Source organism: Melospiza georgiana, chromosome 4 (genome assembly GCF_028018845.1).
Source record: "Melospiza georgiana isolate bMelGeo1 chromosome 4, bMelGeo1.pri, whole genome shotgun sequence".
NCBI classification, from domain to species: Eukaryota; Metazoa; Chordata; class Aves; order Passeriformes; family Passerellidae; genus Melospiza; species Melospiza georgiana.
In genome coordinates this window covers 46435696-46724053 of record NC_080433.1, presented here as the reverse complement: position 1 = coordinate 46724053, position 288358 = coordinate 46435696, and the positions used below count along the sequence as shown (strand labels likewise).

At 39.2% G+C, this 288358-nt stretch overlaps 9 protein-coding genes and 1 long non-coding RNA gene across 16 annotated transcripts; 7 read left to right on the top strand and 3 right to left on the bottom strand.

The window, feature by feature from the left end:
• The first annotated feature begins 12388 nt into the window (after window positions 1-12388).
• CPSF6 (cleavage and polyadenylation specific factor 6) lies at window positions 12389-39272 on the top strand. Of its 4 annotated transcripts, none has more exons than XM_058022016.1 (11): window positions 12389-12508; window positions 22995-23204; window positions 24345-24448; window positions 25186-25331; window positions 25982-26155; window positions 27244-27748; window positions 28950-29042; window positions 30039-30154; window positions 30467-30620; window positions 31212-31406; window positions 38860-39272. In XM_058022016.1, the coding sequence occupies exons 1-10, from the start codon at window positions 12449-12451 to the stop codon at window positions 31399-31401; spliced, it is 1752 nt and encodes a 583-aa protein (XP_057877999.1). In that variant the 5' UTR covers window positions 12389-12448; the 3' UTR covers window positions 31402-31406; window positions 38860-39272. The 4 variants fall into 4 exon arrangements, with proteins under 4 accessions (XP_057877999.1, XP_057878000.1, XP_057878001.1 ...); XM_058022017.1 differs by having other exon boundaries at window positions 12390-12508; window positions 31215-31406; XM_058022018.1 differs by lacking the exon at window positions 28950-29042 and having other exon boundaries at window positions 12390-12508.
• Window positions 39273-49761: 10489 nt separating this feature from the next.
• LOC131082751 (uncharacterized) lies at window positions 49762-52313 on the bottom strand. Its single transcript, XR_009114378.1, has 2 exons — window positions 51688-52313; window positions 49762-50371 (listed from the first exon to the last, which is right to left on the bottom strand). It is a non-coding gene; the product is annotated as an uncharacterized LOC131082751 (long non-coding RNA).
• Window positions 52314-52436: 123 nt separating this feature from the next.
• On the top strand, window positions 52437-57738 carry YEATS4 (YEATS domain containing 4). Its single transcript, XM_058023587.1, has 7 exons — window positions 52437-52516; window positions 52608-52727; window positions 53297-53363; window positions 53453-53547; window positions 54952-55044; window positions 55122-55209; window positions 57157-57738. The coding sequence occupies exons 1-7, from the start codon at window positions 52466-52468 to the stop codon at window positions 57324-57326; spliced, it is 684 nt and encodes a 227-aa protein (XP_057879570.1). The 5' UTR covers window positions 52437-52465; the 3' UTR covers window positions 57327-57738.
• Window positions 57739-76928: 19190 nt separating this feature from the next.
• FRS2 (fibroblast growth factor receptor substrate 2) lies at window positions 76929-126424 on the top strand. 2 transcript variants are annotated; one of them, XM_058022688.1, is made up of 7 exons: window positions 76929-76975; window positions 109951-110056; window positions 112415-112506; window positions 114321-114507; window positions 117530-117688; window positions 118486-118649; window positions 120984-126424. In XM_058022688.1, the coding sequence occupies exons 3-7, from the start codon at window positions 112441-112443 to the stop codon at window positions 121932-121934; spliced, it is 1527 nt and encodes a 508-aa protein (XP_057878671.1). In that variant the 5' UTR covers window positions 76929-76975; window positions 109951-110056; window positions 112415-112440; the 3' UTR covers window positions 121935-126424. The 2 variants fall into 2 exon arrangements, with proteins under 2 accessions (XP_057878671.1, XP_057878673.1); XM_058022690.1 differs by lacking the exons at window positions 76929-76975; window positions 109951-110056; window positions 112415-112506 and adding an exon at window positions 116825-116856 and having other exon boundaries at window positions 114452-114507.
• A 3916-nt stretch (window positions 126425-130340) lies between these two features.
• CCT2 (chaperonin containing TCP1 subunit 2) lies at window positions 130341-140851 on the top strand. The gene is made up of 16 exons (XM_058023074.1): window positions 130341-130442; window positions 131181-131255; window positions 131706-131771; window positions 131865-131976; window positions 132797-132873; window positions 133583-133695; window positions 134238-134440; window positions 134637-134737; window positions 134818-134945; window positions 135358-135461; window positions 136980-137099; window positions 137636-137764; window positions 137849-137952; window positions 138958-139057; window positions 139762-139903; window positions 140542-140851. The coding sequence occupies exons 1-16, from the start codon at window positions 130440-130442 to the stop codon at window positions 140570-140572; spliced, it is 1608 nt and encodes a 535-aa protein (XP_057879057.1). The 5' UTR covers window positions 130341-130439; the 3' UTR covers window positions 140573-140851.
• Window positions 140852-142072: 1221 nt separating this feature from the next.
• On the bottom strand, window positions 142073-144943 carry LRRC10 (leucine rich repeat containing 10). Its single transcript, XM_058023075.1, has one exon. It carries the CDS (start codon window positions 144131-144133, stop codon window positions 143297-143299), a length of 837 nt encoding a protein of 278 aa, XP_057879058.1. The 5' UTR covers window positions 144134-144943; the 3' UTR covers window positions 142073-143296.
• A 3918-nt stretch (window positions 144944-148861) lies between these two features.
• Window positions 148862-158326, top strand: LOC131082578 (cathepsin E-like). Its single transcript, XM_058022556.1, is given in 9 exon segments — window positions 148862-148895; window positions 148898-149106; window positions 151703-151820; window positions 152322-152440; window positions 152901-153100; window positions 153761-153883; window positions 154809-154953; window positions 157347-157445; window positions 157530-158326. Coding segments are annotated over 9 exon segments (1227 nt in total). The 3' UTR covers window positions 157710-158326.
• A 4786-nt stretch (window positions 158327-163112) lies between these two features.
• BEST3 (bestrophin 3) lies at window positions 163113-180621 on the bottom strand. Its single transcript, XM_058022699.1, has 9 exons — window positions 180470-180621; window positions 178715-178809; window positions 177943-178176; window positions 172630-172784; window positions 171851-171928; window positions 171281-171433; window positions 167926-168006; window positions 166473-166624; window positions 163113-164112 (listed from the first exon to the last, which is right to left on the bottom strand). The coding sequence occupies exons 1-9, from the start codon at window positions 180619-180621 to the stop codon at window positions 163206-163208; spliced, it is 2007 nt and encodes a 668-aa protein (XP_057878682.1). The 3' UTR covers window positions 163113-163205.
• A 14678-nt stretch (window positions 180622-195299) lies between these two features.
• Window positions 195300-228152, top strand: RAB3IP (RAB3A interacting protein). Of its 3 annotated transcripts, none has more exons than XM_058022965.1 (11): window positions 195300-195356; window positions 203569-203841; window positions 204043-204304; window positions 211091-211186; window positions 213632-213709; window positions 214086-214289; window positions 219001-219129; window positions 221337-221449; window positions 224838-224937; window positions 225042-225111; window positions 227785-228152. In XM_058022965.1, the coding sequence occupies exons 2-11, from the start codon at window positions 203594-203596 to the stop codon at window positions 227865-227867; spliced, it is 1383 nt and encodes a 460-aa protein (XP_057878948.1). In that variant the 5' UTR covers window positions 195300-195356; window positions 203569-203593; the 3' UTR covers window positions 227868-228152. The 3 variants fall into 3 exon arrangements, with proteins under 3 accessions (XP_057878948.1, XP_057878951.1, XP_057878950.1); XM_058022967.1 differs by lacking the exon at window positions 195300-195356 and adding an exon at window positions 201573-201591; XM_058022968.1 differs by lacking the exon at window positions 211091-211186.
• Window positions 228153-230425: 2273 nt separating this feature from the next.
• MYRFL (myelin regulatory factor like) lies at window positions 230426-269787 on the top strand. Its single transcript, XM_058022790.1, has 25 exons — window positions 230426-230692; window positions 237263-237353; window positions 240318-240385; window positions 240476-240734; window positions 241530-241621; window positions 243568-243715; window positions 246867-247062; window positions 247526-247602; window positions 248105-248215; window positions 248786-248876; window positions 251682-251882; window positions 252864-252972; window positions 253437-253546; window positions 256944-257107; window positions 257711-257774; window positions 258476-258561; window positions 259358-259429; window positions 259552-259598; window positions 259716-259880; window positions 264269-264343; window positions 265880-265967; window positions 266232-266306; window positions 267267-267375; window positions 269426-269500; window positions 269594-269787. The coding sequence occupies exons 1-25, from the start codon at window positions 230647-230649 to the stop codon at window positions 269678-269680; spliced, it is 2706 nt and encodes a 901-aa protein (XP_057878773.1). The 5' UTR covers window positions 230426-230646; the 3' UTR covers window positions 269681-269787.
• The last annotated feature ends 18571 nt before the right edge of the window (window positions 269788-288358 follow it).

Genomic DNA, 288358 nt, shown 5'->3' with positions numbered 1-288358 from the left:
AAAAAATTTCACTAATTATCAGATTATAACTGAGCCAGAATGTACAGCAGCTCAGTACACAAATCTCTTAGGAAACATTTTAAAAGATAAGGCTTCAATTATATTCCAGTTTTGCATAGGTGTTCCATTCCTGCAAAAGAAGTATAAAGGACACATTTTTTCCAGCATCAAATGAAGAGAAAGCTGAAGACCTAAGAGCAGGGATAGGCACTCTCTCCATTAATTTCTTGTTTAAGAAGTAAACTGTAATGCAAGTTTTGATGGGCTAGAAAAGATATGTGCAAATAATGTGTTTAAAATGTGATCAATTAAAATTCAATTTAAAATTAATTTTTCCATTAATTTTTCCATAGTCTGAGTCACCGCAGAATCTTCAAGGGATCAAAAGCAGAGAGTTACACTGTCTACCCATATGGAGCTGGTATTGAAGAATTCTTTTACAAGTCTTTTCATAACCTCTCAGGACTTGTGGAAGAAATAAAAAACTTGATATAAGTTCTGGCACAGTAGAATCAAACAGAGATTCAGTACATACATGGCAAGCTTGTTTTAGTTTGTAAATCTGTTATGGTCAGATGAAAAGGATAATTCTGACTATAAAATTAATACAACCACTATTATAAAAATATATTTTCAAGATTATTCTTTCAATTATGTATATTAATGGCTTAGAATAAACTATAAATATTTGGAGTTAAAGCAGTACCCTGGAGCTAAGGATTTTTATACTTTTATTAAATCTTTGTAGTTTAGTGATGTAACTCTACCATCTGATAAACAAGTTATATATGTGATGTTTAAATGAAATATATTTTAAAAATTATAGCAACCCAAGAAGAATATTCATATTGTTTGAATTAAAGCATCTATTTCAGGAGCCCCCTGTCAATGGAGTGAGTAAGGCTCCTCTGAAGGTTAATTAACTTAATCTTTCTTGGAAGCCTACTACCAATAATTATGCAAAGATTTTAAATATGAAGTATATGACACCTGTGAAACTACAGTGGACATATTTTCCTGCAAGATTTTCATTGCAATCCTTTATTTTAAAATAGTCCTTGGTAACTGCTCTTTTTGGTACAAAATCCATGCCTGCAGTTTGTACTTATCTAAATTAATTCTTTTACTGTTTCAAGTATTTATCTTATCCAGCCCCTGTTGTTTACTGTGTCAAATTATGTTTCAATTATGAATAGTGGTTCATTTGAGGTTTCCTTTGTGATTGTTTATGTGTCAAGGTAGGAAAAAATAAATCAGTCTTCAGCAAAAAATACATTATGAGTAATAGTTCTGAGGATTTTCCTTCTCCTCATGGAAGCGGGCTCTCCGCTTTCTTTCTGGCAATCTGGTGTACCCCAGCGCAAATGAATCACAGAAGATTCAGCTTTTGGAAAGGCTTTGTGAGTCTTTGCCAAATTAATAGTACACCTAAGACAGCAATATCTTGTTCTCCCTGACTTTCAGATTTAGTTGTTGTTGTCTTAAAATTCATTTTGTTATACTAGAAAAAACCATGTCCTTGCATTATAGGAAATACTATCAGCAGCATAATTGTTTGATGAACACAGACATACAGACGCCATCTAAATATGGTAAAACATACTGGAGTCCTTTCTGCATTTCGTTTTGAACACTAGGAAAAAAACTTACACCTCAAGATCTGGTTTTATCTTGGCTCTGTATTAGTGAAGAAACAAAGGGCCATAGAAAACTAAAATTATCTTGAAGAAAGTGATGACCCTGATGGAATGCAGTAGCTGCCACAGCTGTATTTCTGTATACACTGGACAATAAAATGATACATCACGGGAAGATTTACATCTCTTACGCTTTCTTGTGGAATTCTTCCTCTGCCCCTTGGAGAGATTCAGCTTGTCTTTTAAATATATTATCAAGCTAGAGAATTGATTTATTTACAGCTCTATGATTTTTCTCAATACACCAGAAAAAAAGATCAGTAACAAGAAAGAGATTTAGTAACAGCTACAAATGCCTTAGGTTGGTCTAACAATCTTTATTTTGGATATCAAACATTAAGGCTTTTCCAAAGTATATATGGCTTAACAGCAACAATCACTTTACACCAAGCCTTCATTCTGTAAAACATCTGAATAACCAAAATAATCGTGTAGAGGAAAGTGCACAGTTTTCTTCAAATAGGATATGCAGAAGCAAAATATGCTCTATGTATATCTAAGATACATTCCATATATAATGCAAGTCTCCTCTCTAACACAGTCCCTGTGTGAATGAGGTGAAGTTATCTGGTCTCCTCTTTCATTTTCTATTTAGAAATATAAATAAAATTGCTCTCCTACCTCCTGGGATATTATGAGAGCCCAATCAGTAAACAATTTTGGGATCCAGTATCAGGGATATAGAGTCAGATATACAATTCTAGATCAGATAAGTCCTATTAATGTGTAAATGCCAAGTGCTTGCAGTATCTTTCCAGGATGTTATCCTCACAATTTCCAGCAAGACATCACTGTTTCAGTCAGTAATAACAAGATAGCAAGTTTAGATCATCATGTTGTATGTTGTTGGTAACAGCCCAAAATTGTAACAGAAGTTAATAAAGAAAACAAGATGCATGTGTTTTCAAGTGACATATTAAAAGTAACAAAAAAACTGTCTGAGTTGAGAAATGCAAGCAGATGGAAAAAACTGTTATGTAAATGCATGATTCAGAGTTTTCCTAAGGAAACAATTTGACCTGAAAAATCTAAAACCAGAATTCAGCCACAACACAGATACATGCCAAAAGCCTGATCCTTACTCCATGTTGGAGTGCTCTTTAAAATTGCCTAAAGAATACTATTTAGAGGTTTGTGAGATCCCCAGTCCACATGACTTACTCATTTCACTTAAGTTACAGTGCCATCTACTGTAGTAATGGACACAGAGAGTCCAGATCTATTCTAAACTTTCCCTCTCCTGAGCTTATTTCTCATTTTTTTTCCACTGGAACTGTAATCAAATCAATCTATGCATTTACAAGCACTCAAAGTGATATCATCTATGAACATAAATGGAAGGACATTCAGAGTTAAAACAGAAAAGTTAGAATACAGCGTTAGGACAGACATATAAACTACAATGAAGATTTTTGAGGGTGTGTAAATCTTGCTTCAGAGCTCAGGATGGCCAAACAGAAGGCTTTTTTCTGTACTCCACTGAATGTACTTTCTGCTAATCTTAAATACCTTCCTATCAAAAGAGAGGCCACAAAGTCGAATTTTGTGCCCATCTGCCAGAGCAGGAATGCAAAGCTGTAGATTTCCATACACAGGAATCCCAGTGCTCCATACAATGAGCGTACATGAAATATCCCAGTACATTCACATTGCAATCTCAAAGACAGAACTGGGCATGGAAACCTTGTAGATAACTGGAACACACTGAAAGGACAGATGTCAGTCAGAGACAGTTCCTCTGATTCAAGCAAGATAAAGGCAGAGAGAAAGCAGTTTTCAGAGATCTTTCAGGCATGTTGGTATCATGACTGGGACATAACCAGCTCTTAGGACTGGTGCAGTACACACACGGCTCAGATTTTGCTGCCCATGTTCATTGTGCTGCCCTAGTCTGGACAGCCCTGCAGAGTAATCAATGATATGCAATCATCTAATTTTTCTACATGTTTATTAAATCAGAGGTAATTATGTTCCAGAGACTCTCATGCAAATGTGTAAATACATCACATACTAGAATGAAATAAAAGGTGCTAGCACTATTTCTGTATCAGGCTTTAGTTTTCTAGATGCAAAGAAAGAAACTATGACCCTGAAAAGTGAGGTTTTGTATGATAATCATAATTTTAATGATTTCTGTTCATACTCTAGACCACATCTACTAATTTACTGAACCTGCATCCAAATGGTATTTCATATTTTCTCAACACCTTTGCTTCCAAATAAAGTCAGGAGAATTCACATCCAAAATGCACCTGGTTGCATCACCAAACATCAAATTCAATGCAAGACTATACTGCTTTGTGTCTTAGACTGATGGGGCTCCCTTCTCTTGGTTCTCTACTTCTCCAAACCAGCCTGCCCTTCCTGCTGATTCCTCAGAGCTTTTGGCAGCTGACAGTGGCACTGCAAAGGCTGCAGAGATTTACAGCTGGTTAATTCCCTCTTTCCAGTGAACTGCATTGTGCACCCTGCTCCTTTTCACTTGTCTTGTGAAAGTAAATGTTGGAAGTTTTACTGAGCAATGGAAAACAGACCTTAATAAAACACATAGTGCTGTAGTTCACAGAGAGGTCATCTCATATAAAGACTGATGCAAGTTGGTTGTGTCTCAAATGGGGCTTCCCCTGAGTATTTAATTCCATATCAGCTGGTTTGACATTGGGCTTTTTAGTAAGCTGGTGTGAAATATGTTACTGCTTGAAGGCACTCCTGTTTGAAAGTCCTCTGTTCAACGTGTTTATAGCACATGCACCCGAAGGAAAAAGAAAAATAATTTTTCACTGGCTATAGCCAGTTCACCAGAACTTCTGAGGGAAAAAAGCCCAACAAAACTTCAACAAAACAGACAAGCTAAGGTGCTAAGCAAGGCCTTATTTTCACTATTGTTTGGAACCATAAACCAGAATCACCACTGAGAGAAGTCACTCTGCCCTTCCCAGACCCTTGCGTGTGCAGCCCCCACCACTCCCACCTAGTCACACAAAGGATCCTAAAGCCTCATGTCAGCTTTATTCTTTTCACCATTTTGAGTCAGATCACTGCTGTGACCCAGTTCACCACAGTCAGCACAAGCCAGGACTTTAGTGCTAATTAAGAGAGTGCCAAGCAGTGCAGGGGGACTTGCAGCTACTTTCTTTACAGCTGGTCCCCTCTGGAGAATGTCTCCTTCCTCCCCACAAATCCCTGGCCCTTGAACAGTTCACACATAGCACCACTGTGGCTCCAAGTCATATCTGCTCTTTTGTCTGCTTTTCCTCAGTTCAAAGAGTCTGAAAGAATGGGATGGCCACGTTGCAGCTTCCCAGGAGAGGTTTTCTATTGCATGAAACAGTGAGCATGTGTGGCACACTCTGCGATACCACGGCCAGGGAGGGCATTGATAATAGGATAGAGGGACCCAGAATTAACAAAGTTTTATCTCTCCCACCCAGTCAGGGGTGCTCAGGATTAAACTGTGTCATGAGCCAGCCACTGCACACAGGGAAGGTGCAGGCAGAGGAGGAGGGGTTGCAGAAGGCCAGCTCCCCTTCCTCCAGTGGCAGTCTCCCCTTGAGCGCTTGGAGCACTCTTGGAAGGGTGCTGTGAGTCCCACAGCAATGATGTGTAATAAACTCACATTAAAGAAAGGGTACGTCATTCCAAGGAGTTAAAAACTGCTGAGCTGGCTTTGGGAAATGTAAAAGATGGGTGAGCAGTGGTGAGCATTGGTTCAGAAAATAAATCACCGAGTTTCAGTAAACCAGGGCTCTGTTTACTGCTCAGGGCAGAGCAATTGAGTCTCTACCATGGATGAAATCCTGCCAACTAAAAGCTGCTGCAGTTCATCTGCGTGAAATTATATGTTGGTGATACTGAATCTTTACGTGTTCAACCTTGGGGCAGAGAATATTATTTGGGGTGTGTGGCAGTAGACAGCAACCTTACTGCCTCTGCTAAAAAGTATTACTGAGTTTATCTTCAGAGCCATTCATTTTAGTTGCCATAGACACCACCATTAGAGCCATTTTATATCTAGCTGACAAATCCCATATTTTCTGATATATCTTGCTTTTTTCCTCTTTTTTTTTATCTTTTCATGTCTGATTTTTAATTCAATGCAAAATGTCTGACAGAGACATAACTCCTACCTAAAACACAGATACAATTTCTTTTATTTTTGTCTGTGAATTTCTCCATTGCTCCTAATATATATGTGCTCAATTCATAATAAAATTATATACTTCTACTTGAAAATAAAGAAAAGGAATAAAGACACACATATGAAACAAGATCACAATTATAGGAACTGTTTTTTTCTCTTGCAATAAAGTATCAAATTAATATTAGGATGAGATCTTTCTTCTAATAGATTCCCAACTGTTCTCCTAGTTTGCTCCTCTTCAGTTATCCCAAATGGATTCCAGGCAGAAACCAGGAGTTTATATTTAGTTACTTGCATTTTAAATTAGTCAAATTAGATTTTTTTGGGTGAATGTTTTCATTGATTGAGGTGTTCTTCCACTAATTCTGAAATTTTCTAGTTTTTTTTTTCTTTATCAATGATATCTTGTGACCTCACACCTGCAGGAAGAGAAAAACAATATTTTTTAAAATGTCCATTGATTTTGAGCAACTCAAGTATAAAAAGATGCTAAACTTCACCAGTGTTTCCTGACTACTGCTGCTACTGCAATGACTGACATTCTAGATGTCTGATTCTCACAAATTCAATAGGTACTTTGGAAATGTGAGCTCAAATGTCTCCTTTTGATTAAAATAAGTGTCATGGTACTCTTAACTAACTTACAGATAGAGTGTTAATGAATAAATCATAGCACTTGTAAATTATATACTTAGTTCAGATTTAAAGTGTTGGGAAAATGCTGAGTATTTATGAGTATTTTGTGTATTTTCTGTAACTCAAAATGAACTTGTGCTAATTCAGAATGAGACCTTCTATGCCAGAAGTTAATTATTACATATGCAAATTTTTTATTCCAAAGGCACTCTTAAAATTCCTAAAGAACTAACCTTGTTGAGAATAAGGAATACTTTTCTGCCACTAAGCTGTTAATGGCAAAAGGATATTCTATTCAGATCCATGAAAAAAATGCTGAAGGAGTCCTTGAGAATGGCCTGGGAAACCATAACTTTGCTGTGACACCCAAGTATTCTGACAGTAAGCCTGGTGGTATCAGCCCAACAGTGCACATGGCTTTCATCAATTAATATTCTGCTTTTTTGCTTCCCTTTGTGGTGTTTAAATCTAAACTTCTGTTCTGTAACAACTGCAATCAACGCACACACAATTGTTTTATGGTGATGGCTCCTCCTCTGGAGTGAGTCCCTGATTTGTAGAGCAGAAAGAAGCTGCCATGGGACTTACAATGGTTATTTATTCTGCAGTATCCTCAGGACCAAACCCCTTGCTACCTGTGCAGCCTCATGTTCCTGGCACTCTTAGAGATTGTTGGAAGGAAAACCCGACCCTCTGTTCCTCTCTGCTGCCTCTGCAGGCAGGATGGTCCCTATGAAATCTGCAGATGAGAGTGATCCCTGTTCCTTGTAGCGCTTCTGCAAAGGTACCCGGCACAGCCCACCCCACGGCACCTCCCTGCCCCACCCCAGCACAGCCACTCCTGGAAATGTCAGCGGCACAAATGGGACCGCCTCTCTCAAAATCTTGGTGCCAGAAATGAGACACGCAGCTTTTCTGGTGCAATCCAGCAGTGGCATAGGGGCTGGGACCTGCTATCCTGTCCCTGCAGCAGGAGCTCGCAGAGGGCACAGGCAGGGGCACGTCCTCTGTCACCCTTGCCAAGTGCTCATGTGAGCATGGCTCAGCAGAGCTGCAGGGACGTGGATCAGGGCCAGAGTGACAATGTTGGCCTGCCCTTTGAATAATTCCAGTTCCAGACTCATTCTGCTTATTTGTAACACAGTAATGACAGATACTACCCCTCCTGAAATCTGGAAGCGTTCAAGTTTAAAAAAGACGAAACCTGAATATTATGGAGTAAGGTTCTCTTCTCTGAAACTCTATCTCTAAATAGCTCAGCTTGACAAAGAGGAAGCCCGGAGAACAGACTTGTGCCAGCCTGTGCTCAAAGCACTAAGACATGCACAATGCATGAGTGAACGGTGAAGATTTTATCCGAATTCAGAGTGACTCCTGGTATCAGAAGTAAACAGAAACTATGTAACAAAGTTATCCTTGAGCTTAAATTCTTTGAAATATCAAAGAACATCCTAAAGTGGTCTTCGTGGTGCTGTTCCTTTATTTGTATACGCATACAGCCAATTCAGAGAAAGAAAGATGTGTTTAATGCCATTAACAAGTTTAGGAGGTTTCAAGCAATTTAGAAGAGGAGCTGAAGTGCAGAAGGGAAAAATAGATTAGTGACAATCTTAAGGGTAGAAATGAAATTTTAGAGACAGGTTTTTAAACAAGGGAATGTGAAGCTCTCAAAAAATAGGATGTGATATTAAGCTGGAAATTCAATTTCATACCTTTTCTGGAGGTAACTGAGCCCTCTGATTAGCAGCTCATATGAAAGTGGATTCAAATGAGGCAATTGAATTTATTATCACCTTTTGCACTATACTTACCTTCTCTAATAAACTTTTCTGCCTTGAGGCTTAGAATATGCATACCATTTGCAAATCATATCCTGATTAACAATAATTTTCAAGCTGGCTCTGAACCAGGGAGTGAACAGTTGAACCAAGAGAATCAGCAGGCTGACAGACACTTACAGAGGGGAAAAAAGATGGAGCACAATGCTCACATGTATGATCCCAAAACAATTGAATACCTATAAAAAGACAACTCTGAGCAAGCAATGAATAATGCCAGCTATTTTCCTACAATAGCTCTGTCAGTAGGAGTTCTTGTAGATGCCCTTTGGATGCAGTTTTATATTACACTTAATCCAATCTAACTGTGAGCTGCAACCAAAAGATGAGGTAATATTCCCTCTTTCCCAGCACAGCCTGTTGCTACCTTTGCTGGGAACACAATTGTCTCTTTTCATGTCAGCCTGCAGTTACACAAGAGTTAACAAAACCTGAAATTTTGGCCTCTGAAAGCAAATATGCAGATTGGTGCCTATTTGCCATCTCATTTAGAATATAACAATTTTTCCCACTTTCTGTCTGTGGAATTTTATATATGAAAGCATTTCAGTGGAAAAAACCCAATTTCTTATAGCTTAGAGTGTACAGACATCACCATTTGGATATTTTACTGTGAGAAAAACAATAAAAGGGCCTGTAGAGTACCTCCAAGAGGATTTGGAAAGATCAAAGCTTTCAGGACTACAAGTAAAGAAACAAAACACATTCATTGCAGTTCGACTGACATAGCTAGGACATAAGTTTATATAACAAAACATACATTACATTTCTCAACTAAGCTGAGGTCTCCACCGATTTTGAGTACTATCCTGATTAACACAGCCCTTTTAAATAACTTAGATTTTCACTTTGTTGCCTATAACATTACTGCATGAACAGTTTATGGTGATATTGAAATGAAAGGCCATTTGAAAGTTCCTGCACCATTCTCAGTCTTGATTCCTTAGGTGAATTCTACATAAACTTATTTTTCAAAATATAAATATATATTTTTGCCATGTTGATATTGCCAAAAATAGGTTAATGTTTAAAAAGCACTGTTATATTGAAACTGGTTCTGCCACTCTTAGCTAAAGTAATACATTTAAATATTTTTGAGATAATCGCATACAACAAAAAGGCTGGGAAAATAGCTCTCCTCCCCTTGGTCTTGCAACAAGAACATCCTAATAGAAAATGGTCTGAAATGCTTTGAAGAGGAAGGTATGGAGAGTTCTCTTAGCTAACAAGATGCGTGTCACAAGGTCCTCAGAGAACCAGCTGCCGCTTTTATGTTCAAAATGAGGATTATATCTGAATTTGCATCATTAACAGCACAAGAGACCAAAGGAACAATATACAAATAAATAGACCTTCGTGTATCCACGAGAAAGAGGGACATGTAGGCTATTTTCTTATGTAGAACTGTTACAGTCCCTTTTCCCCCTTCTTTTGCTATTAAGGGAGCTCCAGCTGTCACCATCAAGTGACAGAACATCCCACGGTGTGAAAGAAGAACTGAAGGAAGACACCAGTTCATCTGCTGCCATTTGTTCCCGTGGTGGGCTGAGGCTTTGGAAGGTGTGCAATTACTTAATGAGTACTTCATGGGGGCTCCTGCTGCCCCCAACAAAACTTATGAGGACACTTCTCCAAGACCATGCTGTACTGCGAAAAATTCTTTCTCTCATGATCACATTTCTGTTTCCAGCCACGCTTCACCTCAGCCTCCTGAATTTTACGGGGTGAAGGACAGCAATATTTTGTCTAAATAATTTAAATGTGTACAATACATAAAGCATTAATATTTTCACTGGAGTAGATCAACTCTGAAGTTGCTCCCTTGAGGCACAGTAATTCACAAAGAAGCTATTGATGACCACAAGAAACAGGAAGACATATTTAGTAAGTCTACTCATGGAAAGAATGAAAACACAACAGAAAATAAATAGAACAGCTTGCATAATATTTAGTCTCCTACACTGCCTACAGGATTTGCTCAGTAATACACATACAAGAATAAAAATTATCAAAATATACTCTGTAAATGACTGTGGACAATAAATCTAGCAAGTCAAACTATTTAAGAAGGCTCTAAAATGGATGAGCTCCCTGAGGATGAAACAGCATACGGGGGTCCATGGGCTTCACTGATCATCCTTCATTATCACAACGAGCACAGCAGTTTCTGATGTCTTCTGCCTCTTCAAAGGCCCCAGATGGGATCATTCAAATGCCAGTGGTAATCCTTGAGGTGGTTCTGAGGTGATGATGATGACTTTTTCATTCACATTTCATTTCCTTGCCCATTCAAACTATCTATGGGTAATACTCAGGAGCATACAAAACATTCCAAAACATTCCATTGCATATGACCTACTATCTGCTGTTATTTTTTAATCTAATCATTAGGACAGCAAGGCACTTCTTGATTTCAGCAACTTTATTTAGCATGTCCAGAAGTGGTAACTGTCACAGTGCTTCACTTTATTCTCTAGAAGACTAGTCACTAAATCAATTCACCACTAGGCAAGTATGTGAACCCAATCAGATCTCAATACTTTAACAGTATCTGCATGGACTGTGAGAAATCCACAAGAGTGGATTCTCCTTGCAAAACCAATCAATCATTTCATTCACCAGCAACTTGTGCATTCATAGATGTGAAGATGTACTTCTAACCTGTGATCAAATGTAGTAGTATCAATCATAACTGCAACTAACAGTAGAAGTTCAATAAATATGTCTTGTCTTTTTGTTCCTAACTACCACCTCTAAAATATTTTTTTTCAGGTGACAATGAACTTTACCAAAGAGCTCACAACCTGCTAGTTTGTTTAACCTAGAAACTCCAATAAAAAACCCTTAAATATAGTATTTCTGTCTTCTGGAATTTACAGCAGGAATGACACAAGATCTGCAGTTGATAAATTCATCATGTCATGAGTTGGATAAGAACACCAGGAACAACCCAAGCATCTCCATACCTGAAATATATCTAGACTGTCAGCAGGTGTGCTCCACAATACATCCTTTGTTTTGGATCTCTAATTTTTGAGCTATTTTTGGTCTGTTCATATTTCTTTTCCATGGGCACAGCAGTGTGGGATTGCAAGATAGACAGAGATGATCTGCACACAGGCCCAGGACCCAAGATGAAGCCAGTACACTTTGGATGCTGATCCACACACTGTGAAGCATTTACAGTCATGAAACAAGAAAGTTGAGTCATACTAAAAATAACACTTTTATTCATTAAAATGATGTTTTAACATTATTTTGATTCAGTCTGAGAAGCACAGGCTTCTTATAGTCAGCTTGTGATAAAGTATAAAAAGCAGGTTTATTTTTGGATGTGGAACATAATGTACAAAGCAGAACATAACCGATTATGTAGAGCATTATGTGCACTGCGCTTCATATACCAGGAGATGTTGTTTCTAAAAATCACCTGGAGCTTGAACATCGATCTGGGTAACAGAGCATTCATTCAAAATTAATTTGAAACTGTCTTGGAACCCTAACAGCTCTGAATGCACAACAAAAACAAACAAACAAAAAACCTAACACCGAAAAAAGAACACCGCTTGATTTAACACTAATTATCTTCACTTTGTGATGCTAAAAAGAGAGCTCTGCAGCGGCACAGTACAGCCCTGGCTAAATGCAGTTCGGGGTGCGCCTGTTCTGCGTTCTTTCCGCTCATTTTACTGCGCTCCGGAGCCCAGCGCTGCCCTCTTTGAAGGCGCAGCGCGGTGCTCATGTTACAGCCGCTAATTTCGCTCCTTGGCTGCTGAGCACCCAGCGCGCTGGGACTGTGCGCGGCACAGGAGCCTGTGCTCCGCAGCGCCGGCACGGACCGCAAAGCGCGGCGCGGCACGGCACGGCACGGCACAGAGCAGGGCACGGCACAGAGCAGGGCACGGCACAGAGCAGAGCAGGGCCGGGCTGGGCCGGGCCGAGGCGTGAGGCGGCTCCGGCGGGCGGGGCGGGGCGGGGCGGGGCGGGAGGAGCGGCCCGCTGCCCGCTGCCCGCCGGCGGCGGAAGCCCCGCTGCGCCGCCGCGGAAGTGACGCCACGCTCCGCCTGCCCCCTCCCTCCCCCTCCCGGCGGCGGCTCGGGAGCCGGGCGCGGCTGGCGGCGGCCCCGGGTGGGACCATGGCGGACGGCGTGGACCACATCGACATCTACGCCGATGTGGGCGAGGAGTTCAACCAGGTACGCGCGGCCGGCGGGCGCGGCCTCTCCGCCGCGCTCCCCGCCCTCGCCCGCCTTCGCAGCCGCGCCGCCTGCAGGGCCCTCAGCGCGGCGGCCGCGCCGCCGCCATTGTTCGGGCGCTCCCGCCGCCGCCGAGCGCGGGGCTGCGCGGGGCCGGGGCGGGCGCGGCCTCACGCCCGGGCCGCGGGTGCCGGCGGCGGGCCCGGCTGGGCGGAGAGCGCGCCTGGCGCTGAGAGGCGGCCGCTGCCGGCGGGGGGGCCGAGCGCCTTCCTTCCTTCCTTCCCTCGCTTTTTGGTCCCTACCAGCCTTCCTCCCTCTCGGCCTTCCCTTCTCGGGGGCCGCCCCAGAGGGCTCCCCCGTGCCCGCTCGGCGGACGGGACCCTCCCGGATGCGGCAGGGAGAGCGGCCCCTTCCCGCCGGCGGCCGAGGGGAAGCGCTGCCATTGTTCGCAGATGAATCAAAAGCCGCCGAGCGGCGGCTGCTTCTCGGCCGCGCTTGCGGGGGAGGCGGAACTCGTGCGGCTTTATTCTGCATCGCTGGAGAAACTCTCCAGCTTCTTATATTTTATTTTTTGTCTGTTTGTTTTTCTTGCTTGTTATTGTCGTCCATTTTAAAAAGTGGCGCAAGCCTTTTTTAGAGGACGAATTCATATTTGTTGAGGAAACATAGATGAAATAAACAACTTCACTGGATTTATAAGTAGTTTTCTAGTATTTCCACTTTTCTATTTTTTTCCTCTTTTTTTTGCCCCATATCTTTACCAAATAGCCGTGTGCCAACTTTTCTTACCGAAACGCGGTGTTTGTATCAGTTTTGCATACCATCTGCCCTGTTAGCCAGCGCTGCACTTCTCCAGGTTGAGTTGCCCCAGATTGCTTTGTTCCTGCCCCAGAGCATAAATAACCGGGAACAACTGCACTTTCACGTACCTACGGGACCCAGCTGTATGCCCTGCAGAAAACTGGGAAATAAATAATGGCTTTGGAATTCGCAGGTAGTATGTAACTTTCTTAGCAACTTGTAGCTTTCTCAGCAGATTATTTCTTCAGATATCGATTAATACAGTAATTCTAAGTATTAATAATCTCATAAAGGTATACTATGAAAGAATGCCATGCTAAAAGGAGAAGATGGAAAGTGCTGATTTGCTCTTAGCTTGTCTGCATGTGAAGGTTTCTCCCTTAGAGTTGAAGACCCACTGTATGAGTTTAAACAGGAATGAACTCTAGGACAGACATCATTCAGCAGAAGAGTTCGTGTTTTGAGGTTCTGTGATAACTTGAATTTGTTTTAGTCGATTCTAGATAAAACCGATAACAAAGCAGATTTTTCAGGGAAAAAACCCCTCGTTTGAATCTGGTATTGTTTGTGTAATTTCGTGTGTGCATGTGCAGAGGCCCTCAGAGTAGCATAGTTATGTGCTGTAAATATAGTGTAAAGAGATAGTTCTGGAACAAAAGTGATGGGGATGATCTGTTTCACTCACTCGGTCCTGCTCTACTCAGGTCATAATTACTGTTGGTATTCTCTATAACCATGGTGGTGTGGGTGAAGAGAGTCTTGTTATAATTTAGTTTAGCTTAATCCAGCAGGCAGGGAAACCTTGTGCTTTTTTCACTGTACTCACCCCGTTTGATTCCCTCTTGGGTTTGCATTTCTGCAGTCTGTTGTTCCAGTTCATAAATCTTGCAAAATATAGGGCAGAAAGGTGAGAAGAGGCTAGGGCCCTTTTTCCATCAGCTTGAATTTGAGGGGTTGGTTTGTTTGTTTTAGGAGGTTTTCTTCTGTGTTTTTTTTCTCTGTCACACACCCCCCAAAGTTGCTGTTTGTTCTTTTCCAAATTTCATTTCTGTGACTTTCTATTTAAAGTAATATTGTTGAACTGAGCAAGTCTTGAGACAATATAAAAGTTCTACTGTAAGAGATCGATGCCTCTGCACTCTCCCATTTCCTTCTGTCGTATATAAAAGAAGGCAAGTTGTCTTAGTTACTGCCTCTTAGTTCTGACATAATTGAGAAAAGGTGCATAGAAACTTTTATTCATGAAATGCTGTTCCCGATTTGAAGCTGACAGCTTAAATTGATAAGATGGAACATAATTCTGTGGATGTGTGAAGATGACAAATAAAAAAAGGGAGAAAGTAATTTGCATTATTAATTTGGTTATGTAGAGAGCATTTTACAAACACCATATTTGTAAAATAAACTGCCTTTATCTCTTAAATGAATTTGTTTTTTGATTTTGTTGCTCTACACTAATGCGACTTAATAATTTTTAAATTGGAGTATAGAACCCTTTCCACTGGTTTTGGCAGTAACAGGGACTGAAAAATGTACTGTGAAGCTTGCTGTTCTTATGTATGCAGTACATAACTGTATTTATACCCAAGCTGGGACAAGACTTGTGTTTGCATCTGGAGTTAACCCTTCATTTAGGACTTGTGATTGGATAAACCTCCCTTGTTTGTTTTGTCTTGTTCTACACCTCAAGGTGCTCATCCTTGAGGCTATTCTGGGATTTTTTAAATGCCTTTTTTCCAAGCAGGTGGAAGAGAAGGTTCTGCTTGATTAGTGCTAAATGAACCGTAGGTTATAAAGGTGAAATAAAGACCACAGAGCCATGGGTTTACAGGCTGGCTAAGATGCATGACAGCTGTAAACTGTCTTGGGTTGTATTTAGTGTTGATTGCAATGAGCTGACTAACTTGGTATTGGATGTTTTGAGTGAAAATGCATCTTTCATATTCCAGCTGAAGCTCAATTGTCTGTCATTGTTGCCTCTTACTCGTTTATTAACTTACTGTTCATCAATATATTATTTTTTGTCCTTGGGCTAACAGCTTTAGTCAATTTGGCTCTGACTGAATACATTTCTTGTTTAAATTGCGGTTTCCTTTTTTTTCTCTTTTTCTTGGAGAACTTGGTTGAGTAATTTTTCATTTTTTTCTTCTAAGCTGATTTCTCCATCCAGCAGTCTTATCTATTTATTTAAAATCTCATTTTGAGATGGCAGCCTCATAAATGCAGTACTTAGTGCATGCATTGCTTGTGCCCTGTTAGAAATAGGTGTTGCATGGACTGTTTTACCTTAAGCATCTCCCTCCATGCTGCACATCTTGCCCTGCAGGAGAGGGAGGTCTGTGATGCTCGTTAGAGCTGTTACCTGCACACCAGTAGCTGGGGATGGCCTTCTCTCAAGGGCAGAACACCCTCAGTAAGTTTGGGATGCTTTAGGAAACATGAGGCTGTGGTTTTATACACAAAACCCCTGAATATTGCTGTGTGGTGCAGAGGTAATAAGGAGCCTGTGCAGGAGGCCAGTTTGGGTCTGACTTGAGGCTGCCTGCCAGTTTGCCCAACAAACTGAATTGCTTTTTTATGGTCATGAAAATTTGACCATGTGTTAGCAAGTTCCCTGATGCTCTGATGCTTTGCATTTTCATGCTTGGAGGGCTTTTTCCCACATGTCCTTGTCCTTTCCATGTATGTAGTTAAAAGGTAAAAACTTTTATTGTACACATGTAAAAATCTTTCTGATCAGAAAGAGGATACAAAAGAATTTAAGCATATCATATTTTAGCGCTGTGGAAAAGATACTTGCTTGGTTTATACTCTTAGTGAGTAAACTTGGGTAGTTGCATTGTAGATATGTCTAAACATGCCTCTAGTGTTCTATTTTGATATTTAAATGCTAACAAATTAGAGATGAAAGACTTCCCTTTGTATTTTGTAACTGGATAATAAAACTGATTTAGATGGAATAGCGGTTAAGAGGGTAATTATCTGAGAACTACAGTGTCTTTGGAATGTGTTAGTTACCATCTTCAGATCTGTAACACAAAGGAATATTTTTGTGTGTGATAATTAATAAAAGCTAGCATTTAGTGGCCAGTTAAAGCCAGTTATTAAGAACAGCCTTTATATCAGAAAGACAGGTGTCTTATCATGAGAGGGGATGGACACCTTGTGATATAATAAATGTCTGCTCAGTAGGGCTGTCCTGGTCAGAAAAAACATAAGCTGGCAGATCTGCATGTCTTATAAAATATGTCCACAATGTGTGATGGCATATGCATTTTGTCAGTTCTGCTGAAAGGGGCCCTGGGAAGATGTAACTTCTGTATATTGGTAAGTATCAAACTGCAGAAAAACTTCAGACCTTCTTATCTGGCACCTCTTCACTTTGTTTTAATGTGAACAGTGATACTACGTATGTTTTGTTTGTATTTTTGACTACTTTTGGCTGTTTAGTTATTCTTTGTAACTCTGTAATTACTCTGTAATTTTTAGTTACAAGGGATCGGGTTGCTTCAATTTTACTGCTGTGTCGTTCGTGGGGCCAAGAGCATTTGGGCCTGTGCAGGAAATGTGAATCCTGTGGTCTAACAAACTTGTCCACTTCTGCCATAGGCAGTTTGCTATCTTAGATGTATCAAAGACCTCCTTTTTTGTTAATGTTCCAGTTTCTGTGTTCAGGCAGTTAATCAAGACCAGAAAGATTTTTATGTGTTTAACTTGTTATTCTTTAGGACTTACAAATTTATTTTTTTAAAGTGAGGATACTAACTTTAAAGAGTTTTTGACCACAAATATGGTAACTTGAGTGAAAAAAACAGTAAGGGGAAAGCTGGATAGTTTAGTTTTTTTTTTCCCCAGAAGCAACAGTAAATATTTTTAATGAAACTCTATTTACCTCGCTGATTTTTAAATGTGTTTTTGGAGGTGTCAGTTAGTGTTTAATGCTTAAATTGGACAAAGTTCTGCAGAAAAGGCAAGTCTAACAGATGTATGGACTGCTTAAAGAAATTTTACATAACAACAAAAGCCATTTCCAAAACAGCACTTGTAAAGGAAGTAAGTGGTTCTCTGCAGCTCAGGGAAGCATGACCACTAAGTTCCTAATAAGAAATAACATGTTAAGTTTGTCCCTTCTGGACAGTGAAGTTCATTGTGTTCATGGCTTTCATATGGGAATGTTTCACCCAATACCACCTATTAGCACAGAATGTGGAATTCAGTCCTGATTTTATGATTAAATATTTCAGACTGTGGTCTAGTTAAAACATAGGCTTTGGAAATGCATTGCTGTCTGATTTGGTTTTAGAGGGAGCCAGAACAGCAGTGCTCACTTTGTTTCTTAGCATGTTTATCTGCAAGATGGTGAGTTAAGAAGAAATAATTTCTCTTCATGCTTGATGTTCTTCTTGTAACTAAGAAAGTTGGAAGAGGTCAGAACTGGTTCCTGATACAGGCAGAGTATTTGTTTAAATAGCTGAGACTAGGGAAGTAACACTTCCTGTCCTTTTTTCCCTCTTTTGCATCTGGGAAGGAAGGCTGTGTTTAGGTAAGTTTCACAGAACAGGTATGAAAGAGAAAGGGTTGTTGCATCTTGTGCAACATCCACCAGGGCAGCTCTCTTCTGTTTACACTTGGAGTTGCTGGTTCAGATCATTCTTAATCATCAAAGCACACACTTCTCTGACAGATTGGTAAGTGAATGAATTCCATGCTGGATGCAAAACCAGCATGATGTGAGAAGAAATTCTAGTGAACAACATCAGGTTTTCTCTTGTGTCCTTATTTATTTAAATTAAGACACTGGTGCTATTGGGCCTGCCCTGCCCCCTCTCAATTACATGCAGACTCTGCTGCCTTAATAATTCTCTCTCTCCACTGACGGAGACCTGAAAGCCTGTGTGATACAAATGATCTGTTTCAAAGGACTTTCTTGTTGCAGCAGAGCTGTGAACTGCTGCCCACTCTGGTGTTTTGGCAGTGTTGACCTCAGAGAGACAGGTTAGTGTGCATACATCTGCTGTGTTTGGTAATTGTGTTTTTGCATCTGTCTACCAAGACTAAGTTCTACTTCCCTGAAGTAATCATTCATTTACATAGATGACTAGAGTTACTGTACATTTAGCAGAGGATTTCCTTAATTGCCCTGTGACATCAACCTTAATCTAGCTGTAAGATGTCATGTTTGGGCCTGTCTCAGGCAGTTCTGTGTACCTGATTTCATTAGCTATGATGGTAGGAGGAATTAAACTGAGAACTGGATAGACTAGGTGAAATATGAAACCCTTAATTTAAATGTGATAAGCTTACCTTTAGAGAGAGATTTTTCTATTGAAGTTTATTGGGACGATGCAGTTTACTGAGGATTAAATGCACTTGATTCACAATGCCAAAATTCAGTTTACCTGTTTTCAATTATATTATTTGTTTTAGTTACACTTTCCCTGTATGAACAGTAGTTGATAATTTTTTTATATTTTTGAGACAATGGTTATTCTGATCATGGTTGTGCATATCTTGGGTTTATAGCAAGCATTTCCACCTTTGTGGCCTGTGTTTTGTGGAGTCCAGTTTGGTTATCTCTAGCTGCCATATATGGTACCTTGAACTATTCTGTCCAGGATGCTTCTGTGAGTTTCTGGATACAAATTCATAGTGGGTGCTGAAATATCTCTGATACCAAAACCTGGCGGAGGCAGTTTCTGTTCTGCAGCAAGGTATGAGAGCACAGGGAGCTCATGGAAGTTGGCTCAGAGGGGCAGTTGCTGCTTGTGGATGGACTGGGCATTGGTCAGCATGTGGTGAGCATCAGTGGTTATGCATCCCTTGACTGGCTTGTGCATTATTTCATCCCTTTTTGTTGTCTTTTTCATCATTGCCATTACTGTTTTTATATTTCACTTTATTTCAGTTATTAAACTGTTCCAGTCTCAACCCATGGGTTTTACCTTTTCACAGATTCTCTTCCCCTGTTCCACAGAGTTTGGGGGGTGGAGTGAGCGAATGGCTGTGTGGTACTTAGTTACCAGCTGGAGTTAAAGCACAATAGCCCTTTTTTGATCACCCATCATGGGGCTTGACAGGTTGAGAAAACAACAAATCTGACCAGAACATGCTAGAACAAAATTTCTTTAAGCATTTCTTAATTAGTTTAATAGTTGTTGGACACAATGTTGATTTTATGCTCTCAACTGTCAAGCAGTTATTCTGCTTATTATCAGAGCTCCATCCTTTAACTCCTTACTTCCAGTGTGTGCTCCCTGTTGTGTTGTTTTTCACCTGTGGGAACTGGTCTGATGTTGTGTTGTGTTTTAACATGAGCAGTCTGGTCTAGTGGAAGATATTCCTGCCCACAGCAGGGGACTTGTAACTAGATGATTTTTAAGGTTTCTTCTAACCGAAGGCATTTGATGATCTTGTGAGCACTAGCATATGATACTACAGAATTGCTGGTTGTGAAAGTAATCTCTTACTTGTACTCAGCTCTGCTGTCATCTTTGTACTTTGTGAGTGATCTATCTAGTGTGTAAACTATTAATGATTACACCTTTTACCTTTCATCCTCTGAGACTTAACCTGTGGGGGAGTCATGATCCTACATATTCCCCTTCTCTGCCAGACTAATGACAGTAGCTCTTGAAAATTTTGAATATCCTTGGGAGGTTGAAACGTGGCTCTATTGCCAGGAATCATGATTGTGTGCCAGGTCTTGGTTAGGGTTAGACAACTCTTTACAGCTACTCAAACCCTGTGACAGGCACTGTGGCTACTCAGGCCTTTGTGGCAGGTGCTGCAGGTGCTGCAGGTGCTCAGACCCTTGCAGTGGGTGATGCAGCTGCCCCAGAGCACCAGCCCTGCTGGTATCGGTCACCCCTTCCCACCAGGAGAAATGGGCACAAGAGAGTTTGTTTAGCAAAGGAGAACAAAGCAGAGCCCTCACAAGAGCAGGAGGAAGAGGTGGAACAAGAGGGAACCACTCAGTCCCTGTCCCTGAGAGAGCTGTGGGATATGCAAAGAGATTTCAGCCATCACCCAGGGGATCACCTCACTGCTGGGATGCTGGGGAACAGGGCTGGTAGCTTGGAATCAGGGTAGGGAAATCAGGCAGCTGGGATCACCTTGTAAGGAAGGGGGCATTGACAAGGTGATTGGCAAAGGGCCTCAGCCGGGGGAGGTGACTCCTGTGGAGTGTGAAGGAAAGACATCCCTTCAAGGAAGATGCTCCCTGTCACCCAGGGCCACCACAGAGGTATCCAGTACCTTTGTTATGACCCAGACAGTGTGCAGTCACCCACAGACCCAGAAGAATTCCAGTGCCTGTGGCAACTTGTCCGAGCATGCTGTTTTCATGCTGGCTTTGCAGGAGTGTAGGGATCCTGTGGCCTGGCACATCAGGCCCACAAGAGTGGAAGGCTCTAGTGCACAGGGTACCCCAATGCCATCCAGCTCTGCAGGGGCAGAACCTATTTCTGTTTCTGGAGAGAGAGGGGAACCCAAGAGCTGACTAAACTGGAGGCTGAAGTGAGCCGGACCGGGAACGTGTGGCAGAAGCAGTGTCCGTGTCTGGCCGAAAGGTTCTGTGCATCCCTGGCACAGACTGGACCCTCTCCACTTAGGAGAGCGTATTTCAAGGACCCAGAAAAAGGACCCAGTTCAGTACCACTGCTTTGGAAGTGGAGGAAGTTAAGCAGCTGCCTGCCTTGCCTGTTCTCTCAGAGGACACTTCTGTTGGGCTTGCTGAAGGTCAGAGAACAGGTGCTGGTCGCTACCATGGCGTTGCACCAGCAGCAGCGTTGCACCAATGAGAGTCCATGATTCCCATTCACAAGCTGATTTATCAGCTGGAGAATCAAGCAGTGATCAGCAGGACCATATGGCCTGGATAACAGGGAACCACAGTGAGCTATGGTGGCCTGAATGAAGTCACACTGTGGCTGAGTGCTGCCCTACTGGGCATGCTGGAACTCCCATATGAGCTGCAGTCAAAAGCTGCCAAGTGGTTTGCCACAGCTGACATTGCTAATGTGCCTCAATAGCTTTGAGAGGCCACAATTTACTTCCACTTAAAGGAATGTCCAGTAGACCTGGAATCCAGTGCCCCAGGGATGGAAACACAGCGCTGCCAATTCTATGGACTGATCCAGACTGCATTAGAACAGGGTGAAGCTTTGGAACACCTGCAACGCACTGATAATATCATCATGTGGGCCCATACAGCAGCAGTAGTTTTTGAGAAAGGGAAGAAAATAGTCCAAATTATTCTAAAAGCTGTTTTTACCATAAAACATAGTAAGGTTGAGGGACCTGCATGGGATATTGAGTTTCTAGGAATAAAATGGCAAGATGGATGTTGTCAGATGCCAGTGGATGTGATCAACAAAACAGCAGCAATGTCTCCACCAACTAGTAAGAATCAAACCCAAGCTTTCTTAGGTGTTGTGGGTTTTTGGAGAGTGCACATATTCCAGATTGCAGTCTAATTGTAAGTAAGCCCTCTCTATCAAATGACCTGGAAGAAGAATGATTTCAAATGAGGCCCTGAGCAACCAAAAGCTTTTGAACAAATTAAATGTTACATAGTTCATGCAGCAGCCCCCAGGCCAGTCTGGGCAGGGCAAGATGTAAAAAAGTGCTCTATACTGCAGCCAGGGCAAATGGCCCTACCTGCAGTGTCTGACAGAAAGCACCAGAGAGACTCCAGGCCATGTCCAGCCCTCTGTTATGGACCTGGGGAGACTGACTGTCTGGAGCCTCCTATACTCCTGCTGAAAGAGATACTGGAGTCCAATCAAGGAGCTGCTTTGGAAGAGATTGGTGCTGAAGCACAGCTCCTCCAGCTCCCCAGTGACTGCCAGGGCTGGGCTGCATGTTCAAAGGGAGGTGGTCTTCACATCGTGCAGCTGGTGCTACATGAAATAAATGGGTTGCAGGGACCATATAATGAGCTCAAATAGGATATCCCAGTTGCCCAAGAATCTTGGAAATGATCGTGGACTGTCTAAAAGACAAAAAAGATGTCAGAATGTCACCAGAGGAGGAGATAACACGTGCTGAGGGACCCCATTATATAATAAACTACCACAAAATGAGATGCAATGTACCTAGTTTATTGATGGGTCCTGCTGTATTATAGGAGCGCATCAGGTGGAAGAGCACCATGCCCAGTACATAAACTGGTGGGAGTTGGGTGGAAGAGGCTGATCACTGCTCAGGGACAGGCAGTTTATTTCAGTTTTGAAACTTTTCTTATCCCACGAATTTTTTTTTTTCTGATTTTTCTCATCTGTCCCATGGAGTGTTTGGGGAGGGAGAAGTGAGTAAGCAATTGTGTGGTACTTAGTTGCAATCTGGGATTAAAGCATGAAACTTCTGCATTCTAATGTGTACAATTCTGGGAGTAGGGTTTGTAGATTTTTTGATTTCTGCTTATATTACAAGGGCAAAAGTATTGGCATGGAAAACAGTGGCCAGAAGTATTGTTTTCCACATAGGTTTAGAATGTAGTAAGTGTCATAAGAATTTTATATGTTTTGCTGTAGGGGAAACTGGTGCTTAGCTTTTCAACAGGGATGTTCTGTAGGTGGTTGATCAGACTTACTGTGTCTCTGGAACATGGCAGTTATCACAACTTTTGCTTCAATAAGTTTTAAAAGTAATATTAGTTATAATCAAGATGTCTTTTTTATTTTAGGAGGCTGAATATGGTGGGCATGATCAGATTGATTTATATGATGATGTAATTTCTCCATCTGCAAATAATGGAGATGCTCCAGAGGATCGTGATTACATGGATTCTCTTCCGCCATCTGTTGGGGATGATGTAGGTAAAGGAGCTGCACCAAATGTTGTCTATACCTATACTGGAAAGAGAATTGCCTTGTACATTGGAAATCTCACTTGGGTAAGTATCTTACTGCTGTGTAGTTGTAGACAGGGATTTTAATTATGGATGTAACTACTTGTAAAATTTTTTGCTTTAAAATGTTTTATTTGAAATATTATGTGTATCACAACCCAGTTGTTTTTGTTGTTGGTTTGATTTTCTTCCATTTTCATTTGTGGTTGTGAGATCATTTTTCCTTTTACCTGAAATTCAGAGAACCTGTCTGGAGCTGTTGTGATGTCTTAAAAATCCTGAAAGTCTTCAGTAAATATAAACTTGAGAGTTTCTGTCACATTTAAAGTGTTATGAAAGCATATTTGTGCTACTGTGTTCTTAAGGTTTTCAGAGAACCAAATGAAAGAAGAAAACTATTTTAAACTGTTAAATACTTCATGCCTGTAAACATTTCAAGGTTACTAAACAGGCCAAATTTTTCCTAAACTCTTGCTGAAGGTTTTATTTTAAAGAGAGGTTGCTCTGGGATTTTCTTGAAATTACTTTTCACATTTTTCCAGGCCATTTCCATCGGCAGTGACTCTTTCAGCATAACTGTTTTCAGGTATTTGTCTTGAGGCTTATTTCTCTGTCCAAGAAGAACAGGTTTATGATAACTCACTGAACTGTAGGTGCCCTTAGGAAAATTTTATTAGAATGAAAGTACTTTAAAAACAATTGCAGTAAAGCAAACAGTGCAAGGACTGGTCAGTGCTGAATTAAGTTGAGCTTTTATCTGATTACATGAAGTCAAGTTCTTCAGGGCCCACATACGCAAAATTCTGTTTTTAAAGATAAATTTAAAAAATTAATTCTTTTTCATTTCTGATAATTTCTTACTGTGGGTGTTTTTTTCATTAGTTATTACAGTACTTCAGGAGCTAATGGGTAAGTAAAGGACCTGACTGTTGACTTAAGTTGTCCCATTTTGAAGTACATGAATGGAATCAGCAAAATGTGCGTGAATTACCTGAACTAATTGTTGAATTGTAAGATGAAAATGACTGCTCCAAGAGTCAGAATGTATTGACAGCATGAATAAAATATTCCTCTGGATCAATTACACACACACACACACACTCAAAAATCCATGGAAAATTTAGTTGCCCTTTGCCTGGTGTTTTAGATAAGCTCTCATAGTTGAATATTAAAAATATTTTTCAGTGGACAACAGATGAAGACTTAACTGAAGCAGTTCATTCACTGGGGGTAAATGACATTTTGGAGATAAAATTTTTTGAAAACCGTGCTAATGGCCAGTCGAAAGGGTAAGAACTTGGTTTTTTCTATATGTGGACTGAAGTTTGGTAGAGGAAGGAGTTCTCAATTTTCATAATTGTCAGTCTTTGAACTGCTCGTCTTAGCTTATTGATCCAGAAATGATTTGCCATACAATTTCATACTAATGACTTAAGTTTCAGGTATAAATTTTTGTGATGGTACTGTGTGTCTCATTATTTTGTGAGTTGAAGCTCATTGATAATCTTCATATAAGACTATTTCTAAATGGTTTTTTTTGGTGTGGTGGTGATGTTTGTTTTTCTTCAGTGTAAATGCTGTTCCCCCAGCCTTCATTATTCAATCTTTCTTTACATCTTTATTTTCTATTTGCTATTTAAAGTAATTGCTTGAGCCCATTTTTCACTGGCAACCTAAATTTCACTGCATGAATGTGCCTTTCTGCATCTTTGGCAGCAATGAGCACAGTGTATGAGTGTATGCTTAATAACTTCATCATATGAATTCATTATGTAGTCTGTTGATTCTCTGCCAAAAAGCTGCCTTTGTTGGGATAAACTTTGATGCATCCTGTACTTGCTGTTTTGTTTCCTTCTTTTATGTCCTAGAATAAATTATTTTATCTGTTCTGAAAACTGGACTAAGACCTGTGTTGGTGTCTAGTTGTCAAGTATTCCTTTGCTTACTGTGTGTAATCTTTTTCATGAGATGTCAGGATGTCAGAAGATGAACAAATTGTGGTGTAACTGTTTTTGTTTCCTTTCAGGTTTGCCCTTGTGGGTGTGGGATCGGAAGCATCCTCCAAAAAGCTGATGGATTTGTTGCCTAAAAGAGAATTACATGGGCAGAATCCTGTTGTAACTCCGTGTAATAAACAGTTTCTGAGTCAATTTGAAATGCAGTCAAGGAAAAGTAAGCTTTTCTTAAGTCCTGTCTTGGAAAAGCAGAAAAAGTAGAATGGCAGGTTTTTAGCCCAGCATCTTGTAATTTCTACACAGTTTAAAATAGCCATAAAATACTTAGAGTCCAGGTAAATTAACTTCTATCTTTGTTTAAAGAAATCGCTTCATACACTGAAGAGCTGCTGCATTCTGACAGAGGGTTGCAGCTTCGTGCAACTCTTGTCTTAACAGCTGTGGATGTTTTCTCAATTTCATGTGGACATAATTATTTAAAAAAAAAAAGCTCAAGAGCATTTAGAAATTGAACATTTGTAGACAAACTGGACTGAATTCTAATGTGTGGATGGTCTGTATTTGTGATAGAATGGGGAAGAGAGGTTCCATGCTGTACTTTAGCACCATGTCTTGTGTTGCTCAGTGTGGTGTTGGGCTTCATGGAAGGAAGGATTGGCAGTCTCTCCAATCGTCTTCCTTTAGTATGAGGCTTAGTATTTTAGCAAAGAATGTTTTCCTTCCCAAATGCATTGGGTTTGGCTACAGGGAGCAAGTTGGTGCTCATAAGGGGTCATGCTTTAGCACTGCATGAAACTTCAGGTCAAGGGTTGAAACACTTCACCCTATTTTGGTCGATGTAATGACACTTTTGCTTTGCCATTGCAGCCACACAGTCTGGCCAGATGTCTGGGGAAGGTAAAGCTGGTCCCCCGGGAGGAAGCTCACGAGCAGCATTTCCACCTAGTAACAGAGGTCGGGGCCGCTTTCCAGGTGCCATTCCAGGTGGAGACAGATTCCCTGGACCAGCAGGACCAGGAGGGCCACCACCACCTTTCCCAGGTACAGTTATGTATATATGGAGTTCCAATCTTACATGTGTTTCAATATGGCATACTTATTTGGGAAATGATTAAGATCAAGGCAATTCAGTACTGAGCCATAATCAGTGTTTACAGCCAGATTGTAGGACTCGACTGTTCATTTGTTGATATTCAAGAGGAAATTGGACCTAGTAAATTTGGTAGCAAGGCAAGAGCTTTTTTAGATACATTATTTATGCTATGTCAATATACATTAGCAAGTAGATTTGGCTTCAGTGTAGGGTAGTTGAGTTTTGTGATTTGCTATATGTGCTCAGAATTGCCCGTGTTGAGGAGTGTAAAGCAACTGATTTCCTTATTGTAGTACAAGTTTGCATATGATCAGAAATTCAGCTTTGATTCATGCCCACTGCGTGGTCAGTTAGTAGGCACTCGAAACACCAGAAATTTGAAGAGGAGATCTTCATGTTTAGTTAGGAATCTGATATAGAAGAAATACGTTCAACAGTTAGGTTTGCACTGCCATGAAGTTCTTTTTTCAGCTGACGTGCTTTTTAGTAAATGTCATTCAGTAATAGATTGTCTACCAACAGTCCAAGGGACATAGTCAAATTGAAAAAACAGCTGAGAATCTAAAGGAATGTTTGGAGAAAGTAATGTAATTGCAGTATCCAATACAGCTTCTCCCATATTTTTACTATATATTCTATCTTAAGCCCCACATGAATGACTAGCTGCAGTAAGATGTAATGTTTTCTAGCTTTCGTAATCTTCTTGGGGGTTTTGGAAACAACAGCAGGTGATTAAGTGATTTGAGGAGGGGAGTTGTCAGTGTACAAGTTAATGTTGTTCTTTTTAGATATCTCTGGATGTTTAGTTTCAATAGATACAGAACATCTGTAATAAGCTAAAAATTTTCTAAACTACTGGACCCAAAGCAGGAGTATGCATGTCTTGGACATGTTGCACAGTGTTCAGGGAGGAAGGGTTGGTTTCTTTTTTGTAATCGTTTTTTGGGAAAAAAAAAACAAACTGAAGAATTTTATTTCTTTGTATTTATTCGCTCAATTTTATTTGTTTGTTGTTTTTTGTTTGTTTTTATTTTAGCTGGACAAACTCCCCCACGTCCACCCTTAGGTCCTCCTGGCCCACCAGGCCCACCAGGCCCTCCACCACCTGGTCAGGTCCTCCCACCTCCATTAGCTGGACCTCCTAATCGTGGTGATCGTCCACCACCACCAGTTCTGTTTCCAGGACAGCCTTTTGGTCAGCCTCCACTTGGGCCACTTCCTCCAGGCCCTCCACCACCAGTTCCAGGCTATGGGCCACCACCAGGTCCACCACCACCTCAGCAGGGTCCACCTCCACCTCCGGGTCCATTTCCCCCTCGTCCACCTGGCCCTCTTGGGCCACCCCTGACTCTTGCTCCTCCTCCACATCTCCCTGGGCCACCGCCAGGTGCTCCACCACCAGCACCACATGTGAATCCAGCTTTCTTCCCCCCACCTGCCAATAGTGGCATACCCACTTCAGACAGCCGGGGCCCGCCTCCGACAGACCCATATGGCCGACCTCCACCATATGACAGAGGTGACTATGGGCCACCTGGAAGGTGAGTTCTTTTTGTCTAATGTGTTTGGGTAGCAGATTTTACTCCTCTTGTTGGAAGCATTTGATTTTTTTCCCTTTTAATGCAAATGTTAGGAACAATTATAAGTAGGGCCAGAAAGGATCCCACAGATCTTGTAGTTTGCCCCTTTTAACTTCTCCAAGGGATTAAATCTGAGAAACATATTTGCAGCAGGAGGAAAATCCTGAAATGCAACACCAGTAATCTCACTTCCCTTTTCAGCTCTGAACTGTTTGTCTTCGCTGTATTTGGCAGTGTCATCATTCCATGTGTTCTACATGTAAACTTATATATCATTTCTTATGCAGCAGCTTCTGGTTGTGCTTCTGTCTTAACTTGAAATTCTGACTTTTACCTGTATCATGGTGCTTTGCAGGCTGCCTTTTAAGAATGCTCTGGAGTTTTCCTTTTTGAATATGTGCATATGTTGAGGTCATACCATTTTCATCTTTCAGCACTGTTGCTTGTCCCTTTTTTCTTCAGAATTTAATTAAAATTTAGTGTTTATCTTAAAAGCCAGGTGTGAATTTACTGCAAGACTTTTACCTTCCTTTCCTATCAAGATGTTTCTGCTCATTTGGTGCAATCTTGCTGTGTTTGTAGCAGTGGCTTTTCCTGTGGTTAATCCTATCTGTGACAGAGTTCTTAAGTCCCTGACTTGACTTGTCAAGTTTTTCACATCTTGTTTGAAACATCTTTTCCATCTGTGATTTCAAGCATCTCTGTCTTGCTGCTGTTTCTTGATTTTCACCATATTTGTATTTGTCAAAAATTTTGGCATAAATTCTAAGAGACGATTTTACATAGTTAGATTTGAATTTTTCAGTAATAATCTTACTGCTAGCATGAGACACACTTTTCTGGCTTAAAATGTTTCCTGCAAAGATACTGTGCTTTGATTCTTTTTTTACCACAAAGTTTAAAACCCCCAAGCATTTGTGTACATGTGATGTTCATACAAAAAAACCCTATAGAAATCCAAGCATTTGGCTTAATTGCCTAAAATATATAAGGTGTTGGGTGTTTTTTGATGGACTAAATCAAGGTTGTCTGCAGTTTATAGAATGTCTGGGGAGGGAAGGAGTGGGAATAGGACAGTATAACTTACTGTCCAGTATTTTCATTAATAATGTTGAAGCTATCATCCATAACTATTTAAATTGTCATTAATTATATATCATAGGCGTTTCACTGGAAATAACATGTCCATAAGAGAAAAATTACATATTCCATTCTATGGGAGGCACACGAAAAATAATACTCAAAACTCAGGGAGGTATGAATTTTTAGACATTTCCTCTTATGCTAAACTGGCTATAGGATCTTGTTCCACTTCTTGCAATTAAGAGGATAGCATTGCTTATTATTCTGCATTTTCTTTCTACCAGAAGAACTAACACTGTTCTAGAAATATCAAGCAGTGGGCCAGTTTGACAGTCTCAGCATTTATCTCTTAACACATTTCTCCAAATTTTCTATGTGACACAGAGACTGGCTAATAGGACACTGCAAAACTTTTGGGAAAATTTAGGTTTACTTCTGTTACTTTGCAAACCCTGTATAGGTAGCTGATAATTGAAGTGTAATGAGCACAAGGATTCTGCTTTATTGCTTCCTCCTTACTGTGACTAGTAGGGAGATTAAATTGGAGTACCTTGACCAGAAATTTAAGAAAAAAAATTGCTGTAAAATGCTGACCTATCATTCAGAAAATTGAGTGTTTTAAAGATGATAACTCTATATGTTTTTCAAAAGTTACAGCATTCTGGTCTTAGTTAAGATCTGGGAAACAGGATCATATAGTTCTGATTCCAGTACTGTTATGAAAATTTTCTCTAATTTTGCTCAAAGCTGCATTGCCTATGTACATGTATTTCCACATCCATTCAGTTGGGAATATCTATTTATGTACCTTCAAGGATTTTGCGAAAATTGTAAATATTTGTCAAGCACAATATTAAGTGCTGCCAAATGTTTGAAATAGATGGGATGAACCAAAAAAAAAGTCTATTTATACAGCAATGTCTTAATTGTTTCTTTGGGGTTTTTTGTTTGGTTGGTTTGTTGGGGTATTTTTGTTTTTTTTTTTTTTTTAAGCTTTCAGGATTTTGTATTGTAACGATGGTCCTTAACAAAAACCAAAACCAAACCCAGATCCTGCTTTCTTTTCTGTTTGTCACTGCTTAAAATTGCAAACTTGGATTGTTGAAATTGCAATGATAGCTTCTGAAGTTCTCCTTAACATTTTAAATACTAGTTTTATTGCTTGCAGAGAAATGGATGCTGCGAGGACACCTTTAAGTGAAGCAGAATTTGAAGAAATCATGAATAGAAATAGGGCAATCTCAAGCAGTGCCATTTCAAGAGCTGTATCAGATGCCAGTGCTGGTTAGTAAAACTCAATGTGTTTGTTATTCTACCCAACTGAAAAGAATTTATAGGATTTTTTAAAAATTAGGAATCTGAAAGAGCTGAAGCCACATTTTCCTGATAGAATGCTGAATGTAGATACAACTTATGACTGATTTTGTACTGTGCTTCTGTTAGTTTCTAAGAAAACCTTCTGAGTACTGATCAGGACAGTATTTTAATATTTGGTGTTAGAGTAAATTGTCTAGATGCAAAATGGTAATACTGTTACAGATAAAAATCTGTTTTAATTTGCATAATTTTCTGATCTTGATCTTACATGATTTTCAGGGGACTATGGAAGTGCTATAGAGACCTTGGTAACTGCGATTTCCTTAATCAAACAGTCCAAAGTATCTGCAGATGATCGCTGCAAAGTACTCATTAGCTCTCTTCAGGACTGCCTTCATGGAATTGAGTCCAAGTCTTATGGTTCTGGATCCAGGTAAAACTTTCCTCTTCCATCTGCTCTTACTTAGAAAAGAGAAGGTGTGGTGCAGGACTAGTTTACAGAGAAGAAACTAAGGCTTGTAAGAAGTCAGTGATTTGCTGAGTTGCACAGGAAATGTGTGAAGGAACCAAATAAAGATTTCCTGAACCTAGGAAAGCTGCCTTTTAATTAACCCTCTTTTCAAAATTGATCTGACTAGCTTCAATTTAACTCTTAGTTTTATTTAGTGGTTTTGGCCCATATTTTCCATATGCAGATTAGCAGCCATGTTGTAGTGATTGTTTGATATGTGGTGCATTTCCCCCAGCTGATTTCAGTCATCCTCCATTCTGAGTATGTACTTTGACTTCTCCTTGCTACATTAGAAAGTGGGAGCCCCTTACTACCTGTAACTGAGTTCTTAGCCACCAGTGTTTGTACCGGGCATCTTTAATGTTATATACAAAAACATACCTGCGTCACAATGAACAGATCCTACCCTTATACCTATTTTTGATCAAATTCGTACTCGTAAGCAGAGTACAAAACCGGCATGGGGATGGCAAATATTTTGAAGAAAAAAATTAATGAAGTAATTTCTTTTAGAAGACGTGAGCGATCCAGAGAGAGGGACCACAGTAGGTCACGAGAAAAAAGTAGGCGGCACAAATCACGCAGTAGAGACCGTCACGATGACTATTACCGGGAAAGGAGCCGGGAGAGGGAGAGGCACCGCGATCGTGACAGAGATCGTGACAGAGAACGGGACAGAGAGAGAGAATATCGTCACCGTTAATGAAGGTGAGCATTTCTTTTGTCTTCTTGAGTTTCACCGACTTACTAAAATAACCACTCTAGATTTATATATACCATTCATGTCTGGATTTAAATATCCTTCAGTATGTACTGAATCACTTTCTTCTTGCAGCACCTGACATGAACATAGGTAAGTAATAACAGGTAATTAACTCATCTTGACAGGGAGCAGGTATTTTTGCAATTATCTTCTACATTCTGCATGCCACTTCTCTTATTTTGGCTGATAATAGTGTTCTCAGTTTTTATGAAACGTGATTGAACCACTTCTTAAAAAGGCAATAAGTCAGACTGTTCTCTTTGTAATCTTGAAAGATTCTATGAGTTTTACAGTTTCATTTCTTAATTGTATTTAAAAATACTAATTTTGTATTTTAAATTATACTTCTGTAAAGACTGTAGCACTTAGCCCTTCATAGATTGTGTGTGGATTATTTCAGTGTCCATACAGTTGTCCTTGCACAGGTGCGGTGGTGATTTTGTGGGTTTTGTTGTTTTGTTTTGTGTTGCTTTTGTTTTATTTTATTTTCTGGTGAGTTTTAGTCAAATTCAGGAAATATAACCAGATTTTGCTCTTTATGTTATGAAATGTGACCTGTCAGTATCTTCTGCTTTCTAGCTAAATCCAGGTATTAACCTTCAGTACAATTTATTACAAGTTGCTGCCCACCGCCCTGATTTTTCAGTCCGTCCCCCTTCTGGTAGTAAAGTCATTTTCTGAAGACTAGTAAACAAATATGTAACACTAGAATTCTTTTCTGGTTGTTCACAAACTAACAAGCTCTTTTGTTTCATGTATCTGAAGTCTTGTATGCATCAAATGTCTAGACAGCTAGAGTAGCACACTAAACAATGATTTTATTCAATGCACTGCTTTAAAATACATAGAAATGTTGACATTATATAATGTACCATTTTTAGGGTTGATTCCTAATTCCCATGATTCCTTATATTTGACAATTGAAAAAAACCAACCATACCTAGTAGTGGCTCTCCAGTGGCCTTTTCTCTTCTTGAAAGAACTTACACTACATCTGCACTGAAATTGAAGTTTGTAGACGTGCCTGTCTGCCCAGCTTCCCTGTCTTAAATTTAACTTCAGATTTATGCATGTGTTTTTTATTCATGGGAGTTCATTTATAGATGTTACAGAGCAAAACTTACAAAAGTCAAATAAAATGTAGTATAGTCCTAAGTGAAAATACAGTTCTGTATGTGTTAAATGTTAGTTTTTCAGTCAGGCTTTTTTTGTCACTGCCACTCCTCTGGGAGAGAACAAATTATGGTAGTAAATGCTCTAAGTGTGTTGAGAGTTAAGTGGGATGTTGTTTCAGGTTCATGTACAAGCAGGGGACACAAAAAGAAATAACAGACTTAAAGAAGGGGAATCAAAGGCTTAAATAGGAAGGTGAAACATGGCAGCTGAAATAAAGTTGGCAGTATATTTCTGTTAGTGCTACTTTTTGCCATTAAAAATGGATTGGTAGAAATATTTCTGGAATTTAGTAAAAATATCAACTCTGGTTCTTAATTGTAAAATAAGAGAATGTAAAAATACAGGTATAACAAAAGTAAATGTAATTTCTTTTGTTGAACTGGGTTTTTGCCTTTTATAGTAGCTGCATATTTTTGATATTTGCAAATAGTTGTTACTAATAGAGGTAACCATTGAGCTGAGTAATGGATACATTTCCAGAGTGTTTTCCTTCTGGTGGAGATGAGTAAAGCATACTAAAAATGGCTAATAGCCTGGAATGAAAAATAATTTTTTTTAACCCTTGGCATAATTTACTGATCTAGCTTTGATTTTTGTGTATTTAGTGTTATGCACATAGATCCAGATTTACTGTGCCAAGTACAGATTTCCTACTCTTACCCCAAGAATATATGTCAAACAGCATTAGGTTGCATTTTATAATTTCTGAAGCATAATTTGCACTGAGGCTGTGATTTCAGTCTCAGTTCAGGTGGGCTTTATATTTGCAAGATCCTTCAGCTTTGTTGTGTGCTGGGATTTCTCTTTTCTTTCAAAAGGGGGACTTGGTAAGATTCCCTTGTGCAAAGAAAATAGGTCCTAAGAACTTGATTTAATTGCCAAATTTAGTATACTACATGTAAAGTAAAGCATTTGGAATTTAAGTTAAGTTGTAAACAGTTTGTCTTGTTTCTGTCTTAATGAAGAAGAGCTTTATTGTAGTTTTGTTTTTATATATTTATACACACACACACACATATAAAAGAAATACAGTTATCTCCTGGTTTGTATGTTTCATTTTCACTAAGATGTATGTTCCCATACATTTTTTGTTTCATTTTTTACATTGAATAATATTCATAAACTGATTTAACACTCAGTCATTTAATAAATATCAACAGTGCTGAAACGAGTTATTCCCCATATTACTGTGTTTTGCCAGAAAACATGAAGTTGCCTCTGTGCCTGCACCCTATGAATGGCACTTATATTTCTCCTTTATTGTGTACCTATAGTCATGACTGTGATACTGTACTGGCATTTTTTCCAAAATGTTACACGTCTAGTTCAGAAGGATTCTGAGGGTCCATTGTGAAAGCTTTTGTGAACAGTGAAATTCTGTTTGTTCTGTATTACATTTATAGAGATGGCTTAAATTGGAATAACTTACAAAATATGTTTATAACAGCAAAACTTTAAAAAGTTTAGTTGTACCATATCAGGTATTTACACTTCTGTTTGTACACTTTATGATTTGAAATCAAATTGTTGCAAGATTTTTGTGCCTTCACTTGAGTAAAACTTCATGTACATTGACAACCCATTCTCCTGAATTACTATATATATATAAACTGAATGCTTCTTTAGAACATCTTGCCTTTGCTCATAGAAAGCAAATATAATTATAAAAAATATTATTTTTTTAAATAATAAAAGGGAACAATGGATTTAAGACAAGTGTCTAACCTGTATAAATCAAAAAAACTGAGAACCCAATAGAACGATATTTAGCAGAATTAATGTGTACAAACAGAATAGTAATGTAACTTCATCAGCATGAGTCCTGACTTGTTAGGCAGAATTTTTTTTTAACTGAGAATCAATAATGTATTTCTAGCTGATACGTTGTCCCAATCTTAATCTGTCTGAATTTCTATAACTGCTGAATGTTAAGTTTTTCATTTTATGTTTTTGTTACTGGGTTGATTGATTATTTCCTATTTAAACTGGATTTGGATTGAATTGCAAAGACAAAACCACAGCATTGTAACAGTTGATATGTATGTAGACTTTGTACTCCATATTTCATGTTTACTCTCTGATTTTTTCTGCTCTCAAACCACTGTAAGCAAAATAATTTGAAGTTTGAGGCTTGTATGCTTCTTCTGCTCTCAGATCACTCTGAAATTACTCTCAGCTTTAGAGTGATTGAAGAAATAACATGGTTAGATTTTTTTGTGTTAGTAGGAGGGGAAGTGGTACTGATGGCTTACATAGTATTCATTATATTTTTGCTTCTCTAAGTTGGAACGGTTCTGTAACTGTGCTAATAACCACTTAAACATCAAGTGAAGTATGAAATTAGCCTTTTAAGAAAACTTGGAATGAATTGGCAAATGCTTGCTTTTAATAGGCTATTTTAATAATAAGGTTCTAGTTAATATTAAGTGAATCATGTGGTAACATTGTTCAAGACCTGGGTATATATACCTGTCTGGAATTATATCAGGTCTCAGTGTTGAACTATTATTAATATTGTTTACCTAATTTCTTTCTTTTTTTCTTAACTGTGTGTTTTATGTGGGGCTGGCACTATTCTTCTGTATTTAGCATTCACCAGAGAAATGATGCTTTGTGCATCTGATTCAGTATTTGCAATCCAGCATAACATGAATAGGGGCAAGCAATGCCCCTGGTTTATGTGCTTCTTAAAATCTGTTTTAACTATTACTCTGGTGCTTTGCAGAAATACAGAGTTTGTCTATTAATGTTCAGTGATGAATTGATTTTCTTGACGGTGAAACGAGGATTTAAAAAATGAACAGAATATCTTATGCCACTTATTTTCAAATGAATAACTTTTATTACTTTTTTCTATAAATATGTTGCTGTAATTTTACTGACTTCTGAGGTGTCTGTAGACACACTTATATTTTTTTTTCCTCATATCCTGGGCTTCTTTATTTGTGAATTCGTTAGTTTTGACAAATTTGATCTGTGTGAAAAGTTCCCCAAGAAACTTTTGCGCATATGAAATACAGTAGTGAAAATGTTGGTTTGCCAATGTTCTTCAAAGAATGAAAAAAAAAAAAACTTTTTTACTTTTGCTCATTGTGGTTTGAGAACTAAGATTTCTTTTTACCAAAAAAAAGAAGAGACATGTGGCAGCTTGATCTACCTTTTTGTCTCTCCCTCATATATGAATGTGAAAAATACTTGCTAATAATTAATATCTTTTTAACCTGTAAACTAAAGATTGAATTTTCTGAACGCACCTCTCTGTTCATCAGTTAGTTTTGATGAATAGATAGGCTGGGATAATAGAAGAAAGATACCTGACAAATTAAGTTAGTTTAGGAGGATTTCCCCCCATGTAAAATTATTGATATACAGTCATGAAATTGTTGTTGTGTTGATCTTAAATTATACACTAAGACTGAGCAAAGACAGCAGGTAAGTACACTCAAAATAAGAGGGGGTAACAGGCAACAAATGTGAGAAGATGCTAGTGCTGATTAAATAGTCTGTACATGTACAGTGATCAGAACCACATGAGTATCTGTGCTTACATGCTGAAATACAAATAGAAAGTCAAGCTTGAAATTCCTTCTTGCTCACTATGTTACAGCTAAAGCATCAGAATATCTGGGGTATTTTGTGATGTTCTGGCATGTAGGTTAAATTAAAAAGAAATTTTTGGCTTTTAAGCTGGTATTTTCTCTGAGATTTTTTTGTTTGTGTATTTCTTTTTCTTCATGTATAGAATAAAATAAAAGAGAATTACATGAAGTAATTCATAGGAGCGTCTAGGATATAATAACAAATGTATCTTGTGCATTTTACTGAAATGTGAACATGTGAGATTGAAATCCAATCTCTGAAAATAAACTACTATAATAAAATTTGAGGGTTGTATGTATATACAGCTTTAAAATTGCTGTAGAATTTTCAAACTTTTAAAGGCTGTTTAAAGTTTTTATGTGATTGTTTGGATAATTTGAATTAAAGGGAAAAATTAGAGCTGCTATTGCAAGATGCTTTTGATATATATATATATATATATATAAGAAATTGCTGGGGTTTTGTTGTAAGAATGTGTTTTTGTGGGTAAAAAAGTGCTCAAGTTGCATCTTGCATAAATATAGAAATGTTTGATCACTCAAGTTCTGGGATTTCATTTGTGCAATGTTCTGGCATAAACCCCTAACTTTTAAACCACAAAATTTCCATTCAACACCTAAGTCTGAAATTTGGATAGAGTTGGTAAATTTTGCTAGAAATGCTGAGAAACTGATTGCTGTCTGGTGTTAAATTGTACAAATCTAACACATGCTTGGGACAGATAGCTTATGTATGAGCTTGAGGCAGATGGAAAAGATGCCAAGAAATACCGACTAGAGATTTAATTTTTTAGAAGGTTTTTTGTTTCTTCAATATTCTACTTGCTTGTAGAATACTGAAAAAGGCTGAGCATGCAGGTATAATCCATACAGATTTATTTCTTTTTGGAACCACAGGAGTTTCCAGTTTTGCCAAGATACAGTGGCAGAATACTTGGAACTGAAATGTACACTACTTTGGATTTTAGTTGGTCATGTTTTTAAAAATTAAGGCTCAGTGTGGCGCTGACCATCTTAAAAGCCCTATACCAAAAAGCATTAATCCTAAATTCACTTTATTGTGCATTCTTTAAAGTTCCTGTAGATCCATAAGTACCTTTACAGATATAGCAAATTATTCCCAGGAACTGAAGCTTTCTTATGGTAGTATTAAATCCTATATAGGGCACTTTGGATCTGTTAACTGTTGCCATAGACATAATCAAGATCCATAATTCTGGCTGCAGCAATTGTATGATGAGAGCAGCAAATTCTGATGTGCAGTCTCACAGCTGTCAAGTGCTGACTTTCTCCACTAGAAAACTGAGATTCTCTCCTGTCTGTTTGTGCTAACTTAGCTCACAGCTCCCAACGTGTTTTTCTTGTGGAGGTAGCACCTCGTCACTTTGCTACTAATTAATTTCAGAAATACATAACTCCCATGGAAACACTGGCCTCTGGGGAAGGAACTTTCCCAGAAGTAGTTATTGATGCATTCAGGACCTGGGAACAAAATCTGTGAATAAGAGAAGACATTTCACTTACTGATCGGGATTAGTTTATGTGCATACTATAGTGTATAGGATATACTTGGTTATACTTCGGAATTTTTAAAAGTTATTGTTAACAGTCATTTTGAGGAAATGAAGAAAAATTGCATACTTAGTTTTCCCAGCTTTGAAAATATTGTACTAATAGAAGAATATTTGACAGCTGTGTACTGTTGCATGTTCATGAAATTGCTTCTCTAAATGCCTTGGTTTTCAAATGAATAATTTAATGTGTTGGGTTTTTAAAAGAACTTGATTTAAACTATTTTGAAATTGAGTGTTTAAATTGTGAATTATTAATGAAATTAAGGTAGCTAATTGTTTTGTAATGGAATTCAACTGAAATCCAGTGTATGAAATTATACTATCCCAAGTATTTTGTGAACTCTTACAGTAATTAACTTTGAATTGTGTGGTTCCTTGATTTGCCAAAATAGATGAGAACAGGAAGTAGGGCTTGGGGTTTTTTCAAGGGCAAGGAGGTGAGGAAACCTGCAAATCTACATTGTATTAATTGAAAAGTGGGTTCTTGTGCATAACTGCAAATGTGTATTTTTAGATGTGAACCCCATCCAGCTTGCCACTAGTCTTTTGAAGTACTGGTGTCAGATTCTGTGTGCTTTTAAATGTTACTGAGCTGTGAGCCATCCACTTCATTATATAATCAATTAATTACTTAAATGTCAAACCATCTTAAAACTTATGTAAGTGGGCAGGTAAAAATGTAAAAATCTAATTGTGGTAAAATTACTTTAAATTCTTGTTCAGTTACTCTTGCAGAATGCATACTTTAGGAAGTGTTCTATATAAATTTGGCAGTCAGACACAGAAGCAGTAGTTATTTCTTTATCATCAATACTTTAACTGTGAAGTTTATATTCTTTCAACTTCGTTGTTCAACAGCATTAATCTTATTTTTAATTACTGTATTAAAAAACAACTTCAAATGAGTAGCTACTGCTTCTGGGTGTTTTATGTTAGCTAACATCACGGTGAAGTAGATGCACGAGTTGTGTATGTATAGATAAGCCAACAATTTTCTGTGTGTTTTGGGGAGTAGCAAAATCTACATCACAAATTTTGACACATTACAGCTGAAGGAAGAGGAACAGCGTGCAAGACAAGATACGTTCTTCAAGGAAAGATGCTTGTCCAGCAGTTTGCTTCATGTGATTGAACTGAGCCTGTAAGGATTCATGGATAATATGAACAGGAATAGATCTGAATAAAGCAAATCTGCATACATGGTAACCAGTAGCTCTTTTACTTTTTTATGTTGCTTAACTGTTTTATTTGAGGGAAATCTGTGTGATTTAAACCTTATAGCTTTTGCAACTTTATTACTGGTTATATACATTTGGCAATTATAATGTGCAAGCAATTGAAAAAAGTCAAGTAAATGCTTGTTTTTATAGTAGTTTGTTCATGTTAAACTGTTCATATAATGTCTGTACACAGCACCACTGATTACAGTAGATGTAGTGTTGTAATAAACTGTTTAATGGGGCTGATGTGTAAAGCTGTTCAAGTTATTTGATGTTTACACCTCAGGGAAAGTCATGTGTTCAGCAATATTTAAAGATAATGTTACAATGAAAACATTGATGCTGTCTTCAGAAACATCGCAATAGTTCTTGCCTATGCCTCAACCTAATCTTGGATTCAGCGAGTTAAACATACTAATGTTGCGCTCTCCCACTCAATTTTGATACAAAAATAGGTGGTTAAGTGAAACCTTTAATTCTGTTTTGCTTTTTAGCAGTGTTTACCTAGGTGGCTTGTGAATTTGCTAATTGACTTATAAAACTGTAAAAACTGCAGCTCTCTGTGGTCAGTTGTTCTGAGGTGAGATAGTCCCAGGTCTGTGATTTTTAGCACACTGAAATTTTTATCTCTCATACAGCCTTGATCCTGATTGACACTAGAGTTAATATAAACTTCAACTGTTCATATGAACTTAAACTGCCCATAATAAGGGGTAGAAAGGTTAGGTTTAAAACACCCAAAATCCTGCAGTTGTTTACAGTTTTATAGTAATAGTGCTTGTGTGTGTTCCCTGTCCACCCCCAAGGCCGTAGCAGTCTGTACATAGTTGTATATTAGAAATGTGCCAGAAGAAACAACATGTTACCATTTTTATGACTTCATGGGTTTGGTATTTTTTTAATACTTTGGGGTTTATTCACACGTGCATATAAAAGAGAAGGTACATTTGTATGTCCTTGTTCACCAGTGGGCAATATTTAAAATGTCTTTAGCAAAAAATGGCACTGATTAAATTTGTCAGATGAGGTTTTGTAAATTTACCTAAAAACAAATTAATGGAGCACTCAGTGAAAGTAGGCGTCAAATTAAAGAATTTGTTTTAAATTTCATCAAGTGTCAAATGCAAGCAAATTTCATAAAAGCTGCAAAAGCTTCATTTCAGTCAGCCTTGCACAAAGGCTCGCTTTTAGTCTATTGTAAAATGTTATGTAACAGACACACTCTTGGAGTTGTCACTCGTTCGAATAGCTGCACTTAATGTTTTAAGTTAAGTTTCAAGACCTCAGATGGCTTTAAGAGGCAACTCTTAGAAGCCTCTTGATTTCTTTTTTACTGATTTTGAAGATTTTACAGCTGACTTAAAATGTTACCCTGTTCAGGAAAGCATTTAAATCTGTTTGGTTTTCCAGAGCGTATAAAGCATGTGCTTATATTTCATAGATTTCAAGAAATGTAAACATATGCTTTAAGTGTTGTATTTGCATATGTGAATGATTTTTATGCTTTACTGAGTTGGGGCCAGTAGCTTGTGCAACTGCTAAAGTTTTGCATAAGCCTGAAATGCTCGAATATTTTTGGCACCTACTATTGAACCAGGTTTCCTGCAGCCAGGTTGATGCTGTTGCACTTGGCTACAGCTTCAGACTCGCCCCTTTTTCTTTTTTTCTTAAACTGTGTACCTCAGTTCCTCACGCATGGGATCACTGGTGTTAATTGAACTATTTGCTTCTGAGAAGATATTTCACGTCTTTGTTTAATCCTGTTTGAAAATGAAAACTGCCTTTAAATATTTTGTAAAACTGAAAGTTGTATCAAGCAAGTCATGAATCACTTCTTGCTTTTTTTGTGAATAGGTATTGGTTACAAACAGTACTGTTGTAACTTTGTTTTCTTTACTTAAAAACATTGTTTACTACTGTGTGTAATAACTTCAAGGAAGAAATTACCTGCCTGTAGCAGTTAAATGGGGAATAGCTAATACTGGAAAAGCAGCAGGTAAGTAGTGTTCCATTGCGTAGATATATGAAATTTTAAAATAAAAGTAACGTTTACAAGCATTTTATGTAGGAACTGATATTTTAGTCCACATTGAAATAGATTTGAGACTGTTGCTCTTTTTACATAGATTGTCATTTCTCACTCACATATTTCCATTGCTGGCAATGGAAATAGCAGGGAGAGAATAGCAGGGGGTAAATAATGTAAGTTAAACAGAATGACCATTGTGACCTGAGAGATGAGATCCCTGTATGAAGCCCATTATTTCTGCCTGTTCTCCAGATTCTTAGTTTTAACAGATAAATGTACTGTGTTGCATTTTAGGTAATAGTCTCTTGTTGTAGTGAGCTTCCTTTGTTAGATTTTTTTTTTTATAAAACAAAAAAGTGTACAGAAAAAATCCAAAGACCCTGATAAACACCAAAAAGGAATATGCCTAATGTACATCATGTGTAACTGGATCTGTAGTAGAATTTTACCAAGTCTTGGTTTACTAAAGGTTCCTGCAATTTTCTGTACACGTGCAGGAAATGGCAGTTTGAAAACTTGCTGAATGGTGGTGATGCCATGATGGCTACTGCTGTTTAATATTCATTCAGTTGTATTTCATTTCCTTTTGCTGATGAAAGGATGAAATAATCTCTGAGGAAATACCTAATTTTTTTCAAATATTGAGTTTATAAGTAACATTGAAAATATTATCTAAAGGCTATGTCCTTTATCTTGAAAGACAAAACTAACAAGTAGTGACTTAGGGGTGGTGGTGCTTTACCAACAGACTTTGTTTTGGTGGTTTATTTTTTAGAAGTAGAGGGTGGTTTTTTTAAAGTAAAATTTTTACAAGATTATGCATTTTGACAGGTCAAAGTACTTAAGAAGAACAACATAGCATTTTGGAAACTGTACAGTCTTTCTTTTTTCCCTCATTCCTTTTTTGCTTCCTGTGCCAATATTTTTTGTTCTGATGGCATTTTGGAAAATGTTTGTCAGAACTTCAGATTTTTATTTACAGTGTGGCTTATAAGCTTGGATAGCTGTTGTTTTTTGTGTTAAACAAGATATTTTTATTAAGTTTAGACATTAGCTTTTTTCTTTATGGACTGAGTACTTTTCTCGTTTTGTTCCTTTGAAGTTGGTGAGGCTTAGTTTTTTTAACTGTATTTTTTTACCTGATTGTTTAGTTGCATACACAAACCCTTGTAAATGGTTTTTTTTCCTAGTTGTATGTGGATAATTGGAGATTTAATTGTTGTATATACTTGTCATCTGTGTTTCTAGTAAAATACATGGCATTCTTTGTAGAAATATCTAATTCCTGATTTTCTTTCCTTGTCCACTTGCTCTTTGTGTACAGGTTAAACAGACATTGCTCCCATTTTTATTTATAGAATTTTATACATAGCCTGTTAAAATTGTCTTTGGTTCTTGTGTGAACTGAGATACAGCCTTAAATTTCCTGATAGAATGCTCGTTAAGATACTGTCAGTCATGTAGATTTAAATATAAAACATGCACATTTAGGACTGGTACTCTTCAGAGATCTGAGACACTAAATTGCGTCTGCATTGAAATATAAACTCTTCAAGATTTTAGAGAAGGAAAGTGCAGGCCAGTGTCCATATAAAAATAGGAATTAATTTGAATTCTTTCTAAAATAAGGATTGTAATATAGAAAAGAAACAGTGTGGATTCAGTTGAGATTCAAATTATTTTGGTAATTGACTGCACAGGTCTTGAACATAATGGTTGCAGCATGCTGATGAATCATGATGTTTATGCAGAAATATTGTCTCTTGCAATTATGATGCCTTGCAATTAATACTTCAGACTAGCTTGGGGTGGATGGGGGTGTTGAGTTGGGGTTTTCTTGGTTTTGTACTTGTTTTGCCTTCCTCCCCTTTCTTCCCCATACCCTATTAAGGTCTGACATCCCATGTATTTTTAGATTTCCATTTAGCTATAGAGGATAAATTTACTAAGGAGCAGTTTGGGGCATAGAAGCTCATCAGTTTGATGTTCGTGTCGGATTTTTTTCCCCCATGTTGGACAAAATGCAATAAAGCTCCTTATTCCATTTATATATAATACTTTTGTTAATTCATGAACCCTTTCTGTAGCCCCAGTGATTGCAGTGGGTTCTGGGATGATGCATATGCCTGTGCTTAAATCTTCAAAATACACTAATTTTACAGAAGTCTCTTGAAAATAGTAAACATATACTTTTGATCCTGATGGAATGGAGCATTTAAGTTGTAAAAATTCCTATCTATTCATACCATGTAATGTGATTTTTGCATAATTTCAGTAATAACACTTTAGAGTATATTCAATAGACTTCAGCCTCACCCTCTTGTACACAGTATTTTGTAATAGAAAATATTTTAAACTGTGCATATTATTATCACATTATGAAACAAACATTCCTTTGATCTTCATATGTAAGAAAATGAGGAATGTGTGTGCTTTTATAAATATAAGTGGTTGCAAATTCATATTCCTTACTACTGCAGTTGTCCTTTTATAAAATAATAAAGAAAGGAAAAAAAAAAGCCAAGTGTTTTGAAGGTGAAATACATTCCTATTTGGTAAACTCTAACATTTTTATGATGATTACCAGCACTGCTGACTTTCTAAACAAAAGGCTGTATTGTCTTCCTGTACCATTCCATTTCCTGGTTCCTGCTTTGCACAAGGATATATGAGTAAATATTCAAGAAATGGTTTGAAATACAGGAGGGGGTTGTCCAAGGTGGAATGCAGAATTGCATTGCAAAATGTAAGGAAATGGATGCCTGTCAGAATGCCTGACTCCAAAGGATTTTATATATATAGTAAACAGTTCCCTGATGCTGGCAGGCCAAAGAGTCTGTTGAATACTGCAGTTTTTGGAGACCTCTATTTCTCTGCAAGGTAAGATGGTATCCTAGCAAATGTGGATTTCAATACATTTTCAGCAGAGGTACTTAAACAATCTGTAAATTTAAGGATAATTACATTTTTTTAGATGTTATACTTGAAATATTGCACAACTTTTAGCTTTCATAGGTTTCTTTTTTTCAGCCTTTAGGAGACTGTTAAGCAATTTGCTGTCCAACTTTTGTGTTGGTCTTAAACTGCAATAGTAGTTTACCTTGTATTGAAGAAATAAAGACCATTTTTATATTAAAAAATACTTTTGTCTGTCTTCATTTCAGCTTGTCTAATTTCTTCGCAATTCTCATTATTGCCAGACTTCTCAAATTTTCAGACATTAAAACTTGGAGGGTGGACGTTCTAAGATACTTACAGCTAGATTCTGTGCTGTAATTACTTCTGAATCTAGAAATAGTTTATACTAGCTCTTATCCTTATCTGGACTTTTTAGAGTTTACAACCAGTGAGTAGTGCAGACTTTTTTTAACCTAACCTTATTTTTCTGTAAAATACAGTGCCCCCACATGAAGTCTTTTAACTAAAGGGAATAAAATAAGCATGTACATAAAGCAATTTCAGTCTCTTAAAATTACATTTTCAGACTCCAACATCAGTATAGTAATGTTTGGAGCTGTGGACTTTCTCTTTTTAATCTGGTTTCTTGCTTTGACTTTACCTGGCAAATGTTAATCATTGCAGAGCATGTGAGTGTTAAACAGCGGCTGTATGGCGGGTTGAATTGCTGTCAGCTCATTTCGTGCAAAATACTGGTTTGGTACTAGTGACAGTAACCATCCTCTGATGATTTAAAACTACTCTTGATACTGGGGTTACATGGGCAAATATTTTAACTGTTAAAGCAGAACATTGTGTTACATAAAACACATCACTGTGTTACAAACACAAAGCCACTTGATTGCCATACTGTGCCATTGTAGTGGTGAACTTCCATATTCATAATACTTGTCAAAGTTCATTCACTCTGGCACAAAACAAGCTCGATCCATTGTACCATCTTAGATTACTGGTATCATTTTCTATGCTGTTGGCTCCACCTTTGGCATGTGATGAGCCTCTGCCATTTGACAGTGGTAAGATTATGTGAGAACGCTGGTGTTCCTGTCAGAAAAAAATCAGAGTTTCAAAAAAAAGGTAAAAAATTTAATCTAATTGGCTTGGAAGAACAAACATTCATGGCTGTGTTTAAACCCAATGTGGAACTGTACCGGTCTGTATGGGGTTTGTTTTCTTCCATGAGAGTTCTCTAGGGAAAATATCCTTTGAGTTGTAGACATAGAAATAATTTGATAATGCTGACTAGGAAAATGTTCTTGCTTAATTCTGCTTGTAAGAAGCTTTCCTCCAACTTCTTTCAGGATCTTCTTAATAACTGCTGCAGATTGAAAGTCCCAGAGACCTAGATGAGCTGGTGGGAGAGATCCTGGTGGAATTCAGGCTTCAGATTATTGTCCTTGCTTGTTTCTCTCCGACTGGAGAGTCCCCAATGCTTAGCAATGTGGAATCTGGTGCAGAAGCCTCCTCTTTGCCACCTCAGCAAAGAGAGTTAATTCTTCCCATCTGTTACATCCTCTGACAGTTGGAAGCAAAATAAAAATGCCAAAAACCCAAAATCACCCGCACCAGGATAAACCTGTTCCTGAACATGGCAGCAGTTAGCAGAGTAACCTCACTGTGTGGCCCTTACATTGACTGTTAGTTATGTGGGAGGAGAGGGAGGTGGAAGGCATTTGTGAGGTTTGGCAGGGGAGCCTAAAATAGTTCTGTGAGCCCTCTGTTGTTAACACTAACAGCTTTTGAAGGGAGACTACTGGATTGTAGAAACTTTTTCTGTGAGGAAGCTCTGCAGTTCCTGTGCATTCCTGCTAAGGGTTTTGCAGCCCAGGCAGTGGGACACCTGAGTTCTACAGATGTTTTTACAGAAAGAACTCTTCCCTTTTGCTGCTGCGACTCTTCTGCACCAGCCTCACTGAAAGCACTACTGAAGTTTCTTCTCTTGCAAAGCTGGCATTTTGCTTTGTTTACTGTCAGTACAGGAGTTACTGATCAGAGAGAGGCTTTAGTTTTAAAAACTTGTCTCTATGGAAGTGAGACATCTTGAGCACCTTCAGGGAAACAGGCACTGAGCAAGGAGTTGGAAGTGTCTTTTTTAACCCTTGTTTGGGCTGGAAAGAGATGCTCAGGTTTGGAGTATTAGTGCTGTTCTCTGTCTTAATTTTCTCCTGCTTCATCATTCAGACAGTTTAATAATACTGCAGCTTGTCCAGGAAAAATGGTAAGCTGCAAAAGAGAGGAGCAGCAGAAAGCAAATCAAACACCCAAATAAACAGAGCGGTCTATGAAGCTAGAAAAGGTTTGTCCAGTGCAGGCTGAGTAAAGGAAGACAGAGGTATGTGTGTAGTTCATGATCACAAAGATGCCTTTTTTACAAACATTATTACATGAAGTTCGGGTGCAGGCACCCGAGTGTCTGTACCCCGAAATTCTGGACGACTAAAACAAATCACAACACACAAGGTGAGGAAAAACTGGTTTAATAATTTAGGGGCCAGGACCTCTGTTTTTCATTGGGATTTAGCTGAGTCCCCTGGAAGGCCTGCAGTATCATGGTCCTCGATAAAGAAGTAGTCAATTGAGAAAGTTTTGCCCAGTTAGCATTTTTGTAAAGATAACCTCCTGGTCAGCATAGCACATTTGTTAAAGGAATATAGTCTGCACACTCAACACTTCTGACAACGGCTTTAGCCCATCCTAAAGTTCTTAAAGCATGATACTACTTTCTGCATGTATCTTGACTAACAACAGAGATTACTCCAGACATAGTGAAGAATTTATTACTTAATGCACATTCATGTTCTATGAGTATAGGTAAGGCTGCAGCTGCTCAGGAGACTTCGTTACACAATAGATGGACAGATGAACTGGAACTGCATAAAGAGGAAAACTTACCTGTCACATTGATTTTTTAGCTATTTTATCTCTTGGAAGATACAAAAACAAGTGATGGCTTCTATAAAATGTAAGTAAATGGCTGGGAATGGGGAGATGATAAGCCTGCTCTGCATCCAGGAAAAGTAACTTGGTGGGAGATGTACAAAAGAGACAACAGAGACCAAAGTGAGAGCAAGGTGGGAATATATTTCCTTTCTTAGCCTGGGGGAGAAAGGAGGGTTTTGTGAAAGGTGCAGAAGCTGTGCTGTGGAGTGGCAGCTGGGGAATGAAGCACATTTGTCAAGGATGTTGCAAGCTTGAGAGATGCGGTGCTGTCCTTGGGATGAGTGAGGGTGTAGGGCTGGTGCAGTTCAGCTCTTCTGCTGGACAGATCTTTAATTACTAGTCTGAAGTGAATCAGAGAAGTGACACAGTGTAACATAATGTGTAATATTATAGAAAACAGATGCAGATCAGCTCATGCTCTTAATGCTGAAGCATAAAAGTGTATGCTGTTCAAGGAACTGATCAAAAATATGCTAGCTTTTTTCTCCATTCTTTCTGTTCCTCGAGCGAGTGTGAAAAACAAATGCAGCCCAGTAGAAACAGAGCTCTTTGCTGCAGATAGAAGATTGCTATTCTTTTCAATTAATTCAATCTGAACCTGTTTATGCATCTCTTGTGAACAATTTGCAGAAAATTTTTAGCACTTTGCTTCCCATCGTACTGCTGGAAGTCTTGTAAATCCTGTGCACTTGGTGTAAGTGGGAAGTGAAATTAATTTCTTTGCAAACAAGGCTTCTCAGCTTTAGAGAAAGGACCCAGTGTAAACAGATGGTTTTTAAAATTATATATTGCTAAGCATTTTTTCCAAAACTACTTTAATCTACTTAGCACTGGCAATCATTGAGTAGATTTTTTCTTTTATTCGGCATCTTAGTGGTGAAGATAGGCCCCTAGGTGTCCTGTAAGGGTATGTTCAAAATGGCGTAGATGTGATCAAAGAGTGTAAAAGGGCTCTTTCTGCCATCTAGTGGCAACAGAAACCCCACTTCTATTCACTTAATTAATAATCTCATTAATTGTGTCTGCATTGTCAGCAGAACGAGGTGTAGTAATCCTCAACTGTCCTAAAATTAAAAAGATAGCAGTCACTTTTTACTCTGCTTTTCCACAAAATAAACAACCTCTATTTTCCTTGCCTTGACATCTCATAAAAAAATCCAAATCCCTGTTTGTTGTCTGAATGCCTTTTGAGTGCACTGTTTTTAAATTTCCTGTGTGTGTTTCCCTATATGATGCACTGCTACTGAAATACTTTAAGGTTTAGAAACCTTTCTTTGGTGCTAAGACACTGGGAAAAGATACTGTCCACACAGGGAGATAAAATGTTGCCTGTAGTGGAATGCATCTCTAAAACCCTTCTGAATATGGGTGGGTTCCCCTGTGGAGCAGGCAGCATTTGCCTCTGAAGGAGCAGTGACCTCTATGGAGCTGCTGCATTTCAGAATGGTTACCCTTATACTTAAATCTGATTTCTGAGGCTTGCTGGTGTCCCATTTCCTGTAGCCATTTACTTCTTTTGACAGGCAGCTACCTTTGCCACCTTTTACAATCTGCAGCCTGTGCTTCTCTTAAAAAATATATGGCTCTGCTTGGATGTGTTATAGCTCCACACTGGTGGGAGGGGATAGAAAAGGAGACCATTCATGCCAAACAGAATCCTTCTTCATGGGTCAAGTTGTAAGGAACTTGGGCTCCCGCCTCAAAAAGTTAATTGGAGCCTTTATGTAATTAAAACTGCAGTTCTCACTTTCCTGAAAGTGATTTAGGCTGGATTCCTTGCAAGATGAAGCATAGCCCCTACTTTCTCCAAGACCTGTAGTGTAAGGGTATTGAAAATGGTGAATAGTGTAGAATGGCTAACAGAACCCTGCAGAAGATACTGTTAAATAATGTCTAAGGTGTTTGGTGGGTTCTTTTTTTGAGTACATAAAGTACTTTGAATAAAAAAAGTCAGAGAAGGCCAATGTTTTATCAGCAGCTCTTAAAAGCTGCATTTTGAGCCTCTTTATGTAAGAGTAAATTCTCTATAAGATTAAAGCTATCTGCTTGCTGGCTTCCATCTCAGCAGGAGTCCAGGAAAATTTTCCTGGTGTTAATTTCACAGTGCTAACAGTATGATACTTCAGAAAATAAGCTTCTCTTCTCATGTCGGATTCCTACTGTGCCTCTCCTCTTAATTCCTGGTTATCCCCGGCCTGTTTCATTTAGTTATGTAATTTACCATATTTTAAAATTAGTTTTATGCCTTTTACTCAAAAAGAATTTAGAAATAAAATTAAAACCTCTACTATATAATCTCCTTTTTTTTGGTTATAATTACAGCAATAGCTAGTTCAGATTTTTAATTGAGGGGCACTTGGGTACATTACTGAAGAAGGGAAGGTTCCTGAAAATGCAATTTTATTTAGGGGATAAAGTAGCAACTTGCCAAAACCACGTTACCATCAAATTAAATTAATAGTCTGTTAAAAGAGGGTTAGTGAGAGAGATGATGGTATACCAGTCCTTGCTATAGCCAGGTTTGTGCTCCCTCCAGCAGCACTTGATCCTTGGGACAGGCGTCTCTTTGCCCACACAGTTTGTCCTTCCCAGGATTGGAAGAAGTTTGAGGAAAGCCTCACGTGACACTTCTGCAAGGTCAACTCCTATGAGATTGTGTGTAATCCCCTTACAAAGAATAAAAATATAACCAACTCTTTTGAACTTGAAAAAAAAAAGAAAAAAAAAGAGGAAAATTAAACCTCACAATTTTGGAATTAAATCTTGGAATGACCTGACCTGGGTAAAGATGCTGAGGAACCTGGTAATTTTGCTGAGAATCTGGAGTTGGAAGTTGTTCTTTATTTATTTGTTGTGTATGCCAGTATCACAGTGTTGTGTGTGCCATCTGAGGACAGCTGGCAGGTAAAGGGCTCAGTTCTGAGGAGCAGCCAGCTCCCAGTATGTGGCTCTTTCCTTTCACACCAGTAGCATATGAACAAACTTCACCTAAGCCGCACGCTTGGACACAGGCTGGGCTCAACAGTTACAGCATGGAGGCACATCATGGACAGCAGCTCCCAAAAACACTTTGCTAGAAGCAGATTTCAGCACTTAGATTCTTCAGGGTGCTGCCAGCCCTTTGCTACAGCTGGGAACCTGCTTAAGGTGGTCTAGTTCAAACAATCCCATCCATCTCCAGTCTTTCCTATGTCATCTTGTTATGCAGATTCTTCTCATTCCACATGTTCTAACAAAGGTTTTCCTCCACAGTCAGAATCTGACTCTGAAATTCAGTAAGTGTGTTGAAACTTTCTGCATTTGAGATGATTTCCTTTATTTCAGTTGCCACAGGGTACGTGTCCAGTGCCAGTTTCTCCAGTTCTGCCACTTCTTTTCTTAAATGTGCTTCCATCTTGGTAATAACATTCAGGCCTGTGAATGTTTAGATAATAAATCCATTAACCATTCTTTTGGTGAACAAATCTTTGTATCAGGTTTAAAAAAGGAATTTAATTATTTCAATCAACCTATATCTCTACAATTGGCCATACTTAGAGTAAAAATAGGTTGGGAATGGTGTGGGTGTGTTTTAGCCTTCCATTGCAAGGCCACACAAGAAAGCAAAATAGCAAGAAAGACTGGAAAATGCTGCCTGAGATATGAAGCTCAGTCTTGTCCTGGGGCAGGCATCTGCATCATTTAAGTTCTTCCTTGCTTTATCTTAAAATCTCATAGGGTCTGTCTGGGGTGTTTGCTCCTGCACTTCTTACAGGACGAGTATCCTGCTCCTCTCATGCTCCAGGGCTTACAAAAGCAAATTGCTGCCTGAGTTGTTTCTTGGTTAGTTTACATTAATCTCATTTTTGTGCTGATACTGCTCACCCTCTTGTTATTTCCCTTCCCATATTACTTAACCCCCAACCCCCTAAGGCATTTGCAACAGCTAGTTAATATTTTCTCTACCTTTATTTTGACAAATTTGTTTAAGGAGGCTCTAGCCTTCTTTAGGGCACATGGTGTTGACACCAATTTGCCCTGTTCTTGTGTATTAGCCTTCCAGGTTGTTTTTTTTTTCCTATTAGAGGAGATGAAACACTAGGTATTAAGAAATTTTCTGCTATGAGGGTGGTAAGGTACTGGAATGGGTTACCCAGAGAAGTTCTGGATGCCCCAGCCCTGGAAGTGTTCAAGGCCAAGGTGCGTGGGACTCTGAGCAGGCTGCTCTGGTGGAAGGTGTCCCTGCCCACAGCAGGGGCGAGGGCAAGATTGACATGGTCTTTAAGGCTCCTCCCAACCCAACCCATTTTAGTATAGATTGTAACAGAAAAGTGCACTCTTTTCCAGATGGGGACTTAACAGGGTTTATATGATAGCTTCTGATGGAGTTTTTGATGCTCTTAAATCCCGTTCTCTTTCTGACACATTAACAAAGGTTGGTTACTCCTCTGTCCTTAAAAACTAAAGCAGAAATGGTCGAGAGGAAGAGGTTTCTTTAGATCAGGAACTGCACCATTCCCCTTCTTGTTCATCTTGTTATTGGAATAAAGAGTCTTCCACAGAAGCCAATTAGAAGTTAGATTAACCTCAGAAAATTTTTCTTTGAAGACAGAGCTTGAGCACTTGTAAAAGACTGGCCCAGCTGCCAGTCTTGCCAACTTGCTTTAATGAAAACAGCTGTAACGTTTCAGAGCTGAGCAGTGCTGTTCACACAATCTAGTTCACACAAGCAAGAGGGTAGGAAATTTTACCTTCTGAGAGAGGGCTAAGCATGATGTTCACTGTGTTCTTGTCTGCCAGGAGTCCCAGCATGTCACAGGCATTGGATGGCCACGGGAGGGGCGGGGGGATGCTCTGGAAGATGGTTTGCAGGCAGGGTCTGGCTGCTGCTCCCCAGAAGAGTCCAGCGAGCTCTCCAGTCCATCACGGGGACAGACAGAGCTGTGCTGACTAGAGGGTGCAGCTGAGGCACGGAGCAGCTCCACAAAGAAACAACAGAGTCATCTCCTCAGAGAGCTGCGGTCAGCCTGGAGGAGGCCTCGGAGCAGACTTCCACTACCTGCGGGGGCCTGTGAGAGAGCTGGAGGGGGACTTTTTGCAAAGGCATGTAGTGGCAGGCCGAGGGGAATGACTTTAAAACTGAAAGAGGACAGATTTTAAATTGATACTGGGAAGAAATTCTTCCCTGTGAGGTTGCTGGGGTAGCCGTGGATGCCCCATCACTGGCAGCGTTCCTAGGCCAGGCTGGATGAGGCTTTGAGCCCCCGGTGTAGCGGAAGGTGTCCCTGTGCAGGGCGTGGAACCGGGGCGCCTTTGGGGTCCGGTCCAGGGACGCGTGCCTTTCCCGCGGAGCAGGCCGGGCCCGCTCCCGGGCGCTCCGTTCCGCCCCGGCCGGCGGCGGCAGCGGCGCGGCCCCGCCCCGGAAGCCGCGGGGGATGGCGGTCGCGGGGCGGCGGCGGGAGCGGCGGCGGGGCCGGGCGGGGCGGGCGCGGGCGGCGGCGGCGGCGGCGGGCGGCGCCCCCGGGCAATATGTTCAAGAGAATGGCAGAGTTCGGGCCTGACTCCGGCGGCAGGGTGAAGGTGCGGCCCCGGCGGGGCTCGGGCCGCGGGGGGCGGCGCGGTACGGCAGCGCCTCTCAACGCGCCCTGCCCGCTTGTGCTCCTTTCTTTAGGGCGTTACCATCGTGAAGCCGATCGTGTACGGCAACGTCGCGCGGTATTTTGGGAAGAAGAGAGAGGAGGATGGCCACACTCACCAGTGGACGGTGTATGTGAAGCCGTACCGGAACGAGGTACGGCAGAGCCGCTTCCCCGAAAGCCTGCTCCGGCTTTGGAACAGGCGGGCTGGGAAAGCGGGAGCTGCCATCCACGGAAATGTGCAAAACGCCTGTGGATGTGGCACCTGGGCCGTGCCTTAGTGGTGATGGCCTTGGGGTAAGGGTTGCGCTCCGGGATGTTAGAGATCTTTCCCTGCCGAGCAGCACCGGGACGTGGGGGTTTGAAAAGCCGGGATTAGAGGAAAGGGCAGGAGGGTCTTTGGCTGTAAGCTGAAAAAGCGCAGAGGCTGGTGGGTTTCCAAAAAGGAAAACCATGGGAAAGGCGTGCTTCCACTTATGTTTTTTGGAGTGATCTTTCCAGTGTAGGGGAAGACTGGAGAACATTCATGGGGATGAAACACTAAAAGAGAACTGTGTGCAAGAACTAATTTTTAAATTTACTGCTTTGCTTTCCTTCTGCACTTAAAGTCAGAAGAAATACTATTTAAAATCAGAAAGAATGTAGGCGCATAGGATAGATGACTGAATAGTAGCTTGGTGTGCTGAAATAATAATAATCAGAAATAACAATGTTTCTGTTTTAGGACATGTCTGCATATGTGAAAAAAATTCAATTCAAGTTGCATGAAAGCTACGGTAATCCTTTAAGAGGTGGGTTTTGCATTTCAGCAGTTGTTCCTAGATATGGCTTTTTTTCCGACTTTATCGTGGTGTTAATACTTCTGTGTTGCCTATTGCAGTTGTTACCAAACCACCATATGAAATCACCGAAACAGGCTGGGGTGAATTTGAAATAATCATTAAGATATTTTTCATTGATCCAAATGAAAGACCTGTAAGTACATTGAAGTTTTAACAAAGCTTAAATAATTAATTATGGTGACCAACAGCTCTAGGAAATTGCTGGACAAAATAAGTCTCATTGTAATAAAAGTCTCTTCTTGTAGAAGATAATTTAAGGATTGGTCACATTTTCTTCTTTCTATGCTACACTCCTGGTATTCATGACTGCTTTTCCTGTGCTTGGCTTCTCTGACATTTACTAACATGTTTCCACTTATTGCACATTACCTGGGTTGAGCACACACTGAGGATTTCTCTTCCACAGAGCTTCCAAGTTCTAGGATTAAAGTATTTTAATTTTTTTTTCTGTCAGATCAAAATCAGTTGAAAAAGCAGCAGGGCTACTATACTAGCATAAATCTCTGCCTAAGACCAGGTTAAAAAACTCTGTAGTTGTGTAAAGTGCTGGAATTAATTTCTTTCTTTCATTCCTGTGTTTTAGTCATATCTTGTAGATTTGTTTATTCAGATCTAGTAGGAAAGTTGATTACCCTGTTTTAGGGAAAAGGATGTTTATTTCGGGAAGGATTGAGTTCCTTCTGTCGCATGAACAATCCTTTTTTTAGGCCATTTTTTGCTGAATGAGAGTGGAACTGAATTTCATGTTTTTCTGGAATGTGTGGTGATTGGTAACAACAGGTTTCCCGTGCTGTTGGGCTCGGTAGCGCCCTGACTTTTATTAATTCCATTCACAGCTTGACCAAGCTGTCCTAAGGTTGGTCGGGTGTTTTTCTTTGCTGCTGTTCTTGGAAGGCAGTTTGGGAGCCTGTCACGTCCTTCCTTTCCCGGAGGTCCCAGGGGGAGTCGGGTACTGCTCCGTTCCACCGCGGCTCCTGGGCCTGTTTGTGGAGGGGGAGAAGCGTGGGCTGTGTGTGCCCTTCCCCGGCCAGGTGGTCAGTGGCTCCTCAGGGCTGCACAGAGGGTTCCAGTCCTCTCCCCACCCTGCCATTTGCAGGGCAAGGATGGAAGAGTAACCCCAGAAAGAGAGATTTCAGTGAAAGGCGATTCACAGCCTCCCTGGTGCTTCGTTTTCTCAAGAATAGAGGATAAGGTCACAGAAAGCACTTTCTAACTGATTAATTGAGAAAGTCAATTTGAATTAAATCACCTATTTGGAAATGGTGGTATTAGTATTTTTTATATACCAGTCCTAAACCACTTTCCCAGACATTTTTAAAGTCTCAAGAGGCCTTTAGGTAGTTGGCATGTTTTAAAAGTTAACATTAAATTCAAAGCAATTCTGCTGAAGCTATATGACATTTATGTTTGCATTCCTAAAATATTTTTAAATCTTATACAATTATTTTGTAAGAACAACTATTACTTGTTGATATGTAGAACAAGTTTTTTATTTCACTACAATTTTTAAGCTAATAAAATTCTGTCTTTTGAATAGGTAACTTTATATCACTTGCTGAAGCTTTTTCAGTCGGATACCAATGCCATCCTGGGGAAGAAAACTGTAGTTTCTGAATTCTATGATGAAATGGTATGAACATTTCTAATGTAATCCTCACTTTATTTTGAAGAGTATTAGTGATACCATGTATTTTTCTCCTTCATTAGATATTTCAAGATCCTACTGCAATGATGCAGCAGCTGTTAACAACGTCTCGTCAGCTAACACTAGGTGCTTATAAACATGAAACAGAGTGTAAGTTGAAAATTAAAATATTTTAAACTTTAGAAATAACAGTAGTTTGATTCGCTTTTAATGTATTTTTTGGGGGGCTGTTACAGTACAATGGATTTGGGTGCTGCAAAAAGGTGGTGATTTTGCATTAAATTTAACTTCAGCTTTTGCAAGGGTAGTAATACCTACCTGAAAACTTAAAGATTTTCTTATCCCTATGGCTCTAAAAAAAATGGAATTAGGAATTACTTGGTATGAAGAGTGATGACATGAACTACACCTAGTCTGACATCTTTGAAATGAATTAAAACAGAGGATAAATGAAGGCCACCTTATGGTACAGTTCTGTTCAGCACTGCAAGCAAAGGTCACACTTGAAGGCCTGAAGTACAGAACAGTTAGTGATGTTTCAGTCAAAGCAGCAACTGTTTGTGAATAAAGAGTAGTGTCTGAAAGCTCTTTTTTCCCTTCTACTTCTTTAACTATGCATGTAGGTAATTTCAGACATACTCCTTAAGTACAGCGTAATGGTTTTTGTGTCCTTTTTATCCATTTTGTTTCCAAATATAAGCAAAAATATTAAGGGAACTAAGGAAACTAAATTAAAGACCCATTGGTTCATAAGTTGTAATGCATTTAGTGATTATTTCTGTTCTGGTCTTCTATATTTCATCTGTTATTTGCTTTCTGAGAGTAGAAGATGTAGTATTTATTGAGCCAAAATCCTGCCCTATTGATTACAAACATTAATCCATTGCCACCCCACCTGGCCTTCTGTTCACCCACCAACAAATGTCATGTAGTTTTTGGCCAGCAGAGCTAAGAATGGTGAGTGATTATGAATCTGAAGCTCTTCAAAGTTAGGGTTGCTATTTGCCTTATGTCTGCTTAGCTCTGTGGATATGTGAGCTACTTGTATTTCCTGCCTCAGTTCAGCCAGACTTGAGGTGGCTTTTTGTTATTGTTACATGTTACAGTTTTTGTTTAGAAAATGTTTAATAATATGATGGATAAAAACATCCAAATTTAAACTTTTTTAATTTAAAATTTTTTTATATTTCTCCAGACAGTAGGTAGAAACTTTCGGTGTGGTTTCTTTGTATAAATACTTCCTTAAGATGTACTAATGAAGCAGATAATATTTACCACTGCCTACAGCTATGTAGTGTATGGGATGTGAGTGAATTCCACAGCCTTCATAGACTTGTTGGCTTTACCATCTTTGTCCTAAAACTTGTGAATGTAAAAATAGTAAAAAATAGGTACTTGATGTCAGATATTCATTAAAGCAGGGCAGCATAACTGAAACTTTCAGATCTGTTGAATTAAAGTCCAGTGAGAGATAGAAAATGATTGCAGTTACATGGAGAAGGAAACCCAGAATGGTGGAGGCTTGAAAGGACCTCTGGGTGCATCATGTCCCTCCCCTGCCCTAGCAGGGCCACCTGCAGCTGGCTCCCCAGGACTGTATCCAGATGCCTTCTAAATGTGTCCAGTGATGGGGATTCCACAACCTTTCTGGGCAATCTGTGCCACCACTTGGTCACTTTCACAGGAAAATTGTTTGTTTGTGCCTGTGGCTTTGCGTGCTATCACTGGGCACCACGTATTCATAGTTCTCTGTAATTTCCCATGTATTTGCTGTCGCCATGTCAGATTTTATTTTCTTCACCTAATCTTTAAAAAAAAATGTAGAAAATTATTTTATTAATTGTATAGCTATCTGCAAAACTGATGGGCTGAGGGATGAATGAGGCTGCAAAATGAACTTTTTTTTTTTTTTAAATCCAGATTCTTATGTGGATACCATTTTGATTACAAGCATTGCATTTCTAAAGCTAACAGAAACAGATTTTTTTCTTTCAGGACAAATGCTATCCAAATTACTGTTTCAGTTAAAAAAAAAAAAAAAAAAAGGCAAATTTCATGGCACTTAAAATATACTTTTTTTCTTTATCACTGCCACAGTTGCAGATCTTGAAGTAAAAACCAGGGAGAAGCTTGAAGCTGCCAAAAAGAAGACTAGTTTTGAAATTGCTGAGCTTAAAGAAAGACTAAAAGCAAGTCGTGAAACCATCAACTGTTTAAAGAATGAAATCAGAAAACTTGAAGAAGATGATCAGTCTAAGGATATGTGACAAGTGCTGACTTGAGTGTGTACTGAAAATGGAAGGACTTCAGTCATGGAATTGTATGAGTTCTCCTCAGTTCTGTAACTGAGACTATGAGAATTTCACTGACAAATGATTGAAGTTTGTGGCAATCAACTCCATAAATGGAAGAAAAAAGAAAGAATGTATCCTTGTTTTATAGTTAAAATCTGTGGGTACTTAACGATTTTTTTCAAGTGGAAGTGGTCTTGAAGACCAGACTACTTTTTCTTTGAAAACTGCATTTGAGTCGTGTATGAAAACTTTGTATTAAGTCTGGTATTAGTTCAATGTGATTTTACAAAATGCTGGTGTTTACTTTTTTTACTTTTTTTTTCTACTGATTGTTTAGACATGCATCTTTAAAGCTAAAAATAAAATATGCAGTTTTTTATTTTAATGTTTTTTGTCTCTGTCCAGCTGTGGGCTTCAACATCTGTAAGGAAGCTACTGTAAGTAGCATACTCTGATTTCAGGCAGAGGTTGAAATACAAAGGTATGCAAGTTTTTTAAGTCTGGTTACAGAGATTTTTGGCATGTCTCTCTGTTACCAGCACAATGAAAACACTTTCTGAAAACAGGATTTTAAATATCCACAGGTAAGAGTTTCTAGCCCCAAAGCTGCTTTAACACATACAAATGTACCAATGCTACAGACTATGCTCAGAAGCAGCAAATTATTTCAGTATTGTTTTGTAGGGTTTTGTTTTGTATTTGTACTCTACTACACTCGCTTCATCAAATATTGTCTCTGCCACTTCCTCCTCTCACTCTTCCCTGTTCCAGCCTGGTGTCCCTCCCACAAGAGGCAGTCTGCCATTAATTCCTCCAATTGGAGAGCTGCTCACAGGCTACATTTCTTCACAAAGCATGAAGTCCCTCATGGGGTCACAAGTCCTGCCAGCAAACCTGTTCCAGTGTGGGCTCCTTTCCAAGGGGCCACAGGAGCCGGTCCAACGCAGGCTTCCCACGGGATCACAGTCTCCTTTGGGCATCCCTTTGCTCTGGTAGTGAGCTCTTGGCAGGCTGCAGGTGGATCTCTGCTCCAGCACCTGGAGCATCTCCTTTCTCACTGTCCATGGTGCCTGCAGGGCTGTTCCTCACACGTTCTCACTCTCTCTGCTCCTGTTCCCCCTGCCCAAGCAGGTTTTGTTTCCCCTTTTTAAATCAGTAACCTCTTGGGCTCAGCCTTGGCCAGTGGCAGGTTCCTCCTGGAGCCGTCTGGCATTGGCTGTGGTGGACACAGGGGAAGCTCCTGGCAGCTCCTCACAGAAGGCACCCCTACAGCCCCCTCACTACCAAAGCCTTGCCACATAATTCTTAAGTCACTTGGAAGAGTTTCCCCGAAAAATCTACCTGATCTCATCAATCCTTTAAGGACAAAGCACTCCTTTCTTCATATTTGAAACAACTGATGATTGATGGGCTTTTACATGGCTTGGTAAAGTGAAAGTTTCATCACTCAGTATGTAGACTTAGGGTTTTCATTAAGAACAGCTACTTGGCATTCTTGGTTTATGGTATTATGCATACACATAGGTTGAGGAGCAGCTTGTACTGTGGTATCCAGACAGATCCTTCCTAGCAGTGTAGAATATCCAAATTTGTCAATTTTTGGCTGCCTAAGTGCTTTGGTTTCTTTATTCAGTAGCCAATTTCCTTTTAAGCAGCAGCTGAAGAAGAGTGCCATGTTCAGAGCTGTGCACTGAGAATAAGACTTGCATGAGCCACAGTATGTTGTGCATGCTGAAATAAAAATGGGAATGGAAAGCACAATTTTTGGTGTATACAACATTATTATTTTCATATTTGTCAGTTAAAATAATAGTAATGATGATCAACTCAAATGGAATATTAAGGAGGTTCTGCAGAAGCTGTGACTAACATGAACAGGTCTGCTCAAACAGACTTGAACTGACCAAAAAATAATGGAGATGTACCTTTTGAATCCAACTCTTTGTGGGAGCCTGAAATATGTTTTTTTTGTTTACATCCAATAAACAGCCTAGTTTCCTAGGATACAGGAGCAATGATCTTGGCTCCACTGCTAGTAGCCATCAGCATACTAGACCACTGATGTAATTTCTGCTTGGAGTTAGTGGTCTTTTTTTCTTCAGTTTTTCTTTCAACTTTTTGTAATTTTTTTTTTTCTTCTCCTTTGCACTCTCTGCAAAGATCCTAGAAGAGTCATTAGACTCCTCTCTCAAAAATAAGAAAACAGTTCTAATTTGCTAACACAGCTGTCTGCTGAGTAGTCAGTCAATAGACAACAGGAAGAGCACTTTCTGCTTTACAAAGTTCCGTGTTAGGGTCTATGTTTTCATTAGAAAACACTTTTTTCAGGTGCTGAGAAAGCAACTGAGCCCTGTATTAGACAGTAACTAAATTCTGGGAGAAGTTATTGACAATTAATCATAGACTCAGTCACAGACTGTCCTGAGTTGGATGGGAGCCACAGGGATTGAATCCAGCTCCTGGCCATGCACAGCCATCCTCAAGAGCTGCATGGATCCCAGCTAGCTGAGAGGTTATGTTTGTTCCCATGTGCTCTGCAGCTGAAAGTTATTGATGCAAACAGCCAGGAGTGTGTGTGTACACAGTAAATTTACAATGTTGATCTTCTAGTGCGTATCATTTTCAAAGTCATTAGAACTGAGATGGAGTGGGGCACCTCAGGACACAGTTGCATTTGACCTCCATTGCCTTGAAGAAAAAGACAAACCCAAATGCTACACTTGGCTTCATTTTTGCAGCCCTACGAAGATGTGATTCCAGAAAAATAGTTCCAATTTGTGCTTGCCAGGGTGCAAGCTTAAATGCTGTTTATATTGCTGAGACAGACCTTAGACTGTAGCTTCATCCCAAGTTACCATTGGGAAACACAGTTGTGTTCACATCTTGCTTTGCAGAGGAGGAGACAAAAATCTCAATGTGCTATAAGTACAGTTTGATGTCACTGAATTGCACAGGGATTTGTTCAGTTGCCTGCACTAAAGCTTTAGCCACCACTTGAAGTAACCTTTTGCTGGGTAAAGATAAACATGGCTTATCTCAGTTTACATGTTTAATGTTTTGAGTTTTACCAGTGAGCATCAATATCAAGTATACAAAACTATTAGTGTCATTGCCACATCCACTATAAAGACTTAGGCATTTTAAATGTTTTAGGTAAGACAAATTAATACTCATCACAGTAATTTCAGACAATGATTCATTACTCAGTACCCAGTACTATATATCACTAGCCCTTTTCCTACCTAGCTCCATCTCATATAAGTCAGTTCTTTGGGTTTGGCATGCTGTAGTTTACAGTCAGACTGTGAAGTACTGTAAGGCTGCTGCCCAGGATGTTTCTCACCAGAGTGCCATTATCTGACAGGAGATGTGTAGATCCAGTTAAAGAATTTTTGTAGAGATGGAGCTGGAAGAAACATTAAAGCACTGTCTTCATTTTCTTTCTAGACAGATGCTGGTAATTACACCAACCTTTTGCTGCTTATGCATTTCATCCATATAAAATACATCAATGTGTGTTTGTGTCTTAATGAGAATACAGATTTAAGAGCGTTTCAGGTTGTTTTCATTCATGATGTTTTCCAAACACCAGGTGGCAGGTATGCCCAAAATATTCTCCAGTCTCTACAACAGTTTAATTACTGGGATTTTAGTAGATCTGTGACGTCTTTGGTTAATCTCATTTGCTTTGAGACTTGGTCATCTGATGAGAACACCTGTATTTGTTTCTGTAGAGGTGACCAAATGATCTCTTGCATGTTAAAGAACTGTTCAGCAGCCTTGCCAACAAATCAAGTGTGCCGTGCCAGGAAGCACAAAATAAAGCATGAGTGTTTAGAATTTTTCTCCATTTGGGAAGGGAAGGAGCTTTCAAAATACAAATCTCTGGAGTTGCTTTTAGTTTAGTTGTTTTATTTTTTTTTTCTTTTTCTTTTTCAGGCCAAGATTGTGTGACAATATGAGTGCATGAAACATAACTCAGGCACTCTACTAGACTGGATACTTTGCTTGCACTCAATTGCAGGATTTTACACCAATAAAAGTAATTACTTTTGTTGTTTTATCAAGTTAATGCTGATAAAGTTAATACACTTCTTTGGCTGCTTACTGCTTAATGAATACTACAAATGCACCTTTGGCTTCCAAGTGTGTTGGAACTTTAATTTTCCTGCATAGTGCAGGGAAGAACAGTTTCACTTAAGAGGGGGGAAAAAAGAGAATTAGGATGGCAGAAAAGAATAGCAGCAATGAGAAATTAATGTGTGATATATATTCAGTTGGGATTTATGTAACATTCACTTAGGATACATTCATACTATTTCCATTTAAAAGTGTTTTAAGCTAGCACATGAAGTCATGTAAGTTTCTAGTGAAACAGTCTTGCCCACACAAATAGCTAATACATATGCAGAATTAAAATTTACATCTTGATTTTCATTGGAAAAATCTCTTGAATGTCAATGATTAGGCCACAAAAATAACTTCATTAACATTGCAATATACAGTATTTGACATACTCTGCCCCTAATAATGACTGTATTTTTAAGGTGTTCATTTGTTATATTAGGTGTTCATTCCCCCACACTTGTAGGGAATTCAGTACTTTAGGACAGAAAACCAATTTAATCTGATCTACTACTAGCTTCTGCTTTGCAAATTTTTCACCTGAAGGGACCAATATCTTATTTTCTTCTTAATATCTTAATTCTGCAATGTCAGGCAAATCTCACTTTTTTCAGTCTACAAACCAGCATTTTTCAAATTGAACATTTCATTTAACCTCTGATCTAGAATGTTAAAAAAGCATCTCTGTGTTTTTAAAATAAGAATTAATCCAAGTTATTTTTGTTTTAATTACTGTCCTGAGTAGAGTGATAACTGTGTTCCACCTAAAGCTCTATTCAGGTCTCAATCCACCTGAACTTTGAGCAGGTAAAAAGGAGAGTGTTGAGAAGTTATGTTTGAGGAGCTTGCAGTTAACTTTTGATGTTATTTCCTGGTTTCTTTATAGAAGATTATGTAGTAGGTGAAGCATTTACTTGGTAGGCAAAATATTCCTGAGGAAAACTGCAGCACTCAGTTTTAGTCCTTCACCATGAGACCATGAGAGTACTCTGCCGTGCTGCTGCCCTCAGTGAGCTGTGGACAGTCAGCCCTGCAGGACTTCTCTGAGACTGGGCAGGGAACAGGCAAGAAAAAGCATAACCTCATGTAGTGGTTAGGGCATTAGAGGAAACAAATTGAATGGTTTTGTTCAAGCTGAAAAAAAAATCATCTCAGGAAAGAGTAGCATCCTTAGTAAATACATAAGTCTAAATTAGATGGAATTATTTTCCTGTTACCTTTGGAAGTTATACACCCTTTTAGTGATTGTAGAATAAATATGTGTATATATACATATATTGGACAACTGGAACTGGTTTTTCTTTTCCTTCTTGCTACAGGTTAAGTATGTTTGCATGGTGAAGAAAGACACAGGACTAAACTAGACAGACCGAACTCCAGCACCCACTGCATATTTTCTAAAATGAACCAAGCATCTGCTGCTTTGCAAAGCTTTGTGGCTGCTCTGAATCTTCTTTGCATAGTCCTTAGCAGCAGCAGCCAGGAGGTGCAGTCAGTGTTGGATGAAGATCAATGACGGGCATTGCCTGGGACCAGGACAGAAAATCGTGGGCCATGTCAGAGGGCACGGCTGATTTGGTGTGTGCTCAGCTGCCAGGCCTGCAAGTCACCAGCCACAAGGCTGCTCCTCTTGGGTGGTGCTTTGCACTCCTGGAGTGTCCCACCACTGATGGGTCTGCTAGTGCTGCATCCTGAGAGATTCGCTTGACATTGCTTAGTAGTCGGGAGTCTACAACTTCAAATCTCAAACACAGTCTGGCTGAATTTAAACTAAACTGTGTTGGGAGTTTTGCTTGGTTTTTATTAGTAAAGAAGAAATTAGTCCTAGTCCTTGTGCATTTTGCTGAGAACAAAGAAGATACTTTTCTAAGGCTGTGAATTCTTTCTAGTATTCATTTTTCCCTCAGGGGAATGAATAAAAGAGAGTAACAAAATCATTACTTTTTGGAACTGGCTGACAGAGCATGCGTATTTTAAAATGGAAAAGCAGTAAAACTCTTCATGGATTCACTGTCTGAAAATAGTTTGTTCACAGTTTAATCTGACTCCATATGGTACTAAACACTTGCAATTGCTGTGCCTCTGTGTTTGGAGATGGAAATGCTTGGTCCTTCTCTAAATAAACCTGACCTTCGATCCCTGTGAAGTGACTGAATTTCAATTGGACCTCTGGTGAATGAAGGTAATAAATCAGTAAATGAAAAAGCCTCATTTTAATAGTAGAAAGGACACTTTAGTAATATTTTATATTTCATGATAGTTAAGACTTTACAGGTATTAAGCTAAGGCTTTTGGAAATCTGAAGACATGCTATGCACAAAATTAAACACAAATTTAAACAGAACACTTGTCAGTTTGTCACCTAGCCACTGCTACTGCATGCCCTATTGTTGACTTTGCAGTAAAAATATTTTTTGCATTGTATTTTACACATTTGCTAAAAGATTTGCAGTCTGTAAGTTCCGTCCTCAGTTCTATGCTACAGCTACTTCACCACTCAATAAAAACTGAGAAACAATCTGTAAGACAAAAAGCAGTGTAATTTGTTTTGCTGCTGCTGCTGTTGCTTCCTGAGCTTTATCTGACACTGATGCTGTACAGTGCTAGCTTCAGTCTTACTTAAATCTAGAGACAGTTTGTGTGACAGCTCTGAACATTGTGATCATTGAATAGATGTGCACACTCCAGGCTGTTGAATTTGGTTAGCAGCCATTATATACCTGCATCACGTGTCTCTGGCCTTGTGTAAAAATACCCCGAAGAAACCAAAACTCTGGGGCTGAACTTCTATCCTAGTATCCATGATACCAAAAAAAAATAAAATTTGCTGATCTACTGTATTTTAATAATAATGTTTTGTAAATGCCATGTAATGCTAAATCATTGGTGTTTCACATCAGATTCTTGTTACCATTACAGCTTTGGTTGGAATTTCTGTCTAAAAAAACCCCACCACCACATAAATCAACTCAGTTATTTGGGTTCATTCTGATCTCTTTACTGCTCCATAGTCATACCTGTTTTTTTGAGGACTGACTGTGGTTTACTCTACTGGAGTTAGAACTGCATCCAAACTAACTTCAGTGAAGACACTTCGTAATTGTGAAGCAGAACTGGATTTGAAATAACATTCTCATGATCAAAGATTCCAAGAAGCTTTTGTAGTAATTGGAGAATAACAACTATATAAAATGTGTTTGCTTCTCATATTTAAATGAAGCACAAAGATAAAATGCATGAGAGGCATATTAAATGAACACATAGATACTTTATCTGATAAGACCAAAGCAATTGAGTGGGATTTTAATTTAGGCATTTGACTGACTTTGTGAAAAAAGACATGTTTTTGAAGTAATGCTGGCATTGTTCCACAATATCTGAAAGGCTGACTCAGTTGTGGATTGCTCCACTGGGCTATTCCCTTCACTGATGATATATTATTATTTATATTGTATCCTGAGAATACTGCACATGTAAAATGCACAGGCAGAGTTCCAGGCCTGAAGGCCTGCAATCTGAATGGGCAATATAGGATGGGTGGTATGATAAATTGCACTTCTTTACTCAAAATGTAAGCAATGTCTTTCAGCTCTAAAATTATACCCTTCATCCACTTTGATCTGAAGAAGCATTCAGTACAGTACAGTTCTCATCCTGTGGCAGCACAACCCAGTCTGACTATAGTGGGTAAGAGAAGCAACTGCTGTCTATGAATTCACCATCTTTAACAAATCAGACTTATTTTTATTTTAAAAGAAGTAGTATTCCAGGAAGTCACTTGCATGAAAAATGTTGCTATGGCTTTAAAAAAGGAGAGAGTGAAAAAGAACAAAAATATTCTGAAAATTTGCAATTTGTGGCAAAAAGGATGTTTCAGGGTTGAAGTGGGTGCACGTTTGCTGCAGAACTAAGTAGCCTTGAGGAAAAAAAAAAAACTTAAGAACAAAAACTCTAAGCATCTTGCTTCATACTTTGCCAAAATTTCCATACCCACCAATTTTGAAAGCAGAACAAAAACCCCAAATACTTCAGGCTGCTTCACAATGGTCTGCACTGACGAGTGGGTTTCATTTAAAACCAGGATATGCAGTCTACCCTGAGCTCTGACACAAACAGCAACTAATTGAACATCTCAGGAAAGTACAAGAGTGTGGCAGAGAGAGAAGGAAAAGCCCATCCAAAGAGCATCTATGGCCCACAGTTACCAGTTTGGCTCTCCTGACATAATGAAGCTCTCTATCACAAGGGGCAGAAATTTCCTTAGCAGTGCAATGAACTTCCCCAAGAGGCAGCAAGTTCTTCACTTTTTCACTTCATCTTGAAGGCCTGTTTCTTTGGGGTTCTTTGATGTAAACACAAAACTTTTTTAAAAAATGCTTTATTAAAGCAAAAACTGTTCTGTCATTATTCCCTCCTCCTGCAAGCAGTGAAGCAGTGGGGAATAACAAACACAACTGGGCAAATCTCTATTAATAGAGTTAGTTAGTCCCACCTGAACCAAACTGCTTCAGGAAAAATCTTATGAGCAAGGCTTCCTCGGTCTCTATCCTTCAGACTCTTCCCTGTACTTGTTTCTGCATGAGGAAATAATGTTGGTATATATTTTGATTTTGTCCCTAAATTGCCTTAAAATGTAAGCTATTATATGCTACTGAAGGGAAATCTAATTATTTCTGCTTGAAATAATTATTGCTTAAAATATCATTACATTAACAAGTCTGCTTTTATTTCCTTTGTTTCAAGCAATTATGTAGTTTGCTTCCACTGGCTTATGCGTGAACTTAGGCAGTCCTAAAAGAGAAATAATATGCTGTCTGCAAAATGAGGCAGTGTAAAAACAGCTTTACATTTCATTACCAATAATTCTGCTTTGCCACAAGTAACCTTTTTTTCTTCTATGCCTCTTCTGAGGGAACATGCCCAAAGTTATTTCCACAGACTTTTACATTGGCTGTCTCAACTCTAACTTACAAGTTGTTTTTTGAAGGGCTCGGAGTGGTTCATCACTTTGGATGGCCCATTACCTTCACTTGGTGGTTTCTGCCCACATGGTAATAAGTTTCTTTTTTTCCTGAAGAAGCCCACTCCTAATATGATGGGGAGAAATTAAAAAAACCCTGCCATTTATGCTTTTCTTCTCTTAAAACATCGGGGTATGACCAGTACTTCAGCAACAGCTTCAAAAACCGAGCCTTTCCAAGCAGGGGTGAGACCCTTCCAGGGGAGGGTAGGTGATACCTTTCAGTGCTCCAGGGTTCACCTGTCTGTAAAAATCACAATGCTTAGTTATCTACTCATCTACTCCTGTCCAGATGTGATTTTGGAGCCTGTGGGATAACGGCACATGCGTGAGGGAGAGTGAAGCCTGCTCTACCAGCGCTCAGAACAGCTGACCTTGCACTTCCTTTGGCCACTGCTTTCACTAACAAATTATGATTAAGAGGCAGAAGCGTAATCCTGCCAGTGTGAGCTTGGGTTCCCTCTGTAGATTTACTGCTTAGTAGGCAGAATTGTTTTGGAAAAGAGAGAGTGTGTTTTACTGTTTCTCAACATGATAATTTGACTTCTTCAGAGAAGCTTTTATGTTTTTCCTGAAGTACTATATCCATCCCAGAGAAACTGCAGTGAGTCCAATTTATGTCACTATTTATATAAAAGTTAATTTGAAGTAATGAATTTTAGTTTTTCTACTAAGATGGGAAAAACAGGATTAAAACAATCACCATCGTATCTGATTTTGCTAAATCAGTTCAATCACTTCTAGGAGAACAAAATTCAGGTTGCAATTTTAAATGTTCCTTTAAACTTCTTCCTGAGCATAGCAGAGGGCAATTTTCTAGGAAAAGCCATGGTATCACTCTCATTGCATTGCAGCTAATTTGTGTGTAAGAGAAAGGAGTTTCAGGAAGGCAGATACACAACTCTGGTATGTAATGTAGATTAGAAATTAACACTGAAGCCTATTTTAATGTCCCTTAGCTATGCAAATGACCAAGTAGAGCAGAGATGATCTGCCTGTGACAATGCAGGTCTTTCCACTACTGCTAAGGATAGCTTTTTGAGAAGTTACCTGCTGCCCCTAAAGGCACTGGGTTGCCTGAGGGTCATTTTAACAATCTTTGAACATGAAAAAAGTTTATTTAAATGTAGTCCTGGAACCTGAAATGCTTCATTCACCCATTCATGAAAAGCTGTCTGTAAGCTGATGCAAAAAAACATACAATAAGATAAAAGTTTACATCCATTTGCCACTTTTCTTCCCTCACTGTCTCAGATCCTGTTGCCATGTTGCCATGTTATCACCAGACTTTCTGCTACTGCCCTGCATTTACTGATTGGAAACCATAGCAGGATATATTCTTGTAACAATGCAGACCCAAGGAGAAAGTTGTGTTTTCTCTCTAGTAGACACCATTCATTACTTATACACTGTGAAAAGACTGAAAGAACCATTGATTGATTTAAATCTGCCTTAATTTTTGACCAAAGGCAAAAACTCCACACACTGGTGCTTAATCATACTTCACATCAAGTACAAGCATGCAGTTTTCCATACAAATTCCATAAGGTGTTTAATCTGCTATTGCAAAAATACTTATTTGCATACAATCACACCCTGCTGTGGTTTTAAATGTTTTCTGAGAATACATTTTTGAGACTATTATCTTAACCTCACTGCCTTTCTACCCACATACAGACTAACAAACATGCAAACCCTTTAATTTTTATTCAAGCCTAACTGTAATTAAGTTGAAGTACATTTGTTCTTTAAAACTATAGGACTCAGCTTATTCCATAAGTATTACTGATGAATACACAGTTGTTAAGTTGCTGAGCTGTGGCAGGATCTTCAGCTTAGAAATAAAAGTTCTTATCACAGGAGAAAACAGTGATGGGCAGTTTTGGCTGTTGCTGTAGTCTGAATTGTTTGTTCATGCCGCGCGTTCCAGGTGTTGAACAGAAGCAGTCAGCCACAAACAGCATTATCTCACCTTTCAAAGATCTTAGCCCAAGTACTAAGAAGCACTGACCCCAGTTAGACATATCAGGGTGAAGAACATCTTTTTACTGACTCTCCTGCTGGAGACAGGTTTGATCCAGAGAATGTGTACCTACACAAGCACATTGTGTCACATGGCAGCACGTGCTATGCCAGGTTAACTCTTCCCCATCACTCAGTGTCTGACAAATGAATTATGTCATTTGTTTAAAGAAGACATTGGAAGTAAAAACCTTAAGAATGGACAAACAACAGTACCACTTATTGACTCCTGCTATAACTGCACCCTGACAATCAATTCCTCTTGCTGACATTTTACAAAGTACTTTAATACTTTGTCAAGACACTAGACAGAAAGCACCATAGCTCATTCTTGCTTTGTTCATGCCAAATCCAAAGGGTCTTAGCCCCACAGTGTTCTTGAATTGAGTTTTAATATGTAGTTGTTAACCTAGAGCAAATACATTGCACTTCTGTGATGAATATGCCATCTGAAATAATGTATAGTTAGGGCACAAGCACGTGGTAAGAACCCACCTTAAGAAGCCAGAAGCCAGAGGTTGCAATGGGCCTCTGGAGACCACTTAGGACATGCTACTGCCCAAAGTGGGGCCAGCCAGCCCAGATTGCTCAGGAACATGTCTAGTCAGACTCTGGGTATCTCTCTGCAAGGAGATCACATGCCTCTCTTGGCAACATCTTACGATATTTGACCACCTTCAGGATAGAAAAAAAGACAGAAAGAGAGATAGAGAGACTGAAAGGGAGAAAGAGAACAATAAAGAGAAATAAATAAATCTCTGAATCTAAGCAGAACTTCGCAGGATGTGTCCATTCCCTCTCAGCTTATCACTGTGCACCTCTGAGAAGAATCTGGCACATTTTTCCATGAGGGCAACAGCAGTAAGTTCTTACTGCAGCTGCCTCCTTGAAGCAATATACCATTTTCCCAGCCCTCTGACCATCTCAGTGTGTCTGTCCTATATTAGCTGCCAAATGGCCATACTGCATCAGGCTACACAAGTATCACTTCTGGACTTAATGACCAGGACTAAACAGTGAAGGGTAGAGAGAACAGGTCAAGCACAGCACAATCATTTTTGATACATATTCAGCTTTTTGTAAATCATTGGCTAGGGAAAACCAGAACCAAAGGCCACTGCATTCCATTCATTTTACTAGCTGCTAATGCACTGCTTTGCTTTTATTTCCTTTATCTGTTTTGCTTGCATTACTTTACATTTAGAGACCAAATTTCCACTTCTAGTCCAACACCCATGCTGTTCAGCAGAAGGAGATCCTTTTGAAGCTCCTTGCTGTCAGCTTTGTAGTGGACTACTGCACAGGATTTTGCATCAGCAGCAAACTGTGCTGCTGCTTTTACTCAAGTCTCTTTCCAAGACCATTTCTGAGTATGCTAACTAGCGCAGGTCCCGGCATGAATCCCTGTGGGAGTACAATCTACTCTCCCACATTGTAAAAAATGACTATTTATTGCTACCTTGTTAACCCTTCTCTTTCAGGTAGTTACTAATTCACAGGAGAGGCCTCCTTCCTAGCCTGTGACAGCTGGTACTCCTTAGCAGCACGGCTGAGAGACGGTGCCAGAGGCTCTTTTGAAATCACTACAATGAATGTATCACCCTGGTTTATCAGTTTGTCGATTTTGTCAAAGAACTTCATAATTATGACAAAGCTCCTCTATCTACGAAAACCCATGTTGACTTTTCCACAGTCTGACGTATTTGTCTGTATGCTAAAGCCTCACCCCACCTCTCTGTCAGTGGTGAGCTTGTATGACCTGAGACAACTCCTGCTGACTATTCCAACAAGAGGGCTCCGATGCTGAAAACGAACACTTATGTTCCTTAAATCTGAAGTGACTGTCTCAAAAATTCTCACTCAGTTGTTTTCCAGCTGTGAAGGTGCTTGCATTCCATAAATTCTTTCTTTGGTAATGTTCCCAAAATATCTCTGACCACTTTGACATGTTCCTTCCAGCAAGCTAATTCTATTCCTAAAAGTCCAGCCCACATGATCAATTAAACAATTTCAGTGGATTGATTTCACAGCTGAAGGAAGCTATAATAACTCTATAATGGCTGTAGCACACTCTGTGGAAATCTGTGAACTTATAAATTATTGTGGAAAACCTTAATCTATAAGTTCACAGATTGAGGATGAAATGAAACCCCCATCTCCCACAGGTGAATTTCAGGCTTTCTAATCACTGAACCACAGGAAAAGGACAGGATGGCTTCCCCCAGCCTTGAATATGCACTTTCTGCATAAAAGATGTCTAGCAAAAATATTCACTGACATGAGCTCCAAGTGGAGCAAGCAGGTCCTTCCAACTCTGTTATTTTGAAGATTTTGAGGGACACACTTTTAAGTTTTGCATCTGTCCTTGCCTGCCTGCTCTGCCTCTGCACTGAAACACTGAAATGCTTGCTGTGTTGGCAGAATGGAGTGTTTGTCAGTGTCCTGGCTGTGAACTTGCAGTGTGGACTTGACTGAACATTCCTGAATTAGCACTGTCATGGCTGAGACAAAGGTGCACAGTCCACCCACAAGTTTTCCAATAGCAGTTGTAATACTGGCTCATGGAGCACAACTGACACAAGCCCAGCATTTGCCAAGATTATTCAGCACTATTCCCCAGCCACTGTAACTTCAGCCACATAGATGTCATTTCACAGTGAAAAGTTTAGCCAGCATCCTTTTCAGAGTGGATCCCAAGTGATCCTGTTTGTGCACTTGCTTCCCTCACATACCACATAGGAAACCTGGAAAACAGAGAACCAGATGCAATTGAATTCACCCAGTAGCAAGGTTATTCAATGTTCACTGCCACAAATCTGAGCTGTGCAGTACTAAGACCTGCTGCAGACTTAACCCACATTTCCTTGTAAGCAAAATGAAAGTCTATTGCTTCTCTTGCCAAAGAAGCATAGACATAATTCCACTAACGATAATGAAGTATCAACTAACACAATGACAAATGTCCTAAGAATATCTAAGTATTTACTCATTAAATGAATAAGGCAAAGGGCATTTGCTGCATGCAGAGATTTAAAATAACCAGCTGTTTCCTCCTGTGAGAGGCCTCTATTCTGTCCCCCAAAAGGCACAGAATAGAAAAATGCTGTATGATTGGCAACCTAATTCTATCATACTTGGTGTCCACAAGGAAGTCAAAAACACAGCTGCACAAAGTTGCCTATTTGTGAAAGTCTGCCATTGTGATGGTGTTCTTTGGACACTGTTTTGTACATAGCACACAGTCAAGTGTACACAGTTCTGGGGCCCTTAATTAGATTTATATCCCACTTGTTTATTGCAGGCATAATAACCTGGAAACAGACGTGTGTACATTCAACAAACTGATGGCTCTCCAGGGAAACAATCACCAAGAAGTTACAGGAATGGCATATGACAGCCTTTTTTAGGAAAATGAAACCAGTTCAATTTGGTTACACAGAACATTAACTTGTGAGAAGAACTGAATTATATATACTGTATATATACCTGTGAGGCCCAAAAAGCAGCTTCACTTTCAATGATGTTTTTCAGGCTCTCAATATTCAAATGATGAGGACCAAACATCTAGCATCTCTAAGAATAAACCACATAATACCTCAGACAGTAAGCTCAGACTAGGTATTTCAGAGGAGATACCTAAGTTTAAAATTACATTTTTGCAACTCATTGTATTATCTTTAAAAGTTTACTGACCAACTGTCACAACCACCCTGTCCTTCATAGAATATTACTTAGAACACATGGATCCTTTAACCTTGTCAGTGGTTTATTTGTACAAGGACAAGACAATTTATAAAACTGAGGAAAACCAATTACAATACAAACAGCCATCTGGAGAACTCCTGAATGACCAGGTCTGCTCCACTTTTCCCTGTGAGAGCAGAAAGTGTGTCATATTCCAGCAGTCATTTCAGGAAAAAATCACTATGGGAATTAGAATGTTCAACTGCAAGACACCTTAATTTACTACTGGATTTGTACTTTCTTTTCACTTTTAAGTGAAATCACAACTAATGACAATACTCAATGAAGCAGTAAACGACTAGTTTTAACTAGCTCAACCTTGCACTTCCTTCTGAAAAAAAACCCCAAATATTAACTGTACTGTAGAGGTGTGCTTTCATAAGAAGGGCAGGATCTGGCTATAAGTAGCTCCTGTATGGCCCTTACTGTATGCGGGGGGTTTGTTTGGTTGTGAAAACAAAAACTTCTTGATGTGATATACAAAGGGTTATTCTATTTAACATGCCACACATGAGGGCATGCAGAATGTGATGTGACTGGAGTTATTCTGCTCAGCTACCACACTAAGTCCAACTTTCTCCCTTTGTAAATTTGTTTTCCAGCTTCTGAAATGCTTTCATAGTCTGAACGTGTGGGTTTTAATATTTAAAAAGAAGGGTTTGTTAGTGTCAAATGGATTTTGGAAAGTGTGTGTCAGAATACAATTACTGTAGGTAGCAGAGAAAGTGCACAAGCTTTTGCACTGCATTTCAACCAGAAACATTCTTTCACAGCAGCCATAAACCAGGAAAGAGTATTTATAGAACAGCCCTCATCTATAGCTGGGTTAGGTGGTGCCTACAGGAATTGCAAAGGCCTTCTGTATTACAAAACAGAGCAACTGCAAACTTCTGTGATTTGTCATGAGGCTGTTGCTATGATTTTATTTTTAAGAGAAACTGTATACTCTCCTATGTTCACTGCAAGAGTAGAAGTTATAGTTGAAAATTAAGGATCTGAGTCCATATTCATCTCCAAAAACACATCCAGGCTTTGTGCTGGTGTAGACATGTCTCATACTGGTCAGAAAAGACTTCCCTGAGGATAAGACAAACTACACATGAAATGCAAAAAGTTCCAAAGTTCTTGGAAAAAAGAGATATCAGTCTCCACTTCATGGCTTTGAGAAGTTTGTTGCCATGAATCTCTGAACAGCATGTGAAAGGAAACTGCAGAAAGAGTATGCAGAATCTGGCATTCCATTCCCTAAGAGTCCTCTCTTTGTCAGGTACAAATATTAAGAAAGAATACAAAATAAATAGGAAAACACTATTTTAATCAGATAAATCACAGACTCAATTAGGTGGGAAAAGACCCCTAAGATCACTGAGTCCAACCTGTAGCCAATCACCACTTGTCAATAGCACAAAGAGCAGATGCTTCTTGAACACCTCCAGCATTGGTGACTCCAACCACCTTCCCTGGCTGGCCCATTCCAATGGTTAGCAACACTTTCCATGAAAAAAAATTCCTCCTGATGTCCAACCTGAACCTCCCCTGGTGGAGCTTGAGGCCATTTCCTCTTGTCCTGATACCAGCTGCATGGGGAAAGAGGATGACCCCCACCTTACTACAGCCTCTTTTCAGGTAGCTGTGGAGAACAACAAAGTCTCTCCTGAGTCCCCTTTTTTCCAGGCTAAACACCCTCAGCTCCCTCTCATATGACTTACCCTCTGGAGCATTCCCCAGCTCCGCTGCCCTTCTCTGGACACACTCCAGCACCTCAATGCCTTTCTTGCAGTCAGGGGCCCAGAACAGGCACAAGACTCAAGGCAAGGCCTCACCAGTGCAGGGGAAAAAACCTGTTGTTAAAATGTATGTGACTGGACTGTGGTTCTGCCTACAGAATTGAATACTGCCTAAATCAACACAGGCCAAGGGCAAAAGCACTTGCTCTGCAGAGTCCAAATTTCATCATAAAAGGCACCAAAACATGTCAGGTATCATCTTGTAAGAATTCAGGATCTGGAACAAGAATGGTCTCACTGAATCAACACTGAAATACATTAGGACAGTGCAATAAGAACTTCGGGATATACAATCTATCTTTTATCTGATGCACTTCAAATTTATTTCCTCTTAAAAGACTAAGAATCTTTCAAAAATACTTATATAACCTGATTTTAAAATTCTGTTGCCTCAGAAAAGCCATGCATTTAGCACACCCTATAGTAGCTGTATAATACCATATAAAGAAATGCTGAAGCAAACAATTTGAAAAGTTTAGTTACCAAATAATAATTTTACAAATTTTATCTACAGATGAAATATTTATGGAAAAGCTTTAAAGATGGTAGAAGCGCCTAATTTTTAAAAAGAGAGAATGTGAGCTATAGTGAAACAACACAGAGGGCTTTTGACTTCAAAGCTGACATAAAGAAAGCTTAGCAAGATCTAATAGAAATGAAGATGTTATCAAAGGACTTAAAGCAATAAAAATTCATAATTTACAAAAGTCTGAAAGCAGCTATCTAATCTTTGAAAGACTTGTAATTGATGCAGCATCTGGACAGAGCTGCAATAATCTCATTTTGGGATGATAGAAATGATTCTAGATAGCAGCAGCAACAAACATGTCATGGATCCAAAACATCTATGTAGTGAGAATGAGAAGGAGCAACAACAGAACAAAAATTCCCACCACGAATGCAACACAGCAAGGTCTCAAGAAGCAAGAAAATGCCCTGGAGAAAGCTCTAGAACAGCCACAAAGTGCAGCGCCAGTATTGAAATACGGAATTGCTCTGTCAGTGAATCTGAGTGAGCTAGGTAAAGTAACACTCAGGTAAACAGTAAGGATGACCAATTGCACACATGAACAAACACAGCACTTCACCTTTGATGAAGATGTTGAACTTGACTGTCAGAGACACTGTGCTATCCTAATTTAATACAAATCCTGACACAATTTAAGTGCAGCATTTTAAATGAACTGGTGAAGCTGTGGTGAAGGCTAGAGAGAGGAGAAAATAAATAAATGACCCAGAAGAAGAGACACATCAAAACTTTGTTCCTTGCTCATCCAGACACTGCTGAAAAGACTAAGGATTAAATGCAAGGCACAATACTTAGCTGAATGTGCACTCACAGATAGGGATCAACAAGTGCATCTGAACAGACCTTAAGGCAAGTCCTGTGACCTGAAGGTCACAAGGAATCCTGCAGATGTTTAAGAACAGCCTATTGCTTTGCAGCCCATTGTATATTATATGTTCATGGCATATGAGCACATACTGTATGTTAGATGACAGTGTTTGCTACATGACTTCACCTATTATAGATATGACTCAGATATAGGAAAATCCCATTTTCTCTGCTTTATCCATCTCATCCTCTGGGCCCTGACTCAAATGCACAGGAGCCAACAGCCGCATTGGTACAAATGCTAAACCACAGTTGCGCTCTCTCCACCCTTTTCCTTCTAGGTATTATATATACTATATCACCTTTCTAGCATGTCCATCTGAAGAAAATTTCTGCATGGACTTCAGCTTTTTCAGCTCTCACACAACCTACAGATTAAATGAATCTTAGGATGGTGGAGTACTGTGATCCATTTACTTTCAACGTGTCTTCTACAAAGCAGTAACTGTCCAGGGAAGGGAAGAAAGTGAGCAACTGTGAGAGCAACACTTTCTATTCTCCTTATCATGAGCTGACTGAAACAGAGTCAAAAGTGAAGGTGCACAACTCCTGAGAAAGTCAGAGACATAGACGGAACTGTTCTGTGAAGCAACTTGGAGCAAGGCATTGCTTGGTGAAGAGTTCAGAAGTTCGATTACGGCCAAAGGAGGTGGAGAGCAAGAAGAGACAGAGCTGAATTTCATGCAGGCTGCTGGCTGCTCTGACTGTGAGCAGCGCGTTTCTGTGTACGTTGGGACAAAACCTACACATTCAAGATTCATTGTAGATCACGGTGTCTTCTGGTCCAAGACCTGTCGCACGCATCGGGCTGTAAAGAGGGAACAGACACGGTGACACGGAGGTAGCGAGAGGTCGAACAAACCTGTGGGTTTTTCTGCACTGGCTGACAGGAGTGTTAAGCGTTTCCACAAACCTGCACAGGTGTGGCACCTCCGCTGGTTCCTGTTTCCCGCATCAATTGTGCCGTATCTTTGATTTGATGTGCACAGCGCCAGCCTTTGCGTTCAGTGGCATGCAGTGCAACCCTACTAACGCAGCCCAGCTCCGACGGCTGCAGGTGAGGAGCCACCGCGGCAGCGCCCAAAGTAACAGCGTGACACCGAGTGCTACAACAGTCAGGGCAAACCGAGCCGGCTCTTCCCAGAGCTCTGCGTGCAATTACAGCTTTAATGACTTTTTTTAAACCTGAGGAACCAGTAAGACACGCTTCGCAGCCGCCTCCCTCCGCCGGCCCCCGCGCCGCTCCCGGCGCAGCCCCGCGGCCGCCCCGCCGCCCAGGCGGTGCCGGTGCCGGGGCCGGTGCTAGTGCCAGGAGCGCCGCCCCGCCCGCCCCGCGGCTCCCCCGGCGCTGCCCCGGAAGGCGATCGTGCCGCGCTCCGGAAGCGGAGCCGGGCAGGGTCCGGCCCAGAGCGCGGCCCTGTCGCTGCCGCGGTCGGAGGCGCAGCCGTGCCCCGGCCCGACGCGGGGCCGCCGTCTCGCCCGTCACAGGCGGCCCGGCGCGGCGGCCAGCGCGGGGCTCATGGCCCAGGTGGGTGCTGCTCCTCGCCCCTTCCCCGGCTCCTTCCAGCGGGGTGCCCGGCCGGCTCCGCTGCCGCCCCCTCCCAGTGGGGCCCCGGAGCAGCCTCTTGTGTGGGCTCCTCCCGCGGGAGCCGGGCTGGGACGTGCCCCGCGGTAAGACCCGCTTCTCCTCCCCCGCGGGTCCGGGCGCGGGAGCTCGGTGGCGGCTGGGCCCCCACGAGCACGGGGGGCTCCGGCCCGGGGCTGTGTCTGGGCGGGGAAGGCCGGGCACGGAGGGGGATCGCTGCCTTGCTCTGGGGCTGGGGCGGGAGCGGGGGTGGACGAGCCGAGTGCGAGTTTAGAAACAAAAGACGAGGCGATAAATTTGTCCCTGCTGTGGCTGTCTGGAGGCAGGTCTGGCGCGGGGAGCGGTCCCGGCTGCCTGACCGCCTCCTCGGTGCTCGGCGTGTCTGATACTGGTGTCTCATCTGGTGTCACCTGTCAAGCCCTCGCACCTTCCTCTAGGTCAGCTGTGTCCGTCACATGCCTTCCAAGATAAGGACGTTTGCTATTCCCCGTCTGAGCAAAGCCGGGGGCGTTCGAGGTGCGAGCCCCGGCACTAACAGAGAGCTCTGTCGGGTCAGGCGTTGGGACCGCAGACAGAGCCTGCCAGGGGAGGGGATCCTGCCGGCTTAGAAGGGGTGCTGTGCGTATGAATGAAAGCCTTGCCGAGCTCACTTCCTCGTCGTTTTAAACTGCCCTTCCTCTGACATATCGTTACCTGTAAATGTAGCAAGGATGGATCTGAAGACACACTGATGTCAAAAGGTGTCTCAGCGCTGATTTGGCTTGAGTGCTCATCTAAACTTGGAATTTTGGAAGAAAAATACATATTTTTTCGTCTTCCTGGTCACTGCATCTTGCTCAAAGTCATTGCATAAAATGTGATAATCATAATTAGAAGTCACTAGGGATGTTGTTGGATTGTGTTGTGTTCATTGCTATTATTGCAATGAAGAAATAGTGTAGAAATCAAGATAGATTTTAGTAAGTTTTTTGAAAAAATTGACAACTGTGGTTTGATACTAATATTTTTAACAAGCATTTTATTTGTGACTTTTAAATAATCCTGTTTTTTTTTTTACCTTTAAGGCCTAGTGACAAAGTGATGTTCAGCGTAATGAGCAAAACCAGTTTTCTGAGTAAATCTTAGATGGTGTTAACATTAGCAGTAATTCTGTATCATGAACCTGTCATTTAATCTGTTCTGCTAATTCTACAGTGTATTTGTATTTAGAAAAATGAAAAGTTAATTTTAAAAGATTTATTACTCTGTTAAAAGTGGCTTGGTATTAAGATATATGGGTTCAGATCCAGTAAGCATTCTGGTTTTTGGTTGAAATCAGCAGAACTGCCAGGGAAGTCCATTGTCTGTTTTCCTTCGTTAGCAAGTGCATTTGAACAGCACACCTGTCCATGCCTGCTTGAAAGGAAACCTGTATCAGTATAAGTCACCAGTTCAGGTCCAACTTCTAGCTCCACTGAAGGGAACAAAATTAAGAACCTTATTCCTTGACAGAGAGTCCTTGAGTTTATTTACTTCCATGTCAAGAATGCTTTGAAAATGCATGTTGAAACAGTGTCCCAGCAGTTGTATGAATATATGGTTAAATAGCTTTTCAGGCTTTTGCTCACTTTCCAGTTCAGTGTCTTCTCTCAAGTGTTGGTGGTGAATTGTAGTAAAAATGAACTGTTCTTACTTCTCTAAAATTTTTATAGGCAGAGTACTTTGGAACACTTTTTTTGTCATACAAGAAATTTCTGTTAAGGAGAAGATCAGTTATTTTATAAAATGCTACTGTAGTCTGAGGGAAGAATCTAGCTTTGTAAGAGAGTTTCATTAACTGGGAAAATATAATGTATGGCAGTTGGGAAAACTGGTTTTCAGGAAAAAGCATCTGATTCTGCACTTCAGTTTTTGAGCTGTAATGTTGCTAGGTCTTATCTCTTGAATTGATATGATTATATTTCTTTTCTTTGTTAACTGGATGAACATAAACATACATTCACTTTGCATGGAAATAGTTCTCTGCTAAATTTAACAATTCAGTTATAAATCCCATTGTTTATAAATTAAAAAGATTGTTGCTAACAGTCTGTATTCCTACTTACGTTCAAAAGTTAGCCTGAAAGTAACTACATCCATGTTTATTAGGTGTCTGATTATGCCCTCATTGAAATTGATTTTGTTCATTTCTGTGATCACTGGGACTTGTAGTTTAACCAAAACAACTTTCTGAACAATGGATAAAATTCACACCTGAGTGGAGAGGTTTGTTAGATGACTTAAATCACCAGAACCATTTCAATTCCTTGTAAGTACTAAACTGTGGTTAAGATAATACTTAACATGACTGCAGTTGTTTTATTCCGTGTATGTTCTTCTTATGCAAATAGCTGAGGTCACTTAATCAGTGATGTTTAAAACAATTATCTGGTAAAACTATCATTAAGCTAGAGAAACGAATGCTCCCTCTTTGTTGTATTGAATATGAAGGGTAAAAGTGGTCGATGTAGTGAACTGGTCTCACTTCTTGCTTCTTGTGCCCAAGGAGACTATGGCTGCTTAGGCTCCTGCAATGGTTGGAATAAGGTTTAATCTTCATAAAAAATTGATTAAAATAGTCACATTCAGCTGCGCAGGCAAGTTGAAATTTAAAATGTGGTGGTGTCTGAGTGTTTCCACAGCATCCCAAGCTGATAAAAATTGGACCTCCCACCTTCCCGGCTCCTTCCTTCTCTTCCTTCCTTGTGCTGGTAAGGATTGCACTGGGAACTGGTTCATGAACCTGTACTGGCTAAAAATTAGCAACTTTTTTTTTTCTTGGTAGAATTATTTTTCAGTTGACTTGGCACCCTGAACCAGCTCACCCAGCAGTTGCACAGTGGGATCCCAGAGAGGAAGGGCAGGAGCTGGGAGGCTGCTGCAGACAGGTCTGTTGGTGTTGCAGAACTCCAGCCTTCGACCTGCTGCTGCTGCTGCTTTGCACTGGCACACAGCTGGCACAGACCAGCTCCACCATTGAAAAACATGGCCCTGTTTGCTTCCACCCTGCTCTGCTGCTTCCTCCTTTGTGCAGGAAATACTTGTATGGTTGTGTGGTGAGCTGGGCTGAGGATTGAGGTAACCTGGGGGAGGGGCAGGCAGGGAAGGGTTCGCTTGGAGCTGGATCAGTTTGCTGCACAAACATTTGTGCTGGCGCAGAGATGGGGATGGAAGCAAGCACTAAGGGGAGCAGGGTGTGTCTGTTTCTTTTGGTGACAGTGACACATGATGCTGGTCTAAAGTATATTTGATACTGGCCTAATTCTGTGGAGTTAAGATGGTACAGCATTAAGGGTTTCAAGACATCATTTGGATATGGTTCATGGGAATATTTACATCTAAGACCCCTTAAATCAGGGTAGTGTGTGTCTGATTTCATTCTGTGCTTTGAAGGAATCTGGCCTTTTGTATAGTAACCAATTTAAAAAAATTGTTTGGTACCTATTGTTTCATACAACTGGTGCTCATCAAATTACTGCACAAATGAATTTCTTTGGCATGTATATTGAATTTTTAAATTTAAAAGAGTTAAATAAGGAGAGGTAGTGATCAGTGTCCACTAAGAAAATGGCAGCATAGTTTGCAATAAAAAGTAGCTAAAGAGACAGAATAAATCTGTGAAAATTATGAGGCTGATGTAAGATAGAAATTATAACTCACACAGTTTCTGGGGAGGCAGTCTGTGACTTCTCTTCCTAAGTAACTGTAATGGTTAGTGGTTTACAAAATCTGTCTTGTTCAGCCTATCATAGAGCTTGTAGTTAATGTTTCAGGATATGGATAGGCATTGATTTTTATCTTTTTTCTTCTCCCCTGATATCTTTGAAAATTGTAGATAGTGTCCCCCATCCATTTGTCTCCTCTTGTGTGCTGTAGTTTACCAGGTGTGATAATCCTTTCCACCAGAGAAGCCATATGCAGTGTTACATGCTTTAGGCATAACCAGCCATTAAATGGACAGTATTAGCTCAGCCTACCTTTGCTGGTCAGTTACCTTGATTAATTTTTCCCAAAGTGCTTTTACATGATTCACTCTGTTGCAAGTCTGTATGGGTGGAAGTCTCTCTTTGCTCAGTGGTGATGACTAACTGAGCAGTAGCTGCTGCTGGAAGAGATGACCTATCTGCAGCTCCTAAGTAATGTTTTCTGTAAAAATATAACAGGTTTTATTTTTATCTGCTACTGTTTTTTATCAAAAGGATTTGAGGAACTGTTGGCTGAAAGCTGCTGTTCAGAGATGTGTAATTTCATGCAGAGCATGCAAATGGTATTTTGGTTGTGTATGAGTTGTAGAACAGCAGTTGTAATAGACTTTCAGTTTTCTCTTCTTAAACATCATCTTTTGTTGTTGGCCCTTCTGTGTAATCAGTGCTAGATGTGATGATTTTTTTTAAACTTGAACTGGTGATAAACAGGTGTGTGGTGCTTTCTCATATAAATATGTGTGCATACAAATGTCTGACTATGTATGTCATGTATTCTCCAGCTACAGGGTACTTTTCAAAGCTTCATCTTCACTGTATCTGGCAGGGTGGCAACAATCATGATGGCAAATTTAGTTCACTCTTTATTGAGTTCCCTCTTCCTGCAACTATGGGATTCTCCACAATTTGGTTTTTCCCCTCAAGCTTCAAATGACAACAGAAATAATTACCTCTTGGCTTAAATAAAAAGAACTAATAACTTATTTCTGATGTTTATACAGTAAAAATTCATGATTATTGCATGCTTGGGACTGACTATATGCATTCTTTTCTAATTAGTGGAAATGGCATTGTGATTCCCTCTCATGTCTTAGAGTACTTTAATTTCATGTTTTATTTTGTTCTTTTCCTAAAATGCTTTTATGTCCATATGTGGGGTAGTGAGATGAGAAGCTCTTTGTCACAGAAATGATATGCAATCTGTCACTGACTTCTCAGGCAGTCTGGGGTAATCCCTGAACTTTTTGCTTGAATCTCAGTCAACAAAGTAGTACTAGTATCTGTGTTAGGCAGTGTGTTCCTCTCAGGCACTGCAAATTTAAAATCATTGTGTTGCATGGCATTGCAATCATATCTGACCATGCTAGATGGCCTTTATTTACTTCAGATTCTAGAATCAGCCAATTACTAGACCTGCTGTTTCTTCTCACAGAACTGGGGATTTTTTTATTTTTATTTTGTTATTGTTTGGTTTTGTGTTTTTTGGTTTTTTTTAATAGATGTTTAAGTCCTGTTTCGGCTGTAGATAGAAACACCTCTGTGTTGGTACATTTTTGGACCAGGATTTAAAAAATACCCCAAATGTAGGCTTTAAGCTTATCTTTTTATTTCCCTTATTTATGATAAATGTGTATCTTATAGAAAAAATGCTCAAGCATATCTTGTTATTCACCTATTTCTTGTATGTGTGTTTGTTATTTTTCTGTTGTGAAAAATCTCATTCACAAAGACCGTGTTGTGTGTGCTTGTAGCAAATGTGAAATACTATGGGCAGTTGGCATATCTGAGACAGTGATAGTTTTCCTGTTTGTATGCCCAGGTCAGGATAGACTACAGCCCCATGTTGTCAGTCTGAAGAACTGACTCTTTTCCTTGGCTTTTCTTTGTAGTGATTTTGTTCCTGGCAGGGTTGAGGTGCTGCTGCTGTCACTCTCACAGTGATGATGGTTACTGCAAACCCTCATCTGAACTGGGTGCTGCTGACTCAATGGTCAAAAGTTGCTTTAATTTCCTGCCTTTGGATGGGTAAAATAAACTCTCTATCCCATATACCCGGATTCCTGTGTTTTTAATGCAAGATACAGATCTTTGATCTCTCATGAGAGCTGCAGTTTAAAATAGGGTGTTGATATTTTCACTGTTCTCCTGTAACTACTGCCAGAGAAGTTAAACTGCATGCTGGTGTGTATCTGCTGGGATTGCACTCCTTGACACAGGTGGAGCATTTGTCTTTCATGAAGGTTTTCTTCAATGCTTTGCACAGGGATATTACCTTCTTGTGTGATAGTATGACTGACAGCTGGCACAATATGCAGGTGGGGACATTTCATTCTTACCATTATTTATTGGGCAAATGTGATTGTAGCAATACTGCTTGCTGAGAATCATAAAATATGATTTGAAAGAGACTCAATTGTGTGGACATTGGAAAGATATTAATCAGCACAATACTCGACGAATTTCTGAGATGACATGTCTCTATTTCATTACTTGCAAGATGTTTGACAGGGTGGAGAGTTGACTGATTTTGCCATGCTTTAGGATAGGGAGACATTTTATCCCTAATGGAGATGTTGAAGCAGTTGCTTTAAAGAGGGAACTCTAACTATTTCCTTTTTTTCTCCTGCAGAAATGCAAATTTGGTTTCTGTTTAAACTTGAAGTGAGAAATGAACGATCTGGTGCTGTGTTCAATCTTGGTAGCAGTGTATCAGTCTTATGCTGAGCTTGTCTGAGCTGACAGCAGTAGCTTTTTGCTTAGCAGCATGGCAGAGCCCAACTGAATTGACTGTGCAGCAGTTATCCTTCAGACATGGCTAAATTTTTCAGTCTATTTGTGAGTATCAACAAACACTTTGTGCATACTTTTGCCATGCATTGAATGCTTCTATTTTCCTTTAATTTAGCTGAAAACTAGTAATGGAATTCCTGAGGTTTTGAATGGAATAGCTCTTGGCAAGCCCAGGGTTTTGAAACCCAAGGCAAATTAAGATACCAAGCAAACACAGGGAGGGCTACTTCTTCAGGGAAGTATGTTAAGATTCTTCTGACATCTTAGCATTTGTTGTAGGGGTTCTTATTTATTTCTTTTTTTTAAAATCTATTTGAATTACTCCTTTAAAGCACAGTTGTTGTTTTTCTTTTAAGAAAATCTTAATGAAACATAAGGGAACCTTTTTTCCCCTTGATGTCACTCTACAAGTTTAGCCTTTTCAGGCCACCATTACAAGTAGAGGGTATTAGACTACTTTGTAGCTGTCTGTATTTTTCAGTAACTCCACACTGATTGAAGCATGTAGTTAAAACAAAAATTTTAGTTTAAATAAAATAAAGTCTTGCTTTTAAATCACCACAAAAATTGTAATTGAAGGTAGTTGCTGTTGTGCATCTGTCAGATGGTCCATTAATACAATTAAAAATTATTTAAATTTTCAAAGTGTAGTTGTGCTTTTTATAAAATGCATAACTAAGCTGTTTTAGGTTTGTGGGAATGAGAGGATGTGTGATGTAGGGAAACTTGCCTGGCTGTCACAGCCTTGACCCTCTCCTGCCTTTGTGGTGCTGCTTGCTGCAAGCATCTTCCCACATCTGTACCCTCTTCCCACTGACCCCAAAGCGTGCAACGTTCACAGAAATCTCTGCATCTCCTATATTTCGGTTGCTGTAAGCTTTGTAGAGTTTTGTGGCTCTTTATGTGTCTTCATTCAGTCCTGCATTTCATTTAAGTGTTTTTAATCATCATAAATATTTTGAATGTTTCAGAGCTCTCTATCTTCTCTCTCAAACTTAACTCATTTGCCTGCCATTTGCAATGCTGCTGACAGTGTACTAATCCTCCCTCACCCAGGGAGGCACTTGTTTGGGAGGAGCCCTTTCTTCTTCTCCTTCTCCTTGAGTCCACAGTCATGTTTATTAATACACTCCTTCCTTGTCCAAATAACATTTTCAAGACCACATTTTCTTTTTCTGTCCTTGCAAATGAAGTTTCTGTATCTGCCATCTGGAGTACTTCAAGTACCTTCTCCATCTGCTGATATTCCTATCTGTGCAATCTGTTCAAAATACAGCTGCTACAATTTTTCAGTAGTCTGTTACTTTCCTCATCTAACTAAAGCTCGCTTATTGTCTTTGAATTCGAAGACCCGTGTCTCATATTTCTGCATCATAGTCCTTTTCCTTGCTACTTTTGGCACTTGAATCTGTATTTTTCTTCCCCCCACCCCCCATGTCTTTATGCATGTTTCATGTCATATACTTTGATTTACAAAACTTCTGAGATGTTATATATGTTAATACTATTACAAGAGAAAATGACTCCACCTCTGACTTTTCCTCTTGGATATTAGAGTTTCTTGTCTCTTTGCTTACACAGATAAATAACATTTTAAACTATGTAAGCAGACAGGGATACATGTTACCTGTAGATCTTTTCTTATAGGTACTTGGGAAATATATATTGCTGTACGTCTTTTAAATCTGATTCATTTGTCCAGTGATTGTACTTTGGAGTAAAGTGCACCAGTGGCATGCTTTAAAATCTGTTGTGTGAATAAATACAGTGTCATATTTTGTGGACATTTAGTATCAAATGTGATTTCAGTTAGTAAATATTGTTTTCTGCACTTTGCAGATTTCTTTGGTGAGGCAGATATAATCTGCAGCTTTTATTAAAATAATATAAGAATTGAATTAATCTGGCAATCAGAGTAGCATTAAGTGCTATGTCATATACTTGACTTATTGTAGAACTAATGCTAGTATTAACAGAGGTAATACCTTTTTTTTTGGTTATTAAGGAAAGCTAAGTCACTCTTAAATATTTTTTCATGTCATGAAACTTTGGTCCCAAGGTTTCTGTGGCTTGTGTTTTGCATTTTGCTTGTGATGTTTTTTGGGGATTTATTTTGGAGAAAGGTAAACTGCTGTGGCTACTTGTAATTTGAGGCTTTTTGGCTGGTAATATCATGAAAAAGTAAACAAGTTATAATAGATAAAATAATAAATTTTAATGTGTAGCTTGCTGTATGTGTTTTAGAGATGTTTTAGTATAGTATAGTTAAATTGTTGTGAATTTCTTCTGTGTCATGGCAGCTGCCTTATGTTTTCCTCTCTTAAAATCTGCTGAGTAGACTTTTGTAGCTTGAAATTGAGAATGTAGTGCTGATGATCAATTTGTTTTGCCATAAATGTAAAAGGACTAGGACAGTGAGAGTTAGTGTTAATTCTCTCAGGTTAATACTAAAGTAAGCTGGATGTTTCCTGTCAGACTATACAGTATTTGTGCAGCCAGACTGGACAAAGACTTAAATTCTTAAATAATTGTCCACTGCATTAGGCTACAAAAAGCATTTAATTGGCAGATATTCAGATCTCAATATGAATGTGAATGCTTGCCTTATCTCTCTGATAGCTATCTCTTTCTTCATTTGCTGTACAGGTTTTAGGTGATGGTATTCAGTTCCTGAAAGAGCTTCTTCTGTGCTTGCAGTTTTGCTAGGAAGGATGCCATTATGTTAATTTTTGTTGTTAAAAGGTATTTAGTTAAGACTTTTTAGCTCTTAAAAAGAGCAAACAAGCTAATATTAAATCCAGTCCAATAAAGTGTTCCCTAAGTTTGAACTTTGTGGTATTTCTTTAGTATTATATTAACAATATTGTTGTCCCTATAGTTAGAGAAATTCTGAGTAATACATGCCAATTGGTCAGTCTTGCTACTCCATTCCTAAAAATTGTTGGACTAGAAAAGAATGTATAGAGGAAATGAAAAAGGGAAGGTGCTACATAGACCTCAGACAAGCTATTTTGTTTCTTAGTATTTTCTTCTCACCTCAGAGAAGCTATTTTGTTTCTTTGTATTTTCTTCTCTCCTCCTTTTTTTTTTTTCCTTTCTTTTTTCTTCAGTGGAGAGGTGAACCTTTCTTGTGCAGCACTTAGATTCTCCCTCCCTAAGTTCCAGAACTTTTTCTGATAACAGAGCTTTGGAGAGTATTTCCAGCTTGTCCTGTGGCTCTTTAGTTCTAGAGCAATGTGTGTGTTGTCTCAGAGGTACAACATATACCAGAAACTTAGATAAGCTTCTAGTTTCTGTAGGACTCTTTGGGTTTAAGTGTACATTATGACTCTTATTTTTAGATACTTATGGCCACTTAGGGTCTTGAAATATTTCTACTAGTAAAGTGCAGCAAAGTGCTCTTCAAAATCTAAAGTTCAAGTTATTTGTCTTGGATTTTCTCTGCCTACAGTGTTATGTTTATCATCTGACCTTCACAAATGTGTTTTCTTTTACAATGATTTTCGTCCCTAAGTGTCAGTGCATTTGCTTAATAAATATTTATTTCTTTCTGCTTTAGAGTTTGTTATTCTGTTAAGTCCCTATTCACTAGTCCCATAGAGCACAACTTCATGTATGTCTGCTAAATATAAATTTACTCCTCTTGAAGAGTTTGTGTTTCTTCTTTCAGCTGTAGTATAGAATTTGATTTGTTACATGGATGTAACTTACTAATTGTAAATGGTATGGTTTTAAAATAGTTTCATATCAAGGTGAAAAGCAGTTAAACATTGTCAGTAGTATAAAATTAAAACTACCTCTCTGAAGGTTTCATTGTGCCATTACCATATCAGTTTAGCTTTACTGGTTATAAGCTCTCCATAGGAAGCATTTTTTTTAAAGTTGTAGGATGATGTCTGAAGAGAAGAAACATGTTCAGCTGAGGCCTTGAGGACAGGCTAATGATCAGTGGTGTACTCTGGGGAAAGCTCTAAATGAGTGATTAAATGGTGACTACCAGGAGATACTTTATGCTGATAAGTAGAGATGGAATCAGTTGTTATGTGACATGTCAGACAGCTCTTGCACTGGTGACTGGATGCAGTGGGACTATTTCATTGGTGCTGACTTCCAAAGTGAGCAGTGTCCTATCATACTGTATTAGTGAGCTTTTAAAGTAGTTACACTTTAGGTTTATTCTGTATGAAATATCATTTATTGAGTGTGCTGTACCAGGGAAATGTACCTTCCATGATGATGACTTCAAACAAGGAAGTATCACAGAAAACTTCTGATGATGGAATGATGAAGTCCAGCAGTGGTGAACACTGTGTGGATTATTTAAGTAGTATGTCTAACAGTAAATATTGTGGTCTGACAGTGATTTCTGAGAGATCTTGGTTGACATTCATTTCAAGGGCTTTCTATGAATTAATTCCAATACCAGACTATTTCAGTGGAGTCACGTCTCTGATTACCTTCCAGTGTGAATGAACTGTTTTGAAGCGGGTAGTTGTGGGAAATTGTGACTTCATAGTGACAGGTAAAAAGAACATTAAACTAGAAAGAATAAGGGAGTGTTGTCTATGAAATACAAGTCTGGAGTTAAGAATAAAATGCAATTAAAATTGTTACCAAAAATTGTAACCAAAAATGTTTGATGTTAAATTTTGTATCTTAAAAGCTATTTGCCGAGCTGCTGGTAGACTAATCCTAATAACAGAGTTTAAATAAACTTTTTTTGGGTTTCAAAACTGTATTTGTGAATATATTACTCTTATGTTAGTGGTGAAAGTAAAACCATTGTTAAATGGAAATTTGGCAAACATCACAGAAATCTAGAAGCTGAATTTCTTTTGATCATTGCTAAATATTGTATAATTTGGGACCAGGTACTTTGCCTTTTTTTAAAATATTTAATAGAAACACTTTATTTCCAAGACTTGAAAGTTTTGTACTGGTGCAGATGCACAGTGAGTAGATCATTCCCCTTTATCTAACTATATTTTTAATTTTTTTGAATAGCACAGTTGTGCCCAGCAGCTGTACCCTGGGGTGAAGTGGTAACAGTTAAACTGGATATCAGTAGGTTTGGATTTTTAACCCTAACCCTAACCCTAATCAGAAATATTGGTGGCATATCTGGGGGCAGGTAGTGCACTTTTTTCTGTAGTTTGTTTTGCAATCCTCTTGCACACACATGGTTAAACTATTTGTAAATGAGTTTACAGTACGGCCTTATGGTATTTTTTGTTTGTTTGCTTTAAGAGGCTGTGTGTAAGCTGCAGCAGTTTAGCAGCTGATTTGTGAGTGGCTCAGTGTTTGTCTCCTGAATAAGGTGGGGATTTTCGTGGGGGGCTGGCACCTAGTGAGTACAGTGAATTTATCTGCTGGCTTTTTGGTGATGGTGGTTGCTACTTCCCAGAACTTCATTTTATATCTAAGAAAACTGTAAATGCTTCTCTATGAAGTGTATGCATTCACAGGCACACATTAGACCTGTGCCTAATGTAATGAGTTGTTCTAGTGGGTTTTGTGGTGCATTGCAGCTTTTCATATGGATTTTAAGCATTATTTATAAATCTATTTTAGTACTTTTTTTAACTAACAAGCTACTAGATGTGCTTCAGCAAAGGTCATATTTCACAATTGATGGCATAAGTCTATAGTAGTGACTTGGCAGAGATTTTAAACGCTTAAAAATGTAATGAGTCTTCTGATAAGTGTCCACTTTAGAAGATTCCCTAGGGAAACTCTCAAATGAGTCATGTACACTACCACACAAGTAGCAGACTGAGTTCTTAGAATCCTGTGATTGCTTCTGGTTCCCTAGCCTATCTGATGACCACGAAGGAAGCCTAGGTTTGCTAGAGGTTAAACAACTCAGCTCTTGCTTCAATACATAGTAAGTTACAAAAATGGCATTAACACACCCATACAAATTTGTCCTGTGCAGTTTGGTCGTAGTTTGGTGAATGTAATGGACAGAATGTATTGCCTCAGCAGTCAAGCATTAATGCAATTTAGGTTGAATAACAGAAAAATTCCACCACTGGGGTTAATTGATTCATGCTGCTGTTGTGTGGGGTTGCTAGAAAGGGCAAAGTTAACAGGCTCATGGTCCTGTTTGAAGGTGTAATAGGGCTGCCTGCAAAAGTCACTGCTGCAGTAGGAGAATTTATATCAGCCTGCAGCACTAGGCAGGTTTCAGAGTTTGACAGCAGCCCTCCTTGCATCATACTACAGGCTTTTACTTGCTGGCACAGCAGAAGCAAGGTATGAATATAATCTTGTTGTGGTTTTCTAACTGCTTCTTTTCCCTGCTGCACTATATTTTGCATCCCTCTCACTTGAGACATTACAGGTGTATATAGGATGACTGAAATAATATAGATTAAAACTCCCTTGTTAAACAGTATTGACTTCCAACTGAACTGAACTGTTTTCTCCTGCTGTAGTTCAGGGGGTATTGTACAGAAATTGAGCTGCATATTCAGATAGTCAACATAAATGGGTTGGAATTTACAAAGGAGTGTAGGGATGTTAGTTTACTAATATTGAAAATGTTCAGAGTCAAGTAATTTACTTGCTGTTGTACAGTGGTATCAAAGCCCATATGTTTACAAACACAGTAATAATTAACTTCTTTTAATGATCAGCTATTAGAGGGAATACATCCAATTCAGATGTAGAACTGGACTTGTGAAAACTTGCAGTGTTTTGCACAGGTGAGCAGCCTAAAGGTTGGTGGGTTAAAACAGAAGTTGTAGGAGCTGGGCAAGATAAGGTAAGGCAGTGAATCAGCACAGGGAATTGTTTGGGAACTGATAAAGAAAAGAGACTTGAAATCAGTTGGAAGAAGCTTGATTTTCAGGAATTTTGTGTGCTTGCTTTAATTTATCCTAATCTTGCCTGTTACATAATGAATTTGAATTATGGTGTTTTACTGTCTTAACATTAGCTAATTATCATGTTTCTTAGTTCTAAATTACTTTCAAAATACCTGCAATATTTTTAGGCAGGGATAAGTGGTTTCTGTGCTTTTGGGTGTCTTCCAGTATATATGAAGGGGTTGCAGTCAGTGGATAGTGTGTCTGGGATTAAAGTACACTGTAAGTAGCATAATGATTATTTCACACTGCCTCTGTAGGTGCATCTAAACTTCCATCAGTTCCTTTCTATTTCTGTTCTAGAAAATAATGTAACTTTTGCAGATTTTATTGTTGGGTTGCAGTTTCTGTAACATACTCTTGTTGACTGATTTCATTATTTATTGATGGTAATGTGTTGCTCTGACAGAAACTTGCGTTTCGTTTGTTTATACAGTGTTAGACACACCATTTTCATTTGCTTTTGAATTTTTATATTAACTGAAAAGTACAGAGAGAAAGAATAGGAATCATGGTTTATCTTGGACATCCAAACTTGCTTTGGGACATTACTGCCAAAGGCAATTACTCTTAGTGATTATTATGTTTACGAAGTTGTTGTATTTTCTCAAACCACAGTTCTTGTAAAAGGATAATTAAGTTAAAGCTTGGGCTGTTCTTTGCAGATTCTGTGCCAGTGCCAAAATATTTTCAGACAATACATAGTTATAATTTCAAAGATGTCCTTTTAACTTGAAAGTTAAAAGCCAAGTAGAATAAGTTTTTAAACTGATATTCAGTAAACTAAGGCAGCAGTAAGTGTAAGGTGAAAGCAAATAATTTATCTTGCACTGTCATTAGAAATCAGATGTGAAATGTGAAGGCTCAAAGTTTTTTCTTGCTCTGAATTAATTTTTCTCCTATTTATCTTTTGCAGATGAGAGAACAAAAATCTTTCAGTTTGTAGCTATGCTTGCTGAATACTCTAGTGATCAGGTTTAGAAAATGACAAATTTCCAGAGGTTTCATGCTGAGTGTTTATGTAAAGTATAATTTAAAACTTGATATCCGTATTTGACTTCTTGAGAAATGATGGGAATGACTTCCATCAGTCAGCTGAAACAGCTTAACTGTCAGGAGCTTAATCTTAACTTGTACACTTAAATGAGGTTTTGTGTTATTATGTTAAACAAAATGCAAAATTAAGTGCACTTCTGTAAGAAAACAAAATCTGTACTGGCTAAATTGTTACTAATCCTTTTCTTGAATATTTAGGAATTTTTTAAGCTGTATTGGTGCAGAATTTTTGAAACTTACAATGTAAATGGAAGTTAGAAATAGCACTGTTAGAAGTTATAGAATACCAAGAAGCTGTGTGTATAAATCTAGATTTAATAAGCCTTATCAGTACAATTTATGATGTTGCAACTGAAATACTGTACTTTGTATGTATAAAACTCTTCCCAACTTTTAAACATATTTACACTTTGCACATAACTTTGCCTTTATATGAACTTAGCTTTGCATAACCTATGTTAAAAGAGAGCAGTTTCAGAGGCTACAGATGGGTTCCTTTTCCCTTAGATTTTCTGTAGGGCTCTGTAGAAGTGATACACAGGTTAATTTATTTTAGCAAATTCCAATAGTAACATCTTAGATTATAATGAAGCTTTATTTTCATGAGGGCTTTAAGATGGTTGAAGTGTGACCTGCTGTGAAAAAATAAGGATCTGATTTCTCCTTAGGCATCATGGTCCAGCCTTCCTTTTGTTGGCTCTGGTCACAGTGTGGTCATTTGGTCTGCAAGACCAGTGCAGGAGTTGGGATTGAAGCTTGTCTGGCCGATTAGAATATGGTCAGAGCAGGAAAGATCATGTCTTTCAGCTGCTGTCACCTTTAGATTAGCTGAGGGGAGCACAAAATAGCATTCTAGAAAGAAAAGCAGTTAATTTAATAAATTCCACCTCACAATGATTTTTTAATTTAAAGGAAAGCTTCACACTACTTCATAAAAATACAGCTCTTTTCTATACATGTGAGGAAATGATACACCCTTGTTAGAAACATAGAACTGGTTTTGAAAGAGATGGGTTTTGCTATTACCTCTTACTTGTTATTATGTCAGTTCTAGTAGACATAACTGCACTAGAGAAAATTACAAATTTTAAAAATAATTATTTTTGGCATTTTTGAGCTTCAGTGTCAACATATAAAGAAGAAGAAGTGGAGTAGGACAGAGGTATGTAAATATTAGTATTGAGTCATTTGGATTTCCCTGTGATTTCACAACAGTAGTAAGAAACTAGGGGTTTTTTTTTCAGGCAAGCAAGCAGAGGTTGGCAGTGTAAAAATTTATAGAACAGCCCAGCTTAATCTCTCGTGAGTGTTACACAACTTTTTGATTACCAATATTTACTATTTTGGCCTTTTTTTTCTCCTTTTAAAGTTGTACTGTCACCTTAAGTTACTCCCTTTATGTGACTAAAATCAAGCACTGTGGTTAAAGTACTTCTTATAATGAAAATTATATTCAGTAGAATACAGCTGATTTTTTCTGTTTATAGAATTTTTTAATGTCCTTCTTCCTACCTCGTATTCATTCCTGTATCACATGTACTTAAATATGGCTTCTTGGACACATTTAATGTCATGTGTGGGATCTTCTTTTTTTGATTATGAAAGAGAATGAAAGAAACTCAAAACTTGTAGAAGTTTAGCTTTAATCTTGAGTATAAAGTCAAAAGAGCTTTCACAGTTTCAACTGTTTGAAAGTTGTAATGTTGAAACCTTTGACATAAAAGATGGCCCTTATTAACATGAGCTTATAGGAGTAGAAAACACACACTTTTCTTTTAACCTTTGTATTTCCTTTTCATGTTAAGTACTTGTTGCTGCCTGCAAAATAATTGGACTTCTGGGTACATTTTGCCTAGATTAGTATTGTCATTGGATGTGCAGAATATATTAAAATGCACAATTGTTTGGGATTTCTCCTGACTTTTAAATTCAGAGTGATTGAAACATTACTACAAGAAACTTAATTTTTTAATGTTAACTTGTAGCTTTACTGACTGTGGGTGATGTTATTAGACACAGCTGTTCACTTATTTTCTGTGTTCTTCCCAGAAACATCCTATCTATCTTGGTTGTATGAAAACACCAGAAACTCCAGGTTTCTGGGGTTGCAGTGAATCAGTAGGAACCTTGTGGTGTTAATTAGATGTTATTAACAACATCTGGCTTTGCTATTTGTACTCCTGTCTTTTTCTGGATAGACTAAATAAGCAAGACCACTTCAGTATTTTGAATTTGGAAGCATCAGTTTCTGGTATTTGAAGATGAGGCTTTTAAGGAATGACTTGGAAAATACTTTAAGGAATAAATTTAAGGGATGACGTGGAAAATACATTTAAATTTTAATGGCATTCTTTAATAGTTCATGTTGTGTATATATGTAATTTTTTATGGGAAAATGCAGAGTGTGATAAACATGGCTGAGCTGTTGTTAATTTGTCTGGTTGTTTTTAAGTGGTGGTTTGAGGGGACTGTATCTTAGTGCAAAATCTTTCTCTTAGTTCTCAAATATCTGGTACAACATTTTGGAGATCTATGTTGATATTTAGAGGTGGGAGGATTTATCTAGCTAGCACAGGCAGCAGTAGCAGTGGTGAGATGGAGGCACAGGCGGGCAGTTGGTGCCTTGAAGTTTATAGAAAACTCAAAGAGGCTATTCCTTTTTATGAAGTGAAGACCAACAAGCTGTTTCAGAGTTAGGAGAGCAAATACTGGATTTATGTATGGTGAGACCACATGTAAAATCTGCCCTGATTAAAACCAGTGACACTGGGAAACTGGGGCTTCTGCTGTGTGGTAAAGCTTTGGAAAAGGGAAACGATATGCTCAGGGACTCTGCATCTGTATCACCATGCTGATGAGTACAAATGATCACATCTTTCTGCTAGTTTATTGTGTAGTTTGGGTAAAGATTGAACTTCTTGCTTTAGAGGCTGTTAAATGGAGTAATTCTGTGTGTTTTGGGAGTAGGTAATTAATGGATATTTCAATACAAGTAATGATCAAAGTTTTTTTAGCTAGTCAAGTATACTTGCCAGTGTGTTTCCAAACATGCCTGTATCCAAAATTGCAAGTTTGTTGGACCACTTGGGCAGATTGATGAGATAATTTTTGTGCATTTGGTAGAAATAAGTCCTCCTAAAGACGATTCATTAAAGTTTTCACTGGTCATTTACAGTGTAATCCATACTGATAAGGGCTCAACTTTTTTTGCCAGGCAGTAAGTTGTTTTAAATGTTTAATGGGTACATGTTCTATTCACTCACCTTTTCTCTTTGCCTCATAGGCTTTCTTTTATACAGCTTTCAGTGTTTAAGGGAAAGATGAGACTGTGACAGGGTGCCTCTGTCACCTTAGTATGTATAAGCAAGACTCTAAAAACAGGTACAGAAAATATTTTAAATACTATTAATATGTAACATTAAAAATGTTTAGGACATGTTTGTGTTTCCTAAATATGGACCTTTGGACTTGCTAGCTGTATTGTCTCCAAGAACACAGTTTTTGTAAGAAACGTAAGCTAATTGGTACAGCATGTCTTGAAAGTTTCTTTATTTCAAGGTCTTCCACCATTATGTTTTCTTCCCTTGTCTCTTGAACTATTGCAGAGAAAGTTTTTAAAGATAAAAATTAAAAAGTGGATTTGTCATCACTGTGCTGACCATAAATAAGGTGTAGCTGTAGTTTCTTAGGAAGCATTGTTTAAGCTAAGTTTACTGACAAACTGTACTCTTTCCCTTTTAAAAGCCTGTAGCAATCAAATGTGTGTTTGGTGTCTTCACAGTTTAGGGTTAGAAAGGTTATAAGCAGTACAATATCAGGTAATACCTCTGTAAGTGTGGAATTGCACACAAAACCCCCTCATAACCTGTACACAAATTAAGGATGAAGCACAAGGTACTTACACTGTGTTATAAGCATACCAGTTTTAACGTAGTTGAAATGAATCTGCTCATTGCCAGTTCTTGGATGCAGAATATTTTCATTGCATGGGAACAGAAAAAAGCAAGATAGCTGTGCCATAAAAAGGGCACCAGTTTAGACTGGTAGAGGTTTTCCTGCAAAGGAGCTGATGCTGGACTTGAGAGTGTTTGTGTCTGTTACACTGTGTGTAATGATCAGCTGCAGTCACATCTCCTGTGGTAGCTGCAGTGTAAATATTAGGGCAGGTATTACCAACTGTATTTTAGAGTACAGTCTAAATGGGTTAAGACAGGCATGCGAAACAAGAAAACTACATTTTATAAGTGATTGTAGATTGACAGCAATGGTGCTAGCAAATTCCCAAATATGAGCTAGGGATGAGCTGAACAAAGGAAATGGAAGAAGAGGCAGATAACTTGAGATGAGGTTTCCTGAGAAGAGAGGATGCAGGGAATTGAGATGAGGACTGTCACAGAAAGAAAACCTCTGAACCACATAGGAAAGACCATCAGTGAGCTGTACAGAGATTCTTTTTAGTGTCCTGGAAACAAAAGGTCCTGGCCTTAGTTGCCTCAGGTCCTGTCACCTGGCTCTATACCATGCTGTCTCCAGTGGACAGAATAAGTGGCAGTGTGGTGATTAATACTGATCACCCTTCTGATTTACTGAACCCCCCTAGGTTGGTACAAAAGGGTCAGTTGTTATTTTCAGGATGTTTGCCAGCAGAGGTGTATGTGAAGATGAAATGCTATAGAAAAGACAGGAAAAAGTAACTGAGGTAGACAGAAAAGGAACAAACACTCTGTTCAGTAATCATGTTTTATGAATCAGTTGTCATATAAAAATCTTACCTGTACTGTTTGCTATTGGAAAACCTTCTCTTAGAGAGTCCAGTGGCATTTTCTCCTTTAATGAATATGTGAAAGTTGTTATAAAATATACCAAAGTAAGTAATTATAAAAGATTAACAGTACCAGTTACATTAATGAAACCTTAAAGTTTACATTTCAGACTTTGTAGCTTTGCTACGTAGCAAACATTGTCATTTTTCTATTCAAACATCCACATACTTTCAAAATATGGGTGTTTATTGGTTTTATTTCCATGGTTCCATTTTTTAAGGTCCTCAGTAATTGCTTCTGTAATTTATGTTAGTCTAGTATGTCACGGTGTTATGCTAGAATTTAGTTCTTGCTAGGAATATATTTCAGCACAAAGTTCAAATGTAGCTTTTATTCTGAAACTGCTTTTGAAAATCAATAAGTATTGGAGAAAGGGGTTTTTTCTTGTTTGATTGGATTTTTTAATGCCAGTGTTTATTCTTTATTATAAGTTGCTTAAGACTAGCATGCATGAGCCTATCTTGACTCCTTTGTGTTCTGATAAGATACTACATCTCGCCCATTTATTGCAACCTGTTAACTTTTCCAGAAAGTTTTTTAACCTTGATCTTGGAGCTCAAGACATCAAAGCTCCACCAGTTTTCTTGTCATCTTACTGCAGACATTAATTATCATGTGTTTATTCTGTGTTTAATTATTTGGTAGTTTCACTAATTAATGGTTTAAAAGCTTTTTTCATTTTCGAACATTCTATCAAGTTATCTCATCTTGAGTGTAAACTAAGTTTACTGAAGTGTAAACTTTTTTTTTCCATGTAGCCAATAAATTTTTGTGTAAATATTTATTAACTGTAACTTCTAATCATAGAACTTGTTTAAGATAAAACAGCTCAGGAATCTGGAAATATCTGATGTCTCTTACACACAAGAGAGCACCTCAAAAATAACTGCATTTCTTCACACAATAAAACTGTATTTTGTTATGGTAACTAGTAAAAGCCAGTCTCTTCTGTGGACAGTGGTAGTTCAGTTTAGCTGGTTTAGGCTTTTTGTGTATCATTCCTTGGACTTCTCTGAGCAGTTGAAATGTGCTATAGGGAATGAGAAGATGCTGTAACTACTTTACAGGATTTTGAATATTAACAATGGTAAGAAGCAATTTCCCTTATTTCAAAAAAGCTGGTTAAATATATATTCACTGCAGAAGTGCTAATAAGCTGGAGTAGAGAAATATAACAAAGGAAATCAGTACTTATATATGTTACTGCTTTGAGTTTTCACCTAGAGAGTCAGTCTAGAAGGGGCTTAGTGAGTCAGTTATCTGTTGGATTTGGTTTTCAGCTTGCATTCCTCTGTACTTGAAGTCTAGTTTAAGATGTTGAGTCATGTATAAATACTACATTTAAAATACAAATCTAGTTCTTAGAATTGAGGGAATTAGAATAGATTTTGTTTTCTTTCCACTCCTTTCTAAGTAAGTGCCAGCAAGCTTTATGGGTTTGTTATTTAAATGGGATTTGTGCCAAGTCATATTACATTTCATGTTTTTAAACAAGTGGTGCTGGTTTGCTAGAGACTGCAGAGTTTTTACCCACAAAGGGCTGTACTTTCAGCATCTGCAGATAACTGGGTTTTGTGTCCTCTTTGGGCAGACTTCTAATACCCTGAAACAGAAAGTTGGCTGAATGAACTATCTAACTAAACTTACCTGTCCTCTTCTGGAAAATTGTTGTATTGGAGTGGTATCCATTTTGCTTGCTGGAACTGCTTTAGAATTAAGTTCCATGTCCCGTGGATTGGTCAGAACTGTAACTTTTAATTATTCTGTTTAACAGAACCTGCCTAAATCTGAATTCTTCTTTATTCTGTCCTTTGTTTCAGGTTTTCTGTGACTTTTCATGGACAGTAAGATTTGGCTGATGACTTAACTGGAACATGGAATAAGTAGCTACAAAGATGTATCTGTAGGCAGGGTTTCAAAGAGCATTTCTCTTTGTGGTGCTGTGGGTGTAAACAGTGCCAGCCCCTGACTTGTGTTTGACTGTTCATGTGGTGAACCTGATCAGCAAGCCGGTCCAGGTTAAAAAAATAGCTGAGCAAGGAAAACAATGAGCAGTTATGAGTGACCTGCTGATGTTTGGAAGTGATGGGTAACTGAAAAAATATTTCTGGAAAGGAAAACCTGAGACAGCTGGAATTCAGGTGGTTATGGGATTTTATTATTATTTTGTATTTTATTTCTCAGTAGAAATAAATGGTATTTTACGTACATATAGGTAGAGATGTATTAGCTGGAGGAAGAACATAAGTCAGTTTATCCCATTGCAATTCTCCATTGCCTCCTGCAAAGAGCTGCTTGAACTGCAGGAGAGAAAAAGAGGGATGGGAAGATGAAATGAACCTTGAGACTGTGAGCTTCATTTTGAGGGTTGCTGGTTTAGGAGATGGTGGCTGACTTATGAATAGGGACTCTTCATAAAGGAGACAACTTGTCTGCTTTAGCCAATACTGCCTCAGAATCAGCAACTCACATGGAGGTCTGCAGGGTTTTCAGAGCTTCAGAATTCCATTTGTTTTGGTTTCTTGCTTGCAAGGCCTTTTTGAAGTTTAATAATAAAAAATTACCAGCAGAGCTACTGTTTGGACCTTATAAGCTAATGATCTCTGCCAAGTGGTACTACTTCACTATCCGTTAAATTGCACAGCTGGCATATGCTGTCACAGAGTGTGATCAGTTTCAGTAGTGATTTGTGAGAGAATCACATAAATATGAAGAATTTATGTAGAATACTGTACACATGCTGGCCCCCCTAACTTCAGATGTATATGTTTTCCACTGTGGAAGTTCATCAGAAAAAAAACCACAAACTGTATAGCTGTGGAGGGTAAATTTTGGAGACTTCAGTCCCAAGTAAAGACAAGACCCTGTTGTGTAATTTATAGATAGCATTTTCAAAGAGTGCTGTGGGTTCTGCTTTGATGTTGTCATGGTTAGTAATGGTAGTAAAGTTTTGGCATCTTCAGTAGTTTCTAGAATTAATTCTTTATGAGAGAAAATGGGCATTCAATATAGCCATCAGATGCTAACAAAATGGATGGGCAAGGGCAAGCTTGTTCATGCTAGCTATAAATCAGTTTATTTTCCATATGCAAAAGGATTTGGAGTTTTAGTGTGGTATTTAAACTACATCAACCTCTTTCTTACTATCTAGAAGTTACATAAATTTGCGGCACAAAAGACTGAGGCACAAAAATAATAGAGAAACATATAGCCAGCGTGAACTCGTATTTAGAGATCCCCACTGAATGCAGTTGTAGAGAAATAAAACGTCTGTGTGCCGGCTTTGAGGCTACAGTGTTTCAGGTGATATTTGACACACTGCAGTGCTTGGAATTCCCCATGGCCAAGAAGAGAAGGTGTGTGAAGTTAGTCTGAAGCTGAAACTTAAGGCTACTGTGCCTGTGCTGGGAAAGTTCAGAGCACTTCTTGAGGCCTTTCACTTAGGAGGTTGTTTTTTGGTTTTGTTTTTTTTTTTTCTTTTTTTTTTTAAGCCTAGTTGTGTCATTCTTGCTTATTCAGTCTTCATAGATACTTAGGAATCCAAATCTTGGATATGATTGCTTTGTGAGAGCAGGTAGTGCACACATTCTGGCATCATAGTTGTTGATTAGAAAACATGCATGTGTTACGAAAATGAAGAACCATAAAGGTTGTTTTTTATCCTTAAATATCTGCCACTTATGACAGTAGGAAATCATTTCAGTGCAGGAAAGAGAATGTGATTTTTCTGTGTAGTCAAATGTCCCAGTGCTTCTAAATGTCATGTGACACACAGAGTTGACTAAGAACATCCTTTCTTCAAAATGGGCACCTTCACTGTACAAACAGTCTTTCAGTCTAAATATATGGGACAGTAAAGCACATGAAGATTAAGCTACAGTTATGTCTTGGGAGGAGTTAAATTTTTCATAAAGAAGAAGAAAATCAGATTGGTTTTTTCCTTCCTTTTTCCCACCATCTCAAATCCTGTCATCCCAGGCCATACTCTTCCAGGAAATAAAGATGGAGTTTGGTAATAGAAATTCAAAAAGGTGACCCAGGGAAAAAAAATTAATTATGTAAATAGTAGCAAATAATGAAGTCCACAGTTGATGGTATTGAGGCATTCTAAATAGTGGCTGTGTTTGCAAGCCATATGTTCAGTCTCATATTACAATTCCTTATGTTGAAAAGTAAAAGAGAGCAAGTGGTTACTCAGGCTAACTTTGTAATGAAATGGTTCTATGACAGTTATTTTATCATAGAAATCAGATATTGAGTTTTATCTTTTTAGGAAGAATGGCTTAGCATAATTCAGTGCAAGATCCTATGGGAGGGCAAGGTGGTATTTGTTTCTCTGAACTTCAAGTTACCTGAGATGCATTCTCTGACAGATTTAATTTGCTTGCACTCTTGTGTCCACTTGCTCACCATGCAGCCAGACTTGTGCCAAGGTGGTTTAGCCAGCATCTGTTGTGACACAGGACAAGAAAAAAGCTGTAAAATCTTAATGGCATTTCTGGCATCTTTATTGACTGGCAATGTCAGAATGACTTTTGCATGATCTTTTATGTGTTTTAATCGTCATGAGATGATGTGATATGCTTTTCTCAATCTTCAGCTTCCATGAGTCACAGGAGGGGCATCTGTTAATTTTCTGTTTTATTTATTTCATATGTCTTAAATATGTGTCAGTAATCTGTTTTGGGGATATGGTAACAGGAAAAGGAACAATATACACAGTAAGATGCAAGATTATATTAGCTGCAGGCTCTTCCACTGGTGGCTGTTCTGACCAGGCCTTGCTGCTGGGAGCACTCCTGTGGGAATGGTGCTCTTCCTTATCTGGGCAAGCTAAGCTTTAATCTTTGTCCTGCTCCTTGTTCTGGTGTGTGGATATTGACATGCATGTGCTAACATCCACATTTCTATTGATACATATTCTCCTAATAGTACTTTTATAGCTTTAAAAAATACTAAAAGGACAGTTATGCAAAGCAGACAATGTGGATTTCTAAAAAGGTATGTTTATTCTTTGTTAGAACAAAATGGTGCCTGATCTTAACATTGAACAGCAGTTGTCAAATGTGATGTAAATCATCCACAACAGAATCTATCTTTGTAGGGCTCTGTATTGAGAGAAGTAGGCTAATACAGGTGTTTCTGTAGTGTTTCAGCAGTGATCAAGAAGGACACATTTTATAAGACCCTAAAAGGAGCTTTTTAAACACATGGAAGTATAATATAAGGAAGTGGACCTTTTAGTTGTGGTAATTATGGAGAACTATGAATAAAGGTTGTTTTGCTTCATGAAGCTTTGCTCTCCATTGTACAGGTAGATCAAACTAGTATATAGTAGCTCCCATCTCAAACAGAAGAATAATTTTTAGGGCATGGATCAACTTGACTAGTGGGGAGGACGTTAAATCACTAACAAATAAGTACTCAAAGAGGTAGTTGTTTAATGACATAAAATTGACTGTAAGAGATTCAGCAATCAAAAGTAGAAAATAATTGCTTGGATTCAAAAATGTGATTATAATTGGGTTTTACTTAAATCTGCCATGCACATCCTAATAATCAGAATTTTAATGAGTTGGTGTAGCCCAAAGCGCAGACAGACTTCTACTCAATCAAGTTACCATGATGTAGCAAATCAGCTACATTAACTAAATGTTTTTATGCTCTTCTTCACTGTGAATACAAATAAAATGAATTTAATTTTAACTTGCTTTTTGGCAGATGCATTTCAGTGGTGACAAAAGATACCCTTAAGACTGTGGATTTTGTTTCAGTGACCAACCTGCATAGTTTTGATTTAGAGGTTTAACTAGCTGTTGTTAATCTTTCCCTTTTATGTAGTGATATGGGGCCACAGGGTAGGTAAGTTTAAATTATTATTAGAGTGTCTCCTTAAATTATTATTAGAGTGTCTCCTTAAAGTGGGAAGAAAAAAATGTATGAGAAGCACATGAGGAGATATGTAAACAGAACTAAGAAAATTGTGAGCCTTTCGGAAGTGATGGGAAGAGTTCTGTGTGGAAAATGGAAAAGTGGTCATTAAAGAAGGCAAGCTATTTTTTAATAGCTTTAATGAGATCTTGGGAGGATTCGGTTGTAAGTTTTCCAAGAAATAAAAACCATATATAAAAGCTTGATGTTCAGGTAAGGCCAGATTCCCTGTATCCAAGTGCTAAGAACTTGCTGATAGTGGAAGCAATGGATAGATGAAGAAGGGCATGTATGGAGAATACATACTAAAATGATATACAAACTGTGTTTGTTTATTTGTTTATTTTAATAAAACACAGTGGCATGGTCTCAGCTTTGATAACTTCTTGCTGAATCTGCTTAAGATTTCAGTAACAAAGACCTCGTAGGCTTTCCAGAGTAGTTTCTATTAATGTATTAGAAAATTGTGTGTAAAACATGTCAAAAACATGAAAGCAGAACGTAACCCTTCCTGAAATGTTTGAACAAACAATATTTCAAGGATTGAAATATTGCAAAATATAAACTCAATTCCATTTACTTAATGACAAGATTTGGCACTTCACTGGCTTTTGAAGACTTGAAGACAAGAGTAGCAGGCCTCAAGTTGTACAAGGCATTTGTGGTTAAATATTGGAGAACTGACTCACTATTTAAACAATTTCAAGTCAGGCTTCCTTTTCAAGAATTAAGCTAGATTCTCTCTTGTTCCTTGGCCCCATTACTTAATTATTGTAGCCTTCCACTATATTTTCCCATCTCCTTGCCTTACTCCTTGATCCTGTATCCAAAAAGCATTGCCATAGCACGGCTCTTAAAACTTCAGTCCCATTTCTGCTGGTTTATTGTAGTGTAAAAATGATGCTTTCAGTATATGCTATTTCTTAGAGGATGTTTTAAAAGAGATTCAGATTTTCCAAGAATAAAATAATTTATAATGCTTGCCTGTTTAACCAATGTCATGGTTTGGAGTTTGGTGTTCTGCTGTTTCTTTTAAAAGGATGCAGTTAATCTGGCAGACATTCACAGGAAACAGTATGGTGGTGTGGATCTGGAGAAATTGTTTTACTAAGAAATGGGAAAATATTTGCATGTGTGTAAGTTGTTTTAAAAATGATACCAAGTAAAACATAAGTCTTGTTTCTCTGGAAGTTTGGTGTAAGAGGATCATGTTTTGGAGAGTGATTAAAGAGTAGAACAAGCAATGATGTCCCACATCCTCAGAGGGACAAATGGGGATGGTAAAGCAAACAGTGTTTGTGTTCCTGTTCAAGATTGATGTTCATTAAAGACCTAGAGTTTTCAAAATGCACTGAGGTTGTTCATGTTCATTAAAAACCTAGAGTTCTCAAAATGCACTGAGGTGAAAATTTGAAACTCCTTTTTAAGGCTGTATGTGTGTGTGTGTCTATGTGCACTAGTTGAATAGAGCAGTTGTACCAACCTAGTACCTGAATGAAATGTGTGATTACCCTTTATATTGCGTTGGGACAGGCCTAAGTATGGGGGTACCACATCTCAGGATAAGGGAATGCAGTTCTTAGAATGTCATGCTAGAGCAAAGTGGAGAGGTGTAGCATTGGTGTTATGTAAATTGCTCTTAAGCGCCATGAAGTATTTAGGGTTGGCACAACATTGCTGCCTGCTGCAGTTCTCTCTGCTCATCTTAGCTCAGCTACTTGACCTGGTCTTTAATCTTCACTTCTGTGGTAATTGTGGTGAATATAAAAGCTTTTCTGTCAGAATGAGCATGTGGTTTTTTTAAGGAATTACTGTTGAACAGTGTTCCTGCAAATGTTTAACTATCTCACCTAAATTTGAGCATTTTGCTGAAATGATCACTTTTAAAGGGAACTGTAAAGAATTAATTTAATAGTAGCATACCATTTCAAATTTTTGCATAATGACTCTTCAAGATCAGTTGCTAGTTCTGTATTTAAACAAACAACAAGGCTCCAATGTTTCATTTTATTCAATTTTAGTTTTATTAAATGATATTGGCTATTTTTATATGGCTCTAATAAATACAAAATAAAAAGTTGTTCATTTTGAATCCAAATATATGGAAACATATACAGCAAAATAGGTCAAGTTGTGAGGTGATCTGAGTGTTAAAAAGCAGGAGTAAGGAAAAAAAAGTCTCCTGTGAGTTTGAGGAGCAGGCAGTTGGCAGCAGCAGAAGGTGCTGCAAAGGAATGCTGCTGAGAGGGCGAGTTCTGGTGTGATCCTGCATCAGCCTCCTCAGGGCGTGTTCAGAGAGGCTCTGAGGGCACTGCACTGAAATGGCAAGCTGGTCTGCTCAAGCTGGTGTGTGGTTGCAATAATTTTGTTTTCATTGGAGCCAGAAAGCTTTTACAGTTTAGCTTGGGTTATGTCAGTTTTGTTGTTTTGTTTTTGTTTTTTTTTTCCTTTGGAAAGAGCTAAAGAGAGAAAAGGGGTGTACATTTATTGCTGTGTTTTGATCATAAGTCTGACAACATGCTCATTTAATGAAAATATTGAGTGAAAACTCCACCTGTTAGCATAAGCAATGTTACAAACTAGATTTTGCTGCTTCACCTCAACCCTTAGTACTTTGTTTTCCCTAATTGCAGCCAGCAGCACCAAACTATTTCTCAGCATGTTTAGTTTCTTCTTGGATCTCCTTCATTGTAGTTTTTAACTCTGCTATGGTTTGATGGTTTGTTAGTACTGCTTTTTTCATCCTTCTAAGGTACTGAGGCACCTTCAATATTAATTTTCTTAGTAATTGTTGCCAGGTGGATGAAGGGCAAGGACTATGTCTGACCCTGGTTCAGTTTGCTTTGCTATTGAACCTCCTTCTCCCCAAAACGCATTTGCTTCTTGAGTGTGAATTGTTGTCACATTGCTGTTTGTCAGACTGTGCAAGGCAAGAGCCTTCCAGAACACCTGAAAGAAGATGAGTAGATTTGAATGATGGCATTTTGTGCTTATTTTGCTGTATTTCTCATGGGGTTTCTCCCTGCTCTTCTGAACATTCATATGCCATTAAACCCCTGTGTTTCCATGGGACAGCGTTCCAGCTTTGGCACCTCTTTTGTCTGTTGTGACTCCAAACATTCAAGTCAATCTTTGCTGATGTACAGATGTTGCTTTTTTTCCTTTTGGTAATTATAAAGCCAAGAAGTTCTTATTTTGACCATTGGGGAAATAAAGCTCTTGGATTTTAAGGCCACACTCAATAATTACTAGCTTTATTTTGGTGCTTCATCTCTTATGTACATGTGAGGTCTGGTACGTGGGAGTCCCGTGTACCAGAAACATTTTGTTTCCAATTGAAAAACTTGGCTTCGTGGCAGTGAAGATGTGCTAGCCAAAATAAACAGAAGGTCAAAGTATAGGTTATTTTAAGTCTGAGTAGGACACCAGGTTTCTTAAATCATCTAGAATTTGCCAGCATGGATTACATCACAACTCTAAAGACCTAGGGTATATCACATTTGGTACAGAGGTTATCCATTTAATTGGTTGCATTAGCCAGTTGTGAAATGGACAGTTTTCAGCTACCAGCAAAATTCAAAAGACTGACTGCACTATCATTCAGCATCCTTCATCTATATTCTGAAATTAATAGCATGCCAATAAAACAGTAATTGTCTTGCTAAATAACATTTTTCTTATATGTGAAATTGGTTTATCTCATTTGTCTGCTGTCTTACGCTTTCATGCAAGGTTTCTTTTGTGTGGAAAGCTGAAAGGCGCTTTGCTATAGTGACTACTCTGGTTCATGAGGAGAGCATGTAATGAGTTACTTAGAAATTTTCTATGAATAACCTGAAATGTTCAGATTTATACTCTCAGTTTCAATTTAATCTCTGAGGCAACACTTTCCAGGTGAAATTGTCACCTGTTGTAGAAAAACCATTGACATAAAGAATTGCTCAGAAAAGGAGATGAGAAAATGAGTTAGAATGTATCTGTAGGGATTTGGCTGTGATTTCTTCAAGTATTTGCAATTTGAATGTGAGATTGCAGGATGGGCAGGTGTGCTGATGCTTGCTGTAATACTAAATTTGGGATACTTTTCTGAATCCCTCTAGAAATGTCAACATCCAAATTCTTGAGGGCCAGGAATTTTGAACTTTGGGAGGAAGTTATCCAAGTTAGTTTTGCCTCTTTCAGTGTGTTCAATTGTCTAGCACATTATTTGTGATATTTACTCCTATTGTCTAGTTTAGATGTAGTTTAGACAGCCTATGTTTGGACTCTAAATGGAATGACATATGGCATATGACTAAATGGAAAGACATAGCAGAGGGCCTAGCACTGTGGCAAGCTAGTGCTTTGGAAGGTCACTTTTTCATTTGAAAAGACTGTGCAAAAGATGGGTTAACAGACAAGGCACCCTTGCTTCTCCCTGCCTCTTCTGAGGTGTGCTATGGTTTGGGGTTCTTTCTCTGCCTGATTTTTTAGGAGGTTTGTGAGAGGAATTTATGTGTACAGAAAATATCTGCTGAAGTTAATGTTCGATTCTGCAACCAGAGCACTCAGGACTAAGCTAAAATCAGCTTTTAGATCAGCTTTGCAACCATGAGCTGACTTGAATGGGGTGACTTTGAGCAAATGAGGAGTAGGATAGCAGCGTGTCCGTGTGGCCTTTCTTGTGTGAGGGGAATACATGCCTTGTTCTCATCATTGCCAGCTTGGAGAGACTGCAGAATTGCAAGTGTTAGAATATCTGCAAGCTTTGGACTGTGCTGTTCTTTTTAAAGTATCTACTCTTGTTTACACTGATGTCTTGTCTTCCTCGACTTGTGAGAGATTAGCATAACTTGTTGGCCTTGCTTAATCTGTGAGGGAAAGAGCCTCGTTTTACTTCACAAAGCCAAGTAATAAATCTTAGTGAAGTTACAGCAGTTCCTTCCTTTCACTCCCATTAACAAGGTTTAGATGAGTTTGGTCCTGGTTTCTCTTGCCTGGGATTTTTACCTGGCAATGCAGTAATGAATGTGTTAGGGATAGGCAGAAGATACCCTCCATGCCTTTCCCCCTCCTTGCAGAACTGCACCCAGCCATCACTCATGCTTTGTGAGTGGGAAATTACAGCTACTAAATTTGACATTGTAGACATAGCTTAGGGTTGTGACTGTGGAAATGTCTACTTCTTGTATATTTAAGTTTGGGTAAATATTTTGCAATCTGGGAAAATTTTAAAAAGTCCCTAACTGAATAAACAGCCAACTTGTGATTGGAAGCAACTGTTTGGAGAATTTTGTTATTGCTTTACATTTAAAAGAAGTTAGGTACTGCAAATTTGTGTGCTTTATTTAATCAATTATAAAACTCGGTTTAGATTGTTTAAGAATCATTCTTAGGTAACTGAAATAGGCTACTCTGCTTTAGGTAGCCAAACCATGTAAAAGGTTTAAAACTGTGCTAGAAAAATACCAAGATAAAGACCAGTGCAAACATACCTGCATTAGGATAGCTTGCCTATGAACATTTTTATTTTAATTATTTTTCTAATGACTACCTTCTAAGATTTCACCGGAGTGGGTGGGTCAGGTTTTCTGCTCCCTCTTTCCATTTGCTTCTTCTGAAAATTTTAGTAGAGGATTTGGTAAACTTCAATCCCAGTAGTTAGTAAAGTGGCTAATTTTTCTGAAAACTGGGTGGATGTGACTAAGGCTGTGATTCTGTCCCCAGCTGGCTCTGGCACTTGCTGTACTCTCTGCTAGCTGATTTGGTATGCTAAGCCAGCAGAAATCTAACCTGACTGAAACCACAGTTTAATAATACCAGCTAGATTGGGTGGGGTCATTCCATAACCAAAACTTGACCTTGCAGAGGGAGAGGTACACAACTGTATGCAAAAATACATCTCTGGCAAGCAGTTCAATGGGTTTACCTTTTGGTACCTTTGTGAAATCTAGGGTTTAGTTTCAAGTTAAGTATAAGTTGTTAATTATTTCCTTTTTTTAAATATCTTATTGCAGAGCACTCACAAATTTGAGTTGATCATCTGTATATGTTAATCAGAATGGCTTTATTGGGTTACACTTGAAGTATCAATTTGTCCAGTAACCTGTTTCTGACAGTATATAGTAAATTCTGAGAGCCAATAGTAAATATATAGGGAAGGGAGTAGTAAGAAGGAACATTTTTGATTGTTCGTTAAGACCCTTCTAAGCATCTGCACTTTAGAGACTTTTTGAGCAAGATATGACATCCTTGAGTTTAAAAGTTCTTCTTGGAGCTTGCATCTGTCCAATTTACTTTCTGAATCTTTAACATTTTGGAACTCATTCCCACAAGACATTGCAGATCTGCTTAGCTACAGATCATGTGCAAGAAAGAACTTTTATGTGTTTGAACCCCCCCTTAATAATGTCAACTGCTGTTCCCTAATAGTTGCATTTGGAAAATAGTTGTGCTTTATTTATCTTCTCTTTGTCACCTATAATTCTGTACTCATGCTCTGTGTGCTCCTTTTTTCAGGCTGAGTTGTCTAAGTACCATATTTCTGCTTTTACTCTGTGTTTTTTGACAGGGGAGTTGATGGCATACATTACTACATCTGTGGCTACGCTATGGATTCACACAGTAGAATTGTATTTTTGGTTTGGCACTTTTAAGACTTTCCAAACAGTTATGTTTCATTTGCTTTATGATAGCTGTCCAGCTAGAGTTTCCATTGGACAGCATGATTATGTGACTGATCTTTCCTAACAGATAGAGCTCCTTTGCTAGGAGTGTTATTTTTGCATTTGCCAGTGTTGAATTTCTGGTAATCTCTTGCACAATCCCTTCACAAGTAAGAGGGTTCTGCAACTGATGGAATCATGCCTAGGACCTGGAAGGAAATTAGGACTACATTACATGTGATGTTATGCAAAAAGGCAGAGAGCTTTGGTTTGCCAAGATGCTTTTAATCCAGGGGCAAGACTGGGGACAGCTGATGAATACAAAGAATTGCAGTAAAAAATGTGTAAGCAAAGCTGCAGTGGTCTCAAAGAAGTTTGCATAGACATAATAATAAAGTATTATTGTGAGAAATTAGCCCTTTTATTGAGTTTAATAAGCAGCATCAAAGGAAACATCAAGTGCTTGTTTGGCAATTTTACAAACTGAGAACAGAGACTGCCAGCTGTTAGCATGATGGAAGCAGCAGTTAGCTTTAAGTCTTAGATGTGAGTGGATAGCTAGTGTGAGAATAATCCAGGAGGTGGGGAAGTAAAAGCAAGCAATTTATGGTGTCATGGAGCAAGAATCATGAGGGAAGCAGAGAAAGGGTGATGTGTTAGCCATACAAGTCAGCATTTGTGTATGTTCAGTAGGATAAGCAAGAGGGAGTTAAATAGAGTGAGTTGTACATGTTCTTCTGTTTGTCTGCTGTGGTTTGGGTTGGGTTGGGTTGGTATGCACTGAGGATAACGGGAGCTTCACATCTGTCATTTCCACACTGAACTGGCTGTGCAGTGAGTGGAGAATGAATGGAGTCCCCAGTGTGACAGGCTGCATTGCAGAAAGGAGAGCCGGATTAATTTCTTCCATAGCATTGAAATGTCAGGGCAACTCTGAGCTCAGTCTTATCTAAAACATCGTGAAGACCTTGCTTGACATAATACTTGCAAAATAATTATAAACAAAAGCATGTCTTTTTCTTAGTTTACTAACTGTCATCTCAAAAACAAGAGAAAAAATGTTATTTTTATTTACCCTTCTAGTTCTAGGTCCAATGATTAGTTCTGTGACAAGACAGCATGACACTTTGAGTATGACAGAAGCCCTGATGCTGCAGCAGAGGCTGGGAATATTAATGGCCAAATCTAGGTGAGTGATTTTTAATTCTGCCAGTTCCCTAGCTGTTTAATTTCTTCCTCATAGCCTTTGTTCACATCTCTCCTTTGAAGCAGCATTTCAGTTCTTGGTTTTCTGAAATATTAATATTAGAGCATACTTGAGACAAAATAACAAGCTTGTATGATTATTGATTACATACCCTTTCTTTGTTGTTCCTGAGGTACAGAGGCTGTGCTTCAAAAATCTTGATATACACAATATACTACAGCTTTCTTCTTGCAACTCTAGTGATTTTTTTTTTCTCCAAAGTGCTTTGCATTTTAAGTTCTGCGTTGTTTTTTTTTTTAAGTTTTTTTAAAGAAGCAGCCCCTGTATTCAACTGACTTGGTCAGTTATTTCATGCTGAATGCATAGAAAGTCTGATATTAACAGCATGCAGCTATGTAGTTCTGTTTTCACTACAAAAAACATTTGAGGAGGTCTAAGTCTGGGCTTTATTAAGTGCATGCATATTTATTAAGGCTGCTTGAGGCATGTGCCACTACATTGTATGGAACAGAGTATTCTCTGTTAATCTGCCCTGAGGCTGTTGTCACCTGTTGCTCCTCATAGCAGGGGATTCCCAGGGTAAACAGCACCGTGGCAGGAGGCTGACAAGGACATCTGAGCATTGCTGTAGTGAGGCACTGGAGGGGTGCCAGGGTAGGAACCAGGATCAGGTGTTACTACCTGTAGCTCCCTTTCTCAACAGAAGAGAAAGAACAACTATTACTGCTCCTACTACCACTATAAAATTTTCAAAACTTCACAATGGAAAAAGAAAAAAAAAAGTTTGTGTGTAGCATAGCTTCTCTCTGCAGCAGTAGAAGCAAACGAGCAATGCCTGGTTTTATTTTGAGTTGGGGAAAAAATCTTTGTCAATATAATGCATGTTTTCATGTTATGGACAGAAATGACATTAAAGAATCATGATTTTGAATAGGTGTCTGGTACTTTGCCTCTGTATCACTGGATTAATTGGAGCAGTATTGTTACCTTTGCAGGGGATTCTTGGTGGCTGATTTATACAGTCTCTAGAGTAGGAGTCTCTTTTGAGTGGCTTTTCTGATGAAAAAAAGTGGAAAAGTTAACTGCTCTTCATTGTATACTTTGCATCTTACCCCTTAGCAGAGTAAGGAGCTACATGAATACTACTGCTGCATGCTAATACAAATGTCTATCTAGAAACCAAGTCATGATTTTCTTAAGATGATAACATAGGATTTTTTTCCCTCTAGTCAGGAAAACTTATCAGTCCATACTGTCTTCATTCTTCTCGATTTCTAGTGTTGTATCTCTTGTTGACATAATATAGTTCTCTTCCAGGATTTTTCATTTGTGTAGTGGAAATTTTAATTCTTATCCAATATAAAGATTATGTATATGGGTTAAGTTTTCTTTTGTCAGACTTTCTTGTATTTAAGAAATGTGAGACTTAACCCCTTTTTCATGGTGGTAGAGGATGAAACAGCCAGTTGCGAGACTTTGTTCTGTGAACATTTTATTAAACTGTTTTGTGAAAGTTTTGTCATACACACAGAAGTCTTTAAAGGAAAATACCAAAAATACCAAGGTGTTTTTTTTGTTTCATTACTTTAGCCATGCTGTTCAGTGTTACCACCTTTTAAAACGAATGTGTAACACAATTTAATCCAAATAGAACTTAACAGAAATAAGGAAATCCCAAGTTTTAAAATATTTGTGTTGAATGTGGGTTTTTTTCCTTCCCATGTCTTTGATTACATAGTTTGATATACACTGCCATATGGGAAATATTCTGAATTGGAAGCACAGAGCCTTACTGCATGGCTGCCAGCAGAGGTCTGCCTGCAGGCCTGGAACCACAGGGCTGCCAAAGCCTGGGCAGCCATATGGGCTTTGCTGGTGCTTGGTAACCTGCTACAGCCCAGGGCTTCTAGGGGTGTCTCTAGTGCTGTGCTCCTGAGCCAGGGAGTGCTCATTTAGGTGCAACTGGAATCTAGGTAGCTGCCTGGTGTAAGAGTCTGGTTTAGGAAATTAAAATCTTGCACAGTAAGTGGTTGGGTTTTTGTTTTTCCCCCAAGCTGCTGCCACGGGAATTAAGGTGACAAATCAAATGAGTCTGTCTGGTAGTAACCTCAAGGTGAGTTACTGGTAGGACTTTAACAGCTTTGTGTTGCCACTCCTTACTGTCAAATCCAAATAAACCATCATACTGTAGTATCTACATTGACTTTTTTATTAAATGCAGCTGGAAGATTCATCATGAAGAATTGTCAGAGTAATTTGCATTGGCTTGTTTGTTGATGATACTTCATTTTTACTTCAACTAGATGATCATTTTGTTGGCTTTTTTTTTTTTCCCTTTAGAGATCAGATGGTCTTCTGAAGAAGTCATGGGTAGCTGTTGTAGCTGTCCAGATAAAGAAACTGTCCCAGATAACCACCGAAACAAGTTTAAGGTATGCAGCTGGTGTGATGTGCTGTGAACTACTTTGTTGTTTTCTTACAGACCACGTCTGTGATTAAAAAAAAAGTAATGAGAATGGAGTGCAAATTTCTGAACAGCTGAAATACTGCAGTTGCAGGTGCCTGTGGCTACAGGTTTCTCTTGTGCCTTTGAGAAACCCTCTCTTCTCAGCAGTGACAGGAATTCCCTAGACAGGGTAGGCTTGTTAGGACAGTTTGGATCTTCAGGAAAGAGAAGAAGCGTGTGATTTTCATCCGTCTCCATTTCAGTTGGTAGAGCCCAGCTAAGGAGTGTTGCCTATGGAAGGTTACTTAGGAAAGGAGTCCTTAGCATAAGGGAATCAGTAGCTTTTGGGGAAGTGTGATTATGAACCTGAATGTGGAATCATCAATAGAAAATTTTAGGACTACTGATTTGACTTGAAGGTCGCTACTGATTATACATTTTGAAAACTTTTGTCCTTTATGTGGAGAAATGTTATTTCTACGTGCCCTTTTGTCTCAAAAATCTCTGGAATTTATAAGCCTGTGAACACTTGTTCATGTGCTTGACATGTTGAGCATGAAGCAGCTGAAGTCAGTGACTGTAAGTCAACATGCCTTTGCATAGGTCACACAAGTCAGATTTGCTTCTGTGCTCCAAACTGTCTCTGTGAGTTGACAAAGGAATTTAATGCTTCCATAGTGAAAACTGATTCATGTGTTGCCTTAGGGCAACCATAAAATGAGCTTTAAAGCCATGGGAATTTCTGGAAATATTTAATATTATCAGTTAAGAAAGCTGAAGGATAAAATATATTTCTGTTTTCTTGCTCTTTATGCATCACTTTATGTAACTAGTTCCTATTTTTCTCCTTGTAGAATTTCTCTATTGTTTGTTTAGCGGGGGGGTAGGGGAGGGAGAGATGAAGGAATGTAATCTGCAAAATGAGGAAAATGGGCATAAGCCTCACAGGCAGATGAAATGATTCCTAATTCTTTTCAATTAACTAGATTTCAAGTTGAAAATGTATTTTTTAAGGAGTCACATTAATTCCGTAGGGATTTTTTTCAGTAACTTTTTTATTGATTAAGAAAGAATCCTACTAAAAGCAGCATTGTAAGGTAAAATAGAAGGGAAATATGTATTGTCCAAATTCTATAAAGGACGCAGATGACCTCAAAACTGGCCTAAAAGCAGAAAGAGCAGGAGTTTAGCTTTATATACATTTTTTCACACAAGATAACTATAAGGTATTTGAATTATTTGTTGACTTTAAAAAGGCAACAAAATGTCTAAAACTGTTGGCTGATTCAGCGCAGTGCAAGGCTATACATGTATGTGAAGGAAGCTGTATCTTGGAGCCACTTACCCTTTCTCATTCCTTTTCCCAACTGTAAGCAGAGTTATATGACAAAGCAAATATTTTTTTTCAGAAATGGGGCTCTGAAAGATTCCATTATCTGAGGTATGCCTTATCCATGGGGGAATACTAGAATATGTACATAAAGCCAGTTTAAAAAAATATTTATCTTACAAATCTCTTCTACTTTAAATTTCTCATCAGATTTTACAGTAATGTTAGGCAGCCTCATTTGTATTGTTTTTAAATAAGTATTATTTTAATTTTCTAAATTCTGGGTTAGGATAGCACAGAAACTAGTTTATGAAGTTGTTTTTTTTGGGCTTTTTTAAACATTCATTTCAAGGATTGTAACTAATATGATAGCACAGATGAAGTCTACCAGCCAGGCATTAAGAGTAATAAAAATGGTGTTGTTTCTCAAAAGAGTAATTACCTAATGCTTTTTAACTTCTTTTTTATAGGTTATTAATGTGGATGATGATGGTAATGAACTGGGTTCTGGCATAATGGAACTTACAGATACAGAACTAGTTTTGTACACCCGCAAAAGGGACTCTGTCAAATGGCACTACCTCTGTCTCCGTCGCTATGGCTATGACTCAAATCTTTTCTCTTTTGAAAGTGGTCGAAGGTGTCAAACTGGACAAGGTATGTGGAAATTTTGTAGATAAAGCTTCTTGCAAGTTTATTTGATGTTGGAAGATATTTGCCAGTCCTTTGGCAAGAGTTATAAAGGCTATAGTTCTGTATGTGAATGTGGTTTATGGAACAAAAATTACCTTGTGAGGAATGGTCTTCTGGTAAAATGAGGATTTGAGTTGCACGTGTTTTTTGGCATTTGTAGGTCTGGAGCACTTCAAGGTTCTATGTGAGTATTCTTTTGGTCAACTTAGGAGGTGGTTTTGACAGGGAAATTCTCCTGCCTCAGAGGTTGACTTGACCTCCAGGAGAGGCAGTAGAATCTGAAACTCTGAAGGAATGCCCTCAGAATTCAACAAATTCTCTATTTTTAAGGTTTTAAGAGCCTGGAGCATTGATATGAACAGGATGGCCCCAGCTTATTATTGTCTTCAGTAATGCACTGGTATTTCGTCCTCTTCCTAAAGCAAATACTACTTTCATTAATATCAATGACATAATTCTCAAATTTTGATGGTTTTGTATGAGGTGTGTATACTTCAGCTATGCTCAATTATTTTTTGAGTGGCTTTCATCAGAAAAAGAGGGTTACCTTTCCAGTAGCCAGACCAACTTGGCCAAGGTTGGCTCCCTCTGAGAATATTCAGGTGTTTCTCTCTTCCCTGCAGCAGTCCCTGAGGGACTGAGTTGTTGCTGTTGAGCTCTCAGCCTTGTTTTGCATCTTCCTACTGTGAAATAGCTGTGTGTGCTTGGAATTCTTATGCATTCATATGTTGAGAAGTTAAATTCCAATGTTCTTCTGGATTTTTGGCATTTACCAGTGTTCGTATCAATAATTTTAGATATTAAGAAATCACAGGTTTTGTTTTTTAATTTTACTGTTAAAAGGTCAGAAAGATTAAAGAATTGGGTCACATATAAACCTAGTCAATATTCATTGTCCAAGCAAAGGTAAAGGAAGAAAAGTTGTTGTTTTTTAAATGGGAGTTTAAAAGGCACTCTCAGTTCATCTCCTAATGAGAAATGGAGATATTTTCAAACATTGAAATATACTCCATACTAAACTAAATTTTCATAATTCTTAAAGTAATAAACTTTGTTTTGAAGATAATAAATTTGTGTTTTGCAGTTGAATTTACTGTTTCTTCTGAACATTGAAAACACATACTAAAAATACTTAATTGAAATACTAATTTGAAGGTTGTTCTCTACAGTCTATTAGCAAGTCTGCAGAATCTTACACCAAGTCTAATTGACTTCTCCACTTTCCTTCTAATTTTTTCCTCTTTTTTAAATAACGAGATTAAGCAGGCTGTGTAAGCAGCAACCCTTTTCTCCCTCTTTTGTTTCTTGCCTTCCTTATGTAATACTAAAATCCTGTGAATATTGGGAAAAAAGAAATCTGGCAGAAAATGTTCTCTGCTGCCCTTTTGCAATGGAACATTGTTCCTGAGACCTACAGTGGGTTTTGTGGGCACAGTTGCGAAACTTCATCTTCACTTCATGGGGTGACCAAGTTTTTCATTTGAGAATTCCCTGAATACTGTCCAGCAACTTCTTACATTAGTCAGTATTCTTGTTTCTGTTTTTCCTTTAATATCAAGTTATTTCTGTTGTTAAGCTGTGAGCAGCAATGATGGTGAAACATTGAGTTTGTGCTAGGTATTAAAAACCTTGCAGACACGTCTTTGGACCACATCTAACAGATAATTCAGGAATTTAAAACCTGGAGAAGTTGGTATGTCACCATGTTGTGTGACAGTTCACATTGCATTTAATATGAATGTATTTAAAGGCAGCTGAATTTCTCAGAAACTTTTTAAAGTTTGTGAACCTAGAGTTTTAAAAAATTCTGGGTTTTGTTCATTAAGATTCAAATATCCAGTGTGAATGTTCAAAATATACAAAATATTACACATGGTCTATTGTACATGGCTGGATTAGGGGTCAGTGACATAGAGTAGTAGAAGTTCTGTAGCTGCAGTGTTGCAAACATGAAGCTTATTCAGTGCAGCAGCTGCATATTAATAGCTGAGCATTGTTCCTCGTAGCCCATTTGGTGTATTCCCAGCTGGGGTTGTGTGAACTTCTGCCATGAGAAGCATTTCTGGTGGTTCTGATCTGTCACAGCTCTGCTTCCCTAAATAAATATATGATGGTAGTAATTGCCAGCATATTCACATAACTGCACTTGCAGAAGTGGCTATATAGGTAGGTACTTTTCAGTAAAGAGTGTTTTAAGATTGTAATACTCACTTTAAAAAATGAGAACCTGCACCCACGTTTAACAAGCGTGTCAACTTTAACTTCATGCTTTCAATGGAAGAATAATCCAAAGCTGCGCCTTTGCTGGTGAGGGTAAGTTGGGACACTCCCTGCTGTTCAAAGGCAAAGTGGCACAATACACACGCAAAATACACGGTATTGCTGCTAACTTTGTGTTCTGTGTCTATCCTTTAGCCTAAAGCAATTAGTTTGTTACTGTCTGTTTCACACAGTTTGTCTTACTAGCTTTTCATTTTAGTCGTCTTAAAGAAACTGAATTTATATCCAGTGTTTAAATCCTTTTCTGTTGTGCAGGTATCTTATTTTTGTGGTAGTTTAATAGAAATCTGATTTAGGAAATACAACTTTGTAGCACCTCTGTAGTTTAATTTAATGTATTTAAATGCATATTTATTTAACAGGTATCCTTTTTATTAGCTTTAAAAAAAAAAAAACAAAAAAACACCAACTTGGTTTTTTCCCCTCATTTAGCACTCAAAACTTATTTTTGCTCCTAACTGAATTGGTTTTCTGTTCTTATTTAACTTTTGGTGCATGGGAACCTTATTCTTCTATTAGATAACCACTTTAAAGGTTGTCACAGTAATTTTGTGTGTTTTGGTGCAATAAAAATTTTGTAACACTTTTGCTTCTTTAACAGGTTTTCATTATGAGGATTCCAGTTCTATTCCTTGCAAGTTATATATATTGTAAGGCCTGTTTCTGAGTTACAGGGTTTTGATTTTTCTTTTGGATGCATTTATAGGAATCTTTGCCTTTAAGTGCGCCCGGGCAGAAGAGTTATTTAACATGTTACAAGAGATAATGCAGAATAACAGCATAAATGTGGTAGAAGAACCAGTAGTAGAAAGGAATAATCATCAAACTGAGTTGGAAGTACCAAGAACCCCTCGAACACCTACCAGTAAGTATGGTTCTACTGTCAGATGACATACCTGAATGTAATTTAGTTAGCTGAAAATAGCATTTGATTTGAATTTAATCTTTAAGTAATTAAAAAGAAGGCTAATTTAAAGCTGAGAGGTAGTAATGCATTCTCTCGAGGTACTTGCTGAGGATTATCTTCAAGAAGTAAGTTTTGGGAACTTAATTGTTGCATAAGAACACTTATGAATACACCTATTGAATTGCTTTATGATATGTCAACATGCTTTACCTGTAGCATTTCAGAGAAATGTTAATGCTGGGCAAGATTTCAAATTTTTGATTAGGGGAAAAAATACTGTTTAAATCACATGTGCAGTTGGTTTGGAATCTTTCTTCTGCTCTGAGTAGGATGAGTGAAGTATTTATCTAAAATTTTCTGGTATTTTTGAAATCTCAGGCAGATGGCTTGATATTTGAAACTAGGAATTCCAGTTTATTGATGATTTCAGAGAAATGGAAGCTTTGATAAAGGAGTCTCTGTTTGTCAGGGGGAGATGTTAGTGGGGGAAAGAGAAGTTGGAGGGAGTTTACTGGGTGTGTAATACACCTAGTTTTCAGTGGCTGCTTCATAAATGTGTTCTGGTAAATACTGGGATGCTGTTCTGTTTTCCATTTCCTTCCTCCAAGCAAAATTGAGCTTTGTGAATGCTTAATATTGTTTTACATATTTTACTTTCTCTTTTGAAAATTAAACTTAAGATGTAAAGTATCTTATTCATATACAGTAAAATGTTCTATTTTAATATGGTTTTGGCTGTTTTCTAATTGAACCAGCTCCTGGATTCAATGCACAAAGTTTACCCAACGGCTATCCCAGATACCCATCTTTTGGAGATGCTTCATCACACCCTTCCAGCAGACACCCTTCTGTCGGCAGCGCGCGCCTCCCCTCTGTCGGTGAAGAATCAACACATCCTTTACTTGTAGCAGAGGAGCAAGTGGGTGTTCTTTTCCCTTTGTACAACTGAGCTTCTACATTGCTTCAGATTTTCCTAATGATTGTTCTGTTGGCTTTCACTTGCGTCTCAGTATCAGGTGTAAAGTATTCCTACAGAATTTTAACTGCCTCAGAAAAGTGTTTGCCTTGCCTTTTTAAAATGATACTTTGTAGACTGGCTTGCTGAGGAATTTATATTTTATATAAAAAAAAGATAGAGAAGGTATGTATTTGCATTATATATACTCTTTCCAAAATTTCAGTAATTTTTAAATTTTTAAACATGAGTAATTGTACATTATAATGAGAGATCCTGGTCAAAAGGCTTCTTTATATGTAAGTCTTCTATTTGCCAAATAGAAGTCATGGAATAATTTGCATTAGAAGGGACCTCCAGTCTCTATATCAAAGTTTTAAGTTAGAGAAAGCTGCACAGACCATTGTCCTGGCCATGTTTTGAATACTATGGGCAAGGGGATTCCACAGAATCTGAGCCATGTGTTCCAGTGTTTCACCACTGCTGTTGTGAAATCATTTCTCTCTAATGTTTCTCTAATGTTATCAGATTTTTGCCTGTTACATCTAATGTTGGTCTTTTGCTAAACATCCCAAAAAAAGGTCTGGCTATGTTTTTGCTTTTTCTTTTAGGTAGTTGAAAATAGCTATTAGGTGGTTCCCTGCATTCTCTTAAAATGGAACTAAGGTGGTGTCCTCAGCTTCTCCTTGTACGTCATGTGCTCCAGCTCTAGTCATGGCCCTTGAATGCACCAGCCTCCGATTGGTGCTGTCTGTTGTTTACTCTGGAGCTCAGGTTCAGTCTTGTGAGAGCTGAATTGATGGTAATAGTGACTCTCCTTAACTTACTGGCTGTGCTATTGCTAGCACAAACTAGTGCATGTTTGGTTTTCATTGCTCCAAGAGCAGACTGATGACTCATATGCAGCTTACCATCCACCTGGATCCCTGAAGTTTTGCTGCAAGGCTGTTTTCAATCAGTTGGTATCTGGCCTGTACTGTTGGTATTGTTTCATACCAAGCACTGGATCTTCTATTTGCTGTTGCTGAACTTCATAAGGTTTCTATGAGGTTGGTTCTCTAGGCTCTAGAGATCCCTCTCAGTGGAAACCCTGCCAGTCTGGAAAGACTGAAAACTGGCAACTGAAAACTTCTCTCATCATTCAGGTTGCTGATGAAAATGACAGTCAAATTTATAAATGTCATGTGGTTTAGGAAAATTTATGTGTGACAAGAAACAGTTTTGGAAACCAGAGAAGGTAGCCAGAGCAGAGGGCTGTGAACTGTCTTGTGGGAAAGGATTTGTTAGGAGTCCTCACAGAAGAGCTCAGGTGTTATCATTGGAGTTACTGAATAGTCAGTGAGTTTAAAAAAACAGTGGAGGAGTCAGGTGATCTGGTAGATGACACTTCAGCTGGCAGAGCTTGACAGAGAGGTTGGCAAGCTACAAGACTGCTGCTGTAAAGTACTACTTTTGCTGTTTGGATATCCAGACAGAATTAAAATTTAGAGAAGGAATCCAGTCTTTCCCATTCAGCCTTGTATTGATCCACTGTGGAAATTGGAGGGATATAACCTAGGAGGGTATCTCTGCCTTTCTTAGTGACATATGGTGCCAACTCCTCCTTCTTTTTAGTTTTGAGTGCCACACTTCATATGGAATTGTATATTTTTCTACGAGTTCCTGTTCTTAGGAGGCTGTTGGCTCTTGAAGAAAAAATGGATAGTTCTTCCTAGACCTCGACCTCTCTTTTTGTTCCTGGAGTAGTACACAAGGCAGGAGACCGAGGGTTTTCTTAGGTCTCTCTGTGGTTTTCTTTTTGTTTGTTTTTTTTTTCCTTCTATGGACAGTAGATTTCCTTGCAGTGTGGAAGTTATGAACATAAACTTAGCTAAAGTAATTGCTGTTCACTGGTAAGGGACAACAAAGTAGACCTCTCAGTGATCTGCCCAGGTATAGTTATGAGCTAGGCTGGAGCAGCCAAGGTGGCCTTGATTAGAGCCAAACTCTAGAACTAGAGCATAATTGAGATAAAACATCAAATAAAAATAATTATCAGTGTAAGATATAAATTCTGTTTTTTTCGTTAGAGGAACATTAACATAAATAATAACAAAATTTCAGGGAAAAAACCTAAAACTGACTACAGTTCAGCAAAATGCAGGAGAGGTGACTTTTGCTCTTAAACACCTGCCAACACAAGTTTTTCTTTTCAGGTATTTAGATTAGAAGAGTGGGGAGTTAAGAAGCTAATAAATTTGGAGGCGGAGGGGAAGGCACAATAGTGTTTGAATTTCTTCTTTTTTCTTTGCCTTTTAGGTGCACACTTACGTAAACACTACTGGAGTACAAGAGGAAAGAAAAAATCGATCAAGTGTTCATGTGCCACTGGAATCAAAGCTTTCAAACACTGAAACAACTAAAGCGAAAGAAGATCAGATGTGTACTGATGACAGAGATGCTCAGGTTCTCCTGGAGCCCGAAGGAGTGAAGTTTGTTTTAGGACCAACACCTGTTCAAAGGCAGTTAATGGAAAGAGAGAAACTGGAACAACTTGGGAGAGATCAAGTCAGTGGCAGCAGCACAAACAACACTGAATGGGACACTGGGTACGACAGTGATGAACGTAGAGAGACGCCATCTGTTAATAAATTGGTGTATGAAAATATAAATAGGTTATCAATCCCTAGTGCCTCAGGGGTCAGGAGAGGTCGCTTGACATCAACCAGTACCTCAGACACCCAGAACATTAACAACTCTGCTCAGAGGAGAACTGCGCTGCTGAACTACGAGAACTTGCCATCCTTGCCTCCTGTTTGGGAAGCCCGGAAGCTGAGCAGAGATGAAGATGACAGTTTAGGACCAAAGACCCCGTCTCTGAATGGCTACCACAATAACCTAGATCTAATGCATAACTATGTCAATACAGAGAATGTAACAGTACCAGCAAGTGCTCATAAAGTAGAATTTACACGACGTCGGGACTGCACCCCAACAGTCTTTAACTTTGACATTAGGCGTCCAAGTTTAGAACACAGGCAGCTCAACTATATACAGGTTGACTTGGAAGGTGGTAGTGACTCTGACAACCCTCAGACTCCAAAAACCCCCACCACTCCACTTCCGCAGACTCCAACCAGGCGCACAGAGCTGTATGCTGTGATAGACATTGAAAGAACTGCTGCTATGTCGAGCTTGCAAAAAGCACTGCCCCGAGATGACGGTACTTCTAGGAAAACTAGACATAACAGTACTGACCTGCCCATGTGAGCCTGGGGAGCATTGAATCATTTGCACCTTTTGTGAAGTTTATAAAATTGAAGATGCGAGTACTTTGCATTTCTTAACACTAACGCCTTTTATAGACTAATAGAACTTTTTCTGCATACTTCATGTACTTGTCTTACTAAAGGGAATTAATGTAGAGCAAGTATTCATTTTAGGTAACACTATTTCATTCTACAGTAGAAGTAATTACTGCATAGCAGCATCACCACCTTTCACAGTGCCTCTTTAATTGATTAGAGTCTGAGTGACATGCCAGTTTTGAATTTACAAATATTCTGGTCTGGTGCCTATACTCATTAATGGCATTTATAACACTTTTTAAAGCCTCTTGATATGTGCATTATTAGCAGGTAAACCTAATCTTTCAATATACATATCTGACGTTCATTCCTCATTGAAGTGGTTCCTCCAGAATGAATTGTGTGTAATATGTTAATTCACTCAGTTTGACATACACAAGATATATTGGTTCATCTCAAGGAATATAAACACTACACCTTTTTTGTCTGTGGGCAAGAAGGCCTCTAATTCCTGACAGTTTTCTTAACTTGTGTGATATTTGAGAGGTCCCATTGATGGTTGTTGATCAGAGCTATAAACACATCAAAAACCAACCTTAAGCTCCTTCCGTTGGAATAGAATTACAAGTGACATATCAAATTCCCTCTGAAATCTGAAAATTTTATCTCATTAGAGTTTTGGGGTTTTTTGTGAAGGAATTCACAGGTGGGCTGTATGAATTAAGGCTCTCTTGTCATTTCTTAGTTCAGTGTGCCTTCTTTTCTTTGCATTTGTGTGTTTCCTTTTTATTTGTTCCATAATGTCTTGTTTCAAAAGTCAAAATTTTGTACATAGCTTTAATTGTCCACGATCATCTATGTGTTTGTCTTACTCTCTGCCTTTGACAAAGCAAGACTCTTGAAGGTCAAATGGTTGTCTTCGTCCAGTGTTCCACTTTTTTATGCCTGACAGAAATATCCCAGCTCTCCAGCAGCATGCATTATTGCACAACTGGAAAGGTTTATTATGCAGTTATTGTCTTCCTCTAAAGCATCAAACACAGGTTACATGGGAGGCAGGGTACTGGACTTGATAGTTCTTCATAGGAAGTTGTATGTTCTAGCAATGTGCATCCATAGGTGATAATGTACTTTAATTTAAAAAGATACGTAGTAAATTATCTGAAGGTAGTATTATCTATGAGCATACTTGTTTTCCTTTTGCATTTGGTGAATTTGGTTACAATGATGGCTGCTCAGTGTTACAGGTACATCCAGGTAGAATGTTGTTTGTTGAATATGCCAGAGGCACCCTTAGACTTTTTTTTTCTGTTTTGTTTATTAATAGTCTGAATAATCTTAGAATTCTGGCAGTATTGCAGGTGCACCTTGGTACTAGCAGCAGAAGAGATTGCTCTTGAGCCTGTGATTGCAAAGGAACTGACACTTGTGTGAGCTGGTATGATGTAAAATAACCCTTGAACTGTGAGGAAAAACGTGCAAGAAAAGCCATTTGGAGATCTGAAAAAGCATTAAGGGTCTCCACGCAATATTTGAATTGAAGTTTTATAAAAACCGAACTACAATTATTTTCTGTCTTTTAAATTGGTGTGTATTTCTGTTCCTACAACCTTTTTCTTTGGTCTTCTCTCATTTAGTTGTGGCAGCAGTAGTAGCAGCACCTGAAATATGTCTCTTGCCATACCAATAGGTGGCATCAGGCCATCTTTTCACTCTGTCTTTCATTATTCTTTACAAACTGTATGGTACTTGAATACCAGATGGACAAAAAACATAATTTGCTGAAGTAAAAGATGAGAGTCATTGAGACCATTGTGAGGAACTTAAAAGAGATGTTTTTATAAAAAACCTTATTAATTATTTAATGGTCAGCTTCTGCATACTCTTGTGATAGACTCACTGACTTGTGAGGAGACCTTGGTACTCAAGAAGGTAAAGACTACCTAGAGCTAGGCATTTTAAAGGTTGTAGCCTGGTAGGGCATTGGTCTCTTCTCCCAGTCAGCCAGCAACAGGACAAGAGGACATAGGCTTAAGCTGTGCCAGGTAGATGTTAGCAAGAGCTTCTTCACAGAAAGGCCGATTAGGCATTGGAATATGCTGCCCTGGGAGGTGGTGGAGTCGCTGTCCCTGGAGGTGTTTAAGGAAAGACTGGACATGGCAGTTGGTGCTGTGGTCTTGTTGACAAGGTGGTGTTTGGTCATAGGTTGGCTTCAGTGATCTCAGAGGTCTTTTCCAAGCCTCCTCATTCTGTGATTCTGTAACTGCTCCCTCACATCTTTGCCATTGCCTCACCTTATGGACCTCCTGGTCTGTAGCGAAGAGAATTTACCATGTATTGCAAAACACTTGCTGGGTTAATAATATTGCTGTGATTATTGTTCTTAGCATATAGCTCACTAAATTTGTGAGCTGCATGTGTTTTGAGGCAAACCTGTTTGATCTAGCCAGCTGCTTAGCAATATATGGTCCTCATCTGTATAGTTTGGACTAATTAACTGGACCCTTAAAACACACCTGTGAGGCAGGGAAGTAATAATATTCTTAACTACTAAATAGGGAAGCAGAGGCTTTGGGTAGATCATAAGTGACCTGCTGAAATTTCAACAACCAGCCATATCCCTCCTTAGTTCCAGTGCACTGTCCTATGCATTATTCTGAGTAGTCTCAGCTAAAAAGAATGGTCTGAGCAAATTTTTTACACTGTTGCAAGTTTCACAATGTTTTCTTAGCTCTGGTTCCCAGAATGGAGAACAAACTGAAATTTCAACTGTCTGTAGCCTTAATTATATTAAGAAGTCTGATGACATATTTTCCAGAACTACTTTTTAACCTGCTAGGTTTCACAGGTGGGATAATGCTTTCTTGTTTTGTGTACACTCCAAACATGCTGGGTAGTCCCTGTCACCCACACTACTCATCTTTAGCATTCCTTATTTTCTGCCCCTTGAAGTAGATGCAGTTGCAATGCACTTTACCCTTTGAGACTTGGTAAATATTTTTTCAATTCAGTCTCTTTTAAAGGCTGTGATGTTAGATTTAGTGTCTGTAATCTAGGATTCAGTTTTCAGCTGAAATCTCTCCATGGTATTTAGATCATATTTATTTTGGGCCCACAGGTGTATAGACTGAGAAACTAGAAATATGTAACCATTTTCTTTAGTAAATGTGGCATTTTAAGTTTACATAAACTAGGTCCTGTAAAAATGGTAGCATTTCCATCCAATTCTACTTTTCATCCATAATGTGCAGTCCATTGCTGCCCTTCAAACACATTTAACAAGGGGAAACCTTTAACTGTAGGTATTCCTTTAGTACAATGATTTGAGAAAGACATACGTTACTGTATCTTTTAAACAAGGAAACTGAGTTGTTAAAGAAAACAGAAAAGTGACCAAAAGTACATAATATTGTGCTAGAAATACAGGGAATGAGAATTTATTCCATTGTTATGTCAGGAAAATAAACTTTCCCTCAAAATCATGTCAGAAGGAGGACCAATTGTTTTAATTTTTGTGGTGTTTTTTGCTAACTTCCTAAAACAATATTGAAAAAGACCATTCTGAAAACCATGACACTCATTAGAACATCTTTTGTTTCCCCCCAATAAGTATATTCTGCATTTAACAGGGGTTGAATCTGATGATGTGCATTGAAGCACTGTTCCTATTAATGTCTTCAGAGCTTTTATAGAAAATATAAGTGTTGAAGTAGAAATTTCATATAATAAATTGATAAAATTTATTCTTCTCCCCACCGCTCCCCCCAACTTGATGTCTGGATATTTGTGTGTGTTTGCACCTCTGACTAGGGCTTGGGTGTAAAAAGGATCATGGAAATGTGTAAAGTGTACAAATTCCAAACCAATGTCAAAACAGGGCTGCTTTTTATAAGTGACGGATCAGCAGTTGATTTTGCTGGTTTTATAACACTGTGCATTGGCTCAAAATCTGGTTGTTCTTGTTTTTGTTTTATATTTACCCGCTTCTCAATGAGAGAGATTCAAGAGAGAACAGATTGTTCTTATTCACTGTGGGTGAAGTAAGAGTGGAAATTCTGCTTCATATCAGTAGTTTGAGCATACAATGATGTATCTGATTTGGACGTCTGTTTTTAAGCAGTATTCCTCGCTTTATGTAAGGTGAGATCCATGGTGAAATTCCATTTCTGCACTGTACTAATTTATTTAATGGCTGCAAATAAGATGAAACTAATGGAGTAGAAACTAGTAGTGGACTTAAATCTGAAATTCTCCTATTTCCCTAGAGGAGTCTGGTCCTTCATTGTGATAGATAGAGTTAGGTGTTTTTGGAATTTAATGATATGATCTTTCCCATCTCTTCCTTGAGGTAGCAATTCAGGCATTTATATTTGACAGTATTTACTTAATATAAACTTAAGTTCATTTATTATATCTTTATTCTTAATTCATATACACTCCAGGAATAAAAAAATCCAGAAGAAATTCCACCACAAAAAAACTGCGTTAAGTTGGAGTCAGGTTTGCTGATGTCCTTCTTACAGAAGATTATGAAAAAGGAAGTCATGTTGAGGTTCTTTCACAATCTTTAGGAATTACTTCCTCTTTTGGACAAGATGAGTGAATCAGAAGAAAAAAAAAGAGCAACTTAGCATCTGCAACTCTGACCATGTATACATTATTTCTTGTGCTGTGCTGTAAGGTATGTGAGTAAGTCTGTCAGATGTCTTATGAGGATATTTTCCTAACACGGTGTTTACTCCAGATTAACGCAGTATTTTGTTTGGAAGTATGTAGGTGTACAGGTAGAAATAGAATATGAGAAATAAGGTCGATGAAACAAGTGTTGGACATTTCTATATTTTTATACATTATGAAGGGCATTTTTTAAATTTTTCTTGCAGTTTTAGTAATTATTTAGTGTGGTAATATACATATATTGTGACAATGTTTTCCGCTATATCCATTACTTTGGTGTAATTCTATTTTATGTAGCACATATGTGTATATAGAAAGGAGATTATGTAAAAATTATCAATAAAAAATAGGCTCAAGCCCTTCAGAACAGGGACATCTTCCTCTGTGTCTACAAAGTACTAAATGCCTTGGGGTCCCAGCCAGATCTCCTGTCTGAGACGTGTAGTGACCGAATTGCCAAGTGAGGAGTGTGGGAAGCAGCTCCCTGCTTTCCGTGAGAAGCCTTAGTGTGGAAGGTGTGGTGAAGCTCCCCCTGCCAGTCCCTGGGGCTGTGCAGTGCATGGCTGTCCCCAGCACTGCCTGCCAAGTGACCCAGGGAGCCCACAGCATCCTTTGCTCCGCTCTTGCTCCTTGGCACTTGGAAAGGAAGTCTGACAAGGAGCTTTGATGTCATCAGGAAATCTTCCTTGTAGGTGGGGTGACCCTTCCAGAGCTTGTTCTGTCTGCATGCAGTGTCCTTTGAAGACAAAGAAATGATTCCTGTTGACTTCAAGGGCCACTGGATGTGCTCCTGCAAGATCAAGTACTGCTGGTGTAACAGCTCTGTTACACCTGAGGACCTGCTTGGTCAAGTTCTTCAGGAATGGTCTAAAAGGATGTAAAAGTATAAATATATTTAATTACATGTACTGAAAACCAAATCCTATTTGTTGTGGTCAGAGTTCAGATAATTATGGGAAATTTGATTTCTTAGTCATCGTTGCATATATATTGCTTTAACTGTTGTGTATGAAAGAGGAAGTGATTCTAAAACGTGTGAAAGATGAGGATTACACCTGTTTTTTAATGGTAATGTTATTTAGGAATGGATGTCAGCGAATTTAACTCCATAATAATGCAGGGGTTTTTTTGCATTGGAATATGTGTGTATATCATACACCCACATTTTATATATAATATATTATATATTTGGTACTAACTTTGTATTTTGAAATTTTGCCAAATCGCAAACACGGATGTTCTCACTTGTAAGACTTTGGTACGTAAGACCTGAATGTATAAGAAATGCTCTGGTATGAGAGGAAAGAGTGTTGTATGGTGTCCCACAGTCCAGATGGCTGGAGCGGCAGGCACGTTGCCTTTGTCACGTCTGGCTTCCCTGCAGCATCACCTTTGGTCTCCTGCAAGCGTCTGTGTCCCGGCCAAACGCACCGCACTAGCGTCCAAGCTGACTGGTAGGAGTGATACAGTAGTCACCAGTGTGCCACAAATGCATTTATTAAATGCAGAAATAGACATTTCTACAAAGGCCAAAATCTTATGTTGTATGTTCCTTTCTTGTCATTACATTGTATCATATTGTAAGATTATTGTATGTCCTAATTTGCATTATAAAATGTTTTTTCCTACTTAAAGGCATAAATATAGCAACTTTGTATAAAGGTAGCTTTCTAGATTTTTATTTCTTTTATATAAAAAGTCTAAACAGTGGGAGTACCATTGCCAAATTGTTTATAAAATTTCAAGTAATTTTCCCTGTTCAGTGAATTTGTTTTTACAGACATTCCGTATTTCTTATACTATGCAGAAAGAGTGTATTTTTATGCCATTCCACATTAATCTTAAAAAAATAATAATTTCACTTCTTTTAAACTGTTGTTATAGAGAAAGCTTACCAAATGTGCATTTTTAAAAAAATGTGTTATGTACATTTTTCCCCTTACCAGTGCCAACTTCATTTGGAAAAAAAAAATTGTAGCATGGCAATAAACTATTGATTTTACATTAAAAGTTGTCTGTGGGTTACTTCAGTAGTTTGCAGTGTTAGTGTCACTGTACTGTGTTTTGTTTGTATAATCTTTTTTGCTTTTCTTTAAATCGTTGCTTCATGTACCTCTCTCTGCCCTCCTCCCTGCCTCCCTATTCCACTCATTACTCAGTAGTAAAAAAAAACCCAAAACAGATCATGGTGCTCTGAAGTCTGTAAATTCATCTCCAAGACTTTGTTTCATTTCTGCTGGTTTTCTGTCACACCTTTGTCATGCGTGCAGATTGTGATTTTTTTTTTTTAAATGAAGCATTTTTTTCTTCACATACGTTGCAACATGGAAAATTGCCCTTGGCACAAGAGGGGTGAGGGCACGGCACAGCTGGGAGAGGAGAACCAGCACTGCTGCTGTGTTCTTCCTGGTCTGGTGTCACTGCCTTTATGCTTTGTAAAGCATAGCTTAGCAATGGTCAAAAGCCCCTTAAACCCAATTCACTGATTTGCTGTAGTTTTTCTGTGAGCATTGGATCTTTCAAAGGCCATAACTTGGATAAGTCTGAAGCATTTTATAATATTTTTTCTCCCAACTCACCACAGTAGCAGCAAATGTGAATTAACATGAATTATTACTTCAGTGCACATCTTTATGAAAGCTGTGATTCTGAGAGAAGCTGTTTCCATTGTTTTAGTTGTATTTTTTGCCCTAGCCAAAACTTAAATAGTTTTTGGTGTAACTATGATGAAAACTAGGTATTTAAATTAAATTAGTAGTCTAGTTTTAGAACAGGGTTGTGGAGGGAAGTGTATCTAACTCTGTGAAGAAAACAGGACGAAAGGCCTAACACACTCAAGAACTAATACTAACCAGGTATTGACAAAATTAGCAATACAGGTGAGAGTTGGCAGAGTTTTAGTCATGTTCTTTTTTTGCTGTTTCCATTGGGATGGATTCTGTCTCTGTCCAGTTTGAATCTAGAACAAACAACGTTCCATGTATCCCAAGAGTTTAGTACCTAGCAGCAAGAAGAGAGATACGAGCTGGAATCAATTCTTGAAGATGAGTCATACAAAATAATACAGGTTGGGTTTGGGTTTTTTCCTTGTATGACCTGGTAACAGGCTTTGTGTAGAGGAAAAGCAGCGACAAAGCAAAGTTTAAGTGTAGTCTCACACTGGCAAAGCTGCCAGGGGGAACAGTCACCAATTTTTCTGTATGAATTGCAGCGTATGGAGTGGGATTGTGCTGGGCATCTCCTGTTCATGACTTGTAACTGGAGCTGAGGCCTAACAGCCGCCATCGGGGATGGGCTGACAAGCACGCTGGAGGCCACAAGCAGTAACTAAAAATGCTTTTGACCTGTCTGAGAACTGACCTCCAGGAGTATCACAGAACCGCAGCATCACAGAATGGCTTTGGGTTGGAAGGGTCCCGAACAATCCCCTAGCTCCAAACCCCCTGCCATGGGCGGGGACCTTCCTCTCGGCCAGGGTGCTCAGGGTGCCATCCAGCCTGGCCCTGGGCACTGCCAGGGATGGGGCACGCTCGCTTTCTGCGGGCAGCCCGTTCCAGCGCACGGAATTTCCTTCCCGCAGGGCTCCGGGGCACCGAGCCCAGACCGGCCCGAGGGGCGGAGGCGCAGCCGCTGCGGGCGGCGGGCGCGGGGCCGGACTGCGGCTCCCAGCAGGCCGCGCGCGCCGGAAGCGGCGGCCGCCGTGACGCCATTCCGGGGGAGCTCGTGGGGCTGCGGCGCGGCGCTGCTCTGTGCTGAAGGAGGGCGGGCGGCTCCCGGCGGCACCGGCACCATGGTGAGCGGCGGGCGGCGGCGGCCAGGCCGGGCCGGGGTGCGGCGGGGCTGCGCTCCACGCGGGCGGGCGGGCGGGCGGGCGGGATGGATGGCGAGGCCTGGAGGCCGCGCCCTGCGTTTCCCCGCGCTGTGCCGGGGACTGGGGCGGCCCCGAAGGTTCTGGAGCCGGGGCGGGGCGACTCTGTGAGCTGTGGTACCTGTGTGCGGGTATTTGATCCTTCTTCATTTAAGGCCTTGGGGGCTCTGCAGATATTGGTCCTTAAAGGCGTGTATTGGTTACCGCTGTGATTAATTTGCATTGATATGAAAAAAAAGGAAAAAAAAAAGGGCGGGTTCGGCTCAGGTATCTCAGCGCTGAAGGCATTGGGCAGTGAATAGACTTGTTTCGGCTCTGCTGGCTGCGGCTGCCGTCGGGCTGTGGGGAAGGGCCGGCTGGCGGGCGGGCAGAGCAGCAGCGCTCGCACGGCCATGAAAGGATGGGCTGGTGCGGCCTGGTGTGCGCTGCAGTGTGCCCGCCGCTGCGCTCGCCCTCGGAGCCTGCGCTGCGCTGCGAGATTGCGGGACTGATGGTTAAGAACTTTGGCTATTTCTTAAACATGTCTGTTATCACAACAAAATGGGGTATGGAAGTAATTTTATTAAAAAAACGTTGTTTAAGCTGTTAGGGTTGGGGATTTGCTTTTAGAACGCATAGTTTTATTGAAGCTAAAACAATATTCTTGCATTAACTGTGTTTTAGGCATCCATTTCCCTCGCTCCTGTGAACATTTTCAAGGCAGGTGCAGATGAAGAGAAGGCAGAAACAGCTCGATTGGTAAGTTTAATTCTCTGAGAAACTGGTAGTACTTGAGGTAATTAAACTTTGTCTTTTCTGTTACTAAAAATACTTTCACTATATCGTGATATGGAACTTCTGTCTGTAACTGAGTTTTCTTGTTGCATGTCTGTGAACAGAAGGGAGTTTTGTTAATGCTAAAAATTAGAGAAACTCTTCATTGTCAAAACCTAAGTACCTTTACTGGAGCTCAGAAGATTGATGGCATTTCTTCTGGCTTTGAGACAGATTTATGGTTTCTGGGAGGTTTAGGTATATTTGAGCTGGTTATCAAAATTTAGCAGTTAAGAAACTTGCCTTAAGTTCAGTTAAGCCTCCATGGAAGAGGTGGAAGGGTTGGTGAAAATGTTGAAAGCTATGTGATAGTGTATAATTCTTGTACTAGAGTAGAAATAAATTGTTCCCTGAGGTATATTATTTTCATTTCAGTCATCCTTTGTTGGTGCCATTGCCATTGGTGACCTAGTCAAGAGCACCCTGGGCCCTAAAGGCATGGTAAGACACCTGCATGGGTAGTCATGCCCATTAATTAAGCTTTAATAGTCACAGTGCCTTTTCAAGCAGTATGCTAAATCTCACATCTTGTAGGACAAGATTCTTTTAAGTACCGGGAGAGACAGCTCTGTCACAGTTACCAACGATGGTGCAACCATCCTGAAAGCTATTGGAGTTGACAATCCAGCTGCCAAGGTCTTGGTTGGTGAGTTCTTAAAGGCTCGATATTTCTTAATTTGTAACTCTGTTGTGGTGTTTTTATTTGTTCTTAGAAAAGTGTTGTTGAAATACTGTGAAAAACTGAAGGGAGGGGGAGCAGAAATCCTGAAGTAAGAAGGGCAGGGTACTGCAAGAGTTATGGCGTTCTGCAAAATTAAAATTATGGTGTGTGCTGCTCTTCAAAACTGTTTTTTTATCATCTTTTCCCTTAACCCTGCTTTGTCCCAGGAGTCAGAAGGGACAAAAGACTCTGTATACCCCTCGTTTTGCAGTGGGAAAATTTGGAACAGAAATCTGTGCAGCAGCAGAGGTTCACTGTGTTTCTCCCAGATTGAAATCTCTGGCACTCAGTGGGCACTGTACTTCTGTACAGAGTTTACTGTTGTGAGTGACTGTTCTGCTGTGCCACTGGTCCACTACTGGTGACAAGCAGGAGCCTTATCTCTTGGGTGTCAGGTTGCCTGATGATTTTGTGTTTGCTGTGGCCCAGTTTATCAGCAGTTCATGCAGCAGACCTGGTTACTATGGTCTCTGATCCTGTATCTGTACTGTAGAGCTTCTATCCAGCTGTCCTTTTGATAACCATTCTTAGGATGGGGAACACAGGGGAGCATCCTGACCATCACCAGGCTGAAACTGGTTACAAATAAAGAGCAGGAGTTTGGAGGATGCCAAGTTTTGTTTGCATCTCTTGTTTTTCTGGGGTTTTTTTAGAGTTCCCTCTTTACACAAAGAGTAAGGTCTGGTTTTTTGTCCAAATTAATGGATGAGAAAAATAGCATTAATAATGTCTTTTCCTTCTTCAGATATGTCAAAGGTTCAAGATGATGAAGTTGGCGATGGAACTACATCTGTCACAGTGTTGGCAGCTGAATTACTGAGGGTGATGTATTCTGTTTTTTCAGATGTTTGTCAGTGTACTTCTGTGGTGCCTCCAGTAGGTGTGTTATCCTGTCTTTGTAAAGGCCTCCCATAGCATAGAAAGGAATAGCTTGCTCTGTTGCTGGTGAAATTGATAGGGGGCAAAAAAACAGCCCTTAGGTATTGCACCATCATTTTTTGGGTGTTATTTTGGACTATTACTCCTTATATTATTTTTTATAAACTCTCAAGTATTTTAAGTTGACTCTTACTGCTCACTTTCTGGCTATTGCACTGAGCAATGTGCAGCACTGCTTGGTTGTGAGTGTCAGTCCTCTGAAATCCATTTCCATAGGAAAAACATCTTGCTAAATTCTGTTCCTTGCTCAAGGCCTGAATTCATACTGTTCATTTAAACTCTCTATGGATTTAATGCTTGTGGGAGAATTTACACTGCCAAATTCTAAACCTGAAATTACTATGAAAGAGATTTGAGAAATGAATAATTCTTCCTTGCAGAGCTGTGTCAGAAAGTCTGATCATCTCAGGGCCAGTAACTGGGATCAAGAGCATCTTAAGGAATGATCTATCAGCTTGCCAAGTTCCACAGAAAAATAAAGATAGCTTTTCTCAATTACATTTTAAATTGCATCCATAAATGAACATGTCTTTTCTAGTTAGTGTCACTATACTTTTTTGGGGGGAAATAATTATTGATTTCATTTAAACAGGAGGCAGAATTACTGATTGCAAGGAAGATTCATCCTCAGACCATCATTGCAGGCTGGAGAGCAGCCACAAAGGCTTCAAGAGAGGCACTTTTGAAAGCAGCTGTGGATCATGGGTTAGTAATGCCCATTTGCTGTAACTTTATATAAAAAACTACTCAAGATCAAAACATCAATGCAAATTACAGTCTGTTGGTAAATTCTTCACTCTTATTAAAGCAGTGGGAAAGCTGAGTTCCTGAATTTTAACAGTTGGGACAAAAAATACTGGGTATTTTTTCTAATGAGTTAAAGAAGCTTCAAAATTACTTGTGGGCAGAAATTAAATATAAGCTGTAATTTGCTCCCTGGAACAAAGATCTGAGCTGTTACTTCAGATTTTGTACTCACATTTTAAATATAACTATTTCCCATGCCCAGCACTTTGAGAGCACAAACTTTCTAAAGCTGAATGCAAAAAATCTCCTAACAAAACTTGTATTTCAAGTGGAAGGTTGTGTTCTGGGACATTGGAGGGATTCTGTGCAGCATTCCTCAAAAGAAAATATGGTACATCTAGAGATACAGGCTTGAAGAAGTGGGCCAAGAGTCATGGTGGGAGCTGGTGGTAGTTAAGGCTTTCAGACTTTGCACTTTAACTGAGCTCTCTTTATTGTAGTAATGATGAAGTGAAGTTCCGTGAAGACTTGATGAACATCGCGGGAACAACTCTTTCTTCAAAATTACTTACTCACCACAAGGATCACTTTGTCAAGCTAGCTGTAGAAGCTGTTCTTAGGTTGAAAGGTTCTGGTAATTTGGAGGCTATCCATGTCATTAAGAAACTTGGTGGAAGTTTGGCTGATTCCTACTTAGATGAAGGTAAGTCTTTGAGAGTTGATTGTGTATGCACTTGGGAAACAAAGCTGCTAAAGGTTGCATATCTATGTAAATTTGTTGTATGAAACACTGTTATGTTATTATTAAATGGAATACTAAAGATGGGGGATTTTGTAATAACTAGTAATTGCTCTCCTTTTTTAATTTGAAGTTTTACAAGGCCTTTCTGTTACTACAGGCTTTTTGCTTGACAAGAAGATTGGTGTAAATCAGCCAAAAAGAATTGAAAATGCAAAGATTCTTATTGCAAATACTGGTATGGATACAGACAAGATTAAGGTATGTGACAGAACTACTGTTGAGAAACTGTGTTTTTGTAAATGGAATTTTGAGACTGAGCTCTTTTCTCTTTGATTTAGATTTTTGGCTCTCGTGTTAGAGTGGACTCCACAGCAAAAGTGGCAGAAATAGAACAGGCAGAAAAAGAAAAGATGAAGGAGAAAGTGGATCGTATTCTTAAACATGGAATAAATTGCTTTATTAACAGGTATGTATTTCTTGCGAAAAAGGGAGAGTTACATTACTTTCCATGTTGTTCTAGTTCATTCTGCTAGAATAGGCAGTTAAGTGCCCAGCAGGCACTTAGGATCAAAGGACCAAGACCTTAAAGCATATGGCTGCCTGTGCTTAGTGTGATAGTGTTTCTTCAGAGAAAGGATATTTCAAAAAACATAGTTTGATTTCTTTTTTTCCTTAGCTTTGTGTGTTTTCCTGTCCCTACATTTGCTTCTGTGTTGTGTAAAATTCCACGTGTGGCAGATGCCTCATCCATTGACTGCTTTGGTAGCTTTCAGAAATCTGTCCTGTGTCCATGCTACTGAGAAGCTGGTGTCTTTTGTTACTGTGTTATTTTCAAAGGTTTGTTCTGTGTGAGATGGTGAGATGTATTGTAATTTTAGGCAGCTGATCTACAACTACCCTGAACATCTCTTTGGAGCTGCTGGTGTCATGGCTATTGAACATGCAGACTTTGCAGGTGTAGAACGTCTGGCTCTTGTCACAGGTGTGTAGAGTATTTTGTTGTATGAAACTTGGAGGGGCACATTATTTGTCTGATCATTCATAAACATTGAACTTACTTAAACATACTTCTTCAGCATCTGTGAATAAAGGATCATAATGCAAAACATGGGAAACAATTTAGCAAGTTAGTGCCAGTTGGTAACCTTCTTTCATATTTTAAAAATATTTTCAGTTAAGTTCCTGCTTGATAAGATTTTGATGTTTGTTTTCTAAAGAAAAGATGAAACTTAGCAACAGAAAGAGTAACTCCACAAGTTAATACTAACAGTACTTTATTCTGTGATAACAATTGGTTTAAATGGCTGTTGTTTGACTGTAATGATAGAGAAGACTAAGGAATCATCCTTTGTTAAAAATGTGGGCCTGAGTTTTTGACTTGAGGTGGATCTCAAATAACCTGAACATCTTGGATATTTTGGGTAATGGTCAGCATAAGTGTGATTTTAGTAACTAATGGAAATGAGACCTCTGGAATGCTACAGATAATTCTCATTGCTGAAGTAATAGTTAGTTAACTGGGACATCATAGTTGATTTTGAAAGTGATCAGGAGGATGAATTTGCTTTGAGAAAGGAAAAGATGCTGACTTGTTTATCTTAGCAAAACTGAAGTAGCAACTGCATATAAGTGTTAGTAGGCACATTGACACTGGAAACGCGTGATTGAGAGGAACACTGCTGACATTCTGGAAAAAATTGAAAGCAGACTTTGTATGCAGAGCAAATGGGCCTTATCAGACCACTCTGGCTTGAATAGTATAGCTGGAAAAGGACAAGTTTTTAATATACACAAACTCTGCTCCAAGTCTTGGTTTTTCTTGTGATGCTGCAACTACACAGTGCTGCAAGCTACTGTGGGATTTTTGAGCACACATGGGGAATGCATACATGTAAAGAGTTTTCTAATAGGAAGAGGAAAGAACTGGAACAAGAACTAGAATGATGTTGTGTTCAGAGACATTTTGGTCGTTGTAGCTCTTGTTTTGTTTATGATACAGCAGTTTACAGATCCTGCACAGTATTGCTGCTGCAGCAAGGAATGAGACTTGCCATGCAGGAGAATGGTGGTTCTCAGCCATCATCAGGCAGGCAAAAGGAATACTGTCACAATCTCAAGTTTTAAAGCATAAGAGACTTCATTTAGTATTTTATAAATACTTAATCAGTAAATACTGTGAAAACTTGAAACACACTGATATTTTAATGCTAGCAAAAATGAGTGTTTATTCTGTTATCAGACACAACTCACAAGCATTTTAGTCCGTGTGATGTGAAACAAAACAGGTGTTTTAAGGATTTATCAGCATTGGTTGATGTTTTCTGGTACCACATGCTGACATGAGACAGTCTTGGCTTATCAGTAATTTTAATTTAAATTTATTTGGGGGCAATTATGAAGACTGATTTTTTTCCAACCCTCCACCCCCCCTTGGTTAGACCTTGCCTGAAAGGATGCTTTCATTGTGAGCTCTGATTTCTTTATGATCTTACACTTGCAGGTGGTGAAATTGCTTCAACCTTTGATCACCCTGAGCTAGTAAAACTAGGAAGCTGCAAGCTTATTGAAGAAGTCATGATTGGAGAAGATAAGCTCATTCATTTCTCTGGAGTAGCAATGGGTAAGTGTTTTATCACTAGCAGTGTATTGTAACATTAGTGTTAACCCTCTGCTAGTGCTGTTCAGTTGCCAGTAATGCATAGGAATTCTGTAATGATTTATGTAACTGTTTCTATTAAAGCCTTGCTTTTCAGTAAAAATCCTGCACAGTTTCATGGTTGAAACTGTGGATGTTTTGTGTTACATAAATGAACATAAAATCATTTTTAAGGATGGGAACCAAGGTTTCTGCTTTTGGAAATTCAGTTGATAAGAAAAGGAGCTTGTTCTAGTAAATGCCAATGCTCTAATTTTTAAGGAGTTATGAGGATTATTAATTTTCGGTTAAATTAAATAAGGTATTGTGGAACCAAAGCAATCGCACTGTGCACATAATTTCATTCTGTCTTTGAAATGTCATCATGTTTGCTTTTGTTCCCAAAATTAAGTAATACAGAACTTGACTCCAGTGATAGCAAAACCATTGTAAATGCTTTGTGATAGCCCATTTTGTGTCCTGGTTTCTCTTTTTAATCTTTTTACATGTGTGCTTTCTAGGTGAAGCTTGCACCATAGTTTTGCGCGGAGCCACCCAGCAGATTCTGGATGAAGCAGAGAGGTCTCTGCATGATGCTCTCTGTGTCCTGGCCCAGACTGTGAAGGACACAAGAACTGTGTATGGTGGAGGTGAATATCAGACTCTATGTACCTGTCATACTTTGGTATTACTGAAGGTTGGATGTGTAACATCTGCGTGTCTTCACTGAATAGGTTGTTCAGAGATGCTGATGGCTAACGCTGTTGCAGAACTTGCTGTCAGAACACCTGGCAAAGAGTCTGTTGCAATGGAGTCCTTTGCTAAGGCTTTACGAATGGTAGGTTTATTTAATCATATTGCTGGGCTAAGACACAAAGTTTCATGAAGTTTACTAACTTGTGACATCAGATATTTGCTTCACTTTAAAAAAATTTTGGTTGTCCAAAGTAAAGAAGTGAAGTTTTAGCAGCACATCTTGGATAAACAAAGGGAGAAATTGGTTTTTTATCTTAGGAAAAAAGTACTGGTGTTTTAATAATTCTGCATGTTACAGGCTTGTAAATGTTCATATGCTAACCCTCCTCTAAATGGTTGTTGCTCACCTTACCTGCTGGTTAGAAGTGCTGCAGAAATAACACATAAAAATCTCATCTTAGGTAGCTGACAGCTGATTTAGAAAAGAGCAGCCCTTCTGTTCCATTGATACTCTAGTCCTGTTTGAGTGTATTCATACTCTAGCACTAGCTACAAGTTTCTGGTCTTGCATTGGAGATTGCATCTTAGTAGGAAATGAGTGTGTCACAAGAAACATGAATAGAATTGTGATAACAGACTGTCAGTTTGAGAAAAAATTTGCTTTCTGCAATTTGAATTAGGGAAAACCTTTCTCCCAAGAAAATTAAATTCAAGTGCATAGTAACACTTGGCATTATCTCTTCAGTCAGTACATGTGAGTTTGCACTGCTGTCCTGGAAACAGTGAACAGAATGGTCAGGTAGTTAATGCTTACCAGCAGACTTGTGCTTTTTAATTGAAAACATTTCTCCAGTTGTGTCTGAAATGATAAAATGACAAGATTGGTTTTTTCTTCTGTCCATGTAAAACGAGCGTACAAATTGCTAACATGCTTCTGTCCTCATAGGTACTTTCTTACAACAGAGTCTTGAAATTCTTAGAGAGGTAGTTTGGGTCTTTTAGTTATCACAGTAAACAGATTATTTGGCATGTTTCTGAAGCATCTTCTTGAAATTCAGTTGTAAACTGATAACATCCAAGTATGTTTCATGTTTGCTAACAATCAATCCCTATGTTAATGAAAAACAACCTGTGTTTATCCCCTTAGATCCCAACAATAATAGCTGATAATGCTGGCTATGACAGTGCTGATTTGGTTGCTCAGCTCAGAGCTGCTCATAGTGAAGGAAAGACTACTTATGGACTGGGTAAGGGGATGAGTTTTACTTCTGTGTTTGAATTGCTGTTTGGCCAGGTCCTTTGGGCTCGTTAAAGTTGTTCATGTATGTCTGTCACACATATTCAGCAGGGAGAGCTGAGTATGTTGATTTGTTTGCTTTGCATAGAACTTTGTGTACAGCACGATATTCCTTTTGTTCTATCATGCTTTTGACAGTAGAGTGAAAACCTTCATTTCTTAAATGCATGGTTCTTACCTCTAAAAAACACTTCCCTTACACTGAGTCTAGTTATAGGAAGCTTAAAAATAAAATCATTGTTTTAAAACCAGCAACCAGTAAAAACCCAGAAGAACCAAACATCCTTCCTTTTGCCCCTTCCCCCACCCCCCAAAAAAACTCCAAAAAACCCAACTGAACAACCACCAGAGAGTGGTAGAGAAGAACCCTGAAGTTAATGTACCTGAGGACATAGTGCTGAGGGTCCTATTGGGATCTTGTCTCCTCATCACAGTGTATAAAGTTATTATCATCAAGTGCTCATATGTAATTGCAACATTAGGCTTTAATCAGGACTCTTGAGGTAGAAGACTTTATTTAATACTTCCCTAACTATCAGTGTAGTTCATTTGAGCAGGTAAGTTACTGTGCTCTCAGCTTCTTGTAATTTCCTTAAAAAAATGCTGAGTTCAAAAAACCAAAAAAAACGCCTCTTAATGTGTTTCTTCTTCCAGATATGAAAGAGGGTGTCATCGGGGACATGTCAGTTTTGGGAGTAACAGAAAGTTTCCAGGTCAAGAGACAAGTGTTGCTGAGTGCAGCTGAAGCAGCAGAAATGATTCTTCGCGTAGATGACATCATTAAAGCAGCACCAAGGTATGATCAGAGTGTCTGCATGGTCAGTCACAGTGGTGTAGAGTAAACCTCCTTCTGTGGAAGAGTAAGGGTGCAGAAAAGTCTTGGTCTAAAAATGCTGTACTTGAAAGGGAACCTGACATGTGACATGCTGGTGTTCATATTAGATAATTTTACTGCATTAGCAGTATCATCAGGCCTTTAGAGCCATCAGCAAACTTAAATTGCTGTGCCTGAGTAACGCCTAGTTAATCCTGGGTCACCACTAAACGTCTGCACAAGTGGCTGACCAAAGTGTAAGGGATCATGCTTTCTTTTTGCTTTTGGCAAGAATTATAGTGAAATGTCCAGCTGCTTCCGAGGTAGAATCTGCAGCTAAAACAGAAACATGTTTCTTAAAAGGTTTGAGAAGAATTGCCACTCATAGGCAGGTGGGCCTGCTACCAGGTAGTTTTCACTGCTTTTTAAATCAAAAGATTTTTTTTTAGCATGGTCATGGGTGGTGTGTTAGCTTTGAGGTGATACTGTTTTTTGTGCTGTGAGATAAAGCTGTCACTGAACACAAAATACTAACTAAAGATTAAAAATAGGAGTGGGTGAGGAGGGGCTGATGGGCATCAGTGTGGTGGGAATTTTCTGATTTTTCTTTTTCTCCCCAGAAAACGTGTACCAGACCATCGCCCCTGTTAAATTTTCTTCAGTACCTGAGGATGTGTGGACCAGATCTCACCTAGCAATTTTTTTTAATGGTCTAGTTTTTGTGAGGTTATGGAACAGAAGCTTGAGACAAACAGATCTCCATCAATGGCACTGTCTTCAGTTGGTTTTTACTTACTGGAGCTTTTGTGTGTTGTGTGGGAGAATTCACTTTCAGGGGTGTATAAACCAGGGGTTTTGTACAACCCTATTAATTCTGTTCTTTCCAGGTTCCACTTAAAATACACAGTAATAAAAAAAAAATAAAATTCAGATTCCCCAAAGTTGTATTTCTTTGTGTAGAGCCCGGAAGGGCAGATTCATGAGGAGAGCTGTGGTGCACAGCCTCAGGCCTCAGCTGCTTCAGGGAGTGACTAAGCCCTTGTGGCTTGCAGGTTTGTGTTGACCTGCTGTGTTAGTATGAGTGGTGTATTCCAGTCCTGGCTGCATAGGTTTTGAGTTGGGGTCCTAGAAACAGGCTCTGAAGTTAGATGGTATCTTTTTCTAGTGATATGGAGTATTAGTCTTTTTTTTTTTTTTCATGATGGAAGAGAGTGAGTGGATGAGGAGCCTCAGTCAATGCCCAGAACTACAACTAAGTGATCTTACAGCTTTTTACACCACAAATTTTACATTTTGCTCAGGAGAGTTGAGAGGAACATGCAGTTTGAGAGAGAGAGTAACATTCTGGACTAAACAGTCTGAGTGTTGATCTGTAAAGTATTGGGCTGACTTTACAAACACTTAAAATTGTGGACACTTAGCAGAAAATAGGCCTAAATGTTCACTTCCTGCCCTCTCTGGCCCATGCCTTTCATGTCTGTTGAATCCTGTCTTCATATTCACTTTCCTGTTCGATTAGTTGCTGCAAAGGCAACATGTTTCTCGACTGGGCAGGTTTCTTTGTGCCTAGGCTGGAAGGAAGCCTGTGATGCCTGCAGCTGTCTGCATGCAGACCTGTGAGGAGTGTGAGCACAGACAAGCAGGGGCCCTGTCTGTGTGGGGGCCCAGAATGGTGCCCACAGGCCTTGTGACCTTCTGGCCCTTGCAAGTGTACAAACAGCAGGGCAAGTCTGCCAAAGCAGGAAGATTAAGCTGAAGTAAGCAAGTATGTGTGCAAAGGTTTTTCTGCCTTAGATTTCTTAAAATGAGATGCTTACAGAATCCTCCCCTTAACTCTTGACAGAGACTTCAGCTCTCCAGAAGTGACAGTGCTGTGTGGTGAGGGCTGAGTGAAACACAGGCCATTGATAAGCCAGTGAAAGCATGCTCTTCCCCATCCCCTCAGATAAATACAGTACCAGCTCAGTTCCGTGTGGTATAAAATATTGACTTTGGATATTAGAATAGCACCCCTAACTCATGTCCTGCTTTCCTTTTTGTAGGAAGAAATTGTTGGAACAAGATTAGATAAAGAATTTGCTGTTAATTCCAAAGAAGGACTTTTTAACTTGGCAAGCTGCTAGTATACTTTTATTTAATTTCACCAGGAGCACACTACATGGGTGCCAGCCAGATGCAAATTTGGACTTCATTTTACAACACAACAAGTGCTAGCAGAGTATGTATTTCCAGATAATTTTTCAAGCATGTAGATGACATTAAACAGTCACGAACTGGCATGAAATCAAACCTTTTCTGGGAAGTCAACCGCTGCTTCTGCAGGCTGTGCTGGTGAGACAGACTCAGAGTGTGCCACCAAGGGCTTTCCATCCTTGTTAAAAAACCTAATTCAACCATGCTATGGAGTCTATAAAGTTTAAAATGTCACTTTGAGCCAGATTTCTATTACTCACTTAAAGCAAAGCTTAGGAAAAAAGTGCATTTTTAGGGGATCTGAACTGCTCCAAGTTGCAAGCTTGAGAAATACCCAGCTGAAATCATCTGAGTAAAGTTTGTCTCGTCAGATTATGTGCAAGCTTATAGTGACAGCTCACAGGCCTGGATTTTATTCATGCAACTTTACCTTTGCAGCTCCTGTGGCTTTTCCTTTTTAGTCAGGCTTTGATTTTCTTCTTTGCTCCTGCATGAAAACTTTTCCTTTACAGCTGTCCTTAGAGGCAGTGCTGTCAGTAACAAAACCCAGCACCAAAGCCTACAGCTTTCCTCACCATCATTTGAATACTGCTCAGCAGTGATGAAACAGTTGTCACAAATTTTGCAGGAAGAAAGAGGAGAGCCCCCTGTACGTATGTGCTGTTTTCTTGATAGTGCAGCCGGGACTCTGCTACCACTTCCCACTCAGCAGACAGGGAAGCCTTCAAGGTATTGCTGTTTCAGATAAAGTAATTTGAGACCAATGCTGCTTTAGAGCTGTGGGGATCACATTGAGCAGTGGGTTTCAGCTGAGCTGGGACACCTCAAGAAGGTGGAAGGGAGAAGAGTGAGCCCATGGGTGAGGAGCAGCAAGTCCATATGTCCTCCATGCAATCCCCCCATGGCAAACATCTAAACTGAGTCTTATCTCTGTTGTGAACTGTGTGGTCTCAGCGTGGGAGACAGAAGGAGTCTGTTCTATGGAGGGTGCTGGGTGCTGCACAAAGACAGAGAGGTGTCTGTACAAGAGTTGTGCTGTCACATTATCTCCAAGCTGGTGCACGTACTCCTAAGATTGCCATGCGGTGTGGTGCTCCCTGGACACCAGCAAGCAAGGGAGAGGTAGAGGTTGGGCGGCGGCGGGAGTGCGCTGCCACCTTGGCCAGAAGGGGCAGCTGAGCGTCAGCAGGGCTCGGCGTCGGGCTCGGCCTTGGCGGCAGGAGGCAGCAATGGCTTCTCGTCCAGTGTGATATCTATCACCGCCCCCGATCGCTTGCGGGGCTCGGGGCTCTCCTCTGACCATCTGCCCACCCTGCGCACCCCCTTGGCCACCTTGGGCGCGTTCCTGCAGGGGTTGTGGTCGTAGATCACCAGCTTCAGGCCGGGCAGGTGAGCAAGGCTGGGGAAGAAGCGGATGGAATTGCGATCCACGTCGATGACCTCGAGGAAGGGCATGTCCAGGAGCACGGGCGGGAACTCGGAGAGCAGGTTCCCTGAGAGCCAGATGGTGCGCAGCTCCTGCAGGCCCTGCAGCTGCCGAGGGAGCCCGCGCAGGGCGTTGGAGCCCGCGTGCAGCGTCTTGAGCAGGCTGAGCTCGCACACCACCTCGGGCAGGTACTGCAGGCAGTTGGACTCGATCCACAGCGTCTTCAGGTTCTGCAGGAGTCGGAGCTCCAGGGGCAGGCTGCACAGCTTGTTGTTGCCCAGGTAGAGGATGCACAGCTGCTTCAGCGTGCACACAACTAGGGGCAGTGCTTTGAAGTTGTTGAAGTCCAGTGCCAAGATCTGCAGGTTTTGCAGCTGCTCCAGCTCGGGGGGCAGATGGTTCAGGTTGTTGTCGCTCAGGTACAGCTTAACCAATTCCCTAAAAGAGCAGATGTGCACAGGCAGCCGCCTCATCTGCCTGCCACTCAAATCGACCATTTTATCCACTGGCATCTCTTCTAGGTCTTCTAGGAGGTACTTCTGGCACTTGTTAGAGGGCACAACAGCAAGTATGGCTTTCAAACTGTTGCCCATCTCGGGATGGCTGGGACTGCGAGGGACAGGAGGCTGCCTCGGTCTCCTGCTGCACACTGGCTTGTTGGTGACTCGTTCTTCCCAATATAAGGCTCTGTTTACATGGCACCAGCCATTAATCTCAAGGGCTCTGAAATGCTTCTGATAACTGAATGAGTGTTTGGTGATGGGGATTATAGGCAGGACGACTCAGGGCCCAGGTCTCCCCCTCTCACCCAGACTCCCACATGCTCGCCCTCCCCCTGAAAGTATTCCTTCTTTCCTCCTCTTGCACACTGTATATGTTCTCTGATTTTGCCCCAGACAAAATTAGGGTCACACTTGGTCCCTCACTTCTTGCTGCAGCTGTGCTGTCTGTGTAGCCAATGCAGACAGCAAGGATGGGCTTGGGAAAGCAAACACCACAGCAGATTGAAGTTTTAAGCTTAGATATTTAACTTTCATGAAACTTTCAGCAGAGATGTCGGATATAATAAAATTGTTGTTTAAAATACCTGTCAAGACTTGACTGACTTTCAAGATGAGTGGCATTTTCAGGGATGTATTTTGAAAGGCACCAAGTACATGGATTTCAGAGTGTAATTTGCCACCCCAGTACTTATCTTAAAGCTTTAACACAAATACTTGGCAAACTGCTATCTTGAGCGGTTCTACTGTTTATGTTCCTAATTTAATGGTATTTATTATAGCCTCTGGCACTCTTGATTGTGTAGGGCCTTTTTCATTACATTTTACTTCTTGTCTGTAGGGCCTTGTTCATTACATTGTTTTACTCCTTGTCTGAATCTCAATGTAATATGCTATCACAAATTGCCAAGGTTGTTCTCCCTCTGCTTTCCAACTGTGCTACTGCACCTGTGTCTGTACCAAAACCTGTCAAGAAACTCCCATGGATTCCATCAAGATTCTCACTTGTTATGAGTGAAGTAAGTCTGATTTTGAAAAGTTATGGCTATTTAGATGTGACAGTGTAAACTGTTCTAGTCACATCATCATCCATTTTGCTGTTCAGTACTAATTTCTGGGAGCATACCCATGCATAGGAACCTCTGCATAGTTTGAAATGTTGAGCTTCTGCTATTTCAGGCTTTCCTGGGTACTCATTTGTCTCTACCCATGTCAGGGAGGTTAGAACTATATGATCCTTAATATTCCTTCCAACCCAACCCATTCTGTGGTTGTTCTGCCCGTGTGTTGGCCATAGCTCTGGCATGAACTTTGGATGTGAAAGCTGGCAGAGTGTTTTAAGGTAAAATAGCCTTTTCACCACTTGGCTCTTTGCTTTGATATCTACAGCTCATTGCTGTAATTTCCCACACTTACCATAATTTAGGGAGTATACTTTCTTTGAACAATCTGTAATTGGTTTTGGGGTATTAGGTGCTATACTACCAAAATCTGTGACTGCTGAGAGCCACACACTCTTGAAAAACGAAAAGCAGAGCAAACATAAAATTGAGGAGCAGGCACCACTTAATGTGGCCTCTGGATTTCTGGTCAAATGTAGTTAAATAGAGCTCTCTACTATCACTTGCTTTCAAATGTAAAGCAGCTCTTAGCTATCAGTTGGGTATAGGCTATAGGATGTTTATGAGCCTTTTCCCCACAAGATGAGTGGCTGTGCTATGCAGCAGTGATGCTATGAAATGTATGGAGGAGAACAATAGAGAAGGCACCTGGGGAACAGTACTGCAACAGGCAAGAGAGCAGTCAGTGCTGAGACCTGAGTGCCATAAAATCAGTTTTAGATGGAGAAGTTGGGCAGGGCATCAAGCCTGGAGAACAAAGATGATGGCACAGTCATCTGTGGTGGTGCTGTGGAATAGAGGGCCTGAAAGTTCCCTCTCTGATGGTGGGATGTGCTGTGCATGGCATCCCAGAAGCAAGAAGTCAGTTTGCACTGCATCAGAATCTCCTTTTAGACACTTCTTTACTGCTTTGATGCTCTGTGGCCTGTCAGAGGACCACTGTGGAGAATGTGTCAGCAGATTGTTGTATTTGTTTTCATTTCTAAACAGCCGTGGCACCTTTTGAAGGCGAGCGTCCTTCAAGGCACTATAGAATAAAGCTGTGGAAAACCAAATGCATTTGGCATAATTAATAATGACTAGACATCCACAGCAAAGCCTTGTCTTTTAGACAGATTTTTTCAGATAACCTACTAATCATAACAACACAAGAGCATAGCTAAGACTATATTAATGGTATAGTTTAGGCATATTTTTTCTCAATAATCCATATGTAGACAAATAACTTAGCAAAGTACTAAGTCTGCAGATATGGATATGGATTTTTTTTTCTACTTGAATTATTTCTCCTTAATGGAACTTTTAAGCCGCAGATAACTATTTCTTAGGGATCCTCTGCACTGTAGTTTAATCATTATTCCAGCTTATCAAAAAAGGTCACAATGACCTTTTGTTGCTGCATTTTGTACCTCTGTTAGCTAAATTAATGTCTGCTTGGAACATAGAGTTAGATCAGAGAATTTGGGAAAGAATAACCTCTGTGCATGGATTAATAAAGGACTACACTTGAAGTAAAATGAACAATCATGTTCTTTCTGAGAATCAGCCACTCAGTGGAGGCACTAAGGCAAAGGCAGTCCTCACAGTAGACCCAGGTGGTGTTTTGAAAGCTTCATGTCTTCAAAGTCACCGTGGTGCCCTCCAACAGGAACATTATCGACTTCCCAGAAGCATTTGTAGCATTTGAGGAAAAGTTCAAGTGATAAAGGCACTCGGCACAGACATTGTCTTGCTCTTGTCAAAGCAGCACTGCCCTACCCAAGGGCATGACATCTGCTCTGCTGTGCATCAAGTGACAGGTGGGGGCTCCTTGAGAAATGCCTTTTCTTTCTAGATTTCACAAATCTTTGCTCACTATTCCCATTTCCAGCACCCAGCTCTTGCAGCTCAGTGGCTGGGATGACTGTGGGACGGAAAATGTGATCATTTGCTGATAACTTGTGTAAAACCTCTGAGTTCAGGAGAAGTGGGGAATATTACTCAGAGATATATAATTGAAAAAAATAGAAATCAACAGAAAATATGCATTTTTGAGATTCTATTATGTTTTGAAGCAAGATATTATAATAGAGATGCTGGTGCTTTTTCAGTTCCAAAGCTCTGCCTGCTGCTGTGTGATGACACCAGGCTCAGCCTTTGCTGTGTTTTTTTAGTCCTTACAATTTTGGATGTACATTGGAAAAAGCAAACTGTATTTCAAAATCTGGGGCAACTAATAAATAGAGCTCTAAACTTATTGATTTTAAGGCTCTCATACCCCATACTCAGTCTGACATAGCAAGGGAACTGACTTAAAGGAGCAATTTTTGTTTACTTTGTATTTATTTGAAGTCTGTGATGGGCATTTAGACCCCTTCTTGGCTCACAAATGCTGTGTGATTGGGTTTTTCTGCTATTTTTTCTTGACATTGCTGCTGGAGCAGAAGATGACAACTCCTGCCTCCTCTGTGTCCTTTGACATTCACTCCTTGCTGTGCTGTTGCACATCTGCTCTCTTTTGGGAGAATTCCTTAGTTCCAGTTCACCTTTGCATAGTGAGCATGTATTTTGAATACATGGTGTGTTGCGAAGAAAAAAAAGTGGTTGCTCTTTTCCCAGCATCCTACCATAGCCTTTTGAACAAAAATGGCTGATTATTCAAAGTTAGCTATAGTATATGCTAGGCTGCAGTATGTGGTTGCTTACTGCTCTTTCTTCTGCAGAGGAAAGATTCAAGAAGTCTTGCAAGTAAACTGCAGACTCAGTGCTCTGCTTCCTCCTGGGCAGCTGACAGGCTGGGGGTTGTGCTCTGCCAAATCAGCCTCTTTTTGACACCATTATTTCTCTGCAGGCTAGACTTGAACCCACCTGCAGGGGTGGGAGCCCGAAACTTGCCCGAAAATAAATCCAAAAGAACTCTTCCAAATGTCTTGCTGAAATGTGTGCAAAATTATTGCTGGTTTTTACTGTATGTTGCAGTATTGTACTGTTGTGTTTTTTACTTTGAAGATCCATTTTATGGCATGGCAGTCACATTTATGTTTAGACTGGAACTCTCTCACAGATAGGGAATTAAACTTCATCTGTTAGGAGGTGCCTTGTCACAAGCCCACCAAATGTCTTCTCAGCCCTGCTGAAATGTCTCCTGCAAAAGGGAAATGGATGTATAGTATATTATGTCCTCTTTCTCTGTATTGAGCCCTTCTGAGCAACATCTCACTAAAGCAAGCTTGAAAAGCAGCAAGTGCTTGGACAGCTTCCTCTTTCTCATTCTAGCAGAAGCCACGGTTAACCCATGAATGATATTTATGTAAAAGACATTAAGGATTGTTAGTTAAACGTCTGTTTGGTCTAGACTGTGCCCTGGTTATCTGAGTAGCTCCACTGGACATCACTGTTTGCACAAACCAGTCTGAGGGTAAATTAATCAGTTTTCTGCCAAAGCACTGACCTCCTGCGATTGATTGACCTGGCGAGCAGCCCTCAGCTGACAGCAGGCCATAAAAAAGGGACTTGTGAGCAAAGGAGTGTCATTAGACTCTGAACCTCTTGGAGCCATGAGGGCAATACTGTTGGCAGTGGTTTACATCCCGCTCATCGTGGCTGTGGAACGGTAAGAAAACTCCTCTGCCTTCACTGGCACGCATCTCAGGTGGCTTCATGGGTTACCTGTACTTGTTGCTACTTGAGGTCTCAAAAAAGAAACATTTTTTTAAAATAAATGGAGTATATGACAGTTCTAGAAAGGACAATCAGGTTTTTTTTGTGTGTTTATTTTATTTGCATAGAATCCCTTTGATTCGATTCAAATCTATCAAGAAACAGCTGAAGGAAAAGGGAGAATTAGAGGAATTTTGGAGGAATCACCACCCTGATGTTTTTGCCCGGAGGTATCTGCATTGTTTCCCTGCAGATATTGCTTTATCAGTAGGAACTGCTTCAGAAAGGCTGTATGATTACATGAATGTAAGTACAGTTTTGGTAATGCAATTGTTAGGATTCAAGATTCTACTGGAGGCAGGGTTCTTTTCCCAGCACATTTCAAATCTAGTCTGTCAATGAAATTATAGAGCTTGTGGTGTCTTGTTGCTTTATGCTATAAATATTAGATCATAAAAAACAGGTTGCAATCTGTAAAATAAAGCATGTCTAGATCTAGGATAGCATGGGACCTGAGTAGAAAGCTGATGTAGAGTAGCAGTGGTAGTCCTGTGACAAGTTTTACTTTTGTACAGATCTGTAGTGGACTTGGTTGGGTCCCCAAAGAAATATGGGAGGTTTGCCTGTATCAGTCTTGGCAAACTACAGGGTTTTTCACAGCAGAATCTGATTGCTTCATTTAGTCATGTTCTATTTACCAGACTCTTGGATGCTGCTGTCTTATAAAAAAATCCCCCAAATCTCATTTATTTGATCAGGTGGAATCAAAAATCAGTGATGATAAAGACTTAAGTAGAGTTTTTTATTTTTCTGCTTTTATCTCTGGAGTTTAATATGCATTAAATATTGGAGACTGACCTTGGAGGATTTACCATCTAAACTGAAAAAGGAAAAAATGTTAATTTCTCTGGATATCTTACAGGCAAGTCAGCAGGTCTGCCATTTTGTAAGCTGTCTTTCCTGGTTTTAGAATTTTGTCCATTTGGATGGTCTCTGTTTTCTGTTTTATTTGGTTTTTCTGCTATGCTTATCTGAAGGGAAACTAAGCTGCAGAAATGTTGTGAAGTCTTCACCTGAACAGGGAATGGAATCGAAGGGAAGGCCAAATTCATTCAGCAAGAACTTACTGACACTTAAAGGCCATAAAGAATAAAGAAATAAGTATGTGAAGAAGAACAAAGGACACTGAAACACTTCAACCTGCTCTAAAGCTTATTTCAAAGAGGGATAAATGAAAATCTCAAAACAACAAAGCAAATCCCACTTCCCCAGCATATTCAGGTAGCACCAGGAATGGTTTTATTGCAGTGTGTATGTGGGGTTTCTGGTTGTATGTGTTTTGTTTTTGGTTTTTTTTTTTGATGAACATCACTTAGGTTTGTTTAATGCAGGAAGAAATAGAATCCTACTGTATTGTTGGATACTCTCTTAAATGGCATGCTTGCTTGCCCTTTCAAGATTGTGTCATTCAGACTGCTTATTCTGGGGTCAGAAACATCAGTTTATTAATTAACAACTGTGCACTTGAAGGTACATATTCAAATACTTGTATTACTGAAAAAAGTTTGGCACTAGCTATTGCTTTTCTATCTGTGGTTGAATTCCAGAAATACCTCTTCCTAAAAATAGGTCTCTTAATGCTGAAGTGCTCTTCCAGGGCCAGATAGGAGCACTCAGACACTTGTATTCGGGATGTGGATAAGCACTTTACTCCAGCATTCACGTGTTCACAGATTATCTCAGTCTCAATTGGTATCCAGGGATGGTCAGTGGTTTCTTCATCTGCTGGCTGAACTTTGTCCAGTACATCAGGCACAGTTTGTGCAGCACAATAGTTTTTCACTTGCTACAATAGTTGCTAATTACAAGGAAAAAGGGCAGCCACATAAGACGGTGTTTGTGCCCCTGTTCAGAACCCTCTGAAGCTGACAGAGGCAGGCCGTTCTGATTTGCAACACTGTTTTCTTATTGACATCAGTAAGGAACAGCCTGAAAGTCTGTGTGGTCATGTGAGAGTTTCATCTTGAGGGTGACCTTGCCACCTCTGAAGCCAGTGCAAGAGGGTTTGCTGACTCCATAGGGAACCCAGCTGAATATTTGCTTAAAAGGCTTTACAAATGCCACATGTTTTTCATTCAGCTGCAGTAAAACCTGCTGCTCAAAGCCACTTCGTAGACATCGTATGATTATTCCTCTACATTTCCGTCTACTGATGAGGATCTTACTCTTCTAGTACACTAATTACGATTGACTTCCAGTCCTTAGAATCTGCTTTAAACCCAGAGAAGAGTAATAAACAGAATCCTATTCATACTGGCCCTATCACTAACCCTAAGCATCCTGTTAACTGCACTAAACTTTTGACTCACCCAAATAACACCCAACTCAGAAAAACTATCCCAATACGAATTCAGATTTGACCCCCTAGGATCTGTCAGGATTTTGTCACAGTTTAGGGGATGCCTAGTGGTTGTTTGATCCTGTTTCGTGGAGGAAGGTGAGATGGACGAGTGTGAGGCCTACGATGACGAATGGGAGGAGGAAGCAAAGGGCAAAGAATTGAGTTAGTGTGGGGTTATCAACAGAGAATCCACCTCAGGCTCATTCGACTAGTGTTTGTCCAATGTAGGAGATTGCTGAGAATAGTTTTGTGATTACTGTAGCTCCTCAGAATGACATTTGGCCTCAGGGTAGGACGTATCCTATGAAGGCGGTTGCTGTGAGGGCTAAGAGGATAATGATTCCATCACGCTCCAGACACGCTCCGTGTGGCTGCCTTCCCGTTTAAATGGAATTGCACAGAAGGCCCTGAGGGAGCGCTGTGGGATGCTCCCGATCCCGGCTCTTCCCCAGAGCAGCCGGCGGGAGGCTGCGGGGGCTGAGGGCCTCATTCCTCCCGCAGGCTCAGTACTACGGGGTGGTGAGCGTGGGGACACCGCCACAGAGCTTCACCGTCGTCTTCGACACCGGCTCCTCCAACTTCTGGGTCCCGTCCGCCTACTGCATCAGCGAGGCCTGCCGTAAGAAATGGTGCTCTCCCTGGCCCTTCTCTTGGCTTGGCTGCAGAGACCTTGCCCAGTTCTCCTTTCCCAAATGCTTGCCTGCAGCAGGGATCTGCAAGGGGAGGGTTTGGAGCATCCCTCAGGGCTGCTCTCCTCTCCCCAGTTTGCTGCTCTGTCCCTCACGGCAGCCAGGGCAGGCACCGGCTGCAACTGCCCAGAGTTCCTCTGCACCTACCATGAGGTAAAAGGTGTGAAAATAGACTTGGGAGACCTGCCAACAAAGGTGGAAATGCCCATTTCTGTTTTAATTTTTCTCTAAAATGCAAAATTATCTCTCAGGTACAGAAAAACTGGTATGTCTGCAGGGGAACTGAGGTGCCTGCAGTACTTCTTCAGCACTTTTCTCTTGAGAGAAGCAAAAATCTCGTTCTCCTACATCTCATCTTGTTCTGCATTGGGGAGTGGGTCGGTTGCCAGGACCTCCCCTCAGTGTAGAGGTGTCATTTTTTTTTTGTGTAGGGGTACACCAGAAATTTAAGTCCTTCAAGTCAGATTCATATGAGCATGGAGGGGAAGCCTTCTCCCTGCAATACGGCTCAGGACAGCTTCTGGGCATTGCTGGCAGAGACACACTGCAGGTGAGTGTCCACCAAAAATGGCTGTCAGTCTCCAGATCAGCTGTTTGCAGGGCACTTCAGTTTCCTTGCCCTGGAAAACCTTCCCTGTTTTAGGCAAGGGCAGGGTGAGGTCCCACCGAGCTGAGATGCGTGTGTTCTGCTTCAGCCTTGGGCTACCAACACAAATGCATCACATTTTATTTTTCATTTCTACTTGTCTTCTTGGATCCTCTTCTGGGCTAATGAAGAAGCAGCCACATAATTAAGGCATTCTAAGGAATCATTGCTGCCTACCTGCCAAATGGGCATGTGCTATGTTGATGCAAGCCACACAAAGATAGCCAGGGTTTATAAACTGAATGAATGCATTGATATGGATCAGAAATATGGCTAATTTCTTGTTATTGGTGGTGTCATTACTGTCAGTTGTGGTTGTTCTTTGCCTGGTTGATGGTTTTCTCTTTCTTTTTTTACCAAACAGATAAGTAACATCTCCATCAAGGGACAGGACTTTGGCGAGTCAGTGTTTGAGCCAGGAACAACTTTTGTCCTAGCCCACTTTGATGGTGTTCTGGGCTTAGGCTACCCCTCCTTAGCAGTGGGCAACGCTCTGCCTGTGTTTGACAGCATCATGAACCAGCAGCTGGTAGAGGAGCCAGTCTTCTCTTTCTATCTGAAAAGGTCTGTCTTTAAAATAACACTGCTAAAATGAAGTAAATCTATTTTAACTGTTGATAGATACAACTGTGCGTCTGTATAAAGCTTCAACCCTAGAAAGACATTCCCCCCGTTTTTTTTGATTCTTTGTGTTGTTTCTTTGTTTTCAATTTGACATTGAAGATTATAGCATGAAAAGAAAAAAAATGTTATGGAGAGGACCATGACTTTTTGGACAGAGATTTACTTTTGTTGGAGCGGGTCATAAATAAAAGTTCCCAGCTCAGACTCACCATGTCAGTTGCCAGAGGTTTCCCTCTGGCCCATGCAGATGAGGAGAAGTGCTGTGCTACATGCAAATAGCCACATTTCAGAAAAATCTGTTCCCTAATCTGGACCCAGCTGCAACTCCACCTATTTCTTTAGTGTTTCCTCTGAGCTGAGAGCAGCAACTGGCTCAGCTTGCTCCCCATCCCTACCTTGGTGTACACATTAAGTCTTCTCAGAGATTGTTTGGAGGGTATGAGTTGCAAAACATACAGTGATAATTTAGTAGTAATCCCTTTCAGCCATCCCTGTCTGAATTAAGAAAGGGCTGTGATTTGACTTTTGCTTTTTAAGTGTGATCTCATTGTGCATACTGGCACGCTCCCATGCCTGTGTTAACCTGTTTTCTGCTTTCAGAGGAGATGACACAGAGAACGGCGGTGAGTTGATTCTGGGGGGAATAGACCATTCTCTCTACAAAGGTTCAATCCACTGGGTCCCAGTCACTGAGAAAAGCTACTGGCAAATACACATGAACAAGTATGTGTGTATGTATGTACGTATGTATGTATGTATAAAAAACCTGGTGAAATTCACCTCCCTAGCTAAACCCCCAGAGACAGAAACACCTGGTGGCACAGGAGCAGGAGGGCTCAGCTGCAGTGTTCTAGCCCCTCAAAGAGGGGTTCCCCAGGATGAGATTGGGGTTTGTTAGTTCTGCTGTGACCTGGGTGGCTGGTATCTGGGAGAGCATGTTAGTATGTTTTAATATGATACACCTGTGGTCAAGATGAGTCTTGGTGGACTGTTCAGTTAAGATATTAAGGCACTCAGGAATAGAATCCAGCTCTGGGTCCTGCTTTCATCTGTCCTGCTAACTTTGGTCAAAGTAGCCAGTGTTCCTTTGTCCCACCTCTAGCACTCTGCCTAAATTGATGAGAACACATACCTGGGGGTGAGGACAAATTCATCAGCAGGAAGCACATGGTTAGAGTTGTACGAGTCTCAAGAGAGAAAAGTGGGTCCACAGACATCCTTGTCTTTAGCAAAGCTTGGCAGCTAGTTTTAATCATAGAAACACAGAATCATTAGGATTGGAAAAGATCTTTAAGATCATTGAGTACAACTGTCAATCTAGCACCACTACCAAGTGCATCACTAAACCGTGTCCTCCAGAGCCACATTCACACATCTTTTGAAAGCTTCCAAGGATGGTGACCCTACCACTTCCCTGGGCAGCCAGTTCCAACACTTCACAATGCTTTCTGTGAAGAAATTTTTCCTAATATCAAATCTAAATCTACCGTGGTGCAACTTGAGGCCATTTCCTCTCGTCCTGTCGCTTGTTGTCTGGGATTAACTTCAGTCATACTCTGATACTTTAGCTAGCAATAATACAGTGTTTCAGTCACAGTGTATATGCCATTTGCTTGAATCTGCTTTTTTTTTCTTTTTTCATTTGCAGTATAAAGATCCAGGGCCGGGTGGCATTTTGCTCCCACGGCTGCGAGGCCATCGTTGACTCGGGCACTTCTCTTATCACCGGCCCCTCTGCACAAATCAGGCGATTGCAGGCATATATTGGGGCAAGCCCATCCAATACTGGAGAGGTAAAAACTGTGCAGCAGGAAACAGCTAGAGAGCAAGAGAAACTGGTACATGATGCAAAGGGTTGAAAAATAACAGAAATGATGGCTTGGACAGGTGCCAGTGAAGGCCTTGTTTCCAGGACAGCACTGAGCTCTGAGCCAAGCTGCTTTTGACCTGTATGCCTTGTCCCAGTCCTTTTCCTAAATGTTGACTTTATCTTCTATACTGGTGTGTAAGGAGATAACGGGAACTGAGGAATGGATCTGTACTCTGCATGAGAGATGATTTTCTTTTGGAAGCTCGGAGTCTTTTTGAGGTCCCAGCTCTAGCTGTTGGCTCTCCCAGCCAGGAGGGATTTGGTGCTGATGGCCAGCCATGTCGGGAATGGTACTTTAATGACAGCCCCACAGTGGCTTCACTGACAGGGCCCCTCACTGTCAGCAGTTGGTGTCATGCCAGAGCTCCTGGGAGGGATGCACATCAGTGTCACTCACAATGCTGGCTCCTTGCAGGGTACAGGACAAGGCTTGCTGGCTCTTACTCTTCCTCCTGAACCTTACCCCACTGACCCTTTCCTGGTTTTCCTTTCTTCCCTGCTGCTGCCTCCTGCATCTCCCTTGCTGACACTCCTCCTCACTCCTTCCTGTCCTGCCTTCAGGGAAAGAGCAGTTTATTTTACACCCAGTTTATTTTACCATCCCTATTGCTGGCCCTTGGCTGACTCCCACAGGTCACCAGCACATTGCCACAGCTCCAGTGCTCAAGCAAAACCGAGTTTTTGTTAACTTTGTTAACAAACCCTGTGTGGCTTTTGTTAACTTTGCATTTCACAGAATATTCTGAATTGGAAGAGACCCACAAGGATCATCAAGTCAATCTCTCAGGAATGGCCTGTACAGGAATGCAACCCATGGCCTTGATGTTATTAGCACCATGTTCAAACCAACTGAGCTAATCTCAGTTTGTCTTGATCCTGACCCAAAGCTACTCTTGGAAGAAAATTAAGAGTATTGCAAGTGCCCAGTGCACTGGACAAAGGGCAGACTAAAGTGGACTCTTAATTCACTTTCATTTTTAAGAGGAGGACTTGCAGTGACTTCTGTGTAGCTCCTGAGGCTCCTGATTCTTTCTCAATCAAACCTTTAATCTTGATTTTGTTCAACTTTTTAGATGCATGCCAAAGAGAATGCTGTGATAACAAGTTGATTTTATAATGGTTCATGCTAACACAGATAAAATATGTATTTCCAATGTACTTATACTGGGTCATTGCTGTGTAGGTTCATATATACACCAGTGCTGACCTGAGGACATTCATCTGGTATCTCAGATTTCACAAAAATCATCCTAAAAATAGGAGTTTCTGTGACAGGTTTTTAGCAATCGCAGACAGACTGCACATATTTACTCAAATTTATCCCAGTAAAAGTGAGTGTATCCATCCTGGGTTTTACCAGAACTTCTATCTCTTTTCAGCAAGGATTGATTTGTTCTGGATGTACTATTCTGTAATAGCTATGTAAAAGAATTATGTCTTGCTTCTTGTATCCTACAAATCATTTTACTGGCTTTTTGTACCCTTGTCCCATGATTTGTTTTGTTCTAATGGTATAACAGTTGGTAAGTGTGCACAAGATGTAGGGTTATGTTTTCATAAAATAGATTGAAAACCAGCAAAAAGCAGGTTTTTCCTTCTAGGAAGCCTCTAAAAAATGACTTAAAACACTACAGTTTACAGCAAAGGTTCCTCTGGGACTTGGAGCATTCTATAGTTCTGTTTCTGACACCAGTTTTTTCATGAAATAACTAGAAAGGCCAGGAAATTATCTTCTCTGTTACTGTAACTGAATATGTTATTTATGTACATAATGATTGTGCCAGTGTTTTGTCCTTCTACTCTTTAAATCCCACTCCAGGGCAAAGTATAAGCACAAAGTGCTGTGTTCCTCACTAGCTTTTTTTCCCCCTAAAGTGATGGTATGTGGGAGGACCTGGGGTGAACTGCACCCGTAGGGTGCTCCCTCTGTGGCTTGAGCAGCTCCCTCTGTCCTGTCAAGGCCAGAGCATTGGAGAGCTTTTGCTCAGCAGACCTTGCTGATGTAGGCTGGCTGGGGCTCACATGCTTAGTTTTGCCTTTGAGTTGCACAGGGAGGATATCAGAGTCCTGTCACCTCCTTTCTCTTGGGACTTGCAAGGATTTTCATCAGCCCAGGGTCCCTAGGGTGCATTGGTCTGGGCTGCTGGGCTGGTTTGACTGAGTACACGAAAGCTGGAGGGCACTGTTAGGCTGTCAGCCAGCCTGATGCTGTTTCTCTGTAGTAAATTCACTATTACCTACTCTAAAAGCCTTGAATCCAAGAGCAATACTTGAAGAAAGACAGCAATCCCATCTCAGTCAGTGCATTGTTCCCAGTTTCTCGTAGACTGCAGAAGACTGTCGAGCTTGCCTCACATCAGCTTCACGATCGGACACCGCGAGTACAGGCTGGCAGCAGAGCATTACATCATAAAGGTGAGTGTCAGCAGCTGCCTGCTCCTCACTCCCTGAGCTGGGCATGGAGCAGGCTGCTGCAGGCACATGTGCTTTCCCTTCCAGGAGTCTATTGATGACCAAACCTTCTGCATGAGTGGCTTTCAGTCTCTCGACATCCCCACTCGCACAGGCTCGCTCTGGATTTTAGGAGATGTCTTCATGTCTGCATTTTACTGTGTTTTTGACCGTGGGAATGACAGAGTGGGATTTGCAAAGGCTGTTCACAGAAAGGATTACTACTGAGCTGTAATAGCATTTATTCTGTCTTAATGTAATGATCTTCAACACATGTGTGAAGAAGAGCTTTTACTGCAACTCTGGACCTAAATGCACATTGTGTTGTTCCTCTCTAAGTTTTAAGGACTTTGCAGTGATCCTTGTCCCAGACGATATAGTTTGGTTAAATATCTATATATGTTTACATCAGTGAAACAATTTTTCCTGAGTAACTCATGGACACTACAGCTCTCAGGATAAAGCAGCAGAGCCAGTCAGCACTCAGATTTGCAAAAGATCAGGAAGAATAAAAATGCTGAACTGTGCCAGGCTGAAAAGACAGCAGCTGTGTGTGGGGAAAACTAATCCTAATTGTGCCTGGTCTGGCTATCTTTTTTTCTTCTTGTGCACTAGTTTCCACCTAATTTCCTACAGCTTTCCTTTCCATCAGTATTTTCCATGGTTTGGGTTTTGTTCAACTTTATTTCCTGAGTGCCATGGAAATTCTCTTTAAATTAGCTTGCTCCAACCAGCTTATATAAAAGGGAATTTGACTGATGCCTGTGTGGCATCACCACTAATTTCAGCTACTGTTCCTTGCACAATTTCCTGCTCCTTACGCCACCTCTCAGACCTGCTTTTTCCCTGGGATTCATAATACCTTGATAATTCTCCTTTTTTGGGTCTCAGCATGTGATGGCTGTGCCTGACTCCTCTCCCTCTGGGCAGTGTGAGCAGCTGGAGCAGCATCCATTCACATTAGAAATCCAGAGTGCAGCCCGTGCAAAGGGATACCAGTGTTCCTCCCCCTCAGATGAGTTATGGGACCCGCTCACCAGCACTACACATCTACTGCCCCTTGCTCAGCCACTTCTTGTCAGCAGTGGCAGGAGTTTCAGATGGAACAGCCACAGGTAGCTGTGCTGATTTGGCAAAAGAGTCGCCTAAATTCTACCCTTTGGGTTATTTGTTTGGATTGCTAAAGCTGATACTGCCCCCATACATATGAATAAAACTTTACCAAACAAAATCTGCTTTACCTTAGTGCTGTTTCAGTTACATTTAATGTTTCTTTACAGTGGTTCCAGTGTTGGGAGGAAGGGGAGTTGAGGGTGGAACAAGAATTGAAAATTCAGGTTGCTCTCTGTCCTGGAGGATAAAAAGTATGTTGGCATGTTGGGGCTGCTTGTATCTTCCTAAAGCCTGCAAATGTCTGCAGTCCCAGCCATGGGCATGGGCACCTTCCCAGCAGGGCAGAGCCATGGGCAGGTGGAGACTGGCCCCATGGTGGCCCCTGGAACAGAGGTTGGTGGCCCCCAGGCACTTTCTGCTGCTGTCTGTCTGTCTGGATGTGCCTGGCACAGACCAAAGGCAATATCCATTGTTGGCCTTGGTGGAATCACAGCCCCTAGATTTTAAGTTTTCAGTTGTAAGACTCAATAAGGATTACAAAAACAGGACGGTTTTCCTGCAGGTATCTCTAAATACTGATCTTGCCTTCCAATATGAAATAATCTTTCTCCCTGGTGCCTGTTTCCATGACTCTCTATTTGCAGCCACATTGTGTTACACTTTTGGCATCCAGGCTATCAACCTCTAGCAAAAGAGACTCTGCTGCCAGCTGCCTCTTTCTGCAGATGAGACTGAGCTGTGTGAAGTTACCCTGTATTTCAGGCCAATCTTGCCTTGATTCCCCTTTGTCCATGTCACTCTTAAACAGTGGATTGACCATGAGCTAACTTATTTGTCTAGAAAATGTCATTTGTTTGGTCATGAGCCAAGACAAACAAACATCTATAAAGCCCCATCCCCCATTTAACAGCAGCAGGGTATTTTTGTTTTCTCTACTACACAGCATACTTAACACTCTGGTACATTTCCATTATACATACAGTATGCATCATACAGTTCCATAAATATGAGTTTGCAGAGTTAGAGATCTGTTATTTACAGCAGAAGATTTTCAGGGTGTTGGGACATGTCCCCACAGCCAGTCATTCCCAGCACTGACATCTTGGCTCTATGAATTCCAGCACAGAGTGGGAACACGTCCTAGAAACAGGTGGAAAGTCAGGCAGCATGCACAGGGGTTAGTCCTCTCTTTGTTCTGATATATCTGATCTTGCTCAAGGTTAACACCATCTGATTGGAGCAAACTGTTGCCCTGACCTACTCATCTATCCTGGCCCTGTGCTATCCTTGTCCAACTTTGCCAGCTTCTGTGCCTTGCTGTTCCTGGTAGACATCAAGTTGACTTGCATGTCAGGTCAAACTCTTCTTGAGTTCAGTAAAACCAGGACAATGGTGTGTCTCAAAGTGCCTTTATTCATGCAATAATTCAGGATTGCTAATACCTGTGAACATGGATTGCAGATTGTTGGATTTGCCAAAATACTCCATTTACCATGCTAAGGCAAACAGCTTACTGAGAGAAGTGCGTAAGAGAGTACATAATCCCAAAAGACAGTTTAATACAAGTCAGAGTATGCTGATGTTTGCCAAAGTGAGATAACAGGCTAAATGACAAGAGGAAGTTTTTCTGTTAACTCATCCCAGCGCTAGCTTCTCTAGAAGCAATGAACAGACTGCTGTAGCTGACCTGGAGCTGCCCCACTGGGTTGTGTTATAGATTGCATTGCGTGACTTCAGAGCTGTAATTCCTAATTAAGCTCTTACCTACCTAATGGCTGCTGTGTGGCACCCTCAGCCTCCATCAGATAATGAGCACTGTTGCAGGCTCAGGGAGTGCTGGCAGAGTGAGTGGGAGAGGTAGCAAAATCATTGCTGATTAGAGGTATGATGATGTTCTGGTGGAAAGCAGCAGTGTGCCTCCTGGGCAGCAGCCAGGCTGAGAAGAAGATGAGCAGAGCTCGATGATGAGAAGCTGGGAAGGCTTTTCAGGCTTAGCAGTGCTGGGATGAAACAAGCTGATGTCTGGGTTGGGGACAAAGAGCATTTTGGTCCAATACCTTAAGCCCTGGTGGAAGCTGTGTGAAGGATTGGAGGGAGGCAGGTATGGTGGGACAGGACTCTCAGTGCAGATTTGTGGTGGACACTTAAAAGTCATCTCTAATTTCTGGCTTAAGTTCCCATACAGCGTGAATCACAGCTTCTCAAGCTGATGTACTGTGAGGAGAGAGTTAGATTGTGGGCCAGGCTTCCTTCACAGCTGCTGAAAACCCTTCTTATACAGGTCTGGCCAAACTCCCCAGAAACTTGTACTGCTCTTCTGACAAAAGTGCTATAGAGGAAAGCAGCAGTTACTTTTACTTTGTTTCTAGCTGTGTGACTGGAGCTGTCTGGCTGTCCTTAAAATGTATTATTTGTACTTAAAATTAGCCATTTATTATTATTTAAGCACATTGGTAAATTAAGTTCCTTGACAGTTGCAGAGGCAATTAGATTGAGAAACATTCAATTGAAAAGTGTGGCTTCAGCTACAAGAAAGAGGGAATCAGGAGGAAAAAGGGAATGCCTCCACAAGCTGCATAAGGGCCATTCAGAAAATTGGACTGCTAGGCTAAGGTGCTGTTTATTGCTGTATAATTTCACTCCACAGAGTTTCTCATTTTGTTGGTCAAACCTAAACATAGCAACCTGAATTGCCTGAAGACTTGTGGAGTGGCAAGTGTGAGGTTGCACCGGAATGCCTGATTCCAAACTGTGATCAAATTTCAATAAGCTGCTGTCAGACACCAGTGTCACCTCATCTCATGGTGTGAAGAAGTCCTTCCATAGGTGCCTGGCAAATCTGTGCATGGCTTTCCTGCATAACTGGAATTCACATAATATGAGTTTAAACAGTGCTTCCTTGGGCCAGGTGTCCTCTGCTTCCTGAACTGACGGGACAATCAAATGTGTTGTTGTCTAGTGTCTTTGGAGGGTTTGAGAGCATGGCTGTGCTCAGACTGTGCCTAACAAACAGCAGCAGGAGCCAATTTCCAGGCTGAAATAAAGCTGGAAGGAGTACAAGTGGGGAGGGCAGTTGATTTTTGTTCAAAGCCTACCCAGATGAGATAGGGTCCTGCTGTATGTGATACCAGCTAGAAGGGTTCTTCACCTAAGCTGTTGGCTCTAGGAGCAGGAGCACACAGGTCTGTTCATTCCCTTCCCGGGTCCAGAGAGTCCTAAAGTCTCCCAGGAGCCACTGGTGTTACCAGTTACTATAGCAGAGAGGCTGGTTTGTTTTTTGAAGCGCAGCCTTCTGAGCAAGAGAGCTGGTGGACTTGCTGTCCGTGCAGTCCATGCTGCTTTTGCTGGTTGTTGCAGACTCACGACTTTTGGTCAACCCCTCTCTGTCCTTTCAGTTCCTGAGCTACCTTGTCTCTCCCTTGTCTGTCCTCTACTCACTGATGGGAGAACGTTGGCAACATGCTCCAGACTGCACTTTTGTAAACATGGCTGAGAGCTAAACCCAAGGAGCTGTGACTGCTTTCCTGGCCTTCTTTGAGACTTCTTTTGCAGGAGTGATAGCTGAAAGGCCAGGTTACTACCAGCAGGTTTGGGGAGGTGGCTTGGTCATCTCTGGAGCAGCAGGAGCCACCTAATGCTGACTCAGATTTGGGTTAATTAAGAAAGTGTGTGGTACATCTGGTTAGCATGGGAATGAGGGAGAGGTTTCGGAAGTGGAGACCAGTTTTGGTAGGAGTCATGGGTCACTGTTGTCTGCCTGGGATGACTACAGCCTGTGCACTTCCAGCTGAAGAGCTCCACAAGAGTGAAGTCTTAAGCTTAGTTGCACCTTCAGCTCCATCACCTCTTGAGAGAGTGCTGCTGCCCTGTCATCCCTAGGGAAGCTGCCTGGGAGCCTCATTTTACAATAAACTGTCACTGGGTATGCCACGTATGTGCTCCAGGGCTCAGACATACCATGCCCATCAGCTATTTTGCACCTTCCATTACTTAAAATGAAATTAAACATTTAATCCTTTTAGTTTTTCTACTCTTTAGTGGCATAGCTTCATCAGGCGTGGGGCAGAATACTGTCCTACACAAATGTGAGGCCTGATTTTTCAAGTGTTCCTCCAGGCAGTGAGAGATGATGGGCTGAATCTTTCCAGGCTGAGAGAGGAACTGAGCCCACATCTTGCCTTTGAGTCACCTCAGTAGAAACCAAAACTGTTGGTGGATCTTACTGGGATGTCACGAACTTTAAGCTGACGGAGCAGACAAAGGCAGCAGAGTCCAGTGTATATCCCAAGTAGACAGAATCATACCCACTCTTCTGAAAACCTTAGTGTTTCCTCTAGTTATGTCTGCACAGCTCACTGCCATATACATACTGAGGCTCCCAGTACTCTCTGTAAATGTATTTCCCACAGGGTCACAGATTTCAAGCCAGTGACCAAGTGGCTTAAAATATGTCACCACAAGGCCTCCTATTTAGGTGCCCAAATACTCTGTTGCATTTTGTTCATAACTTGTCTGAGTACTGAGTCTGCCCTTCTGCACTTTCAGCAAATTTGTATGAGAACCACGTTCAAGAGAAGACAAAAAGTTCAGTCAAACCCAGAGGAAGACTGGTCAAAGTTTTCTTTCACTTTCCTCATTAGAAAATTCTACTATGGCTGTTTCTTTACTGTCCAGGTTTTCCCAAAAGTCCTGCATCTCAAATGTTTGTGGAGCACAAGCAGAAGTACCATTTTTTCCATCACTCAATGTCCTTTGTGGTGAAGTTGTCCCCGAATCTGTTGAAGGTGGATCATGATCAGCATTTGAAGCTGTACTAGGACTATGGAAGCTTGGTAAACTCCATCGCTGAACGTTTCTCTCATGGTCTGTTATGAGACCAGCTATGTTACTAACTTGGGGCTCATGTTTGGGCTCTCCTATCACACTGGGAAGTGACTGATGCACCTCTGAACTTGAGAGGTATGGAGTCAGTTCTGGGGGGAAAAAGTGTTGGTTCAGAAGAGCCACATTTGCCTCAGCTATAATCCTTTGGAGCTTCTCTTCTGGCATGCTTGCAGAACGCTCTGTTGGGAGCTCTGGTTTGTCCAGCACATCAGGTTTAATCTCCTGGGCTTCAGAAACGATGACCTCAGGAACTGGCCTGGCTGTGTCAGATGAGGTGTCACTGTCACCAAACTGTGCCTCGTTCCTGGAGGTTTCTGTTATGGGTCCTAGCTCTCGGCTACCATGAAGTCTGTTACTTCTGCTAACTCCTTCATGTTTCCTCTTGAAGCTTAAGGTGGAGTGCCTCCCTCTCGTGTGCATCTCCTGCAGCCGTCTGATGTGCCCTTTTTCATCAGCTGGGAAAAACACCGAATTCTCACTCGTCTGCCGGCTGTAGCGCTGGTGAGTGGGGTATGAAGGACCCTCATGGACACTGAGAAACCTCTTGACTCTTCTCAAGACTGAATACTGTCTCTGGTGTTTCTCCTCTTCCCAAGGCCACTCTTCCCCATAGAGAAACTCGGTATCAGCCAGCCTGCCAAGTAAAGCCAGGTAGTACATGTCACTTAAATATAGGAAGCATCAATACACATTTATCCCTCTGTCTCAGACATAGGACCCAAGACATAGGAACCAAGGCCCTAGTGTGTCCCTAAAGAGAAGGAAGAAAAAGATGAGGATGCCAGGAAAGAGTGTCTGTGCCTTTGAATCAGCCAGATCACACAAAGAACTCTCCACATCCAGATGTCTCTTCCCCTACAGACCAGGCTGGGAGGGCATCCAGCCAGGCATCTGGCACCATTTCATATTTGAGCTGCAGCCTTCTTAGGCCTAACCTTCTAACATGGTTAGGCTTGTGCTCAGGGTGAGGGAAAGGGGAGAAAGGAACCCTACTGAGTGCTGTAGTTACCTTTTCAGGAGAATCCTTCAAGAAAAATAGCAACAGTGAAAAAACTACTGCTGGAAGCAGAAGACAACAGTTTTAAAAAAGGTTGAAATTGCTCAGATGGCCAAATCTCACTTACTTCTGGGGCATGACAGTGTGTCTGAAGGTCTCACTTGTACCTGGTACTCTTCTCCTGCACAGCCTTGGTGCTTCATGAGAACAACTATTGCTGCACATGCCAGTGAATTCAGTGCACGTCACTGACAGTGCAGTCTGGGCAAGCCAAACTGGCCCAGTTACCTGGCCTAAGGACAAGAATGGCAAAGGGGCTTGGGCCAAATCTGAGGCATGGAGCACAGGCAGGCAGCTCTAACCTGGAGGGACAGAGGAACTTCATCCAGCATTTGTGAAGATCATAGAATAGTTTGTGTTGGAAGGGACCTTTAAAGGCAGCTAATCCAGCCTCCCTGTGATGAGCAGGGACACCTTCAACTGGATCAGGTCACTCATGGCCCCATCCAGCCTGGCCTGGAGTGTTTACAGGAATGGGACACCTGCCACCTCTTTAGGCAACTTGTTCCAGGTGTTAGCTTGTGGTGGCTGGAGAAGACTTTGGGTTTGGGCTCAAGTTTTATATATTTGCTTTGGACTTGGAAGAATTGTTAGAGCTTGTTTTTGAAGTTTGCATAAGAGTTATCCATAATTTTTAGAAATATGAACAAAGAAACGGTTCACGTGAGAAGATAATTAATAAAAAGTCAACACATCAGAGCTGTTTGCATTCCAGAGGAGCTATCAGGGAGCTATTTCTCATTTTCTCCTTCCTTAAGTTTTTTGTGTGAAGCACTTTTTTATTAAAAAAGTGTTTGCAGACTTAATGATGTTTCTTCTTTGCCACCTTTCCCCCTAGAAATTACCTTAAAATAAATTATATTCTATGAATTTTTCTTCTTTAGATTTTTATTTCCTTCTTTACCTTTCTCTTTGCCATTTTATATTTTTTCCAGAAGGAAATAACCTCTGAAAAGGCTGTGTGTGATAAAACCATTGTCCTTTGTAGTAGAATGCATGCAAAAATGAAAAAATAAGAAGAAAAAAAAAAGAGAAAACCACAATTTTAAAGCCAAATTAAACAAAAAATTAAAGACATTTTATTTTTATAAAGGTGGGAAATGATGGGAAAATTATAAATATCTTGAGATATTTTTTAAAGTTAAAAAAATGTCTTCTGTAAAATTTTTAAAGAGGTTTTCACATGAGAGCATCTACTTGCCTGGTATTTTGTCAGTCAGGATGGTATTATTGATCTGTCTGTATTACAGCATGTCACAAGTATTTAAACTAACAGCTTCTAAGCTAACTGGCCTGTCACAGATTCCTCATATAGATCCTGACAACAGGGGGCAATCCCATACCCTCTATTCTTTGTAACCATTGTCCTTTGCTGATCTCTGCAAATAAATACCTTCACAAAATCTGGCCATTTCAACTTCCATGCCAGGATTGTTAGTCAATAAAAAGTCATAAAACATTTAAGATGATTTGTTGTTGATCTTCACAAAAATCTGGACTGATTTCAAGTGTCATCTACTAACTAAATGAGCAAAGGAATAGGTGCTTTGCTAATTGGGGATGCATGAAGAAGCAGTAGAAAAACAAGCATCATTAAGATAAGTCAGTCACTGTCTTCAGGTATCATCCTGTGCTCAGAGACTATCAACATATCTGTTCAGAGACTATCAACAAACCCTCCCTGCAAATATGCTCTATTTATTGATTATACAATTTAAGATATGCATGCACAGCTTGGATGAACACATGGACCACTGGAGACACCCTCCCACCATCACTGGCCTGTCCACTCCCTCCTAATTTCTTTTCTCATTTCCACCTTCTCCGCTGGAAGTATCATCAGAGCCCACATCCCTGCACTGGCTGTCTGCCAGCCAATGCCGACTGCGGGGGTGGTGCCCTTTCTGATGGCATTAAGGACCCTTAGTGCCACTCACCCCATTTCAATAGTTGATCCAAGAAAGGAAGGAATACAGTAATCAGCTGCTGCTTTTGTGTAGGGTGGGCGGGCAGAGGTATCATTCCAGTAAATATCTTTCTCCATCCTTGGCAAGTTCATGTGCATCTCATCCACAGCCAGAAGTGAAACCTTAAATTTTTTTCGCATAAATCATATCACTTTCAACATAGTGGAGTATATGAAATAGTCTACTTTATACTCCCTGGGTCAACATTTCTTTCAGAAACCCTTTAACATAAGCTGTGTATGATGGCCTGGCCATTAGAAGAGACTCAGTATTACAAAATAAACCCCCTATATCTGCCTATACTCCTGAGAGAATAAATTTTATCATAACTTGAATCTTCTGGACTGCAAAGATATTTGTGCCAGATTGAAGTCCTTCCCACACGTATAATGAGTTAGATGTGATCCTTGATGTGCTATGGAAAATCTGTGTAAAGAATGACACATGTGCTCCTTGGAGTGTCCAGAGGTCAAGAATCTTTCTGATAGGCTTCGTTGCCGTTTTAAGACATTCCAAATGAAGTATGTGAACACTCTTCTAATAAATTTTACACAACAGGCTCTAAGGCACAGTAGCATGAGTATCCTGACATGGTGCTAAGCCAGAGAGCATCTTTGTCCATGTGAAGTCCTTTCGCATTCTTGTACATACCTGCATGGCTTACTCTGGTTACTTTGCTTAATTTGGTGGTTTATGTGGCCCTTGCTCCCCCTAACTCCTGGGATGTGGTTTCCTGGAGTCCAACATCAGCTCAGCCAGCCCTGTGCTTGGCTCTATGCAGGGGGAGCAGCAAGGTGCTGTGGGACCTCCTCATGTCTCTGAGCTCCTTGACAGCAAAAAACAGCCAGGGCTCTTTGGGAATCAGGGGTAAAACTGTGCCCTTTTCATCTCACAGCCCCTGGGACTGGGGACACTGGCTCCTGTGCTGACCACAGATACTGCTGTGGGTGACAGCAGTATTCCAACATGAGTCATGCTACTGGCCCTGCTTATTAGTTCAGGGCCCTGCTTAGTGTTTTTACTATTTTTGCTGCCTTTCTCTTTAAAGGAAGGTTCATATACAATATTTTAATCACGAGACATTCAGATTACCAAAATTTGTTCTTATCTATGTGGGAATGAATTTTGGATTTTGCAGGATTGACCTACATTACATGTTTTTCCAGGCATAGAGTGGTTTTATAATTTAAGGTCAGCTGTTTGCATGTTTAGTCAGGCATTGTAAAGGCCAAATACCAAAATCACAATGAATTAGGTTGTGAAAACAAACTCTGTGGATCACAGCCACAGGTGGTCCTTCAGGGAAAGAATATGTTTTGCTAGCACTTGTTGCCCTGATCTATTCCTCAGTTTAAGACATAGCATTAGATGTAATGATAACCTATGGTAGAGTAAAGCTAGAAGTAGAAATAACAACAGCAACCTGTAAATTTCTATCGATGCACCAGTTAGTTTCAAAATCATCATCGTCTTCTCCAAACGGATTAATGAGCTGTTCAGCGACCTGGAAAGAAAACGAGACAGTGAAGAGAGGCTGGCATGCCATGTCAGGACTACTGCTGCAGAGAAAGTAGGATTGGATTTTTCTCTCTCTCCCTGCCTGTCACTTGCAATCACAGCTTGAGCTCCTGTGTGATTGTTCTGCCAGCCTAGCCAAGGAGCAGCTTGCTTTCACTATAGATTCATATCTCTGTGCCTCGCTGGTGCTGTCAATCACAATTGTCAGTGCTGGCCTGCTGGGAACTGAGACATGTCTGGGCCAAGGTAATTGTCACATCCAATAGTCATTACCTTTCCTCACTGTTGGCTTTGGCTCATTTAAAGGAATGGTTTAGCAGCTAGAGGCTCTGTTATTGAGCTGTTGTCTGCAACAGTCCACCAATCCATAGGGTCAGTATTCCCAAGTCTTGCAGCTGGAGTCTGCTGGAGGGAGTAGGGCTCATCTCTCCACCTCAGCCCTCAGCCCCTACTTCTTTATCAGCATCAACCCCAATGGCAACCTTCCAGGGCTTTTGAGGAAAAGCAGCATACAAAAAACTTGACTCAAGTTAACTCTGCATCATGCTAGCCAAATCCCAGAGACAGAACCTGTCTTTAATTCAGCCTGCTGGCTTGGGTTTGTGTACCTGTGGTGGTTAAACTGCAGGGCAGAAGCTCATCCCATGGAGGACACAATCAGTGAGCTCAGACACATTTGTGGTGAGGTACCTTAGTCTGGGAGCTAGTCTGGATAGGTACTCTCTCTGGCTCCCCAAATCCAGTGAAAAAGCCCACAGAGACTGCCCCCCACTCCATGATTACTAAAGTACATTGTGTGGAGAGTAAGCACATACTGCTGATGGAGGGGAAAAAAAGGGTTAAATAGAAAAAAAAATTTAGGAAATTCAGAGTGCTTCTCTATTTCCTAGTTTCTTGGTACACTAACATTAAATATCCTCTCCCCTCCATTCTTTTCTCCTTCTTTTTATCTTTTTAAGCCGTGGTTTTGAAGATGATGGCATTCTTGATAACCCTTCCAAGCCTTCCTTGTGATCACCAGGGCCATGCACAGGAGCAGCAGAAGGGTCCTTAGTTTAATGTGGATATGGGTAAAGCAACTGTATGATTAAACAGTGCTGTTCATTAATCTCACCATGGACAGCTATGTCTAAATAACTTATGGCTGTAAGGCAGCTGCTCCCTGCATATTTCCCCTGTGTGCCTCTAGGCTGTACCTGTGGATAAGCACTTGCTGGCTCTCTGAGGCCACCTCCTCCCAGGCCAGCATGGGCACACAACGAAAGAACTGCTGAGTAGATTAACACTACAAAAGCACCTGTAAGGTGGGAGCAATGAAAGGAGACAGGGGTCACCTCTGCTCACACTCATTCACATGGCATTAAATTCTGGGCACAGCTATGAAAGTGCTGCAAAAGGGAGGAACCAGAACGCAGTCTGTGTTGTGGCTCTCCAGGGAAGACATGGATCAGCTTCATGTAAGCCAGTGGACCACCACCCAAAAGTCCACCATAAAACCTATCACATGAGCTTAAAAAAGTGAAGACTGGGACAGAGCAAATAGTGGTGGTGGTGGGTTTTTTTGGCTGACCTCGTCCTGGCATGTGAGACATGAAATTATTCTCCAGAAAGTAACGTAGTGATGGACTACTAAACTCTGTATTTGGGCAGTTCATCTGTCCCTGTAAAGAAAATGGGGATTTAGAAGTGTCTCATGTAATGGGAAACTTTGGCCCTTTATTATAGGTATAACAGACCAGGCTTGAGGCCAAGGAATGAGCTCAGCTTACCCATTATTTCTGAGGAATTGCCAAGTTACTGGAAGTCAATACCTCAGGGCCCTTTTTGGTGCCTGGCAGCCAAAGTCCAACACTCTCAGCAGGAAACTGGCTGTAACCTTCAAGACAAAAATATCCTGACTCGGGGCACTGAAGGTTTGGATGAACCCCCAGTCTGAGGAAATTCTGCTGATATTAAATTAACATTCAAAAACTTCTTCTCTCTTTCATTTCCTTATCCAGAATATTTTTCAGTTACAATGGCATCTCATACCTGCCACAGTCAGGAGCTGGCTGGAAGCTCTGAGCCTAACTATAGGAGGAGATGCTATAAACATCCTTCGGTGCTGAAGAAGGAAAACCCATTTCAGGGGCACCAGCAGGGCAGTCAAGAGGAACAACTTACAGTTTTTAACCCTCTAGGCTAATGGGAAGACACTGCCTACAGATAAAGCCTCACTTTTCTTCAGAAGTTGCTGCCTTCACTGTACAGCCTCCCTTCCTCTTTGTCCTGCTCCCATCCAGGCTGGTCCCTATGCAGCAAAATCCCTTTCCCCCTCATTTCCTAGGACACAACACTAGAGTAGCTTGTCCTGCACACACTTTACTTTTCTTCACAATCTGCCAGCTTGGTGTGCTGTTTTCTCTACTCTGCCCTTCAGAGTTGGCTGTGGGAAGGCATGTATATGACCAACTGTGTTCAATCTATATTCTAACAGAAAAGTTATATTGTAATAGAAAAGTTAGCTCTATGTTTCTATCCATGATTGATAAACACAGAAGGAAATCTAATGGACATGGACCCCAATGAAAATTTTTTTCCAGCAAGTCTGCTTCAGAGGAGAGAACCACCTTGAGGTATGTGGCTTAATTACTCAACAATCAGATTGATTGTGGTATGTTAGCTAGCAGTCATCAACAGGCTGATGGGCAGCATCCAATTCCTCTACAACTCTTCTTCTTAATGAACATTTTTATGCAGTGGGTTTCTAGCCAATATTGTCTGTCACTCTTTCATAGCCTTCTGGAACTGGGGACCTTCAATTGCCTGCATCTGATGAGGTTAACATCAGATACTTCCAGCTTTGATCATAAGAAGAAATTATCATTCAGTCCCTTTCAGCTGATGACAGGTCTGCAGCCATAGTTTCCCACTGCAGAATGGAGTGGGAGAAAATGTTTTTTAATTCTCTTTTCTGTCACTTTATAATTCAAGTCCTGAGACCTTGTGGGAGTAATATTCCCTTGGAGTTGTGGTGGCATTGGTGCTACTAAAATGGGCTCTTTCAGATTCACCACCATTTCTTACCATATGGTCTGTCAGGTGGAATTAAAAATGCATTGCATGATATTTCTATATGACCACAGAGCACTTCAGGCTGAATTCACCTCTGGTGTAACTTCAGTATTCATTGGGGATTTTACACATGTGTCACAGATCTGACACCTTGACCTGCCCCCCAGGGAGGGTTTCCCCCTCACCTGTCCAGAAAACCAGCTTACCTTGAGCCATCCTGCATAGAAGAAGAACTGCAGCAGTGTGAAGATTGGAATGTAAATATCTAAGTCATGTCCCTGGTACCCTTGGTCAGTATCCAAAAACTGACGCCCTATCAGGCAGGCAAAGAAAAAGGTATAGACTGCAAGAGTAACAACCTGCAAAGAACAGAACTTCATTGAAATAATGAACCAATACAATCTTATGCACAGGGCAACCCACACCCAAAGGCCTTTGTCTGCCTTTTGCCATATAATTTATAAATCTGTAGGAGGTATTGCAAGTACAGAGGCCACAGGAATAATTACATCCAGGAAGAACACTCAGGAAACAGAAGAACATTTCAGTGCTTCCCTCCCCTCTTCCAAATTACACAAGATCTTCAAAACATCTCTGCATTAAATATGCCTTAAATAGTTAGCCAGGCCCCCATGATCCTGTGCAAGTGAACCAGCGCTCAGTATCTCAGAGACTCAGGTTGGGACTATGAATGTTTTATATAATGAATGTTTTGTACCAACCCCCCTTTTATGGACATTGTGTTTTGAACTTTCTACAGGATAATAGCTCAGTACCTGGGTATAGACCAGTGGAATTCCAACCCAGTCATAACCAAATAAAAGGCTACACCAAGACCGGTACTTATTCATCTCCTAAAAGGCAAAAAGAAAAAAAACTCAACCAACAAGAAACCACAACAAAATAAAATTGCATGGGATACAATTCTGAATTGTAAATATTTTGTTGCAGTTTATTTTTGCACATATAAAAAGACAGGGAGAAAAGAAGGTAAAGTATATATAAATTGATACTATAACTGTACCCAGCACCCCATTTGAATATTGACTTTATGAAGTTGAAGTGCTTAGTATGCTTCATATTTCTTCACAATTCATCTTCTGCTTCTGTTTTATTCACAGTGTAGTGATACATGAAAGAGATTATATTACATCATAAAAATGATATTTTACCACATAATGAAATATTCAGGGAGATTATCTTCTCTGAAGCTGATAATAAAAACTTCAAAATGCCAAATTATTCTCATTTCTCATATTTTAAGCAATGGGAAAAGTATAAATTTAGAGTGATGTTACAATAATTTTTTACTTATCAATTTTTTGCTTTTTGCAATACCTTCTTAGTCATATTAAAAAGAATCCCAGTGAATGCTGTTGTGTGTTTAAGTGTGCATTGGTACACAAAGAAAAGTGGGATAAATCCTGAGTAAGGTCATTTAGATGACACAGGAGATCTGTGCATACTAAATAAAACCAATTATGTAAGTGAAAAGCAACATAGCAATTTCAAAAACAATAGATTAGTTTTTTCTAGATTTCCTTTTTTTACTTACATTCATCAGTGTCTGCAGATCCACACTGTCTCGAATTCTTCCCTCCTTTCGTGCCTTTGATGCCAAATTTCCAAACCAGACAAATGGGACCCAGTATTTCAGGTGGGGAGACTTAAGATCATCAAAAAGTTTTCTTTCATATTTTGTCATAAAACCTATTTACCAAAAAAACAAAACAACCTTCATTTATTCTATGCTATTCTATGATTCTATACATTTGGAGTATGTTTTTATCTGTTTATGTATTATTTGCAAAGAACTCTGTTAAGCACAACTTATAATTCTAACTAGTAACCTCCTCTTAAAAAAATTCAGGACAGATCTTGCTTGAAAGAACTTCTTTTTGCATTAATTACCTATGCTAAATTCCTCTTTACCAATATGGGCAATAATTTATTATTATTGAGTTCTTATATCTAACTGCTGACAGATGGTAGATACATAGAATACTAGGAATTGTACAAATTACTCTCTAGTTTCATATGCTTCTTTCAGAAAAATAAGAAACTGGACATATCAGTCAAGAAACATTTTTCACCAATGATAGCTTTCAGAAGCATTTGGACATATTGTAAGGGCTATTACATGACCTTCTGATTCTGATAATTTTTTGTTATATCTGCAAAGCAGTGAGCAAGCAACAGAGGATACAAGTGCATGCGTGAAACAAAGCCCAACAGAGTGTGTGCCTTCTGCCAGATAAACACTTCCCTGACAGATTGTTTGATGTTTTCTTTGGGCTTATGAAGGCATGCAAAGTGATGAAGAGGGAGTCAAGCACAGAAATCCCGCTGCTAAGGGGACACTGGGCCAGGTGACATGCTGTGGGGCTGCAGGCTGAAGATGCTCTCTGCCTGGCAATTTGCCTTGCTGGGGAGCTGGGAAGGTTTTAGGTTTCCTGAAGAGCTCTCCTGCCTTGTGAAGCCCTGCTTCCCCCTGCTGCAAGCAAGTCCAAGGTCACATAACCAGGGAGTCAGGGCTGTGTGTGACAAATCCTGCACCAGAGCCAATCTCTGCCTGGGACTGGCAAGGGAGCAGCTGCCTTTTGGAGCAGCACCTCTACCCCTCTGGGGAAGAAAGCTCTGCTCTGCTGTCCTCCTTCCACCCAGGCTTTGACAAAAACAACCTCAGAGAATTCACATTTTCCTTTCTCCAAATCCTGTATTTTCTGGCATCGGGGCAATTGTCATGTTTGAAGGATCTTAGTTTTTGCTCAGGTATGTGACATCTATCACGTGGGTATAAAGCTACTTTTGTTGTATTGACATTAGCTCTGAAACAAGACAAAGTTAGTAACATGACAGCCCCAAAACAGGGGGCCCAGCCAACCAATTACAAGTTTGAGTGCTGAAAATTCAGTAAGAGAATTGACAGTAGACTCCAATGAGTAATTAAGAATATGTCCACTATGGCTAACATAGTTAATGACACATGACACAGCAAACAAATAAATATACATAAACTCAGTTGTGATGCATAGAAATGTGAATTAAGAGGAGATTGGCTAAACACAGTGATCTTAAACATTCTCTTTTTGAGGAAAATGCCACAATTGTACAGTTGGAACAAGACTACGCAGGAGGTATGAAATACTGCAACTACTGAGAAGAAAGGCAAGGACAGGACAGAAAACACTGTGGAGAGGAAATATTCAGCAGCAAGAGACAGTACTCATGCAGTATCATAGAATTTCAGAACAGAATAAGATAAAGCTTTTAAAAGTCCCCTGGGCATTTTGCATTTCTCATAATTAACTTCACAGAAATAATCAGGCAACCAGACAAATTAACCTGCTAGTCATGGCTCCTGACTCCTAAAAGCCAGTCTTTCAGGCTGCCTTTAGTTTTTGTCCAGCCAGCCTGTTTATTACAGGACAGGAAAACATGTGTCTATCAGGCTGAAACAGACAGACAGAAAACCAAAAAATTGAGTCTGGAGTAAACACTGGATGCAACTCACTTGGAGGCTCTGGAAAGACTCAGCCTGAAGGGGTCACAAAGAACAGCAAGGATCAGTTCAGCTTTCCACTGAAATTGGGCACCTTCTGTTCGGAAAGCTCAACAAAATCTGATTTTTTAAATTATAAAGTTCAAATTGGCATTGAAGTTTTGTGTTAATATTGATTAAATATTCTCTTTGATTAATATTAATAATGTCTACTATTCTTATTGCAGAAAATACTAATTCTGGATTGCTCTTACTGCTGGCAACACAGACAACATGCAGTTAAGAATAGCTCACTGTTATTGCAGTGGTAAGGAAACACTTTATATTCCATTAAATATAAGGGAGGATATAAAATTTCAGTTATTAAAATTACATGGTTTCTAAATATGGTAATTCTATTTTTATTTAGAAGTATTCAAAGAATTAACCAAGAAACTCTATAAACAAGAATACTGGTTTTGACAAGCATTGGAAGACTGAAGTAGCTCCAGAAAATGGGAAATATTTGTCAAACATTGTGCCAGGATCATGAAAAGGATGACCTAAGGAATGACAGGGCACTGAATCCTTGTGAAAGTTTCAGAAGAGTGACATGGAGAGCAATCAATAAACCATCAAAGGATACTAATGTGAGCAGTATCACATTGTCAGCCAAAGAGATATTACAGGAAAATTATTGATGAGAACACAAGCCTGGCTGGGACAAAATCACTCATGCTCTCCCTTGAGTGATTCAAAGAGTATTCAGTTCTCCTGTCAAAACTCAATGGCTTGAGACAAGACTGGTTCAGGTGATTCATATTAAATATTTTTAATACTAGTGGTTTGAAAAGAAGGATCATGATCAAGTAGATAAAAGTTTCATTTTCTGCTTCTGTGTTATGTGGGAAAGGATTAATTTAGGTGCTTCCTTCCAGTAGAGGATTTGGGACTGCACTCTTCAGCCACCCATAGATACTCCTGTTGCTGAGCTCACACCTTATGTTTCTCTTCAGTGTTTCCCATCAGCTCTTTTGGGGTGCTCTCTGCTCGGCTGCTCACTCATTACTCTGTTTTTAACAGTTCCAGCTTCCCCCTCGCACCTTGCAGCCAACACGATTGCTGTGCTCAGGACAGCTGCTGGGCATTTGACACTTACAGCATGTGTCCACCAGCAGTCAGCATCATAAAGGAGGGAATCCACACGGACCTACCGTCTACAGCTCCACAAAGAGTGTTAAAACATGAAAAAGAGTCAGGAGGAAGGTCCAGCACTCAAGACTGTATCCTATAGAAAGAGCCTGCAGTTGGTGCAGCTCCTCAGTTTCATTCAAGCCTTTATGCAGTCTGCTAACAGGTAGCTATTGAGGGAAACAATATGCTTTCTTCAAATTAAAAATAAAGAAGGACCCAAACTTTTACAAAATCCAGTGAATAGAAGATAGCACTGTGTAAGTTCAGGCTGAGAATAAGTTGTCACTCTTCAACAGCAAGTTTACTGTTGTGAATGTCTGGTCACCTAGGATGCAGTGTAGTCTCCAGTACACCCATCCAAATTTTAAATCTGGGCTGATTACATTCCTAGAAGGTATTAGCTCAGTCAGAAACTGCAGCATGATAAAGGATGCTGCTTTTGTGCTTTGTGTTATGGATGAATCAGACTAGATCATTGTGGCACTGTTCTCAAATTTAAAATATATGAATTTAAGCAGTTCATTTGCTGAAAAGAGAAGTGTGTAGCAATAGTTATGTCACAGCAGTTCACAGTTTGACAGCAAAATGCAAAATCATCATAAGTTGTTTCAATGATGACTGTGCTGTGAGTATCAGATTTGTGCTGCTCACATTCATATTAAATGTCTCCTTCCCATGCAGTCTGATATGCCACGCCACAGGGAGCTAGGGAGGGGATGATTGCAGAGCATTGTCTAAGTCATGGATATTAACAGGAGCAAAATGTACCCTGAAAAGCTCAATACTGCATCAATAAAAGCTCTGCAGCACAATATGAATTAAAACCTACCAAAAAAAAGTGCCGGAATGCAGAGCTGACTACACTGTCTATACTGATATACACAGTTTATAGTAGAAGATTTTTCACTGTTAAAAAAACCAAAAATCAAAACTTGCTTTCCAGTCTACAATTTTGGTACAATGCTGTGACATTCTGTCTCTTTGGAACAGATTGTCTTTAGCAATAGGGAGGCAGAGCTGGATTAGCTGCCTGGAAATGTTGTAATTTTCCAGTGCATAATAGAAGCAGATTGCTGGGGACAGTGACAGAAGCTTCCTTGACCTCTCACTGGCTCAGGTAAACAGTTTTGTTGCACAACACAAGGAAGAGAGCTTTAAAATTCAATGAATTCTACTAAATGGTTTGGGGGTTTTTTAAAGTTAGATTGGTGCATTCTGCCTGGCATTTTTTTTAATATCTATAGCTTCTCTCACATATTTTAAATGTGTATATGTATATTACACTGCATATTTTAACTTGCTAAAACTTTGCTTACTAATCCCCGCCAAAGGAATAATTTTAAGAAATTCAAGACATTCAGTAGAAAACATGACTTCCCTTTGGAACAGATCCCCACGTCTTTGCATTGCTGTTCTGCCTCTGCCACTGACCATGCCAGTCAGAAGGCACAGTGCCACACCTTGCCTCTAAATACTGAGCAGTCAGTTCTTGAGAGACAATTAAAGTGTTACACAACTGAGCTCTCTTCACCATCATTACACTCACTGTGTTATTGAAAGAAACAGAAAGCAAGGACACGTTTAATACTTAGTTTAGTTATCATTGAAAAAACTAAGTTTAAAGTAAGTTTTTCAATACAAAGAAAAAACCCTCGGGGCTGAGGAGTTTTTTAAGTAAATCACAACACTTAAAATGTGCAATCTATTAAAAATGCAGTCTACTTGAATAAAAATTGGGATAAAGCTGTACTTGTGAAGTGCCTACAGAGATCAGCCTCTGATACACCAGACCAAGTTATATCCCAGACATTGGGGCAATGCCATATAACAAGTCACCATTTGTTGTACTACATCATACTATATTGCAACTTTGAGTTTTTTGTACTTTAGAGGATGTTCCATATGCCTGAGTGTTTGAGGCAGGCCCCTCCATGGGGTCTGAAAGCAGATTCACATAAGACTGTCAAACTAGTTTGATTTCTATAGTGTTGCTAAAGACTTTAAGAACATTAAAGATGCACTCTTAGGGTTATATCATCTAAATCACTAACAAAAAGGTGACTGCTTTGAGGTGGGTTAGTATGAGGCACACATGGGGTCACAGGAAAGAAAAAATGAGACTGGCTTTTTCCCTCCCTGACCCCCCACCTCTGAGAGAAAGGAAAGCAATTTTGGGGAGGCAAAGGGCAGTACCTGCTCCAACCACATGGTCCATGGTGGGGAACCTTTTGTACACAGCTGTGCTGACAGAGCGAAAGATCAGCAGGGATGTTAAATTCACATAACGCATGAGAGTCCTCCTCAGCAAGCGCCCGTACTCATCTCTGCCCTGCACGCAGCTGGAGATGAGCAGCATCAGACGATCTGGCCAAGGCAAGTTCACAAACTGGTTCCACCAGCGATTCACCACCAAAGTTACATAGAACCCTGAGGGTTAGAAGGAAAAAAAAAGTCCAGTGCCTATCAGGATTTCAGGTACTTTAATTTTAGTTTGCAGAGTGTTGTTCATATCACTAAGCTGCTATATTTCCCAGAATAAATGCAGTAAGCCATGTCAAAACCCAGGATGCAATAAATACTAATTATTTAATGGACCTTGCCATGTAACAGTACATTCCAGCTGAGTATCTCATACCCATGAATTTCCAAATTTCCTCGTGTAGTGAAACTCAGGGAAAATTTATTTCATTGGGAGATCACGTACAAGGTATCAGTGTAAGTGGGCATGATCTAAATATATGGAAACATTTTTTGTTAGTATATTAAAAACATGAGCTTAAACGTTGATGTGACAAAAACAACTTGAACTTGAGAAGTCCTGTTGGTGTTGGAAGCAAATGACTATTGTGAACCTCTAACCTCCCACATGCCTCTCAGCTCTGAAATGCTTCCATGCACCAACATTCGCAAAATGCCTGAACAGAGACATAGTTGAAGAATAATTTCACATTTATCTGGTACTTACCAAGCACAAAAGTTACTGGGATTTGTTCAGCATATTTGTCACAGTAAATTGATAATTTTTCAAAGAACCGTTTTTGGCTACCTGTAAGAAAAAATCTGCAGCAAAAATAAAATGTATCTGTCCTTCCATAATATTCTGGCACTAGCTACTAAGTGCAAGCATGTATAAATAATCAGATATGTACACTGGGGAGCAACCTTGGCTAATGCCTTCAAGCAAATTCTTAAAGGGAAAGGTCGGAACACTTTTGGCAAGTATTAAAGAAGCTGGAGGAACAGTATTATTCCCTGGTTTTTGTAGTTTTTTCTCAGGACTAATCTGAATGGTACTACTAATTAGATCAATATGTCTGGAAAATTTTGCTGTCCCATATAGACCAAAGATGACAGCAAGCTCTAAGTCTGCAAGTAGACCTTAGTCTCCTTAATGGAAATGCTTAGGTCTGCTTGAATTGAAAAAGATTATCAATCAAATTCCTCTGATTTGAAAATGTTACATTGTTGCAACAGTTTTTAAATTCTTACTCCTATGAAATTTTTCTTTTCCACAAGATTAAAATTCAACTGTATTTTGCAATCAGGAAAATATTCACCAAGTGATACCAAGTGGGCCACGGTAGTAGCTTCTGCCCACAGGAAAAGGTGTCTAATGAAATACAACAAGCTTCAGTATAATTTTTTTTATTTGTATAGGTGAGTATTACAATTATTTTTTGACTTCTTATAAATGGAACAAATGTAACAAATATTTGGTGGGTTTTGCTTACAATTGTGCAATAATCTGGAGCACATATAGAAAGCTTTCTGTGGTGTATTTACCATGGTCTTCAATTGCCTGACATTTCAATTAAACTAGATTAATTTAAATAACTGTGAGACTTTGGTGTTCCTTTACATATTAATGCTATAATTTTCTTTCTTTGTTTACAGATATAGATTACTGAACAAAAAATAGCGATTAATCAGAGAAAAACTGAAGCTCATTTTCTCCTTGTTTCCAATAAAAACCAGAGATGTAATTAGAGATCACAGTAAGAACTGAACCATAATTTTGATACTTCTCTGTAATGTACTTCATCAATTAAAAGTTCCACTGTACTAATTGATGCATTGCATCTGTCATATGGTGTTTAATTCACACCTTGGTGAAAAAAGCAATTCTTCTTGTAATATGTTCGTGCCAGGTGCTGGGTGACACACAGATAATAACTGTGTCTGGCTTCCATGCAGTTTTATTTGGTTCTTTGGAAGGTTAAAAATCAAGTTTGCATGCCTTCCTAGCTTGAAGCAAAATTTGCTTTTCTTGGCTATATAACTTCACTCCAAAATGATTACCTCTGAGTGTTGTTAAATTCCCACTGAGCAACCAAAGACAGAGTTCTGCAGGGAGAACAAAAGGTCTATACCTTTGATCTAAGGCAGGGAGGCACTCTCACAACTGACAGCTCAATGTCAGAATGACAAAAGCTGTATAACCTAAGCTTGCTCTTAATTTTTATTTATTCTAACTTCAGTAGGATGGTTGCTCAATGCTAGGCTAAAAGTACAATCAGCTGAATATGATAAACGGTATTGACACTCTACATATTTCCTCTGGAACCTTAAAGCAAACATGGAAAGGTAAACACATTGGAAAATGTCCAAGGAAAAGATAATAAGTAAAGAGTAACCTCCCCCCATCATTCATCAGCCTAACTCTAGGAAGTCTGAAACTTCAGCATAACATTTAATGAGATGTGAATTGGAAAGAGTGTACCTGTATAATACACTTATCGCTGTGTAAAGAGTAGCAAAAACAATAAATTCTCTGTACAGCAATTTGTAGATGCTGCCTTTCCACCTTAGGAGTAATCTGTGAAATCCAAAGAAAGTGGCATTTGCTACTTTGCTGGAATAAGTGACTGTCATCGTCGTGGTAGGCTGGGCCTAGAAACAGTAGAAGAGAAGCAGGACACCAACAGCATTTTAGACAGTGTATCCTAACCTGAATGCACCCTTGTATAGATAGATACATGGATATACATGTAAATTTAAACATATAAAATATGTGTACATAAATACGTGGTGTTTGTATTCATATATCTATAGAGAGGGAAAAATAAAAATCATGCAGTTACAAGCCCTGTTGAGACCTGCAGATTGACTGGTGCAAGGCTATATTTGGGCTCTAGGTCTACGACCACCCAAACCCAGCAGTTAGCACTGAATGTGGCCACCTTTCTGGGTGGCAGTGGCTGGGACATATTACACCTTTGCAGTCTCTGCTTATACTCAGTTTGCTCCACTCTAGTGTGAGCAAAGAATAGGAAACAAATTTGCTTGACATTTTTTTCAAAATTTTCAACTTCTTGGTTACAGCAGTGAAGCTAAATTCCACAAATGCAGGTACATCCCCAGCCAGTATTTTTAATTGGTTGTGGAAATTATAATCATTGAAAAAACAAATGAGATTTGGGGACTGCCTCTTTCATTAACAATTATGACAGCAGCTGAAATTGGCTGGGGAATGCTGTTATTTCTCCCCTTGGCAGCTAGACTGCTCCTCAATACTTCAGCATTGCATTGCCATGCAAAACAAGCCCTAAGGCTGCTCAGGTAGGTAGTGTGAGACACAGTGTAATTAAAGTACAACTGAAAATACACAGGTAAATACTTTGTGCTTGGTTTGGTACTTGCTAACCCAGTGCAGGGAGATGCTGCAGGAACTTTCACATGCTTACAAAACAAATCCTAGCTCCAAATGCGAATGAAAACAGTTTTATACAGCATGCAAGAAAGAGAGTAATTAAGACAATCACAAAATCTCAAGAAAGTTACTGTGTATCACAAATATTATTCTTGTCTATATTTTTCTGATGCCACTGTAGTAAATTTATTGGGGGGATGGGGGAGAAAAACCTGAACTCCTAGTTAATAGATGACAAATATTTTGTGCATCTTGGCTGTGTCTCTGATGCAGAGCATAATGTAAGCCATTAAAATTCACCTGTAAATGTGCCAGTTTTTATTTTAGTCACCAAGGGACTCAGCAGGGAAAAGACACTATATGCCTTGTATTGCTGACAGGCTGCCTCTTTTCCTCTGCAGAATGATTGCTCGATATTTGACAGCATGGGGCTGAAGATTATTTTTTGTGTTGGTTTTTTTTTTCTTTCTTAAAAAAAAAAAAACATGGGTTTTGGTCTTTAGAATCCAGATGGTACTTTTTCTTTTCCTGAGCCTTGGCACAGACCTTTAAATTTTTTGTTGTCATTGTTGTACTCTAAGAAGTTCAATGCAAGAGCCAACTTGTCTGACTGGCATGCATGGAAATGCAGTCCTGTCTGCTAAAAATCTTGTGGTTAGGATGCAATACTTAAGAAAATGGAGGCAAAGATGTCCATTCTCCAGCAAAAGTGGGACTTCATGAACAACGAAAGAAATCTGTGACTGGGAGGAATGGGGTAAAATAATATGCTTAAAAATATACTGCGTTTCCTGGAACTATTGTAGGAGCCTTTAGATTTTGCCCATTGATGTGTGGAGTATGTGCCTAAGCCATGCCACCAACAAGTGTGCCTCTATCTCTCCATTAGTATCCACTTTGTAATGGAAATCGCCAGTGGGAAATCTCCAGCAGGGACTTGGATCTAGGAAAGATGTCTGATAGTGGGAGGGCTTGTAGCTTGGCAGGAACCCAGACCCTCAGCACAACACAGGGCTACAATCAGAGGATGAAGTTAGATAAATGCAGGATGAAACAAAACATAAACTGCTAACTGTAGGGGCAGCCAAATATCAGAACAGAGGACTAGACAGTCACCCTCTTGTTTAGGATCTTTAGGCTGAGGGCAAATTGTAGTACAGAAGATGACCTTTGGGAAGAATTCACATAACTGAGACAGGCAGGGGCTGAGGGGTTCTGCTAGTCTCTGCTGGTATCTGGGCATCTGTAGTGGGCCACAGAGGAAAAAAGATTGCTTGCAACACCCTTGGAGCTTCTGCAGCTCTGCAGAAAGGCAGCCATTAGTGTCAAAAACATGACTCTCAGTTTCTGCATTGGAGATTCAGGAAGGATTCCGTCTCCCAGCTATCAGAAAGTGGAAAGTGCCAAAAACTGGTCAGTAGCTAAGCTGGACAAAGTGGGTCTACCTTCTCTACAGACCTGAAGCAAATCCTGTCTTGAAGGGCTTAGTAGATTGGTTTTGGCCACAAATGCAGTGCTGTAGTAATAACAGGAATCAAGATTAAGAATATTTCCACATGCATTAGACTGGGAGAAGATTTTTATCCACCAAATGCAATTTCTCGACTTGTAGCAACTATATTTCATTTAATCACAGTTCAGCCATCTCTTAGCACCTTACTCAATGCCCTTGACTCTGAACAGAAATTCTTGGAAGACACTGGATGCCCCTTCTTATTCTTTCTGCCTCTGAAATGAGGCAAAGACTGTTACAGAAATTTGGTGCCTTGGTTTCCTTTCCTTGCCTATTCTATGCTCTGTTTTATCCTCTTGCTGAGCAAATGCTTTCCTAAACATTTATCATTGGGTTCATATAGGGATAATTCAGGATAATATAATTCAATGTCTTAAAATGTACATTAGGTCAGATTAGGCGATTACAGAAGAGTTTTGACTATACAAAGCTATGAAAGGCAGCTCTGCGTTTGTCTGGTTAGATTTCTCAACACAGCAAACACAAATTTAAATCTGCATTTGTGGTTTATTTTTTTTTTCTGACAACAACAACAACCATTTAGGTATGGCCTCCCCTTGCAACACGAAGTTTTGGAGTAAAGCCTTGGGCTGACTCTGGCTCTTGCAGAGTGGTCCCAAGCCCTTGGTTCATGGGCAGCATGTTGGCAGAGAGTCCTTCCTACATTACTTATGGCCACAGGAAATTAAAAAGCTAAAACTGAGATGGACAGGAAGAGCAAAGCATAACGATGCCCCCCAGCACATTCCTTCCTAAGCACTCTTTTGGCCAGGGCTGAAGAAGGACAGAGTACATTAGATCAGATACCACATGCACCAGTGTAATGAAAAACATTCCTAATTATCATGCTGCCCTTAAATTCATTAGCAGATATAGGGTTAGGCTTTTTACTGGTATGGATTTGTGAGTTTTGAGGACATAACACAAGTTATGCCCATTTGATGCCTGTAGAGACCTTGACTCATATCTATGATGCTGCTTTTTTTTTTTTTTTACACTCAGTATTTATTTCCTTTCTGAAACTTTCTCAAGCACAAACTGAAATGAGAGTAATATATTATTCCACTTTTGCAAAGATCATTAGAAGACCTTGGGCATAAACAGCTAAAAATATAAGTGTGTCCTCTCTGTCAATACTGAACCCAAGTGTAAATGGGATTTTTGCCTGGCTGAGAATTTCTGGATGCATTAGGATTCAGAGAGAAACCACAATACAAAATAACAGCCATCAATGTTTCCTAACTGACCATGAAAGGCTCTTTACAGAATATATAAATAAATAGTACCTCTATGCAGATTTACCCCTTGTCGTTGTTCACCTTATGTTTTAGTTTACGGCATAGAAGAGAAAGTGAGATTTGAGTTAAGCCAAGTATAAAAACATATTAAGCTTACGCTGTATCCACTGACCTGCTATTTTGATTCAGCAATCCAAGCCCAAAGGCAAATCCTGGACCCTTCCTCTTTCTCAGACGTCCTTAACCAAGTCCCCTTCAGATCTGCAAAAATCACCTTGCTCTTCCCTTAACCTGAAGCAAGGGGTTGCTGCTGCCGAGCCCTGAGAGGAGTGGACTGACAAGAACAGGGGTTAAAATGTCTTTCCACTTCTGGAAGTCTGTTTTTGCCAAGTACTCTGTCCTGTCAGTTACACAGGGAACAAACGCAAGCAGCAGCAGCAGCAGCAGCTGCTGATCTTGCTCTTTTCTAGTCTATAATTATAACGCCACTTGCCATCGGAAGGACCTCTTTCATTTGAATGAAGAATCTTGCAATGGTTTTGGCTGGCACATACAGTTTTTTTGCATTTTATTTCCTCCAAAATGGGATGGACAAGAAGTGAGCTTTTTGCTCTGAGACTTGTCTTGAAAAGTGATATGTCTCTAACACGGTCCTGTGAAGACACATCAATGAATAGCACTGACTAACTACATCTAAATAGGAAGACCAGAGACAACCCCACGAAACCTGAAAATGTTCCCCAGCTGCACCTTGGTCCCACCCTGGACCACAGCATTTGCTGCATTTCTGCTTTGCTGATATGGTTTGGGAAATCAGGTCTCTGGGGCATGCTGTAGAAATCACTCATCCCTCAAAACAGGCAGAGTTGCTGCTAGGAAAAGCCTCAGTGGACCTATTCACAACCGTATATTTCAGCAGGTGAAAATCCTTCTGCAACTGGAGGTTTTACATAGGACTTCTTTCCCTTTTCCCCTTTGTAAAATGAGATGAACTCTGTCTTTTATGACCTATGGCATTAAGCATGAGCTGTAAAAGGTGATAGACTGTGAAAGCCCAGGAGATATCATATAATGTCATAAACTTCAGCAGAGAATGAAATAATGTGACTGTGAAGTAAATTTAAAAAAATGCAGGGGAAGAGAATAAGCGAGATTTATAGATTTAATTCATTTTATGATGAAACGTTTTCCCCCCTGCCTTAGTCACATTAAGCTATTTGAGGGCTTTTATTTAATTAAAACTCTCCCAGAAAGAATGGAAGTTTCTGCCATTGTTTACCTTTCCTATTGTTGTTAATGGCCGAAGAAAGACACTTTGATGTCAAAGCAGGCGAGATATTAGACTGTGGCATGTGTGTGTCAGGCAGTGGCCTGTGGCGAAAGATGACAAATCATTTTAGCATTCAGTGACTTGGCATGGAGAAACATACTGCCTGATCCTATTACAGAGACTGCCCTGTGCAAGGAAAATTCTTAACAACAGGGATATTTTAAGGTCACTGGGAAAATTATTACTTAGACCTAAAACATTTTTCTTTGCTGAGCATAATAGTTTGCTGGTCTTACTGAGCGGTAAATAATAGCACCTCTATGTGTCAGGGGGTATCAGGTGGTTTTCCTGGCGGCTCTTCAGTATTCCTGCAGATTGGAGTGGCTGAGATTGCTCTACTGGCTCTGAGCTGTTTTGCAGAAGACATGAGATTTAGAGCTCCTGTGTTTTCAGAGGCAGAAATAAATACAGGTTTCCATCTGTGTAGCTCCATCGGGACTGGTTCTGTAGGAAGTACTCCTTTTTTTATCTCTAAGGTGTCCCTATTTCCTTGTCGGATATTTCCAAAGATAGGCAATGTTTTTACCTCTCTTCTTCTGTTTCCCTCTAGGGAAATGTAGTTTCATCCACATTCATCTACAAAAATAAGTTTTCAGAAGTCCCTTTCTATATGCAGTTCTACTAATGATCACTGATAATGGTGTATTTTGCATTAATTTTCTCTTGATGTACTTTGAACACACACAAGAGAAAAAAAACATTTTAACACTGTGTAACTAGACAGGTTTCTGCTAGTATCATCCATGGATGTTTAACAAGACAGCTGAGTGTAACAGCTAGAAATCTAGCAAATAAAACTTATTTAATATATTTATGATTTTGACTTCTCTTTTCTCTTGATTTTTCAGCCCATTTATACTGGAAGATTTCTGGAAGAGACATTAATACATATCATGTGCTAGTGAAGCTTCAAGCAAGCACTTCAGTATCTGTAACATCACATAATGCCAATATCCAAAGAAATACCATAAAAAAAAGGCTAAAATGTGATCTGAACAACATGAAAGAATTTTCTTATTGAAAGGAAGTGAATAATTTAAGTGTTGGGAAGAGAGCAGCATTAAAGAATCCGCTGTCAGATTTTCTCAAATGAGAATATATTGAGTTTTGCTATACTTTTCTACTTACTGTCACTTGCTGCTGGAATTCCTGTCTTAAATAAATCAGTAAATTAACATAAAATGTCCTCTGCCCATAGAATGACTGTGTAGAGACTTGCTGTGCTATCTTGCAGTCTCTTTCATGAGAAAAATTGCAATAATTAGAAGTTAATCTAGTGGGAGAGATACCACTGTACTTAACATCACTCAATGTGGGTTATGGAAATATACTTTAAAGGAGGCTCTTTTATCTCCTGAAGTCACATGGTAGAATACTTGAGAGGATTACAAATGAATTTGTCTGCAGGATAAAGCCTGCTGTCCTGACAGATTAATTCTCTGAGTACTGTAAAACTGCAATCAAAATTACTATGCTTTGCAACTTCCTTGTAATGAAATAAACATCATTTGTTATGCAGCAGTGCTGAGTTTGCTATTAGAAATATTATTACTGTGACTCTTATCAGCGTCAACAATCCTTTTATTGGCAAAAGGCACAGACACACGATGTCACCATGGGACTCATCAGACAGAAGATGAGATCAACAAGGCACCCAGGAATAAGGTGTCCAGAAACTGGATTCAGAAGCCAGTGCCTGGACTGACTGGGAGAGCTTTCTCATGACTTAAGACTTATGTCTCCAAAGTGCTCCATATGATGTTCATCTGAAACAATCTGGGCAGGTTATTTAATACACGCTAGCACAGTTTAAGTGAAAGCTAAATGGTTAAAGGCAACCACAGAAGGAGAGGTGCTTGATCTTGCTCTGTGAACTGGCTTTCCTGAAGTGTCAGTGTTCTTTGCAATGTAACCAGGGTTTTAAAACTTCTTGCACATTATCAAATGTTAGATATTAGACAATTTCTTTACTTACCTAAAAAAGCAGCTGATTGCACAGCCATTAGCATAATCACTTTTTTTAACATGCTGATGCTGCAAAACTGTAATTTCTTTTTAATGAAGAATTTATGTTAACAAAATTTTGTATTGTTCTGGGCATTGAAGAGTACTGATAGTTGATAGTCTGTGCTTCATAATATGTACTTAATACTTATATCTCTTGCATTTCTAAGGAAGTTAAATTAGAGAAAGACAAATATTTTCTCCCATTTAAATGTTTATTTTGCACCACAAATATTCACCTAATGTATTAACATTAGAGTTAATAATGCATCGTTGTTTGCTCAACAGGCATTTCTGCGCTCTCAGTCAAGATTTTTGAGGTATCACTGGAAGCCACAAAAACTCATGCTCTTTATGGCTTAATGGCCTAGGTTTTCAGTGAGAGATGTTACATCTCAGAATAGCAAATGATGACCCATGTGCCCTGCATGGAAAGACAATAACAACAACAAAACAAAAATAAAAATAGTATGTAAAAATGGGCAATACACATAACAGTACAACTGAGCCATTCTGCTTCTACCATTTGACAAGGACAGCCTTGCTTATTTGGAGAAATTCTTCATAGGATGATATTTCGGTTTGTGTTTATGAAAATCCACCTACAAGAATGATGATCCAGATTAGTGCACTATTTAAGATAACAACACCATGCAGTGATGAGCGATACAAAACTGTGGAGCAATTCACCCTATATAACACTGCTAGAGGTGTGGTTAAACCGTGTGGCAGATGATTAGAGAAAGTACACCCTTCATTTCCTCTGTTCAAATTAAAGAGGACCTCAACCCAAAATTTAGAGTCATGGTACCGGCAAATGCAAATGGTATTTGTAAGGATGGAGGATTTTCTTGAGTTGTCTCTTGGGCAGAGAGATTTGTCAGAGCATCTGCTTGTATGAGAGACAAAGGGAAAGATAAGACAGAAGAGATTCCAAGAACAAGAAAGCAACTAAGAACAGAAAAGCTTTTCCAGGGAAATGTGTCTAGAGAAGGTGAGTTCTTTTTTGTTACTTATTGCCTGGAACGAATTTGGAATTGTTGTTGCTGTATTTGTGAGAATAGGATTATTGGTGTTTGTGATAAAAAATGATTACATTGAGATGGCTAACCATCATCAATTTCTTTCTGTAAAGGGAACAACTCACATGAGTTTTATCTTATTTAATTAGTTTTATTTCAAAGAACCCTAATAATATATTCTGGTGTTCAAAGCAGCAGTAATATACACATGAAAAGGATGAAGCTGAGGACTTTCCTTCATCAGCTTGTCCTGCCAGTCCTGTATTAAAGCAAACTCTGGCTTTCCTCCCTCGCATAGTTCAATGCCACACATTTCCCTTAGAACTTCATTTGTTCACTTTTAAGATACTGCTTAAGAGGGAATAAACCAGAAAGAGTGTAAAAAGATACATAGCATGCAGGAAAAAGAATAGCATGTTTAGTGAACCAACAGAGATAAACAACTAACCTTTTTCTATGGACAGCAAGTCTGCTCATTTCCACCTGAATTTCAACAAATCCTCTCATTCTCTGCTCTCTGCACCTTTTCACTTAGAAAAACTGCCTGAACAGCACCTAAAGCCTCGTTGTTTCCCCAGACATGAGGTCCAATCAATTTGCCAAGAGCAGATGAAACAAACCCTCTGCTTGCTGTGCTGCTGCTGAGCCAGTGCCTGGCCCAGAACATGCACAGGCATTGAATGGTGCTAGCTGGGGAATTTATCCTTCACTCTCCTCTGGGTAAATCCATGCTTTGACTATTTTAATGAGGTGACAGAAAATGTTTCCTACCACGGTGAATGTGAGAGAACATTTCCAATCAAGGTAACAGAGATGTATATGATACTGGAGACTAAACTCCCGGGAGGCCTAGCACTTTTAAGGTCACTTTGGGAAGTGTAACAGTAATCCCTTTATTTTGTGCAACTGAAACTGCTCTAGTTTCAATACTACTTAAGCATTTTTTACCATCTACTGAGTAAAGAACTCAGATTACTTTTCAGAAATGCCTCTCTCCTGCACTGAACTTGCAGAGCCTTGGCATCATGAGTGTGTTGAGCTTGAGAAGAGAGAAGAAGAGAAGGAGAAGAAAAGGCCACTCTAAACTGGGACGCATTCCTATGCCCAGTGGAGTGATGCCTGTACCAACTAGGTAACTCAAAACAGAAGGTGAATAAAATGGTACTTCTATCACACAGGTAAATCTTTGGTACCTGTAGAAACTTCTCCATGAGATCAGCTTCACCTCATAGGGCTCATAGAGCACAACTCAGCAATAACTGTCAGGCTTGACTGAAGCCTGATTTTGAATCTCTGTGCTGTTGAGCAAAATAAAGAAAAACCAGCTCATTAAAGGCACATATTCAATTTTCACAGTAACTTCAGTATGAAAGAATGAAGACCTTTGAAAAAGTATTTAAAATTCATCACGTACGTGTTGTGGGGAAGGAGGAAGAAGTTTCATGAATTTCATTTGAAGATGGAAAAAATAAAGCACAGGGAAGGTACCAAGGTCCAAAGCAGGCTTGTGAAGAAAACACAGGATTCCTGAGTTCTTCCCTGGTGCCTTTCACTGCTTCTATTTTCAGTATTTGTGGAGCTGTTTCTGGAGTCTCATCAAGTAAAAGAATTCTTGAGTTTTAACAACAGGTTTGTTGGGGCTAAAAGTTTGTTTGGATTTTTGGAAAGGTAACTTTCATGTGAAAATCTATTTTGCATATTTATTTTCTGATTTTTGAGTTCAGGTTTGCTATGTCTGCTGTCTTCCAACTAGGGATGAACACGTTGTACTATTTTTAATCACACTTTGGATCTGTCCCTGGCTTGCTTCTAAAGATAAACGAAGCCACATGTCAGTTCTTACATAAGATGGTAAGCCCATTTCAGTTGTTATGTTTCTTCTATTTAGTATTGCTAAGTTTATAAGCATCTTCAAAAAAATGTAGAGGCATTATTATTTCATATTCAACAGTAGAATCTGTCTAGTTTGGCAGCTTGTTTGCAGAATCAGTCTTATGGTCAAAATGGGCAATTGTAATCTAACGTGCCTGAAGGAGAAATTTCTTTTTAATCCTTGCCATTTTAATAGTTAATGAAGAATGTATATTTTTATTAATTTCTACATTCCTTGGTTAGGCTGTTTTCTGTGTATTCCCTTAACATTGTTGTTTGTTTTTTTTTTTTTAATCAGTAAAGAATGTGCCATTGTTTTATTATTTGTCAGTGAGTTCTGCCAGTTGTGTATAGATATATGCTGTGTATAAAATAATTTATTTGCCAAGTTAATATTTTTTAGTATTCAAGCCTTGACTTTCAATTAATGAATACAGAGCTTTAATGAGTATTTCGTTTTTATACATCATTTTAAGTTCTTGTTTCTACATTAATTTAGTGCACGGACAGCAGAGTTGATAACATTGGTAACAGAGGAGAAGACTATAAAGCAGTTTGAGATTTTGATGCTGCAACATATTTCTTGCATGATTTGAGCACATCATTTGAAGACAAATAGGAAAGAATCAATATATGTGATAAAGACAGAGTATGCTAAGGCTTTTGAAATTCCCTCCTGTGACATCTCATAAGAAAGGGAGAGGCATGATGTCCCGCATAAACTACTGTAAAAAAATACAAGATGGGTATGAAAACCCTGCTCAAACCACGTTTTTAGAAGGTCAATTTTTCAAGAGGAGCATCTCAGCTCAGAGGATCATTCTGGATCTGATAACATGCAGTATTTTATTTAATGACTTGGCTGATGGAATAGACAGTGCACTTATCATCAAATCTGCAAGATGTGAAAGATCTTAAACTTTTTTCAGAACAAGATTAGAATTCAGTAAGAATCAATGGACATGGAAGAAAATTCACTAGTGAGGTTATACACAAGCTGGAGAAGACCTGGTTAAGCAGTGTTCTCCTGCCAGAAGAGAAAAAACAAAGGATCTTTGGTGGGATGTATAAGCAGATGTGTGATATCTTGAAGTCAGTGCTCATCAGACCCCAGCTGGAGTGCTGTGCCTGGAATTGAGCACTGTTCTGATAAAGACCCACAGGAAGATACCCAGCAAGAACAATAAAAACAATTGTAGGTCTAAAAAACATCACCTTCGAGGAAAGATTAAAATAATTGTTTATTCTTTGGTGAAACTGAGGGTATAAATGATACTATCAAATGCCCTGAATTCTGCTTCCTGTATTCACAGAGATAAGCTCGTTACCTCCTCTGTACTGCAGCACAGGAGATGAGGCTAGACTTTGGAAGATACTTGTAACTCCAAGGTTAGTTCTGCACTGGAATGTACTGCTTAGGGAGGCTGTTCTGTCTTTCACCATTGGAAGTTTTGAGAAAGAGCTTCAGGAGCAGTTAATATCAATCCTGCTTATTTTCTGTCATTCTGGGCCTTTTTTAAGTGGGTAGATTTGAAAAATAACACAGATCTCACCAGTTTTAACATTCTGTTAGTTGGACAGGAAGGGCAGCATAAAGAGAAGTTTTAGAGCTCCAATAAGCTGGAACCTTATTTATGCTAATGTACCATTTGGATTTGCTTTCAAAATGGTTAGCTAAACACTGAAGAAATGTGCCTGAATGGGGAACTACAGTTTCCAGTACTGTAGCACTGGTTCAGCTGAGCTAGTAGAAATGGAGGGAGAAAATAGGTAAGGCTTACAGTCTCTGTACCTTTTTTTGTATATAGTGGACCATTCTTTGTTTTTTTTTTTTTCATTGTACTATGGGGTTTCAATGCATGTGTGACTGCTATTAATAGATTTATCCTTTGGCTTTCTTGAGTTTATTGTTTTGTAACATCTTGACAAAAAGGGAGTACAGTTTAATAAGTATAGTTCATTCAATATTTAAAAAGTAATAAAATAAACAAGTAAGAAGTACCATAGGTAAGTAGAAAGTGAAATTTCAAATTTTATTTGTTTTATTTATCCATGACATTGCTGGGACATCCTCCCCTACTAGACACTTAAACATCTTCTACAAAGAGAACAACTAACACTTCCCAACCTGTAGGGGGGAAACTTACATTAGCTGGCATTTACGCTTCTGTGTGGAGATGAGAAACTTTTAACTAAATTCAGATCAAAGAAAAACTGCACACTTGTTTTTTCTGAAGTCCTGCAGCAATCCTTGCCTTCAACAGAAAGCCCTGTCTCTTCTGTTTTCTCCTCCCTGAAACAGATTTCTTAGGATGAGTGGACTGTAACTGTTAGGAAAGGAAACAACCACATTTGAAGATAGAGTCTCTCAGATGGTTCAATGTGACAGAAGACATTGACAGACAGAACTGCAGCTCAGGAGGACTCTGTGCAGTGCAGGAACTGTTTGCAGTGATTTTTATCACACCTTCCATCAGTATGACTGGAGAGAATCTACACAAGACTCAGTCAAGACTCAGTTTTTAGTATATACATTGCTCCGGCCAAGCCTGTGCCAAGATACCTATTCAGTGTTCTATCTAGCTGGAGAATGGGAATTTCTGATCTGGGGCATTTGACCACACTATGGAGCTCAAAACAAACAGCCAAACCATACTGTCTTGTGTGAGTCTGTCTTGGATGATTCTTCCTTGGATGAGCCCCAGACCTACACTACAGGTGGAGGTCTGCACACAGGTCACACATGTCTGCAGTACTGCCTCCTGCTTTTCCTGACAAGACTTCCTGAATGCATGCTGGACTTGATTTGACATCTCACCTTGGGTGATGGTCACTGGTGTATGGCAAAGCCACCTGGCTCTGTCCTTGGCTGTGCCCTCATTGGTGACCTTGGCTCTCAGTTCATGGTGCCTGGAGGAGCAGCTCTGCCCTGACACTGATGTGCAGCTCAGGAAGGAGCAAAGGGCTCCTGCATAAAAATACTCTTTTAAAATATCTTTTTCTCTTCCCCCAGCCCCACACAAAAGACTCCTTCTCTTATTTATGACTCTGGATTTAATTCAATTTATTTATTCAATTTATTTTGGCTTTTAATTTTAACCATGTAAATTTTGCTTTCTGTGGTTTGTTGCTGCCTGACTCTTTAAAGTATTACAGCAAAATTCAGGAGTACTTTGAAAAAATAAATGTGTTGGTGATTAATTTTAGCAGTTAAATGTCTTTGGAACTGTATTGCTTTTATTTCTTGAAATGCAAGATGTCTAATCTGGTTAAGACAGCAGACTGTCATGCCAAGCACAGTCATTGTACAGGATTAAGAACTATAGGATTACAGATCCTAATTATAGACTCTTGTTGGTTTATTATGTCTTAATAGGTTGTTTTCAACTTATGATTCCACTTGTCTCTCTTTTGCAATCGTGTTTTTAATAAATTTCTGATGCATCTTCTAATTTGTCAAACCTGTATTCTGACAGCACTGCCTGGATTCTATCTCATGTCAATATTAGCAAATTAAATAATTTAAAGTTCAAGGTCCTTATACTGAACAGCTCTGCTCTTCTGGGGTTTTATAACAAACTTTAAGTTATACTGCTGTTTGAATATTCCACTTCTGGCACTTTGGTTTCTTGGTTTTCAGATTACTTCCAGTAAAGGTATAGATGAAGATTTTCTGTAGCCATTTTTCTGCCTGAGCCGCATTGTAGTCCATGTAGATTTACATACTGGAAAATAATTTAGAAGATATGAGTATTTATAGGCACTGTACATTTACTTTATGAGGAATGGCATTGATACATTTGCTTTTGGACATCACCTTTGTCATAATCTTTTGTTCTCAATGAACCTTTTTCTTGGTGGATGCCATGAGGAATGTGCCACAGAGAACATTATTTGTCTGTGGCTATGTCCTGCAGGACTGGCCAAGCAGGATTCTTTCACATTCAGTGGAAAGCTGTCAAGATAATTAAAGTTTCAATTATTGACTGGAATGCGGCCTAGATTCCTTAACTGATGAATGGGACAAGGTCTTATTTACCTTAGTTTTTGCTCAAGTTCCTCACCATGCAGCGCACAATTCAGTTCAGCTGCACTAAAAGCAAGGAAAGTACATGGTCCAGCTAATACTGCTGTCATTTTTGGCACTGTAATCAGACCAGTGGTGAAATGGAGTCTTATTTATAGCAGCTTTATAACATTTGCCTATCATCTTTAAGACACAGGACACACAGAACAGTACAGACCAGGACTTCAAGTGCGCTAAGTTCCATGCTTGTGTCAGGGTGGCAATGGGGACAGCTTGAGGCGAGCCCAGGTGAGGCATAGCAGTAATTGCTCTTAATCAAACTATTGGGGCTGGAAAAACACCTCTCCTTAGCAAGTGAGGCCTTTAATAGCTCTATACATGGCCTAATTTCAGAAATTTTGTGTGTACAGTTCAGTCTTTAATTATGAAATTATAAATACATTAGAGAGGCTTGGAAACTGATTTGGAGCAGGGCATGCCCCATGAATGAAAATTGCTGGATAACCACCTGGCATATTTTTCATTTTCTCATTTTCAATTGTGCAATCCCGTGCCTTTGTTACTGCATACCATTAAACACAGAATTATTAACTTCCTTGTGTTTTTCGCGGCAACAGAACGCTCAGAGTCGGACAGCCGTGTGCTCGCCTGTCCGTGAGGAGCAGCGATGTTCCAGTGTTTGACTCTGGGGCGCGGTGAGGAGCGGAGGCCCCGCGGCCCGGGCCCTTCGCTCCCTGGCCCCCGCCCCGCTCCCCTCACGGAGCTCACCCCCGTTCCGTCACCCCCGCCCCGCCGCTAGGGGGCGGCAGCGGGGCCGCGCACACCTGCCCCCCCCCCCCGCCCCGCTGCGGGCGCTGCGCCGCGCCGCGCATGCGCGGCCCGGCCCCGCAGGTCGGCTGAGGGGACGCGGCGGCGGCGGCGTCTCTCTGCTCCTCTCTCGAGGCTCGGCAGGTACGTGCGGCGGGGGCTGCGCGGCCCCAGCCCCGGCTCCGGCTCCGCCAGTGGGAGCGTGGGGTGGCTGCCCGGGCTGTGGCTCCCCGCTGGTGCTGCTGCACCTGCCCGCCGACGCGTCTCCGGGAGCCTGTGCCCAGGCGGGCGGAGCAGGCGCCGCCGGGAGCGCTGCCCCTAGCCGGGGCGCCGTGCCCGGGCGCGGGCTGGCTGTGGCGGCTGTGGGACTCTTCCCGGAAGAACCTGGGGACGGGTGACGGCCCGGGCTATGCCGCTGTGCCCGTCTGCGGAGGGAGGGCGTCCCCGGATCCGTCGGGGCTTGCGTGGGCGCGGAAGGGGCAGTCGGCGGCAGGGATGCGCTTGTCCCCGAGTCGCGGTCGAAGGCAAAACTGGGCAAAAGTACTTCTCAGGGATCACCCCGGGAAGTGCCGGGAGCACCTGCTCCTGCGGTGGCAGCGGCGGCGGACAAAGAGCCGTGGCGTACCCGGGGCCGGCGGGTCGGAGCAGCTGCCGGGCTCCCCGGGTCGCGCCTGTGCGGGGCCCGAGGGGAAGGGCGGCCCGGCGGCGGTGACCGGGGCGAGCGCAGGAGGGATGCGGGGGGAAGCTGAGCTGGTGCCGAACGCTGAACGCTTCGCCTCCGCCGCCACAGCTCTCGGCCGGCGGGGCGGCAGGTGCGGACCGGGGAGAGCGCCGAAAGGGTCAGAGAGAGAAGCGGGGCAGGGCCCTTTTGGGGTTCGCAGATTTCGCCCCTCTCGAGGGTGCCAGAGCAGCCTGGGCAGGGAGCGGAGCGGCGTTCTGCGCTGTGTGACAGGGGGGCTGCCCTCGCCTGTAGCTTTTGTTGTTTTCTTTATGGTTTGTCGAGCGATATTGAGGGCCGTACTTAAGTCGCCGAAAACTGGTCTTGTAAGCTGAAGTAGTTAGGTAGCATGTTTGACTTTGCCTTAATTTCTAATGTAGTTGTGTTGGATAGTAAGGCTCAGAAAGTAAATTTTGGTACAAGTTGACTTCAAGCGATGAGCTGTGCAGAAATTTGTGCTGCCAGAGTGCTGATGCTCCAGTAATTCCCCGAGGGTCGCAGGGCTTTGGAAGTAAGAGAACAGAGTGACCAAGCTTTAATGGTACCGTCAGAGTTTGTCTTGCTGACAAAAAGCTACAGTGTTTTCATGAGTTTGAAAGTGTGGTCTGTTTTGTTTGCAGATAATATACTAAGTTTTATGTTGGTTGCTTTGTTTGCTGCATTCCTTTTTAAGCATGTTCTTAGGAAGCCTCAAAAACAGTTGTCTAAATAGATAAAATAATTACTCTTGTATAGACTTGCTATAACTGAAATTATCAGCTTCTCTTTTGAAGCAGATGTAAGGTTATTCAGACTAGAAGTATGTATTGGCAGCTACCATCTGTTCAAATATTTGTATTCCTCACTGTAGGGCAAAACCTGAAATCTAGTTGCTTTAATATTTTTATTGTTGTTTCTATTATAGATCTGTTAAATGAGTTTTTGGAAGGGTTAAAGTTTGGCCTTCTGTATTTGTCTCTTGGCAGTCATTCATCCGTTGTGCTTGGTTAGTGTTACCTAGTGAGCAAAGAAGGATAAATAATTTACTGTTCTCATTATGCTTTTAATAAATAACAAATGGGAGTGCACCTCACAGCTGCGACTGGAATATCCATCTTGTTATGCTATATTTAAAAGGAGAATTTTTTTTCCATAGGAGAACAGAACTGTCACAAGAAGCATTTTGATTATAGACTGCAGCTTTCTTCATAGCTGTTATTGATTTGGTTTAAAAATTCATGTAAAATACCAAATGAGATGGTCACTCACTGTTCCACTTAGGTTTATGGATTTTCTCAGAAAGGAGATGTGTACTTTGGATTTTTATTTTTAAGACCTTTTTAAGTATGCCATGTAAAATATTGTCTTACTGTAACCTTCAAGACTTGTATTAGAGACTTTATTAGCACTAATCCACTAAACATTTTTTAATAAATTAAGAAAATATTTCTTTAAATGCATTTGCAGGTACAATGTCAGGAAATTCATGGTAATTTTGCTGAGGTTCAAGTTTACTTACTGAATATTTTCAGTGTTAACTGAAAACGAGAGGGTCTTTAGGTCCAAGTCTTGGCAAGAATGACACTACAGTCATTGTGATCAGGTTTAAACCTGAGATGGGCTTGTGAAATTGTTTCCAAGATAAGGCAGAACAAGGCTCTGCTTTAAAAAGAACAGGAACTGCAAAGAGAATGATATTTTCATTTTAATTAACTTGGTTTGAGACTCTTTGTTAACAGAACAGCATTCTTTGAATGTTTGTTTACAATGAAAGTTCGTGGTATTCTTTGCCTTTGCAAAGCACTGGCTTTTCACTCTAGTAAGAGGTGTACTATCTCCCAGCCTCTAAACCATGTTTATTTATAAGTTTCACAAGCACTTCATAAATATAGGTCATTGAATCTTGTGTGCTGCTGGTTTCTGTAAGAGAGACACTTGCTGTCTGTACCTATAATTTTCTAGTTGAAGATATACCTAAGAAAAGTTTTTGGAAGAGATTTTTTTAATCATCAGTTCATCTCAACAAAAATCCTTGTAACTTCATAAAATCCTGCTATCAAGTAGAGTGTGTTTCTTTTAAAACAGTGCAAAATAGTGTTTTCAATGCATGAAGTGAGAGTAAAAATACATCATAGTATTCTATGGCAACAGTAGAGGGAATGCAGTAGAAAAATATTCTCACCTTAAACCAAGTGTGTTTCTGCTAGCTGTTAAATTCTGTAAACTTGCTGAACTTACACCTTACCTTCAATTTACTGTCTTGCCCTATTTTATCATTTGTTGGCAAATACATAGGGTGGGGTCACTTGAAAATGAAATAAGAGTAGAATATGTAAAGACTGGAATAGTCCAGTGCTTTCTTTTCTCTCATATCTTACCGGCTCAAAAAAACCAAATAAAAGAAAAAGCTTTGTTTTGGGTTCCTGGAGAAGAAATTTCTATCACAATTGCAAGATTTTAGGACTGGGAATTATTTTTTTGCAAACCTTAATGGAATTCCTGTGCCAAATCTTGAGTTGTGTTCATGCAATCAACTGGCATTGATAATGGTGTTTAAACTTACTTGAAATCTCTGGCTAAGCTTACATACAAAACAGTTTAGGAAGAAAATGCCCCACACTTTTTCCTGTGTCTCCCTCTCTGGAATATCTTATACTGGATAGATGTAATTGAATTAGTTTTGAACTTGAAATTATTGCCCGTAGATGCCTTACAGCAATTTAAATTTGAAACCACCTATTTGCATCTGATAGATTTGAAGTAGCAGTACTTAACTGAACTGTTTCTTTAAAAGATGTTCATTAATCCACTGTTTTTAATTCCCTACTGAGTTCTTTAGAGTTTAAAATATATTACATTCCAGGCTTGGTAATGCCACATATTTCAAAATTTTTTCCCCTAAACTGACTGAGAAGAATGCAGGCCCAGTGGTGGGCTATTGGCAGTTGTTTTGAGGAAAAATCCACTTTCCAGACCCCTCTCAAATCAGCTGAATCAAGTGTTGGAGTCTAATAAATGGAGTCTCTGAGACTCAGTTACCTATTAGAGGCGTGCTGCGTGGGGTTAAACCACACTGGCTAATGGGCACATTCTTTTGATGAATACTAACCAGAATTTGCTCTTGGTGTAAATGTTTAGAGGTGTTAACTTTTTCCTTTAGGGTTTTTTTTTCCTTCCTACTCGAGCAGGTAGCCATTCTGTTATGATTGTACTCTTTTACTATTAAAGCTGAAAATGAGATTACTGATGTGTGAAATGTTTGGTGTTGGCATTGCTTTTAAATGCACTATAACAATCAGGAGATGGTTCAGAGTTGTTATCTTCCAAGTGTCTGGTATTCAAAAGCAATCTGTGAAAGACAAACTCCAGAGTTTGTGGTAGGTGATTTTCAACAATTTTTTTTCAAAAGGAAACAAACCTTAATAAATTACTGCCTTTCAGGGGCCTTTTTAGTATTTAGTTATTGAGTGCTTCGGTTCAGACATGTAGTTAAACCTCTCTTAGAGTTATAACAGAAAAATTAATTTAAGTATTTTGATTTGACTGTTGTTAAAAATGTTTGTGTTTCTCAATTTCTGTTAGAAGCTTTAGGAAGTGTTAAACCAACTGTTGTTGAACTGGTTTCTTTGTAGTACATTTTAGTTACCATTAGACAAAGTAACAGATTTGAGCATAGTTTCCTCCTGAAGCTGTGGTTAGTCTGCAGTGCAGGTGTGGCAGTGAAGAGGTAATAAAAAGTGACATTTGTCAGCTCCCTCCAAATTTGCATTATTTCCAGATGAAAGCATAAGGAAATGAATTATTTTGTTGTTTCATCCTGATTTATTACAGTACTTGACATTTTTATGTGATGCTAATTGCATAGTATCACCTAAGAAAAAAAAAAATCATATTTGGTAGGCACTAATGTGATTCCAAGCATTCACCTTATATTAATGTAGTAGAAGAATTACTAAGAAAATTAATTATTTTATTTAACACGTGTCCTGCCCTGAAATGTCAGAATATCAGCTTTTGTTCACAGTAGCAGAATTACTACTAAGGAGTGCTGTGTCAACAGTGTGTGGGTTTTTTGCACACAGTCAGCTTGGCTCCTAGTGAAGCTCTCAGCTTACCATTTGCTTCGTGTTCCTTCACAGCAAGGCTGTTCATTGCTGCCTTAGTCAATAATAGGAATCCTTCCTGCAAGCCTCTAGGAAGCCTCTGATCTTTAATGGCACTGAAATTTAATGTACATTTTTAATTCTTCTCCTTTTGGTTACCACTGCTTTGCAAAGTTCTTTCCCAAGAGAGAGCTTTTAGTTTTACAACCACATTCAAAGAATGCTGCTCTGTTAACAAAGACTCTCAAACCAAGTTAATTAAAATGAAAATATGATTCTTTTTGCATCTATGTTTAGTTTCATGAATGTGTAACATGTCTTCATAATGGTGTTGGTGAGTCTTGAAACTGAGATACTTAATTTGGGCTCCTTTCTCTTGTCTGGGTGGTGTACCCAGCTTCTGCCTAGTGAGAAGTAATCTTAGGAAAGAAAAAAGTTGTGACTGGAAAGTGTTTTACACAGATGGTTTGCTTATGAGTGCCCATTTGACAGGCTATGGGAAAAATATAGCTGAAGGACTTTATTTTCAGCTCTTCCAGGAATAACTTATATAACTTTTAAAACTGTACTTCCTGTATCAGAAAGAGCTTGTTTTTGGATAGCTGAGAAGTTATGCATGGATTTATTTACTGTTTAGACTGAGGTCAATATTTAATGTATAAGCTAAGTGATAGATTTGTAAATATCCTTATCTTTTTGGTTTGGGCTCTTTTTTTTTTTTTTTTTTTTTTTTTTTTTTTTTTACTGTTAAAAATACTGCAGGATACAGGCAGGTTAGGTGGGAAAGCCGTAGAAAAGAATTGGGTGGGACATTTCTCAGAGGAGTGGGACCATGTAGGTAGGATAGATTGCTCCCATCCATGCCCTGAACCTATTATTTTGCCAGGGTAAATTGATGTGGTGGTCCAGAGGGACAGTTAGAAGTGCATTTGAATATTTGAAAGATAATAAGTAGGCTTTCAATTGTTTTTTTCTTTATGTGAGCCAGCATGTCCTTCTGTGCTTCAGAATACAGACAAATTTGTGTCAGTTATCACAGGTATATATGGAATGGTGCATCTTTTAACCTGTTGCTTATTCTGTGTACTTAAAGTATTTGCTCCAAACAGACAGCCCTAATATTTGCACAGAAATAGTAAAGTAAATGAAAACAACAATAAATAAGCTTTTCTTGAGCCTTTTTTTATTCTTTGAAAAGGCTAAGTAGTATTTTTAAAAAAAAAAAGGTTTTTGAAAAAAGCCTTGCATAGCAAAGTTCAGCCAGTGGTGATATGAAGTTCCATGATATCTCTACTGAATATCAAGGCAGACTGTGAGTTTTAAGAATAACTAGCAATGACTAACATCTTACAAACTTGAAATAGAAACTAGTCAACAGCAGGGAGTATGTGGCAAAAGTGTGTTCCTGTTTTAGTCTCAGGTGGGTCTCAATTTCTGCTTCTGTTTTGTGGATTTGGGTGCACTTTCCTAGGTGCTGTGGAAAAGACAAGGCATCCAGTCAGCCCTTCCACATCCATGTTCAGAGCCTGTGTCTTTTGTGAAGACTGGAATCCAAAAAATTGAGAGTTTTAAGTGGCAGGTTGGTATTGTTGCCAGTGTAGTGGTGCTGGGTGTGGCTGGCTTGGTTAAAGAAGAGGACAGTGGTGGGAACATCTCAAAGTCAGGGTCACATCTACTGATGTTTGTGCAGATGTGACTCTGACTTTAAGATCTGCGACTTGGATATTTTTCAGCTGGTGTGATGAACTATAAAGTAATTTAGTTTATTAAATGTAAAGCAATTATGCAATAATTGCATTGTAGAGCTGAAAACATTCCTGAAATTAAACTTTGAAGAAATGTCCTGTAGCTGTGTCAGTTTCTTCATTTTAATTTGTCTTCTTAACAGGCTTTATCATCATATAGAGCATGTAATTATAAGGCTTCTAATAGTTAACAACTGTAGGGGAAACAAACAGCAATATTTGCCAAAGTTACTCAAAAATAAGCTTTTCATGTCTGTTATAGGAAGGCTTCAAAGCCCAAAGTGTTTTTCTGTGTAAATCATATTTGTGCAACTGCTCTTGATAGTTCAAAATAAAAGAAATTTCTGCATAAAGTTTTCTGCAGAAAAGGAGCCCGAAACAAAACCATTCCTTTTTGTTCATGTAGGGTCCTTTTTGTCTCTAAAGTTTCTTAGAGGGGGGTGAATTTTTTCTTTTATTTTTTTACCTTTCCTTTTTTTTGAGCAATTAAGATGTTCTTGCTGTCTGAATGGTTGAATTTCTCCCACATGTACCTGCTGATGTGGCAAAGCTCTGTGTTTCACACTGGTGTATACACACCACAATCCTTGAGATGCAGAACAGTTTTGAATAGTGGTCTTTGAGTTTAAGGTGATTAGAAAGTCTTAATTTAACTAAAATGTTACTTCATATGTGATTTTGGGATTCTGTTCTTGATGTCTTCCTGTGTGTGTTGTGAAGTAGCTAAGGAAGTGGATGTACATGTAAGGTGATGGCATCCTCTTTTCATGGTTATCACCATCATCTTTCTAGATCTTCTTCCTGCCTTGTCTTTTCAAGTGTAGGATCCAGGAAACTTTCTCTGTAAAATATGTATTATTTTGTTAAGATTTTTTTTGCACATTAGGTAACTTTTTGAGCACTTTCTCTCTTCTGTATTTATGTAACATGGAAAAGGTGGAGTTTTTTTGCAGTGAATAATCAGTGCTAAGTAATTCCTTCACAAATTTCTTCATACTCCTTCCAACATACAGTTTTGAATTATGCTAAGATTTTTGTAATCTCTCAGAAATTGCTGGGAAGTAGGACTTGTAAAAATCATGTTGTAAACGTGTTGTACGTGTTTTATGTTGATTTTATGAAAACCATAGTAATTAAAAAATCAATTGAAAGATTGTCAGTGGAATTGCCAATTCATAGTACTTTTAACCTATAATATATTTTTGGTATACTTGTTCACAATTGTCTGTTCACTTAATCATGGGATGTATTAAATATATGCCATCATAGTTCATGAGAAATCTTATTAGCAAAGTCTGTCATTTCAGTTAACTGTTCAAAGATCAGATATGTAATTGAGCCAAAACCACTATGGACTGTAATTTATATAAAGGTTCACTGATTTCTGTCCTAGATTATTTGCTTCATTGAGATGAAAATTGGAAGTTTTAGGTTTAAAATTTTTTCTTCACTGATTCCCAGATCTGCCCCTCTTTCATGAATGAAATATATTTGTTTTGATATGAAACAGCTCTAGATTATATTAAGAATGACATTGTTTTATGATGTAGAGTATGTTCTTGATTTCATCATCCCATTTAGATGGGATAACAGAGTCTGCTGTTAGATCTTCTGGACTCAGCAGTACAGTGGATGGGAAAAAACATTTTTGGTGGTTGAAGTTTGTACTTTTGCTGGAGTAGTTCACAGTTTCTATTCTATCACAAAGTATTCTGAACCTATTTGAGTGAACGTATTTAAGATTCAAATAGCTGTCAGATATATTTAAGTATTTCCTGTTTGCTTTCTGATAATGTGATTATTTCATTTAGGGATTCATATAATGAGGCTTTTATTATGGCCAGTGACCCCTTGGAAGGCTTTCATGAAGTGAACCTCGCTTCGCCCACTACACCAGATCTTCTTGGCGTAAATGAGCCAGGGACTCAGGAACAAACTACCTCACCCAGCGTAATCTACCGACCACATCCTTCTGTTGTGTCCACACCAATCCAACCCAATGCATTGAATGTTTCTGACCTTCCTACACAACCTGTTTATTCATCTCCCAGACAACTGAATTGTGGAGAGGTATCAGGTGTCAGGTAAATGCCAAGTGTCTTTTTATTTAAATTGTTGATGTCTGTTGCATATAAACTATTTGCATTGTTAAAGATAGTTTTAATGTTATTTACAACATTGCAATATTGTGTCCACAATTATATATTCAACATCACTACTGCCACTTCTAAAATACTTACTCTTAATGTATTATATAAATAAAAATTATATTGCTCTCTTTACAGCATCAATGTTACCGACACAGTACTTTGTTCTACCTCTGGACCCCAGAGTGGGTCATTCAATCACAGTAATGCCAGGAAGGAGAGCAATAACGTGGAGAGAGAGCTATTGCAGGGTACTACAGTAGCAGATGTTGCTGAAGGAAATGAAGATATTTTTGGGTTGAGTACAGACAGTTTATCTCACTTACGGAGCCCATCTGTACTGGAAGTAAGAGAAAAGGGCTATGAGCGGTTGAAAGAAGAACTTGCAAAAGCTCAGAGGGTAAGGTTCGTTGTCTTGTTTCCTCCCTCTTTTTATCTCTTCACAAGTGGTTCTAATATTGCAGAATGATAGATAGGCCAGAAGGTGCATTTGAAGTCTGCTCATTTCTTCTAGATTTATTATGATGTAATTATTTTATGTAAAATTTTCTAACTGCTTTTCTAAGACAGTACAGATGTCTTAGAATTATTCTTTGATAATTTTTTTTCTAGTGCTGCTGCTGCTACTTAACCATGGAAGCTTTTGCTGTGATGTCTGGTTAAACACACCCTCTTTTTGAAATGTAGGCTTTCCTTCATTCTGACATTTGAGAATAGGAGTAGTTTTCTGTCATTCTGTTGTTACTGAATAAGTATTTATAGACACTGATTATATACCTTTCGAGTCTTCTTTCCTCTAGAGTTTAAAAGTGTAGCATGTGTCATGGAATTCATAAATGCTTTAGAAACAGAAGTGTTTCATAGGGGAATGCTTGCATAAGAAGGAAGCAGTAAAAATGCCTCTGATGTTCTTTAGAGTACTGTTACACTACACTTCAAATTGAATATGGATACCTTTGAAGACACTGTGTCTCAATTCATTAATATTTGTAAAGCGCTTTGTCTTGTTTGGATGGATGGTGCTATATAAATGCAAAACCATTATTTATCATTTTAACATTTCTCTGTGCTTAAGTTTTTGAGTAGATGTTGTGCTATTTGTATCTGTGCCCTTTCTCCTCCTCTAGGTGACTCCATTCTTGTTTAGGTTTAAGCTCATCTTGTGTTTGAACTTGCTACCCTCTGTTTGTTACCTTATCTTGTTGGATGCAGTCATCATTACTGTCATAGTGAACCTTAACTATGGATTCAGACATTGCTTTTTCTGTTGTATTGCTGAGTAGTGGCTTCCTTTGCTAATGTGTGTGTTTGCTTAGCTTTTGGCCACTGAAAGAAAACATTTACCTGAGCTAAACTTGAGGACCTTGCATGTGAATATATAATCCTAGCAGTTAAACTTGGAACCCTCCAAAATAAGAACAAATTAGCATCCAAACTTTAGAAAAGCTCTTCTTTACAGTGTATGAAATTACAGCTGATGTACTTGAGAACCACAACTTGGATCTGCTTCTGATAGCTTGGAATGATCTAAAAATCTTATTCCAATGTATACCACTTTGTCTCTTAAAGATGGAAATGTTTCCTATTTCACTCTAAAATTTGTTAAGGCTGTTCTTAAGGAAGTGGCATGAAGGCTGCTAGGACATAATTAACTGCATGTTATATGTTTTCAAGCTCTTTGTGTGGTCTTAACAGAAGCAATTCAGCACTAACCTTGTGACTGTTGATGTCAGAGTTGTTGCTAATTCTCAATTCTTCATGTGATTCTTACCAGTGTTATACTGGAGAGATAACTTGCTTTGCTTGTCTTTCTAACCTTGCACTGTTTCAGAATTGCTTAGTCATGGCAGGGGTCTGTACAGACTCTACAACCATAAACCTCTTCCTTCCATTATACCCACTTTCTTCCTCTTCCTGCATGAGGACTACTTTTTCCCATCCCTAACTCATCTCTGGTATCTTTCCTCCAAAGCTCATGGCTGTTCACATAGTGCTGTATCCTCTCTGTGATATTCATGTGTCATGCAATCTTTAAACTTCTGTTTCCAAGCACACTCCCTTCTGTTGATGAGAGCTCAGTTCAAGACCTCTAGGGATGTAATGAATAGGTAGTGTCTTTGTGTAACTGGTTGTCTTTTGTGTAATGGCTTTAAATTCTCTGTAATTCTCTGAGCTGTTTTTTTTTTAGTGAGAAAAATGAGAATTGCAGTTTGCACTTGAAGCTTATTGAGCCTGGAAGCTTTACAGGCTACAGAGAGTGAACAAAGTAAATGCAAATTTGCTATTTTGCATTTTTCATTTGTTCCAAATTTCCTGCTCAAACTGTGTGCTATTGTACTATACATTAAAGATTGTTTTGAATTTGTTGCAGTTGTGATCAGAAAGGGAACTAGAAAGGAAAATGAAACTTTAAAGTTTAGGAATCCACTAATTTTTTCCCTTTGTTTGGAGTGCACCTTCTTTTTAAAAGTGCTGTCAGTTTTTTTTATATTAGATAATGCATGTATGCCATGTATTTGTTAGACATTTCACTATGGTTCCTGAATAAATTATTCAGTAATAGTAATAGAATAAGTATTATCTTTTCCCTGCTTTGTGTGTGCCTTGGATTTCTTAAGACTATAGACTTCTTAAAATGAAAGATGTTGCTGGCAAGATTGTTAAAAAAAGTCTTTCAAAAGTTTGTGTCTTGATGAGAGAAAATACACTTTCTACTTCAATCTAGATTAGTTGCAGCATCAGATCATGTCATAAGATTGGGAGGGAAGGCTGGGTCAGAGGTAAACAGCAGTGCTGAATTCTGTACTAATGGGGCATTTACGATTTTATGTTTGCCTTCAAATGCTCTCTTAATTAAAATGACAGATTTTTTTCAATCTCTCAGACTATTCAGATAATTTTTTTCTTATTTTTTCACTGAAGTGGTAATTTCTGGCTATGTTCTAAAAGTGAAGATGAATGTTTGCTTTAGATCATCTGAACCCTTCTTGTTTCACTAATCTTCCAAAGCAGCATCAGGGAATGGAGAAGGTGTTGAAAGACTCAGTGATTGTAATGCCTGGGACCTTATGTCCTCATGTCTCTATGCATTTGTATTTTTCATATATTTTCCATGTTGCTTTGAGCTCTGTCACTGTGGTTGTTGACTGTAGGTCAAGCACATGCAGATAGTCTCCAGAGAGTAGGGATGGTATTTTGATACATCACTGTATACATTTCATACTTGGTACTTGTTGGAAACACAAATTTAGTGGAGTCCTTGCAAGGGAATATCTTTTGCTTTTCCTCTGAATTAACCAGCATACTGCATGTGTTTTAGGTAGCTTACCTGTAGTTTCTGAGCTTTAGCATTTCATAGTCATGTTTTTTGTGAGTTTTTTTGAGTGTGATCTGACCCAAAACTATTTCCATGTCAAAGAAACAGATGTTTTAGCCCTCTTTGATGAGGAAAGAGCAGTCTGCCAGAGGTGATAGTAACAACATGCTTGGTTTCCATGATTCCCATGATCTTTTAGAGTAAGATCTGTATAATTAGTAACAAGTAAAACCATGTTTGATTTTTCTGTAGTAAAATGTGAATTAATTATATTTTCCTAGTAGAGTAAAATTGATTTGTTTTCCCATAATACAGTAATTCTTGTGAAAGCGTTGATAGTACAGAATGTACTGTAAATTTCAACATAGTTTGAGAACCTGATTCATAAATTTAGAATTTTCTTTCAAAGGCTTCAATTTCTGTATGCATTTTTCATCTCAGAAACAGAGTGTTACAACACATCTCATGTCTTCAGATCTGCTGTAAAACATGATGTTTTAAAATCTGCATGGATTAATAATAAACAGTTTCACAATAACTACCCAGGAATTCCAGTAGTACTATACAGTACTATTCAGTGTTTTAAAATTTCTGCTGTTTTCTTATAAGTTAACAATACAAATGAGGGTGTGTTAGAACTGTACTGAAACATATGCTTTCAATCTTTTCTAGAATCAATTTCCAGTTGAATTGTAAGGCCACAGGCTTGTGATGGTTCAAGGTGTCTTGGTTCTCTGAAGGTGTTCTAGCAGTTTCTGGCTGTCTTTGATGAAAGTTTCCACACCTCTTGTGCCATTGCAGTGCATTGTAAGCAGTGAAATTTTCTCAGGCGAGTAGAAAGAAGACTACATGAAAGCAAAATGGAAACATCTTCACCCACACCATAAGATAATTCAATAGCTTGTGAAATTATGCTAAGTTTGCAAGGAGATTCTGAATCTTCTGTCAAATCAGATCACTCCCTTGTGAATCTGGTTGCAAAGGACTGATTTTTATGTAGCTTTTTAAACTTGTGTGCTGAGTGAAGACCAGTCAAATAGGAGTGCATTTAGTATAAATACTTCTTTGACAACTTCAGAGTTCAGCAATATCCCACAGTTCAGAATTGAGGTGATATCTATAGAAAACGTTCTTTCCTTGGTATTATGCATCTAGTTCTGACTTGGTTAAATTGCTGAGTTAGATGTAGGATGATTTTCTTCCTAGGATGTAAAGTGTGAATTGTTTTGAAGCAGTAATTTGCAATTCTTATTTCACAGTTGTTTTTAAATACCCACTCCATAATCTGAGAAGATCAAAGAGAAATAAACAACAATATGACCCTTTGATAGAGACTTTTTTTAACTGTAAGGTTTTTTTCTCTTGAAGTTAAATTTTTCTTGCCTTCTGTAAGTGTGTTTGTAGTGTGCTTTATAATAGTTCCTCATCTTCATGTAGTTACTTTTTCAGAAGAGTAATGTGTAAAGGACTGCAGCATGAATGGTTAGTCTAGCACACAGAGCTGTCGTTTCTGCTTCTTTATTGGGTATGGCTGGGAAGTCTCCAGTAATGCCTTTAAGTCACAGGCAGTAGTAATGTTTCTGATAACTGCCAAGCTTTTTGCTTTGAGCACTCTTCATTTCTGCCTTGCCTAAAAACCCTGAACCTAAATTTGCTTGACAAAAATGTCTTTCATTATGCTGCTCTTGAATCGTGTCATGGAAACTTGTGTAGTGTTTGATAAATCCAGCTAAGCAGCCATGCATAGTAGACTGCCTGATGATGTCTTTTTGTTGAGAAACTTTACTCATCTCCCTAAATTTTAGTCTAATCTCTCCTGATCTTTCCAGTTGCAGGCAAAATGTAACTGTTTAAAGTAAGTAGTGTATCAGTAGTGGTAGGAGAACCTGGGGTTGTTTTACTTGCATTGTTAGTTTGACAACCCTTTACCTGAATATTGATACAATCTGCTTTTAAGAGGTATGTAGCATTGTTCTTATAAATCAGGGAAGTAAGCCAAAAGAAATGTTGATGTTTCCTCTGCATTTATAGGAAAAGTTTCAACTCTTTTTTGAGCTTCAAGCATTTTGCTTCAGAATCTTCTTTTTCCTGATTAAGAACCATACTTTATATGGAAAATACTTTAAACCAACACAAAATAATTAAATTCCCCCCCCCCCCCCCCGCTTTTTTTTTTTTAGTGTCTTTCTTTTTTTTTTTTGTTTAGTTTTTTGTATTCATTTCTCCTTCTCATGCCTCATCTGTAGCTATTTTCCTGCTGCCTTTTGGGTTTTTTTTTTGAGAAAGAGGTCACTGTGTGCAGAGTAGTAGCTAGCAAGTAAGATTTGAATAGAATTTGAGAAATACCAAGTTTGGGAAAATCCCCATCATTTAAGTGGTACCTCTGAAAACAGTTGCAAATTGAAGCAAAAAAATCCAAATGACAAAAAAACTAGACTAAAAATCAATCAAAATGTCCAAAGTTAAAACCAAATAAAAGAAGGATAGAATAATGCCTTTGATACTAAATGATTCCAGAAGAGTCCCTAAACTCTTGTCCAGTCTAAGACCTGAAGTCAAACAGGAGCCTTCACCTTACATAAAAGTGTATTGCCAATTTTACTGCCTAAATTGAGAGCAAGACCTAATACCAGCATGCTACAAAGCAAAATGCAGTTTCCCACATAGTTGTATGCAACATTACTTCAGTCATGAAGACTTGGAAGGAAATACTAACCACCTTCCAAAAACACCAAAGAAGCTGCAATTTGGGCCTTTTTTATGACTCTCTTGTGACTGTCCTCCCATAGTTTTTTGAAGGCAGCTATTTTTTACTGGCTTGTGGAGGTTTTTGGAGCAAATCATTGCTAGATTGTATTTGAAATCTTTAACCTACTAGTGACAGTCTTTGGTCTTGCATTTCAGGAACGGTGGCAGTGTAATACCTTTCTTGGCAGGGAGAAGTGGAAAAAGAGGAGATGGATGGGGATGAGAAGGGAGCTAGGGCCAAAAAGAGTTTGAAAGGTCAGAATTGGCTACTTTTCTTTCTTTTACTTTATCTCTGCATCTTTCTCTTTCTGCAAGATCCCAGGGTTTAATGGATACAGAAGGGGAGAAGAATGTTCTTTCAAATTTCTTGTCAGCCTTTTTCTACTTCTCTGCAAAGTACCCCACTTTATCCTCAGTATGGATGAGATTGGGCATATGTCACTATTTTAGTGCCAAATCTGTGTTAAAATATTACTGCAAGAATGGGTATGGTCAGATATTCACTCAGATTTTAGTGGGGTGTACACTAACATTTTGAATTTCATAAAGATGCTTTAATTTTATTTCTAAATCTGCATAAACAAGGGCAAGGATATAATTAAAGAACAATTCTAGAAATATTGTAAAGAGATATTTGGAAGACAGTATTTATAGTAAAATATGTTTTAAGATTTGTTTAGAATTGCAGATTGTTTTGAGCCAGTGCTTTTTTATTTTTTTAATAATTTTTTTAAAAGGCTTACTTTAAACATATTTTAAGGAATGGGTAGATGAACTGGTGTTCTGTCTGTCCCAATAATTAATTTGATCTATATTTTATGTGAATACAGTCTTTTATACTTCCAGGGGAAAAAAAAAGTGGAAGTGGTGTTTAGCTTAGGTATACATTAGATTGCCCTGGTATAATTCTGTACAGCAGGAAGAAACAGCTATAAATGCATAGCATTAATTTAATTGCTTTTAGTGTTATGATGACTATTTTGAAAGGCTTTGTGTAGCAAAGGTTTTATGCTCCTCTGATTATTTGCTTTAATTTTTTTGTCCCCCCTCTCTTGTGGTATTAGCTTTAAAAGGCCAAATTACTACTCTAAGTCAGAATAAATAACTTTCAATTTTCCATAGGAGCTGAAGTTAAAAGATGAAGAATGTGAAAGGCTTTCTAAAGTGCGAGATCAACTTGGACAGGAATTGGAAGAACTTACAGCTAGTCTGTTTGAGGTTTGTTGGAGTCTTCCATGTGATATACTTAAGGGAAGCTGAGCCAGATGTTTTATGTAGAACCAGTGTATTGTATGCTGAATTTTTCTGCAATAAGTGCATAAAAGGATTTGTGTCCTGAAGACTTGGGTGTGTGGAAGTAGAGGCTTAAGAGAAAGCAGCAGACTTTTCAATTAGATGCGAGACACCGTATTGAGCTTGTCAATCTGCCTAGACACAAAATGAAGAAAATAAGGGAAATAAATCAGCTTATTTTTTGGCATAACTATTTTGAGACAGCTTCTCTGTCTGACAATAAGGCTATCTAGATAAGAGCTAAATTTGGGGTTGCCATGGTGACTAAACAAAAAAATAACGTAGTTCCAGATGAATGGAGGTAGCAAGTACATAACTTAACCATGCTTTCATCTTCTGAATTTTGGTTCTGGCAGCATGCTACACCCACAGGCTTCAAAAGAAGCATTACTGCTGAGTGATGCACCAGGATGAAACCTGGTTACCAAGTGAGAAGCCAGAACTTTCAGTGGGACCTTGCATTTGAGGAAAAGGCAGTAGTACCAGCAAAGATTGTGAGATTGTATTACACAGAAATAAAATGCTAAATCCATAACTTGTAGTAGGATCAGTTCTCATTTTATCTTAAGAATATATATAGGAATGCTTTGGGCCTAAATTGTGGTATCTTTAGCTGTCAGAATACATTTCATAATCCATGGATGATTTATACATTTACTGAATTGTAAGTATTGGCTTTCAGCGTATGCATAAAGATACAACATTAGTTATGTTTTAGAAGAAGTGTTTAAGCCTATGATGTTGCATAAAAGTGCTATTAAACATTCAAAAATCAAATTACAAAGTACATCCTGGTAGAGCAAGGTTACTTAAAATATTAAGCAGTCCCTTTGTATAAAAAAAGAAATAGAAGAGTGGAAGGGTATTTTATAATAGAAATACTTGTGTGTGCTGGGGGGAGGAAAGTGTCGGGAAGGTAACTGTGGAGGAGTAAAAGGAAAATTATTGGTGACATTTTTTATTTATAACATTTCATTGCTTAGAACAGTGGGTCACTTTGTAAAAATATGTTTGAAATACATTTTATTAGTAATAATAGTTTGAGTTTGAATTGTCCAGACTGTTATAGGCATGTTGCCCTAAATTTTCTTTTGTGATTTCATTTCACTTAGAGGCTTTAACAAGACACAGTGGTGAGGTTTTTTTTGCACTGGGATCTGCAGTCCTTGAATTCATGTTTAATTTTGCATCCCACTAATTTCAGCAGCCATATAAATGGATATGCTAGGGCTTATATTGCTGCATCCCAGTGGAGGATTGAGACTTGTTTTGCACAGCTGGGTGCATATATTACATTATTACTCTGTAATAGCACAGTGACATGCTTTGCTTTCAAAGATCCATCACTAAGCAGAAACTGCATGGTCAATGTTAAATGTATTTGTACACATTGTATAAATGTGTATGTTCCCATTCTTGCATGTGTCTTGTTACATACGAGAATTTTACAAACCCATACTATACAGCTGTGTTGTATGCTAGTGGGAGCCAGATCTTTTGGTATGATAATGTATGAACTTTTTTGTTTTATTTATATAGTGTCCAGATGTGCTAGGCGCTTTACAGATATGAAAAGGATCCTATCCCAAGTAATTTGGTTGCTGGCTCTGATATTTCCATTTTTGTGGCCTTCAGTAAGTACCACGTGAGAACAGTAATTTGATCATAGGCACAAATTGCTGGATCAGAGCCTAAACAAATACAATATACAGACAAAAGGCTTACAGTTATGAGGTAAAAGGACATTGGAAAAACCCTCAGTCCTTTTATGCTTTATTGGCTTAGCCTTGTTTCTTTACTTGGATTGTTTTATTCGTGCTTTTTCCATTCTACTTAAAAATGTTTATTAAATAATGAAGTGTTTTTATGCTGTTGTTTTGTCTTTTTTATTGATGGCAAGAATTTAGACTTCATAGTTTGACTGGGTCCTTCATGCCAAAATTTACAGTTGTCTGAAACTGGTTATTCTGGCTACAACAAGGGAGAAGTTCTTTTGAATGTGCTACTGTGCCTATGTTGCTTTTGTTGCTACTGGTTGAGTCTTTCTCTTGGGGGTCAAGGAACTTGTCAGCCACCGGAGTGTGTCTGGAGCCTGGTGTTCATGACAGGTATTGTTCCTGCTGCAGTGGGGTAGGTGGAGTTGCTGAATTTCTGAATTTGGGCTCTTGACCCAAAATAGTTGGCCAACGATGAATCAAAAATCATAGATTTGTAGGGATTTTTTTTTTAATGTAGCTATTTGGTTTCAGACTGTTGCACATCTTAATAGTCACAAGTAGTCTTCATGAAGCAAAAGTATGTATGTTATTAGTTGTTGGATTTTTCATAAATGTGTGTGAAGCATTTACCCTAGCTAAACATCTTTTATAGGAAGCACACAAAATGGTTAAAGAAGCAAATGTCAAACAAGCTGCAGCAGAAAAACAGTTAAAAGAAGCACAAGGAAAGGTGAGTTTTTTCCCAGCTTGTTTGCTTTGTATGTTCACATGGTTTTAAATCTGAAGTGTGAATCATAAAGCTATAGGTAGAGGATTAGCTGTATGCATTTTTAGAATGTATACTCAATTGTTTTGTGTTGCTTTACGTACTCTTAGCGAACACCCATGGACACGGTGTTTCAGTGTCATGTCAGCCAGCAAGGTGCATAGGAAGCCAGTGCTACTACAGTATGCAATTGCCTGGGCATCTGTGTGTTAGTACTGTTGGAAGATGAAGTTTTGATTTGCAACGAGATAGCTGGGGGTGTTTTTAATTGATTTAACATATTTATAAACTAATATATTTTTTGTTTGTTAATTACTTTATTCCCCCCTGCCCTGTGAAGATTGATGTCCTGCAGGCTGAAGTAGCAGCATTGAAAACACTAGTACTGTCTACTTCACCAACATCTCCAACTAAGGAATTCCAGTCTGGTGGAAGAACTCCTTTTAAGAAAGGCCATGCAAGGAACAAGAGTACAAGCAGTGCTATGGGTGGCAGTCATCAGGACCTTACCATGATGCAGCCAATTGTAAAAGACTGTAAAGAGGTAATGTACAAGGATCTTTCTCTTTTTACTGATAAACTGGCTTTATTGTTTTGTTTTACTCATAATAAATAGAGTATATCTTAAATCTTCATTTAATGCTTATTATCGTAGAGATATTTTTCATTAATGAAAGAACTTTCTTTACATACCAATAGGAAGTGATTTTTCCAAGTCTGATTTACCTTTAAATCATTAAGGGAAGATAAGATTTCAAATATTGAAATTGCGTTAAAAATTTTAATTGGTGATTAAAAAACCCTAAACAGTAAACCAAACAGTATAACTAAATGATAGGTCCTGGTGAACTTCATGAAATCCATCATTGAAAGTTCATAAACTTTCATAAAGGTTGTATAAACTGTCATAGAAAAGAGGAAGAGTAATTTTATAGATCAGTAGTGGGTGAAAGAGGCCAGGGAAAAGATGAAATCAGTAATTTATTAGAGAACAGGTGCTAAGTCACTGGAATCCTGAGTCCTATCTGTCTTTTGGGTTTTTTTGTGTGCGTTGGAGTTTTTTTGTTTGGTTGGTTTTTTTTGGTTGGTTTGTTTGCTTGTTTTTTAAATCTACTAATGTCACTGAAATTAGGGAAATAATGTGGCAAGGGGTTGGTACTTGGAATGGTAGTAGCAAAAATTGACCAAAGTGTGGAGAAGGAGCTTATTTTATTGGATGGTTAGTAAAACAGCAGATGAATTCCTAAAATCAATAAATGAGACATGAGGCATTTAGGAAAAAAATGCAAATAGCAAGCTTGCTCTTGGAAAAGAAAGCTCTTGGAAGGAGCTACATTGTGCTGGAAAAAAACCTAGTATCCTTGTTGATCATTGTCTGAAAACTCCATCTCAGTGTTCAGTGATGGTCAAAGGCGTACAGAGAGTTAAGAATTTTTAGGAAAGGAATAAATAACAAAAGATAGTATTGTACTGCTCTATAAACATGTAGTAAGAGTGTTTCTGTACATGCAGCTATGATATATTCATCCCAGAAGGGACACTGAAAATAGCTCAAAGTGTAACATAGATGGTCAAACCTGATGGAAAGATTTCTGTGTAGAGATACTTGAGGTAGAAGAAAAATCTCTGCCATCTCAGGTGACATGGAGAAGATGAATGATGAACACTTATTAATGAATTAATGAAAACTCTGGAACCTAAAAAGAAAATAATTTAGTCAGTACTTAATGAAATATTTTCATGAGGAAATAAGATTAAAAATACGTTCAAAAGTGTCATGGAAAGTGACAAAAAAAAAAAGCCTCTCAAGATATATAGAAGATAGATATGACATTTGGCTTGGAAAGCTTCTTTAGCTACAGACTGCTAGAAGTTGTGAGACTGTCAAAGATTACACATGACTATCCTTCCCCTCAGATGTCTCTTCAGCCAGCTCTGTGGCTGCTGGCTATTGTCAGACAGGTGATATGCTGACTGGATCCTTACACTTCATTTTACCATTAATTGCATTTGTATTGGGCACCATTTTACTATAGAAAAATTTTACTAGAAAGTTACTATAGAAATATTTTACTAGAAAATTAAGGCATCTTCTAGTTGATGTTTCATACTCAAAAAAAATCAGATTATTTGCAACCTACTTGCCCACTTTCAGTGGTATCAAGGATTTTTCCTTACTAAAACTGAATCCTTGTTGCCCTTCAGAAAAGGGGAGAACTGGAATGGAATCTAATTACTTTGTAAGCATCACACCGAGGTCATGACTCAATGAAATTTTTTAGTGTTGGGCAAGAGCAAGAGACCAGAAAAATCTGTTTTGCCACAGTTTCTCATGGAGAGAAGGTGGTGATTGTGGAGCACATGCTGCAGAAGAACCAGTCTGCCTGATGCTTTTCTTTAGTTAATTCACCTTTTTCTTGGCTGCATAAGGAGACACTTCAAGGCTGCCTAAGGCTGCTCAAATTGGTGACTTTTCTACCAGTGACGGCCCAGGGAATCACTAAGAAGCACATTGGCTTTCCATCCACTGGGACTTGAGCATTTTTATTTCTCTTTTGAGTGAGAGTATTTAATGGAATGTAGAATGGGTGAAAAAAAGCAAGAATACCTTTGGCATGTTAGCTAAGACATTGTTTCAAGCAGGGGATACATGCCTTCCCAGCCGTTCCTGTTATCTAGTGCTTTGGCATTTTGTTTACTGGCTTTATTTGTGGCTGCTCTAAGGTAAATTTTTTGCATTTCTTGGAGTTTGGGTCTGGAACCCTAGTTCAGTCCCCTTCTTGCTTGTTCATGCCACTGAGTTGTTACTTTTTGGATCTTATTCTTCTGATTCTGAGTGACTTGACTTCTAAGGGGGTCAAGAGTACCCTTGCTCAGGGCTGTGTATTGGCCCTGAGCCAGCAGATTTGGACCCTTCTGCAGAGTCTACCACCTAGAGCTTTGAGCTGTGGGATGGAGCTGGGTGTAAATATGGTCAGCTCTCAGATTTCTTTGTGGAATGTAGACAGAGCCTCGAGAGTCACTGTCCACCCTAAATTGCAGTGGGGCTAGAAAGCTGCCAACATCCCAGAGAGATATTTCCTAGTATGTGGTAGTAAGCTCTAGATAAATAAACATGTCTAATAAATTTCAATATTAAAAAGATTGAGATAAGCTGCCCAGATCTCAAACAGGTATCTGCCTCACCAGAAATGTTGATAAATGCATCACAGTTTTTCAAAGAGCTGAGATATTTTGGTGATGTCATATTTACTGTAATGAAAGCATAAAAAATTTAACTGGAATTGTTATTACATTTAATTGTAAGTTTAATTTCAGGTAATCAAAACTGGGATCTAGTGAAAGCATAAAGGCAGGGAGGAGATACACACATATCACACATTGTAGATTGAAAATGAAGATCATCAGGCTGTGGTCACTGAACAATTCTTCTCAAGGCAGCTTGTTATAAACTGTTGGTTTAGGTAAAATTGAGTAAATATAGAAAATAACCAAGTTGATAAGAAATGCATCTTAATTTTTAGCATTCTAGAGTACAAGTAAAAAATGGATGTTTTTCTGCTGGTATCTCTTGATTGTATTAATTTTAAAGCCAGACCTGAGATGGGTTTAAGTTATGTTCCTTTAGGGAGCAAGTTACATCTATTGAATTGCACTTGTACCATGAAGTTGGTGGCTTAGCAACCAGAACAATTATGGATTAGCTTAATTAAGATAGTTGTTCCTGATTGTACCTGAGCATAATGCAAGTGGCTCTAATGAAAAACAAAATTTCCAGTCTAATTTTTGTAAGTTATTTTTCAAGGAAAAAAAAAGAAAAAAGTTTAACCAAAAACCCCTGCAAATGATGAAAAGAACTCCCCAAAGCATACATGTAAAAGAATGGCAAAGTACTGAGAGCTCAGGAGGGGTGGTGCAGGGGGAATGAAAAAGAGACTGAGGTTGGTTCGAAGCAGCATATTGTTCTTTTAAACAGGATTAAAAATCAACTTTTAGTATGTGCTATTTCCCCATTTCACCATCTTATCTGTCTTTTCTTTAATAGTACAAAATTTTAGATTCACATCCTGGCTTGTCTTTCTCCTGCAGTGTACATCCTTTCCATAATTTTAGTTTTAGGAGTATAGGCTGCTGTATCTCAGCAGACTGAAGGTGCTGAAGCAGAATGTCCAAACCAGTCTGGGGCTGGTGCTGCATGTCCCTTTGGGACTGGAGTTGGTTTTATGTGTTGGATTAGGAGCACGTGTCAGAAGCACTCACCCCCACTCTGCCTGGAGCCCATGAAAGGTCTTTTCCCAAGTAACCCTAAAGCAGATGATGTGCTCGAGCTGTTAGTGGGTAGCAAGCCTGTGGGACAGACTGCCCCATAATGCAAACAGATTTTTCATAACAACCTAGTACCCATCTCTGGAGCACCACACTGGGTAGGTGCCATCCCGCTGCTAGCTGATCTCAGCCTTGAGATGACGAAACAGGGTGTTTTCAAAGAAGATACAATTATCTTTTCCTAACACAGAATACAGTTCTTCTGAGCATGATTTAATAGGTAATTTTAGCATTTCCTCTTTGCCTAGAGGAGCTGTTGGGGGAGCAGGCTCAGAAATCATTCCCAGCAACCATCATTGCCTTTCTGTTGTAGGGAGGTGTAGGAGAGAGTTTTAACACAAAGAGGAAAAGTGAAGGATAACGATGTACTTTTAAATGAGTTGTACTTTGACTTCCTCTTTTCCTAGGATATTCAATGTGTTAGTCTGTTTTCTTTTAGTGTTTAGATAGCAGCAAATTGGAGTCAGAAGCAGCATGAACATGTAAGATGTCTAGGATTGCAGTTGTTTTCTTTGAATTTCTCTGCTTTTCTTAACTTACATAAATGGAGGTGAACTAAAGTACTTTAAGGAAGATGCATGAAGATGGAAACTCCTTTCTGGCTTTTCCTAAGTATTTCAAAGCTGTCTGTAAGCTTAGGAAATGGGGGAAAGGTCATTAGCTTGTAGTGGTAGTGTGCAGTGGTAACCAGTAAAGGCATTATCTCTGTGTATTGAAAATCATATGTTTTGATTTGCTTGAAATTACTTGAAGGTATTCGTAGCTGAACCATGATAGCATTCTTTCAGTTTACACATCACATTCTTTCAATTTTTCCATTACAATAGAAAGCATTTTCATGCTTATTGTTTACCTGTGGATGTTTGCAAATGATCGACACTAGTGTGATAATTATGTTACTAAAATATGTGAATTTTTGTGTGTTCTAGGCTGACCTGTCTCTGTACAATGACTTCAGGTCTTGGAAGGATGAGCCTACTATGGACAGAACATGTCCTTTCTTGGACAAAATTTATCGGGAAGATATTTTTCCATGTTTAACTTTCTCCAAAAGTGAGGTAATGGAAATGGTCAAAATGTGCTCACTGATATCTTCCCCTTAAATATGTTACATGGAACCAAAAGACTATTATATTGTTTTCAATATGAAGTTTAACCATTTTTGTTTCGTTAGTCTGTGGCACTTTACAGTGAAGTCATAAAGTTTGACCGTTTTTTTTCTTCACTATTCTATTCCATTTGTGCTCTTCCAGATATGGCCTTTTTATGTCTACTTCTTCAAATGTTATGCCTGTCTGTTGGAATGTGATCTTTGTTGGAATGGATGGAAGTTTTCTACCTGATACTTCAAATAGAGTGTAAAAATTGTATTCTATGTCTTGTTTGTATAGGGGGCAGTAGAGACAAAGATACTTAATTTTGTGGACTGATTTTCTCTCATATCAGTCAAAGCAGACTGCAAGCGTAGTCTGGGCCTTTTCTTGAAGAGAGGTTTGAGTTACAAGAATTAGGCTTAGGGATTTAAGATTCAACAGGGGAAGTTGGTGAATATGGTTTTAAAGGAATCAAATTAGGAGGCTTTTTTCCTTGTGTTATTCCCACACACTCACCCATACAGAGGAAATACTGGAGTTTCACCCGTCCTGGGAATAACATGGAACTGATTGCAGATCCAACTGCTTTACTGAGTTTTTGTCCTTAAGCACCATTTATAGGCTTTACTTGTAGTACCTGTCAGTAGGAAAAGGGAGCATATTCGTAGGTCTTTATTAAAATCAGAACAAGACATTTTAAAGTCCTAAGTATTGATATTCTTTCCCAATAAAATTAAACACCTCACATAGAAAACCCTACATTTTCTTCATAATGTTCATGTGTTGTTTTCAGGGGATGTTATGTTCTTTTCCCATGCTTTTCATCTACTGTTACTTGCTGGCTGTAAGCACATGCAGTCTTTTAGTCAATTGTATACCAGTTTATTATGGTTGGTGTACAGCATCATATGAACCTCTCCCACTAAAAATTTACTTGGTTACTATGGGAATTAAATTGCTTCTGCAGTATATGTAAGTAGGCCATCCTGTTGTCTTTTGCAGCAACTTAATTTTGGAATGTGGTCTTCATTGGTAATATAAGTACTGTAGATTTGTATTGCCTTTTAAGGGAAGAATGAGGCTTCTAGCACTTGTCAGTTGCACCATTCATTGTTTCCAAACGCCGTGTGTAGTGACCAACTTCTGTTTTACTTGGCTATTGATGCTAGTGTGCAGTTAAACCAAGCAGTAAATTACACATGTATTGTGTTATTGAATAATTGAAATTGCAGCTGTGTGAATGGTTGAAGTATTACATTAACTCTCAGTAGCCTCTTGTGTGTACATGTAGTGTTCTGCTTTTGGCAGAAAGAGTATTTCATATGAACTACTTTAATAGTAACATTCTGGTCTTAAAATAATTAAAGTGCAATAGAAAAAAATACCTTTATTACTTAGTGGTAAAGAACCTTGGCACAAAATTATTTCATTAGTAATGTAAGTTGCACCTTTTTTTAAATCAAGTAATGGCTATTACTTGAAACGGTGGTCTTGGACAAATGTTCAGTCCAATCAAGCAAAATGGTCACATTTCCAGTGTCTTATGATTGCTTGTAAGGAGTGAACATAAAAAAACCTGCGCAAAGTTGCCCTTTAAGTAGGCTAGTGTTTGAAAGTTGCAACTGGCTTTTCTATATATTGTTCAGTCTTACTTCTTTGAACACCTTGCTAGACCTATCTTCAGCTGAAAACAGTGACATAACATTTCCTTGTTTTATTTAAGATAAAGATGTATGGAGCATAATTTTGTATTTTTCATAGAGCACAATAAAATCAGACCATTTTATAAAAATAAAATTTGTGTGATATTCAGTCTCTGACAAGAGCATAGCATATATAAATACATGTGCTATTTGGGTGTATGAGGAAAGGCTGAAATACAGTTAGTGTTTTAAACATGCTTTACTACATTCCTGGCTGTAAAGGAAGTTAGGTTGCCTCAGGGAAGGCAGGGTTATTTGTAGGGCAGAATTTAAACACGAGCCTGGAAATGGGACCTCTTGCTCATGGTAAAAGCGAAATCTTATTTGTAATAGAATTTTTGTTTGGTGAGTTGATATTTTTTTTTCTCCCCTGTGGTCTTAACTTTCCAGAATAAGAAATATGTCGCTGCTTTGAGGCAATGGATGAAGCAGAGCTGTTTTTAACTGCTTTCTAATTTTCTCTTGCAGTTGGCCTCAGCTGTTCTGGAAGCTGTTGAAAACAACACTCTGAGCATTGAACCTGTTGGCTTGCAACCTGTTCGATTTGTGAAAGCTTCTGCAGTTGAATGTGGGGGACCAAAGTATGTTGAGCTGACACAGGGGGATACTCTTGACTCATTTGAGTTCTCTTGTCTTGAGAAAACTGCTATCAACTGATTACCTCAGTCAAATTTGTGTATCTTAAATTTAATTCCCTAAAAATCTAGGACTTCAAAATTGTTGTTACAAATTTTGTGGGAAAGTAAGCAACTAATAAATGAAACTTTTAAAAAATCCCCTAATATAGAACAAACCTTATCATCTGGGGAGAGCTTGACTTTTGCTTGTTTTGATGCATTGACCCTGAAAGTAACATTCACCTCTTCAGAGAAGGGCATTCTGATACTTAAACCAGATGGCTTTGAACTGGGGGCTCTCAGCTGGAAAGCATCATGAAAAGAATAGGTATTGAAATAGTACAGGCTGGGTTTATGACATCTGGAGTACTTGTGGCATAAAAAATTCAGGGCATACGTAGGACACTAACAAAGGTAGCTGAAATATTTGAGAAATATAGAGAGAGTTGATCCTCTGAATTTGAGCAGGAGGAATGTAAGTGGGAATGAAGATGGATGAGAGCTGGAATCTGAAATACATAGGAAGTATGCTTGAATGACAGGAAGGAAGGTTATTTTAGAAATTCTGGAATGGTCCTAGAGAAATGTGAAGCAAGACTTGTCAGGTGCTGATACAAACATTGAAATTGGGTAGGAGGGACTTGCCTGAGGCACTGAGGCTTTGATTATGTGGAGAAGGAAAGGGGTTGTAGGATGCCTTAGTGGATGTTGGAGTAAGAAAGCAAGGTCAGTCTAGATATTAATCTGAAGCCTTCCAAATCTTGAGAAAGACTTGACCATTCTGTTGGAAATATTTTGGACAAGTTGACAATTTACTCTGTAATATTTGATTTGAGAGAGTTCAATTTTATAATAGAAACTTTTCATAAGAATGTTTTCATCTGACTCTTAAGATTTCTTTCTTTCTTATTGCCATTGCTTTTTAATTGTTTTTCCTCTGACTGTAATAGAAACTGCAACTGACGCATCTCAAAATTATTTATTTTCTCTTTAAAGAAGCTGTATAAAATGAAAATTTGTTTTGTGTCTTTTATGACTTAGACTTTGATCCCTTCTAGTCTGCAAAGTTCAACCATTCAAATTTTTTTCAACTTCCTCCTGTCACTAGAACACACTCATCAAAAGGGCCTACACCAGTAATGGAGCTAGTCAAGGAGTAGGGAATTCCTATCCAAGATCTGCCACTGTAATCTGTGTTCTATGAAAGCAGTAGAGAATCTGGACAGTCAGAAACCACTGAAACAAATCATGTGTCATTAAAAAACAACTGACAAATGGATTTGAAATCATTGTGGTTCAAGCAACTTTGCCACATCTTGATATGATGAAATACTTAACCCAAATGGGGGACTCACCTGCATCATTCAGAAATTTCTGGAGATTTTTAACTTGTTTTCTCTAGTGTAGGATAACTTTTAAATCAGAACTTAGAAAATCCATACATATTTGGCAAGATAGAGATTCATGTTTTGGGATGACAATGCATAAGTTGTAATTTACTTATTTTACATATACCAGAAGGTCAGGCAAATTCTTCTCTCCCTTTTCCAACTCTTCTGTACCAACAAAAAGTTCTGTGCTGCTGCTTGTAGATAAGTAATAGGTAAGGAATCTGCAGTATTTAAGTGTAATTTTACAGTAGTTGTGCTTTGCCTTATCTATTATTACTTGCACTGAACGAGAAACAGGTGTTGCAGTTTTCACTGAATCAGCATAGCAGTTTCATGTTTATATTTTTATATGGTGCAAAACGCTTTTTTAATTGAAACTATCGGCTTAAATGGGTGACTTAATGTAGACAAACTGAAAATAAACAATAACAAAAGCCAGAGTAATGTTTTTAAAGAAGTGATTTTGTTGTACCTTTGCATTTTGTTGTACATTTGTGGGGAGTTAAAAAGATGCATAAAATAGTGAGTAACAGCCCAAATAGCATAGTGAGGGGTGGAGGACAGAAAGCTGTGATAGTAGTACAGAAGGGTTCTGAATAGACAGAAGTTAGTGAATAGTAACTGTGATGGTGTGTAGGGAGTGCTGCTGTAACAAAAGGCAGCTGGGTTTCCCCACAAGATTCACATCATTGTGCCCAAGGGGAACAAAGTGCTGAGCTGTGTGTGCTGTACAGCACAGAATGAGTCACCAGCAGGAGCCCTCGGCTTTCCCTGCTGTCATGGAAGACAACACAGAGAAGGCAATTATGTAACCAGAAGAAAAAAGCAGTTTTATTTTCCTAGCACTGAAAGTTTGTCTTCTGACAAAAGCTAGACTGAAATTGTGATCCAGCTTGCTTCAGCTACTTTAGGATTTCTTGTATCAATGAACTGATGTTAGTCCTCATAAATTGCTATGGAAAATTGTATACACGCTTCCATTTTCTCCTGTTTTACATGGTTTTGTGGACCAGTTGCAGGCAATTTAAAAAAGCCTATGAGCCACTGTTCAGAACCACAGAAGCTTAGTAATTTTTGTTTCACTTTTGAAAGGCAGCTTGTTCTTAGACTCCCCAGTTTCATGAGGTAGAAATGGGAGAAAGAAGAGCCAGCAGCTTTTAAAATTAATGAAACAGTGGTTGCCATGACAACCCAATTCATCTGAGAGGCTGTAATACAGACATTCAGAATAAATCAAATTCTTCTCATCTTTAAAAATTCATTGGTTTCCTAACTTGTTTTTTTTTTGGGAACAGTTTGTGGTGACTAATGACCTTTTCTGAATACTGCATAGTTGCAATACACCAGAAGTAAATTTGATTATTTTACTCTCACTTTTTGTAATGGTAACAGAAAGAATTACTGCCAGACAGCCCATTTTCCTTTGTCCCAGAAGATTTTATACTCTGAATGTAAAATATGATTTCAATTTGGGCATAAATGCAAAACTGAATTTAAAATGCATCTCAGAGAATTGACTGCTCTTCTGTGAGGCTGATTTTTTTTTTTAGGATGAAATACAATATTAAGCGTAACTTTAAAAAAAATCTGTTCAAGTGTTGGCATCAACTGATACTTTTAAAAATGTTTATTTGACATATCAAGAGTTAATTAAAGAAATCCCACTGTGCCAGAGTTGTCAAGCCAATTTAAATTAGTGAATATGGAAGTGCTTTCCCAGAGCTGAAGAAAGTTTTGCAATTCAAAAAAAGCATCATAATGCACCAGTATTGAAATGAAATTAGACCTTGTGGGACTAAAATAATTGACAACATAATGTAATAATTGCAGCTTGTAAAATGAAGTAGACACATCTATTTGTGCCAATATGAAGCAGTTACATTGACACCATAAACACATGCAATTGTTTAGACATTAATGTCAGATAGGCTTATTGAATCATGTGACCTTTATATTTGTAGGAAATGTGCTCTCAGTGGACAAAGTAAGTCATGCAAGCATAGAATCAAATTAGGAGATTCAAGCAGTTATTACTACATTTCTCCTTTCTGTCGTTACAGGGTAAGTAGATTTACTATTATTTAATTTTGTATAGTAGTTATTTAACTATTTTTCCATGCCTCTATACAAAATTACATTAACCACCATTATTTTTATGAGTTTAGATCACTTCTGTGTGTAACTTCTTTACATATATTCGATACATCCAGCAAGGACTGTTGAAGCAGCAAGATGGTGAGTATAAAAAATTATATTTGACCTATATGAAGAGACATTTATATAATGCCTGTTCCTAAAAGTTGCTCTCTGTGTAACAAAGTTGCTATCTATGACATTACAGGTTATCAGTTAGTCATAGTTGTAATTTTGAGAATATGTTGATATTTCACTCTCCAATAAAGTTCTTTTTAAAAACAACAAATTATAATACATTGATTTTCGGTTCATTTAAAAACCCCTTATGCAGTAAGCAATGTTAAAATAAAATCTAACTAGGGGAGGTAGTCACAGTTTTTCCACACAGTGGTCAAAAATCAAATTCCTGTCACAAAATGTGGAGGTATTTTCAGTGCAAAAAACTTCAGTTTGGTTTGATCTGGACCATTTTTTCTTTAGCTTGGTGTCTTGGTATGTCTTCTGGTATTGTGCAGTGGCACATTGTGAGACAGCTGTTCTTGTCAGACTGTTTTTTCAGGGAGAACTGGCAAGAAGGACAATATTTTGGGTGAAAATGAAAAATGTAAACAGGTAACCTCTTATATATACAGCAAACCTGTAATCATTCATCTGAGTGCAGGTGAGAATTGAGATCATTGCAATGGCATGGCCAAATCCTGATTAGGGCTCTGGTTATAAATGTAAGGCTTGATCACCCTCCACCTCAAAGAGAAATATGATTTTTGCTGCCATTGCCTCAGGCTGTGGCTTGGGGGGGGTTCCCTACCTTTGTTACCCAGTTGCTTTGGTCATGTCAAAATATCATATCCAACAACTGCCTACTTAAACTGTTTCTGCACAGTAATTCAGAAATTTGCTTAGCTGGGCTATGTGGTTCTGGTCTGTCCATATGAAAGAAGATGTTTGTGCAAACATATTCTCAGTACACCTAGTTACTTGATTCTGGAATTTAAAAATATATTGCATGTTGGAGGCAGAGCTTTGTCTTCATTTTCAAGACCATTTTACCTGTGTTTAAACTGCACACAGTTGATTCAATTGTATTTCCTGTCCAGGTCAAAGAATATTGCCAAACAGCTTTCAGTCCAAATTTTTTTGAAACGGGTGATATCACTCAAGCTTCCAGAAGCACTGAGCACAGATAGTGGAAAAAGTGTCATTAGCCCCATGTCAATATTAAATGAAAATATTTGTTTTCACTGTGAAAATGTAATTTTTTTTTAGTTCAGTTGCATTTTTGGAAGTAAAGTAAACCAGTTAACATTGTAATATTTATGGATGTTTGTGCATTTCATTATTCCAGTTTTCAAGTGTCTGTGGATTTCCTCCATCAAGAATTTGGCTAGAATTAGCCCTGCTTTCCTACCTCACCTATAGTCATCTCTTCCTGATGTTTCCAAATTTCAAGAGCTCAGGATTTTAGCTACACCCAAATATTTCTAACCTGAAGTACTCCTGAGGTGATAGATAGACTTAATTACAAAAAATAATGCTGTTAATTTTCAATGTTAAAGGGTCATGGAATTCACCAGAAATTCAGCTATTTACTAAATTATGTTTAATAAAACCTTCAGATGGTGGTTATTTTTACTGATTTACTAGCATCACTGAAGATCTTGAAAATGTGTTATTTAAGTTTTAATATGGTTTGTAGTCAAAAGGCTTTTACTTTGACCAAAAGGACTTGTGAAGTTTCAACTAAAAAATATTTACTTTGCTATTGAGATTAAAAAACCCTAAATTAATGGGTTTTTTACATCATATAATGAAATATTTTCAACATTATCAGACTGATTTATTCTTCCCAAGAAGTTTGTAAAAAAAACCCCAAAGTTTGGTGTTTCAGCTCAGTTATCATCTTTAGCACTAGAACATAGCATTTGCATTTCTAACTTTATGTAAGGATTTCAACAATACATTCACAGGAATGTAGGCACTCATCATAATTGTCTGTATAATGTGCTGCATACACATTATACTACTATACTACTAATACACCATGTAATTTTTAAGACAGAAGTCACTTATGCAAAAGTGGTTTTGAACTATGGTAGGGAAGACCTCGTGCTTGTTGTTCAGGTTTATGATATTTGTAGACATTCTACATCAGGATCTTGGCTGCATGGAAATTTTGTCTTGAATAATTATTTACCCCATGATTTTGATTTGTATTGCTGTGACAACTACGAGCTTAGACTATGAATTAGGCTTATCACATTTAGAAAGATATAGATGAGATAAGAAAAAAGGGTCTTTCCTACCCAATTTATTGTTGCTAGTAGATTACTATAGGAAAAAAGGGAGCAAGAAGGATTATAAAAGGTAAAATTGCAGATTCTTTGAAACAATTCTTATTCAGCAAGCTCTACTTTTTTCTTTCTGTAGTCATTTAGTTTAACAGAAAATGATTCAAGGGGCAGGGAAGCTTAAATAAGAAACAGCAATTAATTGAAGCTGACAAGAATACTGATATAGTTCTGTTCTCCATTTTAAAGATAACTAAAATGTGAGGAATTTTTCATAGGACTCTCATTTAGAATGTTTAGAATATGTGCTTAAACAAATTTTGTCATAACTGAATACAATTTCCCTTTACACATACTAATGTTGGTTTTACCAAATGTTTGTTCTGAAGTTCCCCTAAATTTATGTAGAGTAAGGCAGCCTGAATACATCAGTTGAAATAAAATGTGAATTTGGTATATTTAATGATATTTTTGTCTTTTTTAGTGGATCAGATGTTCTGGGAAGTTATGCAGCTGAGACGAGAGATGTCGCTAGCAAAACTTGGCTATTACAAGGAAGAGCTCTAAAACTTTTTACTCTTGCGCGTGCATGAACTTCATTGAATATACATAACTAAAATTGCTGAACCTCTTTTTGTCACTTGATATTTATTTCCACAAAGTGGGTCCAAGATCTTTCTCCATTTGCAGATGGCACTAAGAAGTACTGTGATTGTTTTAAACTGACCTATGCTGTATATGCGTACATATAATACTTAGTTGAACAAATGTGGTAAGCACTTGCAGGTGTATTAGTGATTGTAATTTACATTTAAAAACAAATCTTCTGATTAAAGTGTTAATCTGAAACAATCTCTGTCTTCTGTTCTTTGTGATGTAGAATGTGAACCTCCCCAGTAGGACACTCCAAAATATTTGCTCTTCATAAAGTCACTTTTATAAATGCCTGGTATTTTCTTCATTGTAGTGTTTAGTAGCTCTCTATGCATGTATGCCATTACAGTTAACAGACAGCTGGGAGAACATGGAATTGTTTGAAGTGCTGCTTTCCTATACTTGCAATTTTAAAAAATATGTATGTAGGAAGAGAAACATAGTGAAGAGTCACAGCACAATAAACCTGAGTATCTTCTCTTTAGGGAAGGGTGCTTCTCAAATATGAAGGAACAATAAAATAATCTTGTTTGCTTTTTGGTTAGAAATCTATTTTGACCCATATGTGACTGCTAAAAACTTTCTATTTCCCTCTAATTTTCTTTTACTAGAATTTTTTCATTCCTTTAAGTTATCTTTTTTCCCCCCAGTCTTCTGGGATTTCCAGTTTTCAATGTCTTATACATAATTTCCCCCATAGTTGTTCTTGAAACTCAGAAATTTCCATTATGTGATTTCTTTAATATGCTGATGATGATTTCCATATAATGTTACAAGTTGTGTGTGTGAAAAAACTGGTGTCAGAAAACCCCCAAAAAGGATCCTGGCCTCTTAAGAGATGCTTTTTCTGTTGGAAGTGTTTCTTTGGCACTTGAAGTGGTCATTTTTTCCTGGGCATTGTCTCAGCTGAAAGCAGACAGTTATGATGTTACAAGGAACATGGTTGTGGGTATGAACTGGACTTGCCTTTTTGGAAAAACAGTGGATCTCAGTCCTGGCAACTATTTATCAGTTGCACACAAGATTAAAACTTTGACAGGTAAACTGACGAGAAGGTGAGCTTTATACAGGTTTTTTTTTCTAACAAGCATAATCTCAGTGGATCTCTTTGGTGTTGAACAAAACCAACACTATTTGTCATTGTCTTGCTGCAATGTTCTCTGTTTTCATAAGAGTCAATAGAATGGGCAGTGAAATTTAATACCATGCTTGTGTTGCTTGTATATACATGAAAACACTTTGCAAGTGTTGGCTTTGACCAGACATTTCAATGCTAAGATAAAAACAAACAACTGAACCTAGATATTATTAGTAATGGAGTATGTAGGTCCAACCTGGGCAATTTTAGTACTGAGGGAAGACTCCCATCACTGGGTAGTACTTGCTGTTGTAGAAACCTGGAATAATTCTACCAGCAGTTGTTAAAGGATTGTTTATCCATTCAATAATGCTAAGGAAGTCTGGCTTTACTCAGTCTTAGAAAGCAAGCTGTGTTTATTTGTATTAATTTTTTTATGTTAGGCTCATAAATGCTTCCTAAATGCTTGTTAATCCTTAGTTTAGATAATGAGATAGAATGGTTTCCATCATTAGCAAACAGTAGGCGAATGGTAGCCAGTAGCTACCATTTGGACTTACTATAAAACAAAATCCTGTTGCATAGTTAAGCAGAGAGAAGGGGCCTTTTTATACATGGTAGTATCTAAAATGTACTATGCTGAGGTGGTTTTCTTGTACAAAGGTGTACCCCATGTAGTGCATCTCAGTAGTAATGACTGACTCAATTACATCAACATCTTGTAAATGCTGACTGACTTCTGTCTTCATGTCCTAATCCAAAATTATTTTCTATTTTTTTCACATGAGCAGTTTATCATGAGAAACCTGTGTCACTGTGAGTGCCTGGGGCTTGTAAAAATTGGACAACTATTTGTCTAATGAATATAATTACTTCCAAAAATGTCATAATGTCAGACTTCATTGGAACTTCTGTTCATAACCAAATGCCTTTTTTTGATGTCTGCTCAAAACACTTGAGTTTCTCTCCTGTTTGCTTAGTGGTGACAGAATGGGCAGTTTTCAGTGTTTAAAGATGAACTAAGAGAAAGTGTAGTAGGGTTTGCTGCTAGCCTTAAAAGAGCTTTGTTCCATGTTCTGCTTTCCCATATGTTTTCCAGTGTTACCTTCGACAAACAGGCTAATGTGTTAGTTTTTTTTATAATAGTAACAGCATAGAAGTTCACCTTCCCTACCAGTGATGGCTTTGCTCTTGCATTTTTGATTACTATCGCTTCTATTGGTAGTACTAATTACATGACCTATGTGAAAGTACAAAGACAAGATAAGTAATTTTTATTGCTGCATTTTTTTGCGCATGTGTAATTAGTACTGGGACCAAAGGTCCTTAAAACGAGAACATTAGACTTACTGACAGGCTAGAACCCATATCATATTGCCTCAAAAGCCTTGTTAGATTCTCCTTTTTTGTAGTTTAAGTCCTTTACATAAAGCCTAAGTATAACCCTGAATCTAGTTACAGAGGAATGAAATCAGCTGAGACAGAGTCATTGAAATCCCTGACAAAATCATGACGTATTCCTTGGCATATTCATAATCATCTGGAGGAGACTACATTTGTCCCAGTGGGAGCTCTTCAAGTAGTAGCAAAGCAAAACACTTCTACTGGCTTTTCATGGATGTGGTGGGAGAAAATGAGGCCTTGCAGCAGTTCTTTGAAGGTAAGACTAGTTTCAAGAGAAGCCTTAACAATTTTTAGTGTCAGCAAAACCAGTAATTGTTTGGGGGTAACTGAGGAAGAAAGGAGGAAGAAAAAATGCTCTGAAACCCAAAGCTGTGTTTACACTAAGTTATTATGGAAGACAATGCCAGAATGATTACAAATAGTACAGATGTGCTGCAGTGCCTTTTTCTTTGTGCTCTGGCCAGAATACCAAAGGGAAGGCACATCCAGCAAAATCTGCAATATGGCTCGTTGCAGTGTAACACTTCTGAAATCTTAGTGATTTTCATCTGGTTAGTGATCTCACTTCCTCCTCAGTTTTGGCATGTCAGGTAAAGAGGGTTTTCTTTCCACCAGCTGAAATGGCCTGATTGTAACTGGTAAAATGTTAATTGTGTCAGTATCCTCAGGACCCTTCTGAGGAGTTAAACCTGGATATTTTTGTCTTTTGGCTGGGATCATCTGTCCTGCCTTTTTCTCCAAGACATTTTCTATTCAAGCTGGTCCAATTAGTTTCATAATTTTCTCTTACTACACAATTCACTTCCTAAAGATCCCATAATAAAACTGCATTTTTATTATTATAATATTTATTTTATTATTTATTATTATCTCTGATAATGTGTTCAAAGGCTTTTTACTTTGGTTTTTTTACTATTTTTTTCTCTCTCTCCAGTTTGCTTTTTGTTTTTAATATGTCAACTGTTCTATTCCAAGCTGCTTTTGTTGTATTTGTTTTCAAATGCAGGTATTCACTGATCTCAAAGTACCTTGGGAAACTACCAAGTTAACTACTTGGGAAAATCACTCTTGTGATTTGCTTTCTGTCTTATTCTTTTCCCTGCCCCTCTGTTGGCCTGGGTGAGAGGTGGCAACTGTAACTTAAATTTTAATTTCAAGCTAAGATATTAAAAAATTGATCAAAGAAATATATTTAAGCCAAGAAATTTAAATGGGTGAGCTACAGTCTAGAGCTGCTAGCAAGCAAATGTGGTGGTTTTAGGTAGTAGGAAATTCATACCATGTTCTTGAAGTTTAGTTTACGTCATGGAGTTGAAAGGCTAACAAACTCTTTTGGCTTTGCTTTCAGCAGCATAATACTTGTTTTTATCGTGATTTTTTTTTCCATTTTTTTCCCCAACTGTTTCATTGCATACCAGTTAAATATCAAAATGGTGTTGAATACAAATTATATTACAAAAAAGCACATTTTTAAGGAAGTCTCTTGGAAAACATGACTTTCTAGGGAAGTATAGGTTAGATTCTGTTGACTTTTGTGACAATACTTGGATGGTAGAAGGTGTGGCAGGGATTTTAGCTGTATAAGCTCTTTAATAAGAATTACTATTTTAAATTATATAATTATTACCACAGCTCTTTTTTAGGTCTTTTGGTAGCGTGTGCCAGGGTGAGAAGCCCTGTTGATTCCTTTTAATTACAGGAAAAACAAAACATTTTGGGATGTGATGGCCCTTCCATAATATGTGGTTGTGCTGTGTTCCATTAGAATGTGACAGAGGTCTGCTGAGGCCGTACAGCACACAGTGATGCTGTTAGATGGCTGAATTTCATTATCTGGACACGGATATGTGTCAAGGCTGCAAGAGCCAATCATTCATTCAGCATGGAGTAGGCTCTCTTGCTTTTGTAAACCATAGGTAAGTCTGAAAAGGGAGCAAGCTGAAGTAGAGAGGTGGTTAGCCCTCTTCAAGCAGAGATTGTGTTTTCTGAGCACTAAGTCAGTTTCAAGTAGTGGCATCTCTGCAGCTTAGCACTACAGCTTGTGGGCTGGCTTTGTAACACCTCAATGAGGCAAAACCTCATGAAGCAAGGGTCATAAATTGCTAGTGTTGATTTGGTGGTCTCAGTGATTAGTCATAGCAGTGTTAGAACATGTTTTTCATGGCTAAGAAAAACTGGATCTTGTGATATCAAGTGGAGAATGGTGCTAGGGTTCCTCAGTGGTTCAGTTTTGGAGTACAAATGCATCAGCTGGCAGTTTAAGAATCTGTAGATCTGCTTGGTAAAATTATTTGAAATTCATGAACGAAAAGAGTCCCCTCTGCCTTGTGCTTTAGCTCCTTACACTCCATATTGGTTTAGACACTCACTAGTAAGACAAAATTGCATCTGCTGTATTGGGAGGGGACAGTCTGAAACAGGATTTTTTCTCAAGGAAAGTGAGATAATGTTTGTTTTCCTGGCAATCACTTCTTTGTATAGTTGACAGAACTTTTAGATTAGATATAACTCTGACCATGGCTTTTTCTCATTCAAGCAAATGGCTTTTGTCTAGTGTTACTGGGAAGTTTTCACTTTTTTTCTGTTTAATTTCACTTGCACATTAGAGATCTCATCTTTGATGCAAGTTTTTTTCCTATTACTCTTGTTGAAATGAATATTTATAATTAAAACATTCTGCATTTTAGAGTCTGTAAGTTCCTATTTGTCAAGGGAAGGTCAGAGCTCCTGATTAGCTCTTCCACCTGTGTGTGGCAGAACAATCTGTTCTTGCTGATGTTATCAATGAGAGAGATCTGGTAGAAGGTCAGCCTAGTTACTGTTGAACTTGGTCTTTTCTGTTGTAAGGTACTCTGAGGTGTCTGAAATGCATGTGTTTTGTCTGTGATCCAAAGAAATCTCTTCCTTAGTGGAATCATCAGCTCTCTCTCTATACTCATACTTATGCACGGGTAACATGGAACATGGGTTAGAGTTTGTGGTAAATAATGAAGCCACTGAAGAAACATGCCCTTAAAATACAAAACACTAAAACCTCAGGGGTGCCACATATAATTTTAAGGATGAGAGTTTGGAACAGGAATAAAAGATGAAATGAAATATATAAAATATTGATGGTAAGATTTGTTTCTATAGAAAATGTTACTTTGGGGAAAAAAAGTGTATCTTAACACAAACTCGTTCCTTACAATTTGGAGTAACAGGTCCTTCTGAAGTTGAATAACCTAGGCTGTGATACCTCCTGGCTGGCTGCATCTGGTTTATACTTATAACCTGTAGCTCTGCAGCTTGTGTCAATGACAGCAGGTCTGTTCCAGTCATATTGAGCTGGACTTTTGTACACAATTTAAATGCCAACCAATCTTGGAGTCTATTACCAGGAAAGAAGGGCCTATAAGCCCTATAAGTAATACTTACCTCTGTCAGTGTCAGTCAATGAAGTTCAGCTGGGCCATTAAGCCTGGACAGTGGAGCTCATAAAGTGCTGAAACCTCTTTTTGTAAAAAAATACTTATTTCATGGTAAAGTGTCTTAAGCTGGAAATCAGTTATTATTTCTCAAGCAGAAACATATCCCTCAAGTTGCAAGGCTTTGTAGCAAGCTTGAATTTGTCTGTTCAACAAGCATTGCTGAACACTGACCATGTTCTCTGTGCTGTTTTTACCCCTTGAGCTGGTATATAAGGATTGTTTCATGTGTAAAGTAGGTGATATTTTAATACTGATCTTACTATGGATAGCTGGACTTGGCCCAGAGCTTCCTGGCATCCTCTTCTAATGTCAGGAAATTATTAGTTTAGTACTGATTTTTAGTCAATACTATTTCTCTGTCCCCCATCCTTCACTTTCCATTTAGATACCAGTGAAAAGGAGGCAGCCGATTTAAATGCAGGTATACATAAGGCTACATGAAAGTATTCAGAGAATTGATCAAGGTAGGTTCTCAAGGATTGAGACTTGGTCACAGGGCCACAGAGTCAAGCTGAGGAGCCAAGTGATGAGAGCCTCATGTCTGGAGGAAAGAAGGGGATGTCTGCCAAAGAGTAGGTGCCAAATTAATAGGCTGAAATTCATATTTCTCCTTGGGAGCCTGTGGCTGGGTATTAGGGACAGGCTAGGTGAGAATGGACAGGAAAGAGAAGACAGTGGTACTACTGGCAGGTTTTACACTTGGGGACAAAACAACAGAAGTATCAAGCTTAAGAAGAATTGAGAAAAATATATAATCATATGCATGCTGTGACTGCAGTGTGTGTTCTGCAAACATCTGTGTGTGAACCCCCTGCCATGGCACTGCTTTGTCCTTTCATCTTTGCCTGTTGCTTGGGTAGCTGGTAGTCCTCTGCACAGTGACACCACAGTTGAATGTGTCACTCAGTGCAGACTCTTCCAGAGACTTCTGGGCATATTGCAGCATAAACTAAACTGCAAGCAGAGCCAAGCTGATGATTGAGGCCGCTGACTCCACATATCCTCCAGCAGCTCTTAGCCAGGCACATGGTTCTGTGCTTCCCAGAGGCCTCACTGCAGGGCTTGTCCTGCCACATACACACAGTTAGTTCCCTCCTCTCACAAGCATGCAACATTCAGGTGAGTGATTGTCTTGCATGGTGCCCATATCTGTAAGTACTTACTGTGATCAAATGCCTGTGAAATGGATGCCACCATTTAAAATAAATTTGCATATGATTCAAGAGGTCCTCCTCTGCTGAAAAAGATGCTAGTACGTGATGCCACTGACCTGGAAAGTACACTAACAGAGTTCTACAGGGCAGCAAAATGTGCCCACTCTTCCGTGTACCTGCGTCGCAAACATTCATTTGTGGTGGCCTGTCTTCCTGGTGTGTACTTCCTTCCTCTCCCAGCACTGCTTATTCTTTCATTCTCCTCCTCACCATTTAGCTGTTCATGCAAAGTGGAGAGATTAAGCAGAAATTATAGATATTTGTTATCATCACTTAGCAACAGAGCTAATCTCTGAACTGTGGGATGTCCACTTGAAAAGCCTTGTCCATATTTGATTTAGAGCTGTATTCTTTGATTCAAAAGAACCTGTCTCTGATCTTGGTCAAAATAAAGGATTCTTGGTTGTATGGTACAGGAAAAACATTTTGTATTTGACTTCTGGCCTCAAGTTAGTAATCAAAGTATATCATTCTTCATGAGGGTTTGGTGGTTTGAACAGGAAAAACAGGTGGGGTAAAAGAAGGAGAAGAGAATCATTTTCCTGTGGACTATGTTAGCAAAAGGAGAAAGGTTTATAATTCTAGGTAAGGGGACCCTACATTCAGACATGAAGAATGAAATGATGAGAATCCAACAGGTTTGAGGAAGGCTGCTAAGGAAACCCAATCTCTTTTGCACTCTCGAGCTGGTTTTGCAGAGCGATCCAGAAGTTTGCTGCTTCCAGAAGTTGTGTGTTCCAGGTTTGCTGAGATAAGCTAGTGGGCTGCACCTATTGAATCTGTTCTCTGGTGCACATGGGACAGTTTTGTTTATATCATCAAAAAATTGAGATGCAAGGATCTATCAGTAGCGCACCTCCAAGTTGCTGTCCCCCAGTGAAAGGCAGTCAAAATTAAGGCTACAACACCAAACAGTACCTAGATTAATCTACAACCACAAAGCAATTTGGGAAATGTTTAGTAGCAATGAGGATTTATGTATTGAGGGAATCCTGTGCAAGGTGGTGGATTTTTAGATTCTGCTTGCATGAATGTCCTTTCTAAACACTGGGTCAAGAAGGAACAGTATCAGACAAAGACACCAGAGAAGGAAATGAAGATATATTAGGGTAAGTGTCCTTTGCAAGGTAGTACAGTGAGAAGACAGCAAATGCACCAAAGGCAGTGACTACTCCTTGGCTCAGAGGCAGATATTAACCTTTTGTGTTTTCACATGCTGCTGCCGAGCTGGGGGGACGTGGTTGGTGTCGGACTCAAGGCTGAGCCTCACATCTCTGGCTGTGTGGGCTGGTCCATTTTGTCATGTGTGAGTTGGGACAGAAGCACTTGCAGCTCAAGCAGGAATATCAAGGCCCTTATCTTGTTTGCATTCTGACTGGCCACACCTGTATTTATGGAAGGCTTGCTGCAGAGGTGGGGAGCCTGCAGAGTAGGGCTGCATGGCTCTGGGTTTTTTAATGAGTGCCCGTTGACTTTCTACAAAAGTTGTCATGAATTCCGGAAACTTTATAATCATAAAATCTGTTTATAGCCTTCAGTTACTAAGCAACACAGGACAAAGTACTGAACTTTTCTATTCACTAATACATTTAACATGTTAGTGGGCTGATATTTTTACAATAAAAGGAAGCTACCAATCAAACATTTTAAAAGCTTTATTTGGGCTTTATTTAAACTCAGATGGTGGATTTTAAAATGGAATTTTAGATCAGAAATTCATTGCAGTACCTGCGAGTACTAATGTACCAAGTGGATCTGTGTAATACCTGAGCTTCAGTCCAAAAAACTGTTTAGACCTCAATGTGAAGAAGTTGGAAACAATCTTCAAAACTCTTTTTCTCAATTGCAGACTGGGGTTGTTCATCCTCCTGCTGTAGTAATTCCCTGAAGCCTTAATGCCATGCATTCTGTGGTGTTTGCCTGGTGCTGCACTGTCATCTGCAGTGCCCCTGCACATTGTTAATTACTCTGCATTTCTCATCATCGTTTTTCCCAGAGTAACTAAACCAGAAGAATAACACTTTTGTTACACGAGACAGGACAGATTTGGTTTTCCTTCGTGTAGGACCATTGGTAGCATCACTTATTCTAAAACACTGACAATGCCCTCTGAATTTCTGCCTTTTTTACTTTTAACCTTAGGGCAAGATGTCCATGGAGCCTTGGAAAATCCCATGGTAGATACAAGCCTGTTGGAAGAATTCATTAGTAGTGACGTAGAGTTTGGAACTTTGTAAGTATTATAACACAATGTACTTCCTCTCCTTAGCCGCAGCTCTTGAATTGTTTTATTAGTAGATAAAAACAATTTATCTATGCCGTGATGCAATCTGAGTTTCAAGAGGATTGTGCCTATCTTGGCATAGGTTCTTGAAGCTGCATAGGAGGACTTAGAAAAAATGAACTACAGCCAGTAATGGAAATATGGTAGTCTTCTTGTTCAATGGAATGAGTGATAATAAAGTCTGAGTTAATTCACAACTGTTGAGCTAATTGTGACATTAAAAGCAGAGCTGTTACTTTAACATTCCTGTAAGTGCTAATTTACTGTTTATGTACAGAATAAGTGATAAAAGTGAGACTACTGTATAGTAAATTGAGAGAATAACAGAAGTCCCCCAGTTTGAAGGAAGCAGAGCTACTGTTTTCACCCTAATTCTTAGTTAGAACAGAAACTGTCCATCAGTCACTTTTGAGACTAAAACTATCAAAGGATACATAGTGTGAAGGCTCATGGTCAGGGATGGAAAATTATGTGGTATACATCTATCAAAGACTTAAACACCAAATCTTTCATCTAGACAACTGTCAGATGATTGTTGTTCAAGGCAAAATACTGTTAATATGGTGACACTCACACTTGCCAAGAAACAGAGCAAGAAGGGATGTTTTAAAAATAATTGAACATTGAAGTTTTCATTCTAGACAGATTCAGCAGCACGTTTACTTAAAGTGAGCCAGATAGGCTCCTACCTGCTCTAAATAATGAATAATGAATTGATTCTCTTTGCCCACAGTATTAAAGTAAAGAAGAATGAAGAGAAGATTGTATGTAAATATCAATAACTTTTATTTTTAGAGTGACTAAATGTGTTTTGAGTTAACAAGATTATTGAACTCCTGTATGACAACTTAAAAATGCTATTATTTTGTTTTTATACATAAAGTATATCCAAAATGTAAATGTGTGCATATATATGCTATTATGTAGATTAAGTAAGTTAGATATTATAGTTACAGTGCTACAAAGTACTTACATACAAGAAAACCATATGTAAAACTATTATGTTTTCAAGGCTGAACAAGATTTTACACTTACACTAGAGTTCTATTTTGTTACTTATGGGATTAAGAACATTTACTGAATCATTAGATCTGTACAGGTCAAATTATTAAGCATTTGTCTGTAGTGCAGAAAATTTGTGCATAAACAGAATAGAATATCATAAAGGGACATGTCAAAATACTTCCAAGGAGAAAAATATTAAAAGCCTCCATATATACATACAAAATGCAAAACTCCATAATGCCATGTGCAATGAAAAGGGTGCTGTTACCACCAAGGTCTTGGATGTACCTTGAAATTTCCATTAAAGATCATCTTGCATCAGAAAGGGCATCAGCATTACATTTATTCTTCTCTTACATTACATGTGAAGCACCGTGTGATTTCCTCATCTTTTGCCACAGTAATACCTTCCACATAATCAGTGAAAGGAGAAAAAGGGTTGCCATGTCCTTTGCTGAGTGGGCATTTTATTGATATGTTATGTTTGTAATGTAGAATCATATAAACTACAGATTATTTTCTTTTCCTTCAAAAAGCACAGTATCAGTTTCAGTAAAATTCTAACGTGGAGATATATCCCTACTACCTCTTTACTTCATAAATACTTTCTCCTAGAAGTATCTCTCTCTATTTTACTGAAATAATGTACCTTAAAGCAGAAATCAAGTACCAAGGCAACATTTGAAGCCAGAATATGAACTGAATGTGCAGAAGGAAAGTTTTAGACTTTTATGTATGTATCTTTTAAAATTTTACAAAGCAAATTGGAATTCAGTATATATGGGTCTAATATCCCACAGGGAAAAGAAAAAAGAAATATTTACTAACTATTCAAAGTTGAAAACAAGGTTTAGAGTGTTGTAGTCATGATATTTAAAAGCATCAGAGAATCTATTTTGAAGGAATTTAAAGAATATTCTAATATGGAATTTTAAAATTGATTTTTAAAGAGGAGCCATGTGGTTGAAGCTAACCCAAAATGCAGGGTTGTGGACATAACATGTTAGAAGACCAGTAGCAATACCATTAAGAAATACTCAAGCAGATGTCAAAAGTAATAGGCAGTAGCCAAAAATGAAACTGCTCTCTTTAATTCTATCCAAACTGAGAAATATAAAACCTGCAGTAGAAACAATAGAGTGAAAATTTTCCATTGATACTTGAAAATATTTTCTCTGTGTGTGTGATCACGCCTTTTATACATATGAGGGTGTCTCTTCAAGGAATTTTATTTTATTCAGCTTCTAAGAGAACACTCAGCTTTGGTACAGGAGCTGTTTCTCATTAGATTTCTGTTATCCTTCCTCTGCTGCTGCATTTTTAGCCTAACAAGCACCTTAGGACTTGTGTTTCAGATCAGGCTTCAGAGCAGTGTTTGAGCTGACAATTCATAGGAAAGGATTGAGAATCCATTTCTTGAACCTCCATCTACTCCTAATTGTAACAGAGGAAGCCTCTGTAGCTCCTCTGAATGGCAGCAAGATGGCATAGGATTTTCTCTTCCTTAAGAGGGATGAAGATGCCACAGATTTTTAACCATTAGTTTAGAGAGAATGGGGCTTAAATCCCTTGTGAGGGCCATATGTTGAGAGTCAGTGACATGCCTGGAGGTAACTGAAGAACCACTTATGGGAAGGAGGATTGAAATGAGCAGGTTGTGAAGGGGGGATTTGGGTGAGAAGGGATGGGGATTGGGTCTTCCTTCACGGCAGAGAGCCACAGGAGATGGTCTGATGAAGTGTAGGTGACATTTCTCCTGTAAGAAGGGCCAGCAAACATGGTGAGCGATGCTTCCTGATGTCCCTTGTCAGTAGCCTGGTGGTCCCCCTCCACTTGCTTTCAGCATTTGTTGTTGTTGTCTTCTGTGTCTTGTTCCAGAAGAAATTAAAATTTCTTTTTCATCCCCAGGCAAAGCCAGTTGCCAGACTCCCCACCGGACTCTGGCTCAGAACCGTGTTCCCCACCACAGCTACAAAGTAGGTGAATGAATTTGGCCTCTCCCAAGCCTGTAGGAAGATCTCCAGCTCCTCTTCCTTGTTCTTATGTTGTCTGTTTATTTCTCTCAGCCCCATGGTGTGATGCTGTGTGGCCCAGTGGGCTGCAGCCTCCTCTCCCATGCCCATCTGTCAGGGCACCCAGCAAGCTTCCCTGCAGGTTCATGGAGACCTACCCTGACCCCAGTGCCACGGGGTATCCTTGCACCATCTCCCAAGGCTGCTGCCTGAAGACAGAAAATGCTGTGCCTCCATGGAATCATTCCACATCCTCCAGCTGTTCGGGTTTTAATTATTCATACTTCCAGCCTAATGCATCTCAGATTTCTGGGTAAATGATAGAGCTTTTATGCAAGGGGTGAGACATGCAAAAACCAGTATAACTGGTTTAAGACTGGTTTTCAGTCCCTGTGGGTGTAGGATTTTCCACAGGATGGCAGTGTTTAGACATTTTTGAGACACTTGTGGTTGAGGGTTCTTTAAAAATACCTTGATTGAGGTTTAGATTGTAAGTAGTAGTGCATTTCAATTTTTAAAACAATAGAAGGCTAATGAGAAATCAATGGGTTTTTCATAACTGGATTATAAAAATATTGAGGTGCTTTTCAATACCTGTTGTAGAGATTTGTGCATGAGGATCTTGTAAGTGTTCTAGGAAATAGCATAAGAGAAAGGAATTTTCATATCCATGTAAGCAAGTGAAGCAGCAATCGTATACTATGTGCCATATTAACCCACAAATGTGTTCTGCATGCTCAATTATTTTAAATGTTCTGGTTTTTTAACATTAACTAGAAAAAAGGAAAATTATTCAAGATAAAATCTGTAATTTTAATGCAAATGTCATGAAACTAAAACCCTGCCACTGATGCACTGTATAAATTTTAAAATTGAATCAACTTCTTTATTCATGTGAAATAAAAAAAAAGAAGACATTTTGGAAGGAAAAAATTGGATAATTCTGTTTTAAAAACCCACCAACAGTCTCCTCCCTCAGCAAATCAGAATTTGCATGACAGTGCAGTTATAATGAGATAAGAGGTACCTGGGTGTTCTTTTGTTACGATTCTGTAATATCTATGTTTAAACTTATAAAGGAATAATGCAACATGTGTTTTCACAAAAGTATTTCTGCAGCATCAAGCAAAAAAAGGAAGCTTTCCCAATTACTAGGAGATGGGATTGATTCTCCAGTGCAGGCTCAGGATTCCAGACAAGGTGAGCAAGTGTGTGAAGAGGAAATTTAGTGTTTTATGCCATAGACGAGTGAATACTTGAGGACCCCAGCTCCTGCTGGCTCAGAAAATGTAATGGTATTATTGGTCTGTACTCCACTACCCAGTTTGGAGGGATTTACCTTTTTGGAGAACAAGGATTTATTTCTATTTGGCCAAGAGAAAAGAGCATTAGAGGTTCATGTTTCCTGAGGCTTTTCTTGATAGAACATTCTGCCTGTTTCTATATACGAACCTCCACTAGAGAGATGGTAATATATTTGGCTTACTTTGCTTGGCACTAACTTGACTGGGCAAATAAACAATTTTGGGTCAGCTGAACAGGGAATTAGTGGGGTGGATGAGCAAAGAAATTGCCATTTCCCATTATCTCCTTCACTCCATGTTTTGTTTTCTACAAAGTGTGTGTATAAACAAGCTTGGTAAAAGCAGCATGCTCTTTCCCACCTTGCCCATATTGCTTTCATTCATTGTTTTATCAAGATAAAAAAAATAAGCTCATACTGATTGATACAAAAAACCTTATTAGGTATGTACAGAAAGGAATGAGCTTCTGTGAAGTGTGAGGCTCTCTCTGAATGGTTAGTTTGTAATGACCAGTTTACCTGAGGAATTTTAGCCATGTCTGTTAGTGAAAAATCTGAGTGGCTTGTTATTTCTTCAGAGTAAGTTATTTGTCAGGATTAAATCAATCTTTTGGAACACTTTTAATAAGTATCAACTGGATTTAGTAAGTTGCTTTTTCTTTGATATTTTTGTTTAAAGATTTTTGATTTTGTTTAATCAGTGTTTCTTGATTGTGACTAGTCCTCTAAGTAAACGGCTGAAAATAGAAGACAAGCAGACACTTCTATATCTGAAATTGCTCTTGCTGTTTTTAATACTGAAATATATAGCTTTGAAACAAGCTTTCTTTGGGTGTCGCTCTTAATAAAATCTCACTGACACATGCATTGGAAAAAGAACTGAGATATGGGTGAAAATGGCATGGGGATAATTTAGAAGTGAGGTGAGAATTTCTTTACTGTGGTGTTTTTCTGTCTATCTGTCTGTCTATCTCTCTCTCTTTGCTGTATGTCAGAAGCAGAGACTTGCAAATGAAGCTTGGGCCTGAAGTGATTCTGAAGACTGCTTTATTGTGCTGTTGCTGGCTGTGGATGGATCTTAGTTATATGCTCAATGACAGATTTCCTTCTATCCTTACTGCACTCTATTTATCTGTCTCTCTTATCACATTCTCCTCTGTCTTCATAAAATGTATAATATCTCAGAGAACTGGGGTTGACCCTGTCTATCAAAGAATTCTCTGATGTATAGGCAAAAAGCAGTCAGGAGATTGACCAGACGTAGTGGTGAATGTGCTTGCTATTGGAAAATTGTTCCTCCTGTAGTATATTCTTCAATTCAAACTTGTGGTAGAGGGAATGGGAAACAAATGCAATTATTTTGCTTAATTGCTTCTTGCAGTGTTGCAGATGTACAGTAAAATTGTTCCTCCTGTAGTATATTCTTCAATTCAAACTTGTGGTAGAGGGAATGGGAAACAAATGCAATTATTTTGCTTAATTGCTTCTTGCAGTGTTGCAGATGTACAGTAGAATTCTAAGCTTTCGTTCTCTTCCTGCTCTCCCCCTCCCCTGAAGGAAACTATTCATCCTTTTGGAGAGAATAAAAAATAGAAAGTACTACTTGTCATGTCAATCAAACATTTGTTTTGCAAATCAGGAAGGCTGAAAAATTTATTTCCTAAAGCAAGAGAATATAACACAATTTTGTGGAATAACTGCAAAGGTTAATCACATTTAAATATGCATGCAATGCATTTGTGATTTATATATATGTGCATTTATGTAAATATATTTGTAAAAACGTCTGTGCAGGATTTTTTGCTAGTCCCAAAAGAAATAACTGAATTATCACTTTCTACAGCAACTGTAAAGGACTATGCTGCTGAAGTGCAAGAGTATGACAGTGATGGACAGAATGCAGCTTTGGAAAAATGCTGTCAAGCTCTTACATGGCAACCATATCAAACTTCTCAGTGGAACAGCTTATTTGACTCTAATTATGAAAAACTGTAAGCACTGATGTTTGCACTTGAAAAAAAATTAGTTTCTTCTGCCTTTTTTCCCCCTTTTTTATCTGTTGTAGTTTTGTAGGAATAAATGATACATTTGGCATCTCTTGTTCTTATTGGAAATAAGAACAGAGAAGGAAGTATAACGGGTATGATGAAATATGAACTTGCAGTTATATCAGATAAATTGAACTTGAAACACTGTTGAAATTAATGCCAGTTTTTCTGATTTCCCTTCAGGGATTTAGAGGCAAATTAAAAGTGAGTTAAGATGCCTGGTAACTTTTGTTTATTTTGTCAAATGCATTGGGGCAAGTAATTACAAAGCATATGGCACTTTTCCCTCTAGTGGTCTAAAATATTAAAGGAAAACATTAGAAGTTATCAGTACTACTTCTGGGCTCATACAACTTAAGTCTTAATAATTATAGGTATGTGGGTGACATGCAGCTGTTCAGTCAAAGATTTAGATTTTTTGCTGTGTTAATCAAACTGTAAATAATTTTTTTCTTGGCACATGATCTTGAAAAGGTAATTCCAAATTCACTTTACATCCCTGATTTTTTCCATTCTAATACTTAGCATATGAACCCTTTTAACAAATTAACCCTCTTCTACAGCATCTGGTTAGTTCTTCAGGATTGGTGCAAAATATTTGTCACTGTCTACGTAGGACTTACATAGCACAGTATATTTTAATGCTCCTCTCGCCTAACCTGCCAAAATGTCTCATGGGATCTGGGTGTGTATCAGTGTCATTGCTGGACACTGATGTTCCCTGTTTGCACAGGGGCACAGGGGCATTGCACATCTTACTATGCCCCATACAACCCTTCTCCTCAGGTTGTGATTGACACGGCAGGAGAGCAGACCTTTACACTCCTTGGGAACTGGATGGACCCAGAAACCTCCAGCAGAATTTGTGATATGAGCATTCACTCTAAATGAAGGCTTCCAACTCCTGGTTGCACTTTCAGTCAATGACTGCATGAGGGCTGTGTGCTGATGGTGGGAGATTGCTGTTCTGCCACTACCCAGTTACTTGTTTCTTCCTATACACCTAAAATTAAGGTTCCAGACACATTTCTTTGTGAACAAAGATTTTGTGATGCTTAGCAATAGAATATCCCAATACACACTCTGTTGCCATTATTGTGAGAGGGGACTGAGGTGTTATTTGCAGAGGAAGTCAGTATTTCTTCTAAGTGAGGTCAATGGTAATGCTGTTGTTCCAAGATGCACTGTAAATACAGCAAATTGCACAGATTTTCTGAGTAGGGATCCTGTATTCTGTTGGCCTCAAAACACTCACATGCTTCTCATTCCTTAGTGTAGATGAATTGATCCCATGCCTTCAAATTGCTGTACCCATTTGAAGGATATTTCTCAGGTTAATTCTTATTTTCCATTTTATTCATACAGTACTTGAACATTTTAGTTATTTCATTTTCACAACAAAAATGCTGTTAGCTGAGGTGGATTAATTAGGAAAGGTTACTCTACCATTAATTCTGCCATTCATTTTGTCTGCTTGGCACATTCTTGGCCCCTGATATTGGTAGTGCTCTGTCCCAGAGGTGTCTGAAGACTTAAATTCTGAATAGAAAGAGGAATTTGAAGCATATTTCTAGTAGGGATGCTTGTGTGACAGGAATATCTATTACAACATAAAAATTATTCCAAATTTCGATGTACTGCTTGGTCTGACTCATCATTCTTTGTGTACTAGGAATAAAATATATGTTTGTGCTTATTTACTATAAATGACACAATCAGAAAGTTATAATATGAAATTGCTCTTTGGGAGCCATTGGTCCAAACACTGCAGCTTGTGGAGATGTGGGTGTTTGTAATTTTGCTTCTCAAGCTGTTTGTTTCCTGTGTGTAGGAAAATAGACTGAAATTGCATAAAGAATATCAGCTAATGACCTTGCTGACACCTAAATATGAAAAACTATTCCTTTCCCTACTATTTCCTATATAAATAAATTTTAAAATACTCATTGTAGGAAAAACTCAGTAAGTTTTACTTCTTTAATAGTGATGATTTGAGGAGATGGTAGGAACCTTCATTATAATTTTAAACATGAAGTAACACATAACTTAGTAGTTCTGAGGTAGTTGCAAGGTAATTCCAAAGTAGTCTTCTCTTTATTCCCTGTCCCAGGTAATCAATAGTTGTTTGAAAGGGGACTTCTGTTCATAATTTATAAAACAATAATAAGGTCTGTATATATCCTATGAAGTCTGTACATTTTGATTTTTCCAAATAATAATGGAAGAGTAATGAAAATCCATCTTCAGTAGTTGTGTTAATGAGAGGTTCTCAGTAGCATCATACAAGATTATCATAATCAAACTTTCATTAACAAAGAAAGCCAATGTCTATATAAGAGAAGCTTGCCATGTAGTTATTTCAGAATTATCCATCACTTAAGTCAGAGGACTAGAAGCATTGTTGTGATGGTGAGTTCGCTGTCTCTAATAGAAAGACCTTTTGATACCTTTCCTTTACTGTGAATCACAGACACACAATTCTCTTTCTCTTTGGGTGAAAAATTGCCCTTTGAAGAAATAAAATAGAGTTGCTTTAGCCAGAGTAGGATGGACAACTTGAAGTCAGACTGTAGGGTTGGTACTGATGGCTTTTCTTTTAGCTTAAGTAAAGCCTCATTGGAATCCCAGAAGCTTCTACAGAAGCACTTGCTGTGGGAATTTGTGAACAGCAAATTCCCACAGCAAAAATTCCCACTCCCCACACAAAAAGTGGGGAGTCTTGCTGGCTCATTAGCTCATTGTTGTCTGGAGCACTAGCTGCAGACTGTGGTTTGTAGCACTGTTGTAATGAATGATTGAATACACTAAAGGTTGGTTTGTGCTCTTAGGTGCACAGAGTTCCTTTATATCAGGTTTGTAATTGAGGATTATGCAAGCCTCTCAACCTCTAGTTTCCAAACATTTGGATTTCAGACTAGAATTAGGAGACATTTCATACCTTTGACAGTCTAAGAAGAAAATACTGTAGAACTGGTGATTGTAACATTGTATTTTTAGTCCAGGTTTGTCACTAAAAATCAGATGGAAAGGAGCTGAAGATATCACTTAAGTATGTCAGTACTTAAAGTTGCCATTTTTCTCCTTGTTTTTGTAGACCTGCTGTAGGATATCACATTGTCACAGATAAAGGATTTAATTTTTCAACAACAGATGATGCCTTTGTGTGCCAAAAGAAAAATCATTTCCAAATCACAGTTCATATTAGAATCACTGGACATCCAAAATATGTCAAAACTCAGCAGGGGAGGAAACCAATAGAAAAGTATTACTTGAAAGCTTATGGAATTAAGGCAAGTGTGTTTTCTCTTTGAGATTATTACTTTTAATTATCCATGTAATGAGGTAAATAATTGAAGTGAACTCTTTTCTTGGTAATTTTTTGACCAAGAACATCTAACAACTTTATGTAGGTTCTATTCTCACATAGAATATCTGCACTTATGCTTGAGCATGGAATGAGCTAATAACAGTCTGGATTCAGAAAGCATTTTTTCTTTTGTAAATTAATGCACTTTCCTTTCATTTTTTTTTTCTCTTTCAAATTACATCTGCAGAAAGACTTGGGCCTTCAGATTAGATGTCAATTATCAATTGATCAGCAGTCAGTTCCTCTATTGATTTCTATGTCATTCCATTAGAAATGAATGCATTTTCACTGTTTTAGGCACAATATGCCTATTAATGTCTATTTCAATTTTCATGTGTTGAAAAATTTTATATTCTTGTCATTTTTGAAAATTGTTTGTTTTATAGGTGGAAGCTCCAAATGAAACAATTGCTATTGAACAGTCTCAATCAGATCGAAGCAAAAAAACTTTTCCTCCTGTAAAGTAAGATTTTTGAGAAAATTATTCCATTTTCTTTCAATGTGTATGATTGGTTTGAAATATGAAGTAGTTGTTTCTTCAAATCTTACAGTAGCTCTAAGCCAGTTTTCTGATTTTTATTCAGATTTCATTGTGGTTGCACACATAAAATCACAGTAGTAATATATACCTGGTCACAATTCGGTAAGAGAAATTTTCAATAGCTTTACAGGTGTGTTAAGTATGGCTATCCAAAATATTTATAGTCATCTAGAAACACTCTTTTACGCTGCTTAGAGCTGTATGACAGATGTGTTTTCAGTCTTTAAAAAAGTGGCAGAATGTTCCTGCCCTATATGAGCATGAGATACATTTACAGTGCTTTTTAAGGGGGAGTGCCTCTCAGAAACACTCACGCAGCATCTCTCTGCCATTCTTGAGCTATTAACTCTCTGGCAGAATCAATGTTTGTTCTTCTGATCTCCAAATATTAACTTCCCTGATCTTGTTTTCTTTTCTGTTTTAGAGTTGATCTGCCAGGGGACCAGATAACTAAAGTAACACTGGGACGGCTGCATTTCAGTGAAACAACAGCAAATAATATGAGAAAAAAGGGGAAACCTAATCCTGATCAGAGGTATTGCTATAGCTAGCTGTGTGTTAGAAGTAGAAAAGAGAAGGTCTGCTTTAGAAAGCAGCCAATGTTTGTGAAAAATCTCTGCTATCAGATCTGTGGTTTTTTTTCCAATTCTGTAATACTTTTGTAACACTTGGTATGTTCTTAAAAGCCTCTTTCTCTGCAGTCACAGAATGATATGCGAATAAAATACCCCTAATTTTATCCTCGTGGTTAGAGATAGTTTCAGGAAATCATAGCTAGAATAATGGCTGACAAAATCAGGAAGCAAAAAATTCCAAATAATGACCATTTTCTTCTGGGGCAGGAAAGGCTTTCATCTTTGAAGCTTAATTACCTTAATTTGTTAATTTAAATTATTGCATTCTTTGCTAATTTGTAGTGATTGTGGGGTTTGTAAGAACATATTTCTTAAAAGTGAAGGAAATACTTATTATTTTATATTTTAAGAACACATTTAAAAAACATTGTCTTTTTTCTGTATCAATAATAACAGCTGTATTTAAAACATTTTTTCTGTGAGAAAGAATTACTTCAATTATTGTCTTGATTAAATCAATTTTAAATTAGATACTTCATGCTGGTGGTTGGACTGTATGCTGTATCTCAGGACCAGTTCTACTTACTATCTGCAAATGTCTCTGAAAAGATCATTGTGAGGGTAGGTATAAATTTGTATTGCTTTCATGCAAAAGTATTTACTGTTTTGATATTCACAGGAGATTGAGGGGTCATGATACTTGGGGATAAAAGTTATCACTGAGTAAAAAAGATTGAGGAAAAAATCTACAGTTGCATATTGTATGAGTATGTTATCTTTTAATTATCAGGAATTAAACATGTTATATGTAGTGCTATAGAAGGATTTTAAAATAAAGCTTGTTATGAATTCCAATACAAAATATCTTGATTTTTCCAGTTTTTTTTTTATTTGCAGTGAAACAATTTACTTCACTTCCCAGGAATTTTGTAAAAGCTTTCATTAGCTAGAGTCTTCAGTTTCCAAGGAGGATGAGAAGGAAAAAGAAATGAAGGAAAGAAGGTCAAGCAGCTCTAAGAAGTTTAAGACCCATAGCTTCAATTTTCCAGTGTGTTTCCACAGTGTCCCACCTCTCAATTTGATGGTAGTAATATAGGATTCAAATTAGCAAAAAAGGAAGAATAATCTCTTTTCCTCTTAACTGTTATTTTTTACTTGCCTGGTACACAGAAATTTTTTCTTTTAGTGCTCAGCTTTAGCCTACAGTTAGACTCAGAAAAGAGAAAAACCCCAGATCTGTAGTGTAACAAGAGCTATGGAGAATTGGAGTTAGGAGAGAAAACACAGACTCCCAAAATGAGTGGGATTGCAAGGTGACTGCCAAGAGAAGGTGGGGGCTGCTGAAAGTTTTCAGTCCTGGCTGCTTTTTCTTGTCATCAGTAGGTGGTGGCTAATGTTTGAACTGGGCATAGTCTGGAGTTATAGTTATTTCTAGAGTGAGTATTAAGTTTACAACTTAGAAAGATGGGAAATATGTAAGGTGCCATGTGGTGGGGCTGCAAAAGATGGAGAGGGCCTCTGGAAGATTGCAGTCCACTGAACTTTTTCATGTGGGTCTGTTTAAGAGCTGCTTCTTGTTTGCATGGACTCTTTCTAGCCCTTGGCTTATGGAGAGGAGCAGGCTTAGCATTTTGGCTTGGAGTCAAGCAAAGCTCTGGTGTATTAAGTGGAGCTGGGAAGATGCTTCTAAAGAAATTTGAGGGCTATCAAGAGCTCGTGGTCCTGGCATTGTTTTGTGCAGGCCTTGCTTGCATCCTTTTTGGCAGCCCATCATCTGCCTAGGCTTACGACTATGGTCTGGTTTAGCATTTGTGTTTGGGGAGAGCAAAAGGGCAAATTTCCAGCATGTGGGGTGTTGCTCAGGGGTTTCCAAAGGAAGATGGGGGCTTTCAGATGGTTTCAGTCCTGGCGCCTTCATCTGAGCATCCTCTTGTGCCATAAACCCTCTTTCTGTAGTTATAGCGAGGTTTTGGGGGAGTTATGGCCTGGAGCTCCTTTCTGGGTGGAGCTGTGAAGAGACCTTGAAAACAATGTGTGGAGTTCAGCAGTTTTCTGCATGGCTGAGAAGTTTTATCATCCTGGCTGCTGCTGTGGTGTTTTTGCTTCAGCTGGATGCTGAAGCAGGTGTTTGCATCATTCCTGCATATATAGTTATTTTCCTTTATTTGTCCATTAATTTCCACAATCCTGTTTTCATCTGATTTTCTTTTTCTGGATCTGACAGTGTTACAGATATCACATCATTAATAATTTGGGAACGCTGTTGAATTCTCATAATGGTCTCATTCTTGTTACTTTACAAGATATATATTTTTATGTAAGATTTAGAAATTTACATTTTCCCACAATATTTAATATTAGATTATTTTGAAATTTCAATGAAGAGGGCTCCTTCAATGCATGTGAGACATGTTTTGAACAGGAATTCATGGAATGAAATTTTTCAAACCTGGCCACTATTTCAAACAGAGAAAAAAGAAGGCAGTAAGTCAGAAAGATCAAGAGGGACAGGTCTGAAGTGATGAAAATATCAACAGCAAAGATAGAAGGGAAAAAAAGAAATTTTCTAGCTGTCTAACAGGGCTTCAGTGGCAGGATAGAGCAAATCAGCCACTGGCTACCTTAAAGTGGCAAAGCCATGCAAGTGCACTGTGAGGAAAAGCAGCTCATCTTCTGGCCCTTTATACACTCCAGCACAACACAGCTACCAGCTGAGTGGTGCTTGTCAGGCTTATCAGATCATGCTCTAATTGTGACAAACAGTGGTGAGTACACAGTGCCAGGCCTTGTAGCTGGCAAAGCCTTGTGAAAGCCTGGCTTCTTTTTATCATGATTGTTGGCCTGAATTCAAATTAAAAAAAAAAAAAAAAAACAACAAAAAAACAACCCAGAACAACAAACAACCCAAAATGAACTATTGGAATAAAATGCCTTTTCTTGTTATACTCATTCTATTGTTTTATTGGTGTTCTTTAAAAGTTTCCTTGACATGAAATTTTCAATATGCTATGAAATTTTCAATAATTTAAAGCATTACAGAGGATTTTATGAATCATATGTGTTTAATCTCTGCCTCGCTTTCTCTTTTCTGATTTCCAGTCTCAGCTAAAATTTAGAGGTAGATAAAGAATGGTTATGTGGTACAATGTTAAAATTAAAATTTGGAAAGCTTTGGACATTGCCAATTTAGCTTAAGGTGCTAATAAAGTAGAATTCAAGGGAAAAAAGCACGAAGCTGCGGCAGTGTGAGCAGAAACCCTTAGAAATAACTCCACTCTTTTTTTTTTTCTGTTAGTGTGTTAAAAACTTCTTGAATACAATTTCAATTTTTAAGATCTGACTTTTCATTTTCCCCGTATTTCTAATAGAATAAACACCAGTGCGTCTATGCTATGCTGTATCTTTAATTAAAACATTTCCTTGCAGGCATCCAACCCGGGGCAGTTTGAGCACGACAGCGATGTGCAGTGGCAGCGAGGAGCCGCTCCAGAGACCATCGCGTATCACGGCCGTGTTGGGATTAACACAGACGCGCCGGACGAGGCGCTGGTGGTCTGCGGGAACGCCAAAGTGATGGGCAGAGTCATGCACCCCTCTGACAGCCGAGCCAAGCAGAACATCCGCGAGGTGAGGCAGGGCAGCCTTTAGGGCACCTCTGTGCGCTCTGCAGCGCTGGGGATGGATCCCTGTTCCCACACGCCGAGCTGTCGGGATCTCTCGCTGGTCAGAGTGACCCCAAGAAAAGTTGGAAAGTCTCTTTTCCCAGCCCAGGGCTTGAAAAAGAGTCAGGGCTCTTCATTTCTTGGCCTCAAGGTTGTTTATTGTATCTTATCTATAAAATTCTTTCTCCTGTCCTGCCAAGGTCCACTCAGCACAACAGTCAGAGGCATTCTGCCTGCCCCTGGGGCGGTGTTATCTTTTTATACTAAATACTATGTATACAATGTTTACAATTACTTTCCAATACTATCACCTATATTAGACAGTGAGCTTCTACTCTAAACCAATCTAAAAATGCCAACATCACAGCAGAAGATGGAGGCCAAGAAGAAGGAGAAAGGCTGGACACACCCAGATCCCTCCATCTTGCCCCCTGAACTTCCATTCTAGAAAACCCCAAAATCTACTTTTTCACCTTATGATAAATTCACTATCATTCTACTTAATTTTTCGTGGCTTGCAGATCTTCATCTAAGGCTGGTAACTTGCTCCACGGGTCATAATCAAAAGCACAGGCATTTTGGGCTGACAGGAGTCTTGGCTGCTCAGGACAGCCAGAAGGATGTCCTGGGTCCTGGCAGAGCAGCTCTTGTATCCTGGCTGTGCTGAAATGCTGACCTAAAGAGGGCAGATGTGCCCTTGTGCTCTGAGAACCATCACCTACAGACTTTGGAGAAGGCTCTCTGTGGAAGCTGGGAGTTGTCAAACAGAGGGGTAACTGGCAGTACAAATGCAAATAGCACTCTGGTAGAGGGGAATGGGAAGATTGTCTGTATTTTTCTGTGTGATGATTGACCAAATGACTGTGTCAGGCCAGTTGCTCTCTGTGGTGTCCTAGATGCCATGCTTAATGTTTCAACACGCAAATCTTGGTATTTTTCCAACTAGGTCGACACAAATGAGCAGTTGAAAAGAATAACACAAATGAGGCTGGTGGAATATGACTACAAGCCTGAATTTGCATCTGTTATGGGAATAAAAGATACCCATGAAACAGGTATAAAATCAGCTCTCTTCCCATTTTTCATTAACACCTACTGATATTTATTGGGCCATAGTGTCTTTTAATATCCTGCTATTTCATCCTCATTTTTTAGTTTACTGCAATTTCACACAGTTGTGGATCTCTTGTGGCATAAAAATGCCAAAATTAGGTATTGCTTGTAATTTTATAATGTCTGTTTCAATTCTTAAAGATGGGAAGTTTATTTTCCAGAAGTTTAATGAGAACCAAGTATATGCTTACAAACTTTTGTTCTTTTTGCAGAAAGATGAGAATTTTAAAGGCTCCTGGGGTTTTTTTGTGGAATGGAGAAAAAAAACAGAAACCCTGGATTTTCTTACCACAGTGAAATTCTAGATAGTTTTTTTTTTTTTTTTTGCTTTGCCCGTAGTTTTTAGAATGGTCAGCAGGTATGGCAGTGTGTTTCCTGACATTAGTTTTTCTGACCTCCTGAACAGGAATAATAGCCCAGGAAGTGAAGAGGCTTTTACCTGAAGCTGTTAGAGAAGTTGGAGATGTTGCTTGTAATGATGGAGAAAAAATAGAAAACTTCCTCATGGTTGACAAGGTATGGTCTTGAGGGAGAAAGTGGGGATATGTATTTAGACTATTCTTTCCTGTGGGGAGCTGTGAACACATGCTATGCCCCATAAAAAGCTGTAGCCCCCCACATGTGTTACAGAAATGGTGTTCAGTGAATCACTGAAAAAAACTGAACCACCAGCTGTTAGTAAAGGGCTGAATCTTTTAATAACAAGAAGTATCTATATTAAAAACTGATTAAAATACTATATACACATACAGTTAAAAAGTAAAAGCCCTAACTTTTCTGAATAGAAGTGGATAGTGATTTCATAGCATTGGTTCAACAAGTGGTGCTCCAAAACATTATTTTGTGCTTAAGTGTTTCAGTTAATTAAGTGTTCCACAAGTGAATGAGCAATGATGGCATTCAATTTGTTAAATAAAAACTTCCTGACTCTAATCCTGGTATAACCTCCACATACCAAATCCAAGTGCTAGCTATGTGGGTGGGTGTTTTTTTTTTGGCAATCTGAAATGTTTTTTATAGGTTCAAAATCATATGCTATGAAATGGCACACAAAATAGTTACCGTGCTCATAGGCTGGAAACACTGCTGAGGTATTGTTGTCCTGTGCTCTCTTCTCCTCCTTTTCCTGTGGAAATACAACTGCAAGGGACTGTCAGTCACAGAGTCCAGTCACACAAGGCTGCAGACAGCACTTGTCTGAAGGCAGCCCCTCTGCTGAGTGCTGGTTCATGCCAAAGACCATTTCCCAGCTTTTTCCCACTTGCAGCTGATGGTGAGAAGAGAGAGGTTTTAGATAAAGGTGACCTTGTCTTGTCTGGATGATACCATGAACACAATCCTGCATTCATTGTCATAATGCATTCTTTCATTTTTCTATAGAAAACACAGGTTTACACCACCAAACTGGAGAAAATATCTACAAAAATATTGCATGTCACTTGTGATCTTTTGATAGGCTATAAATAATTTAAATTAAATCTTCTAGGTTGTATTCCATATAAAAGAAGTATGAACTAGATACCTTGAATAAAGCTGTGGAAAGAGCACTTCTGGCAATACTGTGGAAAAAGCGACTTTTAGAAAATTTGCTCTATTTGGTCAGGTTTCCAGCCTGTAGTTGATTTCTATGCTAGTAGAAAAGCAGTTATGGTAGGTGACTCCAAGTTAATTTTGCCCTTTAGGCCTTCCAATTATATGGTATGACACCTGTAGCATCATTTGCATTTTTGAATGCCTCCAAAATTTCTTTGGGGTAGCCTGGTTTTTCACCTGGCAGAAGTTTAGGTTGGAGAATTGAGCTTTTGATTCATATCTCTTCCTTACTGGAATATCACACAAAACACCAACTTGAGAGGTGCCTTCACAGCACTGCCATTTGGGCCCATCATGTTCCCTTTCTTCTCTGTACCTTGGGTCTCTGGAGGGTGCTTGCCAGTGCTTCCAGGGATGTGATCTACAAATGGAGAATGCCTGCTTTCTATTCATGCCTGTAGAATGTGATTCTGCTGTGTATGTGACCTAAGCAGGAGTGGATTGTTACAGCAATGGCTTACTTGTTACTTACATTTTCTTGACTACCTGTCTAGATCTGGGCCTGAGATTACTGAGGCACTTTGGTGTTTTAATATGGTCAGGTGAATCTGTGCTTTCTCCTTTTGCTCCTAACAGTTGTGGCAGAGCCTATGAAGGTCAATTCCATGACCTTTGGGGTGACAGGATCAGGAGAGATCTGTGTCTAACAGTTTAAGATGTATATTGAATGCAGGGATTTGTAACATTTCTTGTTCAAGTGGAACATCTGATTTAAATTTCTGGAGCTCCCAGCTCCAGAATAGCTCAGCAGCTTGAAAAGTAAATGGACAGTGCTTCATTTTCTTTTTTTTTTTTTTTCAGTTTGGCAGGTGATGAGACCTTGAACTTTGTTATCTCATATTCCAAGTTTATATCAGATAAGTAGGGTGTTGGCTGGTGTTGTCTCTTTGTCAGGTTGGAGCTGTTGATCTCTGTAAAACTAACTGATTACATTACATTTGAACCAGGATCTGCTGCTTTCTAGAGAAATGTCTCAACTATATGCAATTTGTTTTTTTGAGACAGAACCTTTTCTTCTCAGTCACACTGTGTTCAGTACTTTGTCACTAGAGGGGCAGTAAAACTCTGATCAGGTTTTTTCCTTCAAATAGTGTTCCTTCATTTTGTGAGAAGAGCAATTTTCTCAGCTAGTTGAAGCAATTCATGCTTGATTTGAAGACAATGGAAAGGGCAGCTGCTGTGTATCATTGATACAAGTGTCCATATAAGTGATTTCACAGTTCTAGGTACAAGAGATTATTTTGAAGTCACTTTTTATTTAGATGGGCTCTTGTGGCAATAGGAAGTTTTTGACTTGCCACTGATAGTGTGCTCTGATTCTGATTTCCTGAAATGCTGTCTGGGTTTTGCGGGATGCAGTCACCTTTAAAAGAAAGGTGTGCATGGCTTTTACAATGCAAAAGGCAAAACTGCTTTTATCTTACTTCTGCATAACTTGACTAGACTGGAACACAGCAACATTAACTGCAGAAATAGCTTCATCCAATGGCACCAGTCTGGTTGGACTTTAGAATGAGAAAGCCATTCTTTCACACACAGCAAACAAAGTACTTTTCTACTATTCTCCTGCAGTGGATCAGTGGAACCATTTTTGACTCAGAAATGGATAAAATGCTATCTGGATGATTATACTGAGGGCATTTCCAGCAGCAGATTGATACCTAGATGATAAGAAGGGGTAGGAGAATAAGAAGCTTTTCCTGGGTAAAATATCCAGAACGAGTAAATGGAGGGTGTCTAAACTGTTTTAATTGCAGAGATGATCATGGTATTAGAACCTACAAGATTCCTGTAAGAGACTGGAGAGGCTGAAGGGGAGAGCAAAATTTTACACAATCACAGCTTGACATCTGGTTTGGTTTTTAATCTGTGTCACTTATCTCTGTGTGATTAATATTATGTGTAAAACATGGATAGAAACTCTGATTTGTCTGAGCCTACCTAATGCCTGTAGGAAGATGGTTGGATGTACATTTTACTAAGGGATTCTAAAATCTATGTTCAGCTAAAGCACTGACAATCAAGTAGTAGATGTCTGTTGGAACACACTGTTAAGGTTCCAACATGGTATGAAGGTAAAAATACAGTTTAAATTCTTGGTACAAAAAGCCCTTTAGCTTCAAATTTTTCTGCAAGTCCTCATTTTCAATTTACTGCAAATTAAATGTCTAGCAAAAGGGTTTTCTGGTCATACATGCATCCCATCTACAGTGAGATAACTTGTGTTTATATAGGTGAATTCTGCACTAATTTCTGCTTGTTACACCTGATTGAGGAATATACTATGTATCTACTAATTTTGTCATTGTTTCCTTCTCAGGATCAGATCTTTATGGAGAATGTCGGTGCTGTAAAGCAGCTTTGTAAACTAACAAACAATCTTGAAGTCAGAATAGAAGAATTGGAACAGTGGAATAGGAAACTGGCCAGGCAGAAACGGATCAACAGTTTAAAGTCAACAGTCAGTGAAGAGAGCAAAGTCAGGTACCTCTGCCTGGGATGTTCTCTAATCGTTGTCACACAAGTTGTTAAAGTGATCTCTAAAGTGATAGAAGTGAAAACCAATTTTGTTTGACAGTAGGGTTCAGCTATTTTCCAGTATTTAAGTCATGCAAAAGACCACAAATGTCTCAAATTGTTTTTAGTCACTGATGTAATTAATCTTTGAAATGGCTGTTAAATTGCAGTAATTTTTGTAATAGCTTCTGTTGCATAAAGTAAAGGGTAGATTATGTCCAGTTACAGCTCTGGGACTTAGAAAATTGCTTCTAAAGCAAATCTGCAGAGCTTCTTCTGCAAGAAAGGATCTTCACTGATGCTTCAGTGGAAGTGATGAGTTTTTCCTGTTTCTAAGCAATTTCCCCAAGTTTTCTTTCTTCCCAAATCAAATGTAGCATTTAAGAGCATTCACCTGAATGAGTTAACTGGAACCTTTATCCTTGAAAATGAATCTGCTGACACTTCTGCCTTTCCCTTTATAAATGTTAAAATTGCAAAAGCAAGTGACATTAACACGTTAAAAATGTCTTTTCTTCATTAATTACTTGCTGAAGCATTTGAATGTTAAAGAGATCTTGTCTCTTATAGCAGGTATAGTCGAGCTAATAGTCTCTTGCCATCAGTAAAATCAGTCCCACTAAAATCCAGGAAGGTGAGTGAAATGAAATCCTTGTCTGAGTCATTCACTGTGATTTGCTTTCACTTTCTCTTGCCTGTATTGTGGTATGGGAAGTGGATACCCCTTTTCAAAGGGATCATATGAGTAAAGAAATACATATATTGACCTTTTTCAAGACAGACATCCTGGGGTGCCAAGCCCTGTCCTTTAATATGAACCAATGCTCATTTGACTGCTTATCTTTTGCCAGTGCTAAAGAGCAAGGTCAAATGTGCTTTATAACATAATGACAGTCAAATGCTCCATCACCCAAGATTATCATACTTGTTTGGAAAGTGCCTTTCTTCTGTATTTGTACCAGTCCTGCTTTAACGTGGTCTGAGCACATACTGAAAGCTGCTGAGCTTTTAGTTCTGGACACTTACTGAGTTCTTTATTTGATTTTTAAATATTTCAAAAGTATGAAAAATGGCAGGAAGAAAGGACAAGGAACTGTTATTTTTAGCTATCTTTTCTTCCTCTATGTTTGTGCCCCCAAACTATCAACAATCCACAGTGACTAACAGTCTTAGCAACCTTTTAATTTTCTCTCTGTAGATATTGACCCCTATAAAAGGGTGATCATGAAAGAAACAAGGATGATGTAAAGTCAACCCAGTGTACTATTTCTTAATCTACAAGTAGTTGCTTAGATATGTGCCACTTGAATTAACCAAACTCTTTTTTTACCATAGGTTTGTTTATCAAAGACCAAAGAATCTTGCTCCGTGAAGATTTTCCGGGTGACTATAATAGCTTTGATTGCTATTATGGCACTATGGTAAAAATTAATTAGCAACAATTTTACTTGTTTCTCCTTTCCCCTTTCTACCTATCTGAAAGAATATAGCACTTTTTCATCTTCTTTTCCCTTCCTACTTGAAGAACACAATGTATTAAAATTAACAATTAATACCCTTGGTAGTATTGTAAAGTTGAAACCATTGTATAAAAGTAAGGTACTCATGGGATGGACACACAACTGATCTCTCTCCATGTCACAATATATGGTGACATGCACAATGCACCTTGAGTCTACCTCAGTGGCTTGTACTACAGGTGCTAAACTGGACTCTGCATGTTTTATCCAATCATTCTGTGCCTAAGTACAATTTCTGATGTACAGAGTGATTCTGTTGTGTGAAATGAAGTTGAAACTGTTCCCACTGTGGTGGGCAGTTATGTGACTGGAAGTTCAACTTGTGACATTGGACTTGTGGAAAGGAAAGTATGCTCTGGACTCCTGAGATTGCCATTTTCTGTCTCCAGTCCAAAAACTTGTGGCTTACAATCAATCTCTTTGCGACCTGAGTACTTTGAACTGGTGGTGTGATTCTATTTAGGTTGGAAAGTGGCTGTATTTTGTGTTGAATACAAGTATAATGAACACAATACTGTATACAAGTATCTGATCTAAACCCCATTAAATTCAGCTGAAATTTTTCCCTCTGAAGGGAAAGTGATCAGATAGTTAATACTTGCATGACTGCATTTCCCCACTATGCTGTCAAGGTGTTATTCCTATTGTGTTGCATAAAAGATGAATGTAAATCTAGAGAACAATTCTCTTTCTACAGTGCTTTGACAATATGGAGCCTATATTTACTTAGCGTTCATGACAGACGTTTTGAAAAACATCCAGTTTACAGGCAAGTAGTTAAATTACCATTAGTGAATTCAAATTAGTAGAATCAGTAATAGACTGTGGATCAATTTGTTTTGGTCCTCAGCTCTAATGTCCATTTCTTAATGAATTGTTTTTCTTCCTCAGCAGCACCTCAAGTCCTGTTCCAGTCTCTCCCTCTACTACCACAGCAGGTACTGTCTCTCTGCTGGTCTGCATACACATAAGTGGCTATTATAAAATGCCAGTATGCAGCCCTTGTGGGAATTATATTTTGGGGTTTTTTTTGTTTTTGTTTGCTTTTTTTTTAGCATTACAGAGTGAGAGCACAGCTTCTCAGACCACACAGCCCATCAGCAGGATCCCTGAAGTCAATTTCTGTGGCATTTTACCTTGTGACAAGGTCTATTGTTGTCCAATTCACCAACCAAAAGTCAAATCTCTAAGCTATGAAAAGAATAATGCAAAGGAAAAACGTAAGTTGAAAGTATAATTCTATATAATTTGAGCAGAGACTGTATGGAAAGTGTGGGAAAAGGGGCAAGAATCTTTAAAGGTAGTTAGCTTTCTACAAAAGAGCTTATTCCAGAGGATTTAAAAAATCTTGATATAACTAATCATCACTGCAGTCAATATGTTTTTGAAAAATCCAGTCTGGTTACCCTTAAGAATTCAGGGCCCTAAGGTGTCTTGTCTGCTGTCACTGTTTTTCCTGGCCATTCTTGGTAAATGATTTGATGTGAACTGGAAAATCACTAATCCATTTAATTGACCTTTGGCTACGGGTGGATGTGAGTTGATTAGGGGTAGTAGAGAATTGACTGACAGATGCAAAAACCCCCAAGAAATGGAATTGTGTCACAATGTGGTGCTACTACATCTTTTCCATGGGCAGAGACAGAATGCCAACTTCCTGGAAACATAAAACTTACAGTTAAAACTCTGATTATTAAGACAGGAATTTTGAACAGTAGTATTTGAAGGCAGAGCTCTATAAAATAAAATACTTTTACTGGAATTAATTATTTTACTGATACTGTCTGCCAGGTGTTATATGCATAGTGTCTGAGAAGATGCATTGTTTACAACTTTTACAATATTTATAAGAAAGGGTTAATGCATAAAGGTATTAATAACTTGTGGGAATCTATATTCCTCTCTCCCAGTCCTTAACACATCCAGTGTCTGGAAGCAAGTGTTAATGTTACTAAACCAGCTTTCACACTCTTCCTATCTTGGCCTTGGGAGCAATTCTTGCACAGTTGACAAAGTGAAGTGAAACTGGGGCTGGATGCAGTTCAGCCTCTGAAGTACAAATGTCTGTCAGGGCAGGCTTTACCAATTGCTGTGACGCTGTGAGCATGAACTGTTTCAGTGGGTCTCACCCACTGGCCATTCTGTACTCTGCAGACAAGCTGTATTGAGTGGTCCTTGTGATTCTTGTGGTCAGTGCTGCAGTAAGCCCTGTGGCAGATAAAACCCAGCACAGCTTTCAAGAGGTCATACCTGAGTGATTTGTATTGCTCTGAAGCCTGAAAGAGTATTGATTAATTAAGAAGACATTAATCTCATTTATAAATGAGGGAATTGTAGATGGATGAAAATGAAATATGAAAACCTTCTGTCCTCAGCTGGCTGCTTCTGATATTAGGTGGAAAGAGAAGATAAGAATAAACACAAAGCATTACCTTCTCAAGGTTTTATGCTCCAAATAGCATTAAGAGTGGATCCAAGAGTGAAAAATCAGCACAGTACACATGCTACTGAAAGATTTCAGTTCTGCACAAGTTTAATGAACCTGAATATATTCCCAGATGGAAGGTAACAATGTCAATATGAAATCCAAACAGAAGGAAAACCAACAAGCTGTTTAATGTAGCTGTAGCCAAGACAAATGAAAAGGAAAATGTTTTCAGAAAAAAAGCTAAGCATTAAATATGGGGAATAATCATGATAAAAGGTGGATGCTTTAGAATCAGCTGATTAGTCTGATTCATGGAAAGGTAGAGCTGTTTGAAATTGCAATTAAATTAAATACTAATTTAGGATTTACTACAGACCTTTTCCTTCTCCACATGCAATACTTGAATCCTGTGGGCGCAGACTACTGCATTCATTGTAGCTCCTAATCCTTTGCATCCCAGAGCTGTTGATGAAAAGGCTGTTTGGAAAGCTCAAGTAGAAGCAAAAGCATTCATAAGCAAGAGAAAAATTATTAAACAAAAACTCAGCACATCTTTATGTCACCTAACTTAATGTGACCTTTTTTCCTCATATTTTTTTTTGAAACTGATTTCTCTGGAGGATTTAGGCTTCAGAACTTCCATTGATTTCAGTGGAATTGAGGAATGTGAATACCCTTCAGTGTTTGGGCCTGTTCTGCTCTCTGCTTCCATGCCATTAGTGCTCACTGCTCTCCCCTCAATGTTAAGTGCCACCGATAACCAGGAGCTGTCCTTACTGGTTGTTTCTCCCCAGTGTCCCTCCCTGCACAATAAAAGGTTGGTGAGAGCTCCTGCTGGACTTTGGTCAGCCTCAGAGGGCAGTTAACAGATTCATTGTAAAGTACCACCACCACAAGAAACCATCAGTAGATTTTTCCCACGCTGCTTATGGAATATTACCACTCACTTGAATTAAAACCATAGAGTATTTGAGAGGAAAAAAAAAAGATACTGCATTTATTGGATGAGTTTTTCTTAATCTTATCTGAAGATGATGGTTTTCCTCATTACATTCTTGCCATGCTTGTAGTTCTATATTTGTTATTGAATTGGATCTTCACAGCCCACATGGGCCTTTGAGAAAGCCCTCAGTGTTACTATATGTGAAAGAGTGGAATTTTATTTACAATTTATTGAAGGTTGCTGTGGTGCTTTGTGGTAGTTCTTGGTGTTCTCAATTGGCACCTTGTATTCAAAATTTAGATTGCAATATCTAAAAGAACAATGAAATGGTAATTCTATGATGAGTAAAAACCCAAGTGAAAATAAAGTTCTATGCTGGTTACCGACTCGGTCTAAAATCTTAGTGAAGTAAATCTGTGTTTGTCCTGGTTTTTGTACAAAATTCTGATACTGCTTAATGCCTTCTTCCAACACCTGCAAAAGAATCACAATTTTAAGTGTTTACTAATTCCAAGTTTTAATAAATATTCCTACCATGCAAGCATGGGCTGAACTATTTTATCTACATAGAGCAATCTTTTACCTCTACTAGGGGATATAGGTTTTCTACAGAATAGCTCTCTGTTAATGAAAATACAAAATTACACTGTTTAATGCATTGCTAGCATAACTGGACTATTAAGAGAAGTCAGGAGGAAATGAATGTGTGACTATTAGTTTGTGAATTAAAGGGAGGAATGAGAGAATGAACAGGCTTTTATTAGATCTGCCCCAAGATGACTGTACTGTATAAGTGATTGCATGTGTTCAGTAGCCATTTTACTAGGTGTGTGGAACTGTACAATGAAATGGGACAGCAGATGACTGCTAAATGCAGCAGTTACCACCACATCTGGCAGAACCTGTAGATCTGTATGATGAGTTAGTAAATAGGAAATGAATTCAAGGAATAGCTGGCAGCAGTATGAGAGTTTTATAAAAAACACAAGACAGATTAAAATCCCAAAGATGATTTTGTATTACATTGCTTCTGGGCCCATGGATTCCATTTCTTAATGTTGCTCCGTGCTCTTGGTAACCTACTAGCATGAGAAAAGTCTGGATTTTCTTACTTCCCAGTACTGAAATGAAATCCAAATCTGGAGTGAATAAGAAAACAAAAAGGTCAATCCAGCTGTCTCGCTTCAATCTCAGTAATAATGCATTTTGATCCTTGCTTCCTATCATGAAACAGTCATTCTGAAATCAGAAAATTTCCTTTGGAAAACATAGTAATGGAGTATTTTGGTATTCTAGAAATGACATTCGATGGAGCATGTTAATTTAGGCAATATCAGGATTTCCCAGTGCCAGTTTCCTGGTAACATGTCTGAACAGATTCTTAGCTGGCAAGCTGTATAGAGGCACAGGAATAGCATTAGACCATTTCCCAAGGGCCTGAAGGGCCATTTTCCTTCCCCAGGTTGTACTATATGATGGTTATTCAAAAGATCTTTTAAATTCACTTTTCTAGGCAAGTGTTGAGCAAATTAATAGAATAACAATTAAAAACAGAAGTCATCAGCTTATATTACACAGCCTAGTTCCATGTTTGAACTTACAGAGGTGATATCAGTGAACATGGTGATCATGCTGTTAGAGACATGTATTAGCTTTTTAAGTTTGGTTGTGCATCCTCTCTCTGTAGTACTGGCTCAGTCCTCAGTATCTTTACAACACACATTCAAAAATCTAAGTTGTTCCCTCAGCCTGTATTTAGGCATACCAGATGCCTAAATACAGCCTGTATTTAGGAATTATAGGCATACCAGATGCCTATAATTCCTAACACGATTTTCTCACTAATAAGAAAGATGTGGCTTTATGTTCAGATTTGTGCTGAAGTGCCTGGCTGCATATTGACTTTCAGCTTGGCTCTCTGTTATAGAAATTGGTGATGTTCTCTGTGTGTGATGAAGTCTTTTCTATTAGGCTATGGTTTGGAAATGTTTTTGATATTCTGTAGATTTCAAAAACTTGTTTCTTGTTATCTACAAACTTATTTTAACTCTGTATATCTTCTTCTGAATGGAGGTGCTTTGTATTTTAAAGATCTCTCTCATGGTTATGCATATCTATTCAAGAGATAATTAACAAAATTACCTTCTGGTTATGTATGGTATACTTTGGAATATACTTCGCTGTTACAATTGTGCAAGGCTGATTTTGGTGATGTTTGTATGTTCACCCTTTCACAGAAAACAAAAGTGACATGTTACCCAAACGAGATTCCATCAAAAAACCTCGTGGAAGACCTGATCTTGGAAATGACTGTAAGTTCTATATTTAAATGAAAAAATAAAAGGTTACTTGTATAACTTTCAAGATCTACTTTTAGGCTTTGAATTGTGCTTCTGGAATTTAGGGAATTTTCAGTTGTAATTCATCATTATAGAAAATTACCACTTGTGAGTCTAGTTCCTGTGAACAACAGGAAACCTGTGATTCACTATAATTTTCAGTTTATTCTTACATCTTCATTAGGTTTTTATAGACATTCTGACTACCCTCTCTAGAGAGTTCTTAGGCTTGGCTTCAGATACAATAAAATGACAAGTGGCATTTTCCTTGACAGGAGCTAAAATCTTGTGCTTAAGGATATGAATGTGATATTCATGTGCAGGAAACTCATGATACAGTGTGAAGGAAGTGCTTGGGGTTTGCCTCATCTCACCTAAGGGATTAAAATGTCAGCTGCTCAAAGGGGCCATCCCTACCTTGAGATCCTAACACTGCCTTCAGAGGACATGAAATTAAGTTCCTTGACACAGAAAGTTTGGCTTGATTTCAGGTTCCCCTTTTAGTGACTGTGCACTGCTGTCAGAGCCAGTCTGGGCTGAAAATATTGATTCTTTTCTGTACAGATGAGTATCTGCTGACTACATATGTTATAACAGCATGCTCTGGCATTCATTCAGTATGAGCAGGATTATGCCTTGTGTCTTTTTGGTTTATGTGGATCCTCTGTTTTAAGGCTTGGTTGTTTTTGGTTTTGGGTTTTTGAAATAAATATTTGATTAAAGAATAGGCAATATTTGGATGATAAAAACATCTAGACTTGGACATCTAGACCATGGACTTAAAGCAGGTGAGGAATAGAACACAGATTCTGCCTGTTGCCGGGATGTGCCCCAGTGGGATGATCTGGGAAAAAATCATTCCCCTTCTGATTTTTTGCATGTGTACACACACCTCAGATGAGTTCAGCAAGGATTTGGACAGCACTCTCAGACACATGGTGTCTACCTAAGGGAAAAACAATGTTACCATGGCTATATTCATCATCTATCTGCAGTATATTACAAATCTCTTGCAAAAAACAAAGTTCTTGCAAGTTCAAGGCAACATTATATGAAGAAATTATGATTTTCATTTAAGTTGGGTAATTTTCTTCCACAGGGAATTAGAAAAAAGTTTTGTTGCATTCCATATTATTCCTCTCAACAAAGATGAGGTTTTTCAACTTTATGGTAACTTGAATGGGTATGACTTCTAGTACATGAAAATGCATATTGACACATTTGAGTTTTACTTGGGTTGCCATCAAAGTAGCCTTCAACATCTGTGCAAAAGAAAATGGTGCAATGTTAGGTTCCCAGGATATTCACCCTTGCAAACTGAACAAGGTTCTTATCTGCAATGGTAGAATGATGGTAATCAACCAGAGGCTTTTAACTGAGTGCTCATTTGGACCTGGAGCAAGTCCTGTAGTGGCAATCAAGGCAGTAGACTAACTGCAGTTTTACTATGCTCTTATCTATTATTTCAGAAATAATCAAGAAAAAAATTATTATTCTTAATATTTTTAGGGATTGACACAACAATCAGTTCCATACAGATTTTGCAAACTCAGCAAAGCATTGACAACCGCTATTGTAGTAAAAATCTGCAGTGCAGGTAGGAGAATTTTTAATAATTATTATTTTATTATTTAATAAAATAATAACAATAATTGTTTTATTTTGTTATAGTAGGATAAAAGACCCTTATTGTGGCCTGGCTGCCTGGCTGGCTTCTGCTCACAGTTATTTCCTCTCGGATGCAGTAGTCTTTGATACCTTTTAATGTTTTTTTCTGTTTAAATTTAAATGCAATTTCCATGTTTTGGGGAAGATATTGTCTATATCAAAATCTCATGTGTATTAATACATCCTTTTTCAGCTCTGGAAACTACAGCTATGTTATTCCTATTAACAAATACACGCCCATGGATATAGAAATCTCACTGGAAATAAAGTAAGTACAATTAAAAGGAATACGTGCAGAAGACAACGGTGGTTCTTCATTTGATAGAAATTCTTGCCTGATGCTTATTGCTACACAAATCCATCCTGTTCAGAGGAGTGGGAAAAATGTAGTGCACAACTAAATTGTTAGTGTAGACCTTTTGGGTAGATTCCTTGCTGTTGCATAGGTCCAATACCACTCTCAGCTCAAGGAAGACTTCACGTGATGCTGCAGGTATTGAAATCCAGAAGTCTTGAGCTTCACTCCTAATAAGCATTTGGACACACACATATGTCTGTGTTGGCAGGATTGTGGTCTCTGGCCTAGGGATCGGAGTTTTCTTTTGTTGTAGAGAAACGTTATTAGGAACATAACATGAGTAACTCCAGAGAGTGCCTTCTTTGGGACTGTTGTGCCAACACTGTGAAAGGGGGGTTCTTGTGCAGGAACTTCTGGTGTTGCATAAAATTGTGACTTACAGCAGGGAAAAGCAGCAGACTTATTCCTTTCAGCAGCTTTTTCTCCTCAAAAGCCCACCTCCACCATGTTCTCCCAGAGGGAACAAGTAATTTATTTTGGAGTTTTATTCTGAGAAAGGCCAGCACTAACCAGAACAGCTGCCAAACAATCTGCTTCACAACAGTTCATGACTTCCATGTCTGCAACAAAGGACTTGTCCAGTCTTTTGATCTTCAATGTTATCCCTGTAAACATCTGCATTTTTCAAATAAGATGAAATATAACAGTACCCCTGAAGTGTCTACTTGTTTTGTACAGCCACTGAAAATTTGTCTTTTAAATGCATGCCATTATAATCCAATAGTATAGCACTCTCATGTAGGGATTAATACATCATATTCAGAGTTTCACTGAGTATGACTGTATTTTGAATATTGGTTTGTGGTTTGGGAGCAACTGATTTTATTTTTAATAAAGTCATTTATCCTTATTTTTCTCTGTTTCTTGAAGCACCACAGAACCATTAATTATATTTCTCTGCAAAGTCACATTTGGAAATTATTGCTCCCATTATTCTTCCAGCCAAAACAGTAGGAAGAATTTCCAAGAAACCACACAGGTAAGACTTGTATAGCAATACTCTGGGGTTTGGGAAAAATTGTTATGAAATTAATGGCTGCAAAATTCTGATCTTTGTTGAAGTACTAGAAATCCAAATGCTGGTACTTTGAGTCTGTCAGTCATGGCTGGCTTTGGCATGACCATAATGAGATGCAGTCTTTTTGTTGGAGTCAGTTTGCTGCTGACTTTTATAAAAACCTGTCCAATAATTCTCTGAAAGGACAGTTTTGATTCTACTTCAGACTAAGCCACCACTACAACTCATTATAACTCCAGAGAAATGGGAGTAATTTATCACTGAGAGCTTTAGGAGAGTCCTCCAACCTCTCATCTACTTTATGACTTCTATTATTATTTTACGCGTAATTAATTCCAGTTTTAAAGTCTAGAATTTGCTGGTAACAATGGTAGTGTTCTGCTTTATTTCTGTGTGAACAGGAGCTTAAAGGTAAATCCCTTAGGGAAAATTCTTCATTTTAAAAGCAAAATTGTTTATGTGTCATTCTCTGGATTCCCTCAATGGGGATAAAATCTGGTGAAACAGGTTGGCTTTTCCCAATAAAAAAAATATTTAGTGACCAGGTCTTGCAAATCTTGAAACACCTCCAGTAAATTGATGAAGACTTTAAGCTTTCTTCAGGTTCCCTGAACATACAGGCCTCCTTCAAGGCCCCCATTTGTCAATGTTTGTTTAGAAATGTCTATTCTGGCTAAAACAGTAGGAAAGGCAGAAGCAATGATAATAGCATTTCTGAACACATTGTAGCAGAAACATCTCTGAATTTGGAAGTAATTTCCAAGTTCTTCTGGAGAAGAGTCTTCAGAATTCTGATCTATGATCCCATACATAACATGTTTTTAATTGATTTTGTTTGTTTGTTTTTTGTGCTTAGTCAGATTACAGCACTTGAGATACCTCCAGCTGACTTTTTGCTCAACTTTTCACATGTCTTTGCAAAAAGTTTCAGGCTTCTTTGTAACAGTGGCATAGTCATCCAAAAGCTCAGATTTTCCAAGTTTTGACCTGTCTGCTGTAATTTCAACAGAATTGAAATTAAGTCAGACTTAGAGAGTTTCACAATGCAGAAATGTCCTTGAAGCTTACTGACAAAACTGGTCAAAGAGATTTCCTGTGTCAACCTGAAATCCACATCAAAAGACTAAAGCTAACTAGCCTCCAGCAGCAGTGAGCATTCAGATTTGATGTGACTCAGAATAGAAATGCTGCCTAGTTGAAGAGGTTTCTTTTAAGAGGATTTTTCTAGGGATGGGAAGGCTTATTCCCTACCAAAAGGCAGAACAGCAATCATTTGGGCTCACCAGCCCCACATAAGTTTTGTCATGTGAACATATTTTCTCCAGCAGAGAGGATGTGTCAGAAAGTGAAGTGAGGAGAAAAAGATGAAGGAGTTGAGACACTAGAAATGTAAATTACCATGGATCATTAGGTGAAAGAGAGGTGAGGATTGAATTTTGTTTTATTCATTGTAGCATAAACATTTCAGGTACAAAATATGTTGTTTCACTTTTGCATGGCAGAACACTGTAATAAAAAATAGCATGAAAACTTGCAGGTATCTGCTTTTGAAATAGTGACTGAAGACTCTACCTGTATCTTTAGAATATATGGAGGAAATTCTGTCTTCTGAGCCCTGCTGAAGTTCCTGTCCCAAAATCAGCAGAACTGCCATTTGCTAGTATTACAAATTAAAGCTCTCGGGTCACCTGGCATATCAGGAACAATCCCTATTTTTGGGGGATTTGCTTAGAGAATGAGTGAGGGAATCCATTTATTCAGAGCCAGCTGAGTGTCGCTGGGAGTCAGATGCCTGCCAGTTCTCCTCCATGTGGAGCTGATCAGAGTAAACCACATTTGCAGGGTTTAAAGTCAGCACTTGATCTTTAAATACATTTGCCTGTAGTTATCATGTCTCGATATCATAATGACCTTGCACTGCATGTGTCAATGAAACATTTCCAGAGTCTGTCCTTCTCTCCAGTTTCCCCTGGAATGAGGTTATCTGATCTGTGTCTCATTTGTCCCCTAGGGACGGCAGCACATTTGGGCTCTCCCCGTAGCTAAGCTGTATGACAGCGCATACTCCTTCCGCGTGGCCGTGCCGGTAAGCCTTTGCAAATGGCAACGTGGCAAAAGACAAATAGCACTTGAACTGAAAGAAGTTCCTCTATCAACCTCCTTTATTTTTCTTTTGCAGGGTTTTGCTAGCTGCTCAACAGACCGTTACTTTGCTGGAATGTTTTTCACTGATTATTACTTCTACTTTTATCGGCAGTGTAATTAAAAAGTTGCCAAATATTCTGTTCTTTGGGGAAAAGATGAGGAAACGCTTAATACGAAAAAGAGAAGTGAAAATAATCCTGGATGTTTTTTAAACCTCTTTCTGGGTTGTATGGGACTTTCTTGGGTTTTTTCACTTTTAAATAAAAAAAAAAAAAATTAGAAAAATAAAGTGTTAACAACAACCATAGCTCTGCAGTTCCAGAAACTGTTTCTAAAAAGACACGAGGTAATGGAGTATATGATGTTGTTGTGGGTGGAGTGGGGGCTTCAAAGCTTATTAGAGAAGCCTTCCCATTGACTCACAGGGTGCAGAATGACCTCTGGTTTTCTAAACTCCTCAGAGAGGAGTCTGGATGTGGTTGGATCCAATCTTAGCCCCAGACTTGCTCAATGGTTTAAGTCTACGGAATTATACATGTGTGATTGAACCTTTGTACAATTTTGTCATGCAGAATTAAGGATAGCAAGCCAGATGTACCAAAATGAATGATTTATTGCAATAAATGATTAGACAGATCTTAATCAGAATTACTACATGGTATGAAAGCTAACACTGCTAGTATAGTATATGATAATATATTATATTAAAGCAACGGTATTAAAGTCATCAAAAAAGAAACTGTTATTGAGTAGAGATCAATGTTACTCACCCATACCAATGATTGTGGGCAAATATCTTTAGCTCACCTTAAGAGTCATCCCCACCCAAGGGAGGAATCTCCACACATGCTCCAAGAAGGAGTGTGCTAGAAATCCCTGCCATTTGGCACTTTTATAGTATATATATAAGTGGTACTCTTATAGTATAAAGTGGCTCACTGTCAGCCATATGTCTCCATATGGTTATGGAGAAGTCAGCTGTGTCAGCTCAGCATCTTTAGATAAGGATACTTTACATATCTGCCACACCTTCACCTCACTATCAGGATGTTTAACTTTGAAATTGATGAGTCAGATTTGGTTTTGTGTAATTTAGCAGCAAAAGCAGCATGACACCTCCACTCAGTTCACCAGCGATAGCTTTGAAATGTTGCATTGCTCAAATCTTCACTGCATCCCAGACAGAGCATCCTGCTACAGGTGTGTAAATAAAATTATTGTATGGATCATAGAGAAGTTATATGATATTGTATGTACAGTAGACAAGAGCAAATGGGTAGGAACAGCTGAGCTGAGATGCCCTTAAGTTTTCAGAAAATGGGAGGATGATTAAATTACTTTATATAAAAAAATATTATTCCTTTGCAATAAGGAAACCTGCTTCTGTCCTATAGGCATGCACCTTCTTTTATTATCTGCTGCCCTTTTTTAGATGTAAATCCATTTATTTTTTTGCTAACAGAACCAAAACCAACCAAAACTCTAAAAGAGAAATGTAGCACAACAGGTCAGTTCAGTTGTCTAATGTTTCCATTTCAGAAAGCAGTCCCATCATTACCACCAAGCTGTGTGATTTAACACTGCTACTGCTATTTCAATGAGTTTTTTTTCCCCTCTGAAACAGGAATGAACTATTTACTACTAAATTCAGGTCATATTTTTTCTTGGTGTTTGTGATTTGTGTTAGATTGATAAAAGAATAGAAATATTGAAAAGAAGAATGTCTTGCCTTCATGGATTTCTACATTGCGTATGTATACACACCTGCATGGGAAAATTCTTTCTATTTATATTTTGGAAATACATTTTTAAGGAAGAGCTATTCAAATGAAATTTTACATTAGTTGCTCAGAAAGAAATCAGATATAATAATCAGCTAAAGTGTAAATAGTGTTGTAGGGTATGTTTAGATCAATCCTTTTTTGTGTAGAGAAGAGAAATTAAATATAATAGACTGACTGTAGGCTTTTAAGGATTTATGATGTGAAATCTACATTTGAAAAAATGTCCTCTGAATGAAATTATTTAACAGTGAAAGGGAAACATTAGGAAGAAAAATTAATGTCTAAAAAAGACCTTGCCACAGTCTTTGTAAACACCAGTGTGCCTTAATTATATATTTATTGCCCAACAAAGTGATGGGAGAGTTTAATTTGTTTCTCTGCCTTGATTTGGCATTTCTTTTGTCGCTATTTTGGGATTTCCTTTAGGAATGTCCTTCTCACTGAATTTTTTTTTAGATGCATGTGCTTAGTTGGGGTCAATTGCAATGTCTGGCTTATTTTCCTTAAATAACTAATTTGTTTGACCATGTAGGTGTAAGGGTTTTTCTGTGGTGTGGACTTTTTTTTTTTCCTGGGAAGAATTTGTGGTGTAAACCAGTGTTCTATAATATTCCAGAGACTAACTGGTGTTGGAACCCTAGATACAAAATAGTCAGAAATTTGTGCCTTTAATTTTTTGTAGTCCATACTTGAGGGTAGAGTCAACCTGTCACAGATGATAACATGTGCATTTTGAACAGAAACTCTACATTTTAGGCCCACCTGGTTTTCATCACACTATTCAGGATTGTATTTCCCTTCGCAGTGGCTCAGAGCACTGCAGGAGAATATAAACTCTTAAGTGTTTCCTGTCTTTAAAAGACTTTCTGTAATTAGTCTAGGGTGAGATGCATGTGGGATAGCATATTTTATTTCTTAAAAAGCTTGTGGTGATTTAATTGCACATCAGTTTGCCCATTTAAGAATTTCCAACTTGTTCTCTAGTCCTGTAATTTGTTTGTAGCAAAGTACTGTTGACGATTTCATTCAGGTTTAAGGTGTGGCTGTATGAAGGCTGTGTTCTAACACATCTGAGATAAAAAATATCAATCTTGGCAAAAGCTAGGGAAGACGTTGCAGAAATTAAATACTTGGTGTTTAAAGAACCGTGGCTGGGTGATGTTTAGCTGCTTACTGGGGTTAGACTGTGACACAGCCCCACCAGAAACTCAGTGAGTGACTGACCTTCGTGACCAGATTTTGATCCATTTTGGACTGGAAATATAGAAGCTCTAGAAATGATTCTCACTCCCCTAACTGCCAAGCCTTCACTTTAGTGTGTTTGGGGAAGTGGAACACACCTTGACAGCACTGGACTGGTGACATTCTTGGCCTCCTGCTGTCCTTCTCCCTTGTATGGCATTGAACTAGAACTACCAGAGAAAAGAATACCACAGGGAAAATATGACCAGCAGCATTTTCCATCCTGTACCAACAAAGGAAGTATGGATTGACCTTTCCAAATAAATAGGTCTGTTGCTTTTTTGGTTTGGGTTGGTTTTTTTTTTCCATTTCTGTGTCCTCAGTAACAAAATTACAACATTTTTTAATAGTGGTCATTCTAAGTTGAAAGAATTTTTGTGAATGCTGAATAATGAATTATTAATGGTTTACATAAATTTTACTTGGAACAGGAAATTCTCTTTCCCTTATCTATTTTTACCACAATGTGGTTGTAAGAGACCTTCATATAGCCATCACTGGAATATGTCTGCCTAATTTAAGAGGGACCTGAGGCAAGGCAAACTGCCAGACTGGGTGAAAGTCACAGCTGTAAGTTGCAGAAGGCAAATGCAGGGCTAGAATGGGGTGATCTTGTGCCATCTGATCTGGCTTTCAAACCATGCTGTGCATACCAAGAACATGATGTGGCACTTCGTGTTTTTACTTGACTCTAACACAGAGATCAAACTCAGCTTTTTCTGAGTTTGATCTAGCAGTGGCAGCAGCATTTGAAGTAAGAGCCAGAGATCACTTCAAAGCCCAGTGCATTGAGCCAAGAAAAGGCAGAAAATCCTGCATGGCCACTTCATGGAAACCAAGGACAAGGCAGAGGAGCAGAATGAGCAGTTCTGAGGTGTGAGTTTGCAGCTGGAATTGCTGGTGGCCTTTGGCACATCTGTGGACAGCTGTGAACAAAGAGGCATTTTGGTCTCTTACCACAGCTCAGTTCGAGTGACTCTTTTGTTCAGAAGATGCCTGGTAGGTAGGGAGGAGGCTGCCTGGGGAGAGGATGTGAGCCCAACCTGAGAAGTTAGCAATCCCAAAACTAGGTTTGCAGTCCTGCCCAGCACAGGTCTGAAGGAAGACCTGGGTGTGAGCTTTTTATTAAGTCCTGATTGTCTACATTTTTCTAGGATTTTAGATTGCTTTATAAAATCGGAAAAATACTTTCATTAAGATTTGCTGTTGGGTTAAATTCTGCTCACATACAAGAAGTCCCTCACTCAGGAGTCACTGATTTCTTGAACTGCAAATCTGTTGCACAGAACCTGGGCCAATGTGTATCTGCAAAATGAAAACCTGATTTTGAGTGCTACAGTGTGTTTTAAATAAGGCATTTCATTTTAGGTATAGAAACTACCTTCAAAATACACAAAAAATTAATAATTATTTTTCAGTTGCAGTGCAGTAAGACTTTTATATAATATGTAACTTTATATGAAGATATGGCTTTTTTATGTGACATTATAGTATACTTGGAAGCTTTGAACAACTGATGGAAACTCATGATAAGGAATCATTTACTGATCTTGCTTTCATCTTGGAGTAATTCTATTAATGTCCCAGATAAATTGTGCTACAGAGGAATAATGTGTTTCAGATTTGTGTCCTGTATCACTGATAGTCTGTCACTGCTAAATTCCCAGCTGCTCTTCTGGCTTTTGTGGATTGCTCCTCCTCAAGATGTTTGCTTCCTTCCATGTTCCTTACATGTTGGACAAGGCAAAAGGAAGGATTGGCTTTGATTTGAGCTTTTCTCACACTGATGGTGTATAACTGGATGCTCCCTCACACAGGGATTTCTTACTTGCCTTTGGAAATATTCGATTGTTCCTGTTTCTTTCTGTGGGCACAAGTTTTGTATTTTTCAGCTTCCTGGCTTTTGCATCCTAAAGAAACATAATTTGGCTGAGCCTTTGTCAAATTTGATTGTAATTGGTCAACACCTTAAAATTATTTGTAAGCAGAATAGTGAAGTTGATCATATCAGCTTGTGAATTTGGTGTTGGGTTAAAAGCCAGGATTTAGTTTATTCCAGACCAAAGAATCCTGAGTAATGTCTCCCAGGTTTCTCAAGGGAGATGCTTCTTTTTGAAACAGGATATCTGGGAAGTTTTAGTTCATAGCTCCAAAGCTTTGGATAACATCTGTGGCACAAGGAGGCTGGGATGCAGTCCTGCTCTTCTGTAGACTTGGGACCACTGATGAAACCTTCATGCCTCCATTGCTCACTAATAAAACTTTTCTAATTGTGTTTTTACTTCATGAAGGGGGAGAGGATTTGGAAGTGAGTCAGTGTTGTAAAGGTAAATGAATCAGGCACACTGAGTTGCTCAGATGTTGTCAGGATTATGTATGTCTTGCGCTAATCAAACAGGTCCTGTTTTGTTAAAACCATGTGCTCAGCACTTCAGAAAAATCAGGCCCAGTGAGGAGTGCACTAAGTCTAGATTTAGCTTTTCAACTTAAATGCTTGGATTCTGCCATGTTAATTCAATATCTTTCTTAAGCTAAAGAAATATTTCTCCAGAAAAATTATGAAAGGTTTAAAGGGATAAAGTAATTGAAAGAAACTGTTTTCACTGTTACACTTCCACACCATATACTTATGCATGCATAGTACTTGTGAAATTCTTCTAATATGGACTTTTTAGAATAATTTTAATTAACATCTGCAAACCATCACATAATACCTGGAGTGGCAGTTGCTGGCTATGAGTCATGCATTTAGCAGAAAGAACTGTGCTTTCTAAGGAAAGGCCAAGGCATAAGTATGTCCCAGTCCTAGATCACATATATTTGTCCAGTGACTTGCTTCCCCTCCTGCTTTTATTCTGTGCCATGCTGGTAGGTGGTCAGGAGCAGCCTGGCTGATGCACCCAGGGCACTGTGGGTATTGCCTGGAACCTCAGTGACATTCAAGATGTGTAATGGCACTTCAGATAGTCCTAGTGTGTCTTGTCCAGGTACAGTGCCAGTAAAAAAAGAAAAAGTCATGCACTCACAGCACTTTGGACACTGATTTCCTCATAAGCGGTTTCCTCTCCCCTCTTCAGCTTCACCAAACAGCATGTTTTCTGTCAAAACAGCACATGAGTGAACATTTTCAGTGCCAAGCCTATATTCAAATGGCAGGTTTTGCACTGGCAGTCCTGACCCAATTTTAGCTCTGGTTGCTATGGTGCTCTGCGGGCTGGGTGGCCGGTGGGGCAGGATGATGTGGGGTTGGCACACAAGCCTTTTGTTGTTCCTTGGCCAGGGTCCAGCCAGCTTGTTTCCCCCCTTCTCCCTCCACCCCACAGCAGCTGGCAGCAGCCTGCATCTGCTGATGAGGAGCAGTGGTCAGGCTGCAGCCTCTGATGCCTCTCTTGGTCTGTGTCCTGGAGGAGGCACCTTCTCCCAGGCACCCAGAGCTGCTCCTCTGCAGACCAGAAATCCCATCCTTTGACTGCATGCCCTTCTATTGGATAAGCCTTCATCTTCCTGCTCCTGGCTTTTAAGCAGGCTCCCTCTCCTCATCCCTCATTTGCTGCTTTCCAGACATCCTGTGTCCTGCTTTACCCCCTCCAGAAAAGGAACTCATCTCAATACTTTTAAAGGATGAGATCTAAAATAGGTCATATTCTTAGTAACTGGTGGAAACTGACTTCTATGAACAGATTTGAAACAAAACTCATTATTTTAAAGGCAGATTTAAAAATTTCTGGTTGATGTTAATAGCATCACAATTGCCTACATGCAGTAATATAAGCACAGGATTTGCAAATATGAGTTTAATGTTAATTTAGCTGGTAGGTAGTCTGCAGGGTAATCAGTGCTTTGCATTTTTCATTTGATCTTAATGTTACACTTTGCCTTCTACAACATAATCCAAACCACAGACCAGCTGGCTGTGTTGATTAAAATCCTTTTTCTGCTTTTTATTAATCTTCATGGTTTTGCCCTGGAATTATGATAGACCAGGTCATGGTCTATCAAGAAGGAAATCTGCTGGGCCAGAATGCAATATTTGCAAGTTGAGATTTCTGCCTAAAGCATATTGCTGATTCTTAAAATAAGTTGTGTCCTGACTATTTTGTTATATCTGCAGAGCTTGACATGAATTTGGAACAAAGCTCTTTGGTAAATGACTTACAAATAATTTGTTATGCATTTGGATGACACATTTTCTCACTGAAAACCTAGATAAGGAGAATATCATTGGGGGGGTGAAGGTGACAGAGGACTTTTGTTGTCAGTAGGCCTAATCCTGCACTTTGGAGGCACAGAGTCGTGTAAGCTTTTCCTGTGGACCCTCACGACCTTTTCCTTGATGATAGAGGGAGAATGGTTGGGGTCAGGGTTGTGCTGCAAGGGGGACTATCAGAGATTCCTCAGGATGCACAGCAAAGGGACATGAGCAATTCTCAAACTGGAAGTGATGGAGCAGCAGGAAGGATACGCCCAAAATTAGCCCAAAAGCTGCTGGGACATTGTTTTGATCTTCCTTCCTCTGTAAAAGTCTTTGCACTAAGGATGCTAGTTCAGACTTGGTGAGATAGGCCCCAAACAAGTAATGTGTTCTGTGTGTTGTTGCTTTTTTGTAAAAAACTATTTGATCACAGCGAATTGAATTTTTAACAAATTTGATGTGATGATTAGGCAATCACTACAGCATGTATTTTTTCAATTATCTCTTGTTAACAAAATGAGGCAGTAGCTAAACATGATCTATATTTTCTGAATTCTCACAGTGTTAATTAGAGACTGAATATTCTTGCTGATGTGTTTGGATATCTTTACATCTAGTGGTGGTTATAAAGGTTATATGGTTAATAGTTAAGTGTAGGGTCTTGGTCCACCCATGCATGGACCAAGACCCTACACTTAAGGGTGTTACTCTGAGAATGTTGCACAGGGAGACAGATGTGCTTTCAGGGCTTTGCTGCACTCTTCCCTTCCCTGCTCTGTTGCTGCTGGGGACTGTGTCAGTGCATACCTTTGGGGCAGAAACAACACATTGTGATGATGCTCATAAACAGTGCCTACTAATGCTTCAGGGTTTTGCTGCAGGGGGTTCAGTTTTGTGTTAGGCTTTACTCTTTTATTCCTCTAGCTGCATTTAACTGCAAACACCCATTTTTACTACTCAGAGTAAATTTCCTTTTGGATTTTGTACCATTGCTATCTGCTTTGAGCTTTAGCAAGGGGATATGAGATGTGCAGGTTGAAGAGTCTAGGCCCCGGATTTTTCTAGAAGGTTTTCTTTCACTCTGAGGAATGATGGGCTTCAGCTCAGCATGTCTCTCACCAGTGCAGGGGTATCCACCCTACAGAAGAGTAGGACAGAGATGGGCCAGGAAGACAGGAAATAGCTGCAGCCATGGCCTGCCAGATACCAGGGTGAATGAAGTTTCCTCTGAGCCAGATCTGCTGTGACTTGGGCAGCTGAGCACAAGCTCTATCTGTGAATGGGGTTGTTCTCTACATTATTGCAGGTGTTGTAAGCCTTTATTGGGCACCCTTTCTGCAAACTCATGATTCTCAGTTTCTAGGCTGCTTGGGAGTCTGCTGCCGCCTTATGATTTTGCAATTTTAAACTTTAAGAAGCAATTTCTTTTTCTTCCTTTGGATGGTCTTGGCTGCAAAAAAAGTGACTGTCTTCCCAATTTACTTTGGTCAATGTTTTTAGGAAGTGATAATAGTTTTCTGATTTATCCAGGCAAAAAAACTTGCACTAGCAACATGTTGAGGTAACCTCATTGCTAGTACAGTGCTGGTGAGCATTGCTTGGCTGGCTGCTGAAGCCTCATGGGCACTACTAAAAAAACAAACTATGAAAGCTATTGCATGGAACAGGTTAATTGCCTTGTTTTTACCCTCATGACTGCACAGCACTTACTTTCACTGGACTTTTGCCATCTCATATATTCTCTTTACTAAAGCGCACATAACAGCTGGGCCCTGGCTGCACAAGTGACTGTAGTGGTATTCAGTTCCTTCTCTCCCCCTGTAGCCTCTTGTGTTCCCATCTAGCTCTCCCCTACAGTACCATGGCTGAAGCAGTACCAATTATCCTCTTGCCAGTTGTTTTTTCACTTTCCTGGGTGATCTAGTTCCTTTAAGGATCTGACTACTGACTTGTCTCTTGGTAACTATAATCCCAAAATTAAAATTCTTACCTTTATCTTCCAGAAATGTTCAATGGGCTTGGGATCTCTCTGCTGGCTTTTGTGTGTCTCCATCACTTTTGTCCCTACACTTTCTCATGTAAATCCCTCTTTCAGATCATTATTTCCTACAAATACTAACCTGTACTTTACTATAATACTATACCAGACATGCTACCAAATATGTACTTTGTGAACTTTCATACCACAGTTTTGTTTTTCCAACATTTTCTGTGCTTGTGATGATCTTATTGACTTCAGCCTGTGCTCCAGGCAGCACTGATGGGCCTCTGGGAACATATAGCAGAACTCCAGGTGCTTTGTCTGCACCTGCTCCTGGGCACAGGGCATAAGCTGGACACTTCACAAGCAGAAAATACAGAAAAAAAAAAACCAAGAATAGAAGCGCTTAACAAAGAGAATGGAAACTGTGTTTCTGATTCACTTTACTGTCCCTTATGGATTTATTTTTGCATTAAATCGTGTGGTTATATGTGTTTTTCAAGACAACAAAGAGTGACATGGGGGATCTCATTTAATCCATCTGTCTTGGCAAGGTTTAGTTTCCTTGCTTCTGTTCAGACAGCTACCAAGAACCATATCCCCTGTGTTTACTTATTTAAACTGAATTAGGTATGATGGTTATACAAATCTAAACAAAAATGGTCTAGGTATACAACAAGCAACAATGCTCTGTTTCTGGAATAAGATATATGTAGAATTTTTTTTTTTTAGAAGTAGAAATAATTTAAAAATTGGAATCTGTCAAAGTCAAGCATTCTAAAGCAGATGGCTGAAAGAAGACCCATATGCTGTACATAGCATACGATTTTCTTTCTCTTCCGTGTCTGCCCTCTGAGAGATGAAAAACTACAAGGGCTGATACTGAAAGCATCATTAAATGTTAATCTGCTGGGGCTTCCTTAGTGCTAGCGAGGTCAAGCTCTGCAGCAGAGCGCGGTGACAGATGGAGCATCCTCTGTGAAATCCCTGCGTGCTGCCAAACGCGGCGCAGAGCCGCGCCCTCCGTCCCTGTGCCCGCTCCCCCCGGCAGCTCCCGGGGCTGGAGGCGCTCCCAGGGCCCTTGTGCACGGACACGGCGGCACGGGCGGGTCGTGCCGACACCGAGCCAGGCAGGATGGCCTCTAGATTGGGGCCGGTAATGAGCTTTCTGCCTCTGTGAGCATATTGTAACCTGCAGGCAGGAAAATGCGGTGCTTGGAAGTGGTTTGCCCTGGCGTAGTGCTGAGCTGGGGATCTCTAAATCCCTCTGAAGGGCAATGTCCCTGCTGAGCCTGGTTCCTGCGTTTTTCATCGCCTTGTATTAGAAAGGCTCAAGTCTTGGAGACTTATCATGTTTGCAAAATTAAGTTGAAAGCTGAGTGACAGCCTTAAGGGATTTTCACATAAACACATAAAGCTACGTGCAGCTTTGGCAGAAGAATAGGGTTTTGCTTGGTCTCCAGATACACCTGCTCATGACCAGGCTCCCTGTGTTGCTGCACTTTTGGCATCACCACTTTGTAACTCACTGGCTAATTTAGTCATGAAGCTGCTGACAGGAAAACTAACCAGCTGAGTTCCTCCCTGAAGCTTTGGCTCAGCAGAAATGGAAACAATACCAAAATCAATGCCTGCCCCAGCTGCTTTTTGCCAAAGTCCTTTGCAGTGGAGGAGCTGAGACTGCTCCCTGGGGCTGCCATGGCAGACACAGTGCATTAGGTTCTGTCTGCTCTCGTTCAGCAGGGAGATAACATGAGCACCAGTTCAATGTGACCTCCCCCAGTGGTGCTGCACACAGCTGTCTGCAGGCCTCATCCTCTGTTAAACTCTGCTGCAGTGTAAACCTGTGCCATAAGAGTGAGTGTTCAGCTCCGTGGTGCTTTCCAGGGAGAAGTGGACAAGCCGGCTAGAAGCCCCCTCCAAAATTTTAGCGAGGTCTCTACAAATATTGCTGATGAGCAGTGTAACTAGTGAGCCCTCAGAACTTATAAAAACTCTCCTAACATTTCCATCAAGGATTAGGGAAAGAAGAACAGCCCTCTTGACTCCTTAGGAGAGGTCTTCTGGCATCCACTGCAGGTTAATGGTGGTCCTTATCACAGTTTCTGTAAGTATGAGTTTCACTTTTGGGAATCTGGGCAGGACAGCTTATGTCAGCCCGAGTATTGAATGCAATCATGTATCATTTTCTAAACGTCAGTTCCCACACCGTTAAGTGGTTCATTGGAGTTTTTCTTCTTGCTTGCATTGCCTGCATCTGAGCTCTGAGCCAGAGAGTGCATCAAGGTGACTTCTGTGGGGCACAAGGGCCACTGGGAGCCACCTCAATCCTCCATGAGAAAAGCCATTCCCAATACCGACCCTCAGCCTTGCCTGTGAGGAACAGCAACTCTTCTCTGTTTTCAATGTTGTTGGTGCTTTTTCCTTTGTTAATAAGAATTGGTGTTGTGTTATTTTGACCCATTCTTTGTTGCTTTTCTTAATGAGTTCCTCTAAGAAACCTTGTTTGGGCAAACAAAATTTGAAGTGTAAACTTTAGAAATATCTAACACACATGTATTTTTGGCAGGACTGAAGCCCAGAAAAGAGGGAACAGATAAACTGACAGATGGAAAGAGATGCATCTGAAGGAATTTATCCATGAAGGGGCCTCTTTAATGTATGAGGCTGCTTTGTACTCATTACCTTTGCTTTCATTTGGATTATAATGTCAAAATAACTGAAATGCCGGAAGCACAGACAGTCATACTTAAAGGAAATGACACATTTATGACAAATTTACCATTTCCCTACTTGAGGAGAAAGTACCTTAGGTACAAGCTAGATGGTGCTAGAGCATATGGCTAAGATGCTCTTCACCTAACAGCTGTGTGAATTTAAAATATGATAATCAAAACAGACTTCACTAAGGGAGCCTCTGCAGTGTTAGAGGCTTTTTAACACCTGGTTTTGTCTGCTGCTTTTGTTCTGACTATATAAAAGTTGTTTCTGCATCCCTGAGCCTCTCAAAATGCCCTGTCAAATATATCAACTTACAGAAAACGGTCTTTGATATTCTTATTTTGAACTGATTAATACGGACAGCCCTGCTCTGTGATTTGAAGTAAGGTTGGTTTTGTCTCTCTCTTTCACTTCTCTATTTGCATTACATCAGGAGGGCAGTCAGACATTCTGCCAAAGGGCAGTGCTGCTCGGCATGGAGCTTGCAAAGAAAGATGGGCATTGTGGAGTAAGTGTTCAAAAGCATTTGTGGGACTGAAGGGCATAATTCCCATTGAAAACCAGTGGGAGCTGTACTTAGGAGTTTCCCTGCTGCAGAGCTTTCCCCAGCATGCTTATGTCTGTACATCCCCTATGCACGCTTAGGGGAAAAAACACCCATGGCTGTGATTTAAATGATTACATGATTTTAGAAGTTTTGATATGCTTAAAATATGAATTAGTTTGACCTGAGGAATGAAAGAATGTCACTATTTCAGCTGTAACTATAGTCAAAAATTTGGGACCATAAATGTAGTCAGAGGCTCTAATCATGCCCCTGGAGCCTGTGTTGCTGCTGTGCATTTTGATAGCACTTCAGGGTGATTTACCCCATGCAACAGAGCCCAGAATGCCATTGATTGGAAGCATGCATTTGCTTCAGAGCAGAAAGGAAAAGGAAAAAGTACCATGCAAGTTGAACAATTACATTTTTAAAAATATTTTTTTAATTAATAATTAAAAAAAAAATTTAAAAAATTCTTAAATTTATTTTTTATTTTTCATTTCTTTATTTATTTATTTTAATTTTAAATTTTTAAAAAATGTTTTTAAATTTGTTTTATTTATTTAGGGGTTTTCTATTTCTAAAATTTTTACTTTTATTTTTTATTTTTTGTTTTTACTTTTCAAATTTATTTTTTACTTTTTTGGAATTTTTATTTTGATTTTTAAATTTTTTTACTTTTAAATTTTTTAAAATCAGTTATTATAATTTATTTATTTTTATTTTTTCTAATTTTATTTTTATTTTTTAATTTTTAATTTTTCATTAATTTAAATTTTAATTTAATAATTTCTGTTTTTAAAATTTATTTACTTTTATTTATTTTTATTTATTTATAATTATTTTATTAATTTTTAAAATTTATTTTTAATTTTAAAATGTTTTTATTCTTTTTAAATTTTTCAAATATTATTTTAAAAATTATTTTAATTTTATCTTTATTTTAAATTTTCTTTTAGTTTTTTATTCAATTTTTTTATTTTTTAATCTATTTTATCTATTTAAAATTTTTTTTTTTTTTTACAGATTTTGAAATGCAAGATCTTTGCACTTTTTAAAGTGAGACTGATGAAGGGTTTAAGGTGCATACTACTTCATCCATGTAAGAAGCTGAACAGAAAACCCAAACGATTTACTTAGGTAAAAATCCCACATGATTTAAGATTTTATACTTACTACCTCTGTTTGTAGTTGTACAACTTTATGAGCGTGTGTGAGACCCAGCAATGTCCCTACACTGTAATGTGATGTGATGGACAGAGCACTGTATGGTGAGTCAGGAGGCGTTTCTCCAGGCTCTTCCCTTGACTCGCCATAAGATATTCTGCAGGAGTTAGTGTCTGCTATTCTTTACTTACAAAACGTTATAAAAATGTTTTCCTAGCCACATAGAGTGCTGTGACATGTATGGGTCACTGAGTGTAGCAAAAGGAGTAAAACTGAAAAAGCTGAGTATGTTCGATGCATGCAAATACGCCCGGAGGTTAATAATTTAATTGGCAGAGTGCCCTATTTTTCTGGCTAATGGCCTGTTCAGTGAGCTCCTGCAGTGCCTGACATATTGGCCCGCTGCTGTTCAGACACAGCTGTACATCTGGTGAACTGTGCTGTGCTGCTTCATCTCTCCAACTCCTTTTGGGAGCGTGTCAGAACATTCTCATCCAAAGAGCTGTGCTTTTGTCTGAGGCCTGAGGTCATGCTGGAAGTGGTCCTTTTTGCAGTGTTCAAGGTGATGGGTGGGCACAGTGGGAAGCTGCTGTGATGTGGGGAAGAAATGGTGCTTGCAGAGCACTGGTGCTGCTCTGTGAGGAGTACATGTGGGAATATAGGTCAGTGAAACATCCAGAGGGGCTGCACAGCTGCAAAGGGCATATTTACACACGCAGGGTGCAGATGGCAGGCTTGAGCTAGACAAGCTGCTGCTGAGCAGCCTGGTGTGTCCCTGGGGAGGGAATATCAACACTCCCTGTCCAAGCCTGGTCCTCACAAATAGCTATGGTGCTTTGGTCCAGAGCAGCCCTCAGGCTGGCAGGACTATTTTGTCTCTGGAGTGGAGTGTCATCTGTGACACAGGACTGTGGGGCATTAGAATTGCCCAGGTCTCATGGCTGCCCTGCAAGTCCTGGCAGGCCCATGTGCCTGGTTCTTGGAACCTCACTGAGCTTCGCCACAGTGAATATGAGCAAGGTGAGGCTTGGGGGTCAGAGGAGGTATTGTGTCTGTGTTTTCCAGCTGTATCAACTGATCTGACAGACATGGGCTTGGATCCACAAGCAATATTTCATGCCTGAAGCAGTGGCAGCTAGTTTTGCTTTTATGCAAGCCAAAACAGCTTCACTTGCTGGTGAAGTATTTACAAGTTTGTACTATGAGGTGTACCAAGTTTCATGATCCTTTCCTGCTCACATGTGTGTGCAGCTTCTTATAAAACTTCTTTACTCTTTGCTGCTTGTGTTTATTTGACTGGCATGATTACCCTGGTACCAATAGAAGCTGATGGATGAAGGCATTGAGAGCAGCCCTGTGGAGAAGGGCTTGTGGGGGGCTGGTGGATGAGAGGTGGGATATGGGCCAACAATGTGTTCCCCAAGCCCCAAAAGCCAAATCTATCCTGGACTGCATCCAAAGCAGCATAGCCAGTAGGGCCAGGGAGGGGATTCTGTCCCTCTGCTCTGCTCTGCTCTGGTGAGACCCCACCTGGAACACTGCATCCAGCTCTGGGATCCCCAGCACAGAAGATATGGACCTGTTAGAGGAAGTCAAGACTACAGCCATGAAAATGGTCAGAGGGCTGGAGCGGCTCTGCTGTGAGGAACAGCTGAGAGAGCTGGAGTTGTTCATCAGGGACAAAAGAAGCCTCCAAAGTCCAGGGAGACCTTTCTGCAGCTCTGCAATACCTGTAGAGGGCTAATATGGAAGATGGGGACAAACTGATAGGACAAGGTGTAATGGTTTTGAACTAAAGAGGGGAGGAAGAGGGTCTTTATGATGAGGTGGTGAAACACCAGAACAGAGTCCCTGTTGCCCAAGCTTAGAAGGCACATGCAGCACAATAGGGAGTCCCTCTGTCTCTTAAGACTGTTGAAAGTTTTTGGTTTCAATGTTATGTGTCATCAGCCAAGCAGACAAACTTGCCTTACTCTGTTGTTGTGTCCTCTTCAAAAACATGGAAAACACAGTACCTTGCATCTTTCTGGAGGAGAAATTGAGGCTGTGGGGAAAAGAGTTTGCTGGTCATGGAAGCCAGATGTTCTCACTTGTCATTCAATGTGTCTCCCTGTCCATCTCAGAGTGAAGCTGCAAGGTTGTGTTCAGTGGCAGCCCTTCTGAGTTTGTTGCCTGTTCTGGTTTATGAAATAAGCTAAATAAAACCTGTTCCACGTTTATTTTACCAGAAAACCTATTTGTTTGTGATACCGCAACTAAGCGTGTTTATCGTTATTTAATCCTGTCTAGGATAAGGCAAAGATTTGCTCTACAGGGAATTTGAAGTCTAATGTTAGTTCTGCCTTAGCCTGGATTATGCAAGTGCTGACAAAAATTAATTTGGTGGTTTATTCCTGCTGAACAACTCAAGGTTTTCCTTTAGGGATTCTAAGATTGTTCTTACCTAGTAATTAATTAAATCTTAATTATGTTTTTGCCAAAAGCAGTATATTTGGCTTGCAAGGGAGGAGATCCCTCTGTATCTGTCTGTCCCCCCTCCTCCTCCCAGTCATGTTTGCCTTCTCAGTTTTTCAATCTCTGACTCTGCAAACTGATACCTGGATCTGCTGTGCTTGAATGATCCCTGTGCCACATCCTGCCAGGAGTGATTCTCTTTTGTTCCCCTGGCATGCAGAGGAGGTTTTCCTGCCCGGGAATGACAACTTTCCCTGCCAGGAGCCACGGATGCACAGTGGGACTGGCACAGGGCCCTCGTGTGCAGTACCTGCCTGCTGCCCAGCAGGGACGTGTGGCTGACATCAAAGGGCTCCAGGCAGGAGGCCCTGCAGAGAGAGAGCTCCTGCTTTTCATCCCTCCTGAGGGATTTCCTGGCACAGTTACCTAAATGACTTCTGTCCTTGTAATAACCAGTCTGGAAAATTGTATGTGTATGAGAGAGCAGGGAAACTTCCTAGATTTAGAAAAAGATAGTATGTAATGCAGTGTGCAGATGTATTTGTGTACATTGTCCTGTTGTGTAATTAATCCCATATGGATCCTACTCTAGATTCTGGTATCATATTTGTCTTTCCAGGGCTTGAGTCCTTTTTTCTCCCCAAACCCACAGAATCACAGAATCAATGAGGTTAGAAAAGACCTTTGAGATCATCAAGTCCAACCAATGACATCACACGACCTTGTCAACAAGACCATGGCACTGAGTGCCATATCCAGTCTTTTCTTAAACACCTCCAGGGATGATGACTCCACCACTTCCCTGGACAGCACATTCTAATGCTCAGTCACCCTTTCTGTGAAGAATTTCTGCCTGATGTTCAACCTAAACCTCCCGTGGTGCGGCTTAAGACTGTGTCCTCTTGTCCTGTTGCTGGTTGCCTGGGAGAAGAGACCAACTCCCACCTGGATACAACCTCCTGTCAGGTGGGTGTAGAGAGTGGTAAGATCTCCCCTGACCCTCCTCTTCTTCTGGCTAAACAACCCCAGCTCCCTCAGAGGCTCCTCATAGGACATGTGCTCCAGCTTTGGAGCCTCAAGGCTTGTTTCACTAGCCTTGTCCTTCTCTGGACATGCTCCAGCATCTCAACATGCTTTAAGTGTCCTTTAGTCTTATTCTGAAAGAATTCCACATTCTTCTCAAATGCCATATTACTGTTATTATTTTGTTTCTAGAAATGCTCATAAAAGCTGTGTGTTCTTTCAGGAAAGGAAATGGTTATCTTACTGATTTTCAACATCACTGCCATCATCAAAACAATGCTCTGTGTTACTGGCTCTGTCATGATAATCTTCAAGAGCATGAAGTCAGTAAGTTCTACAAAACCTTTTGTACAAAGAGTTAAATGTGTAGATGGATTAACTACCAAGAAAAAAGCAACACCAGAAAAAGTAACAAAATCTGATCACCTTTCCTGTCGGTTGCTCAGACTACTACATATATATGTCCTAATGACAAATCTTTAAAATTAAACATGGATTTGCTTTCAGCTAAGGACAAACTTCGACAATAGTCTATTGGAGCGCAGTTTTCTTTTAATTGTTTTCATACTGGAACCATATTCTGGACTATGGGGCTTTCCAATTTAATGTACAAATATTTTTTTTCCCAGGCACGAGTCAAACAGGCATGTATATGTATCATAATGCTCATTTTACTTTTGGGAGTATGCATAAATGTTGCTAGATGTGAAATATTTAGAGCATGTAGAGCTGAAAAATTGGGTTATATCGCCTAGCTTTATCACAGTTCAGTCCTTTGCATGGCTCAAGGACTTACTCTGCTGTGAAAATTACATGCATATTCTTGGACAAACCTTTTCCTTTTTTTGTTTTGCTTACTTTCACAGACATAGTCTCCATGATGGTGATAAAAATTAAGCCTCTGTAGAGTTTTCCCAGGAAGAATATTGGGATATTTTCCCATTCTTCTCTTGTTCGTCTTAGAGGACTCAAAGAGGGTTTGGTTTGGTTCTGATTGCCAGTGACATGTGCATTGCAGATGCCAGAAAGACCTTCAGGAGACACAGACACTGTCATGCAGGAGCTACCACTAGTGACAACTGCATGTGATTTAGAGAAGATATTCAGTAACTCTTCCTGTTCTTCTCATGTGAGTTTGTGAAAATGGACCAAAATGGTGGTTTCCACTGCTCAAACCCGTGACCAGTGTAAAGGAGTAAAGCTTTTTTTCTGTGAGTCAAATTGTCTGCAGCACATGCCAGTGTTTAGAGTCATGGCACCATAGCCAGATCATTTCAGTATGGAGCATGTTGCAAAGAGAAGTTTCTGTCACCCATTCTAAAAGATCAAAAGACTTCAAGATGTCCATGTGTTTCACAGTCAGCAGTAAATGGTTTAATGTCAAGCCTTGGTATGAGATTGGGTTTGGATTTTGTCTATCTGAAGTAACACAGCAGTTAAGATTTACCTGGCTTATAGTGTTAAGAATTGCATTCAGAGTAATTTACTGAATGACTAGTACCAGAATTAGTTTCCTTCAGGCACTCTTGTTGGGCAAATGCACTGAAAAAGGAGGTGCTGCCTTCACCAGTGGTAGGATCCATACCCTATTGCCTAGCTTGGATAAACTTCCTTATACTATGTAGGGCATTCAACTTTCAGTGCCTTTAAAAATGGAAGTATTGTGACAATATAATGTGACGCCCCTAGGT

Bases quoted from the DNA above. Each gene is read 5' to 3' on its own strand.
- CPSF6 (XM_058022016.1), top strand. From the start codon at position 12,449: ATGGCGGACGGCGTGGACCACATCGACATCTACGCCGATGTGGGCGAG. The intron at 12,509-22,994 runs GTACGCGCGGCC...TTTTTATTTTAG, and splicing joins TGGGCGAGGAGTTCAACCAG to GAGGCTGAATATGGTGGGCA. The intron at 26,156-27,243 runs GTACAGTTATGT...TTTTTATTTTAG, and splicing joins GCCACCACCACCTTTCCCAG to CTGGACAAACTCCCCCACGT.
- YEATS4 (XM_058023587.1), top strand. From the start codon at position 52,466: ATGTTCAAGAGAATGGCAGAGTTCGGGCCTGACTCCGGCGGCAGGGTG. The intron at 52,728-53,296 runs GTACGGCAGAGC...TTTCTGTTTTAG, and splicing joins TGAAGCCGTACCGGAACGAG to GACATGTCTGCATATGTGAA. The intron at 55,045-55,121 runs GTATGAACATTT...CTCCTTCATTAG, and splicing joins CTGAATTCTATGATGAAATG to ATATTTCAAGATCCTACTGC.
- FRS2 (XM_058022688.1), top strand. From the start codon at position 112,441: ATGGGTAGCTGTTGTAGCTGTCCAGATAAAGAAACTGTCCCAGATAAC. The intron at 112,507-114,320 runs GTATGCAGCTGG...TCTTTTTTATAG, and splicing joins ACCACCGAAACAAGTTTAAG to GTTATTAATGTGGATGATGA. The intron at 117,689-118,485 runs GTAAGTATGGTT...TAATTGAACCAG, and splicing joins AACCCCTCGAACACCTACCA to CTCCTGGATTCAATGCACAA.
- CCT2 (XM_058023074.1), top strand. The intron at 133,696-134,237 runs GTTAGTAATGCC...TCTTTATTGTAG, and splicing joins AAAGCAGCTGTGGATCATGG to TAATGATGAAGTGAAGTTCC. The intron at 139,058-139,761 runs GTAAGGGGATGA...TTCTTCTTCCAG, and splicing joins AAAGACTACTTATGGACTGG to ATATGAAAGAGGGTGTCATC.
- LRRC10 (XM_058023075.1), bottom strand. From the start codon at position 144,133: ATGGGCAACAGTTTGAAAGCCATACTTGCTGTTGTGCCCTCTAACAAG.
- BEST3 (XM_058022699.1), bottom strand. From the start codon at position 180,621: ATGACAGTCACTTATTCCAGCAAAGTAGCAAATGCCACTTTCTTTGGA. The intron at 171,929-172,629 runs GTAAGTAAAAAA...TTTGCCTTTTAG, and splicing joins ATCTGCAGACACTGATGAAT to GAGATGAATAAGTACCGGTC. The intron at 164,113-166,472 runs GTGAGTGGCACT...TTTACTTGGCAG, and splicing joins GGATCAACTATTGAAATGGG to GCTGGCTGATACCGAGTTTC.
- RAB3IP (XM_058022965.1), top strand. From the start codon at position 203,594: ATGGCCAGTGACCCCTTGGAAGGCTTTCATGAAGTGAACCTCGCTTCG. The intron at 214,290-219,000 runs GTAATGTACAAG...TGTGTGTTCTAG, and splicing joins TTGTAAAAGACTGTAAAGAG to GCTGACCTGTCTCTGTACAA. The intron at 221,450-224,837 runs GTATGTTGAGCT...TTATATTTGTAG, and splicing joins GTTGAATGTGGGGGACCAAA to GAAATGTGCTCTCAGTGGAC.
- MYRFL (XM_058022790.1), top strand. From the start codon at position 230,647: ATGGATGTGGTGGGAGAAAATGAGGCCTTGCAGCAGTTCTTTGAAG. The intron at 243,716-246,866 runs GTAAGCACTGAT...TTGTTTTTGTAG, and splicing joins GACTCTAATTATGAAAAACT to ACCTGCTGTAGGATATCACA. The intron at 258,562-259,357 runs GTAAAAATTAAT...CTCTTTCTACAG, and splicing joins ATTGCTATTATGGCACTATG to TGCTTTGACAATATGGAGCC.